At 50.0% G+C, this 284713-nt stretch overlaps 1 protein-coding gene across 4 annotated transcripts; it reads left to right on the top strand.

The window, feature by feature from the left end:
* Nucleotides 1-61393: 61393 nt before the first annotated feature.
* CNTFR (ciliary neurotrophic factor receptor) lies at nucleotides 61394-265581 on the top strand. 4 transcript variants are annotated; one of them, XM_088156858.1, is made up of 11 exons: nucleotides 61395-61525; nucleotides 113922-114033; nucleotides 148981-149048; nucleotides 178779-178860; nucleotides 209451-209681; nucleotides 242831-242948; nucleotides 243772-243938; nucleotides 251023-251186; nucleotides 261584-261764; nucleotides 263327-263471; nucleotides 264354-265581. In XM_088156858.1, coding segments are annotated over exons 1-11 (1368 nt in total). In that variant the 5' UTR covers nucleotides 61395-61426; the 3' UTR covers nucleotides 264355-265581. The 4 variants fall into 4 exon arrangements, with proteins under 4 accessions (XP_088012985.1, XP_088012984.1, XP_088012986.1 ...); XM_088156859.1 differs by lacking the exon at nucleotides 264354-265581 and having other exon boundaries at nucleotides 61394-61525; nucleotides 263327-263472; XM_088156860.1 differs by lacking the exon at nucleotides 148981-149048 and having other exon boundaries at nucleotides 61400-61525; nucleotides 113922-114026.
* Nucleotides 265582-284713: the final 19132 nt, after the last annotated feature.

Below are 284713 nucleotides of genomic sequence, written 5' to 3'. Positions count from 1 at the left end.
GCTGGGAGAGGACATTTTTTCAGGACCTTACCCCTCTCCAGGACTCTTTGAGGTGCAGCTGACTGTAAATCAGAAATGAGTCCTCTTGGTGGCTTGAAGTGAAGTGACAAAGCTGTGCAGCCAGGGAGAGAATCCAGGAGATATTTGTCTGAGTAGGAGGTTAGAAAGAAAAGAGAAAGGCTTTGTGCTCTGCATGGGAGAGCTAACTCTTTTGGCTTAAGGTAAGAGATACAAACAATGCCAAGCATGGCCCTGAGCCCCTCAGTTACAGTCAAAAATGCCACCACACTGGCTTCTCACTCAGGCATCTGAGGTGCTCTGCAGTCTCCCATCTCTGGCCACACCACTGTACCATTGCAGCCTTTGGTGTTTGCAGATTTAGGCTGGGGAATGTTGACCTGCTGCTCTGCTGAGATGGTGCTCTAGGTTTCCTAATAAAGACAGATTCAAGGAGCACCAGCAGCAAAATTTTCCAACCCTCCTGCCCCATTTCATACTGCAGGGGAGACCTAACACTGTGAGTGTGATGCTGCTCCTGGATGCTGCTGACTGAGGCAAGGACTCAGACCCACACATCATGGGGGTGTTATCAGCCATGTGGGACACAGTCCCTCCCAAGGATGTCAGCTCCAGGGGAAATGGGTCATATTTCTCCTGGGCTTCCCATCATGTCCTCCGTAGTGAATGACTCCTTCTCTTGCCCTCTGGAGAGTGTTGGTGGCAAGCCACCCTGTTCCCAGCACCTCTCCAGTATCCCTCCCATAGCCATGCTGGCAGCCCTGCCTTATTATCCGGGGACTGTTCCCTGTATAAAGGACAAGATAGAACTGCAATAACCTGACAAGTCACTTGTCCTTATGGCATGGCTCAGTTCCCAGCTTCTTTCCTGTTATGTCCTTAGTCTCAAAAAAATTTGCATTAAGGTCACGGGTTGAGACTGGGTAGGATAGGAGGCTCTCACATCTTCTAGGGGTTTGGGGAGAAAAGGGTCACAAAGGCAGGCAAGGACTCTGTTGGGTGCTTCATGCTCAGGGAAGGGGTGGAACCATCCTGCTGCACCAAGAGGGGTAGGAAACGATGGAGATGCTTGCTTCCCTGCCTGTGCTTGGAACTGCAGTCATCTGCCAGCCCTGTTGTGCAGCAGTTTTAGGAGGGAGGGTGGCACACTGCAGCGCCCTGTCCCCTGGCTGCCTGGGGAGGAAAAGCAGGTTCTGTGCAAATGTGCTCCCTCGGAGGCTGCGATGGGCTGAGACCAGCTAAATGCTGATGCGGCTCATGCAGAGACTGTCATCCCGATGACTTGTGGGGAGCAGCGTGGCTGGGGATGGAAGGTGCCACAGGAATTAAAATTACTGTCTCCAGATTATTTGTGAGCCCCGGATGGAGGCATTCATCAGCAAGTCTCTCTGTAGAGTACAGCTCCCCAACTGCTCTGTATTTTCTGTTGTAATGTGTATAAATGTCTTATTGTAGAGAAAAGCACAGCCTCTGGTGCCCTTGGGGACACCCCAAAGGACCCCAAACATCTGCGCAGGGCTGGTGGATACATTAGAGGGCAGCCCCTTGCACCCTTGAAAGGCCAGGTGGGATCTCCTGGACACCTCCTCAGGGGCTGGAAACCTCCACCAGACACATGAACTGCTCCCTCAAGGTCACAGAGTAGAAAAGCAGCTGGAGTTGGTTCACATTTTCTTTTTTTAAACAAAATGAGACTTTTCTTAGATACTGTTTTCAGGAATTTCACCAGGAAGGAAAAGATGTCTTTTATTTCAGAACATTTTCTTAATGCTCTAAACTGACAGGCATACTGACAGCAAAAACATCCTGAACCCCCCTAGACTTTTATTTTTTGCACACAAGAAAATTTGCATATGTTAGCATATATATTTGATATATAATGTGTATATCCTCTGAAAAGTAATTAGTATTTTTTCAACCAGCTGCAATGATCACATGTTCCTAGGCTCCGTGCTGGCATAATTGGATGAAACTCTGTTGTACGTGTTATACTGCCGGTTTGAAGAACACATCCAAAAGTTCCCATCTGGCCCCGGGATTTCTGAATTTCTGTCAGTGTTTTAAAGCATCTCTACCACGGCCAAAAGGTCAGTACAACATGAGAGGCTGTGGGGGCTGAGCCTGGGTGTTAAAGGCCATGTCCAAAAAACCCATCAGAATTTGAGCAGACTCCTGAAATCAGGAGACTTGGCAGACAAAGTACTTTGGAAAGCCCCAGTCCCTGACAGCACACTTGAAGAGTGGGGGCTATGGCTTCAATAATCTTGTTTCTGCTTGTTTTCAGTTATCACATCATGCAGCTAAACCTGGAAAGCCACTCCTGACAGCAGTGTGTCATGGAAGAAATAGTTTCTTCTAAGGGCACCGTGAAGGATTTCTGAGGATAAAAGAATAAAACTTGTGCAACTTGTTAAGGGAGCTGCAATACAGCAGGAAAACTGTTGAAAGGGGAACTCTGTGTGTCACTGAGGATATGAACTACCAGCTTAAAATTGATTGTCAACATGCTCATGCTGTGGTCAGGTGAAAATGCTCCTCATCCTCCACTCTGGCTGGATTTTGTCATGGGCAAAATAGACAAGAGGCAAAACGCAAGGGTGACTTCCATGTTTTCTGATGGAGCAGCAGATGAAATACTTTTTTTTTAATCAGCAGAATTAAAAAACTTTAAATCCAGTGAAGAGTTCAGGTGAAGAAGAGTTTAAGAAGCAAGAAAGGGTAAGGCTTGCTTTCAAGTCTCCTCCACCAGGAGTTTTGTTGATGCCTGTGAGCAAAGCAGTTTTGGGGTCAAGGGGGGCTGAATTCCCCATCATTAAAAGGAGCTCAGCCACACTTGTCCACCTTTCAAGGGCATTGTGGGCATAAATACTGCCAAATGCTGAGATGCTACAGCAATCACACATACCCTTGAATTAGAAGGTTTCTGTGTTGCCCAGAGGCAGCCATTTGCCAGCTGGAAACTCACTGCACTGAGAGGTTTTATTTCAAAGCTCAGCTACAACAGCAAACGAATCCCAGTGTGTCTGGTGGTGAAGAGTGACGTGGTCTGAGGAGGTCTCTAACTGCATGCTTTGAACTAATATTGAGGGAGCAAGTCTTGAGAGAGCAGCATGGAGGGCCATGGTGAGGCTGTTGTTTGCCGCTTGTGATGTGCTGGGGGGAAATCAGGCTCCAGGCTTGAGACAGCACAGGCACCTCAGATCTTCAGCCTAGATAGCAATAGGGAACCTGTTTGCTGGCTCCTCTCAGCACACACTTGAGCTAATTGCAAAATGTGCTCAAGGAATGGCAGCAGAAAGCATGCCTGACAGAAGGCTCAGGAAAGGCAGTGCATGCTCACAAGAGTTTGGACACTCACAAGCAAACACTGGTTTTCTGCCAGTAAGGTGTCACCAATATCAGCTACTGTCACCAGTGGTGCAGAACCCAAAATGTGAAACGATGAAAAAGTTCAGGAATATTTTCATTTCATTGTCCCTATTTGTGGATAAGATTCCAGTGCAGCTCTGGATTTCGTGCTGCTGCAAGCTTCAAAGCTATTGCTCTGTGCCTTTCAGTCAGAGGATGTTGGACTTCGTGGGCATTCTCTGGTCAGCACAGGAACAATTCCCCTTAGCAGAAGGATCTCCAGTTTGCTGGCAGGGCAGGCTGGCCCCCTGGCATGAGGACAGAACACACAGCAGCCCTGTCATGCAAAATGCCAGCCCAAGAATGCCAGCCCTTGGCCTTTGCTAGGAACCACCAGGGCCAGGAGAGGTACCAGGGCCAGGAGGCAACACCATGCACACCATTTGAAGCCGCCTGATGATAAATCCTCCAAGTTCTCTAATTATTTTCTTACTCTGCAACCTTCTCCCTCACTGGCCATAAGATTCCTGTTTCAGGCTCTGAGCGTTACCATGGTGTTCAGGCCACCAGGATCACCTCACCAGCTCTATCAAAGCCCCTTGAACAATAAACTGCTGTAATCACTGGATAGCTCTGTGATTCCGTCAAAAGGAGTGTTACAGTTCTCCTTCGTCCCAGAGCAGATGCTCTGGGATGTCTAGGGGTTTCATGAGTCCAGACTCAGACCACTTTCCCCACGATTTGTGCAAGCTGGAGGCAGAACTGTGCTCACCGTCATACCCCTTGTTGAACTCTCATGCCTGTGGTGACACAAGGGACCCAACACCCATGTTTTTCTCACACTTGCTTATCTCACAGCCTTGTGAGGGATGCAGAATGGCAGGAATATTTTTTACAGCTGCATTTTTTTACACCTCCAGATGTTTCACTTCCTCTTTTCACTCCCACCCCTGGTGACACGATGATGAGAGACTCATTCCTGGAACTGGGTTAAGATCTCTGCCTACCAGCTTGGGAATTACATTTTGGGGGATTGCTTTTAACTTGTCTTTTCTCAGCTCTAGCAGCTGCTGGTTACTTCCTTTTGCCTGATGCCATGTCGGTAGGCTTGTTCTCCCCTAAAAGGACTCTGCTAAGCTCTAGCCCACCCCTGCAGAGCCCTTGTGAAGTGCAGACAGGCTTCCATGACTGCCCAGTTTTGCATTTATCTCACAATCCTCCAGCTTATTCATCTCCCAGTTTGATAAAATCTTTTTAGGGCTTCTCACAATCCCTCATAGTTCTGTCCTTTCATCAATTTCTTTCCTTCTTCTATTAACAAATAAAACCCTACACAGTGTGATGCCACCTGGATAGATCTCACCTCTTGCTCTGTCCTCTTGCTTCTCCAAACCATTAATAAATATTTTCAGTCATGCCCCCCCCCAAAGCTAATCCCTTGAGTCTTTCCCATTTAACCTCCCCCTGCTCCAAGGATCATTTATTCACTCCTACCCTTTGTATCCCATTGCTTGAGCAGTTTTTGACCCACAACAGGATGCTGCCCCTTACCCTGCAGTTATTTATTTTCCTTAAGAGTCTCCTGTGAGGAACTCCACCAAAAAGCCTTTAGAAAAATCCAAGTAAATTATGTCCAGAAGTGCCCTTTATCCTATTTGCTGTATTAACTCTTTCTCGGGCTTTGGCAGGCTCAGAAGTCATAGATTTCTGTCTGCTGCATTCATGCTTGTCCCCCCGTGCTGTCTGTTCAAAAAGTAGGGCTGGGATGCTCTGAGTTACTCACCCTGCACCAGATTACTCGGGATCCTACCAAACCAAAGATCCACAGGACCCTAGAGTATGGTGCCATCTTAACACAGAGAGGGATTTTAAAATAAGGGCAAAACTGTGGAGCCCAGATGAATATTCCCACTTTAGTTAACCTAATCATCCCCCTGGAAAGTGAATTGGGGAGATAAAAAATACTTCTTTGTTATTTTCAGATTTGGATTAGATTTCTGTATCTTTAATTCACTGTTTTGGTTTACTTTTAAAGTTTCTAGTTTTTTTAGAAACATGTTCATTAATGTTCATTCTTTCACCGTGGGATCTTTTAGGGAATCATTAGTCTTTTTCAAATAGAAAAAAGCTGGCTGTGTTTTTTCAAACAGAAAAAAACCCTTATTTCGACATTAGATCCTGGGTTTATTCTCTGGCATCTCCACAAGGGTGCTGCTCTTTACCCCTGAGTGCTGTGAACCCTTCAGAACGACCTCTGGAGGGAAGGGTGGAGAAGAACTGCCTGGAGGTCGGCAAAGCTGGACTGTGAAGTTCAGTGCAGGTGCTGCAGGTGGGGAGCAACGCGCCCATTTACAGTCTGGGGGATGCCCAGCCGAGAAACAGAGCTGAGGAGAAGGAGCTGGGGGTCCTGGTGGACAAGAACCCTCCCCTGAGCCAGCAGTGTTCCCTGCTGGAAGGCCAATGGCTCTTCAGGGTGCCCTAGGAAGAGCACTGCCAGCAGGTCAGGGAGGTGACTCTGACTGTCTGCTGAGCCCTGTGTCACATGGAGCACTGTGCCCAGTTCTGGGCTCCACAGGACAGGGGAGACGTGGAGCTCTCAGAGCAGGTCCACAATTCCTTGGTGTTGTCTTGGGGTGACTGTATGATGCCTATATCCCCAAATCGTCTGTTCTGTTGGTGTTGAATATTAAATTCTGCAACTTTAAGACTGGTTCCAGGAGTGAAGGGGGGAAGAAGAAGTGCAGAGTTTGTTATCAGAGACTGCACTGGCTCCCCCACATTCCTGCTCTCGGACTGTGTTGTCTGCGGTGGACAGGGAGAGAGAGAGCTCTCCTTTGCTCTTGGTTAGTTTTCTGGCTAGCTGAGACAGAGAAAACCCCTGGATTGTTTTTTTCCCTTTTTCTGTTTTCCTGGAACTGTTTAAACCTGTTCTGGACTGAAAACCCAGAAGAGCCCCAGGAGCTCACACCTGTGGCTCACCAGGCCTGGCCTGGGCATTCCCCAGCACAGGAGGGACTGAGAACAGACTGAGTGAGCCGGGCAGCCACGGAAAAAACTCTTCTAAATCTGTCATCTCTTGGGAACGGCAAAAGGTTTTGCTGTTTGATATTGTTCATTTTTGTGCTGGGAGGTTTGTTGTCTGTTGAATAAACAGGTTTCTTTTTTTTCCACTTCTCTCCAATTTTTTTTTCCTTTTTCCTAGCGGGACCTCATTCAGAGGTTTCCTCCCAAATTTGTCCTACACCAGGACAGGTGTATAAGACACGGGCAAGGTCTTTGTTTGAACATCGTCTGTAGGTTGGTGTTCAGCTTTTGGAAAGATGTTGAAAATGGAATGATTGAAAAAAGGACTTGTAAAAATAATGGGAGGCCCAGAAAAAAAAGAAAACTTGGAAATGAATTTGAAGAAATTTATCCTATTTAGCCCACCAGAGAAAAGGGCAAAAAGTAATTTGACCTATAGGTATCTATACAGGAAGATGGTATTTGATATTACAGTCCTCTTTAATTGAGCAGACAAAGCAAAATGAGATCCAGTGTCTGGAAACTGAAGATGGAAAAATTAAAGGTGGATATAAGGTACAGCTTTTTTTTTTTTTTTTTTTTTATATATAGGCTGAGCAATTAACCACTGGAGCAATTTCCAAGAATGGAAAAATTATCCATCACTCAAGGTTCTGAAGTCAAGACTGGATGGCTTTCTGAAATGCACATCCCATGTCAGTGCCCAGTCACGAGTGCCATGCAGGACTGCTGTAATTCCACAGATCAGGTCCTTCAGGAGGTCAAAACCAATTACCATAATTGCACTGTCTGCTGTAAATTCCCTGCATATCCATGGCCCTTTCTCCACCACGTTTCTAAGACATGACTACTTAAGAGCAGCACATCAGAAACCTCTGTTTAGGTGGAAAATATATCTAAAGGAAAAATTGCCATGATGTCCTTTTCTTTCCCCTCTCTATACAGCCTTTGGGAAGACAGAGGCAGCACTGAATACCTTTCCCCACCACCTTTGTCTTGAAGGTACACCTATGAAAAGGCTGGCTGAGGCTGGTGCCTCCCTGTCAATCCCCTCCCAGAGCTGGGCAGTGGATTCCCACCTGCCATTGCAATCCTGGCATCCCCCAACCAAGCTACTCCCAAACCAGCCACTTTGTGTGTTTCTCCACTGGGGCTCTTGTTCTTGAATTCCTTTCACCATGTTTGTTTTGCTGTCATGTTTTCCCCAGCACAGGCAAAACACCTCTGGCTATTCCCTAACACCACTGTCTGAAACTGGTCTCATGGTTTTCGTGCATTTACCCTAAATTTCCACTGCTTCCTATTGTTTCACATCTTGCCTTAGGAAAGTGAGGTTATCATGTGAACTCAAAACTGAATGTTCTCTTATTCTTGCTGCCCATTTCTAGCAGCACGAAGAGCTGATACAAAGAATGACAACAGGAACCATGCATGGTTTTGTGCTCCTGTTTCCAGGAAATTTTCCTTGTTGTGTGTTTATGGAGCACCTCGCAGAGCTGGCCTGCGATGCAAGTTCCCCAGGGGCATGCAAAGAGGAACCGTTACTATCAATTATTGCAATTATTGCAATTATAATAATTATTATTCTGTCACTTAAATTTCAGCAATTAATTTTTCCAGAGTCTAGTTCAAGCCATTTTCTCTCTGCCAGATGCTGATCACAGCAAGAGCGAGGTGCAGCATCTGCTACTGATCAGAATCTGGTTTAACTCATGAAATACTGCAGAGGCAGGTGCCTGGTAAAGTGCCTGGGTCTCTTTGATGGGCTCGGGGAGAACCCATCAAAGCAGCTGGGTGTGCACTGTGATCTTTATGCTGCAGACTGTTGGATCCCAGAAACCTGGGCTTTTTGAGCTTTCTGTGCTTTCTGACACTGACCCCCTGGAGAACACTGCTTTTGACCTGTGGCCTCGGAGAAGGCTGCAGAATTTGAGTGATGGAGTTAGAGTCACAGGTTTGTAGTTAAAACAGAAGTGTGTGATTTCACATGGTGAAAGGTTTTGAATTTGAGGTTTTTAGAATATAGTAATAGGTATGGGACAAGATGGAGAATTTTGGGTGTTGTCTACTTTTTGTCTTCATGAGTTCAGGTAGTAGATTCTGCTTGGATGGCTAGTGTTGCACTTTGGGTCACCAGGAGTTTGGTTATTGAGTCAAAAGTATAAATAATATAGGTGTTAATTCTCTATTGGACTGTTTAGCTTTAAGAGACCTTGTAACTAGCTAGACTCACCTCCATTTTGCTCACTTTTAGCTGGTAGCTAGAAGTGTTGCAGAACTCACTGTAGTTTAGATAAGATTTAATAAACAACCAAGCCCGAACATGAGAAAAATTCATCTCCTTCGTGTTTTTAATCCTGACTCTAAGTGAAGACAGAAGAAAACTGCAAAGAAGACACTAATTAAGTAATACAAATACCACATTTACAGCAGACCAAGCATGACATTAGTCTAGGTATTGCAGGCTGAAATAGGACTACACTAAACTGGGCTACAAGGGTTCAGAGCCAGGATGCTGTCAGACTAAGGCAAAGGGGTGGATTATTCAAGTTTAGGCAGCTGAAGGCTGTGTCTCTGAGCTATAGCTGTTGTCTAGCAACCCACCAAGAAAGCCTGGACGTGCCAAGGAGCAGTCCATCCCATCCTTGTAGAAGCACCTCCTAGCAGTGAGTCATCTCACCCTTTGGAGACACTTCGTTTTCCCCACTGGTTTTAGTGAAGCCCAAAGTGTCTGTTTAGACCAGACACCTGCCTAAAGTGGGAAGAAAATCATACCCTTCATGTTCTTAATTGTAGGTTTCATAAGAAACCTTGACACATGAGAGGAATCCATCAATCCAGAGGTTTGGGAACCACCAATTCCAGATAAATGTAGGAAGGACAAAGCCAGTGGCAGTTTCCTCTCATCAACCAGCATCAAGTGACACTAATAACACACTGTTTTGGCAAAGACTAATGCAGAATGTACAGGTCACCTTCCTGAGTGACAGATGTGAGACCTAAATTGGCATCAGTTGGACAGGTCCTTTGAGAAATATTTAGCCTTTTTTTTTTTTTGTGTCAGCTCAGAGCTGGCTTACACCACATTCCGGGTGTAATATTAACTTCACACGAGGTGCTGCTTCCTTGGGCATCACTGCTGCTCCTTGTAATAAGCATTCTTCTATTGCAAACCCTGAGAAATTCCATACACAGGGCGGCAAACGTGAAATGAAGGCAGGGAGCTGCCTCAGGAGGCAGAAATTCTTGAAATGCTCATAATAGATATCCAGTTCACTGCTGTAAGAAAGGGACTGAATGATATCTTTGAATCTTTCAGTAGCATGACAGTAGGCAGGAACTAGGAGATTGCTGATGTCTTCTTATTGATATCGTGCCCAATTCTGTGTTTCTGCCTTCCAAAAAGACCTTTAGTTAATTAGAAGAGGATAAGAAAACAGCTGCCACGATGACTTGATGCTGGGGAAAGTTGTCTTCTAGTGAGGAATTCACTTACGTTATTTATCCATGGGAAAATTAAGAGGCAATTGGATCATGGCCTATGGGTCTGGGCATTGAAAAACGGTCCAAGAAAATAAATGGGACTTTGATTTGCTGGGAAAAGAAGGCTGAAAATCCAGTGGTAGGCAGAGGAAATGCAGCCACACTGGTAAAGAAGAGCAAAAAAGTGATAACAAGGCTTGGCAGGGTGTCCCTTACTCATCTTAAAGTCAAAGTTGGGGATGTGCTGTGGTGCTCACAAGTATTATGTGAACAATGCAGAAATTGGTGGGGTGGAACTTCGCTCTCCTCACTGCTGTTTGGTGTTTTGGATTCTCTGATTCCCAGGGCTACAAACAGCTGCATTTTCTCACTGGTAACAGGTAAAAAGTATTTCTCACACACAGCAGTATGAGTTAGGAGTGTAGCAAATAATCTGCCATTTTAGGCATCAGGGACAATGTCTGTTCTTTAAAACACACTATTTAACTTCACTTGTGTGGCTGCTTGAATGTTTCTTGGTGATACATGGGAAGATTATCCAGAAAAAAAAAAAATAAATGGACCAGAAACCACTCAAGAAACACCTTGCTTTCAATTTGTCTTCTTCAAATTAGGAAAATTATAAAATAAAAGGCCAGTTCCTTCAGGATCCATCAGCAGAGACCACGTTTAATGCTGTGTAAAGTAGATGAAGGTTTCTACTATTCAATAGTCTTTTTAGTGAGCTCTGCTTTAGTGATGGTGTTAAATAGTTCTATAGCTGAAAAAAAAAAAAAAATAGAAGAAGAAGAGTCAGAACGTTTTTTTTCCTTTTTTGATGGCAGAGCTGCAGAAGGCTGCAGGCTGAAACCCAGGGCTGTGAATGGGGCTCCTGGGATGGGTCCAAGACAAAGCCGGACCCTGACTCTGCTTCCACATTTTTGAAAGGCTTTAGGACAGGGAGACTGGAAGTTTGTTATATGAAGGCAATTTGCCCAAGGTAACTGATAAAAAAGCAATAGAGAAGTGGGAGAAATAAATGGTGTAAACAACATCATGAGTGTGCTATGTTTGACAGGGATAGAGTTAATATTTTCCACAGTAGCTACTATGGGGCTGTGATCTGGATTTGTGCTGAAACCAGTGCTGATAACACAGGAATGTTTTATTTATTGCTGAGCAGACCTTGCACAGAGTCAAGGCCTTTTCTGCTCCTTCCACCAGTGAGAGGGCTGGAGGTTGGGAGGGGACACAGATGGGATAGCTGACCTCGACTGACCAGGAGACATCCTGTACCATATGGCAGCATGCTCAGTATATAAATCTGGGACAAGAATCTAGGGGAAGGGAGCACATTTGAAATGGTGAAAGTTGTCTTCCCAAGTAACCATGAGGCGAGATGGAGCCCTGCTTTCCTGGGAAAGGCTGACCATGGAAATGGTGCTTGGATTCCCTGCTTGGTTTACCTATGAGGCTGTTTTCATCTCAACCCATGAGTTTTCTCACTTTAACTCCTCTGATTCTCTACCCCATCCCCACACAGCAGGAGTGAGTGAGTGGCTGTGTGGGGTCTAGCTGCTGTCTGGGTTAAACCATGACAGTGAGGAATAAGTACCATTTCTTTAAATCCAGCGAAGGATGGCACCAGTTGGAACCAGCAGCTAGAATTCAATTGAGGCAGACGAAATTCAATTCAGAGGAAAGCACAGGTTTTTCACCAAGATCAATTAACTGCTGAAACAAACAATGAAGGAAGCAGTGGTTTCCAGCCCTGCTCATATATTGGGCTGACATGCCATACGGAGCCACAGGCAGATCCAAAATGGGGTAAAATTGGGCTACATAAGATGAGAGAAGGTAGTCAGGTGAAGCTCTGTCCTCTTGAGTTATCACGGGCCAGAGGGGATGACTGCCTGGCCCATTTGCAGTTTTAGACACAGACTGGACTTCTTAACCAGGAACATTCAGACATTTCAGCAGGCTCTGCTCAGCTACAATTGCATAATGAAGTCCTTTAAGGAGGAAATGTTTCTGTTTAGTTCACTAATAGGGGCTTCATTAAGAGCCTTTATAGACCAAAAGACAAAGAGTAACCCAATCAAAGGTTCCTAATGGAGAGAAAATAGCAAAATAGGAAAACAAGAATTTACTACATACCAGGAATGTGTGAGCCTATTCACTGCAATGAACAGAGATATAATTTCTTCATTGACTTTCAAGGACATTTAGTGCTTATTTGCATATGAAAACCTGTGCACAGAGAAGCATAAGCCCATGGGGGTGTCAGCATTCCCAGGGATCAAGATCAGTCCTGGGGCCATAGGTGTGAGAGGCTGGGTCAGTGATGATGCATCTGGAGGATGGAGTCTGAGAGGGTGAAAGAGACTGCAGAGTGGCGCCACAACAGAACAAGATCCAGCCCTGGCCATGCTCTGAGGACCCAGTTTCTTGTATTTTGCACTCTCTGCAGGACCAGCCTGAGGTGGATGGCTCCCCACTTGCAGGTGATCCAGGAGGAAATGCACACACAACTACCAAACCACCTCTCCCTCTACATGCCTAATCCAAGGGGTGGAGAGACCACGTGAATGATCCCAAAGCCCCCAGAGCTTTTCCTGGAAGGAAAGGGTCATGGCCAGAGTCACAGGTAAATATAGCCCTACAACCTGAATTTCCAACACCCCAGGAGGGGAACATCTCCACTGTGCTTGTTCTTGTCCTTCTTTCTGTACCGGCTGTGTCTGCTACTAAAGGAAGGACGTCTGGCAGAGCCTGCAAAGGGAATCTTGCCGTCACTGCTGTCTCTGAGCTTATCCTGGCAATCAGATTTGTGCAGTCCCAGCTCTCTCCAAGACACACCATAGTCCCTGTGTCTTTCCAGCCAACAACAGGACCTGGCAGTCTTAGGAAAACAGACCTTTCTCTCACAGACAAATACAGAGTGAAAATAAAGTATTACCTATGTGAAATATCTCCCTCGCAGTGGGTTCTGGGACAAAATTTGCCAGTGGAAAGGACCTCCTAGGCTGCTGCAGTCACTCATCCACAAGAACCAAAGCCTCTAATCCCATTAAGAAACTTATCTTTCCTGATGGACAAGAAAGCTTTCTCCCATCAAACGTCTATTCTGATGGAAATCTTTATACCAGAACTCCTTCTGTCTCACAAAGGGCCAGGGTGCAATCTAAGCCTTTGATGTTGTGTTTGGAGTATAATGAAAGGCATTAATTTGAATAGAATTATTGAAATGGCATGTCTGTTTCTCTGCTATTAATAGAAAAGTCTTAAAACAATGAGCAGCAGAGATGGGGTCTATTGCAGCAAGCAGGAACAAAGGCAGAGCACTTTGCCTTGGTTGTATTACGGGAATGGCCTCAGGTCTCTAATGTGCTGGGCTCTGCACAGAGCAGAAACAAACCTTGCATAAGGCTAAAAGAGCAAAATCTTCGGACCTGGGCTTTGTCTGCACATCTCCTACAGCTCAAAAGCTGCATTGCATTTGAAGAAAACTGCACAGAATCGATTCAAACCAAATCGGAGCTGATGGGTCTTCATTTACCTAGGTAGCTCCTTGCCAGAGGGTGCTATGGCTGCTAAAAGTTTCTCTGGGTCCAAAGTGAGACTGAATGAATTCACAAAAGAGAAATCCAATGATGATCAAGGCTATAATTCCCTAATATTTGTAGCATGGGAAGGATGCCGGAGGGGAGGAATCATACCTGTGTAACATGATATTATGCCTTCCTTGCACATGCACTTTTATGAGGATTTTGAGATACTTGAGCTTTAATCTGACTTAATAAAATTGTTCTGATAGTTTTGAGTTCTTCTGATCCTTGTATGTAAAGAAGCATTTGTATTTTTATATCTGTGCATCATTGCATAATAAGCTGAAAATCATACATCTAGGTGGATTCTGGGGTGAAAAAATAAAAACCTTAAATAACGCTTCCGAGGGACTTGAGTTTCTAATAATTGCCTCTTTGTCTTTCCTGTTTGCTTTCCAGGAACAGGCTGGCAAAGTGACTCGGTGCTCTTGTGCTGTATTCTGGGAGCAGAGCTGGCAAAGTGGGATGAGGCACCTTGTGGCACTGGCTGCACAAGGAGATCACAGTGGAAAATAGCTTAAGGAAAGGGGTGAAAGGGGTGAAATTAGATAGTTCCCCTGTCTCAAAACACTGAGAATCTCTGGGGAAAGATGGCAGAAACATGCTTTTACTACAGAGTGTGACACAGAGCCAAAGAGTTCAAGAACCCTCAAGAAGAAACTACTTAGTGGTGGATGCCATAAATCCCACCATCATCCTCAGCAGCTGTTTCCATGAGGGAAGGACCACAACGAATGATACAAGTTTAATTTTTGCCTTGACAGGTGCTTTCTGGCTCAGATAACCTCTTCACCTGTGTCCACTAACTTTACCTCCAGAGCTGGTTTGATGGGCACAGGATGATGCAAGTCCCAGCTCTGGAAGGGGCTCAGAGCACACATGGGCAGCATGGAGATCAGCTGCCCGAGGAGACTGGAGAAAACTTGTGTGCTTTGGGATGTCATTCCCAGCATTTCCTTCAGCCCTCCACCATGCATGGTGTAAGAAGACTTGCCTTGCACATCTTCTCTGACTCCCTGGCACATCTTTGCTTTCTGCCCAAGACACCAACACCAAGGCTAGGAACATCCTCCCTCCTTCAGGTTCCCTGTGGTTCTCCATCGCACTGTTGGCGTTTGAAAACATGTACACACAAAAGTTCTGCAGGGCTTTGAGAAAGTGATCAAGGCTGGAAATTACCCAGGGTACAGACAGAAAGAAACCAGCACTGGGTTTGCAGACCAGAGGAGCAAGGGACAGGAATGGGAGACTAATTAAAATTAAAGCTGTGAGATGAGGGATACCAGAAGAAGCTGAGAACTGGAGGCAGCATCCCAACTTTTGCTATTTGTTGCTCTGGTTTTAATTACCTGGCAAATCCTCCTGTAACATTCCCATCCCTTTCATTCAGGACACTGATGTTTCTTTCCTGTTAGGCACCACAGACGAAGCCAGCACCACATTTTACCTCCCCCAGAATGGGAGAACAAGGCTGAAGGTTTGCATTTTCAACCGGGGGCAGGCAGCTTGGCAGACAGTGCTGTTGTGTGTTGCTCCCACTGTGTGTGCACAGAGCAGCGAGGAGCCTGCTCTGTGTCAGTGCCACTGGGCTTTCTGCAGGAGCCGTGCCCCGTGAGCTGACACAGCCTCTGCTCCATCTGGAAGGATGCTGGATCTGTCTATGGGTCGGGAATCAGCGGGCTGGTTGGCCACTGTGCAACACGTATGGCTTGTGGAGGTGCCGCGTTTCTTCTCAGCAGCAGAAACGCAGCCCAGGCCCCTGTTTGAAAACCCTGAGCTGCTGTCACAGCTGCATCACTGTTAATTTTACATGCTGCTGCAGAGTGATGCTGGATAGAATATCCAGCAATGTGAGGAACTAAGGGCACATCTGTATGCCTTGAAGGATGTAAAACAAAGTTTCATCACAGTATGCAGGAGGGGGTCCACTGGGAAGGTAGAAGAAGAAGATCCATGTTGCATCTCCTTCAAGGATGCAGTCTCAGTCTCTGAATGATCCTTGGAACATGCTTTGTGCAGGGCATGCCTCATGACCTGCCTTCAGAACTGCCCTGGAATGCATTTTGTTTAGTGTTTTGCACTAAATGCACTTTGTTTAGTGCCCAGCTGCTGCACCATACCCTCTGTCCTGCAAGCTGTCTGTGAAGCACAGTGGTGCAGCATTTTTCTGGGGGCCGTGTGGGCTGACATAGGACAGATACAGAAGCTTACTGTTCCTGAAGAACTTAAAAGCTCTAAACTTTTCCCTGCTTGTTATCTGGGCTGATTGGCTACTGGGTTTTCACACACTCTTACAGAAGCCTGGTCTCCCAGAAACACCAGCAGAGTGGTGAAAACCACTGAAAAACAGTGGAAAACGGCAAAGCCAATGACATTTTTAGTGGTGGTAAACTGAACATCTACAGCTAAGGCAGACATAAATATCATATCAATGATGCAGTTAGAAGGTTACCTCTCATGATAAAAGGGAGTTGTAACAACGAGATTTCTCCAGCCTTCCTTCTTTCCTCTTCCTACTCTTCCCTGAAACTTGTCATTTTTGAGGAAATGGCAAGATCTGCAGCACACGGGAGGAATAACAAACACCAAATAAAGCCTGGGACAGGACCAGCAGCAGACAAAGGTCCATACTGTAAGCCACGCACAGATTCATTAGAGTCTGGCAATTATGCTAGGTGTTAATTGCTGCTGCACTGCTCTGGATGCAACACACTGGCACCTCTGTGTTGGCACCAGTGTGGCCCCAAAGCAGCCCCTGCTCCACCTCTCCTGGCATCACTCACCCTCTTGCTCCTCTCTGTCCTTTGGCAAACCTGGCCTGCACATTTGGCAATGATGAGATAAAGCTCACAAAATGAAGAGGTTTTGAGCAGGTGCTGGATCTATCGATTTGTCTGCTGGCCTTTCAATTGCTGGGGGTCACATCTCCAAGTTCAGCCATGAAATAACAAGGACTATAAATAAAACAAACAGGCTGAGATTTTTCACAAGGCTCCAGTCACTAGCAGTTTCTAGAAGACAAAGTATCTGGTGATGCAGGAGTCCTCAGGATGCACAACCAAAGCTGTCAGGCTGTAACCCATGAACACTTCTCTTACCAGCCACGTGGGTGAACATCTCTCTCACCACCTCCTCTACCATCAGCAGCTCTTTCTCCCCTCTCTACACCACTTCTGTAAGCAGATGATGAACTCTAGGTGATCTGGCTTAAACACGGGTGTGTGAACATATTTCCATGTTTAATACATGTAATTTTACAGACAGCTTACTTTCTGTCAGTTCACTGACTGGAATTGTCATGTGGCTCCAGAAAAAGTGGATGCTTTCCCATCATTTCCACCATTTGCCATGAACAACTACTGTGAGCTGTCTAGCCTGCCCTTAAATAATTTTGGCAGCAATTCCTCTGACATCTTCCTATGGACTGAGTTTGACAGCCAAAATCAGCTCTTCCGGAGAGCACTCCTCTCTGTTTTTCAGCATAAATTTTTCTTTTCCTTCTGCTTTGTGCAAGAGAGCCATAGTACAAGAAATGTTTTTTTTCTTCTTGGGATCACCAACTCACAGGTTCATTTAGGTCAGAAAAGACCTTTAAGATCATCAAGTTCCACTTGTAACCCAGTGCTTCTGTGTTCACCACTAAACCATGTGAGCAAGCACAGTAGATCTTCTAGACAAACCCTCCTGGAGCCACATACCGCAGTTGCTGTGCAAAATCTGGTCAGTGCAGGGGCAGAGACTGAAGAGGAGAGCCCAGGGTGGGCTTCCCAAGGGGCTGCTGAGCTGAGGGAAGTGGTTCCGCATGGTGTGGGAGTGACCTGGCATCGCAAGGATTTGTGAGAATAGAGTCAAGACAAATGGATACATGGAGAACAACTGTGGCAAGGCTGGGCAGTGATGATAATGACATGGAACAGAGTTTCATGCCACGAAGTGGAGGACCACCAAGAGGTGCTTAACCTTCCTTAAGTATTACTCCGAAGTATTACTAAGGGACAGGTGTGAGTGAACTTTTTTCTGAGGATCCTGGGGTGTTGTGCTCCAGCTCCTTCTGCTCCATGGTCCCCTGTGTGCATTCATTCCATCAGGCTCCCAGCAGAGTGCTCTGGCTCAGCGAGGCACCGTGTGCCAGCTGAGACAGGTAACTCCAGGTGCTGCAGGCAGAGTTAATGGCGCTGAGTCACAAGAGGCTGTTCAGCTGCAAGTGAGGGGGTTAAAAACCTCAGCCAAGAGCAGCACAACTGTTTGCTCCTACCTGCTGGCATTGACAGACCAGTCTGTTAAAGCCACCCTGCCACAGGAGTGCCACAGCTGCAGGGAGAGAGAAAAGCTGGTACCCTGTGAGCTGTGCACGTCCCTGCTTGGCATTTTACTTTTACCTAAGACTCCATCTCCCTTCTGCAAAATGGGAGTTTGCAGTTGAACTTCCTTCTCCCCAGCATAGCTCAGTGCTCTGTACGGGATATGTGGGTAACCAGGGGTCCTGCTTTTTGCAGGGGTGAGTCTCCTTCTACTCACATTGGGCTGGAGGCAGCTGGGTGGGTTCTCCTTTGCCTAGTAAGGTGAGAGTATCACCACCACACCGCAGGACCTTTCTGCCCACAAGAACATTAGAAGGATTTCTTCTCCACCACCTGGTGCCTGCTGCAATATCCCAGAAGCTTCTTGCTCTTCACATGCCCTCTCTCCTGCTGAGTGGGTTGAAACTGGTCTGTGTGCTACAAAATTGAGAGGGCAGGCACAGCAGCCCCCCGTGCACACCTGCACAGAGGCAGTGCTGGAGCAGATGCCTGTCCCTGAGGACCCTGGGCGAGGTGAGCATATCGTGCTTCATCCCCCAGGAGCCAGTGCCCTCTGCAGGGGTGAAACTTGGCAGGCAAGGTACAAGGACAATTCAGAAAGGCAGGTGGTAAAATGTAATTTCAGATCCCATGCAGGCAAGAAAAGAGAAAAAAGAGAGACTGAGAAGACTGAATTATTTGCTGGCTTGGAATGCTTAATTTTTCATCTTCTCTAGAGCATTTGCATAATCTTTTTTTTTTTTTTTTTTTTTTGGGCATGTAGGATTTTTTTGTTTTGTTTTAACTTTTGTGCTTGCAGTTTTTTGTTTTTTTTCTATGAAACGCCTTTTCGTCTGTGCTACCTTGGCAGCCTCTGTTTGAGCACCAGCAAATTATTCTGTGCTTACTGCCATCAGAAGATGCCAGCTCTCGGGAGCCTCACAATGCAATTGCAACCAAAGCCTTGGAAAAGTGGAGAAGCTGGGGGCAGGGAACTCACCAATCTGAGTGGTGCCACCACAGAGCAAGATTCCTGCACCAGTGCAGCAGCCTGTGTGCATCCACAGCCTGTCTCATCCCTGCAGGGCCACGGTGTGACCCTCTGGCTTTTCAGCCTGTGGCTGTGGGCTCAGGCAGGGGATGGTGGGAGGTGTTGCTGAGCAGAGCCAAATCTTGCTGCTCCTTGCCCTATTCAGCATTTCTCTTGATCAGAAAGCACCAAAGCTCAAAAACTCAGCAGAGGCTATGCCAGAGTGTTTCAACTTATTACTGAGATCCCTTGCTAAGGCCCTTCGGCACATCATCAGGCTGACAAACACAAGCATTGCTGGAAAAAATGGAGACATTTCATTTAAAAATTGTGCTGAAACCCAGCGTTCAGCTTTCTCGGCAAGAAAATGTGATTAAACATCTCCTTTTTAGCTTGAAAACACTTGCCAAGTTTAATCTGAAAATTCATTACACTCCCTCTCCACATACGTTTTCCAATGAATGTACTATTTATCTCCACCCTATTAAAATATATATAAATATCCATCTCTTACTGTAACACCAGACTGCGAGGCTCATGTGTGGGTTCAGAGCCAGACTTGCTTTGAGCCTCTTCATTCTCCTATGTATCCATAACTGTGCTGGAAATCTCTGGCTGATGGGCTTCCAATCATGTCTTGGGGAAGGGAGAGGCCACTTACAAGGGGAAAACTGAGTTAAATAATTTTTAAAAACCCAGAAAGCCAAAAAACCTCAAACCAACACAAACAAATCAGAAAAAGCAAACCAACCTTCTGGCTCACTGGTTGCTTTGGAGCACGAGGGAAGTGATCCTTGATGGCTAGCACAGAGAAATCCAAATGCTTCAAGTCCTGATCTCCCCAACCAACCCTCCTCCTAATGGGGAATATTTATTCTGTGTTGACAGAAGTGTGCTCCAGGGTGGGAGCTAATATTAATTATATGACAAACACATCCTTGGGCAGTGATTTGCATGCGGCCTTACATCAAACAACTCAAGGTCCTGTAAAAGAGGAGTGGAGTCTGCTCCTGCTCCCTGCTGCATACTGAATGAATCCAGGCATGATATTTGATTGCCATGACCTTCAGGAAGGTCTGAACCTGTTCCCAGCCCTTGCACGCCCACGCAGGTGGCTGGCACAGACTTGGCAGCCCATCCTGGTGGGGCTCTTCAAATAGTTTGGAGAGCCTCTTGTGAAATACCAAGTGTGCAAAGGCACAGGGTGCCTCCAGCTGGGGTCTGCCTCCTTAAACCAGCATCATATTTACAGCTTTATCATCTGCAGAGAACAGCTGGTGCCTCATCCCGCTGCATACTCTGCAGTGTGACTCTCTAACTTGCAGTCTGATTTATGGAGCATGCCTTGCTTTACTTAGTAAAATTTATAAATGGCACCAAAAAATTCTCAAACCCCCCCCAAAAAAACCAAAACAGGGAAAAAAAGGGAAAATAAAGAAGAAAAGTGGCTGAGCCTCTTTACTTCATGTTCCACCATCAGAACTGACAGGTAAAAGGGCAGATGGGAAAATACCTGCTGAGAATGAAGGAAGATCTACTAAACAGAGATCTATCTCCACTCCCCATGAGGTTATCAATGGTGTGGAGATCTGGGTATGAAAAGAACATACTGTCAGAGCCAGGTGCCAGCAGAGGAATAGCCCTGCTATATAGGGCCTCATAAAGAAACAAATCTGGGGTATTTGGAGCAGCCCAGCCAAGGGATATCTGATCCTGGAACTGTCTCTTATTTTGCTTATCCACTTCATTACCCGTGGTTGCCTTTCAATGCCAGAAAACACGGAAACAGCACCGTGAAATCCTCTGGCTCAAGGGGATCAGTTTGGAGATGTTTGGGAAATCTTATGATTTTTCCCTCCATCAAAAAAAGAAAAAAATATTTCTGATTTCTCAATACCAAAACTTGCCTTAGGGAATGGTTTGGATTGATGGATTTCCCAACTCTAAAAGTAATTGCTCCCAATACCTTTTGGAATTGTAAAAGTAAGGGTCTCTGACTTCTTTCAGTGCTTACTTAGAAATGCAACCCCAGGGTAACAGAAATGTTTGAGGCAAGAGCAGAGCAGTCGACAATGACAGTAGTGAAATACTGAGATTGTGCCAAACCAGTCTTGAAGGATTATTATTCCAGTTCTAGCTGAATCTGGAATAGACATTTTGTTTGCTTTCCTTTTTTTTCTCCCCCCACCCCTTTTTTTTTTTTTTTTTTTTAATCTTAAAAATGTTCACAGCATGGGAAAATAGCTCTGGGACAGGCTCCTGTTCTGCCAGAGTCCTACCATCTCTGTGGGGACTCCATGGATATGGTATCAGTAGGAAAATATTGGGGGGAAAAGGACAGAGGTACAGAGAGTGTTCTTGTCAGAGTGAAGCTACCCATGCCTTAACTGCAAGAAACTTGGGAAACTCCTTACTGAAGCAGGAAAGATGGAAAATTAGTTTATGCATTAAATTGAGTGTTTGCTCTGAGTCCAGCACTGGGCTGCACCTTAATGACTTGAAGGTAGGTATAAACCAGTTGTGTGGAGTTTCTGAGGGGAATCCCTTTCAAATATCCATCACCCAGAAAGAAGAGCTCAGTGCCTTCTCATACCCGCATTTCCCTTAAATGTTTTGCTTACAAAATTAATACTTTTGTCTTGCTTTGAATATTCCCTGAGCGCCTCCTCCCCTGATTTGGGATTCAGGACCTGCATCCTCATTTCAGTGAGGCAATTCTTTTTGTCTTGCTAGTGCTCTGCCCTACCTCTCCACTAGGATATGGTCCTGACAATGCTGGGAACACTGCAGGGTGGGATTCAGGATGAGACTTAACTGCAGCTGATGGGAGCCTCCCAAAAAAGAAACTTGTCCAGGCATAAGGATCACATACCTCACCCAGCAAGAGCAGAGTGCCCCAGAAACAGCCCTCAGGATGTGGGATCTTCATCTTTTCCTTGCTGATATAAAAAAGCCCCAGATATGCTGGAATCTCATTTCCTGGTGATCCTGAGGTGCACCAAGGATGGAAACAATTTCAGGCAGGCTGCAGATTAAAAAAGAGGGAAATGAGGGGAAGATGTTGCCTGATGGTATGAGGACTCTGGAAATCCAACTATCAGGTGATAGAGTAGAAAAAAGAGGTTGAAATGTGGAGAACAGAAAGGGAAAAGTCTGAGAATGAAAGAGAACAGCAGCTGCCGATAGTGTGTCTTTGATGGAGAGGGGATACACACAGCTGCCAAGGTTTTTTTTTCACCTTCATGTGTGAAAATTCATGTGAATTATTTAATGAGCGGATTTGCATATTTTCAAATAAATTGCAGTTTATCCTGCCATTGCTTCTCATTCTGTTTCTGTTGACAGAAGCTGTTGCTAATCGAGGAGCTCTTTTTCTGTAAGGTTTTATAAGTGGTGCTCACTGAGACACTGTTGCTCATTCCAGGAACACACCAGGAGGGGGAAAGGCCTGGAGACAGGATGAGATTTCCCTTAGGACACACACCAAAATCCTATTTCCCAGTGAGAACAAAATCCTTTTCAGATTCCATGTTATGCTTCACTTTGAGGGGAAGGAAACTGAAGGAGGACTTGCAATGGTGTGAGGACCAGAGGAATTAAAAGTGTAAGGAACAGGTCAGGAGACTTTATCCTCTACAGAACAGCAGGCAAAACAAATAATTTTGCAGTATTAATAAAGCCTGGGGATGGTTTTCTATAAATATGCCTGGGGAGTAAACACATGGGGTAGCAGAGCTATTTCAGCCAGAGCATAGTGCTGGCATGAGAACAAATGTATATAAACTGGCCATGAATAAGCCAGGCTGGAAATTAGTCGAGGGCTTAGAACCATTAGAGCAATTGAGTTTGGGGCAACAACCCAGTAGGAGCCATGGAGGCAGAAATCCAAATAGCTTTTAGGAGAGAGCACACTCCAGCTCTGAAAGGGCGTTGTGATGTGTTGCTGCAACAGCAGGGATTGGATTTGGCAAGTCTGGAAGTCTCTGCCAGCCCCACGTTCTTGTGTTTCAAGTGTTTGGGAGGTTTGACTCCTACTTTTTTTGTAGAAAAATATGGCTTTGTGAGCAAAAGCAAATAAATTGCTGGTGGAAAAAATTTATTTGGACATTTCTCAAGGTATTTTAAGGCAAAAAGAGTTGAAAACAAAAGTTGAAAAGCCAGCTCTCGCTTCTCTGTCAGAGTTATGACAGCCTGGGGTGTCCTTTCCAGATAGGAAAGCTGAACAATGAAGGTGTGTGGAAATGTCACTGACGGGTGGGCTCAAAGAGGGCTTGGACATGGGGTATCCTGCAGACAGCGACCACCGAATTCCAGAGCAGTTTCCCAGCCCTAGGCAGGAAACGTGTCCCACCCACCAGGTGTTACTCAGTGATGGAAGGGATTGATTTGAGTTTCTGAAACACGTTCCTCCTCATCAGTGCCCTGACGGCCCCCTGCTCCATGTCCCAAGCCAGCAGTGTATTTCATTCCTGCCCAAGCCCAGGTTTTTATTTGCTAGTTCCCGCTAGGATGTGCCAACATCATGCAGCTTGTGGATGAACAGCCCTGTGCACCAATCTATGTCAGGGATTGTCTATGTCTGCTGGAAAGCAGCTCAGCAGAAAAGGCCCTGGGGGGCCTGGTAAGCACAAGTTGACCATGAGCCACCAATGTGCCTTTGCAGCAAAAGGGACAATGGGACCTGAGCTGCACCAGGCACAGCACAGCCAGCAGGTTAGAGAACTGATCCCTGCCCTCTGCTCAGCCCTGGTGAGGCCACAGCTGCAGCATCGTGCCCAGTGCTTCCCTCCCCACTGTGGGAAGGGGCCACACTGGAGAGAGGCCAATGAAGGACCACAGGGATGATGGACTGGAGTATTTCTTATGATGGAAGCTGAGAGAGGTCAGACAGTTCAGCCTGGAGACCACTGAGAGGGGATCTCATCAATGTGCAGAAACACCTTAAGGAAGGGTGACAGAGAACAGAGCAGGCTCTTTCCAGAGGTACCCAGAGGCTAGGAGCACAAACTGGGACACAGAAGGCTCCCCCTGAACATCAGGGAACGTTTTGTTTCTCTGGGGGTGACCAAGTACTGCAACAGGTTGAGCCCCCTGTGAGATCCTCAAAAGGCATCTGGACACAGGCAGCCTGCTCTACATGGTTTTGCTTGGACAGAGGGCTTGGATAAAATGACAGAGTTCCCTGTCACTCTTAGCCAAGCCTGTGATTCTGTGAGTTCCACGGGAAAATGATGATCTGTTTCAAAGGATTTATTTTGTTTTCAATCTCCATCTACAGTTTTTTGAAGCCTCCTAATTCCATTGTAAGGAACAGAAAACAACTGGCTTCTCTCCATCCCTTCCTTCCCCCTCACAATCTTGCAGACCTTTCTCATGCTTTGGTTATCAGTTTGTCAAATCTTAGCCTCAGCTTATTCGGTTCCTCCTCACACAGCTGCAGTTCTATTGCTTCACTTGCTATTTTTGCCTTTTTCCAAACCTTTCCCAAAACAGCTCGCTCTGGGGAGCATCGTGACACTGGAAAGTCCCAGGTCAAACAGCGGAGACACATACAGTGAATTTATAGGCCTCGGTCATTTACAGAAGATGAAACTGAGGTCTCAGAGAATGGACAGGCGCAGTATTGACTGGTAGCTGATAAATCAACACACAGCTTTCGGATGCTGTGTCTACTTGTTTGCACCAGGAGGATGACTCTGAAGAAGGAACTCCAGATGGACCTCCTAAACTAAAGCTGTATCTGCTCATCATTCCAGTGTGGCCAAACCCCAATAAACTGCCTGTCCCTTTGGGGCCAGAGTGGAACCTGTCTAAAGGACTGTGAGTATGATATAGCTGGGGTTCAAAAGTCATCCCGCTCCTTGAATTGAGAGGGGTGGAATCTGGTACTAAGGTTTTCCATGGCTTGCCCACACATCTCCCACTCTCCTTCAATCAGTGAAGCTCTCTTTGTTTGGACCCATCATTTTCTGGCATATGAATGGAGAAACAGCAATTGCCAGGGGTGCTGAAGCACTGCAATTTAGCTCTGGGTTGCTGGGCAGCAGTTTAAACTACCGTAATTTCATGAGATGCATAGAGGAACCCTTCCCTAATTGAGCCTTTTTGCTTCAGTCAGTCAGATATGCTTATACAGAGGACAATGAGTCACCATAGGAAACATCAATGTGAGAAGTCGCTGGGAAGGAACAAGACCGAGTTCAAAGTGCCCACAAACTTCCTGCAAATTTCTGTTCAGCAACAGCATTTCACAAAATCAACCTCCTCTAAAATATTTTTTGAGAGCTGCTGTTTGGTTCTTATTTTTTAAGGAAAAAAAAAGAAAGTGCGAAGACACACACAAGAAAATGAGCAATAGCAGTCCTGTCGTCTAACTTGCAAAGCATTTTCTGATTGAGAATTTAGACATGGGAAAGGAAGTCAAAGACGAGTAGGAGTTCCTTGCCTACAGCAAGCACAGGGTGAAGCCACAGCTCCTCACCTGGGTTTATGGTCAGAGCAGCCCATGTGGGAGCCCAGAGGTGTGACTCTGGAGCGAGGCTTTATCTCACCACCCCTGTCCTGCACACTAAGATTGCTTTTGCTTTGTGTGAGCAGAGGACAGTAGGATGTGTGCCTGGGAGTACTGCCTGAGCTCTCACCTCAGCCAGTGCCACTTGTCCGTTCTCATTAAGGCAGCCCTGTTTCCTTGCACTCCCTTCACAGCTCTAAACCCGGCTATTCCTTCTTGTCCCGGCTTCTGAGCACATTAATTAAAAGCATCTGGGGCCAGTCCATCCTAGTTTGCAGGTGAATGTCTTTTCAGTATTCATCAAGCTTCATTCTCTAGTGCTTGGTGACAATTTTATCTTCCTCTGGGGAAACAAAAGAAGGAGAGATGATGCTGCTGTAAAGAGATGCTAATCGCACTATGGGGATCTCCTGAAGAATTCGCAGCGCTCTTTGTTGCGGGATGCTGGGTCTCCTTGTCCTCGGCTCTTTGTTTCCTGCCTGATTTCTGTAACACGTTGTGTGGGCAGGAAGAGAGGGTAGAATTTATAAAGATATTGAAGGGCAAGGGAAGGGCATTACTTAATATTGCATCTCAGAGAATGTCACAAGCTGTTTTGAATTGGGTCTGCCTTTTTATTGCGCATATGTAGTGCCTAGGTGACAGGGATCTGCTCACACCCTGCATCAGTGGGGGCTACTTCATTTCCTGCTATGATTTTTGTTCCTTTCTGGTTTACCAAGAACTGAAAATGGATCACTGTCCATACTATGTGTTTCTCTTCTTCTGGAATTTGATCAGAGCTTGGGGAGTCTGGAGGAACACGTGGAGCCAGATGTGGAAGGAAGATGGTTCTGGATGGGATTGACAGTGACTGGGACCTTCAGGTGACTGTGGTTTTCTGCAACACTGCCAGCAGCAACACCCACATCCTAATGACAAAACCCAGGGACCAATTTCTCCTCCTCCAACACAGCCCAAGGGCCGTGTTTGCAGTCTGAAGATACATCCGAGATCTGCCTTTGTGCTCCCAAGCACAGCCTAAGAACCAGGTCATCTTCTGCCTGGGTCCTGGCTGCAGGGGACCACAACCAGCTGGGCTGTAGGCTGCTGGTGGAAATATGCAGTGCCTTTGAGGGCTGCTTTGCTACGTCCATCAACAGTGACTTCTTTGGACCCCTCATCATCCCTGCAGGTGAAGTTACACACACCCAGACTCACCTTGCAGGTTGTGCCCAATGCCTGACAACCAGCCTAGCATGGTCTGACAGTGCCAGCTGCCTGCAAAGCCTTTTGGCTCTGCATGCCACATTCAAATGTATGCCACATCCCATGCATGCCCTGGGCTCTGTGGACTGGCAGCTTCAATGCCTTCAAAGAGTTAACTTCCCTCTAGATACTCTTCCCCGAGTGAAGTGACTTGAAACAGGGGCCAGCACACAGCCACACGGAACAGACTGGAGGAAACCATATGCTTCTGCACAAGAATAACAGCATCATTAAAATCCTGAACCAAGAACTCAAAGGAGCATTTGAAGAGTACATAGCAGCGGGTCCTGAATCCTAACTATCAGCTTCTCTTCCCTTCGAATCCTTTGTATGGGCTGAATGTGAAAGCAAAATGTGTAGTACTCAATCACAGGAGCCCACTTCCTCCTCAAGTGACTCTCCAGGCATGTGCTCACCTCAAGAGCGAGATGTAGCCTAAAACAGCAGGGAAACAAACAGGTGAAACAATTGAGAGAAAAGGAGTATGGGGGGAGAGCGAGCAAGACAGACCCCAGTCACTGCTTAAACTTTGCTTATTTACAGCTGCAGAATACATATGAAGATCTATAGCACTTACACCCAAATAAATCCTCCCCTGGAGACAGGTGGCAGATATCCCCCTCCATTATTTACAGCCACTTCTCAGTGAAAACTGCAAGCTGTAAAATGCCCATACAGTGTTGGAGAGATTTATAGTCCTCCTGTATTTCACACACTGCCTTGCCCTGCTGTGCTGCCTTTGGGGAGACATGGCAAATGGACTCCAAGGTGTTTGACAAAGATGAAGACTCATTTATTACTTAATGCTTTGGAGAGAAATATTTGTACGCAGCAGCCTACACAGGTGGCAAAGGTTAATCCTCTCCTCTACCGTCAATTCAGCTTTTCATGGGCAAGGGGAAAGCAATGTGTTGGCGAGGAAAGGAGCAAGGAAGGGGAGCAGCAGCAGTGACCTGTGTCACCTTGCATCCTTTAGTAGGGCCAGAGCAGACTGGGGACTTCACTCTGTCCCTGACCCTTCACCCAACCAAGTTTGATCTCAACTTTTTCTTTCACAGGTCTTGGTCCTGCAGGAAGGGAGGGGACCGATGTCCTCACTTCTAAGCAGCAGCTGAGATTTCCTGAATCCTGCTGTTAAAGGAGACTTTTGGCTTGCAGGTCAAAAGCATCCATGACACCCAGCAACCTGAAATTAAGTTGTGACATGCCTGACTCCCCCTGGCACAGTGGGTCCACAAGGGCTTTTGTCATATTTGTCTTCAAAGGTGACTTCAGAGTGTCTTCTCTAAGACTGGGACCCTACAAATGCAGCCCCTTATCCTTCTCTGCTGGCAGGGCCAACAGTTCTGCTCTCTCATCTCTGAAGGTGATCCCTGAGAGTGGGATTGAGGCAAAGAGCCAGCATGATGCCAGCAGGCTGCCAGGCTGCTAGCATGCTGCCTGCTCTGGATATAGACAAAGAGCTTCAATCTCCTGGGCTGTCAATTGAAAGCTTTTCAGCAGCACTAAATTCTTGCAAAAAACTCGAACATGAAAACATAAAAATAAAAACACGGTGTAAAAAACACACAATAAAAATATAACACCAAATACATCACTTAACTAAAACCGCTTACCCAGTGGCTTTGATGTTAATGCATTGTCTATAACAACGTGGCATTCCAGCTGAATACTAACTGGCTGCAGAGCCCAAGCCCAGCCTTACTCCAGAGGTTTCTGGTTTTACTACCCTGATTTCTGCAGTCAGTCTTCCTCTCCTGGGGTTTATTAGATCTTGTCCCCTGCCATGATCAACTAAGAGCTGTTTTCACTTTCCCTCCCCAGTGTTAATTAAAGCTGGGGTGGAGTAACCCACAGAAGACTCCTCAGAGGAGGGAGAGGAAAACTGAGCCCAGCACGACGGCCGGGTTTGATCAGTGGAGAGCTGTGTTAACAAGAGCCTATGGATGTGAGTGGGATGAACAGTCGGTGGGAAAGGCAGGAACAGATGGTACCCAACTATGTGCAGCATGGTTCCTGGGGTCTGCAGAATGTGCAAGAGCTCCAGCTCCCTGCACAGGCTTGCTTGTGCCTAATGACAGCACCAGCCACAGTCTCTGCAGAGCCATCCTGACCTGCTCCTGGACATGCAGCATGGAGACAGCCCAGATGGAATCTCTCCTGCTCCAGCCTTGCACGCTGCTAGCATGGACTCACCCAGAAATTACTGATGTCAAATTCTGGGGGAGCTCCTGTGCAGATCTGATGAAAGTGTGCAGATATTCAACACCCAGGTACAGGCAAAAGGCTGAGTGAAAGCTGGGCAGGAAGAAAGACAGAAAGGGAGTTTCCATCTGGGGTCTGTTTTGAGCTGTGACGCCTGGAGGCATGGCTTCTGTTCCATACTGGAAGAAGTACCAGTTGCTCCAAAAGATTCTGGTCACGTTGTTGATGGAGCACCTGGATTTCAGTCTCACCTGCTATGGTCTCTTGCTGATTGCTGCCAGGTAAACAGTGAGGGAGGGGGTGAGGATGTCCCCTGCATGGGTTAGTCAAGTCCCTGCACTGTAGGTGCAGTCATGGGACAGGAACTGAGGCAGGAAACAAACTGGAGGGCTTAACCCTGGAGGCTTTCACTGCAGACAATTTGTAGATGCTGTTTCAACTACAGTTCATAAAGCCAGTACCACAGGGTGATGGCCCTGGATGGCCCTGCCTCAGCTCACATTGCTTGCTGAGATAGCAATTGCCAAACAGACAGCTGGGGACAGCTTCCATCTAGAGCCTGTAAATCCACACCCTGAGCTGCTCCAGCCACATTCTGTCCTTGGATTTCAACAGGTGGAGTCATGTGGAGCAAAGTGATCCAAGTTTTCCATTCCTGCAAGGTCATGGTGACCACTCTCTCTTCAAAGGAAAGCATCCCATCTGTTCATGGCTGCTTCACGCTGCAGAAGGCAGGTGGTCTCTCTTCTGTCCCTGGCTTAGCTAACATTTACTTCCATGCCCAATCTCCTTCCAAAACACATTTTTGTTCTCTAAGATAAATCCTGAGACAAGCATCAAGTAAATCTGTTGCTGTGCTGTGTCTGGCCCTGGAGCTTCTCCCTGGGCCACCTCCCTGCTGCTGGAAGGAGCAGATGTCCTTTGCTTCTGCAGCCTCTCACCCTTTTCCTGCCTTGGTACAGGCAGCAGTGCTAGGCTGGGGCCCAGTGTGAGAAGTCAGAGGTGTGCCTGCTGTCCTCAATCACACAGCAGAGGTTAAGAGCAAGGCTGTGGCTGTGATATATGTTGCCAGTGGTGTGGCGTCTTCCTGGCTCTTTTGAGTTTGGATGCTCAGCATGGACAGACAGTGGAAAGAAGATGGTATTGGTTGGCTGAGGCAAAGAAATTCTGTTCTGAGTCAGTGGAGAAGGTGTCCATCTTGACCTAAAGTGAGAAAGGAAGATAAGAAGCAGCTGAGGAAGCTAAAGATTACCTATAAACTTGAGAATCTGCCCTTCTTTAATTTTTTTTTTTGTAACTTATTCATCATTGCAAGGTGTTATTTTGTCTTGCTTTAACCTATCTCTTGGCCTTAAGTGACCCAGCCTGCAGCAAGGTTCTCTCCCACATTACTACACAGCATGCTTGAAAAGCTGTGCAAAATCCTTTTGTTTCTCCAGGCATCCTGAGCTGTCTGCTGATGTTGCTGCTTGACAGCAAGGGATATGATGGGGAATCAGGAGGAGAAGAAATGTATCCCAGTGACGAGTGATGAGTAGGGAAATTCCTCCTGTGAATGAGTCTGCTCACCTTCTAGCTGGCATCAGGGACCAGGAGAGAGACACCTCAAGAGCCTCCCATCAAGGGTGTGATGTTGCCTGTCTGCTCCTCTCACCAGCTGTGGATCCTGCTCTGCCTCCTGCAGCAATTCCTGGACTTGCAGTCCTGCTCCACAGCCCCTGTGCCTCCCACACCTGTGGAACGTGGAGATGACCATATCCCCTCTGCTTTCTCAGGCTCCCTTCTCCCATCAGAAGGCTCAGAGAAGCATGATGCTCTGCTGGGGGCTCCAGCTTGTCTTGTCATGCACTGTCTGCTGTGTGGTGCGTTGGAAGCACTCCCTAGTTTTAATTAAGGCTTTGAGGACCCAAGTCAGGCAGAAAGAAGAGAAAATGCTAAGAACAGCTAATTTCTTAAGCTGCCCTCTGGCACCTTTTGAAACTTACCTCATGTAGCAAATTAAAAATGCTAATAGATGGCCAATAAAAAAAACCCAAACCCCTTACTTCTCTGTAATTTCGGTGAGATGAGTGTTTCTGTGCATCAATTAGTGGTAGGAAATGAGATTTTTCTCAACTGGAGAAGGGCTGGGGCAAGCACACAAACTCGTGGGCTGGCTTCTGAAAGGGTTCAGTCCCCTGAATGTCTTCAGCAAAGGCATACGGGGCCCTGATGAGCTGCCCCTCTCACTTCTGTAAATCTTACAGACTTATTGCTCCTCATTACCTTTTGTCTCCAGGCAGACTGTAAGTCTGGACGCTCAAATGGAACAAGCACCGCCCCTTGTTTTTCAGAGGGCTTGATGGCATCTGGGTATTGCTTTTACAGCAGTAATTAATACAAAATTACAACAGGCACTACCCTTGTACTGCCTGAAGTTGTCTTTGCAGAGGTGCTATCTATTACAGCCCCAACAGCTTGCCAGCAGCACCCATGGCTGCAGCAATCCCAACCTGTGCTCAGCTGGGATCACAGCAGCTCTAAGAGTTTAGAGAGTAGATGATCCCTGAAGGCCTTGCAGATCCTAGGAACAAGATATGGGATAACCTGCCTTCTTTCCCCTTCCACCCTCTGTCACTACAGGGTTGCAAATTGAAAAAATGTATATACCCTTTCTTCCTTCTGGTCAGAGGTTTAAGTTCCAGGCTCCTGATAGCCGAACAAGTACAATACTAGTCAAGACCAGAGAGTTTTAGAGGAAGGATTGACATTGATGAATACTGAACAGTTTATCCAAAGCAGGACAGCCACCAGAACTGAAATGGTAGTGGACACCAGCTGAAAACTTTGTCTCATGTGTAGCTGCACAGGACAAAAGTGACTCAAAAGAGAGACAGAACTAAGGGGTGCCACTCTCAGTAGAGTGCCCAAACATCAGGATGACTAGAAAATGTATGAAAAAGTCTGCAGTGCTTTGGATCTTCCATTCTATGCATAGATACCCTGTGATTACTCCTGGGGCAAAAACGGTGACTTCAGCCTGGAGAAGACAAGGCTCCAAGGAGACCTTAGAGCATCTTCCAGTGCTTCTAGAGCTAAATCAGACTACAAGAGAGATGGAGGGCGACTTTTCACAAGGGCGTGTAGTGATAGGACAAGGAAGAATTGCTTTAAAATGACCAAGGACAGGTTTAAATTGTACATTAGGAAGAAGTTGCTTACTGTGAGATAGTGAGATACTGGCACAAGTTTCCCTGAGAAGTCGTGGATACCCCATCCCTGGAAATATTAAAAGCCAGGCTGGAAGGGGCTTTGAGCAACCTGACTTAGTGGAAGATGTCCCTGCCCATGACAGGGGGTTGGTACAAGATGAACTTTAAGGTCCCTGCCAATCCAAACCAATCTGTGCTTCTGTGATTCTATGGCCATGCTATTTCTACTGAATAGCATAAGCTTATTCCCTTCTTGTACCGATCTTTACACCCTTTCATTGTCATCTCCCATTTGTCTTTTTCCAGAAATACTACCTGTGATTTACATTTTTGAGGCCTTGGCCCAAGACAAGCACTCAGTGAAATATACAGTCCCAGTATATTGATTTTACAGGTCAGCTGGAACACCTGGGAGGTAAAAAGTCCAGGGAGCTTGAAGGAGGTCATGGACAGCCTCACAGTCACACAATTTGGCCTATATCCAGTGGCTCTGCACTTAAAAGCTTTCAGCCAACTAAAAGCAGTCTTGGAGCACCAGGAAGGTCTGAATAATAACTCTTGAGCATGGTTAATGAAACTTCTGAGTTTGACATATTTCAGCCACATCATGTCTCCCTTTTGCTTCTACCTTCCCATCGCTGCAGTGGAGCAGATGAGAAGGAGTGAGAAAATTGCAAGCAGAAGCTTCTACTTTCCTTTTGGAATTGTTTTGACTTTTGACTCCCTCAAGGGCCACATGAGTTTGTTACACAGCAGGCCCAGCTAAATGAACATTGACACCTTTGTAATTGCACTGGGCAAGGAAAGTTTGGTGAGAGGGGAGAAGATGAATCCCAGGGCTCAGTGACCTCATCCTTCCACTGTCACAACAGAAGCACAAGGAACAGGGAGATAAGGCAGCACTGGAGAAGGAGAAGGGCAGTTTCTAAGCAGGGTTTTGAGCTCAGTTTTCACAAACCAGGTGCTTCATGGAATTTCAAGGCTGCTGTGGTCAGGGAGCGTCTTTTGTTCCTTCTGTGGGGCAAAGTTAACAGAAGGGTCCCAGCTGGGGGCAGGCAGATTCTCAGTCCCCAGGATACAGTGAAGGAAAGGATAGAGCTGTACAGATTTGGGGTGTTGAGTGTTTCCTCTCCTCATGGCCAAAACACAGGACCAACTTCTCTATACTTGAAAACCCCATATATTTGGTGCAGCAGCACAGCAAACACAACCCAAGGGCAGGTCTCCATGAGAGCAAGGCCAGCTTCCACTGCTGAGTTGATGCTACAGAGGTTTTTCTCACTCTTTTTTGCAGCTTTTTGGCAAACATGCTTCAGGATCACCTCTAGCTCCTTTACACTCACAGGCACACAGCAAAGAAAGAAGGGCAGGTCTATAGCTCCAGATGTGCTCAGTAGAACAGACAGAGAAAAAACAGCACAGGTTTGCAGGACCTTGGTGATCTACATGTCAGCAAATTGGGACTGGGTGGTGATGGCACTTCCGAGGAGAAGTTTCATGTGCAGTTTTTCAGTGGATGGTTGGAAATTTTCTAAAAGCAGAGTTATCATGTTTTTTTCAAAGATTCATCTTCACTTGTGGTAGGACAGCGTGCAGGCTTTGTGTCCAGGCTTTGGGTGTCTAGATACTTGCCATATTTCAGGCCACTTACAGATAGAGACTGTCTCAGGAGAGGTTGATTTTGTTTTCTAAAGGTTCAGCTTTTCTTCTGTCACTTCTCTAAAATCCTACACAATGACACAGGTGTTGCAACACCAGGTGTTGCAGCCACAGGTCCACTTTGCCTAAGTAAGACCTTTCCCTTTCCTCTGCTGCAGCTCACTGTCTGAAACCTGTTGAGAAGTCCAAGCCTCTCCATGCTTCCCCAGCAGGAGTTGCTTGCACTGCAAGCTAGCTGGGCTATCAGCAGATGCAGGTGACACTCCTCAGACCAGGGGCCATGAAGGAGAAGACCCTGCTGTCCTAAGCAGTGTCCATGGGAAGTTAGAACAAAGATATCCAGGGCTATAAGCTCTTTATCTTACACAAACATTAAATTCAATTTAATACAAAGAGGGGAAAATGAGATTTATATCTTACAGATTCTGCTGGACTGGGGCACAAACTTAATTAGAAAGACTGAAATGTCATCATCTCCTGGAGGAGGGTGAGCATCTTTTCCCAAACCCTGAGCATCTTTGTTGGATGCACTCACTGGCCAAATAAATGTGATCTGCTATTTCTTAAATGGCAGTGTCTCATTGCAAAGAGTGGGGAAATGACCCTGTGGAAAAAGAACAAACCTCTGCTCATCCTCTAGTCCATTTAAGGAAAATTATTAACCTGGCTTATCCTTACCTAGATTGTGCAAGCTGTAAAGGGGATCCTGGACCCGTCTGTGGTTTTGAAGCCATGAGGAGAGTTTTAGGCACAGCTTCTCCTGGCTGTGCAGCCCCTGGCTGTGCAGCAGCTGCAGGCAGGGCAGAGAGCATATGGAGGAACACAGGTCTGTGCCTCTTGGTGCCTGCCTCAGCTGTGCAAAGCGTGAGCTGAGCAGAGCTGCAGTGACAAGCAATGAGCTTGTACTACCAGAGGCTGACATCTCCAAAGGGCCTGTGAGTTTTGCAAGAAACCATTTAATCTGGCAGACAATGAGAAGCCCGACCTTGACAACTTCCTGGTGGAGTTAAGTGGAGGACACTAGGGCTGTGGTTCCCAAACTGGGACCTGGCATCTATGGCATGAAAAGGAAGTGACAGAAGATGGCCTGTGGTTGTCCTTGGGAACTGTACTAGTCAGCATTTCTTCCTCAGTGGTACAAAGAGCCTTAAAACATCTTCCCTCTGCCATGGGATTAAAGCCAAGGTCAGACTGTTCCCATGGAACAGCCAGGTCATGGAGACATGTTTGTGCAGTGTTTTGTGTTTTCCATTCCAGCTCTACTTTCTTCACTGCAGCATCTTTCACAGCTCAGGGAGGATGTGTGCAGGACAGAAAATCAGGAGGATGGGGAATGTGAGATGAAAAGCAGAGATAGAGTGGAAAGCAGTGTCCAGGATAGGTGGAACATGCATTGAGGAGACTGGGGGATGGAAACAGCCCTGGGACTGAAAGCTTGATTTAAGAAAAAGAGTTTTGAAGGCAAGATGGAGATGGAGATGGAGATGGAGATGGAGATGGAGATGGAGATGGAGATGGAGATGATGCAGAGGGAGAAGAAGAGGGAGAAAGGGGCCAGAAGGGTCTGTAGAATAACCTCCAGATCTTTGTGGCACTTTGCTTTGCCTAAGGCCTGCTTCCATGAGTCAAAATATTTGGAGACACATGTATGGGGAAGAATCAGGCAGTGGTGGCAAGAAATAATCAGGATGGCTGTTCAGGACTTTTCCAATAATGTTTGAGCTTGCCTCAGAGGGAGGGAGAGATTGAATTGCTTGACCCTGGTGTGCCAAGGCAGAGCCTGTAAGATGCTGGCTTCCACCCATGGTGCAGCTGTGCCTGAGCTGTGCAGGGATGATCCTCGTCTGTTCTTGGGACAGGCAATTGGACCTGCAAGGGCAACCCTTAAGTGTGTTTGGAGCCCCAAGCTATTCACACTCTGCCCCTGGGACTGCTAACAGCCACCCTGTGAATCCCAGGGCAGTGGCAGGAGGCTGGTCGAGAGATGGTTGTGCAGTGTCTTCTACGTGATATTTTCTGAAGGACTGTGGGATAAAAGGAGGCAAACTCAGACTGAACAACCTTGGGCTGACTTCTCTCCAGGCTGCTCTTGGACACTTCCTTGGAGATGACGGATCCCAACCTGCCTTGATGACAATCCAAAGCCTAAGTCCTGGTCTCCAGTCAGTTTGCAAAGAAGGTGATCACAGGTCTGTGCCCAAGCAAGAAAATGTCTAGGCATGCACATGAGACAAGAAGTTCTCTCCAGGTGGATATCAAGCTGAACAACACAGACAAGTTTATCCAAGGGAGGCTGAGCAGCACCTAGAGTGTTGTGACCTAACTAGGATGGGTCCTATGCTCAACAGCAATGGCCCCCCTGCCCCAGTATGGCCCACAAAGCACACATTCCATTCAGCTGAACCCCATTAAACCATCAATTTCTCAGTTTCCCCTCAATTATGGAGATCAATGACCCCTTAACTCTGCTTTCCTCCATACATTTCCTGCTTCTTCCAAATGTGGAGTAGTTAATTGCAGTTCACTGCTCATCCTAATGTTTCCTCTCTTGCTCACTTTCTCTCTCTGCTGTAATTTACTGACATTTCCTAAGCACGTTTAGGCTATGTTGGCAGCTGGATTCTGCGATAAGATTTTCTGACATCTAGTGATTGTTGGTCGATAACATTTCTATCCCATAATGAACAGAGGAGGGGAACAGGGAAGGGAAGTGCAGACAAGGAATGATCTTCAACAGTTAGGAGATGAGATCATTATCTCTTGGAAATATGGGAAAGGCAGAAGTGAGAGCAGAGAGGTGATGCAGTCATCACAGCTGAGAACAACCTCATAATCCCCTTCCACAGGACAGGCATTGCTTGGTACAAACACAGGTGTCCCAGGGTGCTCTCTGCTTCCCCAGCACCAACCTTGGGATATCTCAGAGAGGGAATCCCATCACAGATCTCCTTGCAGGGGATGTGGCCAGGGAGGGGGAAGTACAGGTCTTGCTTTCCCTCCAGCTGGAGTTACTGCTGCTGGCTCTGGCCGTGTATTCCTGAGTGCTAGTGGGCAGCCAGCATGCTGCTGGAGTCTCCAGAGATGTGGGATCACATCTCCCTCTCTCTTTCTCTTTCAGCTGATCTTAGACCATGTCTGCACTTACAGACCTGTGCCTGCAAAGTCCAGGCTGACTGGTGTGCTCCGTGAAGGCTGAGGAAACAAGGAGCCAAACTCCTGATTTCTAGGAAACATCCAAAGAAATCAACGTTGCTGAAAGTCAGGATTTGTGCCTTGGGTTTTCAAGACCCAGCTTTGTTTGATCTGAGATGATAAGGTTTCAGAGTCCTCCACTATCACAGAGCCACAGAATCACAGAATTGTAGAAGAGTTTTGGTCAGAAAGAACCTTCTAAAGGCCATCTAGTCAACTGCCCAGCAGTGAGAAGGGTTCTCAGGGTCCTGTCCAGCCTGACCTTGAATGTTTCCAGGGACGGGGCATCTACCATCTTTTTGGGAAACTTGTGACTCTGTTCTACCACTATGGCTGTAAAAAACCTTCTTTCCTATACCTAATATAAATCGACTCTTCTTCAGTTTGAAACCATTAGAAGCATTATCCCTTGTCCTTTCACACTGTGTGAGGTGGATTTGCTGCTTGGGGTTTGGCTTGTCTTGAGCCTCTGTTTAAACTCAGCTTGAATGCACCTAGATACAAAATGCTGTCTCTGGTGAAGAGTCCCAGGAATTTCACACAAATACTGTTGTGTGGGCTGGGACCATGGATGAGGGGTTGTGTCTTGGCTGTGACACAGGCACTATGTGTGGATTTGGCATAAGGACTGTCTTAGTTTTTCTTTTGTCTCCCAGACTGCAAAGGGTGATGCTTCCTAGTCAGAAAGTTCCTCGCAGCAAGAGCTGCCTATTCCCTGGCTGCCTGGCAGGATGGAATTTTCTTCTGAGCTCCAGGCTTCCACTTCTCAGCAGACATCAAAGATAGAAGTGATTTCATGACCTTGAGCTTGTGGTGTGGGCCTTGTGCTGCTCTATGAGCCTCACTGGGCACTGATCCTTGCCCTCAGCACCATGGGATGGAGCTCCAGCAGCAACCTGGAGTGGCTCACCTGCACCTCAACATGCTCACATGCAGCAAAGGGAGATGAGACAACACATTGCTTCTAACTCCATGCCCAGACAGATCCTCAGCTGGAATGTATCTGCTGAGACCCACAGCACACAGGGATTCACCAGGCAGCCAGGCATCTGCCTGTCTCTGGCTAAAGGCACTGCAGCCTTTTGCAGTCACAAAATTGGCGATGGAGTTAGTGAATAGAGAACTGCTCACTGCTTGGGAAGTCCCAGAGCAGCAGATTGCTGCCAGAAGGGATGATTTGCTGGGGAAGCACAGCTACAGCAGCACAGCTTGTCCTGCTGTGTTTGTTTGAGGTAGACACTCCTGGCTGCTGTCAGGTGAGCCTCACTATGGGCATCTTTATCACCCGTCCTGTGACAGTGCCTTTGTCTCTCCTGGCTGCAGAGAGGGCTGAAGGCAATGGCACTTCTTGTTGAGGAGCCACACCGAAATGTAGATGGGGTAGGGCTGGACCTGAGTTTCTCTTACTGCCTGCCATTCTTCTCCTCCCTGGAGTCTAAAGGGTGCTTAGCTGTGCTTCTGCCTGTGCCCAACCCACCCCAAATTTACACCAAAGGTCGTAAGAATAGGCATCGAGGGGCAGAACCACACTCCCCCTCCCAAATCTGCCCTCTGCCACTTACCACTAGTGAAAATTTTGGAGAGAAACACAAGAGACAAGGCGCATATGGCCATAGCCTCCCCACTCCCACACCTCTCAAGATGGTATCTTTGCCCTTAATAGCTCTTGATGGGATTTTTTTTTCTTTTACTCATGTTGCTTACTCGCTTTTGGAAACAGATGCAACTCTTGTAATCTACAAAATCTGCTGTCGACACACTCCGCAATTCGAACACAATTTGGGGGCGGGGGGTTGGTGTGAGGATGGGTGGCAGGAAAGCATCCTTTTGTGTTCATTTTAAGTCCATTGCCTGGTGAATTCCCTGGATGCTTGTTCACCCTTGTGCTGCAAGCAACAGCAAAAAGGAACACTTCATCTGCCACCTTCTTTTAACCTGTCAGATTACTCCCAACATCTCCATTCAGCTTTTTCTCTGAGCTGCAGAATCCTTAGTGATTTAGTCACTTTGTGTCTAGAGCTGTTGTGTGCCTCTGATCAGGCCTGTCACCTTTCCTTTCCTCTGCTGTTTCCAGCTCTGTTACTTGTCTGAGACAGAGGTCAAGGCTGCATCCAAGATGCAGCTTCACCATGGTCTGTGTGGTCGCACAGGTGCCTTCTCCATTCCTCCCCCAATAAGGCACAACTTTCTGTTTGCTTCTTTGGCAGCTAATGAACAGGAGACTGAGACTTCTGTAAAACTGTCCACACCAAACCCCCTTCCAGGAGGATAATAGCTTGTTGTCAGTTGGATGCAGCTGTGTGAGATTCTTTGGGTTTTTTTCCCCCCAGGTGCATCATTTTGCATTTGCAGGAGCCACACAGAGCCAGCAGAGCTACAGGCTACTCACTGCAACCACCATAACTGATTCGAGTCACGGTGTAAGCAACAAACTAATTCAGCACAGGGTTCCTGCACCCCAAATCAGGCAGGGCAAGGTGGGGCAGGGCTTGCTTTAGGCTGTTAAAATATTAATGTGTCTGCTGGTTCCTGACCTGGTTTTTAAGGATATCTGAAGACACTCTCCTCAGCCCTGCTGCTGTCTCTCCCAGAAGACACAAAGCCTCTGCTTCCTCAGCACACCCTTTCTTCTTCTTCCACCCTCTGCTCTTAATTCAGTCCCTCATTTATTGGATCAAGGAAAGAGGAACATCCCCTATGTTCCTACCAATCCATCCAGATAAAACTAATGGGATTTCAGACTGACAGGACTCAGAAAAGACTATTTTATCTGACTGAGAAACATAACCACATGCCTCAGACTAATGGAGAATTACCTGTTGAGAGCCAGAAATAAAGGAGAGTAGCTGCTGGATGCTCTGTTTGGTTGTTAATATCATCCAACTTTTAAAACTCCTTAGTTATCAGATTTTGTAGATCAGCTTAAAAAAGAATTGCAAGATCTAAAAAACGGGAAGCATTTGCTCTTTGCTATATTAAGAATGCATCGCCCAGCTTTCCCCTGCAACTATGACAGCAAAGATTATGCTCCAGAAACGGAAAAAACCCGAGCTGAAATTCCCTGGAAATAGCTCGTTTCCACCACAGGGAAGGGCATAAAAAAAGCAACACCACCAAATAAAATCGTTAAATGCGAACTGTGGATCGTCTTTTCATCTCTACCGTTATCAGGATAACGAGGAAGTAACACCTGAGGAAGTAACACCCGAGGAAGTAACACCTGAGGAAGGATTTTCTTGGAGATGCTTGTGGTGAGGATGCCCCAGGAATGGGACATCTGATGTTTGTGTCCTCCTCAGATGGGAAAAGGAGCTCAAAGACACTTCTTCACAGTCCTCCCAGCAGAGGGAACTGTCGGTCCTTGCTGCAGGCAGGTCACTTGGAAGCTGGGAGGTTTTGCAGAGCTTCAGAACAGGCGTGCAGGGGTAGCTGCAGTTCAGACTGGGTGCTACGGGCTGCTGCTGCTACGTGTGCTGAGGTGGCAGGAGATGTTTGCAATTCCACAGGGCTGTTCCATCCTCTGAATCACAGTCCGTGCAGCAAAGGCTAAGCCTAACCTGGTCTGGGGTAGGGTTATGGTAGCTCTTGCTGCCTCTCTTAGTCACCTCCTGCACCAAGATGTTGCTGTTCTCTCTACACACACACTCCTGTAGAAAAGCAAGGGAAAATGGATGCTCTGTCTCTCCCCTACCACAGCCCCTGCCTGGATTTGCCATCCAGTGCCCAAATCCCAAGTTAACTCTGTTTTCCTCACAACACCCAAAGGGCATCATAATCTGTTGGACTGCTGCACCTATGATATAATCTAATTTTTATTTAAGAGGCATCATAAAAGTGCTGAAAGCAAAAATCAACCAAATAAACCCCAAAATCTATAACGGAAAAGTTGTATCTGAGGCAGTAAAGTAAAAAAAGCACCATTTTTGCTGTTGCTGGAGTACCTTATTTCTGCCCCTTCCCAGAGCTTCCCTGAGCTGTCTGTACTGACACTCAAACTTACCACATTTTCATAGGTCCCCGTATCTCATTTAATCTAGGCCGTTGGTGCACAAAGGGGATATATTAAAGTTAACCTAGATGACTGTGAATTTCCTTTTCCCCAACTTTTGCCAGCTTGACCTGAGGAATGTAACTTCCAGAGCAGTGTTTATGTGATGCTGCTGTAGCTGTACACACAGCTGGGCACACGCACACACAGAGGCTGTGGCCACACTTCTGATGCAGGCAGTGTGTCTGCAGGGAAGTGAGGGGCTCCCAAGGAGCAGATTACACCTCCTTTCACAGGCAAGTGAGAATGCTCAGAGCACTTCAAGCACAAGCAAATGGCTAATGAGTGAAGGAAACTGGTGTTTTATTGTGCAGTATAATAGGATAGCACAGCAAAACACAATAAAAGGCAGACAGCCATATCCTCACAACATAAACCTGGCTGGGCTTTGGAGCACTTGGGGTCTATTACACGAAACTCCATGGCCTGGGGAAGGCAGAGGATTTCTGCTCCATTTACTGACATTAGGCAGGGCTGCTGCTAGCATAGGTTCACCCCATTACAGCCACCTGGCAGGCTCTCCTGCAAGTTGTCTCTCCCTGAGATATCCCTGGAGTTGTCTCAGGATATTCACACTGGAGTGCTGGATGCTCCTGTAGATGCCACAGCAGTTAAACCCAGCCCTTCCCAGTCTGGCTGCCTGTTGAGGATTTTTAGGGCCTGGCTTTCCTCTTATTCCTTTTTTTTTGTTCTGTATGTCCCCAGTTATAGTCCAGCCCCAGCAGCTCAAGGCTCCCCAGGTGGCTGATACAGCCCCAGCCCTTGTGCTCTTGGGGGGCCATGGCTGATGTCTGTGCTTGCTTTGACTTCTCACCAGCCTCTTTAGAAGATGAATGAGCCTTGTTAATCAGCAAGTGGCTCTAGGAGAGGACTAGGGGATAACATACCTGCCCAGATCCAAGAATCTGGGTGGTCTTCTGTCCTCTGCTTTGATGCCTTGTAATGCATGTCACACCTTAGAGAGGAAGATTCAGAACTCTGCAGTTAGGGCTGGTTTGTTAGTATTCATTGGGCATATGTTGTTCCTGAGCTGCAGAAGCCCTGGGCTCTTTCAGACTGTGCTATTCAGCATCCCCACAAGCAAAACCTTTTCCTTGTTTCTATTCCTAGCCTCATGTGAGCCTTTCCTTGCTTCTGGACATTCCCACCCTGATGCTGTTTTCTAGGCTGTGCTTGGTTGCTGATGGTCCTTGACATCTCCATCAGAGATGCAGGACAAGATGAGTTCCCAGACTCTCACCATCTTCCTCTCACCAGAGTCTAGTGCATGTGAGCTGCCAGAACAGAGATGACCTTTGCTGGGGAATTTGGGTTTGTTCCATGGTACAGACCTGCCCATGGCTCCACAAGCAATGCAGAAGGGGTGTTCTTCCAAGTTAAACTTCACACCCCCAGGTAATCCATCCCATGCTGCTTCATCCCTCCAGTCACCCTTTCTGCTGCAGAAGAGCCTCAGCCTGGCTAACTGGAAACCATCCTCCTGCTCATCTTTGCCAGGATGCTCTAGACCTTTTCCAGCTTCATCTGGATGAAAGAAAACCCAGTCAAAGGTGTAGTGGCTCTGTTCCACACCATAACGTGTGCCTTCCTAATAATTCCTGCCTCTTGCTTTGTAATTTCCATCACCACAGTTCACCAAGCTGACATTTCACACACAGGCATCTGCCCCTCCATGATTTTTTGTTGTGTAGCAATGCTTTGTTCGGAGCAAAGGAAAACCTAAGGAAGCCTTTTAACACAGGCTTTCTTCCATAGGCTGGTGGAGCAGCCTGAATGACTCCTGACAAACACCTGCTGTATAATACACATAAGTACATGCTGCAGAGCCTGCCCTCTCTTCCTGCCATGCCTGCATTCCTCACAGCTGCCTTTCACCCATCACTGCTCCAGTCTGCCTGCACAAACCTTCCCAGCAGGACAGAGCTGCAAATCAGTCGATGCTGCTCCTGTGTTTTTTCCCTCCCTGGGAAGCAGCAAACCCTGTGCATGGGTCAGTGCACGTGTGTGGGTGTGCCAGGGGCAGTGACACAGGGATTGGGATGCTCCCCGTAGGAAGGTGGCTCTCCATCAGGGCTTCCTGGAGCAGTAAGTCCCACAGGGAAGCAAGAGACATGCTGAGGAGTCACCACTGCTCTGCAAGACAGACACAGGAGCCCAGGGAAGAAGGAGGGGGTAACTTCCCTGTGCTGTCCCCAGCCACCCTTGTGGTAACATCTCACCCTCTGTTACCCAGAGCCCATCTCTGCACCCTCGCTGTGGACTGAAATGTTGTCTTACAGAAGCACAACTCCACATGTGACCCCCGAAGGCAAATGGATGGGTTTAAAATCATAAATCCTAAAAAAAGCCCTGATAGCATGGATGGAAGTGCAGGGAAGAGTGGAGGTAGGGCTGTGGGAAAATCCATATGGTGGGGTGAGCTCAGGCATTTGATTGCTGAATTGTTGGGGGAAATATCTGTCCCAAAGACCTGCAGTGAAAGGAAACAGGATGTCTCAGGGATGAGGCTGAGGGCAGCCCAGCTGTGCCCTGACAGGCAAAGGCAAATAATAGGTTAATAACGCAGAGAAAAATGTCCTGCCTAAATATAACCACCGTGCTGCAGGGTGGTTAGGCCATGTCCCCAGCAGGTCATTCTGGTCCTGACCTGATCCAGTTGCAGCGACACGAATAGCCATCTGTGAGTTTTGGTGTGGAAAATATTACTAATTAAAATTAAAAAAAGAAAAGCAAAACATCTGTACTCGGCAGCATCTGTCATTCTTGCTTCTTCAGGGCATCGTGCTTGGAAACTTTAAAACAAGAGGGTATTTTTAGTTTGAAAAAAAAAATTAAAAGCACAATTTTAAAATTATATTAAAAAAAATAAAACCAGCCCAACTATCTTTTTCCCCCTCATTGCTGCCTGTGCAGCAATGAGTTCCTGCCAAGAGTTGAGCATGGGGAGGGAGCTGGTGTGCAGAAAGATAGGGGTGGCACTTCTACCCCTCCACATCAAGACCTGGCTTCTTCCTTCAAACAGGAGAAAGCTGAGCAGGAATAAGATCGGACTCCAGTGCTGCTTCTGCCCCTCAACCTGCTGACAGTGTCACATGCATTAACTGCAATGTTTTGTTAATTAGGACAGGGCTGGCTGGAGACCAGACCAGGGTAAGAAAATTGGGCAAGAAGTCTTCCCTGCTGGCATATTGAAAGAAAAGAAATAAAAAGTTGCCCATGGCAAGCCAGTGGGAGACAATGTTAATTAAACTTGGTGAAAAAGAACCAGGGAAGGCAGAGGAGAAAGCAGCTGGCACCAAAAAAGTGGCAGGCACACAGGTGATGTGTGCCCTACCTGGGTGGTTAAAGCCTCCATGACCCCAGCTCAGCCCCATGGTGCTCCCCTCTGGTCTGTCCCTCCAACTTCCCACCCCATGGACATCCCAGAGCCTTCTCCTCTGCCACCATCCAGCAGCACCCCTGTCTCAGAGGTACCATATACAATCTCCAGAGCTCTGGAGAACAGGAATCAGAAGCCAAACACTCTCCTGAGCATCATTCATCTCCCCCACATATGGATGTTGCCGTCCTCTTCCCTGCCCTACAGCCCTTGCTGCCTGCTGGAAGAAGCCCCACACTTTAGGGATGGATGGTGACCTGTTCCAGAGACAACCCCAGAGCTGTTCTGTGGATCAGTTTGGTTTCTGCAGCATCTGGGATGAGCTAGCTGGGAAATGGCAAGGCTTTTCTAAAGGGCAACAGAATTGTTTGCAGTTTTCCTCATGAATATTTTCTAGCTTTTTAGGTTTGGGTTTTTGGGTTTTTTTTTTTTTGGTTTTTTATTTTTAGCTGGTGGCAAAATTACCCAAGGGCTTGTGTAGTTGCCTGCCTTAATCCTGAGAATTTTGCAGTTATTAATTGCAAACTTGAAAGATTGTGAATGAAGCTGAAATCCTTGTCTGGCAGGCTGTGTCTGCAGTAAATATGGAAAGCCCAAGGGGACAGGGCCAACAGGGAGGTTTGGGATGCTCTGTAACAGTGCTGAGCTCTGCAGGATGCCGACCAAGCTCTCTGCATTGTCCAGGCTCTCCTTTACCCCATGGATCACCCACTTTCAGTTTTGCCCATGCTTATGACACCAGCCTTTGAGAGCAAGCTCATCACTTCTTGGCTGCTGCCAAGATTAAGGGCAGTCACCCATTCTCTCCACTCAAGGCAAACTTAAAGATAGGGAAATCCAGGTGGGAAGTGCCAGGATTTATTCAATGGCCAGGCATAGCACTGGCTTCTTTTCTTTGCTAGGTAGGCTCAAACCAAGTAATTTCTAGGAGTAACCTGCGAGGTACAACTGGTTTTCGTGTGTATCTAGGTGTCTGTATGTGCACTGTCATCAGTGGCACTTTGGAAACCTCAGGGAGATGTTCTCTTCCTGGGAGCAGACACCTTCATCTATTAAGCATGGTGGAGAGCACATGGACCATTCAGGTGTCTCCAGGTCCTCTTGTCCTCCCAGGAACAACATGGCTCTGCCCTGTGTCCTGCCCACCACAGACATCTTGGCAACTAACAGGTAGGAAAGACCAGATGTAAGTCTGGAAGAGAAATGTGCTGTCTTGGGAGGGGGTATCCCAATCCAATGATTATCCCCCCACAAAAGACAAAAGAGAGGCGTGCACCACCCTGATGCAAAATGGAGTTTGCTTCTCTAAAATCGGCCGGGAAATTAGGATAATAATTCCAGGCACGAGTTGTGGAGGGGCAGGGAGAAACTCAGGGCAATCTGTGACTCCGAGAGCCTTTGCACTTCCCAGACAGATGGCACTTGGCAGAGGCTGCTGTCGTGCTGCTCGTGTTTGAAGCCTGGCTTGCTTTACTGGGGGAGGACAAGCCACGGAGGGTAAATGGCAAACACTCCCAGCCTCAAAATGTCCCTGTTATCAACCCACAGCTCTGCCTAGAGCTTGGGGATGCATGAAATAGAGGATTTTGGGCAGCAAGTGATGGTTTGTTATTGCAGGGGCACTCGGGAGCGAGGCGCTGCACACAGGGACACATGGCAAGCGCTGGAGGGCAAGAGCACAAATTGTTATTCCCTGTTTGTCAATAGCTCCCTTGTAGGGCACCTGCTGGGGAGGGTTTGGGGGTTCTGAAGGGTTTCCTGGTCTGCCCATCCAAGGATCTGGGATGTGCCAGGCGTGCAGGGCAGTGCATGTGCACACAGAGCCGTCACAGGGACGGGACAGGAGCATAACCCCACGTTGCCTCAGCTGCAGCCCATTAGCTGACCATGCTCTCTGCTCCTAAATCATTTCCTGAAGGGCTTTTTGAAACCAAAAAGAAAAAAATTCCCCCTCAAGATGGTGGTGGGCGGGGGGGTGCCGGGAGAAAATGGTGAAAAGTTCAAACACAGCCTGATGCCTTGGAGCTGCTTTCATGCCCTGCTCCATCTACGAGGAGCTTCGTGTGGGTTTGCAAAAGGTAAAGCTGAGAACAGGCAAACCCTCCCCTCCACGGGGGTGGGAGCCCAGGGACCCAGACTGAAGCTGCCTTTTTTTTTTCTTTCTTTTTTTTTTTTTTTTTTTTTTTTTTTTTTTCCTGCTTGTGACTTTTTAGCAGTCCTTAGGGGACATTCCAAGTATGTGGCCAGGCATGGAGATAGTTTAAAACGCATTAAGTTCACGGACAAGGTGTCATTAGGGTTTCTTTGGAGGAGGAGAGAGGGAGGAATTATTTGAAGTTCATTTGCCCAGAGGGAGTGCTCTCCGAAGAGGAATGGTTTCGGGGCACGGCGGGTCTGGTTCAGGGTTTTTGCTCTTCCTGCGACTTCGAGGAGCTGTTTCGTTTGAAGACGCTGGTTGTTACGGTGCGGGACGGGACAGAGAACAGAAAGCATCAAAAGTATTTCGCCTGCCCTGCCTTTAAAGTTGCTCTCCCCAGACTGTCTAGGAGAGCAGGTCGGAGCCGCAGAGTCCTGTTTCATGGGAAATATCGACCTCGTTGTTGTTGTTGTTGCAAACAGGAATGAAAAATGTAAATTTCTGGTCAAGCAAACATTCCTCAGGGCTGTTCTGGAAAATTGAAGCGACACTTTCTCAGCATTTTTTTTAATATTAAAATTCAGCATGCAAATTGGGTGTGTGATATATATATGTATTATATAATATACTGTGAGCAAATCACAGTAGAATATAAGGTATAAATCTAAACCATTAAGTTGACTGGTTTCCCCTAAATATGTTACCAAAATGATACCTTTCTGGCAAAAGGTTTGGATTCTATTGAAACAGCTTCTTCTTTTGTTTTGGAAAATTTGCCTGTTGCAAACAAATCTGAGCCGTCCGCAGGCATCGTCCCAAGACAAGCCTGCCCTTCCTCAGGGCCATCGTTCCAGCAGGACCATCTCCTCTGTGAGGAATGGGCTCCTTCCACTGCTCCCTGCTCAGATTTTGGAAGAGCTTCCCTGTGGCAGGGGCTGGAATTTTACCAGTTTTTCTGGGCTCCTTGATACAAGTCAACTAATTTCTGGAAAAGGCAGGGGAAAATTGGCCAGACGTAGAAAAGCTTCTCTTTATTTTTTTCCCCCTGTAGTAAGTCTGCAGTTAAAGCAGGGGTTTGTTTGTTGGTTTGGGTTTTTTTTTTTCTTTTCTCTTTGTGCTGTTGTTGATTTGAGCAATTAGAAAATCAAACTTTTCCAAGCCCTTACAAGCAGAAATGCTGCTTCAATATATGTACTTAACTGTATTCTGGGTGCTGAGGAAGATGAGGAAGGAAGGTAAGCCTGGGCTGGAAGTCACTGCCCAGCCTTACCTCAGCAATAAGCTGCCCCATAGTGATGTCCAGGGGTCTGGAAATATCCCTGGTGAAACCCCAACAAGAGACAGGAAAGGGCTGTTTTGTCCTGAAAAAAATCACAAGCTAAAGAGAAAGCAGATATGGAGTGACTTCTGAAGTGTCCAGACCTGAGCACTACCCCCAGCCCATTAAGAAGGAAAAAAACATCTTTTGAAGACACGACTGACTTTGGATTCACATTGCACACTCACTGCTGCAGACCTGCCTCAGGCTCAGGGGGTACACAGACCTGAGCATCCCAGGCTGGCACTGTGCTTGTCCTTCCAGCTTGGTGGGTCTGGGGGTCATGATTCCTTGGGGAAGGTCCTTGTTGTGCAGGCTGCAGAATGGAGCCAAAGCCTGGCTGCTGTGGGGCAGCTGCAGACTTCAAGAGTTGCCTCAATGCAAGAAGAAGCCCTTCAGCTTCCAAAATACTTTCCCTCCTGTTCAACACACCACTGGTGACACAGGCGAGGTATGAGGGCTACAAGAGTTTCTAATGTCTTTTTTAATTCAATACGGCACTGAGGAAAGCAGGGTTACCCGTGTTTGTAGTTATGGGATGGTTTGGGGAGGTATACTTTTTAATAACAATCACTGCAGTAAAGGAGACATTCTATCCTTAGCCTGTTTTTCTCCCTAAAGAAGTCACCAGATTGGCAGATTAAATGCAGCACAGGGGAAAATGTCTCTACAAAGCTGGACTGGTGTGGGGTAGGACTGAGTCCCAGTTCTGTGGGAAGGAGAGGTGTTAGAACCACTCCAGGATGGCATTGACTGGAAAAAAACAAAATCCTGCAATCTTTAAAAATGTGTCTGTAACAGTAAAGGAGGAGTGTGGGGCCTGAAAACAAACTGCCTGTGATCAAAGCCTCTCCGAGAAGCTGCTTGCCGTGAAGTGATGCTTTGATGATGTGTTACCTGTTCAGCAGCTGTCAGGGCCCCCCTGGAGCAGGCATCACCCCCAGCCCTGCAGCCCCTGCTCTGCAGCAGCCTCTTTCTGCTGGGGCAAACTGTGCAGGGCAGGAGGCTGCTCAGCCCACAGGCTGGTGTCACCGTGTGGAGACAGCAGCTGTGCCTCCATCAGCTCTCCCTGCCAATGTGCCAGGGCAGACCTGGAAGATAAGAAGGTGCCCTGAAAGGCTGGAGGAGATCCCTAGTCTGCACTGCTGCAGCTGGCCTTGCTGGAGAAGGTGGATGATGTTAATTAACTCCATCCGTTTCTAAAGCAAGAGTGGTTAAAATTGTTCTCTCGTCTCTGCACAGCCCAGCCCAGGGAGAGCATCTGCTCTGAAGGGTTTACAGTGAAACCATGGGGTGAGGCAGCAGGAGGAGGCAGAGGAAATAACTATGGATAGAATCACAGATTGGTTTGGGATGGAAAGGACCTTAAAGATCGCCTAGTTCTCACCACCCTACCATGGGCAGGGACAGTTTTCAAATTAAGGCAACAAGAAAATTACCTGCACACTTATGAATAGGGTGGTGTGACAATACAGGCGTCTAGGCAGGACCAGAATTCTAGGGAAATTTAACATCTTCTATCAAACTAACTGACATCACTGGAAAAGAACCCCAGCTTTTTTTGGGACACATCAAACCTTTTCCAGGTCTCAAAAAGAAAGAGCAAACTTCAAAGGGAAATGCAAATGGAGAAGCGTGGCTCGAAGTTTAATTGGACTTGTTAATCAATTAGACTGGGGGAGTGAAGAAGTAGCTGATACCTGATACACGAACACAGGGGAGAGCCTGACCTCTGTCCCACTGAGCCAATGGTGCAGAATCACAGGCGGATCATCACATTGCCTCAGTTTGATTTTTAAAAAGAGAATAAAATCAGGTAAATTACCCACTCACCTTCCCGTTGATGCAACAGGTGCCCTAGGGACCAGGTCTGCCTCGTTCTGCTGGTGCAGCTCTCATCCTCTCTGGGTATCAGGGGTCATGGCACAGGAAGCCTCGAGTAGCTGCAGAGCTGAGCTGGGCTGGGATGAGCACCCTCATGGATAGCCTGGCTGGGCTTCATAGATGTGTCAGAGGTGACCAGAGATGGGAGTTTCCCTTTCTACTGAAATCTGTGATATTTTTCCAGCAGAGACATCATGAGGGATCTCACTGAGCCTTTGCTTTGTGGGAAGTATGTGTCAGGAAATCAGGAAACCACCCTACTCCTTCATGCTGAGAACCCATTTGGGAATCACAGCCTCGGGGCTGCTTCTTGGGATTGAAGAGGGATTTGTGCCTGGCAGTGCAGAGAGAAACAGGCATGTCTGCTGTCATTACAGGAACTGGCAGCTGCAAATGCCAGCAATGCTTGCTCCTGAGGGGGAATCATATTCAAAAGCCCCAGTCCTGAAAGTCTGACAGTCTCATTTTCATACTTTTGGTCACTGCAGAAGAAAACTGAAAGTTTTCCCAGCCTAAAGCACTCTGCCTTAACTTCCCGAACTTGTTCTAAGTGATTGGAGCAGGGTAAGCATCTCCTTGGAGATGGACATTGCTTTTGAGGATTTGAAGATTCCCTTCAGGAGCTCAATGCCTGTTTTCCTGGGTCCTTCTCCTGGCTATGGAGCTGCATCTTCCAGTGTCATTCTTGATAACTGGGAAGCCCAGTGTCTGGAGCAGTCTGTGCTGCATGGTACAGAATGAGACATTTTAGGGGGAAACTGCCACAGGAGGGAATGATTCACCGGCTCTAAGAAATGCAATTCTCTGTTCGAACACGCTGGTAGATTTACAATTCCTCATCCCTTTTGCACAGCAAGAAAACTTGCATGACAATAGCTTACCAACCTTGAGATGCAAATATCTGGCATTTCTGGAGATAGCAGAGGGCAGAGCTTTGTGCAGGGACGTAATAGCAGCAGCGGTGTGTGACTGGCAGAAACTGATTTGAATAATTAGGTGTCACGTCTCTATTTTTCTTTTGGTTTAACTGCATGTGCAATTAATTAAAATAATAACCTAAACGGTCTCCTGCTGGGGTTGTGTTTGCTGCTTCACTTCAGTCTGCCATCAGCGCTGCTGAAAGAGTTTTATCGAGAGTTGTTTCTTGCTGAGAGGAGCTGGAGCAGAGAAAGGCTTTCCCAGCAGAGAAACCTTTAATGCTTGTGGCATCTGTGCTCTCCCCACCCATGTTGTCTGGGTGGCGGATAGACAGTAAGTAGGGATTTAATGTATCACTTCCCACATCCTCTGCCTGACCTGCGCTTTGCCTGGCATGGAGAACTGCCTCATTCATGTCATGGGAAATGCGGTCCCTGTCCTGCACCCAAGGCATCTTGGTAATGCTGCAGAAGGGCTTGTGGGGATCACTGTGAAATCAGGACCACCCCCCAGGTGTAGACACAGAATAGCTCTGAGTATCTGTGACAGACACAAGGCACAGAACGTAAGAATTGTGCTGCTGAAAGTTCCCCCAGGACCACTCCATAGAGCGTCAACAACCAAGAATCCAGGCACTGAAGTTTTTCTGAAAGTGCCAACTCGTTCTCCTCTAATTAACTCTAATTTCTAACAGCTCGACACAGGTGCAGCTGCCTCCAGATATCATCTGATAATTTTGCTGTCTGTTTCTATCCACGTTCCCTGCCTCACCTCACCCAAGGCGGGCAGGTGCCCTCAGCAGCCTTTGCAAGAGGAGAAAGCTCTGGTCCATGAGGAAACCATTACAGGCTCTTCATTCATTCATTCATTCATTCATTCATTCATTTGTTCGTTCGTTCGTTCATTCATTCCTTCCTTCCTTCACAATGCTCCCTAAGGGAAGGTCAAGATTTTGGTGCACACTTGCATCCCTCGCAAGATCATGGTGCAGCTTGTGGCCCTTGCTTCCATGTTGCAGTTCTCTATGGAAGATGCAAAATTACTTGGGAGCTGTGCTTCTGCTTCTCACATTCCTAAACACCCTTTATCTGTGAGTACATGCAGTTACAGTGGCAGCAGGAGCATACTTTAAAAAATCAAGATGCTTACAAGTCTTTCCCTGTTACTGTATTCATTGCTGGTACAAGAAATATTGTTCCCCTGCAGCTGAGTGCATTCACATCTCATCTTGCTCCTTTTCCCACTTCTTTTTCTTGCCTGGCTGATTCTTTGTCAGCAGCCAACACTAATCTATTCCTGGCAGTTCCTTCCCTGCTTTTAGTTTTAAGGATGCTCGAGATACAAGGTATTGACCATGGTTGTGAGCATGGTGCCAAGCAGCCCCTCACCCCACAACTCCTGCCTGCTCCTGGCAACAGAAGACAATGGTAGAGATTAAAATGCCTGGCTGGCAGAAGTAAGATTATAAAGTTGTCCAGAAGAAATTGAATTGGAATTTAGCTGAATGGGAAAGCAATCAAAATTCAAAAGGTTTTGTTGGGTTTGTTTTTTTTAATGCTTAAACCAACTGACTGAAGTAGAGCTCACAAGACTTCAAACTGCATTCATAAACTTTAAGGACAGTGCGGACCATTTTGATCGTCTGGTCTGACTTCTTCCTTGATATGAACCTGATCCCTACTGCCAGACTGAGCACTCCTGCATCGAGCACAGGACTTCTTTAGTATACAGTACCTCTTTTAGAAAAGCCAAAAGTATTGATAAAAAGATCAAGAGAATGGCGAGCATTTCTCACTCTTCAGTAGTCCATAAGTGCAGATTAAGCTGATATATCAATTATTTGAATAAAAGGATGCCTCATGCCTACCCCAGAGATAGTGAGGACCTGCTTCTGTGCCCACTTTTGGGCACAGGGTTCGCAGAGCATGCAGAATATACCAGGAGGAAAAGCCAAAAAAGTGAGCCAGAAGAGACAGGAAAGGAATCTAAAAGCATCTGCGCTGCTTGACAAAATGTCACCACCTTCCTCTGAGCCCATTGTCTGAAAATAAGAGATGGTGTGCTTTTGTTTCCATCCTGACTTCAATTAGCACAGTAGGGACAGCCATTAGTACCCAGCAGCCTCATCCAGAACCCTGACCTCCACAGAGAGGTCTCTAAGTACAGTTGTGATCTACAGCAGGGTCACTGCAGTTATTTATCACTGGTTACAGCAGTGACTGATGTGGTAGGAGCTGTTACACCCCATGTACCAGCATTACTGTACTTTCTAGCACAGGCTTGAAATGGCTGCTGGAGGAGGATATTTTCCTCTGGCCCTGACAATCCAGATGCTTGGGAGGTGCTGAGAGGCAGAAAAGGGTGAAGTCCCAAACAGGGGTTTGCTCTCTGGTCAGCTCAGAGCTCTCTGGTCAGCTTCCCGTGGGAAGAATCCAGCCCATGAGAGGCAAATATGGGGCACTGCTGACCTGGAGAGGAACCACTAATGGGAACAAGCTGGGATCCAGCACACTGAGACCTGGGCTGTCCCAGCCCCATGGGGTAATTTTGTTGTTGCTCTGCTGACTGATCTGTCCTCTAGCCTCTGCAGGCCTTATCTGATGGGCTGCACATGCTTGGGGGAGCATTCACCTCACCAGCTGGTTGGGATGTCCGCTGCCCCCCAGTTCTGTCCTGCCCTGAATATACCCCTGCTTCACCAGCCAGTGCAGACCTTACATGTGAGCTCCCACACTCCTAAACCCAAGTACACCCTCCCAGAAACAAAACTGCTGCTCAAAACATCTCACAGAGCAAGAGCCACTTGAAGGCATGGAAACTGGTCCTTCTCAACACTTCTCCTTCATATCACTGCTCCTTTGCCAGGAGTGCCTGAGGAGCCCAGGATCCACTACTTGATAATTTTGAAGACATGGGAGGATGAGCCCTTGCTTCCCCACACTGCCGTAGGAACAGGCAAAAGCTGGAGGAAGGATGTAGGGACAGCACATGGACACTGTGAGAGCTTCTCAGGGATATTTTAATTTATACCATGCTGTGACGTCTAGCACCACTCTTCCCCTTCTCTCCAGACATCAGGTTTAGCAAGGGTCTCTGTCATCCTGTTTGCCAGAGAACACCTATCCCATTTAGACACCCCCACACGAGGTATCACTTATATTAAAGCAGGGCAAAATGTGAGACCACTGCGTTACCTCTTTCCCCTGCAAGTTCAGCCCAGTCCCCGGCAGGCTGGGGGAAGCATCCCAGGCTGGGAACTGCCCTGCCGAAACCAGTGCCCACCCTGGAGAGCCCCCGCGGCCGCTCCGAGAGCGCCGAGCATCCTGCGGCGGTCCCGGGGCGGGCCCTGCCGGGAGATGGCACTGCAGGCACGGAGAACCATCCCGCCGCGCTCCGCCGCTGCCAGCCCAACCCAGCACAGCCCTTTTATTTGTCTTTCCCATCCTTCCCCCGAGACCCCGCTGGAAAAACATTCTCCTTGTCCCCTGTGATCGCTGCTTTCTCTCACACCGCGCAGAACTCGCTGCTAAGGAAGGAGGCGGCGGGTGCGCAAGGGATGGCTGGGAGCAGCTGGCACATCCCTGTCAGCATCTGGGCAAAGAGGGATGGAGGCAGAAAAAGTCTGTTCTCAGTCCTTAAGTGATGAAGACACCCCTTTCCAAACATGGGGTTTGCAGTCTCAGACTCTGCCTGGAACCCTCCAGAGCATGAATATTTCAACTGCAGCCTCCTCTGGATCCATAATCACCCAAAACTTCCCTGGGAGCTTTTTTTCAGTTCAAACAAAGAAGCTGTGCAAGCATAATTAATTTTCCAGTCTCTAGGTGGGAAGCTTTTGCTAAAGTGGCTGTCAGGAAATCAAAATTTACAGCACCTGAAGTTTTGCTAACTCGCTGATTCACAATGTGGTATCAGGGGAGATGCAGATTTTCTTGTTTCTCATGAGAGCTTGAATCTCCACCTGGACGAGACTGAGAAATTTCGGCAGCCTTTTGCAATGCTGGCCCAATTTCCTAAGGAAATTTCATGGGCTTTTCCTCACCCTGCCAGATTTTTCAACACCTTTCAGGAAGTCACAGCTGAGCAGTTTTGGTCAGGATAGTTTTGCATTTCAGGGAGAATATTTGGGCCGTTAGGTCTTCTTGGCAAATAATTGTTGGATACTCCCAAGGTGGGTGTTTGTGCTCCGCAGTGGTGCATTGTCCCAGGCAGCAAGGTGTTCCCAAAACGGGATATAATGCAAAAATTCAGTGAGAAGACACTCATCAATTCTCTTGTGAAAACACATCTGTTTGAGCTCAGATAAAAGGTTCCAAGCTGATGCTGTCTGAGGCTTTTTTTTTTTTTTTTTTTTTTTTTACTGACAGTTGGGTGGGTTTATTTTTGGGTTTTGGTTGGTTGGTTTTGTTTGTCCCTTTTTTTTTTTTTTTTGGAGGGTGGGGGGAGGATGGGTTGGATGGGGTGAGGGGAGATATTTTTTAGTTGGAAATCTCAAATCTGAAGTTTTGAGAACAGGAACATGTAGATGCCCAACCTCCTCGAGGAGATGATAAAAAGCAATTGTACATTTTGACTTAGTGCCCTATTTTAGCATTTTTACAGAGAAATGGTTTGCTCAGTTTTAAGAAGGAGCCAAATAAACCTGAAAGAAGATCAGTGTTGAAGGGTCACAAGTAGAACGTTTCAACACGGGGTAAACGGGCAGGTTGGCTGGACACCCTGTGATTGTACCAGGTGCGAGAGAAAAGTAAATGTTTGCCCCCTTTTGGGCTTGGCAGTGGGGAAGGCGAACCAAGGGATGGTTGGAATGCAGCTAATGCAGAAGAGAGAAAGAGGTAGATAACAGAGGGTGCGGGAGCAGAAAGAAGAGGTTATTTCTTCATTTTTATAAAAGGACTGCATGGTGCACAGCAGTGTCCATTCTGACTTTTTCATTGGCCACGGGGCCATCCATCTCATGGTATAGATCTACCCCACACAGAGGCACCAAGGAGCTGTGGGGTGAGAATGGGGTTTAGCCCATTCCCAAGAGGGTTTCATTTGCTTGGTTCAGCTTTTGGACTTACAGGAATTTGTCCTCAAGGTTACGGAGGAGAAACCAGCAAATTATTAAACCAGCAAATAATTAAAAAACGCATCTTTGAAAGGTTCATACTCACTGAGAGCCAAAAAGTGGGGGGCACAGGAGTGGTGGTGGTGGCATCTCTTTACGGGCATCCTGTTTGGGATGGTGATTTCCCACTGTAGCTCTCTCCTCTGAAGGCAGCTCATGGGATCTGCTGTTAGAGATGGGAGCTCTCTCTTCTCTTCATCCCCTGCTCCTCACACCCGGCACTGATGTTTCCCAGGTGTTTCTGACTTGCAGATTTTGAAACTGAGTCACCTTTGATTTCTCCTGACATTTCCCAGAATTTTTTTAACTGCAATATTGTATTTATCCCAAATGTGGGTTTCTGGGGAAATCGTGCTTTTCAGCTAAAGGCAATAAAGAAGGAAAGCGAAACGAAATTAATCTTTCTCCATCAAAAACCCCCCAAAAACAAACAAAAAGAGCCAATCAAAAAAAGCCCCACCAAAAACCCCCAACCCTTTTGAAAGTCACGGGGGCAGGGGTTTTCAAATTCCTCACCAAAAGACATTGAAAAAGCAGCTCTTTCACTTTTTTTCTTTCAAACCCAACCTTTTCATGCTAAAAACTTCAAACCGCTCTAATCCCTGGCTTCTGCTTTCTTATGTGAAGAAGATGATTTGTGATAGAAGCCAGTCCCGCAACCAGAGCGAGGAGCCACGCTGCAGCAGATGCTGGCTTGCCTCGAGGTGTTAATCCACAGGCGGATGGTGGGGGCGAACCAGCCCTGCTGGCATCGGCCGCGGCTTGGCAAGGGCTTGCACGTGGCTGGCAAATGGTGGGGTTTTGTGGCCAGGAAAAAGCCACAACCATCGGGACATCCTCGCTTTCTCCAGGGCAGCGAGAGCACTCCTGCCATGCGGAACCTGGGGCAGTCTGGGCGCAGTTCTGCTGCAGAAGGGGCTGGAGGCAGAAGGCTCCATGGAGCAACACTAACCCGGGTGTGCCTCATGCCATCCACATTCCCTCTGGACACCTCCATGGCCCCCGACCCTGGCAGGGGTGAGCCCCTGTATGATGTTCTGATCCATGGGGAAAGAACACCCGACCTGGCAAACGCACAGGATTATGGTGCTGATTTCCCCATTCCAGGAGCATTGCAACACTAATCCTGTAATTCAGTGCAAAGTGGTGCAAATCATGATTGCTTTAAGATCTCGGTTCTTGCCTGAAATTTCATGGGGTTGTTCTTCTGGCACCACAGGAAAGAAAGTGCTGGAGGAAACCTTTTCCGGACCCCTATCCTCTTTTTCCTCACTCAGAAAGACATATGCAAAAATGTCTTTTAAATATGGCTTTCATTCCACGCTTAGCCCCTTCCGAGTGAGGAGCTGGCAGCCGTGGGTCATGTGGTGAGTGGGTGATGGGACACAGACGTTATTTATAACAGGTGTCAGGCGATACTTTGTCATCGATATCTTACCCAGCAGCGGCACCAGCAGCAGCAGTGAGGGGTCTCTCCGTATTCCAATCTCTGTTTCCCAGGACTTTGGTAACAACATGCACCAAACCTGATGTCTTTGCTGCACGTGGAAATTTCACTTATTTCAGCTGACTGGCCAGACCTGGTTCCCTCCTGGTTCCCTTTGCATCCCAAATCACGCTAATCACTCATCTCCAAGCCACTTGATGCCCATGATCAGGGCTACACCCAAGGACAAGATTTTCTCCTTCACAAGCCTTTGTGCACACCTGTGGCTGCATCACACTCTGCACAGGCTCTGGAGGTCCCCACTTCCTCTCCTTGCCCACACCTCGTTGTATGCATGCAGATGCTCACCACCATCACCAGGACTCTTCCCAGGCAAATGTGTAATAGGCTGGGAAGCCACAGCCAGGTTCTGTGCTTATTTTCTCCATCTTTGTCTTTCGCATGCACCTCCCACTATCTACACAGGAAGAAGTTTGGCAAACGTAATAAAGACAAGGTGAAGTTTTACATAAAATATTCTCTCCTGCTATGAGTCCTGAGGAATTTTAATCAGTCCAGGAGTACCAGCAGAATTCCTTTGCCTGCAATCTTTTCATGATCTTGCTTTCCCCTCTTGTTCCTCGTGGGGAGCATTTGCTGAGAAGATGATTAAATTGGGCTGGTAAAAAGCTCGTCGGCTCCATAGCTTCCATCTTTTCCTGCTTCTTTGCAAGAACATTTGTACTTTCTTCTGGCCTGCGGCATGCAAGGTCAGCTGCTTTCTTTGCAGTTTTCTTGTACGTTTCCTCACCATTGTTGTGGGGTTTTTCCCCCTCCAGAGAATCTCTTTTGTGCGAAGGCGAGAGACAAGGCTCCTAGCTCAGCCTGCTGTGTTGTTGTTCGCCTGAAGTCCAGCAGGAATTCAAGGAATGGTTCCCCACGTCTCCTATTCACCTTGCTCCTGCCAGTGGCAAGGGGTCGGGCAGGGGGCGGATATTTTGGGGAAGCTGTGAGCAAGGAGTGCAGACTCAGGGGCTGATGTGAGCTCAGGGATTTTGGAGGACTGAAACTCATCTGCTGTTGTCTGCCAGTAGTTCGGTGTAGGAATTTGGGCATTTTGCTTTGAACAAATGATTCACCAGTAATCATTTAATCAGCTCTCCCAATGTTTGAATAATCTGTGAGTAATTTAGTCAGATGTTTGCCACAGAGTATCAAATAAATGGCTTGGAAAGACACTGGCTCAGACTCTCACCTTGTATATGTGCAGCTCTGGGGAAAACCAGGCCAATGCTGTCCCCTGAGCTTTGGCCTCAGGTGTCCAAGAGATCTGTGCTGCTTTACAACTGGCCAGGACCAGCCTCAAACTGGCCAGTTCAGGATCTGACCACGGCTCAGCTGTACTATATTTTTGCCATGCAGCTGTGAAGCATCTGCTCTCCTGCTTGGGGTGCCACTGCTGCTGAAGCTGGGGATGTAATGTATGCAGGATGTAATGTATGGGGATGTATGTAATGCAGGAGAGAGGCATTTTTGGTGGTAAGTGTCCTGGCTGGACGTCAGTGTACAGGCTTGTGATGAGCCCCTTGTTTTCTCTGAGTGGCTCCCTCTGGGTGCTATGGATGGGGAAAGCAGCCCAGGGTGATGGACCGATGCTGGCTCATAAGCTAATGGAGAATAATTTCCCCAGGTTCAGCTCTCTTCCTGGACCTATTAACGCTCCGATATCTTTCCATTCCTGTCCCCACAAAACCACTTGCTCTCCTGACACACTTCTCAATGGCATCAGAGAGCTGCTGCTTCTTGCATAGCTTTTACTCCTTTTTTTTCAGCTCTGATCCTGGCTGAAAGCAGGGAGGGATGGAGAGGGAGACTGAAGGGTTGGGGTTTGTTTTTTTCTTTTCTTCCATTTTGTGACTACTTCAATCTAGTCCTGACTTTCTGGGCAGCAGGGTCACACCCCAGCTCTGCTGCATCCTGTTGAAAAGCCTTGGAGACATCTCCTTTTGACTTTCAGTTTTCTTTCCTGGTTTTTTTTTCTGTCTACTATCACAAATTCCTCCAGAGTCCCAACATGCTGGTTATTCTTCATGGATAAAACTACTGACAATAATCATTTATTGTGCACTTTCATCTGAGACAAAACATCATTATTTCCATCCAATTAATAGTATGTTTTAGCAGCATCAATGAAAAACTAGACAAAACCTGGCTTCCACCCAGCCCCCTTCCTCTGCCTTTGTGACATTGTCTCCACAATTGCAAAGAGGGTGGTAGCTTTGATTTGATCAACATTTATCTAGTTAAAACAAAAGAGAATTAGTTTTGTAGGCTCGCCCAAAGATTAGGTTTTTGGGTTTTTCTTTAACAGGAAGATCAGGAAGAAAGTTCTGTTGTTTTGTTACTACTGTTATTTTCTTCAGACCAAGAGAAGTCCTGGGATGCCAGGGAAAGTGGGAACCTGCCAATGGGAGTATTTCTCCCAAGTCTCTCTGCAGAGTTTTCTCGCATGTGTTGTTTCCTGAGTCACGGGGATTTGAGCTGGGAACACTCAGATATCTGGAAGCTGGAGCAGCCCTTACTGCCGACCTGAATGCTGATGTCCAGGGAGCAGAACCCCAGCCCTGCCACAGTCACTAGGCTGGAGATAAGGGCAGAGTAGGCGCTTAATGAGTTACAGGGCTCTGCAGGGGTCCCCAAAATCCCCTGTGGGCACTCCTCCCTGCCCCTTGCTGGCAACTAGCCCCTGGCAGGGAGCAGGCTGTTTCTTCATGGGCATTTGTCTTTTCCAGGCTGGGAAAACAGAGGTATTTTTCTGCACACTGGCAGCCAAGTGGGGGATGTGACTGGGAAAGGCTATTTCCTCCAGGCCCCCTGCTCCATGGCATCCCCCAGCCAGTGCCACCAGGGTGCCAGTCAGCCTTTCCCCAAATTCTGCCCGCAAGGTGTTTGCAGTTGCCGGGACAGTTGGCAGGAGCTGGGGCGGGGGCGGGTGCCCTGCAAGGGTGCCTTCCCCTCGGCCTCCTGCCCACCCTGCCCTTCCTTGCCCTGAGGCCGCTTGGCTGTCCTTGCTCACCCTCCCCATTGGCTCTTGCTTGCTTGGCCTCACTGCTGCTTTAATTTTAGCAATTCCTTGGAAAGAGTCATTTTCCATAACTCAGCTCTCAGCGGAGCCCTCTGCCTGCCAGCTCTGCCTTCTCACACGTGTTGCTGGCGTGCCCCAGCAGCACACGCCTGCACCTGCCCGGCCAGGCCTGCCTGTCCCAGCCTTTTGCACACCAAAGCCTCACACCCGGCTCCCGTCCCCACTTGGCACATTTCAGCCTGGCACTCCCAATTCTGTTGTGTCGTGGCTGGAGTGGGCAACCTGGCCCAGCTTTACGGCCACCCCTGGGGCTTCCACTTCATCAGGAGTAACTGAGCACAGCACAGGGGGACATCTGTCCTTTCTGCCCTGCAGACCCCACCCACACGTATGACAGCTCTCTGTCCTTACCCGTGATGGGAAATGCGGTGTTCCCACATGCGAGACCCCACAGCTTGGGGGTGTGATGGATGGGCAGGGTGGGCTTGTTCAGCACCCACCAGCAGGTTTTATCCAAGTGGGGAAGGTGGGTGCAGATGTGGCTGCAATGGCTGTGCGAGAGGGAGCCCAGCCCACGCGTGTGTTGGGTGTTTGGCTGTGCAGTGTGTGTGAGAGGGGTGAGCGAGATGCTTTCACGGCAGAGTGCATCTTCCTGAGGGCACTCTCGGGCACTCCAAGAGAGTGTTGGTGTCAGGGAGCGCGGCACTCACGAGTGGGGCGTGGGCAAGGATGCGCACGGAGGTGTGCATGGAAATGGTAGCGCGGCGCATCCTCTTGTGTCTGCATGTCGTGATGGAGGGAAGGGACCGTGCGTGTGGCATGTAGAGGGTGCATTGTGCACGGCCGAGGGCACTCGTGAGGGTGACCGTGAGCCTGCTGCTTCCACTCGGGGCTGCATCCCTGGGGAGGTGGGGGGACTTGCAGGGGCTGCTGCTCCTGATGTGTGTGTGTGTGTATATATGTGTCTGTGTGTGTGCGGGGCGCCGTCCCCACGGTGTTTCCACGGGCGGGCATTTGCACGGGGGTCGGCGGGGCGCGCGTGTGCGCGGTGCCTCCCTCCGGTTCAGCATCCGCGGGGAGGGAGGAGGCGGCGGCGGCGCCGTGTCCGCAGGGGCGTGGACCAGTGTGTGGCTGTGGGGGGTGCGTGTGCGGGTGTGCGTGCGTGTGTTTGTGTTTGTGAGCCCGTGTGTGCGTGTGCCGTGTGTGCGTGTGTTTGCGGGCGGGTGCGCGCGGCGCGGCGGGGCCGGGAGCGCGTCCCCGGCGCTGTGCCGGGGGGTGCGGGCTGAGCTCATCGCTGGCTCCCCGGCGCTCCTTACCAGTGGCTTCTGCGGTCACATGGGTTATGTGCTGGAGTTTAAAAGAGCTTATAGCCCCCGAGCCGGTGCAGAAGCAGCCGGTGGTTGCATGGGGTAGTGCCGGGAGCGGCGGCAAGGAAAGCGCCGTGAGTACCGGGCGGCCGGGGCCGGAGGGCGGCACGGGGTGAACCCCCACCCACGGGACGGGGGAGGCGGCGTGCGGGCACAGGGGTCAGCGGAGGCGAGACGCGGGGCCCTCCGCCGAGGGAGGCGGAGAGGAAGCCGGGGGGGAACCCTTTCTTCCCCCGCATTCGCTCCCGGTTCTCTCCCGCCCCGCAGCCGCGCACCTTTCCAGCGCCCGCGCGTGTCCGCGCCCCGACGTGGGCCGCTCGTCTACCCCACCGTGAGGAAACAATTTGGGCAACTTACTTTCCTGCCCCGCCGTGCGCGTGTTCCCGGCGGGGAGAGATGGGGGACAAGGGGCCGGAGCGTCCCCGCACCCTCCGGGACAGCGGGTCCGCATCGGGGCGCGGCGGCGGGACCCCGTCCCCTGCCCGGCGGGACCCCTGTCCCCTGCCCGGCCGGGAGGGCATCGCGGCCGGCACCAGGTTGAGAGCTGGGAGGGATGAGTTCTCCCTGCGGCAATGCACGGGGCTGGAGCGGCTGGGACTGCGGGGCGGCTCTTTGTAAACCGGAGCCCGTGGATTTCCTGGGCGGGAGAGCAGGCTTCTCCGTCTCTCCAAAAGCGCAACCTGCCTTCTTCTCAGCTGTGGCAGTGCAGATTTTATTTTTCTCTTTTTATTTTTTTTTTTTAATGAAGTGTGATTTTATAAGAAAAGTGTCTGCATGGCGCTTCTCGGGAACTGCTCTCCCTGGGCTAGGCAGGCAGCTCATCCCGAGCGTGAGTACAAGGGCTGCTTTCCAGAATTGCACAATACACACCGATCCCTATGCTGCACAAAACTCCCTGACATTTCCACATCTCGGTGACTTCCCCCACTGCAATCTTGAAAACGAGCTGTGACTCCAGTCAGCTCATGAGCCAATTTGTGCTGCCTTCACTGGGGACAGGACCAGGTCTGCATGTTCCAGCTTCCTTGGCTCCTCTGGCAGTTGTTTCTTTAACTACTAAACTTTTGTTGGTTTAACGACCGGCACTTCTCTACTCTCTAATGTTCCCCACCCCACGCTTATGGACACATGTGCAAGGTCTGTTCAGAGCGCAGGTTACAGAAAAGGGATTGCCTGCAAAGCTACTCAATTTCTTTTTCCCATCTCTTTGTGGTTTTATTTGTGGGATGGTTGAGGATGTCCTTTCCTCAGATTGCTTTTTGCTTGGGAACTTGCTGACATCTGCTCGGATTTAGTGAATTTCAGTGACTGTGTCCACTCCCCGCACACCACGTTGTGTACTTGTGTGAGGGACAGGACCTGCACATGCAGCTGCTGGTCTCACTGGCTGTGTGTTCAGGCAGTCAAGCACCGACATTGACTGCTTCCTGCAAAATGTGCAAATATGAGGGAGCAGCCGTTCCTGCTCCTGGATCCCTGCTTCGCCCCTCCATGAGGAGTCAGAGCTTTGCTGTGATGTCTGGAGATGTGCAAGGGATGCTTGTCTGGCCAGGCAGCATGCTGGGACCAGTCCTGGGACCAGAGCCCTCTGGGGCTCACTGCAGCAGGAGGACTTTCCCAAGACAGGCTGAGCTTTAGAAATGAGAGCCTCGTGCCTGGCAGACTTCCTTGCGACAGCTCCTCAAGATAAGTTTATCAGAGCCTCTTGTCGGAGCAAGCCAAGCCATGATCTAATGATCGTACATGATCTTTGGTCTAATTTACCCGGAGGACCCCATTCTGCCGGGACTGTGCGTCCCCTTCCCCCTGATAAGTGCTCAGCACCTCCTGGACTTGGGAAAAGCCCTGGTACCTCTCAGAGCCACAAAGCTTGTGATGCAGGCACACATTCAAATAACTGTGTAGCCAAGGCTTAGCTTTTGAAGACGTGACTGACTCTCTGAAGCCGGCAGCAGGAGTTTTGTGGGTGCAAGCCCCAGCTCCTGGCCACTCTCAGTTAATTCCCTGCAAGCTGGAGGCATGCATCCTGCTCCAGCTCAGGCTGGGGCTGGGTGTGCGCCTGGGGAGCCTGTCTCTCAGCTCTGTCGTTTATTATTGCTGCCGCTGCCATTATGCCTGATAAATGGGAGTTGCTGAGTAATGTGCTGTTTGTGTGTAAATATCTGAGTGCTCGCAGCTGAGCTCACTCCTGCCACTTTGCAGGAAGCCATCTCAGCACCTTTCCCCTGTGAAGACCCGGGAGTGCAAAAGCGTCCTTCTGCGGAGACCTTCCCACCGCTACCGGCAGCTTTAGCCTTCGCTCTCCGCTGCTTCCCTGCAAGCGTGAAGCCTCCATCCTCTCCGGCTATCGTGGCGGCCCTGCTGCTTTCCTGAGTGTGAGTCAGGGGTGGGAAAGGGCTCCGTGTGTGTGTGTGTCTGTGTCTGTGTCTGTGTCTGTGTGTGTGTATGTGCGCGCACAGGCTCCGTTGCTCCCGAGGGTCCTCGTCCGAGGCAGAGCGAGTTTTGGGGACTTTGAGTGTTTTGATGGAGACAGTCATGCATAACTAAGAAAGGAGTTTGGGGGTTGGTTTGGGTTTTTTCCCTGCCTCCTCAGCCCTGCGTTCCCCTTCATTTCATCCCAGTACTGATGAAGATGCTAAATTACTCCTTCCCATATTGTTTTCATCCCATTTGCAGATTAGCATCCAACTGCTTCTTGCAGTCAGTACTTGCTCAGCCCAGCTAGGCTGATCGTAGCTGTTTCAATCTCCCCTTGTAAATCAATCCCTTCTGCCTCCTGATCATTTTTGTCGCTCGTTTTTCTGAAATCCCTCCAATTTGTCCATTTTGTGTCGGTGACGTATGCCTGGCCTTAAACATGATGTATACCAGGCATGGCAGCGTGAGGGAAGGACACCTCCTCCCCTCCCACCCCGCTGGGGCTTGTGATGCTTTGTCAGCACTGAACTGAGTTACTTCCCCATTATTCTAAGCTATAGTCCCTGCTCGGTGTTGCAGAAGAAAGCAGCATACTCAGGTCAGTGCCCTGGGGAGAATTCTTCCAAATTTTGGTGATGCGTTACTGAGGTTTGGTTGCATGCTGCTAGCAGATGCTGGAAGGGTCCAGTGGGCTAGGTCTATTCCTAGGATGCCTCTTCCCACCAGAACCAATAGCTGAACAGAAGGGATGAGGAAAATAAGAGAGGGTAAGCTGGGCAGATGGGGAAACTGAGGCACACACACACATTTCCTGTGCACCTTTCCAGCACACGGCTCTTGTTTAGGTGGGGTGTGGTTGCACTCATTAGTGTTGCAGCCGGCATGGGCATTTTCCGAGGAGATGCTGGATCTTTGGTCAGAGGAAGCTGGCACGTGGGAGGCTGGGTTCTGGGCTGATTTTGTTCATTGCTTCTTATGCTCGTAGCCAGTGTCTGATGCCACAGGTGCTCTCACGGGGAAGAAACAGGGTAACAAACTGCTTTGCATTCGTGCACTTTTGAAGTTTTATCATGCCAAACCCTGAGCTCCTAGGACTGAGCTTTCCCATTCCCTGGAAGGGCCGTGCCCTTCCAGGATCTGTCTATTTTTAGGAGGAGTTTTATTCTGGACAGTGTCCACTGCAGATGCTCTCTGCCTCCTCCCCTTGGCCCTCCTCCAGGGACACCGTTTGGGCTATCTGCTGGAGGGGCAGATCTTGCCGAGGCTCCTCCAGAGTGGAACAGAGGTGGCGCCGTGGGCACGGGGACACCTGAGGGGCCGTGGCTGCCCCAGGGTGCTGGGGAGGGACAGCAAGCTCACGCTGTCCCTTACGTGAACTGTTGGGAATGGCGTTTCACTATGCTGGGGGTGCCAACAGGACCCGGTGGCTTCTTCACTGTGGGCTAAGCAAGGGCAATGCCTGGGCCAGGTAGTACCCGGTGCTTGGCGGTGCCCGTTCGCCAGGATGACACTAGGGGGCACGAGATCTGCTGGAATTCCTTTGTTGGGGATGGGAAAGGAGGATGCAAAGCTGCTCTTGACCCTTCAAGCCCCGTACATCATCCCCCTGCACCTACATCATTCCCCCGCACGTTTTGCAGGATTGCGAGTGTTAAACCCTACGAGCTGTCCCGGTAACTCGTCCTGCTGCCAGGGTAGGACGCAGCTCTCCGCAGGCTGCTCTCCACTGGATCTGTCCATCCCTGGCCGTGGAAGCAGCAGGAGTAAGGATGGAAGCGGTCAGCTGGAAACATCTCCGAAGCACGGAGGTGGATGCAGCCGGAGTGCCAGGGGATCTCCGGGGAATCTGGGAAATCCAGGAAAACACCTTAGCATGGTTTTAATGCCTCTCAAGAGGCATTGTCCAGAGCAGGGATTAAGTTAGATTCAGGGCTGGCTTTCAAGATGCAGCGTGTTATAGTTTCATTTTCTGCTGGTTGTTAAGTTCATGCATGATGTCTCCTCAGGGTCATGTTTTCCCAAAGCAGCAGAAACTTTAGAGAGTCTGATTTAATGAATGGTTCTGATCGATCTGAAACATTGTGTGTGTGTGTGTCTGTGTCTGTGTGTATTGTATATGTGTCCATCTACATATCTGGGTAGGGTGCAAAGAATACGTTTTTGAAAGTATGTTTATGTATTTCTACATACATCCAGCTGTAATACTGTCCTGGGTCCTTAAAATCTATTATTCCAGCTGTGAATGCGTGTATATATATTAAAACACTGTATACTGGAGTCTTTCTCTCTTGTTATAACAAACCTCACAGAAAGCAAATAAAGAGACATTGTTCTCATAGCAGGCTTTTAAGGGCTCAATATTTATCTTCTATGAATTTTGATGGTTTTTGTTCAGCATGTTTGAAGTTATGATGGTGGGGGGGGGTTGCCTATCTACTTCAAATTTTGTGCTATTGGGAAACTGAAAACAATTGGATCATTTCAGTTTATTCATTACCTAATGAAAACAGAAGTCAGGCTTCTGGATTGAAATGTTGGCCCTTGATACCATGCTGGCATATTAATTTCTCAAGGGTTAGCGTTTTTTCCTAATGCCTTCTGTTGTCAGATACCAGGCTCCTTTGCTGAAGCCCTGCTTCTCTCACGAGCCCCCGGGCAATATTTTTAGTAGGACACTGATGCACCGCAAACACTCCTGTTCTCCGAGAAAAAGCTTTGCTGACTGTTGTTGAAAATAGCACTAGGATGGCTGGAACAGGGAGATCAGAGGAGGACGATGCTGGCGCTGCGTCAGAGCGTTTGCTTTGTGCCTGTGATGGAGATTCTGTGTCAGGTCGTGCAGGTGCGGATGTGAGGGTAATTCCCCAGCTGGGCTCTGAGACGAGACTGAGGAGGAGGGGTTTATTTGTTTTGAAATGCCTTGTGAAATGGAAGGAGGTCCGGGAAGAATTGCGGAGTCAACTTTCAAGTCAATTAGGGATGTATCTGGAGGTGTGAAGTGGTTTGAAGAGGACAGGGCGATTTGTCTGAAAGTGTTACCTAATTAGAGGGTATAGTCAGGGCTCTAATTAGCCATGACACCCTAAAGATGTCATCAAAGCCCTCTTGAGGCATGGCTGATCCAGTGCCGTGGCTGTGAGCTGTCTGGTCAGTGTGGCCGTGCACAGCCAGAGCTGCCGCCCTCTGGCTCAGAGGCCGCCCAGATGCCAGTGCTTGAAGAGGCTCTTTTCGTTTCAGGTGACTTGTGATACCCTCCGGGGCTGCTGTCAACATCGAGTGATGTTCATAAAGTCACAGAATTAAAGGAAATCTGCAGCAGTTGGAAGAATTGATACTGGTGCCCACTATATGGGAAATCTCCTCTCTTTTCCCTGGCGGGGGGAATCACTTTTTGCTGCTCTCTGCCTGGGGGAGGCTGGAGGAGGAAGGCTGTGAGGGTTTGCATTAAGTGATGCTGTATTAACAGCTGGTGGAGGAATCGTGACCCCTTTCTTAGCACTGCCTGACAGAGGGGACATGGGATCAACTGAAACCTGGCTTGCCCAGACCTGGTTGTATTTAAATACTATGCAACACACCCTGTGAGGGGAACTGGTGCGGGAAGCAGTACAAGACGTGCTGCGTAAGAGGGAAAGACTCCTGGGAAAGCTTTTCCCTGGTATTGGAAGGAGCTCGCAGCCTGGACCTCTGCTGTACCACACCTGGGTGGTGGGTGGGTGTTTCCTTGTTGAGAGCAGGGGCTGGGGGTTGCTCCCTCTGGGGCTGCTCTCACTGCCTGTTGTGCATCTATCAAAACCGCTGTTCAGTCAGCCCTGTGAGGACCGGAGAGGGGGAGTTGCCCATTCCCAGCTGTGGTGCCAAGAGCCACTAGGAGCCACCTAAAGCCAGGGAGTTTGCTGGTGGGTAAGTGTGGACAGCAGGTCCCATTGCCATTCTTAGCAGCGGTGAGCAAGAGAATTCTCTCCTCTCTCAGGGCTGAGGTCCCCATGGCTGTCAGAGCCCTCTGAATTGCCAGGAGAGAGCAGTGGGTGGCTCAGACCTCCTTGGTAGGAAGGAGCTACTGTAACCCTGTTTCACTGGAAAATAAAATAAATCCTGGGGCAAGGACCGTCCCTGTGTGTTTCATCAGTGCTGTGAGGAGCCTGGCTCGGCAAAGGGACTCTTGTTGCTTACGTAGGTGGTATCACAGCCCCCCAAATGCAAACACACGGTCAGGCACACTCCCATGCTAACAGTTACCGAGGGATGCGCCTGTTTCTAATTATGTGGGTGTTAAGCCAGTGAATTCATTTTGTTCACAAAGTTGCAGCCTGGTATTTTCCTACTGCTCCTGGTCTCTGGTGGCATTCCCGGACTCTGGAGTAGGCGCACAAATAACGTGGAGACTGGGTCTAGTGACTTGCAGGACCGTGCCACGCAGGGCTGACCCACCCAGCTCTCCCTGTGCCATTGCCGTGGTGTCCCAGTGCTGCAGGGCCCAGGCAGGATTTTGGGGTGCTCTGCTATAGGTGATGGCTGGGGAGCTGCTCCCCGTGCTGTGGCATCACAAGCTGATCAGCACGGGGGGAGGGATCTGCACTGCTCCCTCCCTCCTGGAGAAGCAGCAAAGCTTGGGTACCTCACCAGGAGCGAGATTTGGTTATGAGATCAAACAGTATCATGTATAATAAAACAACATTACATCTGCTTTTGCCCTAGGTACACCCTGCACCACAGTCCTTTTGTCTAGGGCCTAAAAATGCTGGTGATAACGAGGGCACATCCTTTCTGGTGGTTACAGTGTGGTTCACAGATGCAAAGGGGAAGCAGCCTGGGCTAGACTTCACCACCAATGTGTGATTTACCCTCCTCTGTGCCACTGAACTAAGGGCTTGAAAAATAAATATGTTAAAAGGAAAGAGAGACAACAAAAGGCTGCTGCTACTCTGAAATTTGATCAAAAAAAGCTCTGTCCAGTCCTCTGGGCTTCTCACTTAACGAAGAGCTTTAGAAATAACAGTGTTAAAATAAAGTGCATGCACAGATAACTGTGGGTTTGGGGATGGGACTGCTTTGCTCTTGAGGAACCAGGTTGAAGTTCATTTTGGATATTTTCACTCACCCCAAAGCGGGGGTTACTGTCACTCCATGAATCCAAGGCCATTCAAAGTTGCCTGGGACCTCTCAGCTTTGAAATCCTTGCCTAGCCTGTTGTCTCTCCCCAGCACACCAGACACACATATGGGTGGGAGGCTGTTGTATTTGGGAGCCCAGCTGGTGGGGGTGGGAGAAGTCACACCGAGCTGCCGCCGCGCCTTCTCCCGGCTCGGTTCAGAGCGGTTTCCTCTTGCCCCATATCCCGGCCATGTGCGGGATTGCCCACACGTGTTGCACAGACACGTTTCCGTGCTGCCTCTTTGTGCCTACCCACCTATCTGCAGCTGGGGGAGCTGGAGCTGCTCTTTTTTTGTGATTTGTAAAGTCTCTCTGTGGATGGAGTTGTCTGTGCTTTTATTGACCTGGTTACGGGAACGACAGAGGCTTTTCCGTCTCCTGGATGTGTGATTTCTGCAAGGGCTCTGGAGCAGGGGCCGGCTCTTGCCGCTGGTGTGTTTCCAGTTCTCCTAACGTGATTAGTTTGACAGGCCCATTGGGTATGTTGGCAAGTCTAGTTTTTGTTTTGTGTGTGAAAGCAAGTGCTATGACAGGGCACAGAGCACCAGCTCATGCTGACATCTGTGCAGGAGGCAGTGTTTTGGCTGGACAGTATTTTTGACCATGCCTCAGGTGTGCTGTGCCAACCCCTTGCCCTTTTGATGGGGCATTTCTGTTGTGTCCCAGCTTCCTGAACATTTTGGAGGCTCCTCCCTTGCATCTGCATTGGAGTTGTTTTGCCAGAAGGTGAAGTTTGAGCTCACTGAAACCTGAGTGCTGAGGACATCCCAGGAATGCACCTGTGACTCTCAGTGAAGGTGTCCATCCTTCAGAAGCCCAGCAAGCTACCTTCAGTCATTCCCATTGGCACACCCTGCCTGCTGGGCTCCAGCTTTGTGCATGTTGCCATCTGCCAGCAGTACAGGGGCACACCATGTTCTTGGGGCTTGTTTAGATGGCAGGAGGACTGGAAGGGGGATCATTGATCATCCCTACTCTGCAATGTGCTTTTTGCTGTACAGACATGTCTGCTCTCCCCCAGTGCTCTCTATTCTGGATCAGTAGTCTCAGCTTCACCCAACTGCAAAGTGGGGATGAAGAGAAACTTCCCCAACAGCCAGGGTGAGTCCTTGACTTCAGGGGCATGCAGCATTTGTGCTTCCTAGTTTTGGTAAATCTGTACCTGTGGTCAGGCCAGAAGTGGTGGTGTTTTTTCCAAGCAGGGCTGCCTTACTCTCTGCAGGGGAGAGTAACTTCTGCACAAATGGACCTGGTATCTCCCCAGTTCCTTCCAGAGGAAGGAAGGAGATAATGGCATGACTTGCCCAGGTCAAAAGAGCCAATAGCAAAGGATTTGTGTTGATGATTTTGACTTTGCCTCTCCCAAGGAATTGATCTGGCCTGTCTTTGGGTGTAGGACCCAAACTAGAGGTTTAACTCACTGCACATCTGCATTCAGGCTTGCAGGGTTCCCCAAGGCTGTTTGCTGTAGTACATTTCCAGGATCAGCCTTTAACCTTGCCACCACTAGGGGTTGGAGGGAAGCATCATTGCCTTCAAAGAGGGGAAACTGAAACCTGGAGTGGCTTTGGGATTTCCTTGAGGTCCCAGAGCAGAGCTGGTGGCAGAAAACCAGATTTCTTGAGTTGCTAACAGCTCCTGCCAGCTGTGGGACACATTAGTAAACACTTGAGTAGATCAAAGTAGGGCATCCGGCTCTTTGTGCAGCACTGTGCTTATCTGTCTATCTGTCCGTCTGTCTTTCTGTGTAGTGCTTCTGGCAGTCAAACCTGAGATGACATTTAAAGGCTTTATTTTTTTTCTCTTGCTGGTTTCAGATTTAATTTGCTGAGTTGTCAAGCTGAAGATTCTTTTCTCCTAAGTGCTGGCCCAGCAACAGCTCACTCTGCTCCATCCCTGCCTTGGAGGAGTCCAGCTGGGTTCCTCCTGTCTCCCATCACTGGCATTAACATGTGGGGGCTGGAGCAACAGCTCTGCTGGTACATGGGTGAAAAGAAACACATTTTAGCTTCCTTCTCCCTGTTGATCAGGCCATTCTAGGCTCAGCCAGCAGTAGCTGTTCAAAAGCAGCAGACAGAGCCAGGTTTGCACTGAAAAAGACATGTTAGGGTGGAGAGGGCAGTGGTAGAGACTTGCAGACAAACCCTTCCTCCTCTCTAAGCCTACATCCAGGTCTTAGAGGCAGGCATGTGTGCCGTGAGCTGGGGAGCTCTCAGCAGAGTTCCAGCAGGCTGGGTGCCTGCCCTGAGACAGCCACGATGAGTGGCACTAACCAGTGTCTCACCCACTGGGTTTCAGCAAGGAAGGCGAGCACTGTCCCTGTGTGTGCAGTGAGGAAATGGGTCCCACGTCCCTGCAGGCTGTCACTCCAACCCTTTGCCATGCTCTGCTGGTGGGGAGTGGCACCAGAGGATGCCTGTGTTGCTGCTGTCTGCCTTGGGGACAAGCACAGGCACGTGTCTCCAGCTGGAAGTCAGCTTGGGGAGTGGAGAAACCTCCCCAGAACATGCATTTGCAAGCTCTGTTGTGTCGCAGTCCCTCCCAGGCAGTCACAGCCTCCTGCCACTGTGTGAGTGGGAAGGCTCAGTGCTTGTTTTCTGGCATGAGAAGAGGATGGGGCTTCCCCTGCTCTGGAATAGGGAGCCAGGGGTGGCTGCAGGTGCTGGAGCTGGAGACAGAGTCATCCCTTGGTCCCAGCACCAGCAGCCAGCTCCAGCTTTAGTCCTTGGAGCTTTTCTGAGGGCTTTGTGCAATGTGGTTTTAACGCCATCTCTTCTCTTGTGTAAGCTTCCTCCTCGAACAGGCACAGTGACAAAGTCAATCCTGAGACAGCTCTCTCGATTTTGCCAGGCTCTCACCTTCCCTTTACATTCACCAGACCCTGCATAGCGCCTGTTGGGAGCTGTCTCAGCTGTCTCTGAGCAGCATCTGTCAGCCAGGATGGCAGTTCAGGAGGGTCCCCCATAACTCAGTGGGGTGCTGCCAGTTTAACCATCCAGTGGCTCTCCTGCAACCCCAGCTGTGCCTGCGGGGTACCAAGCAGCTGCTGGATAGCAGGGACACAAACTGAGCTGCACCTTGGGTTTTCAGCACAGAGTCAGGGTATGTGGATGGAACAAGGCTGTGTGACACAAATACTTACAATGTCGGCTTCAGTGACCAGGAAAGCCAGAGGTTGCTCATGTCACCCAGACTAAGAGATGGAGGAATTTATTTATTGTTCTGACTCCTTTCCAGAAGTAGCTCAGATGCTTCAGGGATCTCTCTAAAACTGAGACGAAAAGCAAAGGATCTTTCCTTTTGCTGTGTCCTGGACAGTTAACCCTTTTAGACATCCATGTCCAGATGGTGTGATCAGGCTCCATGGGGCTCAGGATCATCTCTCTGGAGACACCTTTGGGCATGGCCATGTCCACAGAGCAGTAGTGCAGAACCCTTCCATCTGCAAATTTGGGATCTGCTCTGGGTAGAGCCTCTGTCTCATACTGCTCAGTTTGAAAGCCCTGCCGGATCACTGTTCCCCCAACAGTTGCTGCTGTGGACATTAATTTTTCCCAGATTTTTGCTTCCCTTTGAATATCTCTGCTATGGATCATTTTCCTTTCATGTGTTAGGTGGTATTTTCCCAAAGATGAAGCTTGTGCTATTTCCTGCTTGTCTTTCTATGCTTTCTCTTGCTCCCTCTTCTGTCATGCCTAAAACCACCTTGGGCTTTTTTTCTGCTTATTTCAGAAGAGACTGCCCCTATTCTTCTGAAAGGTCAGAAGAGGGGAAGAAATGGCCATTTAAAATACGAGGAATCCTGTCCACCTACATTGTGCTTAGCACCTTCCCAGCTGTAGAAGATTGTCTCAAGGCTCCTGGGGTGTGAGGATAAGTCAGGTGTTCTGTGGATGGGGGGAGCCGTGCAGGGCAGGCTGCTGAAGCTGTCAGCAGTTTGCAAGGGCTGAGAGGTGAAGCTCCTGGCTGCAGCAGTGATGGGAGGGGATCTGGGAGCTCCTGTACCAGGAGGTCTGAAGAACCACATGTGATGGGTGCTGAGGATGAGGCAGCAAGGTCAGGATGGATGGGTAAGAGGGGTGTCTTCTGTCTGTGTTGTGGGTGGGGTTTCACGTTGGGAAGCAGGGTGTGTAAAAATTAGTCAGTTTGTCCTTCAGCAGTGTTTTTCCACCATTTCACTGTAGATTCCCAGGTGGAAACTTATTTTAGGCTTGTAGTCACCCCAATGCATTTTCTTTGTCTAGCTGTGGGTGCTGTTCATGCGAAAGCTGTGTGGGGACTGTGTGATAACTTCTTTCTTAATGTCTCCTTCTTTTAGTTCTGTGCTCCTTAATTGATATTTGTAGTCTTTTATCTCTTCCAGCTGCTGCACTTGTCTCTCCTGAAGGAGAGTGGTGCTGCAGAGAGTGGGACAGGATTGCTGTAGATCCTCAGGCCCCGAGCTGGGGACAGAGCATCCCCATTTTTGGAGCCTCTTGCTTTGCCCTGATCCTCATGCTGTGCTGTGGCATTTTTAGAAGCTGTGGGCAGTCCTGTTTGCAGGAGTAGACTGACATAAGGTTCCAAGAGGATGGAGTGGAAAGGGTTTTTTACCTGTCTGGAACAATAAGCCCCTTTGTGCAATTTTTTTTTTTTTTAGACCTTACCTTCCTTGTACCCTGCATCAAAGTAGCAAGAAAATACGGCTTTTCCCAAAACCAGGTGCCAGGGGACCACCACCTCATGCTATAAGCTCAGGAGTCAGACAGCAGCTTAAAGACTAAATATATCTGCCTCTGCAGCTCTTGGCTTTTACAAAAATAAATCTTAAGGAGGTAACTTTTTGCTGTGCAGTTCTCACGGCTGGCTCTGCTTTGGTTTCCACTGAGATAGCATTTGGCTAACACAGCCAACCAGGAGTGGAACAGGCCTGGAGCTGTATAGAAAGTGATTAAGATAAGGCAGGGTTATGATTTGCCTGTCTGATCCTGAAGCTTTGTGCATTATTTAGTGTGTGTAGCAGGAGGTCAGTAGCCTCCTGATAATTTTCATTAGATTAGTCAGGCAGGATAATCACCTGCTCAGGAAAAAACCAACTCGACACTGTCTGTTCAATAGTTGGGGTTTAACAGAAAATAAATAGTCTTGTAATTATAAGGACATTGTCAAGGTCAAGAGGCTCAAAGATTCACTTTCTTTTTTCCTCTGGTATGTTTACAGAGATCCTGCAATTCTTTGTGAGGTTTTTTTTTTCCTCCCTTAAATTCAAACCGAGATCTTCAGGGCTCTTAAAAGAAATTCAACACTTCCACAGCAGTGGACGTGAGTGGTGTTGCAATAGCCAAGTGGTACTTGTGCCCTGCTGCAGCTGACTGACCCCATGCTAATGAGCAGGACACTCACAAGCCAGCTGGGAGAGTGTGCAGCCAGCCCAAGCAGACCTAAACCAGAGCAGAGATGCTCTTCCCTCGCCCTCCAGGCTGACTGTGGGATGGATCCAGCCCAGAAGACTGGGCCCTCCCGAGGTTTTCCCCCTCCTGGGAGCAGCCAGCCCAGCACAAATACCACCCTGTTGAAATGAGGGTGTGCATTATCTCCTGTGGGTGACTTTGCTGCTGTAATTAGCTGAGGCTTTCAGAAAGCCCAGGAAGGAAGAGGCGGGAGTGAATCTGATGCCATAATCAGTACCAATGGGCTCTGCAAAGGGTATGTTGCTAAAGAAACAGATAGGTTATTAAAGCTGGGGTTGGTTCTTGTGCAGTGGCAAAATGCCTGCCCTTTTACACACCAGAAGGGGTTGTCCTTGCTATTTATCTTCTTTATACAACAACGAAGCCCAGAGAGACCTTTGTACTTTTCTTAATCTGTCCAGCTGCCCGACTGGTGCTGGACGAGATCTGGGAATGGCTTGCAAGTGCTCAAGGTACATTCAGAGGTGGTGGTACTAGCCCAAGGTGATGGAGAGCTTGCTGTGTCCATGCTAGTGCTGTGGTTCCTTGGCAGTATGCTGCCAAGGCAGGTAGCCTTGGTTTGAACCAAGCAATGCTGTGGGAAGCTCTCAGCTCTCTGTCCTGAGCTCAGCTGTAAGCCAGGAGAGCTTCAGGGAACCTTCAAACATGGTAACCTATATTGGAGAAGAGACAGGGTTTGCATGCTTGTGCTGGCTGTGCATGTCTCTGCTGCAGAAAAATGGAACTGACGTGGCCACATGAGCTAACTAGTGCCCCCGAGTCCTTGCTGTTTTGTTTAGTTTTGTTTTGTTCCCAGTCTAACTGCTCATAAGTGGGGATTCTTGTCATCAGAGCTGGTGGGGCTTGTGCTCAGCCCATCTTCACTAAGAATCTGCTGCTCTGGCTCCCTGTCACAGGCTTTGACAGATGCCCGGGGGGAAGAGGGGACATGGCTCGGTCTGATGTGCCAAGTGACTGATGGTGTGGTCTGATGACTGATGCCACACGTCCGCAGCAGGAGCGCGGGTGCTCCCTCGCTCTTCCTCCGCAGGAGCTGGGAGGAGAGGGGGCTGCCTTGACAGCTTGCTTTGAAAGCAAAATTACTCCAGGGCTGGATTTCTTCTCCCCTCTTCCCATCATCTTCCTTCCACCCCCCCTTCTTTTTTGCTTGACAGAAAAAGCATAACTCGTCTTTAATTGGTGCTTTGTGCCTGTCTCCTGACAGAACTTAGCAGAGAGGGGGCTGGCTGGATCAAAACAGCTTGAAGTTGTGAGACTATTAAACATCTGGCCTCCCCGTTTAAAACAAAAAGAAAACCTAAACTTTTATTTCTAGACCCCCCCCCCCCCGTCCCCGTTTTAAGCCAGTTCCTCGTGAACCACGGAACCAAGCAGTGGATGCTGTTCCAGGCACTCCTCAGACATCCCATGGATGAGCTCGACTGACGCGGGGAGCGCGCGGCTGAGCGCGGCACACCACGCACTTGACCTTCTGCTGAGCCTGGGGTTTGCAGCATCTAATTGGCATGTATGTGGAGAGTTTCAGACCACTTCATCATCTTACAAATAAGACCTGCCAGTGCCTGAAACGCAAAACAAATGTTGCACGGTGGATCAGGCGGGGAGGCGGTCTGCACGCCTCTGGCAGCACTGCAGCGTGGTGGCAGCAGGGACAACAGACCTAGCCATGACCTTGTTCAGCAGTGCTTCCTATGTGAGCAAGGCAAAAGCAGGGTTAGAGCAGTGCCCCTGGTCCCTTCAACTGCCCTGTTGTGGTGTCCCTCTCTGTTGAACATCTGCAATTATGAGGCCAGGTAACATCTCCTGGGGGTGGGGGTGGGTGGTGGGAAGAAGCCCGTGCCCTTCTGATGTCTTCAAGCTCCAGCTCTAGCAGAAAACAGCATTATGAGACCCAGTGGAGCCTTTGCAGGTTGGGCTCACCCTGATCTTTGCAGAGCAAAATCACAGAATAATAGAATCGTTTGGGTTAAAAGTGGCATTAAAGATGATCTTGTTCTACCCTCATGCCATGGGCAGGGTCTCCTTCCACTAGACCAGGTTGTTCAGAGCCCCATCCAGTCTTGAGTACTTTCAGGGATGGGGCAGCCACAGCTTCTCTGAGCAACCTGTGCCAGTAGCTCAACATCAAATTGTTTGCAGTAAGATGTGACTCCTGCCTGGTCAAGCACTCTTCTCTCCAAGGGCCTCCAGTTCCTCTCCTGGATTTCTGGAAGGGGCTTGGGAGTGCTACTTATTCCAGCTCTGCCTGTTGGGGTTTCTTCCTGGCATGTAAAGCATAGACTAGGTGTGTCACTGAAGTCCTTTCCAGTTGGGTCTGTCCCCATGCAAGATGGGGACAGCAAGAAAATCAAATGCTTGGAATTGTTTGTTTCTGCTGTGGAGTTTGTAGGTGTTTCTGCCCTTTCCCAGCCAGAGGCAGAGATAAGATATCAGCTTGCAAAGTGTTCCTGGCTGGGAGCTCTGCTGGGCTGTTCTCCTAACTCTGCTTTTAGTGCAAGCCAGCCCTGGCGCAGGGGGAACAGAGGTCATTGCAAGTGGCTTCACAGCAGTTGCTTAGTCCTTTCTCAGGCATCAAAGCAAACCTGAAGCTGGGGTGATACTTCTGTAGGTGTTTCTGAAGCTCCTACTAGGATGATGGAAGCAAAGTACAAAGTGATTTGTTGCTAAATATTGGGCAATTCCATGGGCATCTTCAGGAGCCATGCCACTATTGGTAAGCGGCACTTTGGGGGAAAGGGGATGCTGGGAAGAGACTTGGAGAAGGATGCAAAGAGGGGAGTATTTGCAGCTGGAGGCTGGTGAGGTCTGAGCAGGGCCTGTTTGCCTGAGGAGGGTGGCTGCAATGAAGGGCATGCAAAAATGGGAGCCTGGAGGGGCTGGGTGCAGTCAGAGGGGTGGAGTGGTGTTACAGGTGGTGTCCTTGAGCCAGGGAAACACCATGGTGAGCAGATGGTCAGCGTGAGAATATAGTTGCTGTGGAGACTTCTGGAGAAAGAACTGGTAAATTGGCTTGTCCTGGGCTGAGCTGGAAGAGCAGCTAGGTCTCCACGAGGAGAAGTCAGACTTATACTGCTGCAACTACTTCACACAGTCACCAAAGGGCTGTGAGCAGGGTCTTCCCAATATCTGGTAGGTATTTGAGTACAGAGGAGAAGGGAAAGAGTTGGAGCTGAGTCCTGGCTGGATTGATGCAAGTCCACAGTCGTGTCACTGCCCGTGGTGAATTGTGGTACTGCAAAGATCTTACCCCACTCTTGGGACAGGCAAGGAAGGGAAAAACCACCTGTGAGAGACCAAAACCCTGATGGGCTGCATGTGTTGGGGATGTTTAGATTGTGGACAGGGCTGGAAGCCCTAAGGAATAGGTGTTTGAGAAAAGCAGACCTTTTGAGCTTGTTTCTTATTATAGTCTCTATGGGAACTTTGGACCCTCTTATGGGAGGGAAGAAAAAAATGTGTATCAGCGCCATCACAGTAAAATCCTTATTTGCCAAATAATCGTGTCCAAGGCTGTCTTCACTCTGCATTGAAGGATTTTTCTTCACTTTTTTGGGGACTGTTCCAGGCATTCTCCCTCATGGGTGGTCTCTCTCTCCCATCCACAATGCTTCTTGCAGCCACCCAGAGCCTTTCCCAGCTTGTTCTCTGCTCTGGTTTGAGCAAAGCATTGATGCTCTGGATTGTTCTTGTTTCTGAGTTTGTAAAGTCTATTCAGCAGATCAGTATTTCAGACCCTCCCCAGGGCTGGCTGTGTGGGAGAAGCTGGCAGCCACATTTGGGGGCCACTTCTGTCCCACTTTCAGTTCCAGGTCTGCAGCCTCGGGGCTCCTACCCCACCACAGCCACAGATCTGCTTGCCCTTCCCAGGGATGTCTGGAGAAGAGCAGGGCAAGATGCTGTAACCTGGTAGTTTAGGTAATAATGCAGTCTTTTTTTGGTTTTCCTTTTACTTCAGCTTTAGTTACTGTTTTCTTGCTAGTGGAAAATAACCAGTGTACACCTATTAAGTTCCTAAGAGGTCTTAACTTTATTTCTAGGCTGGAAATACCATACTCTGTAGAGCAGAAACTGAGGGCTGCAGTAATCCCAGCGCTGCCCTGTCACCTCTGGAGAGCAGCCCAGTGCTCCCACAGCACAGATGCTTTGTTGGTATCTCCTTGTTCTTGCCGCTAGAAGTGAGATGGACAGGGGCTCCTCAGCCCTGAGTCTGGAGGGAGGAAAGGGGGGCAGAGCAATGTCCTCCAGCAGAGGAGGTAGGATTGGGAGATTTCGGCACTGTGCTTTGCTCTGGGGGACAATTTTCTGTCCCTTCAGACGGCTGAGAGCTCAACCTGCTGTAAGCTTCCGATGTGTGTGCCCTTCCCAGGTGCAGTGCAGAGGCTAGAGGAGGGGATGACCTCTCCCTGGATCCCTCTTTGCAATCGGTGGGATTCAAAGCTGGGGAGGGAGTCCCTGTTGCAGAGTTAGTGGGGGACCCTAATTGCCCCTCTTCCCAAGGCTCCTGTGCGTGTTAACGACCTGTAATGGGACGGGTTGTGCTAGCCCATTAAGCCCCAATGGGGTCCTTGTCGACTTAAAAGTGTGAGGAATTTCACTCAACCATGTTAAACCACTTCCACCCCCTTTAATAGCTTCACGCATTGATTTAACCCTATGGCACCTGGGGTTGTTGGCTGGGAAAAGCCATCTGGCTCTCCCCAGCCTCCTGCCCTGCCTTCACGCAGCTCCTTTGGCCATCATTCGCATTTCTGGGGGATCTTATTAGCAGGAGGGCTGCTGTAGCTCTTGCCTTTGCAGTGCTCCTGGTGGCTGGCTCGGCAGAGTCGGTGTGGGAAGCAATTTCCCTCCGTCACACCGAGCGTGGTCTTGCTTTGCTGCTTTTAATGAGAGCACTTTTGCCCTGGCTTGTGTCAGCTGCAGCCCACCTGTGCTGCCAATTACTCCAGCGAATCTGGTGTGACCTGCCGGGCTGGATGTCCGAGGTTTAAGTGTTTCTGAGCTGCAAGGTGTGAAAAATCTCACCAGTGTTGAAACAGCGGGGTGGGGGAGTGGCTTTCTGGGTTATGAAAGACTTGAGGACATGCTAGTATCAGGTGCTGTTGATCTCCGGGGAATTTAGAGAATCAAGGGCTCGGTAATTGCAGGCATGTTGCCAGCGTGTTGAGAAAGAAATTCTTAATCACAGGCTGTGTGCCCTAATTTTTTATTATTTGTTTTTTTCTTCTAGTAATTGAATTAATTAAATGTGTATTGTAACACGTCCCTGCCTGGGTAGGCTGGGGAAGGTACACACACAGGCCTGAGGTGTGCAAACAGACTGACAGGGCTCTGTAGGAGCAGCAGCAGCGGTTCTGCCACATAAACACGATGCATCTGTCACACATTTCCCTTTTCTGGAGAAGCTGGCATGCCAGCCAGTTTGTGCCTTGCTCATGCTGACCCAGGCACCGTCCAAGATCAGCTCTCTGCAGTGCCCACATAGTCGTGACTTCCTTCTGGCTGGTGCCTGATGCTCGGATTCATTCCTGTCTCCTTGTAAAAACTGTGGTTATTGTCATGGTTTGAGTCATTGCAGGGCAGGTTCGAAGGAGAATATTGGCTGGGGTGGTTTGTTTTTTGTCTTGCACGAGGTAAAAGGCAGCAGTGGGGTGGGGAAATGGGGGTGCTGGGGAGTGAACCCTGTCTTGGGGCTCAGTGTCCCTTCTGATGTTTATGCACCAACAAGCAACTCCTATGTGCAAATACACTGATGCCTGAGGCACACATTTAGAATTTCAGCAGGCTTGAGATCCTCTGGTAGGGCCCAGCAGCTGAAAGCTGGGAGAAGATGCAGCATTTTGGATGCTAGCTGGGCTCTGCAGTGGCTTGCAGGTGCTGTGGTCCCAGCTTGGTGCAGAGCAGGAGGCACAGTCCGTGGGGAGAGCAGTCCCTGGTCACACAGCTGCAGGTCAGATGTGTCACAGCAATAGCAATTCATGTTAGCTCCAACTTTGTCGAGGTTTCTGCTGTGGGGAAGAGCTTGTCTATAGCTAGCAGTTCTCAAAAGGCTGCACCAGGCTACTTGGTGAATTTTAGGGCAGAAGTTCTGCTGGCTCTTGCCCATTATGGGTTCAGCTGTCTCCAGGTGTCATTCAGAAGTCCTGTGCTCCCTAATGAATATCTCTGCAGTTAGATTCAGGGAAGAGAGCTACAAATATTCAAGGTGGGGCCATTACAGGGAGAGCCATGAATGAATGAAGAGGGGTGTGCAATCTCCCTCCTCAGAGCAGGGAGGGCAGGGCGGATTGATGCATTTAAAAGAAATGGGAAGATACTGTTGGTGAAGTGAAGTATATTTCAAAGGCTTAAACCTTCTCTGGACACCTGTGGCAGCCTGGCCTGGGACTTTTCTTTTTTGGCAAGGATATGTCTTGTACGTGGAAAGCTGGTCTGAGTGACCTTCTGCGTCTGGCTGTCAGAGGAAATGTGCTGAGTCGAAGCAAGTGTTTCCAGAGCTGAGTGCTCAGGCTCGGGGTCTGTTTATCTCCATGCTGAGATGCTGGGTTGGCAGCCGGGCTGTGGTCCTTCTCGAGTGCCTGGGCTCGCTCCCAACCCTGGCCCATCAGACCATTTGTGATACGAGCTTCCTTCTGACTCTGAAGGTCAAATGGCTTGCAGCAGGGTGACAAAGGAGCCCTTGATTTCAAAGAGATTGTTCTTGTGCCTAGCCCTAGGAGAGGTCTCATGGGCCGGGATGCATGCTGGCTGAAAGGAATGCTTAAAATGTTCTTTCTTTGCTCCTGTCAAAAGCCCTTGCAAATGTGAATCAAAATATCTGCCCCACTGCTTTCCTGCTGCATGCTTTAGACTGGCTTATTCCTTGAGAATGGCTTAGTCAGTACAGCCAAATGTCCCTGGTTTCTGTCCCTGGCAGTGGACATACAAGGAATGGCATAAAAACAGGGTGAGCATGCACTGTAACTCCAGCCTCTGACAGTCTCAAAAGTAAAGAGATTTTCTTTTTCCCCTCTGCTGTGAATTTGTCTAAGTGTATGTATTCTAAGAAAGCAAGTCCTGATCACCCACAGCATCACCACACCACCCACCCACTCTCGGGAAGAGCTGAGGACCTGGCTGAGCTGACTTTTTCTCCCTCTTTCTGTGGGGGCTCAGCTGCTGTCAGGCTTGAGTGGTAAACTTGTCCCTCACACTCCACCACCGCAAAGCCTGTGTTTTTGTACCTGCAGCTGCAAGGTACAAAAGTACTTGCCCTCCAGCAAGGCTCTGTGCTGTGAGGAGCCTTGGTGATGCTGTGCACCCCAGCTTCATGCTGCATCCCTCCTCTGCCCAGACATGCCTTGTCAAGTGTCTCCAGGTACAGGTTTTGTGCTGTATGACAGTAATCTGGTTGTACATCTTCAGCACTGATGTGTGACAGCTGTAAGATCAAGCACATCCCAGCTGCACCTCACAGAGGTTTTCCTCATCCCTTTCTGTTCTTGGTGCTTTGTTCAATTACATCTCTGCAATAAAGCAACTGAGGAAACTCATACTGGGCAAATAAAATGTCAACATCTTGGCCTGAAAAATACCTCACAGATTTCTCTAGACAACTCTAAATTCAGAAAGAGAACCCGTGAACTGGCAGCACCAGTTCTGGTGAGCCTTTGGCAGTCCCCTTGTGATCAGGAAGAAAAGGGTCATGAGTGAGTTTGGCATGGCAGAAAGCTGTGCTGGGGATGGAGTAAGGTTGTGATCGCTAGATTGATGATCCAGCCTTAGTCCATTGGAGATGAGGTGTTAATTACTGTCGTCATGTGTAAGTTGGAGGCAATGTTCAGATGCTGGGAGCCAATGACTCTACTTAGGCACCGCAAAGGGCTTGCCAGTTGGAGTACTGTGGCTGTACTGCATTTGTAGCCTGATTCGAAGGCTTCCTGCTCTGCTCCTGCTGCAAGTGTGGCTTTCTACCATCTGCTTGCCCTTGAGCTGCAGAACACGGCTCTTGGCCAGGGCAGTGATGCACTGGGATGTTTGCAGAGCAGGGATGAACTGCTTTTTATCCAGAGGGGAAACACTGGCAGGAAAGATGCTGAGTGCTCCCAGCTCTGCCATGTGCCCATTGTGCTTCGCTGGGAGTGATGCTCAGGCAGACGGGAGTGTTTTGGTGTTGCTCCCCAGCTGAGTGTAGTCTCTTGCTCCTTGTATAGGTAGATCATGACAGGCTGGTTCCATGCTTCAGGTTAGGATAACCCTCACCAGGACCTGGCCTGCAGATGTGGCACATTGTAGCCTTGGTAGCAGTGTGCCTACATTCTTTTGGGTAACCAAAAGCTGAGTGGCTGTAGCTCGTTCCTTACAGAAGAAATAAAGGGCCTGCTGGCTCGTGCTCCCCACAGTGGGGCAGGGTCTGAGCAGGCAGGCTGCAGCCAGTGGAGAGCATGTTCCCTGCATGGCATTAAGCCCTGCATGTTGCTGTTACGTCTGGCTGTGAAGCCTTTGGGGGAATCTCTGTGCTGTCTGCGCTGTGTAAGTGTAATACAAAATCCAATCTACTTAAGATGCAGGTCTGTATCCACTCTCTCCACGCTGCAGCTCTGGGTCACAGATGGTCACTTAAAAATCACAGGATTTCATCTGCCTTGAACTGAAGGAGGTTGTTTGACCCAGAGCCTCAGACCGAGATGCTGCACAGGCAGGTGAGAGAGGGAGAAGATTTTTTTTTTTAACCTCTTGTTCCTTGTACCATCCCTTTGAAATGATCCGAGCTATTTAGGGAGTGGATGGTCAGAAGACTGGCAAGGATGGGAGAATGAGGATGAACTGTCACTTGGTGATGGTCCAGAGTACCCGAGGAGCTTATGCAGGGCTGCCAAGACGTTCCTGCTGGCGGAAGATGAAGTGTCTGTGCTGTCAACAGCTGATGGAGAGCCCCACTCTGATGCCTCCCTGCATCTGCTGACCCAAGTGACCTTCCCTGGGAGAAAGGGACCTGCCAAAGAGTACTTTTGCTTTCCCTTTCTGTTGTTTCCCATATTTGGATTGGGGATTTGTATTTGATTGCAAAGCTGCCACATTTCTCCAGCATTTTTCAGTTTATGGGGGACAGACACGAGGCCCACCCGATGCTACCTGCATCTGCTTGACCCCAGTGCTTCCCTGAGAACCGGGAGGCGTAAGACAGAAATGGCACAAGCTGCAAAGAAGCTGGTTGGTGTGCTTTGATCTTCCCATCTTAAGCAGATCATGCAGCTGATCAGCAATCCTGGCAGGTTCCTTGTGACCAGGAGTGAGAGTATCATGGCAAAGCAGGGAGCAGAGTGCAGAAGGTTTGAAAGGGCACTGGGAGGTCAGGGCTCAGATCCAGCCGAGGGCAGTGTCACCCCAGGCTCTCCCAGGTGATGTGCAGGAGGATATTGCTGTGACACGGGCAGAGGCACTTAAGAATTCGATATCTGGCCTAGATAGAGTGCCCACTGCCCTGTCATGTCTAGGCTGGGCTGAGGACAGCCTGGTGAAAGGTTACCTTGTGGCACAGCACAAAGTGGGTTGGTTTGAAATACTGCGGAAGGAAGTAAGGAAACCTCCCCTCCTGTTCCCCCCCCACCTCAAATCCTCTTCTAATCAGAGGGATTAGGCTGATTGTTGGCATGGCAGTACTCTGACTGTCCAGATGATAACTTCCATTCTTAAGCAAAGTACTAGCAAGAAGTCTGTTTGCAGGAAATTAATTTAAAAACTAAGGTATCTGATACCCCTGTCAAAGCCGGTGGTTTCTCCTCTGCCCTTTGGTTGTGCAAGACCTTAGGCCAGCAGAACCTCAGGTGGAACAAGTTCCTGTTTTAGTTCTTGAGTGCACAAGGACACCTTGTCCTACTTTTAAGGCCAGGGTCTGTGCACATCATCCGTGTTGTCTGCATCATGGAAACAGTGAGAGTTTTAAGGCCCCTTGGTCGTAAGGCTTCTTTCTTTCCTGGTCTTGCTGAGGCCATGAAAATCTGAGCCTTCAGTACTGCATTCCCTGACTTTTAAGGGCCACTTTGTCTCTTATGACAAAAATCCATGGGCTGTTTTATGATATATTCCAACATTTCTCTGCTCACAAACCTGCTCTCCCTCTCCTACAGCTGCTTCTGTGTGCAAGTCTTGCTGTGTGGCTGTGAGTTTTTGCTTTTGCAGCAGTTTTTGGGCTGCCCAGTCATGCCTTCAGTGTCTTGGGTTGAGGAGGGCTGGTCCTAGGGAGCAACATGCTGCTGCATGGGGCTGGGAAGGGGCACCTGGAATTCATCTCCTTCCAACATGGGTTGCATTTCTCTCTTCGTATTTCAGTCAGTAATGCCTGACTGAGCTCATCTTGCTTAGAAGAAGGTTGTGCCTGCCTTGCCAGCTCTGAGCCCTTCTAATACGCTTCCCCAGGCATTTATTCCTGTGCTTCCTCTGAGCTGTCACCAGCTCAGAGCACAGACGTCTTCAAGATTGAATGCTCTTGTTTTATCATTTGGAAATACATGAGCAAAAAAGATTTTTGTAGGGAACGATAATGACCTTGATATGTTTGCAGTCAATGAGACATCAAACTGCCTCTTCTAGGGTTCCTCTTGTGTGAGTGAAGCTGAAGCTTTTCTTTTGGGGAAGGATCTCTTGGTTGGTCACACATTCTAGCAATAGCTGCAGCCACCAGCCTCCTGTGATAGTTATTTGTCCTAGGAGATGAGCTTTCCTTGATTCAGGTATATTCTTACTGGGGATATTTCCCTAGGAAGGGAAGCTGTGGGGAGAAGAGAAAGGGTTTTCTTCTCCCTGCACCCCAAACTCAGTGTCAGTATTGAAGCATCCTGATGTCTCTCTAATACCTTGGATGTGCTGATGCTGTGGGTTGCAAGCAATGGCGTGGCAGGTCTGTGTTTACTCTCTCATTGCTCCTGGAAGCCTGGCTGTGCCAGAATCCAGCTTCAGGCTGGCATCTGGCTGGCCCTCTGAGTCATACCACTGGCCAGCAGACTTCAAAGCTGGTGGCCCATCGTGGCGCAGTGCAGGAGCTTCTCCTGGCACCTGCTCTGATGCACTTGGCTGCAAGCTCCGTGGTGTCTGCCATCCCTGCTGGGAGGGGACAGGCGTGCTGAGGGTTTGATCTTGCCAGCTGCTGGCAGTAGCACATTTTAATTTCCGTAATGGACCTGGTTCCTGCAGAGATGGTCCAGAGAGAGATAAATCACACGACTTGGAAAAGAGAGCTTGGGGCACCAGGTGAAGGAAGAGCCCATCTAGTTCCCATACAGTTTCTTCCTCTGTTTCTTGTCTTTGCCAAGGCAGACATGCTTCCTGCAGTCCTGGATCCTCTCCAATATCTTGTAGTTTACCAGGCTGGAGATGGTATAAATCACGTAATTCACAAATGGAAGGAGCTCAACCAGAGACTTTTCTGGCCCTGATGGGAGCAGGGAAGGAAAAAAAAGTGCAAGAACGGCTGAAGAGAGAAGGAGGTTTAGGTTTGAGTGAGTGGGAGATGGTTTTTGGGTAGGGGTGAATATGAAGCAAGCAAGAGCATGATTCTCCACACAGAGAGGTTTTAAGGAAGGTGGTGTGTTGCTGCAGCCTGTCACCGCAGCTTCCCCTCACTCTTTCTGCATCTGTCCCCACATTTGTCACAGCAGCTGCAGGAGATGATTCGGAGGTGGGTGGTTTCCAGATCTGTGTTTCCCACCATCCCTCAGAGGAAAACAGCACTGCTGGGTGCAGTTCCATGTGCAGTTACCTTCTATCCAGGTTGGCCAGGCCTCTTCTGCTTCCTTGATTGAGACTAATGCTATTTTTTAAAAATGCAGTCTGATTTTAGTGTGTTGGCTGTATGCAGCATCCCTTCTGGATCTTCCTGGCTCTTCTGGAGAAAGGGACCTTGAATGTGCTGCCAAAGCAAGTTTTTCCCTCTATGTCTCCTTGCTTATCTACCTTTCTGCTGCTTTTCTACTAATGCCTTGCTGTTGAGCATAGGGCCTTTCTGCAGGGAGATGGTGAAAGGTGGTCCCTCAACACCTTTTTGGAAATTCTCCAAGTGGGGAGGAGCTGTGAGATGCTGAGGTGAGACAGTGAGTGGCCTGTATCCCATGTGTCTGTCCAGTTACCTCGTGGGAGGCTCCAATCAGTCATGGCAGCAGAGTAGAAGCAGACAAAGCTGAGCAGCAACTAACTCCATGTGTAATGGCAAAAAAAAAAAAAAAAAAAAAAAAGGAAGAAAACCTTCTTCCATTTTTCCAAGTAATCATTTTGTTAGACTGACCAGTGAGGTACTATTGCCAAGGTTAGGAGGCAACCTAAAGGAGGACAGGACAAAACCCAAAAAAATCAATAGATGAGAATTGAACTCTGCCTCTGATACCCCAGGACTGCCCAGTTAAATTCACTCTCTTGGATAAGATCAAGGAAGCAACTTGGGCTATGCAAATGCCCTATGGCTTTGATATCCTGGCCTAAGCACAAGTCCATGTGTCTTTGCAGCTCCCTCAAGAGCTACTAAGTGGTTTTGGTTTGGTTTTTGTGCATTCCCAGCAGCAGTTCTGCTCCTTATCCCTGTGCTGCACTTTCCTGTTTGCTTGGAGCTGATGGAGACCAGAATGCGCCTCACAGCCTGTAAAGAGCATGGATAATACAGATCAGAAGTGCTTTGGGAAATGATGTTTTCCTTCAATTATATGTGCTTGTTACTTGTGGCAAGGGCAGGAAGTGTCCCTGAAGGTGAAGGGTGGGTAGAGTTCATGCAGAACCAAAACAGCCTTTTTTGGCTGGTTCTTCTGTTCTCCCCTCCCTCCTCACAGAAGTTTTCTTTGCCCTGGTGCCCTGAAGCCACGCTTGTACTCCAACCTCCACCAGTCAGGCAGGAATGGTTGCAGATGAGCACCTCAGGCAGTGGAGAGGGAGCACACAGCCTGCTCTGCTTGCTGCCCTGCAATGAGTTTCCTTCCTCTCTCCAGACCTAGTTTTGTTTTGTTGGGTTTTTTTCCCTTCCACTCCTGCTGTATCTGCACAGGCTCTAAATCTTTCCAGGCAAGGCCTCTTGCTCTGTGAATGGTGTTGGAGCTGCTGTCCAGCTGAAGGCTCTGGGAATGCTGCAGAGGCACAACTGCAAATGGACAGTGGGGACAAGATGGGTCAGCACTGACCCCGCTGATGTTGAGTGGCAGCACTGCAAGCACACAGAAGTCCGGTGACTAAAGAACTTGTATTGATTCTAGCTGCCTTCAGGAGAAAGTGATGGGAAAGATGTGATGAAACAGCGAAGGACTGTTGTGGGAGAAAAAATGCCTGGGGCAGGATTCTCCCTGTGAGGTTGTAGGAAGTTTTATACACCCAGATTACCTTGCCCAGTTGCATTTTTAGGTTAGTAGTTCTGTACCTGGGGACACTGAAATAGAAGGTGGAGTTTAAAATGGGAGGCTCTCAGAGGTGGCCCTGGAGAATTGCATCAGGAAGAGAACAAGGAAAGGAAAAAATTGTGAGAAGACATGCAAGTGAGGAATGTGAAATGAAGTGTGCTCATATGTGGATTTCTGCAGGCTTGGGAAGAACAGTCAAACCATTAAAAACTCATCTGCAAGGATGCTGCTGGATGCCAGAGTGGTGTGTGGATGCTCTTGAGTTCACAACAGGATGAATCTCTGAGTTACAGTGTGGAAGTGTCTGTGGTGTATGATCTCAGACTTTCCAGCTGGTGATGGGAGGAAGAAGGAAGGCTTTTTCACAGTACTGCCAGGGAGAAGAAAATAGAAGAGAGACAATAGGTCCATTAAATAGAATTGTTTTCTTACCAATTTCTTTTCCTCTTTCAAATGATTGAGATCCTTGCTATCTCTTTATACCTGTCTTTAGCAAGAGTAAAAAAACCCAAAGAGATGTGTGGGAGATTGGGAACAAAACATGACTATACAGAAATAGCTATTAAGGAAAGCTTGAGGGTACTTTGCAAGCATCTCAAATGCTTGGCTAACCTCAGTAAATACTCTACAGAGCATTAGGGGAATTAATGATGGAATGTAAATAACTGTGTCCCTTTGCTTTAAAAAAAAAGAAGGTAGTCTGGTGCCAGGGGTGTTGACAGTGCAAAGGGTGCCAGAAGGGCTCCCACTGAGTTGTTCCTGTCCCCACATGAAGTGGTGTAATATCTCTGCACTCTCACATGCAAGTTCAGCTCCAGGATGTACCTCTGAAATGGGATTACAGTCCCAGCATGAAAGATCTGTGCCATTTATTACTCAGCTCAAAGAGGCATCCCAGGCAGCCTTGCCTTAAAGGTGAAGTGATCCACTGCTGGAGGGAGGAGTGAAAACCAGGCTTTGTTGCAGATGAGTTTTAGAGTTGCAGAGCTTTCCTGACAATATTGGTTTCAATATGGAAGCAGGAATGGAAGAACAGTGAGACTTCAAAGTGATGGTGAAACACAGGGAATGCCTGTTCTGACCTCTTGAGGTTGCTGGTCTGTCCAAAGTGATCCTCCCCTTGATCCAGTGAGAATAGCTGACTTGCATTCTAAAAGCAATATAATCTGCCTTCTCTTTTTCCATTGGCCTGACTCTGAGAACATGGGCTTCTGCTCTGGCAGGTCTCTTACATGTGAAATGAAGAGATAAAGAAGGTGCAGAGGGACAACTCAGGGTGGGCTGTCAGTAGATGGATGCCCTTGGTGTTGTGATGCAGGCTGGCTACTGGTTCACCTTTTTGGCTGGTCCAGGGAAGGGGACCAGGGCGTCTCCATTGTTCACCTACCCTCCTCTCTTACAGCTCAGGACCTAACAAGTGGGGTGACTTGCATTTGCAGCTGAGACCTGGGCATAATATTTGCTTCCCCGGCCTAGTTTACCCTCTTGAAGTGACCCACAAGCTGAATTGTCTCCTTTGCCTTTGCTGTGTGGAATCTGGGCAGCCCTGGACAAGAGTCCCACTGCCAGTAGAAATGTTCTCCCTGCACTTTTGCAGGGGGTGATTAAGTCCTCTCCTGATCATCTCTTGGCTTAGGTGAACCAATCGAGTGCTCAAGCCTGTGTCTGCAGAGCAGGCTTTCCAGTTCCCGATTCATTCTCCTAATTCTTTTTGGAAGCTGTTCTACTTCCACAACCTCTTTTTTTTTTTTTTTTTTTCACAAGTGTGGACACCAGCACTGGAGGCAGCAGCCAGGAATAGTTTCACTGTGCTCTAGCAAGAGCTAATACTAAGCTCATGCTGTTAAGGATACTCCCTGGTGTATGCAGGGCATTTTTTTTCCCTTAATTATATTACTGCGCTTGAACAGCCTGACTTGTGTGTTGCAGCCACAGAGGAGATTTAGAATGGCATTTTAGAATATAGGAGGCTTGTTTAGGTTAACAAGTGGACTGCAGTGTTTGATTTTGCTGGCAAAGATGGTGCTCAGCCTGGAAGAGGAGCTTCAGCAAAGGGGACACGGCAAGGAGAGCCAGTTGCCCTTGTGACACTGGGTGTGCAGCTGATGCAGCGTGGCAGGGTTTTGCTTATGCCATGGCCTCGGCTCCGAGGGTAGGGATGGAATAGTGATGATTACTTGGGAGGATCGGTTTTCCGCTGAGCAAGTAGGTGGAAAGTCAGGCAACAAAATTAGCTGAGTACACAAACAGTCTGGGCTGGATGAGGTTCTCTCCCCTGGGAGAGATTAAGGCATGTGGTGTCTTACGTAGCAGCGATGGCCCGTGCGCGCTCGCCGTGCCTTGGCGCTCAGAGCTGACAGTTGTTGAGCTGCTGGCTTTGTGCTCTGTCCTCGTCACTCCCAGCCCCTTTCCGGTGACCAGCTGGGGTAGAATATCTCCTGACACATGCTCAGCACCTTCTTGCTGCTCTTTTCCCACAGGTGGTTGAGCGCCCTGCCCTCCATCCCTGGGGCACTTGTGCTCAGTTTTGCATCTTGCCTGGATGTAGATGTGACTGTCGGGGTGGGAATGGTGCTGTGGGACAGGCAGGGCTCTGTAAGCCCTGTGCCCTCTGGTTTGTGCCAGCTGAGCTTTTAACAACAGAGGCTGTATTGTGAACATCACATAAGACTTCAGAAAAAAAAGTGTGATTGCACTCAGACTGTGTCCCTGAGCTGCTGGGTGCAAATGTCAGCACACCTATGAGCATGGATCAGCTGGCATCTCTCTCAGCCTCTCCTCTGACACACAGGATCCAAGAGGGGAGGTGATAGGTGCAGCTGAGCATAGCAACAAAAGTCTTCAGATCCTCAGCTGTTTGTCACCTGGAAGTGTAGAGATCAACAGCATGCTCTTGGTCCTGGCAGCACACTGGTTGGTGTGCAGTGATTTTCCTTGGATCATTATAGCCATGGTCTCTGTGGAAGGCTGTGGTTGACCAGGACCCTGGAGGTGGCAGCTGTTTGCAGTACAGGTCTGGTAGCATCCTACCCAAACTCCATGAAACAAACAAAAAACCCCAACATTTTTTGCATGTTTGGTGGGTTTTTTTCCCTGCAAATGGATCATATCTGCTCCTTAGTGTCAAAACACCTTAGCAGGTGGTAGTTTTTTTGCAACAAAACTTGATGCAGGAATGGAAAACTTCCAGCAAAGTCTTAATCTTGCATTATTTCTGAGAAGGATGAGAGCTCTTCCCCTGAACCAAACTAACAGGACGTAGATAAACACTTGGCAAGGTCTGAATGTAAAGTCCCTTGGTGGGTCAGAATTCACAGTACATGGTAAAGCAATAAGAGCCTTGAAGGTGTCTCAAGTGGCATTGCAAGTAATCTCTTTAATTCTGCTTTTAATTTATGTCTGCTAATGAGCAGGGAGGAGTGGCAGAAGTCTTAAATTCATCTTGTGTAACTTGGAAAAGAGAATGAAACTTGAGGAGCCGCCAAAAAACGAAAAAAAGGCAAGGATGTGAAAGGACTGTAAGGAAACCAAAACAAGAGAGGATGAGAAATGAAAACTCCAGGCTACTGCAGGAGGGAAATTAAATCCTAAAGTGTAAGGAGTTTGGATGTTTCCTGTGCTGAAAGCATCAGGCTTCAAGTGTTTTGCAAATGGAGTCCAGGGGCCAGGTTTCCTCCTGCATAGTTTGGTGTGCACCATGCTGGGTTCCAGCTGCCTGGCTCCAGATGTGCAATTGCCCTGCTTAGGCAGGAGTGGGGATGGGAGGAGAGCTCTGGTGGTCTCCTTTCTTGGTGTGCTTCCCTGGGGACTGTCCCCTACTCTGAGGGTTTTGGTATCTGGGCAGAAATTAACACTGTGGGTGCTTGCAGGTAGCAGCTTGACTTGGTTCTCTGGCTGGTTTTGGGTCAAAGGGTCACTCTGACTCACATGCTGCTTCTTTGGCAGCATTTATCACAGGGCCAATAACTTTGGTGTCTTGTCTCTCATCCATCCTTTATCATGGGTGTGTGCCACCAGAAAAGCAGTAAGAATGGAGCAGAGTATGGGAGGAACAGGTCTGGGTTTTCTGTTCTCTCTTTCTTGCCTCAAATTCAGTCTGAGAAACCGTAAGGAGGTGCCTCGAGGTGGAAAATACATATTGGAGAAGACTAGAATTGTGTTTTGCTAAATCTAAAGGTGGCTTGTGGCTCTGGCACCAAAAGTCAAAAAAAACCCCAGGCTGTGCAAGCTGGGCGAGCTTTTGCTCTGTCTCCCACAGACCCACTGAGTGGGGCTTTGGAACCAGGCACCTTAAACCACCACAATTTGATCACTGTCCTCTCATGGCTGCCTCTGAACAAGGCAGATGCTGAATTGCATTGCTTCCCCCTCGTGTTCATCTGCAGACCCCCACAGCCTTGGCTAGTAAATTACCAGCCTAAACTTCTCTGCAGGAAACTGCAAGGTAAGTAAATATTCTCTTTTAGAAACTTCTTTCCCGGTTGAATTGACTCTCTTGGTACTTTCATGCATTTTAAGAAGTCAGAACAGTTCACAATTGAAAACAAGCGATGTTTAGCTCCTGTGAAGGGAAATAGTCAGGTACCAGAAAGACTGTCATTTTCACCATGCCCTTACAAAAGAGGGTGTTACAGTAAGCTTGCTTATTTCACTGGAGGAGAATTCAGCAGGCTTGATGGAAACCGGATGAGACAGGCAGGGTAAATGGATTTTGCTGGGCGAATTGAAAGCAAAGAACCATGCACGTGTGGCGGCTGGTCAAGAATTAACTGTGTCTTGCAGAAACCAGGAATGAATTAGGGGCAGAGAACTAGGAAGCCCTGAAACAACATCTGTCCAGCTATATTTAAGATCTCTTCACCTGTGGTATGACTCCATCTTCACCTGTGGTATGACTCCAATGGCAATTGGAGGCAGTGAGCCAGGTGGCTCTGTTGAACTATCTCACTGCATTTTGGCTCTCCATGGGCTGGAAGGATTAGGAGTGTTGAGCTCCAGCACACTGCCATGCTGGTGTAAGGTAAACTGAGGGGGCTTCCTCCAGATGCAGCATCCCATGGGGTCAGCATCACCCACTGGAGATGGCCAGGAGCTTGTGAGAGCCACTGGAGCAGAGTAAAGAAAAAGGTTGGATGTCTCCTGGTCCCTGACCCCCAGGGCAGGAATGATACCCAGCCTTGCTCGCAGGACAGGACGTTCTGCAGTGTTTTCCCACTTTTTGAGGGTGATGCCCAGTGAGCACAGTGTGGGGATCACTGTATCCCTTACTGGCACAAAGCATTTGCTCCCTGTTCCTGATGCAGCATTGGCAAGGACCCTTCTGTTGGAGTGGGGCCTCTGTCCTGTCTTGCTCATAGCTGTGTGGGGAGATGGGGTGCTGGAGGGGTGGGCAGCATCTTATCTGTGCCCTCTTCTGCAACAGCACCACTGCCATAACATGAGAGCAAGGCTCCCTCCTGCTGCCCAGCAGGCTGTGAGTAAAATTACTTGTTTGCACCATTATAGCTACAGAAAAACAATCTTCAGGACCAAGGGCATGGGGATATATTGGGTTTGTGTGCAAGGCTTTGGTGGTGGGGGTGGGAGCTGCAGAAGTGGTTTATGTGAGAAGAGCTGCCAGAAGCTTCCCCTGTGTCCTACAGAGCCAATAGCAGCTGGCTCCAAGACAGACAGACCTGCCACTGGCCATGGCCAGGCCCACCAGAACTATGGTAGAGACTCTGGGATAACAGGTTTAAGAAATGGGGGGAAAATTGCAGTTGCAGCCAGAGAAGAGAGGAGCGAGGGTATGTGAGAGTGACAGCTCTATGGACAGTGAAGGCCTAGAGAGAGGAGGTGCTGCAGGTGTCAGGGCTGAGATTCCCCTGCAGCCCATGGGGAAGACCAGGGTGAGGCAGCTGTGTCCCTCCAGCCCCTGGAGGTCCATCCTGGGGCAGACATCCAGGTGGATGCCCAAAGGAGGCTGTGACCCTGTGCTGGAGCAGGCTCCTGGCAGACCAGCAGCCTATGGAGAGGAGCCCACGTTGGGACAGGTTTGCTGGCAGGACTTGAGACCCTGTAGGGGACCCACATTGGAACAGGCTGTTCCTGACCCTGTGGAGGGGATCTGTGCTGGAGAAGTCAGTGAACTGCAGTGGGTGAGACGGACTTATGTTGGAGAAGTTTGTGTAGGACTGACTCCTGTGGTAGGGAACCCACTCTGGAGCATGGGAAGAGTGTGAGGATTCCAGCCTCCAAGGAGGAAGGAGCAGCAGAGACAATGTGTGATGAACTGACTGCATCGTCTAATCCTCATTCCTCTAAGCATCTATGAGAGAGAAGGTAGAGAAAACTGGGGGTGAAGTTGAGCCCAGGAAGAAGGAAAGGCTGGGGGAAGGTGTTTGGTTTAATTTCTCATTACCCTACTCTGATATCATTGGTAATAAAATACATTAATTTCCCCAAAACAAGTCTGTTTTGCCAGTGACTGTAATTGGTGAGTGATTTCTCCCTTCCCTAATCTTGACTGAGGAGCTTTTGCTGTATTTTCTACCTTCTCTGTTCAGCTGAGGAAGGGAGTGATAGATTATCTTTGGTGGGCATCGAGCCAGGGTCAGCCCACCACAGGGGACTCTGAGCTTTATCCCCTGGGGATAAGCAAGTGTGAGTCCAGCAGAGGGGAGGGCAGCATGGTTGGGTGTGCTGTACTTCCCCCAGCCTGATGAAGGAGCCTCAAAACTGCTGGGGGCTCTGTTTAGTGTGTGAGGACAGCTACAGCAAAACAGTCTTTCTGGTGTCATCCTAAGGTAAACCACCTTGGCAGGGAAATGTCTGAGTGCCAGAATGAAATATCCTCCTTAATCACACCCCAAGATGCTCCTCTAGCAGAGATTCCTTTCCAAAACAGGAGTGACATTGGCCAGGTATAATGCACAACAGCAGACTCCTTGTGTAGCAAATGTGACCCAGAGTCTTAGGAAGCGGGTTTTAGTTCTTTCATGTTGACTGTCTTGCCTCCCCGGTGAGCACTGAGGCAGAAATATGCTCATTAATAAAAAAATATTGTGCTCTGCCTCTTGGTAGTGACTCTATTTACTTTAGTAAAGGGAAGTTATATTCTCCATCAGTATAAATCAGGAATAGTTGCCAGTGCTGTGTCCCTTGGCAGGCTTATGAGCTCCAGCCAGAGATGAGGAGCAGAGGCACTCGAATAGGGGGCGAATAATAAGCAAATTATTAAGTTTGGCATTTATAAGCTTATAAAAAATAAGCAAAAACCAGGTAAAAACTGAAGAAAGGTAGGGCATCTCAAGATAAGGGAGGCTGCTTCAGTAGAGGTGGCCTGGGAAATGCTTAAGTGCCTGTTTAACATTACAGCACTATATCCTACATGTAACCCATGAGTGCATTTGGATCTTGGGGATGGTGATTCAGGCATGGCTCTTGGACTGTTTGTTTATGTTTTCTGTGCATTTGAAGCCAAAACACCTGCAATCCCTTTTCGTCACTGATCTGTGTGAGGTGCAAGGTGGAGATGTGCTTGGGCTCAAAGCCTTGGTTGCAGATTCATAGATTCACCTGGGTCTTGCATTCTGTGTTGGAAATGGCTGGGTCTGGAAGCCTCTGTTGTTCAGCAGACAGATGCTGGCCATCTCTGTGTGTTCCTTGGTGGCACAGAGCAGTTCAGCATCATGGTTGGTGTCAAGGCAGAATGGAAGCCCAATACTTCAGGATGACAGGGATGAGGAGTCAATCTTACATGGGCCCTGATGGCAAGGGTAAGCTAAGTTTTTTTCCTCTTTGCCAAAATTTAAGTCCTTCAGCTTGCAAGGTGTACCAGGAGCCCACAGTTTTGCAGAGACACCAGTGTCCCTCCTGTTTCCAGCACTGATTGGTGTTACAAGGTTCTGTGTGGCCCCACTACTGCTTTCCTCTGGACCTGTCCCATGTCAGCCTCTCCCTTGCTCCACAGCTGGCATAGCCACTGCCTGGATTTCCCCTTCTCTGCCAAGGTGCTGCCTGCATCTCCCTGTCTGGCAGCAAGCACCTGGATGCCCTCTGAAGGGAAAGGGGTCTGTTTGCCTGGAGCTCCCAATGGACTCCTTGTGAAGTGTGTTTTGGGAAGGGCATTGCATAGCCCTGGGTTGTAACTGTCTATTGCAAAGCAGCAGCAGGAATTTTACCCGTTGACGGCATTCCTGGGTTCAGCAGCCTGGCAAGAGGCTGCCTGGACCCAGAGCTGTGTTTGTGCAGGTGCTCCAGTGGCTTTTGCAGCATCCACAGAGCCCTGTGCCACTGCCATTGCTGGAGGGTGTTGCATAGGTTGGAGCTGCTCACAGGTGTGGTGGTGTCCAGCTGTCAGGTTGTGTCCTCACTGAGTATCTGCATCCTGGTCTCTCCCACTACACCAGAAGTACAGGCAGGGTTCTACCTCCCCCAGATACTACAAGTGCACAGCATTTTCAGTGTGAACTACCTCTGTGCCTTTCACTGACTTAGAAATGTCCTAATCTTTATGCTAATGCACTTCCCCATTCTCCTCTAGCAGGGCTGGGCCCCACTGCCCCACACCTCCGGATTTGTCTTCATTACCTCTCCATCCTTTTAGGCCCCCACCCCAGCCTGGCAGTGCTCTGGGGAGAAGCATCCTTTGAGGAATGGGTACCAGACAGCAGCAGGATGAACAGACTGAGCGTGTTGGTGCATTCTAGTCAGCAGTGCCACCTGTGACTGTCACATCTCCTGCCAGCCAGATGCTGCCCATGGATCCCATCTCCCATTGAGCATCTTTTAGCAGGAGGCCAAGGCTGCTTCTCGAAGCTTGGAGGACAATGAAGGCGCTGAAGCAGCCAGAGCACGGCCGGGGGCAGAGGGGGACAGGCAGGCAAGGGGAAGCCATGCAAATGGGGACTTTGATGTGACTGCAAGGACTGGGGCTGGAGCATTGTTCCTATCACATCACATCAGTTTCACATTCCTCATGCAGGAGTGATCAACGCTTTCAGGGCCAGACAAAAGAGCGGAGAGATGAACAAAAGTGAGAGGGGGGGCTTTACCTACTGCAGAATAGAGGCAGAGGATGAATTGCTCTCTTGGCAAGCCATGGAGATGGGCTGGCGGTTGCTGTGCTTTAGAGCACCAGCTTAAAATTTTTCTCTATTATTTAGAGGGGAAAAAAAAAAAAAGGTAGGAGAAAGTTTCCTGTGTGTAAAAGGGGGTATAAATAAGATAGCGTGACAACTATCTGTGGTCGTCTCACATTCCCTTGCCTGGTCTCCCCAAGTGATGACTCTCATCCTATTGCAGAAGTGTTCTCTTGGGAAGAGCAACTGGCAAATATGGGTTTGACCCAGACTGCAAGGTGAGAATACTTTTAAGGGAATCTTCTCCCAAAAATAGCAAGGTGGATGGGCTTGGAAGGGTCTGATCACACACAGTGGAAGAATGGGCTCTGCAGAACCACGAAGGTTGCTGTCATCAGCCCTGGAACAGGGGGAAGAGCCGTGTTGGAGGGAGCTGACCATTGTGCCCAGCTCTCCTAAGCTGGGGCGTGAGGAGTAGAAAGGTGGAGGAGGTGAGGAAGCACTTCATCTTTGCTATTGGTCACTCTGGGATCCTGCCTGTTGCTGCAGGGATAACTTGGTCAAGGCCCTTCACTGGGCTGGGTTTTGCTAGAGCTGGAGAGCAGGGACAGGGCCCAGGGCAGAGTATGGCACACGTCCCTGTGTGTGTGCTTCTGTGCTGCCACCTCAGCCTTTGCTGCAGCCTCAGTGGCTGAGCCCAGGGTCACTGAATTCTGGCTTTGCTCACTTGCTTTTCCATCCCTGATGTCTCCTGGCTCTTGCCTGTCACTGACTCCTTTCCTCTCTGTGAGCCTGGGGCCTCGTTCTGCCTTGCCCTCAGCTTCCTGCTTTCTCTGGCCTGTGCTGCCATCCCCTTACCTCAGGAAAGAGTGCATTGTACCCAATCTCTATTTTCCCCTTGTGTATGCTATCTGCAGTTCGGATTTTGCCTGTATTAAGTGGAACTTAATAGCTCCTCAAGGATGCTCTGGCCTCTCAGCCTTTCCCAAAAACCTTTTTCCTGTGGAAGCACAAACCTTGAACATTGTCCACACTGCATAGCTGTCCCCTGCTCTCCCAGCCCCATGCACTGCTCTGGCTGCCCCCCTTAGCCCTGACCCACGGCCCCCTCCCCTCCCTCAGCTCCGGGCCCCTCTGCCTGAAAGGCTGTCAATCAGGCTGAATTGTCTGGTGGTTTTGTGATGTGGAAAGACTCCCACCAAGGAGTCAAGGGCCAGGCTGAGACCTTTAAACTCGATCCCATTTGTGTCTTAAATCAAACAGGAATCCAGGTCCTGGGATGGAGGGGGAGGTTTAAGGGGATGCAGAGGCTCAAAAGCCTTCACTGCCCCCTCTGAGTTTTCCTGGAGCCCTTTCCCCACCTGCACTGTGTGGAGCAGGGAATGTGCCCATGGCCCTGGAGTTTAGGGCTTTGTTTCTCTCTGTAGTCCTCTGCTCTGGGGGTTGGCAGCACTGCTTCCTTTAGTGCTGGCCCTTTGAACCACCCTCTGTGCTGGGGTACATGGCAGAGGTGGTCCTCTGAGTGAGGGCTGAGGAATGTGCTGGGAAGTGGAGACTTCCCTAGGGAAGGGAAGGTTTCTGGGATCTGCTGTTGGGAGCATATGGAGCTAGGGAGGTGGGCACAGCTCATCAGCCTCTCTGGTCTCACCAGTTCGTGGTGGCTCCTGCTGCATGGGAGGATGTGGGTGCAGAGGACAGATCAGTGACTGATGTCCTGCAGATGGTTGCAAGGTTAAAAGTGATGTTTTAGTCTCCTCCCTCTACAGGTAAGCTTGACCTTACTGGACTGTTGTCATTGCAAAGAGGAGAGTGCCCTAGTCACTGTCCCTGGTGTGCCCGTGGCTCAGTGGCTTGAATCACACAGTTAAAATTCATATGCTGGTGCCATAGAGAGGGGATAAAACCAAAATGAGATGTCCCAAATTCCCAATCTACTGCCAGAATAGGGCAGGCAAGGAGTGTTAAACACTCTCTGTTTATCCTTACTGTGTGTAAAGATGGGCTCAGACTGCAGAAGGAAGATCATCTTAAATGGCAGGTCGAAATTTCTGCTTTTTTCCTCTAGAAAGGGGCTTGACAGCAGCAGAGTACTGCCCTGGGGTTGAGCCCCATTCCATCCAGCTGGAATTTGCTGGGGGCCCTTGACCTAGGGCTGCTGCAAAGAGGAGGGAGAGCAGGGCTGGGTGGGGAACTAGCTTTTTCAGCTCAGTTTGTGTCTTTCTCAGCCCGCTTGCAAGCAAAGAGTTTGCTATTCTTTTTTTCTTCCAAGTTCTTTCCAAAGTCTGCATAGGTCAGAGATTTCATTTTGTCTTCCCAAGGGTAAGTTGCAAATCTCTCTTCCCCTGACAGAGCCATGTTTTCAGGAGAAGCCTGGAGCTGCCTTAAGACATGTACAAGCTCAGAAATGCAGTGGCTGTGTTTATTTTTTGTGTTCTGGGCAAAGTCAGAGCTGCTGCTGGTGCTAAGTAAATACAGAGCTACCCTCATGAGTGACTGCATTAGCCAGGGCCATACTTGCTGCCTGCATGAAACCAGATGGATCTATCTGGGGACTGGAACAGCAGCTTTCTTGTGACTAGCAAAGACAGAGCCACTGGCATTTGGATTACCAGCTCTCCTGTGCTTTTAACAGAGTGCCAGTGTTTGACAAAACCATTAAGTTAAATTAAGCCCTACGTGTTTCAAGTGAATTCTGAGACTTCTGGCTGACTCATTAGCAGAGCTGTCTCTTCTCCCTTTCGTCTTTTTTTTTTTCTCCCCTTCCTTCCCCCTCCTCCATTTAATTCCCTCTCTGTAGCTGGTTTTACTGCTGACATTTAAAAACAACATGTGGAGACTCAAGGAGAGAGCTGGCATTGGGATGGCGCTGCTGTGAGCCCAGACATGCCCGGTCCTGCTGCGGTGGGCAGGGAGGATGCTCGGAAGGTGTTGGCTTGAGGCAAGCGCTGGGTCCCGCAGAGCCTGCGTGTGGGTTGGCCGGGGATGCTCCGGCCCCTGCAGAGCCCACGGCTGCTCCGCTCTTACCCATTGCCAGTGTTATTTATGGCCGGGGCTGCTGCTTTGCTGGGCCCTTTCCAGAGGGCAGGGAAGGATGCCCTGGGTTCCCCGGCAGCATAAGAGCAGCATAAGGGCAGGGATAGCAGGGAGCATCGGTGGGAACAGGGGCAGCGGCAGCACGGTCTGTCCGAGTCACCTTGACTTGCCTCCGGAGAAAGTGAAGTGCTTTAAAGTGGCACAGGGCGATGACCTTGTAAATGGATGCGTGACCCAAGTGCTTCCCTGTGGCGTCGGCTTCTTTGTGTCCCTGATACTGCTCTTCACGCCTGTGGGGAATCACTGGGGCTAGGGGTGGTTGCTGGGGTCTCATTTGCACAGCTGCGTCTCAACTGTGCAAGCTCTGCTAGTCGCTGGTATGAGAAACGCTGTCAGCCTTTCCCTGTCCCCAGCCCCTGTGGGACCTCTGGCTGTGGTGGAGCTGTTGCTGCCCTGGAGTGTATTTTTGGATTGGACTGTGGAGTTGAAGCGGGTGAGCACGAGAAGGACACCAGCACCTACGCCACTGAGATTTGGAGGGATGGATGCAAGAGGACCGAAGGCAGCTGGTTCACCAGGGCTGTGCTGGGGTTTGAGTGGTGTCAGGAAAGGGGGAGAGCAGTGGCATGCAGTGGTCTTAAAGGCCAGGCATAGAAAAGCACTGAATAGTATTGGAGTGAAGGTTTTGCAAGCAATAAATGTGCTGAAGGGGATCTGATGGAGCTGGTGGACTGAGGAGAAGATATAGCAGCTGGATGGTGGAACAAAGCTGGAAAGGGCTTTCTGCTGCTGTCTGAGGCTTTGCAGTACTCTGATGTGCTGCTCTGTACTCCCAGTCCATGGAAGCACACTGTGCCAAGTGCTGTACTGGCAGACAACATCCCATATAGAGGCTCCTGTTCCTCTGCCTGAAAACTTCAAAATATCAGTTGCAGATGAAGTGGAGACTGCAGGCTTTGGAGAAATCTGGTCTGCACTGCTGGAATAACCTTCCCACTGAGCAGGTCGTTGCTCTTTGCACTGAAATGCCCTCAAGCCCCTCTGCTCCTGTGCACCTTGTGCCCCTGGGTCTTTGGTGCCTTGGCCCCACGTTTATCAGGTCACTCTGAGATGTGGCCTCTTGACGCACATGATCTCCCCTCTTGCTCTTCCTGTCACAGACTGTCTGGAGAGGAGCCAGGAGCCACATGAGGGGATCTTTCAGCAGATCAACATGCTTTGGTCTGGGGTGTGCAAAGCTGGAATGTTAACCCATGGAAAGCACGTCTGGCTGAAGCCTTGGGAGAATGTCAGGGCTGTGGAAGCTGCTCCCATTGACAGCCAGAACATGGTGCCTGTCACCATATCTCCCTGCTGTGGGCACAGCCCCCACCCCCCATCAGTGTCTTGTTTCTCTGGGTGCTCTCTCATTATTTCCATGTTCATTAATGCTGATACGCTCAATTGCATCAGCTCGCTTCGAGGGACCAAGTGCAATCCTGTGCCTTCATTTGCATCCCCGCTGCCTAGCTGTTGCCCAGGCAATGCCAGGTGCTTTGACATCATTACCCAGCCAACTGGCATCCTCTCTGCCCCATTAACCTTCCTGTAATTGACTTCAAATTGAACAGAGAAGGGAAGAGAAGGGGAGGGGAGGAGGGAAACTATCTTGAAATGGCAACTGTTTGTGCCACTGTGGAGCAGGGCTCTTTGTTTTTTGAAGGGAAAACTGCAGCAGTTGTTGACAGCTGGATACAACTAGGCTTGGGAAGGGTTTCTTGTCTGCAAGGACAGTTTGTCTTGGTTTGTAGATTTCCCCACCATCATCTCCTGGGGGAATGAGATGTCAAACCTCCTTGTGGTGGTTTTGGGCAGGGGAACTCGGATGATTTGTAGAGAAAAATTATGTTGGAGATGCTGGGAGCAGTGGGTCTGTGCAGCCCAGGAAAGGGAAGGTGAAGCAGGATGTTGAGGGGCATCATGGCAATCTCGAACTTCTTGATGAGTATGGAGAGGCAGGAGATGGAATGTTTATTGTAAGCACCAAGGGACAGACCACAGCCCAGCTGGGTTCAGCCAGTCAGGCATTGAGAACTGTCTTGTCCCCATGTCAAACACTGCAACAGGAATAGGAGATGGGAAAAAAGTCCCATCTTTGAGATGCTCAGCCCTGACCTGCAGAGCCTCTGTACCTGGCTGGTCTCATGCCCCCTGGCATTAAGCTGAGATCTGGGTCAGGTTACAATATTCATATTCTATGGTTCTGATCCTAAATCAATTCTGGTAACTGGTACAAATTCTGGTACAAATGCACTTCTTTTTCTTTTTCTTTTTCTTTTTCTTTTTCTTTTTCTTTTTCTTTTCCTTTTCCTTTTCCTTTTCCTTTTCCTTTTCCTTTTCCTTTTCCTTTTCCTTTTCCTTTTCCTTTTCCTTTTCCTTTTCCTTTTCCTTTTCCTTTTCCTTTTCCTTTTCCTTTTCCTTTTCCTTTTCCTTTTCCTTTTCCTTTTCCTTTTCCTTTTCCTTTTCCTTTTCCTTTTCCTTTTCCTTTTCCTTTTCCTTTTCCTTTTCCTTTTCCTTTTCCTTTTCCTTTTCCTTTTCCTTTTCCTTTTCCTTTTCCTTTTCCTTTTCCTTTTCCTTTTTCTTTTTCTTTTTCTTTTTCTTTTTCTTTTTCTTTTTCTTTTTCTTTTTTCTAAAACTTAAATGTTGAAATAGTATAAAACTTCTCTGGAGTTTTTTCCCATTTAAAGGTAGAACTTGGTTTTGCATCATTTTTGTTTTGTCCCCTTTTGAGCCAAAGTCACCCAAACAGATGCTTCACTACAGATTCTCTACCACTAAATTGGCATCTTCTATCAACTTGAGTCAATTTTATTTATTCACCTTCTGCTTGCACAGCACTGTGGTCGCCAAGTCTTCCTGTGTTTGCTCATGACTTGTGCTGGATGTAATTCGTTAGGCTTAATTGAGCTGCCAGAGGAGAAGGGCAGTGTGAGAGTGGATGGATAGAAACCTTGGCATCAGCTGCTTGATAGCCAAATCCAGCAGAACTGGTCCTGCTCCAGCAGAGACCCTGGACAAGGCAGGTCTGTCCAAAGTGGGCAAGTGCTGAGCTTCTCTTGCAAGGGAAGAACTTCTCATGTGCTTCAAAGTTGGGACAAAGGGATGACTTTAGAATTTTACTGCCTCTTATTCATTATTTCTTAATATTATTACCTGTTACCTATTAAGAAATGAGGTAATTCTGCACTATATTCTTAGCTTTTCAGAAGGCAAAGCTGAGGAATTGGTGGCAGGAGGGATTTCTTAAACTCTAGGACTTCAGATGGCATGATCCTTCCAGTCTGGCATGGGCTGGTTCTTGCATGGCTTCATCTCCTTATTCCCTGCAAGATGCAGGAGTCCACACAGGACCAGACAAACCTGGAGCTTTTTGTACCGACCTTGAATTGCTGCTGGGCTGTGGTGATAGCAAAACTGCTCATCCCCTCCAAGAGAGGAATTTTTTATCTGGGGCGAGGCCTGGGGCTGTCACTCCTAATTTGCTGCATTATGGAAAAAGTCTGATGGAGGCAATCACTGGCACTTCTGGGTGCTGGGTTTGCACTGGGCTCTGTCTGTCAGCTGGGAGAGGGTGTTTGAACCTTTGGTTGTCACAGTGCTTGGAGGCAGGTCAGGGACAGAGGAAGTGAAGTTTTAAGCGATCTCTGGGCTGAGGCATGAAGCTCAAGCTAGAAATGGTGTGACTGTGCCCTCAGCAGCTCTCTTGGGGAGCTCAGGCCCCCCATATTGGACTTGTAGTCAGTGAACCGTGGTGTGAGGGGCACAGCTCTGCCTATGTTTGCCCTAGAGCTAACAGAGCTTAGTATCAATTAGCAGCTTAATTTGTAATTAATAACTTGCTGTCTCTTTTCTAAATGGCTTGCAGAGGGAGGTGACACTGGAGGCTCACACAGCCTGCAACGTGCTGTCATCAGCTTCCAAGGAGCATCCTGAGATTTGGGGGATGGATTTGGACATGGATGTTGTTAGAAAACAGGGAAACAGCCCTAGCAGGGGTTTGGGATGCTGGCTGTCCTGGAGATGAGTCTGGGACCCCAGAAGGCTAATGCTTTTCTGTATTTGCACCTATAAGTGCTGCCTGATAACCCTGGGGCAAATGTTGATCACTGAGCAGGGATCAGTCCAGGCACTTCCACCCTTGCAATCCTTCTGTGACAGGCACCTCAGCAGTGCTGGGGGCTGCCCGTGTGTCTGGCGGGTGCTGCGAGGGGCTGGCAGAGCCATGGCTTCCCCCTGCCAGTGGGAGCTCCTCCAGCAGCACAGGCTGCCTGTGTCCCAGTCCAGCTCGGGATCTTCCTTTCTGGGTCTGACATATGTCATCTTCCTTGCAGCTCTTTGTGGGTTTCCCTCCTGTCCATATGGGTTGCTGCTTTTCTGGCTGTACCATCCTGTGATGGTGTGGAGGGACTCCAGCCTGCTGAGTGCCCTTGACACAGGTCCCTGCCACGCAGAAATTGGAGCTGCCTTGCCAAAAGTGGCAATGAGTGAAGAGACAGCAGAGGTACAATCAACCCAGGGATGAACTTGCCCTTCCTTGTACCCTGGGGAGATCTGCTAGCTTTGACTGTTTACTGTGTTGCTCTCCAAGTAGTCTTCCTGCTACTGTCCTACAAGGAAGAGCTGGATGTAATGATGATGATCCCATTTCTTCCCAGTCCTCATTCTGCTCCATCCTTCTCTGGCATGCATGCTTCATGTTAGTGGTCCAGAGCACTCCTGCCTTTGTGTCTTACTCCCAGGCCTCACACCATCTGTCCCTCTCACTTTTCTTGGAGTCTCATTTTAGGATAGAAGTGCTGTCATCCTTTCCCTTTAGTAACTATTCCTGAATGACCAGTTGCTGTTTCATTCTCTGAGAAATCAAAAAAAGTGTCTGTGTACGGGGTGAAAAAAAAAAAACTCTATGCTTCACCCAGGAGAGGACAGATGGCACAGAAAATGCAAAGTGGATGTGTGCAGCTGTGGAACCACTGGAAAATGATGGGAGGATGTCAGCACTGGGGGATGCCCTGCATGTCCCAGGTGGAGTGGGAGACATGGTGTCTGAGGGATAGATGTTCTTATGTCACTCCAGCCTCTCTTTCCGTGTGTGAGTGATGTAACTGGGTTTAAGTTGTTTTTGTTTTTCCATTTCAAGGCTTTTCAGTGCCCAGCTGTTTGAGCCAAGTGTTCCCTTAGCATTTGAGGCTCTCTGTGCAGGGAGAGATTTGCATCTGAGTTGTTTGGCATTCATTTGCTGTCCAGTGGGTCTCCTGTCTGGAAAGGTCTGCAGTCAGGTCAGAAGCTGAGTTAATTTGCACTGGAAGGCAGGCATACTTTGTTTTGCATGCTAGTTTCTTGCAGAAATCCAATTTGAGGTATTTGTTCTCTTAGTGAAGCCATGTTAGGAGCCATGGCAGCCTCCCTGCAAGGCTGGAAAAGAGACAGCTAGCCTGAAAGGTGCAAATTAAACCTGTTCTCAGATAAAAACTGCTATAGCACTGTTAATGTGGGCATTTCTTCAGAGTTTTGAGGCTTTTTGCTTGCAACTGAGGAAGAAATACTTCCCGAGAATCCTGTGGGAAGTAATGTGGGCTCCAGAGTTCGGTTTGCAGCTACGTTGGATGAAACACTTCGAAAATTCAGGGGAAAAGTGCCAGAGGGTCTTTAACTCTCATTTGGATCAGCTCATGAAATTATCAGACAAGGCAGGCATTTTGACACAGCTTGACTGTGAGGGAGGAGACTTGGGAAGAGCAGCTGTGTGGGGCTGTGGTGCTGATGAGAATGGGGAATATAGCCACTGTTCAAACACAGGAGGTGTTTGGTTTGAAACCTAATTATCCAAAAACTTTGTTCTTTCCTGCCTGGGTACCAGATCTGAGACCTGTGTGGGTCACCTCCTATGTTTCCCCAGGAATATGTCCTTCAGAGATTGCTCCAGAGCCCACTTCCAGCTCCCAGCAGTGTGTGTTTGCATCCCAGTTGTCACCAGTAGTCCAGGAGTTCTGGTCCACTGACAGCCCAAGGACCATGGGTGCAGCAGGAATGAGCTGGGGTAGAAATACCCCAAAAACATATGTGTGGAGAAGGCAGATCGAGCTGCAAGTCTGGAGGGGATTAAAACCAGGAGATTCCATAAACCCTCTTTGCTGTTAAGAGGCTCTTGGTGACTTGTTACGACTCTGTGCATTGGAAATGCTGTTTGCAGAGTCTCCAGCTCATCCCAGCCTGGGGGTGCTCCTGAGGCCTCAAATACACCTTTTTCATGCCCTGCAGCAACATTGTCAGGCTTTGACAGGTAGAAAGTGATCCCTACTGAGTGGTAGCAGCACTTGAGCTTTCCTTCACCTCCCCTTACACCCTGACCAGCCCGGGAGGGAGCTGGCAGAGACAGCCATCAGTGATGCCAGGGCTGTGCCATCTATGGAGGGTCTGGTGCCAGTGGAGAGCCAGGTGTGGGCTGCAAAGGGTTAAAGAGACATTGACAGTAAACAGAAAGAGAGGACAAAGCAAGTCTGCTGTAATTATGTAGCATTTATTATTAATACGCTGGAATTGCTGGAAGCAGGCTCTGTAATGTGAATACTGATACAGAGGTTCAGAAGACAATTTAGCTCATCTGTCTGTTTATTAGTTCCCTCAGCTCCGGCAGGCAGTGAACTAAAGCCTTGTTTGCCATTGCCTTGTTGCAGTCCCCTCCTCTGCCCCTGAGCTCTTTGCTGTTACCATCAAGAAACCGGGTTTTGTTCATCCTCCGGCCGGGCGCTGCAGCAATGCATGGCATGATCCTGGATAGCCAAGCAAGGCTTTAATCCTTGACCTGAGCCTGCCTGTTTGCCAGGCATGGCCCAGAGCATGGCACTGGGCTGGGCAGAGCCATTGGGCAGAGCTTTCTGAGAGCAGCACAGCCACAGCTGATGCTGGAGTGGGATGTCCCAGCTCCAGGGACACCGGGCTGCACATCCTTGGGGCAGCAGCAAGACTTCATGGCACGGGCTGCTGCAGGCTGGAGCCCACAGTTCATCATGGGGTTGTAATGAAGGGAGAGGGCAGAAGAGCTTCAGGAAGCTGCCTGGGAAGTAATTGGGAAGCTGGCTAGGAAATAATTAAAGGCTGCTGGAGTGGAGAGAACAAGAAGTTAAACCATCTGTCAGAGGTTGCAACAAGTTTCCTTTTCCTTCTGTGGCTTGGTAGGATTTGTCATTCTCACTTCTGTCCAAGTTTCTGAGCTTCAGCCTGGGTTTTTTCTGCAAATCCTGAACATATAGGACATCCATTCATGTATTACAGAGTAGTTTAAAGAGGATTAAGACAATAGCTAATCTAAATGATGAATGATGTAGATTGCTCAGCTTCTGAGCCACCACGGTTTTTCTTGCACACAGATTAGTAAGCTCAGTAGCTAAATATTGGGGCAAACAGTGTAAATCCATACACATAAGCCTCTCTGGCTTGAATAGGATAGAAGGATTTCGAAATGGACTCCGACACTGTTCTGTGTCTTGTCACGGCATCTGTGGCCGCCTCGCTGACACGACGGATGGGGAAGGAGGCTGGTGCACGGCCCAGGTGGCCGAGGAAATGCAGCTTCCAGTGCTGCTGGGTCGATGCTGCTGCCAGGTATGGATGGCGGCAGGAGAGGGAAGGGATCGATGCTGCTCACCTCCCTGCTGCTGGAGCCGGCTGTGTGCTGCTGGAGCCAGGGGAGGCTGATCCGGTCTCGGAGAGAGCAGCCTGAAGAGGGATGGCACGGGCTGGTGGGGTTTTACTTGCATGAAAAGGCTGGTCTGGTTGGTACCTGCCCTCTGTCCCAGCATCAGTGCCAGGATGGTGCTGGCAACCCCCAGGGAGCGTGACATGTAGGAGATCTTGTACTAGCACTGGACTGACAGCAGGTTTTTCTTAAGCTCTGAAGCAGAAGGATTTAAGTCTTTTATTTATATGTCTGGTCAAGTCTGTCAGAGTTGTGTCAAATATTTTTGACAAGCAAAAATGCCATTTGCTTCAGCTTAATGAAAAATGATTTTTCTTTTCTCCCCCCGCCCCCGCCAAGGAACTAAAGGAATTGTAGTTTAAATTGCAGACCCAAAAGCTCCTCAGGAAAAAAAACCACACATCACAAAACAAAACCTAAAACCTGATTGTTGTGAGAGCTGGCTGTTAAAAGAGGCTCTGGGCTGATGTTTTGGGTCTGTGTAAAATGAGGGTCTGGAGAGCATTCAATCATATGGTATCTCCTTTTATGAAGCTTTCTGGGCATATTATTCTAATGACGTTTAATGGCACTGATTTCTTCATCTCAACCATGCGGGTCTTTTCCCAGTCCCACATCATTTTAATTTGTTCTTCTTCTGAGAAGCATGAGAGCTGGGACTGGCTTGACTTGGCACAGAAGAGCTGTGTTGGTGGTTGTCTCATCCCTCCTGGTGGGGATGCATCTGGCTGTCTAAGGCTGAGGGTTCTGTGGAGGCAAACCTTTCATCAGGACCAGCATTTCTCAGAAGACCTGTTCTCAAATTTTCTCTGCTCCTCTGGAAATAATGTGTTTTCTGTTGTTCAGTAGGGAGCAGTGTGGACATTACAGTTCAGCCAAAACAGTGAGTCTAGCTCAAGGTCCTGTGCCTAAGTAAGTCCTGCCTCCTCCTTCTTCCCAAGCTGAAAAGCCTTGGTGTGTTTGGAATACCCTGATGCAGAAGATGCTTTGTCCCCCTTCCCTTGTGCCTCTTGTCTCACTACTCCCTTTCTGTGAGGACTAGAACTGTGTGTGGTGACCAAGTGACAGTCACATAGTGGACTTGTACAGTGACAGCACGATCTGGTTTGGGGCAGAGGAGTGCTGGACCTTGTGGCATAGGTCATCTACACTCAGGACATTGGTACAAGCCCTGCGGAATGCAGGGTGGACGTGTGTCTGGATTTTACCTGGTCTCCTCATTGAGTGAGGTCTGGGCCATGGCTGACTGTGGAGAAGCTCTGGGTGCCACAGCTGGAACTGCACACTGATCCCTTCAGCTGCCTGGGTAGTGTGGGCAGACACACAGATGCTGCAGGCTTGGGAAAAAGATCATGTGGCCCCCAGATCCTCTTTCCCCCTCCTTCCAGAGTTTCAGGCAAGGCTGGCTTTGCCTATGCCCTCCTCTTTGGGCACAGATCTCCCTTCTCCATAACCTATCCCAGTGCCTGGTAAGAGAGACCCTTTCTTGGGTGCCGGCTGGGAGGAGGGTAGGGCAGTGGGACAAGCTGACAAACACTCACTGCTCATCCTGAGCTGTTTGTCTGTGCATTCTGACTCAGGATCAAGCTGTCACAGCTCAGTTCCCTGCCTTGTGTTGCTTCCCCTGGGAGCTGTCAGGAGGCTGCTGGAGCCATGCGGTAACATGGGTCTCGGGGAGGCAAGCAAGGTCAGATGTCTGCTCAGAAATGAGATTGGCAATGATGCCACCGGTGCTGACAAATGGCCTGTCATTAATCTCTGACTCATGGCAGCGGAGAGGGCAGCAGTGGAAGAAACCCATGAGGTCACTGGCAGCCTCTCTCCCTTGGGACCTGCACACAACTTCCACCCCAAACCTTTCTGCATAGGGTGGGCTCATCCCCTATGATGGGAGGGGGTTCTTTTCCTACACACCTGCTCTGAGATTTTGTGTTTGTGTACAAGCGCATGGAACAACTCGTGATGAGCTGCAGTCAAGCCTTTAAGCACCTGGGAACTGCCACAATGATACAGTCCCTGTGGGAACTGGATTTTGGCTCGTGGCATAACTCTGGCTGAGCACTGGTGCAAGCAGGATGAAGAAACAAAGCTTGTGTTATCAGTGTGTTGCAATACCATTGAGAGACACGAGGTGCTATGCTGCTGGGAGATGCTGCACGGAGCTGGGTGAGACCAGACTGAGAAGCTCAAACCCCGGCTGTGCTCCCTATGCTGGGGCATTGCTGGGGCTGCGTCTGCAGGGTGCTCAGCCCTCTTGCAGAGCAGCCTTTCCTCCTCTCCTGCTCTTTGAGTCTCTTCTCATGCTTTTTATAGAAAGGGGATTTTCCTCAGTTGCAAAATACTCTTTGGAGGTTATAGCCAATCAGACAGGAGTTTCTGTGGTAGTGAGTGCTGGTGGAGATGCTGAACTCCCTGCTCAGCCATGCTCATGAGCCACATAGGACAGAGCTGCCTTTTAGGGTAGCTGTTGGCTCTACAAGTAGAACCTTTGCATACGTGCAGGGAAGAGGTGACCTTCTCCTCTGGATTATTTGGGGTTTTTTTCTGTCTCTTTGGGACATTAGGAGACATGGTTATCCCACCTTGACTGACTTCATATGCCTGAACCTTTCAGTTTGCACTGGTGAGTGGATGGACAGCAGCAGGCAGAGGCTGCAATGTGGGACTGGGATTGGGACTGGGGCTTCTGTACCCGGAAGGGCAGGGGAGAGGGGTGCACTGATGAGGATGAGGATTTTGGAGAGTGAGGGCTGCCACCACCTCAGGCTGCTGAAGCAGTGGCAGAGCCTGAGCTGTGCCTCCAGGACCTTCCCCCTCTGCCTCTGCTGAGCTACGATTTAATTTTTCCCTTTTCTTCCATCCTCTCTTAACTGGAAGAAGTCCTAAATAAAGTTGCTGTCACTTTTATTTATGGGCACAGAGGAAGACACGGACAAAAAGCCTGTGTGCTCCTGACAGCTACAAAGCATCCGGCTGTTTTTCCTCGCTCGCCTTGGCGAGGCAATCGATCTGGGCACAGGCAAGAACCCTCCCCAAGTGCGTGGGTCTCCCACGTGTCCCTGCCCAGGGCACTCCATCAGGATGGATGGGAAGGGGCTCTGCATCCTGCGTCCTAGCTCTCAGCTGTTGCAAAGCGAGGATTGTCTGGGAACACCTGTCCTAAAATCCTGGACTCCTGAAAATACAGATGCACGAACACGCCTGCCTTAAGAATCCATCACAGGCTTCTTGTCTCCATCTTGATTGGTTCCAGTGAGGTCAACTTTTTTTAATAACTCCTGGACTTCGGCAGGGAAAACTATTTCCTTCAGGAAATAATATAATTAAGGCTGCCTGACACTTCTGATTATAAGCCCCTGTCTTCAGTTGCTTGAAACTACGCCAGCCTTTAACCATTTGGACTGAAACTTCACATGCCTCTGCCTCCGGCTGAATTTTTTTGGAAAATTTTAGCAAAGAGAGTTTTAAGCTGCTCTCAGGACAGGGTGGGGGAGTGGGGGTGGAGAAAGGCATTAGTTTATCCACAGTTAAAAATAAAATTCAAAAAATAAATAAAAAAGCAGAAAAATTCTTGCAGTTATGCTGAAGAAATTCCAGTATCTTTGCGACTGGGCCTGATAGTTTTGGAGGAAGGTTCTGAGCCAGGCATCAGGTTTCTGCTCATTGCTGGTGCCGCAAAAATTCACCTTCCCAGAGCCAAGCTGCGAGGCTGTGTGGGTGTGTTACCCACAGCATGTGCAGGAAGCTTCTTGCAGCAGGAGCTGCTCTGCCTCCAGCACTCAGCACTGCAAAATCTGTGCCCCTGGCTCATGCATGGGATCCCTCGCTGCTGGGAAATATTGGGCCCCTTCTGTTGGTGCAAGTAAAATTCATGGATCCCCCATCAGCATAGCCCCAGCTTGTGCTGGAGTGAAGGAATTTTTGTAAATGCTGTGTGTTTGGGATTTCTTTTTTTTCCCCTCTTTTTTATTTTTTTACTAAGCAAGCGGTTCAGTTATCTATTAGCCATCACAGACGCATCATGTGGGATGTGCAGCATGCCATGAGTGCTGGGCTTCCTCCAGCGTTTTGCAAGGACTTGTTTAAAGAATTAGTGCTTTTGCAGGCAGGTTTCTCTTAAGTCACCTTGTTGCTACAGAAATGGCCAAAGCAGGAGTATTTCTTGGGGCAGCCCAGACAGGCCTTATAAAATAGGTGTTACACTGATTAAGTGCCCTGGCCATGGCATTGTTGAGACCTCAAGTGCTGGTGATGCAGGGTGAGCTCAGTAGTGACTCAAGCCCTCCTGCAAGAACCTGTCCCTGCTCTGTGGCTGATGACATTTGCTCCTTATGTGAGCCCACCTGAGCTGTGATCAAGGCTGTCCCTTGATTATGGGGAAGCACAGCATACAGATCTTGCCTCTGGTTCAGCAGCAACTCATGCCCTGAATCAGGTCCTTCAGCTGGTGACCTGTTTTGCACATCCCGAGTTCCTCCAAAATCCAGTTTGGCCTCAATTTGAAACCCCTAAAAAGCAAGTCATGCTTTGGCTTTCATGTGGAAAGCTAGGCTGCTGGACCTGTGGCAGAGGTGGCTCATCTGGCTCAGCACAGGGCACAGAGGTGGCAAGGAATGTCACCCCTTTGCACAGGTCTCAGAGATACCTCTCAGAAAAGGCACTGGAATTTTGCACTTTGTACCCATAATAATGCACTCCCTCCCTAAGGGTACTCAGTGCTATGCCCAGTCTCTCTTCTCAGGTCCCTGCCAAGCTGGAATTAGAGCCCAGAGGGTCTCTGGCAGGTAATGATAAATGAGCCTCATCTCTTGCTGTAACCTGGTCGCCTTTCCTGTTCCACTTCATCTGTGGGTAGGGAAAAAACCCAACAACCATAACCAAAAACGTTTCCAAAAAAACAACCAAAGAATTACGTTGGCATTTCAGAGTGAGAGGAGACTTGGTGGGGAGCAGCCCTCTCCCCTCGTTGCCAGTCACTCCTCAGCTCTGGGGTGGCTGGCAGAGCAGCTTTTGAGTGATGGGGCATTGTGGGTGCTGGGCTTGGGGCAGCTGGAGTTAAATTTCTTTGGTGGCTGACACCTGACAAGCGTGATAAATTGCGGCACATCGTGGCTGCCGGCATGACAAACAGTCCGCTTCCCTCCTTGTAAACTCTGGGAAGATTTTGTAATTATTTCCAAGCACTTTGCAAATGAGGGTTTCTCCATCAGGCGCCCAGTGTAGTTTCAGGGGGTGGTCATTTATTTATTTAGGTTTTCTAGGCAGGCAGGGGGGAGATGGGGGGTTGTAGTTTGGGTTTCTGCAGCATCCTCCCATTGACTTTTCCAGCTTTGCATGAGGTCCTGGGAGGAACTCTGGCAAAGCTCATCAGCTGAGGGTTGGGTGCTAATTAAAGCCTGTGGTGTTCCAGGCTTGGAGTCTCTGTCACCCTTGGGAAAGAATCTCTGCAGGAGTGAGTCCCAGACTTTCCTCTTGCCAGTGGGTTTTGGCACCTATTTTTCATTTTTAATAAAGCAGAACTGTAAGACTATTTTTTTTCTTTCTCTTCAAAGCATTTAAAAAGAAGTGGGGGGAGCAACACAACCTCCGCCACAAGAGCTGGATAATGAGCACAGATCTCGACTGATAATTTGTTTGTCTAACACAAAAAGCGTATTTCCTGCTGTAAGGGAGGGCACCGCTGGTTACACTAATGCCTCTGACTCCATCTCACAGGCAGCGTGTCAGACACAGCACAGAGAGTTCTCCTCCCGTTTCCAGTCCTTGGTGCCTGTGCTGCAAAGCTCTACAGTCATGCTTTCCTCTTCTTTTCCTCTTCTTTCCCGGATTCAGTCGGACTGGCCTCTCCCTGTATCGTTTAACACCTGTGAGGCTTTTCAGCGTTAGGGCTCAGGCAGCCAAGACCTGATGGGCCAATGCCCTGGTGCTGGGCTGACAGTGTGGTGCTGCTGTGCTGTTCTGTCTGGGGAGCGCTGCTGTCTGTCTTTAAAGAAGATCAGAGATGCCCCAAGCTGCTGGGGTCTTTTTTCCCCCTCTCCCATTTCATGTCTCTGAATCGAAATAATTAAGCAAATACGTGCTTTGGGGCTGGACTGTGACGCTCTTGTGGGAGGGCTCTTATTCCAACTGGGTTCGTGTTTGCACCCGTTCCCCCCAGCTGTCAGGGCTGGGAAACAGATGTCCCCCTGCCCTGGTTGTCTGCTAAACCTGAAGCAATGGCAGAGCTTCACCTGGTAACCTGACAGGTTGTCTCTTCTGTTTTGTTGAAGAAAATCCCAGATCTGAGCAGCGAGGGTTGGACAAGCAGCCAGAAGAATTGCCCAGACGTTTATGAGAAATTGGGGACGCCCCAAGGACTCTGGACTGGTGGAGAGGTAAGAGGTGGGTTAAAAACCTTGCTTCACATGGCTTGTCCTGAGTTGGTGTGCTTTGTGAGAGTGCAGGACATGTGTCTTTTGGTGAGGATGGTGGTGTTTAATAAAAGTGTGACGAAAGTTTGCTCCTGGCTCTGGCTTGTGAGCAGCCTTTTAGCTGGTGTGCAAAGAGGGCAAGTGTTGAGACTGGTTATTTAGGATGTGGAGGGGCAAGTAAGGATGAACAGCCTGGAAAATGCCCACGTTATGATTTGCCCATGGACAGCTCTGCCTCTTGAAAACCCTTTGGGCATCTCAGAGGTTCATAGTCCAGCCACAGTCACAGAGGTTCTGTGTTGTGGCTGAACCACTCTGGAGCAGGTAAGTGTCACCCAGCCAAGCTTTGTGGTGGAAGGTGAGGTGCCACCTCTTGCAGACAAGCACAACATGTAGCTCTCAGGTCTGCTGGGTGGATTTTTTGCTTTCCTGCCCTGGCGGGCTGCAACATCAGGGATGAGGTGCATGGGCTTTGCTTGAAAAGTAACACATCCCCTTAGGAGACCACCACCAGCAGCAGCCATGGGCAAGAGGTTGCCCCATCTCTGAGGCCTGTTGCATGTGTGCTCATATGGGGCTGTGGTAACACAGTGCTGTTTGAGGAGAGGTTTGGGATCATATTCTTTTAGCCATGGTGGAGCAGGGAAGGGGCCTGGAGATGGAGCTGCCCCACTTGGGGATGCAGACCCTGCAGAGCCATGCTGGGGAAGCCTGGTGCTCGCTGGTGCTGTGCCTCAGAAAGGAAAATGATGAATTAAAATTTAACAAGTCTCTAAATGCCAGACAAGGACGTCTTAAGTGGGAATTGTCATCGTTTGACTAGTGCAGCCTCTCACTTAGCTACAACTGCTTGGCTTTAATTATGTTGGTCCTAGAAAGCAATAGCTTTCATCGAAGAGGATAAACTGTTAACCAAAATAGCACGAATGATGAATTTTCCCTGTGCAGCTTCCCTGCCCTCTACCCCCATCATGCTTCCCAGAGTTGTTTTGCAGCCCCTTTAACCCTGCATAAGCAGAGTCCTTTATCCTTTGAGCCACAAGCAATGACAGAAATGCTCCCCTGTGTGCATGCTTGATTGTTTGACCTGGAGTTGAAAGGTGAAGGTTAAGGAACCCAGGGGTGGGCAACACCTGATGGAGCCACAATGGGGAGTGGGTTGGGGTCTTGGTGTGCAGAGATGCTCTACAGCAGCAAAACCCTGCCCTTGGCATTGCTCCTTGGTAGCATCTGTGGAGCGGGATGGAACAAGGACTCCTTCCCTCCCCATCCTTGAGGTGGATCAGCCAACCCATGAGACTCCTCGCAGCTCTGCAAATAGAGCAGCTCGAGCAGGGTACGTCGCTAATAATACCAATTACTGTTACATGCTGGCTACAAGGTACACTGGCAGTAATGGGATCCTGGGGGGATGAAATGAAAGCGGTATAATATGGTGAGATAAATTAGCGTTGTAAAATTAGCCATGGGTCTAGTCAGGGATCTGACAAATGTGTCGCAGCTTTGGTACAAGCTCTGAGCACTGCTGAATTGGATTTAGTGGCCCAGAGCAGAGCAGATGGGAGCAAGGGAAAAAAGAGTTTGAAGGGTCTCCATACACATGTGCTACCAGTTAATGCTGCTCGTTTCTTCCTTGGATTTGTGGAATGATACGTCCCCTGACGCCTGCTTGTGCGTGGCAGCGGAGGAGTAAGAGCCCAGCCCAGATGATGTGCTGCTGGAGGAGCCTGAGCCTGGCAGGGAGATGGGAAAGGGATTGGAGAAGCATCAGCAGGCTGGCACTCCTGCCAATGTTGGTGTGTCAGCTGCCGATCCCTGCCCTGTATCACCCTTCCTATCCCAGGTTTGCTCCCAAAGGATTTGGTGGGATGTGTGGCAGGCATTTGCACAAGTTTTAGCTGTGTAGGAAAGGTAGAAAGCTGGTTTCTGCTTCCTGTGTCTCAGGCTGACCTGTTTTCCCATGCCTGGATGTGCCCTGGGGCAGAAGGATGTCTGGAGCTGGGCAACCCAGAGCCCAGGGACTTCTTCCTGTTGACCAAGGGTGTACAGACAGCTCTTTCCTATCCAGATGCAAACTTTATTCTTCACCCTCTGAGGCATAGGGTGGAAGCCAGGAAATGGGGTTTTGTGTCCCATGGAGGCTGAGAAATGGATGTGGTCAGTTCCAGTGGGATCCACTTCCTGGTGGCTCATTAGGACAGGCTCCACTGCAGGGATGTGAGCACTCCTGCCCATGAGAGGATGAGAGCCTCTCATGGATTTGTAAATGCAGGATAATTGCATGTTTAATGGCTGACATATTACGTGGGATCTGGGGAGAGGCAGACATGATTTAGGTCTGGTTTATAAGGCATGTTACATGACTCACTACAATAAAAAAGGGAGAGAAAAATTCTGAATATGCTTTGTAGTGCCCTGCAGCGGAGCTGAGAGGGGCAGAGGGGTGGCAAAGTGATCTGTGTGTGCATCCCAAGTCGTGCCCTGCTGGGGCAAGAGGAATGGTGGGCACATGGCAGACGTGTCTGTCGGAGGGAACCAACTTGTCACATCCCTGGGGATGAGTTTGTAGAGGTCAGGTCACTGCAGTTCTTCAGCAGTTGAGAAACAAATCCCAAGGGATTGTCTCAGCACTCCCTGAAGGATCCCCAGAGAGCTGAGCCAATTTGTGTGCTGAGCCAATGCAGGCAGAGGCCCAAGGAGACAAGCTGCACTCTGTGGGAGTCAGCCTGGCCACTGCCACTGGTCCCTGTGTCCTCCTGCCACTGTCCTGCTGCACACAGGGCACAAGGTGCAGTGCTGACACATTTCAGGTATATCCAACCCCAGCCAGCCCCAGCACTGAGCTGTCCTGGCAAGACCAGTGGGGTGATGAACTGCAGCAGTGGAAGGAGCCCCTTCCCTCAACTTTGCTGCTGGACAAGTAGTGATGTGGGACCACAGCAGGACATTGAGCCAGTGGTGGGAGTGCCAGTAGCAGCATAAATAGAAATACAACTTCTCGGCTTCTTGTGCAGCTATGATATATCTTGTTTATATTGACTTTCTTAAACCTCTAAAATACATTGTAGATTGATCTACAAATCTGCAAAAAGCACCTTTTTTATTTTTTTTTTAAAGCCTAAAGCAATTTTCTGCCTTCTCCTTGTGGTTGGCTCTGAACAGACACATGTTCTCTTGTCCTATTTGAGGCTGGCATGCTGCCACAGTGGTAGGAAGTTTAGCAATACTTGAGCTGGATCGATTCAAGCCCATTATCTGTGCTGCCTGGGACTTGGTGGTGAAGGGGAAGAAAATATTCTCCCCAAACACATCAAAGCCCTGTGATAAGGACACACAGTTAAGCTCTATTTATAGATGGACAGATGTCTTGCCAAAGCTCTGCTGCTGTCACTTGATTATGCAGTTTTTGAGTGCTTAGCAGTGCTTGGATCTGAAGGTGGCTGAGGTGTGTCCCCTCCACACAGAGCCCCAAGCAGTACAGCTTCTAGGTGGTCTTTGTCCTTCTTCCAAGAAGGGACCTGATGTTTAGACAGTAAGAATGAAGTGGCTGAGAGGTCTTTTCTTGGAGTTGGTGACTAAGATGAGGTCAGCTATCCCTCATCTTGTTCTTGCATCTGCATAGAGCTACACAGCCCTTCGAGCTGCAGAGCTGCCATGGATGTTACATCAGAACAGTGTGGCTGCTGAGCTGAGGGTTCATGGCTTAAGCATGGGCATCTTCCATCTCATGGGATACATGGTTCTCAGCTGTGCCACCCTCCCAGCAAAGGGATTTTTCTACTGTTCACCCTAAACCTTCCAAGCACCAAGATATAGCTACTGATATGTTGTATCTCATTAATTTCCCTTCTTTATCAAAAGCAATCAAGAATATTTGAATCAGGACCAGTCATGAAAGCTGCATATTTGGAGTGGTTCCCCGAGTTGTCTCAGGTCTTGCAGTGTATGTGCACATTCATGTTACGTGAGTGTTTGATTTTTGAGGGGATGGTGCAAAGGGTGAGGTGAAATGGGTTAGCTAATTGAGATTCTGCTCCTGGTGTGAAGGAGTGCTGGTGCTCATTTGACAGAGTTCATTTCTTTCCATACTTTGCTCTGTAACAATAGTCACGAATTTGGGAATGGGAGAAGGGAAAAGGCTTCATTCTGCTTAGCCTTGAGTGTTGTTGTTAAAGGTGCTCTGCTGGTTTTCTCTTGGTTCTGACCCTAGATAAAGGAGGGAAAAGCTCCTAGCATCCAGTGGGAACTTCTTGTTTCAGATTTGCCCACTGTCACTTACTTTCTTGCTATGGGTTTACATGAAGAGCCTGACTTGGTGTCCTCAACTGCTTCCCTGGATGTTTCAGTGGCCCTGGTTGAGTTTTCTTTAGTTAACTAACACTGGGACTTCTCTTGGGGCTCCCAAAACGACGGGCAATGTCTTGATGTGGTTCAGGTGCTGTGTGACGTGCTGGCTGTGCCTCTGCTCCCACAGCCCAGCCTGCTGCTGATCCCTTTTGCTGCCTGGGCAGGCTGCTGGCAGGACCATGATGGCACAGAGTGAGTGTTCCCATACCCAAGCCCAGCACCAAACCACTGCAATGAGCTGGAGAATTTCATAATAAGTGCTCTTTTTTAGGCCTCAGTGAATTGTGGCTCCAGGAGGAAAGTTGTCATATATGTGCAGGTTTGGGGACCAAGACCTGACTTCTTTCATTTATTCAACACATTATCTTGATCAAGTGCAGGATAAGTGCACGATGGATCTTGGCTGTGTGCCATTCCCAAGGCTGGGAGAAAGGAGATTTCTCCTCCCCAGGGTGTCCATAATGTGTTTGCCTGCACAGCTCCTGCAGAGCCCTCCGAGCACCGTTTGGTTTTATTCTGTCTCCAGGGTGCCACTTCAGCTCTGCTCGTATATTCCTCTGATGAGTGGGCAAGACAGGAAGCAAATACCTGTGCTACAAAACCACATATGGGCTTTCAGTGGGTGATGACACATCCCCAAGCTATCTGTCTAGTGAATGCACTTTCCCTCCTGCTTGTTTATATTCACAGGAGTGTTGCTTAGCTGCTTAGGTGAGCCATAGATGTCAAGAAAGATGTCAGTTTCAAGAGAAGGCTTTAATGCAGGTCTTCCTGCTGTTCATGTGATGGATGGTGGATGACACCCCAATGTGCCAAGAACCAGGGGAGAAGGAGTGGGACACTCTACTGGGTCTGGCACAGGAGCCATGGTTGGGAGAGTGGCTGCAGCAGTGCTGGAGGTGACATTTGACAACTCACCCAGGATGTTGATCTACAGCATGACCAAGCTTATAATTTAGTAGATGAGACGTCTGATGAAGGCAGACTCTGTCTCATGGAGGCAAACTCTGTATCCCAATTCCAATTCAATATTCTAATATTCCAATTCAAGGAAATAACAATCAGCAAGAAGGGCTGAACTCCTCTAAAACCATTTCAGAGGGTGTCATGGATGCTAGGGGTCTCATGGTTCCTGGAGGGCCTTGGTGGTGGATGCCTGGTACTCTGCACAGTAAAGCTGGAAACCATGGGGCCACAAACATGAGATGCATTTGCCTGGGGTGGGAGCTACCCCACTGAATCCTGACTCTGAGACATGGGGAACTCTTGTCAGTCTGGTGGAGGGTGTACCTGTGTAAAGGGGGCATCTGCTGCACCAGATGTAAGGGAAAAGTGCAGATCTACCTTCTTGCAGTCCCCCTTAATTCCCAGGGAGAGTGGCTGGAAGTGGGGATCTACTGGAGGAGCTGTTCAGCTGTGATGGAGATGGGCAGGGTCCCACATCTAGGTAGGAAGAGGAGCAAGGGGCTCAGCTGTACACACCTGGATCCCTTCCATGGCCATGGCACTCCCAGTGTTGTGTGCTCAGAAACAGTGAGATTGTTCAAAGAGGAGGTAGACAGCAGCATTGATTGCACTTTTTAGCAATATTTAATGTATTCTTTCTCCCTTTAAGATTACTCTTTTTAATCTTTGGATAGCTCCAGAAAGCCTGGACTGAGGTCCATGTCTCCAAGGCAATTTACAGCACACACCAGTCCCTCAGCACTCATTATAGCCCCCAATAAGGACACCTCAGCACTGCCCTTCCATAAGATCGCATATAACTGGCTCTTTTTAATTCTCTCTTGCCCCAAATTGTTGTACTTTACAACTAAAAGGAGGGGCATGCAGGTGGGGAGCAGTGCAATTTATGGATCAAAGATTTATATGCTGCTGCGACGCTGTATTTTTTCCCCACAGTGACACTTTATTGCCACAAATTACCAAACAGGCAAGGTTATGCGAGTGACAGCAGGCAGAGCTGTAAAGGACAGGAACAAATGGCAGCAGGAAAAGTACCCAGAGGAGAGGGGGAGGTCTAGCAGAAATAAAAGAAGGCGGGACAAGCATCAGAAATCAGTTTGCCTTACAGTGGGATATATGGGTGAAACCTGGGAATTAGTAGGCTGTCTCTGGTACATGGGCATGACATGGGGATGGGAGAGCAGTTGGTGGTCTGGGTGGGGATTCTGTAAATCCTTTGGTTTAAACTTTCTTTTTTTCCCCCCCTCTCCCTAAATTGCCAGGTCCTTCCCTTCTGCAGGCTGCAGTGGTTTCTGTTGTTGTTTGTTTTGTTTTGTTTTTGTTAGTTTGGGGGAGGGGGGTTGGTTTTTTTCTTCTTGGTTTTTTTTTTTTTTTTATCCCCGGTTGAAATGGCAGGTTTTTAGTTGTTGAGGGGTTTTTTTTCCTGTCTTCAGGGTGATGTAAGCATGGAGATGTAGGGGTTCCTGGGAGCAGGTAGCATTCAGAGGGTTATTAAGAGGTGTTAAGCTGTGCAAATTGTTGCTGTATTTTCTTACTTTATGGTTGTGGAGGGTGAAAATATCCCAGCCTTGCCTTTTTGTGGGGGCAGGATGGTCACTTATTAGTACATCTGTATTAATACATTCAATATCCTTGATGGTGTGTGGGGGACAAGCACCAGCCCGTGGGCAGAGGAGTGTCTGAGACATTCTTTGGCTTTGGTTGAGTGACTCTGTCTGCGTTCACTCACCCAAGTTAGATCAGCTTAACTTCAAACGAATGTAAAAACTGAGAGGCTGGAGTTTGGCAGAGGTATTAAGGGTGCCTTTGAGCTGGGGATGCTACTCAAAGCTGCCGGGGAGCTGTCACTCTATTATTCTTGCAACAAAACACTACCGGAGGAGCTGAGAGCCTCAAAGGCTCTGGAGCCACAGCCAAAATTGCATTTAACTTGCAGAAATGTGCTGCAGCCGTGGGGCTCACCACACCAGCCCCAGGGAGAGTCAGCACTGGCATGTGCCCCCCTTGCTGGCAGCGCAGAGGGAATTCAGGGGCACCTTTGCACCACAATGGACCATTGCACAGGGCAATTTGACTTGTCTGTTCCCGTGCTTGTAAAAGATAATTTCCCGTGAATCCCAATGCCATGAGCCAGGTATTTAATCTTGCTTGAAGGGAGCATGTCTGAAGCATGCAGGGCATCACAAACAATAGCAAGCAATCAATAGGCTAAATCCTGAGGTCTCTTCCCCAGACTTTGCTGGAGTAAAGGTTGACAAAGTGCTGAGTAGTTACTCCAGACTTCAGCCCTGAGCTGAGGGCAGAAGTGATTGACTGATTTATTGATGATGCATTTTACTATGAATCTAGCCTGTCTGTTAGTCACAAATGCTCATTTAAGCATAAATCATGGTCTGCCATGAGCAGATAGCTTCTCCTGCAGCAGAGCTAGGCAGAAAGATTTTAGATGAATGGCTTATTTCGTGAAAAATAGTTTTGGATCAACGCAAATAGCTTGTGTTTCTGTGTTGTGCTTGGCAAACAGCCTCACAGAAGAAAGTGAAAGCCCACTTGTGAAAAAGATGAAGAGTTGGATTCTGACATGATGTTTAGATCTTCTTTCCAACTGGTTTTAGGTTTTCTTCCCAAATCAAAAAGCCAGACGAGTTTCAGAAGATTCCTCTGAAACACTTTTTCCTTGCCCTCCGAAACCCTTTTTCCTTATCCTCTGTTCCTGGCTTCTGCAGAAAAACCAGTGACACACAGCACTTCTAAAACCTGACGCTGACTCTCTGTGAACCCACACCTCATTTATTTTTAGTTGGCCCAGCAGCATGAGGGCTCAGGCTCTGGCAGGCATTCGTTCAGTGCTGCTGAGCTGTGGTGTGGGATGTGTAAGGCTGTTGGATTTGCTGCCCTGATGAGGGACAGGGCTTATCTTGCCTCGATGGAGCCTTGGAAGGTTTGGAAGCAGGGTACAGCAGCCAAGAACACCTCAGCCCAAATGCAGGGCTAGGCAAAGCATTAGCTGTTCCTGCTGCAAAAGACTGTGCAAGCCCTTTGGAGGTGTCGATGGTGTCACCTTCACCCCATACTCTCAGCAGCTGGGATGTGGCTTGGCTTGCTCCCCTGTTTGCAAATCGCCACCCTTATTTTGATTCTTTAAGCTGAGTAGTTTCTTACTATTCAGGAATAAAGCCATGCTACTTTATCACCTCCATAGCTGGTTTTCTTCCTCATAATGTTGCTTTTTATTTGTTTTGAGCCTGGCTGCTGCTGGCTACATCTGCTGTGGCTCCCAGAGCCTGTGCTTAGTGTGGCAGCACGTGGGTGCATCCGCGGTGGATGCTGTAGGAAACCTCTCAGACAGATTTGTGCATGTGTATATGCCTCTCTCAGTATTTCCTGTTAATTAATGGACACTGGAGTCTGTCGTCTGTAACAGCACTCACTGGCGGGTGATAAATTGTTTGTATGACAAGATGGCAGTGAAAGCCGGGCGAGCTGCGGCTGTCGGCGCTGGGTTTGGGAGCCAGGGGTGAACGTCAGTCAATAACTGGATGGGAAGAGGGATGGTGAAAAGCCCAGCAGCTGATTGCAAGATCCCCGAGGAATCCTGCCTGCTCGTGCTGGAGGAATCCTTGCTGTGGGCTCCAGCAAAAGGGCAACAGTGCTGCGCCAGACCCCACGATTAACTGGCACACCCCAGCCCTGTTGATGCTTTTTGGTGTGGAGGGAGGAGAAGGGGGGATCTTACACCATCCCTACTCCACAGGGATGGATGCTGGCTAGAGCTTGTAAGGATACTCTTGGAGCAACCTCTCCTGACCCACGCTGGGTTTTACTGCCTCTCATACCACAGAAAAGGCACTGTGCCAGGACCTAGGATCCGTTCTCCTGCAGTGCTACAGCTTCCAGCAAACCCTGCTTGGCAGCTGGAGTGCCCTGCAATGCTGCCAGCACCAGAAATCCTTGTCATGCTTTACCTGCTGATGCCAGCATGCTAGCCATGGCACAAGGCTTGGTTAGGCATCTCTGTGTGGGACTGGTGCTTTTGGTGGCCTTGATGGGTAGCTTTCATGGCAGCAACAGTGTCTACACGACCTGTAACCACGTTTAAACCACCTGCAGGTGGTGGTTGAGGTGCTGCAGAGCCTACAAGGCTTCATGGGTGTGCTGGAGTGTGGGGCTGGATGTGATGGATCTGAGCTGCTGGTGTTCACTCTGTTCTCAGCCTGGTCAGTTGTGGTTCTGAGCCCAAACTGAGCCCACACTGCAAGCTCTGCATAGGAGACTTGTCCTAGAGAAACAGCACTGGCACTGGAGTCCTGGGGAGCAGACGTGGACTGACATTGCTTCTTGCTGCATGCCCAGTGGGACTGGTCTCTGCTGCAGCCCTCTGCGTGCTGTAAATCCATCTCCATTCCGGCTGGCACACTGAAGTTGGGGTTTAATCACTCATTGTGCTCACTGGGACTCCAGCAGTCAGAGCAGGGATCCTGCTCAGGAGGACAGTGTGGGATCCGTGCTGCCCTGGGACCTGTTGTGCTTCCCACGGTGCAGGGGGACAGTCTGCATTTACTGGGAAATGGAATTATCTGCTTCCCCAAGTGGGGAAAATAATAATAATAAAAAAAGTGCCTTCCACTAGGTCATGAGCCATTACCTCGAGGGGCCCTTCATCAGCTGATGAATTCTACTTAATAAAATAAATACTGAGAGAAAATGTAATTGGATTTCATTTATTACCCAGTTCCGCCTAGCAGCCCCAGATTATACAAAAGCAATTAGAGAAAGCTCTCCATTAATAGCTATCTTCAAGCCGCCCAATGGGTTCATTCCATCAAACCTTCTGGCTTGTGTAATTTCCTTTCTTGGAGCTTGCTCCTGGCCGGGGGAGGATGTGGGGTGCGCAGCACCATTGCCAGCAGCCTGTAAACAAAAGCAGCCCTGTCTCTGACATTTGCACAGGGTCTTCCCAAGCATGTGGCTCAGCCAAAGGGTATCCTGGTTTAGGGCGAGAAGCCAGAGCACCTGGGCAGTTTGGCTGCAGACTAGGGCTTGGTTGTGCCTTTCCTGGGATGAGAGCATCCTTCCTGCACTTGGCATTGCCACGTGGTGAATCTGTGCTGCCTGGCAGTGGGTGGGTGTGCAGAGTCCCAGGGGAGTATAATGCTGTCCACCCGAGGGCCTGGCTGTTTCTCTGATGCTAATTTTTCCTGTAATGCCAGCAGGTTGCATCCCAGCTTCTGTATCTGGCACCTCTCAGGGACACACAGTACAATACCTCCGCTTCCTTGGCTTTTTTGCTAGGAGAAAAAGGAAGGCTTGGTAAAGCTTGCTAAGGTTGGATGGAGGAGGATGTCTCATATTATCTCCCTGAAAGTCTTATGGCAACATAAAGGAGGCATGTTTGAGGACTCTCACAGGGCATGGGCAGGCGTCTGGCACTTGTTATCACTGAGGACAATGGCAGGTTAATCTGCAGCAGAGGCTTAATCTCCTATCTTTTTTCATAATCTCTGTTTACAACGGTGGATGAGGAAAGACAATTACAGTGGAGAAAGCAACTGAGGGGAGAGATGTGGAATGATCCCGGAGGATGGTTAGCTAGGAGTGGTTCCTGATGGATGTAGAAGGGGCTGTGCACATCCCTTGTGTGTGTACAGCCATGAGAGGGTGCAGCCTTCTCCTTCACTCTTCCTTGAAGCCCTGGAGGAAAATTGTCTGGCCATGCTTCCTGCTTTTGGGCCAGTCTCATTTATGAAGGGAACACATTTTTGTTCTACCACAGCAAATAAATGCAAGGCTGGAGGGAGAGAGATTTTAAAGTTGGTCCCCTTGCAGTGTGGAGGAGGAGGGAGGGCTTCAGGGTCCAAAGAGGTTCTTAGCCTCTGTCTGGGGGTGACATTGTCTTCTCATCCCAGTTATCACTCTGGGCAGAAGCCAGCACCCTTTCTCAGCTCAGACAACCAGATCTGTTCCAGCTGATGCTTTGATGGAGCCAGAGTGGCTCATCAGGGATGTACGAGCGCCCTTCATGCTTGGGAACCTGCACTTGGCTCTGGCATCTTTGGTCACTCCTGCTGTAAATACACACTCTCCCCTACTGCCTCTTGCTGTCCCCTTTCCTGGCTCACTTTTCATCCCCCCCCTTCATGCTGTAACATCCCTGGCACAAGGTTGGGGTGAGAGTAACAGCACAGCCAGGAAGGAGCTGATGTTTAGTTTCAAACAAGAAACAACATAAGGCATAATGCAACCGGAAAGGGTGAGGGCAGATGGAGAGGGCCGGCAAGGCTGTGTGGCTCTTCATCTTCATTACAAGGCTGATGTCTGTGGTCTTGCTTCCGTGCTGCTTGCCAGCAAGGGAGGGATGGCTAGCGAGCAGAGGTGTGCAGGGAGAGCTATGCTTGCAGGAGGTGAGACTGGTCCTACTGGATGGTGAGAAAACTGGAGGGGGATTTACTGAGGGAAGTAAGTAGGGGGGTGCACGAAGGTGATGTGATGGAAGACCCAAAGGAGACAAAGAGGGATGCTCTCCTTGATGAAAGATGGCAAAGGCTTTGTAAATGCAAGCTGCCTGCTCACCCTGGCTACTTTGGAGAAAGGAGAAGTGGAGTGTTTGAGAGCATAGGAGGGGAGTGGTTGATGCTGATATAACTACAGAGGCAGGGGGTTAATATTGGCTGGTAAGATGCAAGGTGGTATGGGGGCACCTTCCTCAGAGGGGAAGAATTAGAGCATGAGATGGTGAAACTGTGGGTCTGAGAAGAGGGCTGAGGTGTGGAAGAGGGTGGAGACCTTTCTAGCATGGAATGAAGGGTGTGCAAAGGTCAGACACTGACTGCTGGGCTGCCACTGACATTCCTTCCTTCCCAGAGCAACAGCTTGTCTTTGGCCTGAGGATTAACCTTGGGCTCAGTTCTGAGATGACAGAGAAAACTCCAAAAGAACAAAATCCAGCCTCCAAAGAAGAGTGAGGACCTGAAAACTGCCACCTAACAGCAGTGACCACATGAAACCTTCCTTTTTTACCTCAGTGTTTATTTTTTACAGGGGTCTTTTATTTATACCCCCTTAACATCCCTGCTGTTAAAGCAGCCTTATTAGGATGCTGCCCTTCACCAAGGAACTCTGCTATCGAAAAAGAGCATTAAAGATTCAACAAATAGCTGAGAATTGGGATTGATCCTAACCTCCCATAAATGGGAGTACCTTCCCCCATTAATCAGCCTTGGTTTTCACTTACAGGATGATGGCCTCAGTGCTACACTTCTTCAGGACTAAAAGCACGTTAAATATTTATCACAGCTGAGTATTCACTTCCCCCACTATTGCCAACTAAGATCCACTGCTTAAGCCTGCGTTGGCTTGACAGGTTGTGTAGTGAGGTGGCATGCCATTAGGAAACCTCTTGTGCCAACGTGCTCTGCTCATTTGCTGCACTAAGCACAAAGAGATGGTGGCATCTCTCATCTCAAAGCATGGTCAGCATGGGACTGTATTATAAAGTCTCTCTGCTGGCATTTTGCACTATTAAATTAAACATACTAGGGATAAGATGCTTGGATCTGCTCTTTAGTAGAGGGGTGGATCATCCACATTCCTCTATGTCTCTTTTAACCTCAAAAATAGGATTATTGCATCCAAACTGCTCTATAGGAGCAGCCCTCTGTCTGTGCTGAGGCTTTGCCCCATGCCAGGGTCTTCATCAGCAGTTCAGTGTGGGGCTGTTTACATTGCCATGCCTGGAAACATTTCCCAGTTTATGGCCATGCACTCTCTGTGTTGAAAGGATGCCGGCAGTACTCTCTGCCTTTCCTTGGGTTGCTGGGAGAGAGTTTTCATTGCCTTTCGAGGCTTGAAATGATGACAGGGTGTTCAATGATCCAATTACTGCTCTATACATATGTAGATACATCCTTGCTAATTGTGCCAGGTGTGCCCGTAGCGTTTCAGAGAGCAGCTATTTTAGGAGCATCTCTGGAAGCTCCCTTTCCATTTTGCTCTCTGGTCGTGTGCTAGCATTTCCTAAAGGATGGTGCTTGACTTTGAGAGTTGCTGAGGAACCTCAGAGATTGGAAAAAGCATGGGCTGCTTCCTACCTGAGGGGCCTTGAGGTGCTGCTGAGAGTAAACCCTGAGCCACGATGGGAGCAGTTTATCTGCTCAGGAAAAGCTCCCTGCAATGTCGGGTGGAGTTTCACTTCTGCACCGGGGCTCAGCACAGAATTCACTTGGCCAATTCCGAGAGCTGAGATTGAGCTGCTGTTGCTTGGTTAGTGCCTTTTTTTACTTTTATTTTTTTTTTTTAATTTTCAACTTGTTGGTTTGGCATCCTCATGATGCATCTCCCCGTCTTGGCACCCACCCCCCCGCGGCCCCCACCTCGAGTCTGAGCTGCTGATGTGCGCAGCCTTGTTGTAGCCGTTTACATGTACGGGCGCACAATGTGTTTCATTATCCTTGTCTCAAACTTGTTTTGCTGCTGTCACGCACCAGAAAAGTTAAACACGTCTGATCAAAGGCATGTAAACACAGCTTCAAAACAAATGCCCTCGAGTCCTGCCAAAAGCACAGAGCTGTCTCCGAGCAAATCACGTCTCGTATTCCCCTGCTTGTGCCTCCTGCTTCTCCGAGCGGGTGTGCGATGCCGCCTGATCTCCGGGAGCCTTTGTGGGCTGCTGTTTGCAGCACGGAAGGGTTGCCCACTGGTTGAACAGACTGCAGAGAGGATCTGCACTGGCGAGGCAGCTGGGAGGAGAGCAGAGCCTCAGCCTCCGAGCAGGAGGGAGAAGCTTGCTGCATCCTTGCAGCCTTGTGAGAGGCAGCAAACCCCAGTGGTCTGCAGCTCTGGTGGGTCGACGGGGAGCAAAACATGACGTGAATTGGCTGGAAATAAAGATGCCAAGTGTGCTTTTTCCAGGTCTACCCTCGTGCTCCGGCTGGTGCATTATCCTGATGCAGTAGCTGTAGGACCAGGAGCACCTAAGGCTACTGCTGCCTGTGCTGCCCGGGCATCACTGGGTTTTGGGCTTGGCTTGAAGGAGAGTCAGCCAATTGCAGCATTTGTGGGATGAGAGGGGCCGGGCTAAGGATCTGGGGATGGTCCCAGACCAGGAGATGCTTCTGCTCTGCTGGTTTCCAGCCCTTGCGGGGCACGGAAAGGTGAAGTGAGGTGAGACTTACACCCCTGGCTCAGGGACTCTGATGTCACTTGATTTCCCATGAGATTGATAAAAATAGGGGATTCTCTATAGTGGCAGACAAGTCAGGTTTTCATCTTACTACAGCTTTACAGAGGGCTGGATATGCATCTTAAACAGGAATGGAAATCTTCGGGCTTTTGCAGCCTCTGAGGGCAGGTGTTTTCAGAAAACACTGGCTCCTTTAAAATCTGCCAAAAGTCTATTCACAGCTTGGCTACCAGCACGGCCAGCAAATAGTTTGGGAATTCATGAGCTTGTGAACTGACCTGGACTCTGCAAATGAGTTGCCCAAGGTCTTTGCCAAATGCCTTTGAATAATGGACATGTCAGAACCAGATGGGGTTGCAAATGGCAGGTTATTAGTGTCCGATGCCTGTGCCAAGCAGAGCTGCACGTGTGTGCAAGCACGCACTATGTGCAGGGCTCATCTCTGGAGTGAATGGAGTGGCTGGGTTGCTGCAGGTAAGATGATCCAATGGATCTCCTTCAAACCAACTGATTGCATTAACAGGGGAGATAAAATCGCAGTCGTCCCCCACATTGGTGCTGGACAGTCACAGGCAGACTGCGATATGCCCTGCAGGCAGTGGGGACATGGTCAGAGGTTAACGATGGTGTCAGCCTTCATAAATCATCCCTAATGAGACCTGGGAAAACGTTGGGTTGCAGCTCTGATGCATGGCTTGGCTGCGTTGTCCTCCCTTTAGTTTGGGCTTTTTCTGCCGTTTTGTTTCCAGGATGATCTGTGTGAAACCCTTGTGAGGCTGAAGGCGCTGGAGGCTTTCCCGCGTGGCGAGGAGTCCTGGGCTCTGCTCCTGGCACAGGCTGGCTGATGTGCTGCAGAATAAATACATTTCTCCCCTTTTATCTTCCCTAAGGACAAGCTCACGTGTCCCTAGGGTGCCAGGAATCTCGGGCTGGAAGGTATTGCCGGTGTCCTCGCGTGGAGGAGCAGCGTGCTCCGTGATTGCTCATGCTGAGTTTCGGATGCCTCCAGGTAGAACCTGAATCATAAAGTCTGGCTGGCCCAGTGCTGCCTCTGGGCATCATTCTGGTCAGACAAAGGGCTGCACGGACCTCTCTCAAACTTTCCTCCCAGCCCTTCTCACCTGCATTGGAACCACATTACGGGGATGTCACCAAGTCTAAATGCTTCGTCTGGGAGAATCCTGGGCGGGAAGCAGGACTCCAAATAAGTTGTGCAAGGTAGAAAGATTAAAAGAGGTTATTGATGTCCCCACCAAAGGCTGCATCTGGGGCTGGCAGTGGTGGGCTGCTCTAGGCTGTGTGTGGTCCCTGCAAAAGCTGCCAGACACCGGCGGGACACTGGGAGGAGTGAAGCAGGGTACAGTGAATACTCCCTCCGATTTATTATTTATAAAGTACTGTCACAGCCCTGGAAGTGTTGGGACTCTCAGAAAAGCTGTAGGAATGTACTAATTAAAGAACACAATGGGAATGTAAATTGGGAAAGCTCCCCAGGGGGAAGCAGCCCTGGGGGGAGCTAATTTGCCAGTCCCCACTACTCCCCTGCAAACTGGCTGAGACACTGGAGCAATTAAGGAAGAATCTGAGTGTTAAATATAATCTGGAATTGTGTTTTTGGCTTCTTTTTTTTTTTTTTTTTTTTTTGTAATTAGTTTATTTTTCTCTTGGGTAACTGTGTTACCAATTCTGTAATTGCGACTTTAACCCTCTGTTCTGCTACAATAGGGGCTTTTTGTGGGATTTTTTGCTGGGGTGGTGGTGGTGTTGGTCTTTGTTGCTGGAAATAAATTCAGGTGAGTCTGCCAGCAACAAGGTGGCACATCACCTCCTTGTGTGATGAAGGATATATGGCTCCAGAGCGGGGCTAACAGCAGCAGATCTGGTAAGAGACAGTCCCTGATTTCGTAATCATAGAATCACAGAATGGTTTTGGTTGGAAAGGATCTCGAAGATCATCTCATTTCAACCCTGCCATGGGCAGGGACACATTCCACTGGACCATGTTGCTCAGGGCCGCATCCAGCCTGGCCTTGAGCACTTGCAGAGATGGAACACCCAAAACTTCTATGGGCCACCTATTCCAGGAATAAAGTACTGATTGTCAAAGTTGTCTCTTGAAATCCATCCTAAAAATATAGCTGGTTTTGATTGATCTTTTTTCCTGTTTCTCTTCCGTGTGGCCTGGCTTACTCTTTTGTGCTGTTTTCACTTATCTTGCCCTGCTCAGGAAATGTGGTGTCATTTGAGCTGTGGCCAGTAGTGTGGGCTCAGGGTAGTGGCTGTGACTTATTTCTCTTTTCCTGTCAACTTCTTTTATAGGGTGAGAAGACAAACGGAGAGACTGTCACAGATGTGAGGTGAAGTAAAGACATGCTGAGGCTATGGTGGTCAGCAAGGGGTAGCCATCAGCTCATGTGCTGTTTGGTGTTGGGTTCCCAGGTCAGGTGTCTCCCCGTGTCCAAGTATGCAATTGAGCAAAAGGCTTGTGTGCTTGGGCTTTGGGGGTTTTTTAATTTCCTTTATCTTTAGCACACACTTCAGTGTGTTGTTTACTGGAGGGTCTTCAAAGCTTGTAAAAGTGCTTTGAGAAGAAAAACTGGTGTAATTGTAGCTGGGGTTGTTTGTGATGGCTTGGTTGTTGGATCATTTTAAGATGGTGTTCTCAGGCAGCAACTAGTGTGTTGCAGGATCTTCCTTCCTCTCTCATTTTTATCCTTCTGATTAGCTTGAATATTTATTACATTTTATCAATAGGCATTAGTTGCCTGAGATTCTTATCCATTGCTAGCTACCGTTTTTGAGAGCTCTCAAGTCTAAGACATTGGAAAACATCATAGATGTAGATTCATGTGATAATGAGAACCCTCAGAGCAGTAGGATTTTGTCTGCCTGTGGGGGCTGACATGCTCTGGATAAGCTAATGTTTTGTGGTAGAACAGCATCCCTGGTTGTAACCCTGAAAAGCCTGAAATCAGCCTCGCATGAGGGTTGCAGAGCATCCCCCTTTCTCCCAGGGATGGGAAGGGAAGCCCCCACCCATACAGCCCACTGCAGCTGGTGCTTTCTGCTGCCACCAGGCCAGGCTCTATCCCCAGAGTCAAGCCACAATACCCCACGACCTCTTTGCTGTGGCTGCTCCTTGATAGCCTGGTGGCTTTTCATCTCCTCTGCCCACCTGGATCCAGTAGCTGCATGTGGTGAAAAGTCACACCAAACCCAGGAGCTCAGGGAGAGCCCCTCCCTGGCTGGGGCTGGGCAAGCTCCTTCCCTGGCCAGGGCAGGAGGGTCATCTGGTGGAGCTGCCACCAGATGGGGTCCACATCTCCCACCATGGGCCACATCTGCCACTGGGCAGAAATGGGCCCTGGGGTTTCAGTATTGTTCAGAAGATCTCTGCCAGGATCCAGAGCAATCCCAGCCGTTTTCCTCCAAGCCTGCCTGTATTTATTGCCATTTGTTCTGGTTTATTTTTCCAAAAATAAAAATTGGTTGAAGTAGTACAAAAGCTGGGGAGGAAACAGGCTGAAGGAGCCTGAGGAAATAAAGATTTAGAGATTGTGCTGCCCCGCCTTCCTTCTCACCCCCATCTCTAAAAAAATCCATGGAAATGTGGAATTTAAAACCCTTCCACCTGTTTTTTTTTACTGTAGGGCCTACAGATTCCATCTATGACCCACAGCAGGTAGTCTGGTGAGGCAAAACAGCTGAAAAGTAGCATTTTCCCTACCTGAATATGGGAAGGGTGGGGCTGGCAACCTGTGGTGGAGCCAGGAGCGTGGCCCATACCTCTCCAATCACTGGCTGTCCCTTTCTCTTTCTCTCTCTCTTTTTCTCTTTTTCTCTCTTTCTCTTTCTCTATTGCCTGCAGCACCAGTGATGGTCTTTTAGAGACCATGCTGGGACCTCCTGACACTTAGGACCGCATTCAGGTTCCAAAATGGCATTTTCCAATGTGACGTCTGATCAGCCTGTGCTGCTGGGGTATCCAGTTCTCACCAGAGCCGATGCTGATCACTCTCCCTTCCTCCCTCTCTCACCATCTGAAGTTAGTTTCCTCTGGAAGACAGGGGTCAGGAATACTCGGGTGCTGACGGATCAGTATGTGCTTTCCTGGATCGGGGCCTTGCATTCCTCCTGCCTGTCCAACTGGATGCAGGATCCCTTCAGGGCTTGCAGCGCTGGGGAGATGCTGCAGCAGGGCAGGAGACCCGAGCAGTGCAGCAAAACCTCTCTCCTGCAGCCACTGCTGCTCTTTTTCTGCTGGCAAAGGAACTCACCTCGATTGGGGGGATAAAGTAAAATCAAGGAGCAACTGCTGTGTACTAGGCTAGGTCAGGCTGATGGTAGATACCGGTACTCAGTCCTAACCCCAGCCAGCTCATTTAACTTTCTGACCTGTGAGACAGCAGCTTCCCGCTGGGAAACAGCCCTCGGCTTTGCTAGTCCTGTCTCTGGGCAAGGGAAGAGGCTTCCTGCGAGCGGGCAGTGTGCGATCCGGGTCGGGGGACAAGGTAAGGCGCCTTCTCTGCGGGGTTGTTTGCACAGCTGCGGGTGGCCGTGCCCGCTCCAAGAACCCCACATTCTTCCCTGCGCCGAATATCCGGGACAGGCATCCCTCCGCGCTCCCGCACTTTCATTTCCGTCGGCGAGCCTGGGGAGCCTCACCCGAGCATCCGAGCGCTGGGGCTGGCCCCCCGTCATCCCGCTGGTGCTCCTTGGATGGCAGCGCAGCGCAGCCAGCTCCGGGCTGCTCAGGAGCGCCGGGGGAAGGCTGTCCGTGGGAATGCCGCCTTGGAGCGCACACGACAGCCGGGCTGTCGGAGCTGGAGGTTCCCTGCGACCCCAGGGCGCTGGCAGCCTCGCTGCGCAGTGTCCCCGCTGTCACCCGCCGCGTTGCTTTGTTTCTCACCAGCGCTCCCGCTGCCCAGCCAAGCCCTTCCCTGCGTGCGGATTTTATGGCGGTGCCTCCGGGACGCTGACAGCCAGCTGACATCCGTGGCTTGTGGGTTTTTTTTCTCCTTTGCTCGGCTGCCTCCATCACCCCGAAACCCCAGCATAAAGCTCATCTTCGTGCTGGCAGGCGCTGTGGGATTTTCATGGCTTCTTTCTGTATCTTCTCCTGCTTTGCAGAGAGCTCCAATCCTGCCCCGTTTGTCCCGAGACTCCACAAAGTGGCGAGCCCCGCGCAGACAGCACGCTGGGGCAGCTGCCCGTGCTGGCCCTGGGATTTACTACAGGCAGTTTGTTTTCCCGAGGAAGTTACTTTCCAAGATAGCATCTGGTCTTTTATGAGGTCTGATCAAATAAGGTGGTATGTGTGCACGCAGGGGGTGATGTTTTTATGTTTGTACATGTATTTTAAAAGTTTTATAAATAGCAGAGTGATGAGATTCTTCCTTGGTCCAAAACTGCATCTCTTGTGCCTGTGGTGTTGCTGAAATTATTACTGGATCCAGAAAGCAAGTTGCTCTGCTGAAACGACACAAGGGCAGTACACATACTCATGCCTTGGAAGATACACATATTAGCAGTAGTATCCTGCAGTACTGATGCAGAATTAGATGCAGAATTATTCTCTAGGAGCATTATTTGCAGCACAAGAAGCAGACACGAATGTTATGAGGGAAAACCAAATATTTCTCCACAGACCTTGATGGCCCATTGAATCCCTTCAGAAAATAGCAGTAGGCATAACCTGTTCTTAGGGAGCTAGGGCTCGGTTTGCAAATAATTTTCCGAGCATGAAAAAGAAAAATAAATTTAAAAGAGGTTTCATTCTGTGATTGTGGGCAGAGCTGGAGGCCAATATGCAAGTTTCCAAAGGGGCTCCGGGGTTTCACTGGGATGCAGCAAGTCCTGCATGGAAAAAGGACTAGATGGAAACTTGCTGTAGAGTTGCTTCTGCTTGTATTTGTTGCTTTTAAAGCTTTGGCTGAAAGAAAGGAAATGAAAAATGAAAGTGCAGCTCTCGGGTGTTAGCTTTTGGGGGAATTTCTTGCAATGAAATTGGAAAGAGAATTGGCTGAAAAGCGTTGTAGTGGCAGAATAGGGAACTGTGCTATCGGTAGCCCTTTCATTAATGGGTGGTTAATAAGTGATGTGCTAATGGTGTGTGGGGACCTGGATACTTGTGGCTTTCCATCTGGGAAGTTTTAAAAGTATCTACAGAGCTGTATCATCTCATTTATATTTTAATGCTACCAGCTCACCTCTTGCCCTTCCCTTTCTTCCTCTGTGTGCATCCCCTTCACTCTTTCTAGGCTGGCTGCAGCAGAGCAGGTAGGCACCATGCCTTGGCACGGGGTTGTGTCTCCTGTGGGATGCCTGGCTGCCAGGGAGGCCACCAACACCTGAACTTCTCCAGGTGCTTCGGGCAGCAGTGGAACCCACAGGGAAATAACCACCCCAGTGAGACCTGCCCTGCCCCATTGTTGGTTTTCAGAATATCTGCCCCTTTCCCCTGCCTTTGCAGAGGCATGTCTGGATGTAAGTGCTTAATCCCCTCTCCCGCGGTGACCCCCGCGGAGCCCACCCTTCCGACAAAGATAACACCACACCGAAGCCACCCCTCGGCACATCCCCGGCTCCGGGATTTGTTTTTCATTTCCTCTCGGTCTCCCCTCTCTCCCACTGTGAGATGTAAGGGTTTGGCAGCAGATCCCATTCACCCTGTTTGCTTTCCTGCAGAGAGTAATTTCTTCAGGGTGTTGTGTTAGCAGCAATGGGGGGCTGAGCCGAAGTCACTGACGTCTTCTCGAAGAAGATGTGAAAAGCAAATCTGTGCTGTGGTGACCTGACCTCCTACCTCCTTGCCACTCCCCAGTGGACCACCAGCAGCTTCTCCAGCTCCTTCCTTTTTGTGCTGTTCTGTACACTTTTATTTCTTCTGGAAAGTTTTTGAGCTATTCCTATGAACTTGTACAGAAAGGGGAGACAAAATGTCACCCCTATGAAACAGAATGACAATAGAGATGGTATTTCCACTACTTTAAAGAAAGCCATCATCAGATGGAACCAGGGTTTGCTTTGCCATGTCAGAAAAGTATTACCTAGAAGCAAAAAAAACTCCAAACCAAACGAATACCACTTTCTCTGTGGGGTATAGAATTACCAGATGATTTAGCATCTGCCCCCAGACTTTGCTGTGTGGCTAAACCTCCACCAGGGTGTCACTGCAGTCATTTCCAGTTTGGTACCAGCTGTCCTATAGGCATCTCTGAAACAGTCCCCACATGATGACAATGTGATGCTGTGTTCTGGCACTGGTTTTTATGAAGACCAGAGTTTCTGATTGAGGTAGATGATATTTCACATAATGAGCTTCTCTTTCTGCTGTAGGACTGGCCATGAAGCCATTCATGTAGAGGGGAAGGATTCTGGGGACAATAAGCTAGTTGTGTGCATGTGCATGTTTATAAGGGAGATGAGAGAGGTAAATCCTTTTGATACATCATTTTACTTCAGCTCAGTAAAGGGCCGAAGAAAAAATAGCCCTGAGCTTTGACTGAAAGCCTGAGTGCTGCTTTACCAAGAAAATGCTACTTGCTGTTGTTTGCACTGCTGTGAGATATTTACTCAGTGCCTCCTGCCAGCAAGAGTTTACATCTCTCAGGAGCAGCTCGCCCAGCAGGAACTTGCCTCACATCCCTGTTTCTGGTTGCTGGTGGGGCACCCTGCCCTGTGGGAATGAGGACACTGGGATCAAGGTGCTGGGCTACCTGCAGCTTCATGGAGAACAGCTGATGTGCAAGTAGCTCCTGCTTTAGCTTCTTCTGGAGACTCAGTGCTCTCCCTAGAAACTTTGGGAGATTTTTCCAGGGCTCAGTGGAAACAGGAGGAAAATGCCTCCTCCTGGTTTTGTCATTTTTTTCTGCCTCCACCTTTGCTTGCTCAGCTGCCATCCTGCTCTCTGCAGAGGGCAAGTCTGGTGCCATGAGCAAACAGCACTGGGGACTTTGTGCAATCAATGCATGCTCATGTCTGAGTTCAAAGCCATCTTTCCATGAGGGCTTCATAAACTGTGCTGCTCCCAGGCACATTTCTTACCTCTAGCTGAAGTTTTTCTGGGAAACAGAACAAACTGTTCATGGGTAGTTATTGTGAGGTATTTGCTCAGTTCTGGCTGCGCATTGAGGAGAAGCAGGCAGTGCCTCGCCAAGACCCAGGAGCCCCTGCTCTGTCCTCTGCCCTTGCAGAGCAGTGGAGCAGATAAGAGATAGCTGCCTCATGTTGCACACTTTTTTTTTTCTCCCCAGCTTCTCATTTGGGATGAGGTGAGCATAAGCAGGGATTAGTTTGTTAAGCTGTGACAGTTCATTAAACTTCTTGGACTTTTTCTCTGCATTTCCTCTCCAGACGTTGATGATGGCTGAGCTGGTGTGCGTGTGTGTGTGCAGATACTATGGGACAGAGCAGGCAGTGGAAATTTTTGAGATTTCCAGATGCCTTTATCTATTTGTAAAGCCTGGCAAATACCTGCAAGAACTTTTGCATTTTAGATATTTCTATTTCAGAAAGCCTCTGGAAGTAAAGTTCATTTTCCTTGGCTATTTTTTGCCTGGAAGCAAGCCTCTTTTTTTGTTAGGAACTGATGGCCAAGGCTTAGATGTGTAAAACTTGGTGAAATTAATGGGAGCCATGGCCTGAATCTCCTGCATGGCTATTAAATCCTTTGACTTGTAAACAAGGAGCCTAGTTTGCAGCTGGCTTTCAAAGTCTGCCAGAGGAAAACCCGGAAGGCTGAAGGCAAAACTAGAGGGATGCTCACAGGGAAGGGGAAAGGAGCAATGTCCTGTTCCATAATTAATACCTTGTTAATTGCTGCACAAATAGTGGGGTTGGAGCTTGTGGAGGTGAAAACTGTCAGGGCTGTGCCAGTGGGTATCACCATCACAGCAGTCCTTTTTGGCTCTGAAGCCTGTGCAACCCCATTTTTCGGGCTTTGCAAGGAGACCCCAGCACTCAGGACTCCCTGGGCTCTTGCAGTGGGTTTGGCTGCCCTGTTGGGTTACTGTGCATGGGAATGTGCTGCTGGCTGTGGTTTTTTCAGTGTGAAAAAGTCATGTGGGAAGGGAAATTAATTGCATGCAAAGCTGTTCCACCCCACAGTGAGTTTCACCCTGCACATAGCACAGAAGGGGCAGCTGAAGGTAGAGATGTGAGAGCATCTCTTGTGTAGCCACAGAAATCTCATTTGATCCTCAGTGGTGGGAAAGGAAACGAAGCAATAACCCAGGACAGTTTAATAGAGTTTGGGTGAAATACAGTTGTTTTTGTAAGCTGGTCTCTGTGCAGTGAGGGCTCTTTAGCCCATTTGTTGTGTTTGGCTCTGCTGTAGATGTTGGCATCAGCTGCTCTGCAGGTGCACGTGTCTTTGGCAGGAAGGAGCTGGGATTTGGGGATTCGCCTTTGTTGAAGGAGGGGGGAGAGCTGGGGGGGGGTGGAGAGGGAAAGAGCAATGAGATGATGGTTGTGTCTTTCAAGTGAGCAGGACACACTGGGGAGGCGGAAGGACATAGCCCAGGGTTCAGTCCTGTCTCAGAGAGTCAGCTGGGGTCTGAATGGGATCTTCTCCTGATGGCTATTTCTGCTTTTCCTGGGACAGAGCGGGAGTGAATCCTGCAGGCTGTGGGGCTACAGAATTAGGATGAGGCCAGCTCTGGTGAGCAGCAGTTTGTCCCAGAGATGAGTGTAGCTGAGCCAGGGCAAATTTTCTGTCATATCCCCAGAATGTTGAAAATTTGGGGCAGCAGGACAGTTGTGCATTTGCAGAGGAGAGCCTGTAGGGATGCAGAGAGATGACATTTTGGGAGATTTTTTGCCATGTACCTTCCTATTGTTTTCACTTCCACCTTTGCTCCCTCTTTCCTGCCTTGTGCTGTGCTGGGGACCAGCAGAGGTCAAAGAGGTCAAAGCACAAAAAAAAGTTCAAACCGCAGGTACCCCTGAGGAAGTGGTTTCACCCTCCCAGCCAGTGGTGGGACAGAATTCCCAGTGCAACTGTCCCCAAGGCCCTCGGATGTAGTTCTTGAGGGGCATGGCTGCTGTGAGCACCCCTGTGCTTGCCAGCTGCTGCCCAATTTTAGAGCCCAGGGACTGGTGGGAGCAGGCTGAGTGCCCCTGCAGGCTCCTGGGCAGGGGCTATTTGGCCCAGCAGACAGAGGAAGGCAAGAGGCTGATGTTTGCCCCAGCAAAACCCTGCGGATGAGCAGAGCTCCGCAGCTGGCACGAGCCCAAGGCATCTTTGCTTCCTGCCACCCTTTCAAATTAAGCAAACGATTCATTTTATTTCTTTAATTTTCCAAATGGAAGTGAATTGGCTGCGCTGGCAGGTGCCTGATTGACGTTCCAGAGAGGATGGGAGATGGGGGCTGGGGGGGCTTTCTGATCCACGCCTGGCCCAGCAGGAACCCAGCCCTGCTGCTGGGGGCCACATTGTCCTCTTAAGAACGAGAAATAAATAGTCAGGTTTCAAACAGCTGCAATGCTGAGCTCCTTCGAGGTCTTTCCAGGGCACAGGAGAGAGCCATGGCACTCCTACTGCCCCCTATTAACTCCTGGCATTTGGTGTTTTATGAGTGTGTCTTTTCCTCTTGCCTTTATGGTGCTTTGCAGAGTCTTTCTCATGCATTCGTTCAGTCCCCTGCCTGCTTCACAGGGATGCTATCAACAACTGGCTTCACCAGTGAAGGGGATAGAGTCCCCTTTTGGAGGGAGGTTTTGGGGTGGGATGCTCCTACTGGAGACCCAGAGAGGGCCATGCCCCTTGCCCAGCTGGGTGCTTGTAGCTGCACCCCTAAACCTCCCTGGCTCTGCACACAGGTGCAGGGCTCTCTGCAGAGCTGGCTGCAGCTCTTTCTGCAGTGAAATAAGTGTCCAGAGATGAAGAGGGGAAGATTATCCCCACTACATGACAGTGATTATCAAATCTATCCACTGCATTGGTGAAATGAACGGCAGCTGGTGGCTCGTTGCCCAAGTGCATGGTGTGTAATTAAGGTCTAGCTCACCAGTCTCTGTAAAGATCCCTTCCTAATCTCTGGCATCACGGTCTCATTCTGGCTTTTTACCCCTGCTGCTGTTTCTCTGTGCTGTTTTTTTCCCTTGGCTGCCCTCCTCTGTCTCTTGGTGAGCAGCAGTGAGGTAGGAATCCTCCTTTTGACCCAGTCTAGGGGCACTGGAAATGCAAACCTTCAAGATCTGAAGGCACTGTTGGCTGTCCTGGAACTGAATCAATCCTACTATGAGATGCTACTGAATGGCCAGGGCTTTTTCACCTTGTCTTCATCTCTCTGAACCATCTTCACTGCTCCATGGGGTCCCTGGGAGGGTTCAGGGGAGGCAGCCTTGGCTGAGCATGTAAACTCCTGAGCAGTTCCACTGAGGAGTGAGAGAAACATGGTGGTGATCATTGTCTAAGCATTAAAACAGCAGTTTAATTGGCCATCTGAGGGAGGAAAAAGCAATTCTCACACTCCCCTCACTTGCTCTAAGGGAGGAAATCCCCCCTGAGTTTCAAATTGGGACTGATGTTCTTGGCACCCGTGCTGCTGCTGCTCTGCTTGGTAAAGGTGCCACCAGCTCTCAGTCTGCTTGTGACAGTGGGGAAACTGAGCCACAGCATGCTAATGCAATGCATTTGGGGCTACTCAGCCTGTGTCCCAGGCCAACAGGACTCCCAGCAGGGCAGGGACTGGCCTGGGACAGCAGAATCCACAGCATCCCTGTGCCAGCTCTGTGGAGTGATGGAGTCCTACCAACTGTCCCCCGTCTCTGCAGCATGCTCTGCTGTTCCTGCAGCCAAAGATCAGCTGTGCAGGGCTTGCAAGCCCACAGAAACGGAGTTTCTGCTTTCCCTAATGCCCTGCCTATGGAGGACAAAACCCTTGGCAGTCTGAAAGAGGAAAGGTAAAACATAAGCTGTCTGTGAGCTGCATGGCAGCCAGAGGGATGCAGATAAAAGCTCTGCTGTCTACCACCGAGATAAATTTCATCTCTGGCTAATTCAGGAATAAAAAGGAAACTCGGCAGCTGGGTTTTGTAATCCTGCACATACAAGGTTTTCTGGGAGACACTGGAGCTGACTCATTTTTACGTGGGCCTTAGAGATGTGACAACTTAATTGCAGTGAGTTCTTCGGAAGGGGAGCAGGAATCAATAGGTGTTGGGTAAGGCACTCGTTTTAAGATAACGTCTATTTGTTAAATTATAGTAATTTGTCTCCGTGCAGCCCCAGAAGCTGTTAATTGCGAGCAGCCCAGAGGGTCGGCATGCTCTGTCCTAGCTTGAAACCCAAACAGTGTCTCTCTGGATGCCTGGGATGGACATGCTGGCAGTGCTGCCGGCTAGCGGTGCCGCTGCCGCGGTTCAGGCAGTAGGGTCCCCGGCTCCGGGGGACGCTGAAGGTTATGAATTCAAGCCCTTAAGCGTGTCCTGTAATCCCTTTTCTGGCGCGGAGAAGAGGCAGCCTCTTCAATTTCCAGGGCATGAAAGGCCGGAGGGTATGCGTTTCCCAAAGGCCAGCCCAAGGCTGCAGGGAGAGCAGCCAAAAATACTCAGCTTATTTGGGCACGGTAGGGATTCGCCTTACAAGGCTGGATAGTAGTTTGTTAAACCAAAAAAGAAAAAAAAAAAACAACCCCAAAAAAAGCCCAGCGCACCCTGGGACCAGATGCTGAGTTTTGCATGCTGGAGCAGCAGGGAGGTCTCCACGGGCTCCCCGGGACTGGCTCTGCTCCAGATGTGCATGCACAAACCCCCCTGCTTCTGTCCTGGTCCCACTAGGACACGGCTCTCCTGGAGCTTAGACTTTTCTCTCCGGGACTTTGGGCTGATGTGGTCCAGACTTAGAAGTATGCTGCAAGCAGGAGAAGCTTCAAGGGGATACTGCTGCTTCTCGATGGGTTTGAGGAGCGGGGGGGTCTCATAGAATCACAGAATGCTGTGGATTTGAAGGGACCTCAGAGATCATCTAGTTCCATCCCCCCTGCCATGAGCAGGAGTGCCACACAGTAGGTTATAGGGATTTGGTGCCATGGTTGGATGAATGAATTCCCCCAGTTGGTGCATGCTGCAGACCTCCTCTCTGCTCCTGCCGAGCCACTTTGTAGGATGTGGATCTGGTGGGACACTGTATACCTGTGTGAAGATGCCACAAGAGAATGAGATAGTTGGAGGTGATGGGTAACACCTGCAGGAACTGTCTTCCAGCCCCGTGCAAGCTACCCCTCAAAAAAACCTGCATTTGTGTGTATTTTCACGAGAGGCAGGAAAGCCTCGACAAGCTCTGTGTGTTTTCTACTCAACGTTTTGCTTAGAGCATGCTTTATTTTTCTGATTTTTCCCTCTGCCTTTTCCAGCTCTTCTTTCACTCCCCAGCCGTGTGAGCACAACCTACTGCCACCTGGTGAGAGCTGTCTGATGCTACACATCCCCCTGGGCTGGGAGACTTCCCTGGGCTGCCTCCCTACCTGGCCGGCTTTTTGCCCTGCCCAGCTCCTCACCTTTCACACAGCTGATGCACAAAAGCAGCAAGGGACTGGGAGGAACAACATCCAGAGCACAAAATTAAGCAGAAGGGGCTCTTAATGGAGCAAGAGGTTGTATATTCTCCCTGTCTGACACTGGGGATATCTGTTGTGCAATGATCTGCTTGATGGTGCCTGAGGTATCCTCCAGAGCTCTTGGGAAGAAGGAGCACACAGAACTGTGCTAGTGCTGTGCTGAGCTGAGCTGCAGCAGTCCAGCTGAGGAGCAGGACCGGGTGGGCCCAGGTTTTCCCTCCACATCCAAAATGTGGCTCAAAACCATGCAGAAAAGAACCCAGGAGACAGTTCTTTCTGGATCTCAGCTCCTCAGCACAGAACAGAGTGAGGGCCTTGAGGCAGTGGCCACCCAGAGAGACCGTGCCAAAGGCACAGGTCATGTTTCTCCTGGAGCAGGCCAGGGCAAGGGAGGAGTGTCAGTCATACCAGTGTCCCTCCCTCAACAGCCTGGAGATGGCTGGGAGGGCTCTCCAGAGAGGACAGTACACAGAATCTTTGGGAGAAGAGTTGCTCAAAGCTCCTCTTTGGTCAGTAGGGAGTGAGGATATTGTCTCTGCAGAGAACTTGCAATTTTCTTCACAGGCCATATAGCCAGCAAGCTGTCACTGCTCACCCAGGGCTTTCAGCCTTCGCTACAGGCCCCACCATGCTCCCCTGTCTGTCTTCATCTTCCACTTCCCCATCAGGGTGTTCGCCCTTAGGTTTGGTACTGGAGGGTTAATAACTGAATTCTGCCTTCAGCAGGGGCTGAGCTTTGGGTGCTGGTGCTGGAGGGAGCAGGATTTGACCTTCCCACTCCCATGGTCTCTCACCATCTCCATAACCAGCAGAGATCCTAGCAAGAAGGGTTCCACCCTTGTTCCCTGACCTGAAAGGATCGGATGCTCCAGCGCAGCCAAGCACGGAGCAACGTGGGTGTGCAGGGATCCAGGGCGTTTGCAGGCAGGTCCCACCAGGGCAGCCAGGAAAGTCCTCTCCATGTGGGCTGGCCGTGTCGGTCTGCACCAGGCTTTGTGTTTCGCTTGTTCCAAAGGACACGTGTGTTCATCCGTGCACTGCTCAGAGGGATGGGGAGGGTGCCCACGTCCCGCACGCCTGGGGTGCGGAGGTGGTTCCTGTGCTCGCAGGGCTCCGGGGGGGATGGAGGCGCGCACGTGATGGTCTTCGTGCCTGCACACCGTCCTCGTTGATCTCATGTGCTGAGATTCTCGCAGGCACCCAAAGGAGTCATCGAGCTGCGTGCTGATCGCTGCACGCTGCCAAAATCCTCTGGAATCCTCTCCCCTGCGTCGCCCCTTCCCAGGTCAGCGTCAGGCTTTGCCGCAGCAGGTGCTGAAACCCGTCCCTCCTCGCGACCTGCCTCCCTTGCTTTTCCAGCACATTTTCCAGAGGTCAGTCATCCCCTCCCCACCGCTGGATTGCTTTCCTGCCCCTTCCCACCTGCTCCATCCACCCAGCAGATTTTTGGAGCTGGAGAGCAGCTATGGAGGGGGTCTTGTTGGGGGAACACTGAGTCCAAGGGAGAAATCAATCCTCTCATGACTGGAGCAGAAATCTTGGAAACACCATGTTCTGATCCAGCAGCTCTCGAAGAACCAGGGCCGAATATGGCACTAGCTATTTCTGGCCGCTGGCAGCTATTCCTGGCCTTGACCCCAAGGTCAGTCCTTTTTTCTCACCTCCTTCCCTGTGCACTCGGGTGAGCTCAGTGCAGGGTGTGCACACTCAGCCTGCTATAAATAACAGCAGCCATGGATGACCCCTTGGAAGGGCTCCGAGCGGAAAGCATCCCCACCTCTGCAAGCAACCAAGATCCCCTGCCCCAGCCCAGCTGAGGGTGATGGGCTCTGCCTTCCCACCAGGGGTAATTGGGTGTTTTCGGGAGATTTTGATTCCCAGAGCCCCACTCTTTCCTGTAAGCAGCCATTCAGACTTGCAGGCTGAGTGAGTGCTCCTGGATGAGTTTATTTTTTAAATATTTCTTCAAGGCCACTCAAGCTCGACTCGCTGTCCTGCAAGACACTTGGGCTGAGATATCTTTTTTCCTCCAGATCTCTTTTCCTCTGGGGAGTATTGAGCAACCCGGTGGATGTGGCAAGGGGAGTGTCCAGGCGCAGGCAGCTCGGCGGGATGTATGCAGCTACAGCCCTGCCGTTTCCTCAGCGCCGTTCTCCTCCTCACTCTCCCTCTTTCCTTCTCCACACCCTCGCTTTCTCTGCACTCCTTCCCCCTTTCCCCCCACTATCTATCCCCCTTTTCCATGCTCTCACCTTCCCTCTCCCTCTGTGCTTTTCATCCCTCCTCATTTCACTCCGTAGCTACCCTGCACTCGGACACGCTCCCCTCCCTACTCCCACTGTTTTTATCCCTCCTTCTGCTCTATTCCCTTCCTCTCCTTGGTGCTCCCTCAGCCCCTCTCTGCAGCTGGGTACCGTTTTGCTCTGCCAACACCAGCTGCCTTGTTTTCCTTGTGGCGCAGCGAATGTTTCCGCGGTGTTGTGGAGGTCGCCGAACAAAAGGATCTTTTCATTTCAGCTGCGGGATGGAGACGGACTGCACTGCTGGCCTGAGAGGTCGATGCTCAGGTGGCTCCCACGCCTACATCCAGCCGCCTCGCCAGCCCGAGCACTGGCCCCCCATCCTGGAGATGAAGGGAAAGCCTGGTGGTCTTGGGGTCGCTTGGGGTTTAGTTGAAAACACCCAGCTTGTTTTCAATGGTTTCCCCCCCTCCTGCCTCTCCCGCTGCAAAACCAGTGTAATTGGAGCAGGAAATTAAACATTTGAAGCGTTAACGTGATAATCTGCTGGTTTAGGCTTTGTGGGGGGCAGGGAGCTAGGAGCTGAGCACTCTGCTGCTGCCATGGTGTGCAGAGAGGGAGAAGGGACGTGGCACCAACGGGATATCCCCAGCACACACCACACTCTTGGCCCACCTGGGGAAACCACAGGGAGGGCTCTTCTTCAGCTCATTCTGCCTCAGGTGGTCTTTAGGCTTTTAGGATGTTTTTTTGTTTTTCCCTCAGTAGCTGTACCTCATTGTCTTTGCTGGTGAGGTGCTGATGTGTGGCTGCACCCATCACCTGTGATGAGTTTCTTAGTGTTTTGCTGATGCTGGTGATGTACAAAGCAGTCAGGGACCTGTGCGTGTCCCATATCCCCAAGGCCATGGTTTGGAAGCATTCAGTCTGGAGAAGAGAAAGCCCAGAAAAGCTGTAAGCTTTCAGAGATGCAAAAGTCTCATAGAGAAACCAGCCCTTGAGTCCCTGGGGCAATAAACTATGGGGGTAAAACACAGTGTGGGAGGTTCAGGCTGGGTGCCAGAAGAAATGATCCTCATGGAAAAGATGGGTAGATAGCCAAACTGACTGCCAGGCAATTAAGTTGGGTTTTCCATCTCTAGAGGCGTTGAAGAGTTTGGCTGATCCTGACCAGGATGACTGCACCAGGATGGTCCTGGATGGAGTGGAGGGTGCATTCCTCCAAAAGAGTTTGGGCACCAGGCAGGTGATGGAGAGAGGGTGTTCCCTAAGCTTCTCAGTGATCTGTAAAGATGACTGGCACGACCATATTATGTTTTTTTAATTTCTTTTTTTCTTTTTTGGTCAGGCTTGGATTGTCAAATAGATGCTTGCATTGTAATTTTTTACTTTAATAGGAATCATTTGTAGAGAGATCTGCTGAGCTCAGCATCCCGGCTAGAGCTTTTGCATTATGGAGAGTTGCTGTCTTTGCAGATGGATGAGTTTCAAGGATTTCTAAATACACAGGCCTATCTGTCTAAACAAAAGTTCAAATGTTGTGCAGTTCACTGGTTTGGAGCAAATGTCAAAGAGGCAGGACTGGGCTGTCACCACTAAACAAACCTCTGTCCTGTTTTCTTTTGCGCTTTCCACAAAATCTTGCACGAATTTGGTGTGATCAGCTTGTTTCTATTTATGGGGTGAAAAACCAGTGTGGAGCAGAGCTGTGGAGTTTTTTGCTCTGCTTCAGCTTGTGAGAGTGTTGAAGGGAGGAACAGTGCCACAACTGCTATAACCTCCTTCCTGTCCAAAAAGCCTTTCAGGGAAGAGACTGTGACCTTTCCTGAGAAGCATCAGTCTGTCCTGACCTGAGATGCTGAGTTGGTGCCTTTTCCCAATAATCTTAGATGAAGATGAAGGTTGTCCAACATGCTCTCTTATATTGGAACATGACCAGCCTTTTCTCCCTTCTGTCCCATGTGGATGCTTGTCTCACTTTTCCTAAATAATACCTCACAATATGGGATCTGGAGCTACTGACTGCAGAATTGGGACAAGCTCCTGCTTGTGTCTCATGGGTTTTAACATGCTGCAGGCCATGTGAAAAAAAAAAATTTGAAATACAGCTGTTTGCTGACAGAGATGTCACCAGGAGATGCCTTGGGGGTTAGTGTTTAAATCCTGCCCTGCCCTTTTTCCCTCTCTTTGCTGCAGCTCCGAGGGAGAGGAGGATGTGCTTTCTCCAGTGACACTTGTAGCAGAATGGTGAGATGGTGTTTGGGCAGGGGCTCATATGTGCAGCTCTCTGTGTCAGCTGGGATGTATTTGAAGGCTTCCAGAGTAGGTATCATCTCCAGACACCTACTGGTGTGATGGGTGTGGCAAATCTCCCCTTTCTCCACCTAGTTCACTGACAAGCCAGTGGAGGGAAAGGATCATCCTTGGCTATTAACCCCTCATGGGAAGGCTTTGTGGGATGGAGATAGCAGCCTGGCGTGGGAGACAGGAGACCTTTTTCCCTGACACCTGCATATGGTGCGACTTCGGCACAGCCTCTCACATCCGGTGTTTTTTGTGTGTTTTCCGAGGCGTTTTGTGTTTGCTCCTTGGCCGGTGCTGGGAGGACTGGATTGGAAAGGAAAGGGATTTTCATACTTCATCTTTTTCTCGCCAGGGCCTGAAACGTGAGCACCTCTGAGGCGTTGCCGAATGAGGTGGTAATGTGTTCATCAGCTGGGAAATCACCAGACCTCAGAAAACAGGGAAGGGAGAGAGGGAGAGACACACAAAGATTTGTGTCTGCCCACCTGCCCCTGGGCAACTGTGGTTTTAGGATGCATCTGATGAATGTGAGGAGTGCAGTGTTGAGGAGCATCCCTGTGGTGTTGGGAAAGCCGGGGATTCTACCTCAGTTTCCCCTCTGTGGACAGCAGCTGCCCTGGAAAGCTGTGTGGACATGGCATTTGTAGTGATGTGTCAGAGTGGTGCTCCTCATCAAGGGCTGAGGGAGACATGAGAAGAGAGAGGACCCAAATCATTAAATACCTAAATGGGCCAAAGAGGTGTCCAGGAGAGCTTTCCTGCTGCAGGCCATGGGTTGACCCTTGGTTCTGTCCAGCCAGAAGCAACTTGCTGTGGGAAACAGGTCCCATTTTCCTGTCTGGATACAGATCTCATCCCTAAGACCTCGTCCTGACTGTGGTGGTGTTTCTCTAGATTTTGGTGTTCTTTTTCACAGCATGACTCTTCCTTCACCCACTCCCAGTGCCACCACACACCTATAAGTCTTTTTAGAAATCAAAGCGCTGAATTTTTTCTCTGAACTGCCTGTGGTTGTGGGTCTCCAGGATCCTCAATGGCAGCACAGACCAAGACCTGGCTGTGCACCAGGTGCTACTTGTGTAAAATTAATGCAGCTTGAAGTCTCCTTTTTAGTTTTTGGACCCTCCCACCCTTCCTTTATCCAAGGAACATTTGTTGGCTCCCTTTTTTTGCTCTCTGCACCTCCTTTCTCTTCCTGTTTATCCACCTCCTTTGTAAATTTAAGTCTCAAGCTCCACTCTTTTTCTGCATCTCATTGCTTTTATTGCCTGTCTCTGAACAGATACTCATTAGCCCTGACTTTTTTTTAATGCAGGATATCCAGGATTAATCAGAATTTTCCAGGTCAGGGTGTATCGTTGATTTACAGTATCATGTATGATCCCGAGTCTTTATTTATCACCTAACATTTTGTTTGCCATTTTAGCTGTGGCCACGGAGCAAAGGCTGACATCACTTTGCTGCCTGTTTTCAGCTAATTTAGGCCGCAGCAATGTATGTGATTAGTTCAAAATCTCCCTTTCAGCATGTGGTGCATTGCATTTATCATCACACCACACTTCCTCAATGCCTGGCACTGCTGCTCACTTTGATGGTCTCCCTATCCATCGTATTCTTGATTAGCCTAAATACTATTATCTGCCAGTTTTTCCTCCTCATTGCTCAGCCCCTCTTCAAAGCATTAATAAACAGATTATAGCATGCTAAGCCTTGTCCAAAACCACGAGGCAGAGACCTGGCAATGCCAAGCTCAGTCTGAGCTGCTTTGGCTGCTTAATAAATTCAGGGTGTGAGACCCTGAAGAAGGTGGTAGCAAAAGGAGACAGAGAAAACTCCCATGGTTTTGTTACATGTAAAAGTGTTTCTATTTTCTGAAATGCCCACATCACTGCCCCATTCATTTTATGAATTGCTAATGCCAGTCTGCATAACCAAATATGCTCTTAGTGTTAATACTTTGAAATGTATCAATTGTGCATTTAAATAGCAAGGGCCTTTTTAGGGGAATACTTCAGACTTCGATTTCATGGGAGTAGCATAGTTTAATATGAAAAAAGTGTAGAGTACTATTGATGTGCGATATGGTAAAATTATGGATGTGGACATACGCTTGCAGTTAGATCAATAAACATTATTAATGTGTAAAAATATAATTTTTTGTTTCTTTTTTTTTTCCAAAGGGCTTGTGGTTAGTTTGTATTTTGAGCTTATTGATGAAAGAATAGTATTTATTTTGAAAAGTCAATGATTCAAATCAGGGCAATTTTTTTAATGGGCTGTAACTTGTAAGCAGCATAATAAATTTTCTTTGTCATTTACAGAAGTATTTCCCTTTGTGCTCAAGATGAATGTGGCAGTCTTCAGGTCAATGGCTCCGGTTTTCCCTAAGGTAAATTCAAGAGGTGCTGAGCTGGCCTCTTCAGGGTGAAAGCAGCTTGCAAGCAAAATCCTTTAAAATTTGCATTATTTAGGGAAGGAAGCTAGGGAAGAGTGATCACAGCCGTGTTCACAATTTTCCTATGCCTTGCCCAAATTGAAATAAATGTAATTCCTAAAGTACATAGGAAATGTGGCAGAAATAGCACGTCTGTGCTCTGGTTTGTAGCCTCACGGCTTCTTGGAAGCAGCTGCTGCTCTGGCGGCTGTGTCAGCATTAGCAGACCTGCGCTTCATGAAGGTCCCTTCCCATCTGCAATCAGGATGGGTGGGTTTTTTTGTACAGTATGCCCTGGCAGTGACTTCTGATGTTTCTTTCTGAATGCAAATACCATGAGAGTTGTGTCTTGTGCTCGCTGTAACCAACTGTCTGGTTGTATTGAGCAGCCTGCATTTGCTGTGCTGGGTGGAGGAGCAGCCTGTTGCTCCCTTTTCATTTTCCTGTTTGTTTGTTTAGCTTAGAACTTCACTATGGAGAGGCTGGGAACTGTATTGCAGCTTGCCTGCTTCCAAAAAACTCTACATAACCTGTTTTGAAATGCTGTTTGGGAAGTGGAAGAAGAGCTCCCACTTTTGGGGGAGTGCCCTGTGGGTGCTGTGCCCCCTCTTGCTGGCTCTGGCTTTCCTCTTGTCTCAGGAAAGCTGTGCTCTTCCCAACCCTGAGCAAGAGCTGATCAGAGATGGGAGAAGGACTTGGTTGGCTTAATTTGGGTCTTTGCATTGGTGGGACCAAATTTCTGCTCTGACTCGGAATTCATCTTGGGTCCCTGCTCTCCAGACTCCCATTGCACTCCAGAGTTGTTGGGAATATTGTTCCTCCAAAACCTCGATTTGGTGGTAACTTTCTTCTGCTCCTATTTTACTCAGTAAGTAGGATGAAAATAGATGAGGTCATTGGTGTCTATACAGGCAGATTTGGCCTCCATTTTCTGTTTACTAGGACTGCATTAGTTATGAATAATGGCGCGTCAAACTACTCGCTCCAAGCAATTTATTCATGGGATTTGGCCCCGCTTGCTGTCTGAGAGTTGCCTGCCAACAGGATCTGATTTTTAAAATACACTAACAAACATGCAGCCATTTGCCCAGTCTGTTTGCAAATATATCAGGGCCTCTGGGTGCTCAGACTTTCTCTCAGGGTGGCACAGCTGGGCTCCAAAAATCACATCCTGGTGTTTGAATCCATGCATGGGCAGTGGCCGTGTCCTTTGAACCAGTTAAAAGAGATGGAAGACAATAAGTCATGGGTGATTTAAATAGTCTTCTTTCTCTTTTTGCCCCAGGGAATGTCATTATGTGAAGCTGGCGGCACACACACAATCCCAAGCCTTTGAGACAGGATTCCCTCCCTAACCCAGGAGAGACGGCAACAATTTCTAGCTCATTTCTTGCCGTCTGGCAAATTTTACATCTGATTTTTTGCTCTGTCACGTCCCTGCAGAATAACCATTGATTTATATAGAGTCCAAGTCCAAAACAAATGCTGGATACCTGTATTCTCTCCAAGAAAGGGTCCTGCTCCCCACATTTGGATTAGAAAGCCAAAACCAAGGGGAAACCCCCTCTTACTGTGATGTTGGTGGAGAAGGGATGCAATAGCCCACGTGTGATGGGAGGTAGCCATGGGCCAGCGCTGCTCTGCTGCTGGTAGGATGCGCCTCATGCACTGCTCTTTTCCTGGGCATTGCTTGCTTGATTGATTGCTTAATTCATGTGCCTCTGTGATAGCGACTGTCATGCAATGGCTCTTTTTTCAGGCTGGACTGAGGGTTTTATTCTTGGGAGACAGTTTAGGCTCCGAGATGCTTCCCGAGAATGCCGGGGCTGTTGTTCCCATGGGCCATATTTGGAAATCCCAACCGTTTCTGCTTGGCCAAAAGCACCAGTTGATTTTAAGGGATGTTTTGTTTGTGTTATTGTGCAAGTTTCTGGCCCCTGATGGTCTTGAAAGGAAAAAAAAAAAAAAGAAACTCATTCCCAGCTCACAAGACATTTGTACTAATTAAACAGCAGGGAATTTGCTTCACTTCACCACAGGTTTGGTTTTTAGGCTTCTGTCAGGCTTTTTGCACACAGATTTCTACAAACCTCATCAATATGGATGGTAGATGTCATAGAAAGTTGGGAGGGTTTTTCCTCTTGACATTGGTGGGTTACAGACTGAACATTAGGGATGTATTCCCACTACCCAGTCCCATTTCCTGCTGTTCCAGATCCCCTCCCTTGCCTCTGCAGGAAGGAGGCTCCTCAGTTTATTAGGGGGTGATTTATGCCAGGAGCCTGTCCAAAGTCCTTTGTGCTGCTGCCTCTCCCTGGATATAGAGTAGAGGGATTTTGGGAGAACTGCATTCCAGCCAAGACAGCGAGAAGGATACACAACCTCCCCTGGGTACCATACCACAACTGAAAGTCTTACTACTTTTATTGTTAAATTCTGGAGCCACTGGTGAACTTGGGAAATCCCCCTTTTCCCTAGGGAAGCACAGCAGTCCCTGGAATGCCACCAACAGATTGCCCTTCTGTGATTAACCTCTGCTGCCAGCAGAACAGGCTGGGTGCCATGACAAGAGAACCCTCTGGATTGTAATAGATGCCCTGGTGTTACTTGCAGTGTTGGGACCACAGGGGCAAAGCTCCTGCTCCCCCCAGTTAGGAGCAAGGACTAAATCCCTAAGCTCACATCCAGGAAAGCACTTGCTTCTTGCTCCAGCAAGGTCTCTGATTTCGACCACAAATTCCACTCCTTCATCCAAGAGATTCTCCCTGAAAGCCCCCCCTCTTTCCAAGGAATAGGAGGATTTTTTCTCTCCCCTTCCTATGTAAAACCACACAGTCAACAAAATCTTTTCCAGCGCTAATCCTCAGCTATGCAGGAGGACTCCTCCGGCCCCGCGATAGCAGGGGAGAGACAGATGTTCAGCAGATAATTAGTGCAGTTGTGCAGCGCCTTCCTGCTCGAAGCCTGGATGCCAGAGCCTCCAAGTAAGTTGCTGTGTGTCTGCCTGCCTTGCTTTGTGCTGCAAGAACACCAGCACCAATGGGACTTGCTGCTTTAGGAGAGACCATGCTTCCCAGAAAAATCCTCTCTCACCCCAGTTCCCAGAGCCATTTCTCCCCCGTTGTCCATTAAAGCATCACTGAGCTTCTCCAACGTCTTTTCCCTATGGGTTATCCCCCAAAGAGGTACTCATTTTTCCCTTTTGGAAGGTTTCTGATATCAAGGTTAAATTTTAGGACAGAACCAGCTCCTTCCCACTGAGGATAGCAGCACTGAATGCAAAGGGAAGTGACAATTTCAGCACAGGGCAGGGAAAACACCAACGGTTTCTGGAGGTTTCATTTCTTAATTTCCATTTTTGAGTTGTTTTCAGAAGCAGCCAGAAATTACATAGGCTGATTTTGGTTGAAAACCTGGGAAGAGGAGTCCTGACTCTTGTTTGACAAATGGCATGAATTTGGGTTGCAAATCCCTTGCAGAAACTGGGCTTTCTAGGAACCGGTGTCTCCTTTTTATGTTTTTCCATGGTGATCCTGAGATCCATCATCATCTTAATTGTTTCCTAGTAATCAGTTTGTGTGAGTGTAGTGCAGCTGGGGAGTGTGACACAAGCCTGTCCTCATGGTGGGACTCCTAGACCAATATCTAGGGATACCTGTAAGAAGCTGGCAGCCACGGGAGTCAGAGGTTCCCACAAGTGTTAGAAGTGCTGTATCTTCCTACATAAGAGGTCTTAATGGTTGAACTCAATGAGGTGAAACGTTTTTTCCAACTTTAGATGTTCTATGATTCTTGCTTCATGTGGCTCATTTTCCCCTGACTGGGAGGGAGTGGAAATGGGCGAAGTTATTCCAGTTTCCCAGGGCAGCAGCCCCACCCCCTGAGGATGAGCAGTTGCATCCCTTCTGGTGTAAAGAAGACCTACCCAAATTTCCTCTGTAGCATTCCCCAGCTGCCTCTCCCTCCTGGACTCCGTTTCATCTCAGACTAGAATATTTTGCAGAGTTCCTGCCCCCCTGATAGCTGCTCCCCAGGTAAAGTGCCTACGGTAGCTCATCATGAGTCTGATGAGAGCTGTCAGCTCATTGCACCCACACAAAGGCAGCCTGGCATAGGGAAGACCTACACCAGGGCACACTCTTTTAACATGCTCTTCAGCAAGTTTAGTGCTGTCTTTTAAATCTTCGTTGTTTGTACCGAAGCACTGCTTGCTTTCCTTGTGCTCGTAGGGTGAGGATGACCTGAGAGGAGGCTGGCCCTGTATGGCCACAGTAGTTGGAGCAATTTCAGGTTGGTGCATGGAATAGCAACTGGAGAGCCCAAAAGTGGAGCTAAATCATTTATCCTTCCTCTGTCCTCCTCTAGACAGCTTTGTAGCTTGCTCAGTATTCACCATGCAGCATGAACTGACTGTTCACAGTACCTAGTGCTGTAAGATTAGTCTTTTGGGATTTTTCTTGTTTAAAAAAAACCCTCTTTCAACAAAAAAAAAGGGCAACTTTTGATGCATGTCATTCCTCCCTTCTTGCATATGTTCATTTTTGATTCAAGCACACTGCTGAAACCTTTCTTCTCTCGCAGAGCAAAATCTCCTAGAAAAGAGCAGAGTCTGCTTGTGTGCATTTATTTTTACTGGATCTTGAAAGAATTTGTTACTTAAAAGGAGAGGGAAAAAAAGAGTCTGTTCCTGATTGAGACCACTGAGCAGTACTGTGATAGGACCAAAAATAATAAGGTAACAAGTAGCTCTAACCTCAGCTTAATTAACACATCGTTAAGATAGAGTGTGTGGAGAGGTAACAGCTCAGTGCCACTGTGCCTGGCACGATGCTCTTATGGGTGAACTGAGAGGTGTGGAGACCCAAGAAATGCATCTCAATTTACTTCTTATTTGAGTGTTTAGCCCCCAGTGTAACCTAAGTAATTTTTCCAGTGGAGACCTGCAACACTCATAGCAATTTTCAGGTACGAGTGGGAAGAAATGAGTATTGTGAGAAAGGGCAAGGTTTTGTGTGACGAGGGAAGGTTTGCTCAGAAGTGCAGGCAGGTCCAGATCTGGATCCTCGGCTGCTGAGAGCAGTCAGGAAAATGGGAGATGACTGAAAGCTTTTAGTGCCAGAGCAATTTGTTGACGTCTGAGGCAGATCGCTTTCTGATCTCATCTCCCCTTGTGCTGGGCTTGGAACCAGAAGGAGAGGTAAATGGGTCAAGATTCCCAGGGGGGCAGTGAGAAGGGCCAAAAAGCAGGCGTCCACAGGGGGAAAACAGTCGATTTGGCAGGTCTGGAGTTCATTGAGAAGTTATTGCTTTGGAAGGCACAGGAATATCTGTTGGGAGTCATAGAAGAGTTATTGGTGTTGGAAGTTATGATGTAGAATTATGGTGGAGGATATAGAGACCCTTATAGAAGCTCAGCAAACCTGTGAATCCATCTATCTAAGCACCCTCAATTCCCACTGAAATCCTCTTGGAACAATAATAATCATTTAACAAAGGAAATGGTTTTTGACCCAGACAACTAAATGCATTTCCGCTTAGTGCTTCCCAGCCCTCGCCTGATGCTCAGCCGTGTGTTGAGGTTGCCTGTTATTTTCCCAGACATCAAAGGCTTTGAAGGGAAAAAAAAAAATGCAACTGGGGAAAAATTGATCGTTTGCCATGAAAATCTACCCTGAAAAGAGCAGTCTGAAGAACAATTAGCCAGAGGTATGCAAACAAATTGCAAAGGAAAACATGGCTGGGGAGGATTCCCCTGGGAGAGGTGGTGCAGTGCCCTGCTGGTACAGGAGTGGTTAAGGAGGATGAGGGCATTGCAGTGACATTAATGTCTCCTTTAATCAGGTTTTGTTAGAATGGATGGTGGGGGGAGATCAACTCTAAAGGAGTGCTGTCAGGAGGGAATGGATGAAACCTGGGGCTTTGCTCTGCCTTTGGAATGCCAGAGGCTATCTAATATATCAAAAGCCCAAAGACCACCATGCCCTGGATGGAGGGACTGATCTGCTGCTACTGTCCCTCCTTCAGCTGGGAAACTGGGGCTCTGAAGTGCTTTTTTTTACTGCCTTTCCTGTAACAGGAGGTGATGGTACCCACACACGGCTGCCTCTGAACGCCTCTAGCATGGACACCTACCTGCACCAGCTCTCCTTCTATGAAGCCCTTTTGGGTGATGGATATTTAAAGCTAAATTATAATTGTGGGCCATGAAAACTCACTTTCTACCTGCAAACTGCAATATCTCTTCCTTGACAGTAGAGAGAAATAAATCCAGCCTTGTATAGTTCTGTCTGCAAAAGATACCGTGAGCATCTGGGAACGACCTGAGTCCTCCTGCAATGCCAGTGCCATGGGACCAAATGCAAGCACCAAGTTCATTTTGCCATTGCAATCTCATTCCTTTATTTTTTTGTGTGTATTTTGAAGTAAAGAACGATCGTTCTGAGGAGGGATCAATAGCCCAGCTGAGTGTTCAAGTTATTAACTCACAAACAAACAGTGTCAGGGCTGATGGGAGGAGGAAGAATGTCAATTTTCTTTGCAAACATTATTCGAGGAGCCATCAAGGAGTGTTTTATTTAGCAAACCAGGGCTATAGGAAACTGCTATTCTCTTGCTGGGAGAACAGATAGAGCTAAGGAATCAAATTATGTATCTGGTAAAGTGTCTCAGGGGGGCTTAACCTTCAGGCTGAGGGTCAGCCTGAAGGGACCAGTGGGGTAGGATGTCATGAGAGAAGGATTCTTCTCTTATCCGTGTGCCAGTCTGTCTTTGCTCCCTCCAGTGAAAAAGCTCTCTACTGAGGTGTCTCTCTCCTCTCCCTTCAATTCTGGGATGTTTGCCTTCACAGGCAAAGAACATGAACCTGTCCTGATTCTTTCCATAAGAGGAAAAAGAGACCTGTCCTGTTCAAGCCATCCTCCATTGGAAGTGGCTGATAAAAAATGGGGAATCACCCGCTCAGCACCTTTAGGGCTACCCACAGAGAAGAGTGTGTGTCTTATTCTCCTTTGAATCCTCATCCTCATCCTACACCATTCTCTTGCCTAGAATGGTGTACCAGTGTTTTACATCCCCTCTGACCATTTCAATCTCATTCCTTGTGCCCATAATAAAGAGTGGCAGAGGGCTGGAGGGCCAGACTGGCAGCTGGGGCTGTCCCAGTTCTTAGCAAACCAACCATGCATTAAAATCTTTGAAGTCCCAGCCCTTTTCCCCTTTTATGTCCCGTTTCAGCACTGACTCAGTATGTAAAATGTATTACCAAGGTCAGAGTGTATGCTTTGAAATCTCAGCTGCCACAGAGGAGGTGGCTTTGCAATACATGAAATGTAGTTGGTGTCTTGCCACATCCCAGACTTGCAATGTTCCATGCAATATGCTCTTGCCTGATGCTTAGGAAGTACATAGGGGAAAAAGCCTATATTTCATTGCCCTGCACTCAGGTTTGTCCTGCTGCTAAAAACAGAGAGGGTGAGGTAGGATTTCTCTAATGTTTTGGTGTGGATGTCTCTTATGGAAGTCTTTGCAGCTGGTGTGCTGAGCCCTTATCCTGCAAGGGCATCACTGTGACACTAAAGGGCACTGGGAGGGCTATAGCAGAGAAACCTTGGGGCTGCCTGCTCAGGTTTAATGTGTTCCCTGAAGAGCTTCCAAAATCTGGTGTTAATGTGGGGCAGAGCACATGACAGTGCCATTCCTCTGCCCTTTTCTGAAGGGCGAGTTAGGTACTGATTTTGGGAAGGCAGTGCTCTTCTCTGGCCCAGTGTGGGTGTGAGGGGTGAGAGGACTCCTGTCCATCTGAACCCCCTCACTTTGCACCACCGACATCACTGCTCTTCTTTCTGCTGGTAAAACCTTACAGGTAGCAGATCCTCAGGAAAAGAGAGCCTGATGTTTTCAGGGAGTGTGCAGCCACTTTGTCTTTGCAAGCTCATAACAATAGGATGGGAAAGAGTTTTTCTATTGCCGTGCAGCCATCTGACATTTAAGAAAAAAAAGTGCAGTTGAAGCAAACATCTTCTGCGGTGTGTTAGCTCAGCCCTGCATGATCTTGTTCTTGTGATGCCTCTGTTTCCATGATCCTGTGGGGTCTGTGACTATATTGGATAAACCCTTGCCCACTGAAAGAGGTCTGGCTGCAGTGGTGCATCACAGCCTGGGAGCTTTATTTCCCCAAAGAGCAGCCAGCCAGTTTTTGGGATTCATGATTGTACAGTCCTGATGCTTTCTTGGCAGAGGGGCCTGGTGCTGCTGGACCCAACCATTGTTCCTTTGCTTGCTGAAGCACATCTCTCAAGCTAGATTTTTAGGTCCTGGTGTTCCAGTTGCTGGAAGCAGCAGATGCCAAACCCAGTTGGCTGAACAATTGTTCCTTTATATACCCTTTGCTCACACATGTGTACATCACAGGCATGCTCCTGTGAGCATTGCAGTGTCTTACAGGCTGATGAAAACCCTTTTCCTCAATTAGAGGTGGAAAAAATAGTGAGGGGTGGCATTGGGTTCACATCCAGAGAACTTCTCCCAGTTCCGGTTTGCTGTGGAATATCATGCTGGGTTCCTGTGAGGAAGTGCATGAAGTGCCTTGCTGAGCATCAGTCATGTCCAGAAAGCAATTGTCTGCAGTGTTGCATTTCTCACCCAAAAAGCCCTTCTCTTCAAACACAGTTTGGTAGTGACTTTCTGCTTCACAGATGAGGTCTTCTGACTCATACACCAGCAGAGTTCAGGATGGAGAGGAGTGGTAGTTTGCAGGGCAGCAGAAGTTGTGTGAGGCAAAACAGCACAAGCTTTGCCCTTGGATGAAACAAGAAAATCTGGCCATAAAAATAAATGTTTTATTCCGCATACAGCAATTCCTTTAAAAAAAAATTAAAATGAATGAGCCCTTCATGTTTTTGCAGAGCTCTGGTCCCAATCAAATAGCTGGACTGGGAGAAGCATTAGAAAATGGGGGAACAATCTCATGTTAGTCCATTGGGAAAGTTAATAGACATTTTCCATCCCAGGCTTGTAGGATTCTGGGCTTTTTGCAATAGCTGTTTCACTTAAACCACAGCTCTGTGCATTGCCTTGCTCAAACTGACGGCTCCTTCCCCTCCAGCGGCCCCGCTTGTCTCATTAAAGCTCCCACCTTTCCGCTGCTCAACTGAAAATCAACAAAGGGAAATTTAGGCTGGATATCAGGAACAATTTCCTCAAGTTGACTGTGAAAACGCCTCCAGGGAGGAGCAGCGGAGGCTTCATTGCTTGCAGTGTTTAATGGGTTTCCCATTTAGGTGTGGGAGGGAGAGAAGCCTGTGCTCGGAGCCGGCCGGAGAGTGCTGGGCATCCCTGCCTGTGGGCAATGGTCTTTCCCTTCTTTTGATCATTTCCCTAGGGAGAAGCAGAGCAGGTGTTGCTGATTCTCCTTCCTTACTGCTCTCACCCCAATGCTTCAAGCACGTCAGTGCAGTGGATTTCCCCATTAATAACCCCTGAGATAACTCCCTGCCTGGGACAGCGACCGAGGCATATTCAACTTGAAACAGCATGTGCTCACTAGCTGTCCAAAAACTGATTTCAGGTGAGAGTAACCACACACGTGTGCTGGAAAAAGCAGGCGCCTTCCTTCGATGACTCACATTCTTTCAGCATCTCATCCTTGGCCCTGTGTTTGCTGGAATGGGGTTTCACTCAAAATTTTTCTGTCCCAGGTTGGCTTGGCCTGGCCCTTGCACGTGTTGAGTGTGTGGCTGCACTGCTGGGTACTGCTGCTCTGTTATTTATTGTATGAATGGGAAGGTGTTTTTCCAAAAGGAGTGTGGTGTCCTGCTCCATGCTCCATCACAGCGAGTGCACAGAGCACTACTGGGGCTCAGTCCTGGCATCACCACATTGCACCTGCTCTCCAGTCTCTAAGGAATAATCACTGGAGAGGGTCCCAAGGCATTCCCTTCCTAGAGAGGCTGGTTGTGGCATGTCACCATGTTGGAATTTAATTTCATGCTGAAACTAAAATTTTAAGCTAATTCTTTTAATTGGAAATGCTATGTCTTACACCAATCTTCCTTGACCAAACAAAGGAGCAGGGAGGATTGAGGAGCTGCTACTTTACTGAGGTCAGTCAGCTTGAATGGAGCAAACCATGTTTTCCTGGAGGGAATGCTTGAATTTTCATGGAGGATGCTTTGGGGCAGAGGAGGCCTGAAAAGGAGCAGGCAGGGGTAGGGCTGCCATTTCTGGCTGGTGGTGCAGGTCAAAAATGCTCACAGATGAGAGGTTCTGAATCAAAGTGAAGCAAACATCCTGAAGAGCAAAGCTCAGACGATGTGAGAGATGGGAAGAAGAGGCGACAATGAAGAAACAAAGCCTAAGGGGAATTAAATCCTCACTCAGACTCCTGCAGCATGTTGGAGGACTTCTTGAAGATCAGCGGTACATAGGAATGGAGAACCTAAGCATCCTATAAGGGTATTTGATCTTACCATGAATCACTTTCAGCCTGGAAGCCTGGTACATGGAAAAAGGCAAAGAAAGATCTCATAGTTTTAACATCCCATCGTATGGTTGCTGTTGCAGGAGCTTTGAAAGGAGACGAAACCACATTTGTGGTGTGAGAGGGAGATCAGAGTTCCCACAGTCCACGTTCCTCATGGTGCCATGTGAGTATCTTATGGATGCTCATGGGCATTCCCCTTGCAGGGACCTTGTCATACATATGACAAGGCCATACATATGATGGAGAGACAAACCCCAGGATTTCTGGAGACCACTGTTTCAGGGTGTTGGCAGGTAGTATCCCACAGTGATTTTTCTGGGTCACATGTCCTTCCTTTCCCACCCTCCCTCCACAGCTGGTGTTGAACAAATGCAGAGCAGGACATTTAATCCTTTCTTTGAATAATTTCATAACCTAAGGCTAAAGGCTACAGATGAGCATGGCCTGTGGGGGACAGGGAACAGTTGAAGGTCCTGGTCAGTGTGACAGGAGGTGGTGTCAGTGCAACAGCTGCCAGGCTGTTTTAAAGCAGAACCCTCTCTAGATAGCTTTTAAAAATGTACGTGATATCTCACAAAAACATGGTCGAGGTGTGGATTCCAGCTGTGCACTTCAGAGATTTCCGATCTTTTGTTTCCCGTGCATGAACCCAACGCACTAATCTGCAATTTGGGTCTGACTCTGCTCTTTGCTCCAGCCGTGGAGCTGTGCCGGGAAGTGGGACGCCACGTGTGACCCGCAAGGGCTCGGCAGAGAGCAAGCCAGGAGCAGCGAGGGGGAAGGGGAGCAGGTTGGGCTTGATTTCTATGGCTCAGCCTGCAGAATGCTGTCTTGCTGTGCAGGACGCTTCTGGGAGATGGAGCATCTCCTTGGATGCTCTTCTAAAGGCTATGGGTCCTTGCAGTAACATGCTGCCTTCACAGAAGAAGCACGGTGTCAGGGTTCTCCTGGCCTGCACCCACATCCCAGTTCTCTGAGGAGCCATTGCTTGGAGTCTTGCTTTTGGTGCAAAGATGTGCCGTGAGACTGCAGGCTTTGGACAGCATCCCATGAGGGTATTGTCACTAATATGAGTGCAAGGAGGCTCTGAGTAGGGGCAGAGTTGGTGCAGATCCCATTTTCCTTATGCAGAGGACCAGCAGGATGGGTGTACATCTCCAGGACTTTTCTCTATTAGCATTGTCCTTAGCCCCACCAAGATGGCCCTGGGCACAGGAACTTCATGGCCACTCCCATGGCATCACTGGGGAGACTTGTGAAACAGAATGAAGACCTGCAGCCCAGCACAGGAGCCAACACCAGCAGGATCCATGTCAAGCAGTCTGGAGCCAGAATGTACCCGGGCAGCTGGGAGCACAAACCTCAAGAGTTTCTTTGGAAGAGGAAGCCACAGAGATGTAACACAGGCAGGGCTGTTCCTGTAGCATTCTCTGGGCTGGGAGCAATTCTCTTTGGGAAGCCCAGATGCAGCCCTGCAGCCTTTCCCCAAACTTCCTTAATTTTGTCACTGACTCCAGCAACGTGAGGGTTTCCCTTGTGCCACGAATGCTTGTTTTGCAGTGCAAGTGACATTTGTTTCCTGCAATGACAACACTGCCCTTCGAGAGCCAGCTGAATTCTTGCTAATCCTCCCTTCCCTCGATTCACACATTTTTTCTTCGTTCTGCTCCTAGACCACGGCGCTTTGCTAAGCGTCGCAGTCAGCAGCAGGTAATTTAAGCACACATCTGCTTGCAATCTGGGAGGAAGGAGAGAGGCAGTTTGTCTTTGTTAGAAGCCTGGCCGTCATTGCTCTTTTCTTACCTGGTGGCACAAAGACTTTCCTGTGGCTCTGTGGGGGCCACGTGGGAACCAGGGGTCAGCTAGGATGGGGACAGGGGGCCTGGCTCTGATCCCTTGCCCAAGGGGATCTTTGGGCATGTCCAGCCAGGGTTGATGTGCTGCATGACCCAACTTGAGTGCTGATATCTGCCAAGTTTGGCTTCCTCACCTCTATTCCCTTAGGTCTCCTTCTTGTGTCTGCTGGACTTTCAGCCTTGTCCACTGAAGGCTTGCTGTCCTGCTGGTTGATGGCAGCCAGGTTTGATAAATAGAGAAAGCCACTGGAGGCAGTGCCCAGACCCATGCCCTTATTTCAGGAAAACTCTGAGGTTTTGGTCCCATCTCTATGGATAAGACAGGGAACACCAAATTCACAGGAGGAGGTTGGAGATATTGCTGGGGGTGTGGGGGGATTAAATAGCATAAGCCTGTAGGAAACCAAGGCTTGTCTCCTTCCAGTGCTTCAGGGCAAACCTATTTCAGCATATTCTCCATCCCATATTGCAATTCCCTTTCTTGGGTTTCCTCTTAATACACCAAGCTGCGTGGTTTATTTTTGGAGCTGCCCACTCTCCACTGGCAGTACAGACATGCCAGAGCATTTATGTGTCAGAGAGGGCTGAGGGTCTGGAAATCAGGAGGTAACTGCTGATTTTCCTGGGGAAATGAGGACATTCCCCTATGTTTTTCCAAGGAGATGTAGGAGTGGAGCGGTGCTGAGATGCTACTATGAGAGATTTGGGCTGTGGAAGAATGCCGCAACTCTGAAACACACCTTATGCACCCCTTGTAGCCTCCTCCTTTCCTGTTCCAGTGCCTGTGACTAGTTTTTAAATGCACCAAAGTCTTTCTTCATGTTTTGCAAAGTTTAGACTGCTTGCCTTTTCTCTCGGTGTCCCAAAACAGCTGTTGAATGAAAGGCAATCTTTTTCTGATATTCAATACCATAAGGAGGAGTGATTTGAAAATGTGTTGATTCCTTGGACTGTGGGAAAAAGACCTGTACTGCTGGCAAAACTGGGCTAAAAAGTAATGTGGGTTTTTTCAGGGTGTTTTTTTTTTCTTTTCTTTTTTTTCAATAGGTTCATGGAAAAACAACTCATATTTCTTCATTGCTTTGAATTTTCCCTGGAGGATTCTAAGGGGCTGAAGTCTTGTATTTCTATACACTTGTTTGCAGAAATGGCAAAATGCAGTGGATTCACACAAAAGCCTCAGATTTGGCAGTATTGGAAAAGGGGGATCTGCATAATGCCCCAAAGCATCATTCCTACAGCCCACAAAAGCCAGACATCCCAAGGGGAGCCCAATGCCAAAATTAGCTGAATTCATAACCACATCAGTGGGGTGAAGTGGCTGGTGCCAAAGGAGCTGTGCCTCCTGGCCCTTGCTTTGACACAGATGTTTTGTGTCACACTTGGGTCCATTGGCAGCAGTGTCGGGGCTTTCCAAGCCTTGTGCCTTCAGGGCATCCATGGGGGAATTGCTCCCACCGTCAGGCTCTATCCTGCTGGCTAAGTGTGAGGTGAGAGGCTGATACCCAGGCTTGATCCAGATGCTGCGCTGCCGGCTGTGCGTGGGCTTTCCTCCACCCGGACAGCAGCCTCAGGTCCTCTGAAGATTGCATGTTTGAGATATGTGTAATATTAGTCCACGTAAATCACATCAAGCCCGTAGTTTCCAGCACTGCTGGCTTGGGCTCTTGCAGACTGGCTCGCTGTCACTCAGCCACGGGCCGTCTAGGTTAGCTTAATGAGGAAGCCAGACTAAGATGAAATAATTAATGCAGCTGTAGGAGTCTTTGGGGAATTAGGGAGCTGGCCCAAATCTTCCTCCCCAACCAAAGCACTCCAGGCCTTTGTGAAGGTTCGGAAATTCTCCATTTCCACTGGGTGCTGAAGGTGGGTCTGTGGTCCTTCCAACCCAGGATGCTCCCGGGAGCTCTCTGAATCAGCTGCATAGGCATAGAGATCTGGACTGGCTTCAGGGCAGCAGCTGGGCTGGGACTGTGAGCAGGGAGCATTGTGGGGGGTCACGGGTGTTTTGGGAGGGTCAAACTCCCCTGAGAAGAGTGAGGAGAATCATGCCAGGCTCTGGAGGATGCTCTGTGGTTGGGATGCTCTTGTTGGCTCCAAGAATGGGGAGATGAGCCGGAGACCTCTCACTCAGGGCTTTCCCTGCTGCACCAGTGGAAATGGGCACTGACAAGGGGAGGCACCCAATCCAGCTGTGATCCTGCTGCTCAGCACGAGCCCAAATTAAAGAAGGTTTATTTAGTAAACCCATTCCAGGATAAAGCTTTTGATTTATAGGCACCCTGATAGCGCTCCAAGGAGAACTTGTACAACTTTAACTGCATTTTCTCAGCATCACACCAGCCCAATAAAAGAGAGTTCATATGCGCTGCACAAATTCTCACTTCCAATATAAAAAAGGTTTTATGAGACTGGAAGTCTCACTGGCTCTGCGGGGCCGGGTGTATTGGCGGATACTCCGCATGACAGACCCTTGATTCCTCTTTGAGTTGTCAGACTTCAGTAGCATTTACAGCTATTTAGCTATCAAATTTTATGTGCAGCTCCGAGAGAAATGTGTCTTTTAAATACTGCTCTGTCTCATAAACAGCAGTCTGTTAAACCATGTCAATGGTACAAGCAGTTTGTGGAGTCCTACAATGCAATCGCCTTCAGGTCCGCTCGTTACCTGGGCAGCAAATTGCTGAACAAGTCACCAAGTTAATTTCTTGAGCCAGTTGTCTTGGCTGGGGATCAGCTTGCCAAGCAAAACCTGGTAATAACCGTGCTCTAACAGCCCATATTTGGGTCATGTTTTAGGTAGAGTCTCACTTGCTCGGTGCTCGCTCAGACAAGGATCTGGTGTTAGTCATCTGCACTATGGTTATATCAAGAAGCCATCAGCAAGTTCACATCCCTGATTTTCCAACCCAAGACTTTGAAGCTCAGGATCCTCTCATTTCAACAGAAAGACCTTTTGGTCTTCTCTTTGGTCCTCCTCCTCAGAGAAGGAGCTGGAGGCAGGATATTTCCAGGGTGCTGTCCTTGGCCTTGGCCATAACAAAATCCCTTCACTGCCCCTTCAAATTTTCCCTGGAACATCCCTTTCCTGTTGCTTTTCCCCTCTGTGCTTTTCTCAGCCATGCTTCAGGGGAACAGTGTGTACCACAGTACATTTCCACTCTATTTATTTGGTGACCCAAGCTGAGCCTGCTTCTGTCAGATGAGGAACAGAAGCTTTTTTGCCCCTTTTACTGATAGTGCAATCACGCCAGCTCCAGCACTGGGATATAATTTATGTACGCTGCAACAGGTCGGAGCTGAGCCAAACGTGAGCTTTCAGACTCTTTTATTTCATTCTTCACTTTATTTTCTTAATTTATATTATTATTTTAGCATAAACTGGTAACTTTACATGTATGTTTTTGAGCTTGCACCTCTTGGAAGGTGCAGACGGTGCAGAGGGCCCAGGCTTTGGGTGCCTTCACCCCAAGGCATGAGGTAACGAGCATTTGGATGCCTAATTGCTGCTGTGCGCTGCAGACTGGGAGGTTTGCTCTCCCATCGCTGCTGTTTCCGTGTGCAATGAGCCGGGGGAACGGCGAGGAAAAATATATATATATATCTATGTGCGTGTGCAGCATGGTTATTTTCAAGTATGAAATTGCACCTGCAAAAATAGAAGCCAGGAAAAGGACTGGCAAGCAGCTTGGATCTGGGAGGCGCCATGCGTGCGGAGCAGAGATGGAGACGGCGTCTGCGAGTTCCTTTCCCATGCTCGCGACGCCTGATAGTTTTAGCGGACATTGCTTTTCCTCCCGCTTGCATTTCAATTAATCATCTGCTTGTCAGCGCTCTTCTCCCCAGCTCCCCTCCCCGCCGAGTCCCGGGGAGCGCTGCGCACACATGCAAAGCGCCCATGCACGCAGGCTGCGTGCTGACGGGCCTGGCCGCTCATTAATCACTTGCTGGTGTCATGCGAGGCGGTCCCTGCAGAAGGAAGTTTGGAAAAGGGACAGACAGCCATCTCCTTGGTCTCCACTTCGTCAATGGGGTTGAGCTGAGCGCAGGATCTGGCCCTGACACACTGCAGTCCCGTGGTCTCCGTGCGTCTCCGTGCTCTATGTCCCGCTCCAGGCAGAGAGCTCGTCAGATATGTTCACCCAGATTTTGCTTTCCAGTATTTGAAACAAGCACTGAGCAGGTCCATCCCCCTCAGAATTTGTGGGAGACTTCATAATATTTCATTTTTCTTGGCAATGGCATGCTCATCTATCCAACCAGGTAAGAAATAGCTAGGGAAAGCTCTAGTCCAGAGTCCTGCCCCAGGCAGGGTGAATACTGAGTGTGGACCAGTTTACTTTGCCTATTTGGGCTTTGAAAACCTCCAGGCTTAGGTCCTACAACCTGTCTGGGCTCATCTTCCAGCAGGTGACTGTCATGAGACTCTGCCCGAACCTCTCCTCTTGCAGCTCTTGCATCTCATGCCTGTTGTCTCTCATCTTCCCGCCATGGAGGAAACAGCCTGTCTCCATCATCTCAGTAATCTCGAGGTAGTTGCTGTCAGGTTTCTGTTAAATCCTTCCAAAACCATCACTTTTTACAGGCTGTGCAAGCCCTGTTTTCTCAACCTGTCTTCATCCCTGTGTGCCTCAGCCTCATCACCACCCTTTGTTGACTTGCTGGAGGTCAGCATTGCCAGTCTTGTACCAGAGCTCCAAAACTTGGCACAATGCTCCAGATGTGGTTTAAGGAGGCTTTTTATTCCATTTAATTTTTTTCCCATAGTGAATCTTACAGACCCTGCCTAGGCATACACTTGGCATCAAATTTCCCCTTTCCCATCGGGAAAGCTCGCCAAAAAAATATGGAAATCAATAAAGTCTGTGTGTGTATGTGTGCACGCTAGTGTGCCCACTTATTTAGGCATGATTCCTGTTTTGAAGATTCAGTAGATTTTTTTTAATTAATTCTTTTCACAAGTGTCTCTGAGAACTACAGTTTGAGCCCTGCACAAAGGTGCTGCTCTGCTCAGAGGCTCCTCTGCAACCCCAGCAGGAGCTGTGCCGTGTTCCTGAGCTGTCTTTGACTTGGCTTGCACGGAGGTAGTGGGATCAGATGGTTTCTTTTCCTATCCCCTCTCCTTGCCCAGGGTTTCTCCTAATTAGTTCTCTGAGTTTTTTTCTGCCAGGAAGAAGCTTTTTTTGGGGCCAGTCAGAATTGCTCCAGCAAGGCTGGTACACTCTGTGCTGGGAGGTGCTGGAGCTGTAGAGAGCAGATTGATAGGAATGAGGGGTGCAGTCAGAGCTGAAGAAGGGGAGCACATATGCTTTAGGAAAGGTTCAAGAAGGTTCGGATCCAGGCAGGCTGCAGAGCAGGAGGCAGACGTAGGGGCTTACAGAAGGAGGGGGACTCAAGGGGAGGAAGGGAGCATTTGCTGGAGGTGAGCATCACAGTGAGAGGGTGAGAAGATGTTCAGTGTGAGCTTGGCTCCTTCCAGAAGAGCTCATTGGCGTGCTGCAGAAAAGCCAGTGCTGCTGAGACAGAAGCTGAGGGTGAAAGGGAGGGAGCCAGCAGCACTGGGGGGAGATGAGGGACCAAGCAAACCATGGCAGTCATCCCCTTGCTGGGTCAGGCTCTGCTCTGTGGCCGCAGTGAATATTTCCAGACTTCCTGAGTTTTGCAGGAGGGCATTAGCTAACGGATATACCCAGTGGCAAGTCCAGGGTGAGCCAGCTCCACGTCCCTGTGGAGTGGAGAGCTGGGATGTGAACTGAAACCTCTTGCTGTGCCAGGGAAGTAGAAGTCAGGCTCCCACTCTCCATCCAGGCAGCACCAGAATGGGATCAAGCAACCGGAAAGCAGCAAAACCAGGGGCAGAAATCTGTTTCTCTGCATTTGCTGCTCATCTGTGGCTCTACCCTGTGGTGAGCTCAGTGAGCTGATGAGTACGAGCAGACCGGACTCTGGCTCAGTTTATCCTTTGTTCTGCCATTGACAAATATTCGGGGATTGAAGTGAAATACTGTATTTTTCTCTTCCAAAGGAAAAGAAAAAAAAAAAAAAAAAGAAGCCCCAGAAACCAGAAGGGAAAGGAAAGAGCCCCTTTTGCATGCTGCACCGGCGAACCCTTGTCATCCTGTAGCAGGAGGCCAGCACACATGAATATTCCTGTGCAATATGCGCAAGTGATGAGCCCCATATGCAGGCCTTGGGAGAAATTAAATGTTTTCTACGGCATTTTCCAAAAAGCCTTTCTATCAAAGTGCTTGGTCGAGAGCCAAAAACGCCCCAGCTTTCATGGCCCCAGCTGGTTGACACTTTTTTATTATTTTATTTTTAAATGCTGATGAATATTTTCTAATTAAAAAACAAGCCCTCCCCTAAACTGAGTCTTGCCCCAGTGGATGGAGTGGAGCCAGAGGCTGGGAGGGGGGTTGGAGGCCACGGGGGACTCCATGGCTGCTCTTGGCTGATGGTTTTCTCTTCTTTCAGTGCTGGAGCTTGCAGGAAGGGTCCTGAGACAAAAGGCACACGTGGTTCACATCTGCCCTGCCATGCCTGGTGTAAGGCAGCCTGCCAGGCAGTGGTGGCACCCTGGTTCCTGCCTGCTGCCTGGCCCCTGAGAGAGGGGAGGAATGAGTGCAGGCTCCAGGCAGGAGATCTGAAGCACACCAACCTCCTGGAGTGGAGATCACTGGGCTGCAGCTAGGCAAGGGGATTTCCAAGTCAAATTTGGTACTGCAAAGGCTGTCCTTCATGTACTGGCTGCTTTGCCTGCAAAGGTGTGAAGGAGCAAATCCATGGTGTAATTTCAGGGATAGAAGAGATTTTAGGGGCGGCTGCTGGAGGGAGAGGAAGAAGAGGCAGATGCACAGGATGAGACATGATGCTGGCTCTTGTCTTGAGCTCAGGATCAAAAAGTCCTGTTGGTTTTAAAGCATGTGAACATGGTGCAGATTTGGAGAGGGGCTGACCTATCACATAAAAGGGAGATTGGCACTGGTTCTGTGGACTGGAAGGACAGGAGAGCCCAGAGAGCCTGGCTGCTGGGGCAGGGTGATTGTGCAGGGAGTGTGGGGCCAAGCAGGAGAAGTATCAAGCGCTCCTCTGCTCACTCCTGGAGTCTGGTAGCATGGACACCTCCGGACTCACAGCCCCTAGAATTGCCCTAGGATGAATAAAGACCCAGATCTGTGCTCCTTGGATGTGAGTCTTCATGGCAGATCACACAGGCCACTGAATTCATGTTTCCTGTTTGGCTTTGAGGGCTTACTAGTGGGAAATGTATCTTGCTGCAGGAATACTGGCAGCAGCTGCCCTCATCTCCAGCCTCCTTTGTGACAGCCAAATGGCTTGAGAGTGGGAGCTCACAGACCAAAGCTCAGGGGACAGAGAAAAAGGCTTCTGGGATCTTGCAAAGTGGGGCTTCTCCCAGCTGAGTTGTTTTTCTCCTACATGGCAAGGTTGGCTTCAGACTGCTTCCAGTGTAGGTAGGTAGGAAGGTGATGGCATGTCCACGTTGGATGCTGTATCCCATAAAGAATAGGAAAGAAAAAAATAAAGAAGGGAACTGAGCAGTCTGACATCACTAAATCAGTTCTGGAGCTTGGTACCAAAGTCTTCCCTCCCTTGCAGGGCTGAAAACAAATAGGGTTTTAATCCAACATTTTATTTATTGAGTATTCATTTAATTCTGCTGACTTTGCATGGAAAGAAGCTTCCTCCAAGCGTACATCTTCTTGGCTTTCTTTTTTTGGAAAGAGGCTGAGACCCAAATACAGTCCCACACCTTGCCTCACCTGCCAGTGGCAACACACAGTGATGCTGAGCTTGCCAGAGCCATGCTTGGAGGGAATCCTTATTTCTAAAAGGGTGTTTTGTTTCCCCCATCACTGCCAAGCACACCACCCCATTCCAGCACGGGTATCAGTGGACAATCACTCCAATCCTCTTCTCTGTCCTACGGGAGCTGCTTCCCTGATGTCAGACAGGGAATACCCCTAATAAACATGCTCATTTAAGAGCTGTTAAAGCACAGGGGCAGCGGGAGGTCACAGTCAGCACAAACAGATGGTGTTTTGTCCTTGATAATTAAACTTCCCTGTAGTTTTGGGTGAGATACTTTCTAGACTTTTATTTCAGCACAGCTGCCTCCACCCAACTCCATTTCTCCCTCCTCATCCTCTGCTTGCCCTCATCAAACACTGTCTGTGAGGTCCGGGGCAGCATCCCAGGAAGGTCGAGGGTCCCCAGGGGTTTTCAGAGGGGCTGCTGAGGACCCCTTGTTCTCACCCCACATACTCTGCTGGCTCCAGGCTCTGGCAGTCAGAGCCCCTCACAGAGGCAGCAGTTGGAGGCCGGGAGAGGAGCGCCAGCCTGGGGCTTTGGGGTGTCCCCAGCCCTTTTCAGCAATGCTGCTTCTGCCTCTCATGGCTGCTTTTCGCCTTCCACCAGCTGCATCCAGGTAATGCTAAGCTGACAGGAGGCAGGGAAGCAGGGGCCAGTGAGGTCCTTCTGCAAACTGAGGCAACAGTGGCGCCAAGGCAGCTGCTGGCACAGGGTGAGGCTTGGCTATGAGTAGGGCCACTGAGGGGTCAGAGCAAAAGGAGGTCAATTCCTACCCCCTGCTATCCCAGGAGGGCATTTGCAAGCAGAAGAGGGCAGGCACATGGCTCCAGTCCCACTGCCAGCCATAGGCTCAGTTCTGGGGCAGACCCCTGTGTCTACCAAAGAGGCAAATCCAGCATCACTGGAGCCATCATGGGCTGCTTTCACTGAAGGGTGGGATTAGCTCCTCCCTTCAACGCCACCCTGTCTCTTGTCATCAGGGCATTACAGAGAATCCACATGCCTCAGTTTTCCTCTTCAGTTGCCCACTTCAAAGACTGGGTGCTGCTGTGAGATATGGACACAGACCCCAAAAGGTCTGCTGAGCACAGGACATGCTGGGCACCTGTGGAACCACAAGAGGTGAGTGTAGTGATGGAACTGGATGGAACTGGGTGAAGCAATGACCAGCAAACCCTATCTGTCTGCAGAATAGGCAGAGTTCCTCTCCAGCCTTCTTTTTCCTGCCTAGGTTTTGAGCAGTATTCTTGCAGTGAGGAGGGAGGCACGAGGCAGCCCATATGCAGGTGGAGGACAGATGTCCTCACTGTCACATCTATCCTGCCTGCCTGCAGTGGCCTGTGTCCCCACAGCAGCTTGTGGACCAGTGACCCCAGGATAATTGGTGGTCTGAAGGCATTAGAGGCAGTGGGGGCACACAGTTCCCAGCATCCTGAGCCTCTGTCTGCCTCCAACAGTGTTTGCTGCTCTCCCTGGGCCTTGGAAGCTGCCTGGCTCCTGCCTACCCCATCCTCCTGCCAACTTGTACTGCAGGCATAGAGGAGAGATGAAGCAAAGCAACACAAGCCATAGTCACCATCCCTGGAGATATTTAAAAGACATGTAAATATGGCACTTAGGAACAGGGTTTAGTGATGGACTTGGCAGTGTTAGGTTTACAGTTGGACTTGATGAGGTTTTTGTCCAACCTAAATGATTGATTTTATGATTCCATGATCCTGAGGCATCTCTGGGGAGGCAGCATCAGAGTCACTGGAGTGGCTTCCTCTGTGCCAACAGCTTAAAAAAAAAAAAGAAAGCCCAAGCCAAAAGCCAAGCTAAAATTAAAATGCCTGAGAAGCTCTGTACAACTGGGTGTTCCATTGGTTACTCTCCCAGTACTGCTAAGCCAATATCTCCTTCCCTCCGTGGACAAGACATCTGCCAAGATCTCTTCCAGCACTCCTCAGTCCAATCCTGCTCGTGTCCCTGAGCCCCTGTAACACAACTTCAGGCTCTCATCCTCTTTTAGCTCTCTCTCAGCATGCTGGCAAAAAGCAAACCTGCCCTGCTGTTTGAGCAGCAGTGCTGTGGCTCAGTCCTTGGATACCTGTCTTGATTCAGGAATGAGCTGTAGCTCTCCCTGTCTTGGGGACATCACCACCAGGAGGTTTACTGGGACCAAGCCAGCATGATCCTGCCTGTGCTAGAGGAAAAGGATCCTGCAGGGTGCCAGCAGCATGGCTGGGGTCACAGCTGGCAGTTTTGCCCTGCTTGCCCCTGCATTTCCACAGCAGCACTGTGCTCTTCACCTCACATTACCCCAGTGCCAGTGAGCTCAGTGAGCACAGAGCCCACACTGTGCCCAGCACCTTGCCTGGGTGCTGCAGAGAACAACCCTCCAGAGAAGCAAGATTGGGCTAGTAAGAGAGGCAGTCTCCATGTTTCAAGCAGAATAAGGTTTCTGTGGAACCTGTGTCTGCAGGTGCTATTGGGGGGGATGGTAAAGCAGCTGTGGCCAGACATGCCCCAAAATCTCTCCTAGCAGTGACCACAGGAAACATCGTGCTCCTCTATGCCATGTCTGCTCTGTCATGGGCATCCAGCTGGTAGAAGTCTGTCTGGACAAGCCCTGTCTGTCCTCCTTCTCCTCTTTGTTTTGCTCAGGATGGCACATCACTATGCCACAGTCCAAATTTTAATACTAGGCTGCTTTTCTCTGCCGTGGTGCTTTGGATTTCATAAAACAGCCTCACTAGAGAGTCTCCCCAAGACAGGGTTGTGAGTAAAATCCTTGGGGGACTGAAGGACAATGGAGCCCCACAGACAAAAATAAGAAAGGTTGCCAGCATTTGCCTGGAAAGCACAAACCAAACCTGGCATGAGACAGCAGGACCTTCCTAAAGTATTTGGGGTTGTTTCCTCAGTGTATGGGAGTTTGGTTTTGATTTTGTGGAGTTGTTTTGGTTTTATTCCGCATCATTAATTTTCTGCTTTTGTGGGTGGAGGCTGGAAATCAAAGTGCCAAAAATCAGCGTGACACCAAGAGCTCCATCCCACAGGAACCACAGCCTGGGGACTCCATATGAGCAGGAACTGCTCCCAAGTATGCCCATCTTAAGTGATTTATCCGGTTTCCGGAGAGGAGCACTGGGAAGCACCTGAACCACAAACATTTCCCATCTCCAATCTCTGTCCCTTCTCTGTCTGAGCTCTTCTGTCTGTCCCTGACATGGCACTATCAATGGAAAAACACTGCCCAAGACCTCATTCGAACAGAGGCTCCAGATAAAAAGTGCTGGTTCTGGCAGTTCATTAATAGAAGCAAAGATCCAATTGATTCCTGCAATCTCTCTCTGCAGGGAGCCAGGGAATGCTCAGTGCAGAGACAAGCTGAGTAAAAAGAGAGGGAAAATTTCATTTTCCATTGTTAGTCTGAGCTTTCCTCCATCTCAGAGGCTGCCTGGGTGGGGCTGTGGGCTGTGGAGGAGTGGGGCTTGGGTATGGCAACTCATCTGAGCTTCCTGCCCAGGTGGCACTGGTGTCTCTGGGGAATAGTCCTGGGACAATGTTGCTCCTCTGCCATGGGGATTCAAGCCCCTCCTGCCCTTCTGTGCTTCCCGACAGTGCTGGTGTTGAATACATGTGATGCTTATTAGTATGCTGTTCCTTGTGTTGGCTTTTATCACTGCTGGAGCAGACAGCTGGTCTTGGACTGCTGCCTTCCACTTGAAGAAAAGCTGGTTGACATGGTGGGAGTTGTGAGGACAGGTATGGGCCATGGGAAACATCCCCCTTCAAGGCTCCAAGTGGGAACAGGGAATGGGCACCAGCAGGCAGCAGCCTGTGCAGCAGCATTGCCCCACAATGGGCATGGGACCAGGGGCTGTTGCTGGGCAGGGTCACTGGAGAGGTTCCCATCGACTGTACCTGTCCCATGCTCTGCTGACATCATGCTCCTGTCTGTCCTCAGGCCATAGCCTGAGAGAGATCATAACACCCCAGTGTGTCCCAGGGGTAGATTGCATTGTCCTGATGCTTTCAGGCACCAATTTAAAGAGCTGCAAAGTGGGGTTTGAGAGGAGAGAGCCCACCTTGCTCCTGGAGCAAGAATCCCCCAGCCTCTGGAGCTGCAGGGTGACAACCTCCTCCTGAGACTCTCAGGAGCCGTGTAGTCATTCTATAGCTCCCTGCTCCAGTGGGAATGTCACCATGCTCCACAGAAAGCAAGAAATTATCTGTCCTGGGAGCCGACTTGCCAGTCTGGGAGATTCTCTAACAGCCTGAGAATTTTCATGGGTTGTTCCTCCCCAGACTATCCCAGCTACCCCTGGAGCTCTGAAAAGTAGCTCTCATTTAATCTGGGCTGATGCTCTCTCCCAAAGAGCTGCTTTCTTCAGCCCCATGGATGTGGGGAGCAGCTTTGGTCACTGCTTTTCACACTGAGACAACTTGCCAGTGGCATCTAGGGAAGAAGGAACTGATGGTTGCTTCACCAAGTATGTTGGAACTAAGAACTCTGCAATTCCACAGCCGCCTTCAGGGGCACACCTTCAACCAAAGCAGCTGGGAAGGTTTGTGAGGACCATCCTTCCACCATTTGCCCATCTCCTAGACCACAAGGGCAGGAAGGTCTGCACTATCATCCAGGGGTCCAGCAGTGCTCACTGGGATGGCAGAGGCAGAGTGATAAAGGAGCTCTGCTGTGGGGTGCTCCTTCCTCCAGGGTATCCTCTGCCTTGCGGTTTTCACTTCATTACCAGAAAGAGAGGAGGTGGAGGGAAGAAAGTCACAGTCCATGAGAGCCAAAAGTGAATTTATTTAACTGGCCCCAGTCATCCCCGTGGCACTCATGGTCTGGGGGAGCAGTGCTAATTGCTCTGTTGACAGTGGGGGTTTAAATTATATTTTCAAGCAGTGGGGATTCTGCCTCTGCAGATAAGGCTTTCTGATAGCACATATGAAGGAGATGATAAAGTGCCTCTTTTCTCTCTTCCTCTTAGGCAGCAAAGACGAGTTTAGTGCTGACAGGGCACTGTAAGGCCAGAAGGCTTTAGGGCTGTTAGCAAGAGTTTGACATTAAGTGACAACTATTTTTTCCTCTCCTTTCCCTCTCCTTGCTGCCAGTGATGATCAGAAAGGAGACAGCATTCAGTGCTTTCAGGTGCCCAAGTACTGCTGCCCACATGTGGTGCAAACCCTGGGAACCCAGGGCTGGAGGATGTCCTGCCCATTTCAGAGCTTCACTGCTCATACCAGCATCACACCCTGCCCGTGGGGCAGCACCCTGGATCCCTGGGGCTGGGGGAAGCTGTGTGAGCATCTCTGGCCAAGGCCTAGGCTGAGGAACCGAGAGTGGCTTTGGTAAGGGTGTTGTTTCTCCTTCAGTAGCACTGACGCCCAGGAGGTTCCTGCTGTGAGTGCAGGGACATTGTGATGTTTACAGCTGGCACTACAGGCATAGTACCACACCTCGGGAAGCAGCAGACTGTGACCTGGCCTGCAGGACAGGTGGGCTGCAGTACCAGCAGTCAGCATCTGCACTCCAGGTGTTCGGTACCACCTTATAGCCAGCGCCTGTGGTGCAGGTATGTGGTACCACCTACACCGACTGTCTGTGGTACTGGTGGTACCCAAGCACATACTCCTCGTTTCTGCAGTGCAGGTGAACTGTAGCAGCTACAGTCCTGTTCTGCAGCACAGGTGTCCATCCACAGTCCGCTCTCCAGAACAGGTGTCCATCCACAGCCTGTTCTGCACCGCAGGTGTCCATCCACAACCCGTGTGTGCAGCACAGGTGTCCATCCACAGACCGTGTCTGCAGCAGAGATTGTACCACAGCATCGACAGTCACTGTGGGCAGTGCAGTCACACTGTGGGCACCTGAAGGACAGGTGCTGCAAAGCTCCTTTGGAAGGCTCAGGGCAGGAGCCTTGAGGGAGGGGAAAGAAATTACTAAATAGAGTTTATTTTCCCCCAGTTCAGCATTTCAGAGTCAGACCCCATAACAGCACCTGGTGGAGAATTGCCTGATGGAAGACTTTGTCATGGAAACTCTAGGTTATGAAACTACCAATTTTCTTTCGAAGCAGCCACACACTTATAGAATGAGGGATTTATTCATTTATCATTGCTGAGAGCAGCCTGTGGCAGGTGAGAGCTGTGGTGGGAGACTGGGGTGCAGCCCACATCCCTCACTAGCCAGTGACAGCCCTTCCCTGGAGCTGCTGTTCCCAGGTGCCAGTTGGCACTCCATTGCTAAAGTTTCGGAGATTATACTACAGGAGAGCTGGAAGGGATCCATCCCTTCTCAGAAGAGGACACTGGGACTGTTAAGCAGAAAGTGGTATCCTACTTTTTGCCTGGATACACAATCCCTATCACTCCTGCTGTGCCCCCCGTGACTGTCCTCACCCCATCACACCACAACAGCTGATGTCACATCCCTGTGCCCCTCCAGTCCTGATCCAGCTCAGGGAGCACGTGCCTGGAAACATGTTTGGTTTAGACTGAGAGCTGCTGGAAGGGACCTTATTCATGTCTGTATTGAGTTGCCTTCTGCTAAGAGTGACCATGATGCTCTCACTCTGGTGTAGAGAACAAGGCAGGGAAAGATCAACCCTTTGCTCTCTCCCCAAACAAGAAGCTGAGGACTGGGAAAATGGCTCCAGAGCTGCTGCACCACTTCATATGTTCCCTCTCCCCTTTTCCTCCTCCCCAGGCTCCTCTTTCCTCTCTACCTCCAAGAAGTTATTCATTACAGGGGGAGGAAATCTACCTCTTGCACAGAAGATTGAGTTTCACACTGCGGGCATTGCTGTGTAATAAACGTGGTTCCCCTCCATCACCTGTAAACTGCTCTCTGCTGGCATGGGGACACAGCTCAGGAATCTGCACGCCTGGTGATCTGCTGCTCACTGGCCTGTGCACCCGAATGCTGGGGTCTGGCTTTGGCTAGAGAAACAGATAAGCAACCAAGTAGAGCAACAGAAATTTGCATTGGAAACATCTGCAGAAATTGCAAAGGCTTTGTTATGTGCTTGGGGGAAAAAAATTAACATGGCTTTGGGCAAAACACTCAAACAAAGCAAATACAGCATGGAAAATTGCAATTCAAGTGACAAAAAGTTGGTTTTCTGGCTAGATTTTTTTGTCCTAAAATAGCTCCAGTCCTGCCTGGTCACAGGACTCATCTCTAAGAATAAATGAGATTTTCCAAGGTGAGAGCAGCCGGTCAATTCTCTGTGCTGTCACTGGAAGCTTCTGCCTGTCCTGGCCATGCCACAGAGTCCTCAGGGATCTTACCTGGATCCCTTTGCTCTCTCCTACTCCACCTGTGTCCCTTGAGACCATCAGTGCTTTGGGACAGGAATCATTCCTTGCTGCATAACTGTATCTGTTTCGATGCTGGCCTAGGCACATGGGCAGGAGCAGCAGCAATTATTTTAAGAGCTGAATGAGATGAGGGAGGAGCAGCAGGGGGTGGGCAGCAGGTGGCTTTGTTCCCTGGCAGGGCCGGGAGGTAGAGCATGATGCTGGTGATGATGTTTGCACGGAGCCAAGCTGAAAGCTACCATCAAGGAGATCTCACATTTTTCAAAGAGCAGGCTGGTTCCTGGAGGGTCCTGTCCTGCCTCTTGTCATTGCCATTGTCCCCAGAAATGGGGTGGCTTCACTAGCTGGAGATACCTGGACTGTGGTGAAGGGAGGCTCTGGCCCCTGGTTCTTTGCGTGCTTCAATTCCTGATGCCACCCATCAACTCCCAGGACTGTACAAAGGGAATATTCAGTGGAGACTAAATTTGGGTGTAAATAGGAAGAGTTGGCTCCTGAGTTGCAGGTGGTTTACAAGCTGCTCAGGGCCCCACATGCAGCAGTGCCCCGGGATGTGGCATTGCCACCTGCCTCAGGTTCCAGCCATCATCCTCTCCCTGAGCTGCCACCCGTGATGGCAGCTGGAGCACAGTGAGCTGGCAGTCAGGGAGCCGTGTTCTGGCCGTGCAGGCACAGAGGGGGTACAGTGGAGAGCAGGCACGATAGAAGCAGGAGGGAAGGAGAAGAGTGAGTGATAAGGAGGTTGTAATTAGCACTTAGCGCTCCTAGCCCAGAGCTTTCAGAGGAAGGTCATCTTCATTATCTCTGTTTTACAGATGGGGAAACTGAGGCAGGGGAGGCAGAGTGATCTGCTCAAGGTGACCCGTGAGGGCTGACAGTGGGGTCTGGGGCTTGCATATCCGTGCTCTGCAGCACCAGCACACTGGGAATGGCTCTTGCTGCCAGCCCTTCGAGCCCAAAGCCAGCACTGAAAGATCAGTAGTAAAGGACATGGACCCCTTCCCTGCCCATCTCCAGGCTCTCCTCTTCAGACCCACTATCTTCCCCAGCATCCCTGCCATTGATAGACATTTGAGATCAGGCTGGTCCAGCTGCCCTCCAAAATCTGCTCATGAAATCCCACCCAGCTGCTCTTGCCTTCCCCTCCAGCCCTGCAAAGGTTTGCTGTGAACCCGAGGCCATCTGGGCTCCTGCAGCAATCGTCTTGGGTAACGGGATATGTTTTGTTGGATTTTTTTTCTCTCGCCAATAGAGCTCCCCCTTTATTTAGGTTTAAATGGATGCCATCTGGCTAATGAGCCCATACTCATGTTCTAGATTAAAAGGCAATCCTGTGCACATTACTGATATGGCACTGGAGATTTGAGAGGCTTAAATGGTTTTGAAGGTGCAATTTGCTTTTCATGCATGGGGCTATTTACCTCCTGGTGGGTGGGCCGGCATCTCCCTTGCTGTCCCCAGAAGCTCCCTCATGGCTCTTGTCTCCTCTACCAACCCTGGCTGCCAGAAAATGAGAGCGTGGCATCTCCAGCCTGACAGGGCTGTGCAGGGCATCCTTGTAGTTGTCGCTGCCATTTGTTCACTCCTAATGGGGCTTTTGGGTGCATGGAGGATGTCTTCATCACTTGCTTTCTTAGCTGTCACCCCCTCCACACCTCCCTGCACTCATGGGACAAGGCACAGCTCACCAGGACAGAGTAACCTCAGCCCCTCTCCCAGCCCAGAGAAATAGGGGGCAAGTGTGACCCATCAAGATATTGATGGCAGGTGGCTGAGGCTGAGGTTTGTGCTGAGATTGACATCTTGCACATCCTACACACCAATTGCTGCTGTGAACTACCTGGGTGTGCTCCCATCTCCTCTGCAACCCATTTGCAGGTATTGTTGGCTCCTAGGATGATGCTGCATCTGCCAAGGAGAGCCCGGCACCAGGGGTTGGCTTTCCTAAGGAAAATGTTGAAAACGAGATGGGGAAGATAGAGCATTTGTGCAAGGCATATCATCACCTCCAAACATCTCCCACAGAAAGTGCCACAGGCTATCGAGTGATGAAGCGTGCGCCAGCAAAATGCTTCATTTTGCAGTGAATTTCCTCTTGGCTGCTATGGAGTTGGTTTTACAGTCATCTCTTTGCAGTCCCATCACTGGGGGCTCTCAGCACTGGGGACAAACCCTGACTGCTCCTGCCTGTGTTTGCTTCCACAGATGGCTAGCCCTGTCCGGTCAGCCTGCTGCGTGGTGCTCGCCGCAGTGGTGGTGGTGTACGCCCAGAGGCACAGCGTGCAGGGTGAGTCCTTCACACCTCCCAGGCCCTGGGGGTCCTGAAAAATGGGAATGCTGCTCCTCCAGCCTCTCTCCTGGGGGAATGCGGGTGCACCCTCCAGGTGTGCCTGATATTATTTCTGTGCATGTTGTCGCTTCTCTCCATGACAAGTGTCCCCTCCAGCCCGTCACTGTGGGGTCTGGGCATCCTGCACATCCTTCTGCTGATGCCCACTCTTTTGTGGATGCTGCTCCATGCAGCCCACCCATGAAGGGATGAAGAGTTGGGAGGAAGCATCAGCCTGACAACTCTGAACTCCAACCACTCCTGACAGCTCCATAACACCTTGCCCCAGGACAATGATGGATGATGCTTCATCCTGCTCTCACCTCCTTGGGGTGACTTAATCCCCGTTGCCACCATACATCTGTGCCCACCAGTACCTCACTTCTCTCCAGGTTGGCGGAGGATTCAGGGCTTATTTTAGGGGTGGCTTTTGAGAGATTACACTTTAGAGTCACTGGTGGCATTAGGAGCTGGAGTCTAGGCAGGAGCAGGAAGATTATGGCCGGGTCCTGGTGTAGAGTCCAGCTCTGCAAAAACAGGGCAAAATGGGAAACCTCCAGAGCTCACTCCTTTTCCTGTGAGCCTGTCTGCAGTTGCTTTTAGAGGATCTTAGAGGGGAATTTTGCTGATTAACTCCAGTAAAGACATCTAGGCATCCTTAGGCTCTGTGAAATTGAGGAACCCAGCCAGAGTGCCCCACTGAGCTGCCTTGAATCTTCCTGTGTGGGTTTACATTGCCACAAGGTTCCCGGTTGGACACAAAGCAGCCAGGGTTTGGCAGCACATCCACATTGCAGGAGGGCAGCCACTCACAGGACATGGAAGGAGCTTGCTGGCTGGTGTTGCAGGAAGGTCCCCAACCCCTTCCCAGGGTGCCTGCTCAAAGCATTTGGGTGCTGAGCTGGATGCTGCTTGTGGTGGTATGATGCTTCCTGCAGAGAAGCAAAGCTGCTCACTCCTGCTGTGCTTGCAGGATCACTACCTGGAAAGCTTTAAAGGACCTGGCAATAGTTTTCAGAGCACCCTTTGGATGCATCATGCAGCTTCCTGCTGTGCTGTAGGAACAGTAGCCCAGACCTGTTGCACAGGGAGATGCACAAAACACAGAAGTGCCAAGTACTTCAGGGTTGCACACACTTGAATTGTGTTGTCTAAACAGAAACAAATGCTGCTTCTCACCAGTGTGCAGGACCACACATTTTACCACTGACAGCTGGTACAGATCTGCAGAGACTGTCACCTTCTGCTCTGTGATACAGTAGGATTCAGGGATTTGGCAGCATAGCCTCCCATGTCCTCCTGTCCCTCCTGTTTCCCTTGCCTGCCTGTGTCTGGGAGGGAGATGTCTGGGGCAGCAACTCAAAACTGAAGCTGCTGAGGCCCGTGTGCACCAAAAAACGCATGAGTAGGATGTGAGAAGTGAGGCAGGGCTCTTCCCATCTGTAGCAGCTTCACTGGGGGACAAAAGACGGATACAGGGTCAGAAAATTAGTTACAAGATGGTAGGACACCTTCAGGACTGTCCTAAAAGTGTTCCCCAGAGGCACTGCATGTCCCTCCTGGGCACCTCTCTGAGGAAACTCCGAGGTATGTTCTGGGCAGGAGCCTTGGAGCAGCAGGTCTCCCGCCCTCCCCACCGTGCCCAGCTCAGACACAGGCTGGGCAACACTGGAGACCCAGAGTTTGTGTCCTGTGCCACCCGTCCAGAGCCCACCCCCTGCCCTGCTGCAGCCTCTCCTCACCAGCCAGCTCCAGAGCTCATCCCCCACCAGCCGGGCACTCGGGCTGGAAAAGCACAGCAGGAATGGGGTGGGAGGATGGATTAATCCCACTGGTGGCAGGGACCGGTGGAGTGGGGGGAAGATGCTGGCATAGAGTCCATTTATCATGCACTTGAGGCACGTTCGACTTTAATAGCTCATGAAGCACTTTAAGAGATGCATTAGCACTGAATACTTGAGTGAGGAGGATGTGACAAGCTGTTAAGTGAGCATGAGCACGGCGAGGGAGCCTGGCCACCCTCTCCTGGCTCTCATATGCACCCCAGTGATTATTGGAGCGTCCTGCAAAGTGCCACATGAATTAATAAAAGCAGCATCAGGCTTGGTGAAGATGAGGCTGTTCATGTATTAACCTCTCTGCTGCTCACCTTTAGTCCTTCACCTTGGAGCTGGCAGAGCACAGGGTGCATCTGTCTTGAGATGTGGAAGCCTGGGATGATCCCCAGTATTGGGGGAAGGGAGTGGAGGGGCTCAGAGGTCAATGGATTTGGGGTTCCTGTGACCTTTGGGGTGACAGAGCTCCTTGCTTTGCGTGCCTGGCGGGTTGTTCAGGTTTCACATGCATCACACATCTGGGGACTGCAGCTTCCCATGGGGGTGGGAGACCAGAGACATCCATCAGGGCAGCCCCAGGGGGATGCTGAGAGGCTGGCACTAATGTTCTGGCTCTGACCGTGGGTTTGGGGTGTCCTGCTGCAGACAATGGCAGAGGGGCAATGGAAGAGAGTGTCCAGGACTGTCATCCCCAGTGCATGAATAAGCAGCTTTGGATGGGCTGCCACATTGGGCCAACCTGCTTGCAGAGATGGGTATTGCCCTGGACAACCACGGCGCTGTCCCCACCTGCACAGATCCAGCTGACATGGAGGGCTGGACAGGAGCTGCAGGAAGAATGGGAGAGCACACAGTAGGCAGAACAGGCTGAAAACCTGGGAGAGAAAAGGAGAGCTTTGTGCTCTCCACAAAGAACCACAGAATGGTTTAGGTTGACAGGGACCTTAAATGTCATCAAGCTCTAATCCCCCTGCCATGGATGGCAATACCTTCACTAGACCAGTTTGCATAAAGCCCCATCCAATGTGGCCAGGAACACTTCCAGCTTCATCAGTGCCTCACCGTCTTCACAGTGAAGGATTTATTCCTGATATCTAATCTAAACCTACTCTCTTTCAGTTTAAAGCCATTACCCCTTGTCCTGTCACTGCTTGTCCTTGTGAGAAATCCCTCCTCGGGTCCCTTGTAGCCCTTTGATGTACTGGGCAGTGCTGTAAGGTCATCTCAGAGCCTTCACTTCTCCAGGCTGAAGAATATCAAGTATCTCAGCCTTTCTTCATAGAAGAGGTGTTCTAGCCCTCTAATCATCTTCCCGTTATTTTGGATAGCTCTGTTTTCCTTCCTGTGTTTTGTTCTCCAGGCAGTCATTGCTGCCAATATAGTTCAGAATGGAGGAAGGTGATGGGGAAAGCTGAGCAGAGCACCAAGGCATTGACTGCCGTGACACTCACACCTTTGGTTGTCCAAGGCCTCCACTGTGTGAGAGCAGAGCTGGTGGGGTCCCTGCAGTGCAGAGACCTTCTCCCCAGCACGGCCTGGGTGCCTTCAAAGGTCTGGGAGAGGTCACAGCATGAGCTCTGAGGTTTAACCCAAGCTCTAATGTGGGAGGCGTGTACGTGGTGGAGATGCCTAACCACATGTCAGGCTACTAAATGTACATGCATGGGTAATTTCAGCGTTTTGTACTGAATGCTGCCTGCTGCTGGACTTATCTGTTCTTATTAAACCCAGTGCCTCCAGCAGTCCTGAAAAGAGGGAGTTCTGCTTCCCCAGTCTCTTGCTGTGACCAAGGTGTCTTCCCCATCCATCAGCTCTGCCAGAGTTAAGTCCACATCTGTCCCAGATTGAGATTTCTTTGCTTTTAAAAGAGGAGTAATTCTGCTTTATTGATCCTTACCTTGCTGAATTAACTCATGTTTAAACAATAATTATGTTTTGACCCAGGAGAGGAGACAAAGAGATAAAAGGCTCTGGAAATGAATGCACTTCAGATGCCACATGCTGGGGTTAATTTATTGATAGGCGCAGAAGCTCCCATCTTCTCTCTTCCTCACCAGCAACAAGCAATTAGCCTCCATCATTCCTCAGCTGAGGAAAAGAGAGATTTTGTTTCATTACGCTCCCTTTTTTCTTGCTCTCTTAAGCCCTGACTAATCTTTTGCAGTCGGTTCTGCTGCAAAGCCTCCCGGGGGCTCCAGTTTGCACGTGCCTCGTTAGAAATGCTGCTGCAAAGACAAAGCCTGGACCAGTAAATAGCCTTCAAAATGCACAGCAAAGCCATGCAAATTGTCTTTTCAAAGAGAAACCAGCTGTAGATAGGAAAACCTCTCTCCCCTTCTAGAATTGCCCAGCCTTGTCTGTGTCACAATTTTTGGCTGACAGGGATGTGACCAGCTCTTTCTGGACTCTGCTTCCTCCACGTAAGTCAGCCCATGCCAGGGAATGCCATCTGCATGGCATGCTTAAACTAGACACTTTGATTTTGGAGGTGTTCTCTGGATTTGCTCTGTAGGAGATGGTTTGTACGTTCACACCAGGCTGTGTGTTTTGTTTGTAGACATCTGTGTAGGTTTTAGTCGTTGTGTAAACACAGTTGAGTTGAGGTGCCTGGATTCAAGCGGTGTAATTGGGTGGCCTTGTGCATCCAACCTAAGATGGCTCTGCAGGAGTGCTATCTACAAATATACACTCAGAAGCATATTTGAAGTATATTTGAAGTATCTCCTCTCCTCTCCTCTCCTCTCCTCTCCTCTCCTCTCCTCTCCTCTCCTCTCCTCTCCTCTCCTCTCCTCTCCTCTCCTCTCCTCTCCTCTCCTCTCCTCTCCTCTCCTCTCCTCTCCTCTCCTCTCCTCTCCTCTCCTCTCCTCTCCTCTCCTCTCCTCTCCTCTCCTCTCCTCTCCTCTCCTCTCCTCTCCTCTCCTCTCCTCTCCTTTCCATCACAGTGTCCTTCAGTCATGCATTAAGTGACATGACAAACATCTGTCATTTGTTGTTTGTTTTTGCATGCATTCCCCAGGGTGAGTTGTGTGTGCAACAGAGTGATCTGGAATTTCTGTGGTTGCCAGGGCACAGGCAGTCGCTGGGGAAGGCGAGGTCAGAGGGGCTGACTGTGTGTGCAGAGTGGCTGGACATGGTGCCTTCTTCCAGGCTCAGGCTGGGGCCAGCTCAGGACAAAGCTCTGTCTTCTCATTACATAGCAGCTTCCTACCTCCTGTGACACCTCCTTTGGCCTCTGGCCAAGTTTTGCTCTCAGCACGGGCACTTTATCTCCAAGTGGCTCGTGACAAGGCCTTATTGGTGTTGTCCTCCCCAGGACACCATCCTGCATTCTGTGAGTCTGACCTACATTCCTCCATTGGAGATGAATGGACTTGTGTTTGGCTGCATAAAACACATGCTGCTGCCGAGGGAAGGCTCGTATATTAACTGCTCTGGACTCTGTGTGTGATGGACTCATCCTTTCCATTATATACATCAGCCCTTGTGTCACTGGCAAACTTTGCCAGCAACAGTTTTATGTTTCCTTCAAGATAATTGATAAGACGAGTGATTAGCAATTGGCCAAGAACAGATCCCTGCGGGGCCACACTGGGAACACCCTCCTGCAATGATGATTCCCCATTAACAATTAATTCCTCATTAGCAATTACATTTTTTAATCCTTCCTGTTATAACTCTGGATGCTCTCATTATGCAGCTGGCTGAAAATACCAGCCTCACTCCAAACTGCAGCCCCGTTCAGCAGAGCCTGCTTAAATCATTCTGAAGGCTGCCATTCAAGGGCAGGCATCTCTCTGCTCTCTGCCTCCTGTGCCCTGCTCATAGCTGCTCACAGCAAAGCTAGCCCAGGCTCGTGGCCATCCACTGGGAAGCAGCATTGTCTCTGTGGGATTACTGCATCTGCTGGGGGACAATGTGCTGGCCCATGCCATGCTGGCCAGAGGTACAGCCTGGCTATAATTCAAGTTGCCCTCTGATGCCTTTCAAGGAAGGTCCATCATCTCCACCCCTGAGCATTCATTACTGTGATGGCTTTCCCACTGCCTCCCCATCTTCCCTGCCAACCTATAGCTGCAGGGAAGTAGAAGAGACAGCAACCCCACCTGCAGGGACACCCCCACTGCACCCTATTAGACTCTGCTGCACACTGCTAGGGTGGTTAAGAGCCCAACAAGTTCTGGAGTCCCCTTTTTTGCTCTGATCTTCCCTGGTGAAGGTGAGCCTTTGCATAAGACAAAGAACCCCAGACCCAGGGCACAAACAGGCACAAACATCTGCATGCTGCCCTTTCCATTTCTACCTCTCTCCCTATCCATGAGCACCTGGCTTAATTTTTCTTTTTTTTCCAGCATAAGATGCATCTCCTGAAAGGTTCTCTGTCTGCAAAATAAAAGAAAACAGTAAAAATAGCCCAAGGTCCTGGAACAACTTTTTCTATTACTGGACATCCCCCTGAGCTCAAGAAGATTTCCTGCCCAGACACAGAGTGAATTATGGCCAAGCTCTAGGCAGCTGACCTTGTGGTCAGCCAGAGCACAGGCTTGCTAATAAATGTGGTCAGCCCCTACCGCAAACAGCCTATTTTTAGTGCCTGTGCTTTCTTGCCCACTGCCTCATCACTCCATAGGTTCCAGAGCCAAGCATCCCACAGGGGTCCAGCCAGCAATGCAGGATAGCCCGGTTGGGAGGATATCCCATGCTTGCTCCTCCTTCCTGGGAGCTGAGAAATCAAGAGGGTTAATTTCCACGCATTATCTGTTAATTTTGCACTCAGAAAGTTGCTGGTGCACGGTGCAGAGTGGCCTGTCCTGCTGAGACACACTGCAGGAGCATGGATCATGCCTGTCAGACAGGGATTGGAGAGCTCACAGCTCTTACCTAGGGTCTGTGTTTGAAAAATAGCCACAGGTCAGCAAAAAGATTGATGTCCCATTGTGCTAAGTGCTGTCGGAGACAGGAGGTGAGATGTTCTTGAAGTGCAAGTGGGAAGAGAAGGGAAGGACAGGAAGAAAAATAGAGAGACTGGCACTTAGGTGAGGGGAAACACAGCTCGATGGTTCAGGGCTTTGAAGTCTTGCTTTTTTTCAAGTTACCAAAATTGGTGGGCATTGCAAAGAAGCTGCCTGCTTTCCATGTACAATTCTGTCTGGAGTCACTGGGACTGAATTTTCCGCTTTCTGGAAACAGAAGTAGCTGTTTGAAATGGAGCTGATGAAGTTCTGGAGTAAAGAGGAGATCTTCCCTTGTGGGCCATCCAAGAACTTGGAAGGAAACCTAGCTGGCAATATCTCTGATGATAACAAAAAGAGGAACCTTCCCAAAATAGGTCCTGTATATCGAAGCAGATCACAGATCTGTAAAAGAATCAAAGACAGAAAAGAAAAAAGAAAACACAGCTTTACAATGTGGATCTATCAGGCTTTGTACAAGCCTGTGATCCCACAAAACTGGTGAAAATAGTTCATGTCTGTGGTGAGAAGAAGAAACTGCCACTGAATCACAGTCTGCCAGGACTCATTAGTTCTGCCAGCGTTAAGGAAAAACATGTCTCAGTAGTCTCTTAGGCTTCATTACACATCAACAGGCAACAAAGGAGGAGGAGTGGGATTTGTTGTCCACCCAGACATCTAGAGAAGCTTCAAGTGGAGGATTACTGCTAGCACAGGGCAATGCTGCCACAATCCATGGGGCAGGGGCAGGACCTGCCAGACTGTGGCTGTACAGAGAGGGCAGCACTAAATTTGTGGATCGTCTACATTAAGCCAGGGAGTTCTTGCCAATAAATCCTTGTTGAAACCCAGTGCTGAGCAAGGCCTGCTTTTTGGGGAGAAGCTGGGAAGAAAAGTTTGGATTTCCTTCTTGGTGTGGCATTGTTCTGCTGTATGGAGCACAAGCATGACTTCCTGTGCTGACACATGGTGGTAAATAAACACATTGCCACAGCACCTAGAAGCCCCCAGAGGCTGATAGAAGCTAAAATCTCATTTGCACAGATTTTCAGACCTTAGGAAGCTGAGGTTTATCCTAACATAGAGGGAATAGCTATGGGCCTTATTCTGTATGTAAGCACTGCCTGTATCCAGTCCTAGCACTGAGCTCCTTTTGGTGAGGGAGGAAGCAATCCTCATCCTTCCTTTACATTGTCAAAGACTTCCAGAAATGGAAGATCACATAAAACTGTGACAGGTGGAGTGGAAACCTTTAGTGCTTCAGGGAATTGGCTTCAATTAGCCTCCAAAATCTTGGAAAGGTCTCACCTCAGAAGTCACATGTGGCCATCCCAGTGAACCAGACGTCTCACATTTCCAGAACATCCTGCTCCCACCAGCCCACGTGTCCAACAGAACTTGGACTGAATATACCAGTCATTATTTATCCCATTTGAAGAATGATCTTCCAGTGTCTGAAGTCCTGAATGCCCTGGGACTGTAAAACCAATCTCCAGTCAGGCTCAAAGAGCAAAATGTGGCAGCCCTGGGGGCAGCTCTGGGCATCACTTGTAGGAGCCCACAGCCTCAGCAGTATCAAAAATCATCCCCAGGACATGTCACAGTAGCCGTGTGTGGCAGAACCCAGGACCAAAAAGTCAGGAAAGGCTGAAATATTCAGGTCCTGCACATCCATCTGTGGTGTTGGCATGGAATCGCTGCTATCTTCAGCCCACCTGTGACACATCTGGGAACAAGCAAAGCCCTGGATAATGGGAACAGAGGCACAGCAAGCCATTGAGTACAAACATCATCATCATCATCATCTCTGCTTCCTCTGAGAGGATTTTCTGGGGGGGAACAGAGCTAAGATACCTTGAAGCATGTTCAGGAGTGCAGATGTTGGAACACAACATCCACAAAACCTCTCTTATCAAAGTCCTTGGCGGGGTTAATTCCTCTGAGCGGGCATTGTGCTTCTGTGGAAAGGGAAATGCCAGATTCCTAATCAGTCCAGGAGATGTTGGAATGTAAAAAATACACAGAACAACTTGCAAGATGTGCAGTCTGTGCTGTGGATGAAAAGAGCATCTTTCAGCATAAGCAGTCTTGAGCAGCACTAAATGGGGTGGATCCATGCAGAGAAGCCAATATAATTGTGGCATATTAAAAGGAGAAAGAGAAGAAGGATTGAGGAGGGGCTGTGGCAGGCTCGTTACAGAAGGGAAAAGAGATGTGTGTCACCTTGTAATGACTGCTCCAGGAAGGCCCATCAGGTGAAGAAGTGAAGTGAAACCACAAGGCAATTGACAGTGATGGAGGCAGGAGGGGTTACAGCCCTGTATGAACCATTGATCTATTGGTGTACAATTTGCTGGAAAAGACTGCTATCTAGGCTCAGCTGTTAGCAGGTGCTAATTGAAGCCAAGCAGTCTGGAGCCTCATTGCCTGCCCTTGGTTAGAGCCATACTGGGGAGGCTGGTGCTGGGGAAAGGGATTTGTGGGTGTGATTCACAGCACGGGGATAAAGCAGCCTTAGTCTCTGCTTCAGAGACAAGAGGAAATGGATAAAATATTCTCCTTGCACAGTTGCATGCACCTGTGTGGAGGGAGAGTCCCTGGCAAGACACATCCACCTCTCAGTTAAAAATTCCCTATGGATGGGGCAAAACCTCACCTCAGGGTGTGCACAGTTGACAGAAAGGTAGTGCCTTTCATCCCAGGTTCCACACACTTGACCTTCCTAGCTTTTTTAGTTTCCAAAGCCTGCAGCATTTCCCCCAGAGCTTAAATCTGTGTTAGCAGATTTAAGTCATCTGCCGGTAGCCAGGCCTTTCTTAGTTATCCATTCTGGAGCTTTGCAAAAGAGCCAGAGATCTACAGAGCTAAAAAACATTGACCTGCAAGACTGGAAGCCCGTAGGAGTTCTGCCAGCCAAGACCTCCGTGATTTGTAGGCAGAGGAGAGCTGGCACCATCACACTGAGGAATTAACTGGGATGCACAGGCTAAAGCAGGGCTGCAGCATGTGGTCTGTGTTGCTTGACTCCTGCTGGATTTACTGAGGTGTAATGAGGTGTGCTCACCTGTGCATGCATTTCTGATGTCCAGGCCCTGGGTGTGCTGCTGAATAACAGCTCTGCTCACAGATGGATGCTCTGCTCCTCCAAAGGGCACTTCTGTTCTCTGGGGAAAAGTCCACTCCATGCTCGGCTGGTCTCTGTTACTAGGAGGGGGGGTTACACCTGCTGCCTCCGGGATCTAAACTGAAATAAAACCGAGGAAGTTGATGAGCATCCCTCTCAGAGGCAACAGAGCTCCAGAGGGGAATCAGGGTCTCATCCTGTTGTGAGTGGCATGAAGGCAAGCTCACAACAGCATCACCAGCTGAAAACTAGCATACACACAGGGGTCCACTGCTGGGAGCTTGTTCTCATAAGCCCCACATCCATTCATCCATACAAATGAGGATCTTCTCCAACCAGGTGGTTGAACTCTGCTCATCATCTGCATTGCTTATGCACAAATCCACTCCCAGAGAGAGTGTGAATTGAGCCTGGAGTGCTCTCGATGGGATTCTCCATCCATAGCCATGAACTTGAGACTTCGTGGCATGAGTCAGAGAGAGGCTCTGACTCCAGCCAAACCACAAGCCCTGGCAGGTTGGACTCTATTGAGTTTGTGGCTAGCCTGCTGTGCTGTGGTGTGGTAGTTCCAGCTGACTGGATGCTGTGCAAGAGAGAAACTGAGGCACGTGGGAGTGAGAGTGCATTAAATCCAGAAGCTCATGTCTGTCTGTCTAGTCCTCTCCTGCAATTTCCCGTGGGAAGCCTCCATGACTGGCTGTAACTGTGAGCCTGGAGACCTGCCACAACTTCTGCCAGCTGCTGGGACAACGGAGAGGCTGGGTGCAAAGGGATGAAAATCCAGTGATGTTGCTGAGGAGTGGGAGGAAGCTGTTGAGCCTTGCAGAAACTCCTGCTGGTGGGAGGGCATGCAGCATTACACAGGATGCAGCAAGGCATGAGCCTGGTGGCCATATTCATGGCACAAGTTCCTGTGCTCAGCAGACTTGAAAAGTAGTTTTACCTTTGTGGTGGAAAGTACAGGGTCTTGCGTTTTTCCTTTGTGTGAGGGTCCCTCAGTGTGGCATAGTGGAGGGGCAGATCAGGAGCTTGGACTCCCCGCTGGTACCTCCTCACTCTTAGAGCATCACAGAAGCCCTTTGGCAGTTTTAGGAGCCACAGGCTCACCTTCTAGTGAGCTCCAGTACTGTTCCCTGTGGTGCTCCAGTGAAGTCCAGTCACTCTCCTGGGACTCTTCCCTGTCTCCTTTGCTCTCAAGGAGCCTCCCCATCTTTGTCCATTAACACCCAGCTCTTGCCTTTCTCTCCTGCAGCATCACAGGGCACATCACTTTGGGCACTAAGAGAAAGGGCTTTGCTCCTCCTTGGTTTTGGAGGGTGCTCGTGCTCTGTCTCTGGCCCCACACAGGCAGCCTCCTCTTAGCCTTGGCTGGGTGTAAAAGCTGTGCCAGCTCCGTGGCTGCTGGTGGTGGAGAGCCTTTAGGGATGTCTGCAGGATGCCTTACTGCTGATTTACAGCTGCAGCTCACTGGGGTCTGCTCCAGCTCAGATGACTCCTCCAGCTCTCAGCTCTGACACAGACATGCCTGTCCATCCCTCCTGGTTTGCAAAGAGAGTTTCTTTTGTTTTCAACCCAAGTTGCTGGAGGCTGGTTCTCGCTTTTGTGGAGGGTGAGCCCTGAATATTCAGGAAACAGCACTGAAGTTGGTGTGACCGTGGTTGGCAGGCTCTAGCCCTTAATTAATTAGCATTGATTTTGCTTCCAACTGTGGAGGAGGGAGCTGCAGCTCAGGGAAGCAGTGAAGTGTTGCAATACAATCACTGCAGCTATTTCCACATTGCTGGTTGGTGCTCTTCAAAAGTTACCTAGCTGCTGCATTGGCAGCATGGTAGACAGAAAAGAAAGTCCCAGGGGGAATAGTAGCAACATGGGACTTTGGAAGCTGTCATTTTTAGAGGAAACATCTGCCTGTATGTCTATACATAGGTTTTTAAATTTTTTTGGTTTTTTCCTTTTTAATTAATTAATTAATATATTTATTTATTTATTTTCTGATTATTGACATTGCCTTAGCTTGACGTAGCCTTATCAAAGGTGCTGTTCATGTCTTTTGCATGGCAGCAGGATCAGCTCACCCCGGGCTAATGAGAAGTGCTGTTAAGAAGTGGGATGTGCCTTATCGCACAAGAAATTTGGAGCAGGTTTCAGGGTTGGATCGGTCACTTTAAAGTGAAAGTGTCTGCTCCATTGGAGCAAGATACCCAGTGGACAGCCCTACCTCTGTGTTAGTGAACCCCCTCTCTCTGTAATCTATTCCATTGAGCTCTCTGAGTCCACGGGCTTTTGTATCCATGCTGCATTTCTTTCTCTATATTTTTGCAGTTTTATTCTTGGCAGCTCCAGAGAGGTGGGCCTGAGCATCCTTCTATTGATCTATGAGAAGGACTTTGGGATGTAAACCAGAAGGAAAATTTCAGGATTTAGGTAGACAGATTTAATCCCATCACATTCTTCATCCTGCTTTAAATCACAGCTTCAGAATGAAGAACCTCACAGTGAGAGCTGCCATGAGCACTCACAGCTCCTTTAATGCTGTTACCTGATATTGCAGATGTGTCCCCCAGCCTGGTGAATACTGAACCCTTCTGAAAACATTCAGTGCCTTTAATTTGTGCTGTGGCATGGGGCAGCAGCTCCCAGGCTTGTCCCTGCACAGCCCATAGCCCCACAGTGCTGGGCTGTGACTGTGTGCTGGGAGCTGGGACTGTGGGGGCCTTCCTTTCCCACATAACATATGTGCACAGACACTGTTCCAGGATTCTGGAAAATCCAGGGCTGTATGAAGGGTGGGAAGTGCGTGTCAGCAGGCAGAGACCTTCAAGTCAAGCCTGGTAGCACAAGGGATTAGTGGATACGGGCTGTTGGGTGATTTAATTGTGTTTTCCTTCCTCCAGTGAGCTTGCGCCATTTTTCTTAACTTGCTTAGCCCTGAGGAGTTTTTTAGTGTAACTAGTATTTATGGAAAGCTTTTTGGTTTGGTGCCTCAGAGGGAGTCACTGGTGTGCACAGCAGCAGCTGTTCCATAGCCCCACAAGCCATCCCTGCAGTGCCCGAGTGCTGCCATCCTGAGGGCCACACTGGGGTCCCAGGCGGATAAAAAGGCACTGGCCAAAGTTAATTCAGTGCCTTGTGGTTTTGTATTTCAGCAGGGTCAGGAGACCCTGACCAAGCCCTGATGTCAATGTAACAGGTGTCACAGGGAAGGAGGAAAACCAGAGCCTGGCTCTGATGAAAACAACTCTCCTGGGCCAGTCATTTCATCTGCTTTGGGGACTTCATCTCCATGTGTAAGACAGGGAGAACGATGCTCTCCTCATTTGTCTCACTCGTTTGTGTTGTCAGATCCTTTTGGTGGGAGCTACATCTTGCAGGGTGGCAGCACGAAGCAGTGGATGACAGGGTGGCCATCCCTGGGGGGCTGCTGACAGCTGAGTGCTGAGGAAGAGCTGCCTTCATCCCCTGTGCTTCCCATGAGGGCCATCCCCATCAAAGCACTGGCTGCCAATCTGTCCTGGGCAAATCTGATGGGGAGAATCCTCAGGGGAGCCGTTTTCTGTTGCAAATTAAGTCCCATCAACATCCAAATGTTTTGTAAATCCAAATTTACGAAACCTTATTTCTCTGTCAAGGGAGATAAAAAGAGACGAAGCGTAGGGGAAAGAAAGACTGCAGTTTGTCTTTTTGGTGTTTCAGAAATCATTAGGTTCTTCACTTTGTATTGACATCCCCTTCCCCTTAGAAAACCAAATGTTTTGCAAATCCTTTCGTGCAACTCAGTGTAGAAGTTTTGGAAAAAAAAAAAACAACCAAAACCTAAAACACATTGAAAACCTTGGGTTTCCTTCTAAAGGAAGGAACTTGGCTGTTTTGGTGGGTTTTTTTCCTCTTTAACAGAGAATATTTGTAAATTTGGACTTTTGCCCCGGTGGAAGCAGAGCAGTGTTTCCATCTTCTCGGCACCCTGAGCCTGCCCTGGCCACACCAGAGCTGCTGGGGGGATGCAGGCTCCACATCCTGGAGCAGCCAGGGCATCTCCTCTCGCCCATTCCCGGTGCTGGCTGCAGCCTCTCTCCCTGGGTGGGCTGCAGAGGATGCTCTTATTGCTGTGCTCCAGTTTTTCTGTTCATGATCTCAAGCTGGAGGTAGGGGAAGCACGGCTTGCTGCTTGTAGCTGCTTTCCATGCATGTGTGCATAGATTTGCACTGATTTTCTCTCCTTAAGGACTTTCTCTCATTCCCCCTCTCACATGCAGTTGTTTGCAGGCTTCTGCCTCTGGGCAATTTCCTCCTCCTCATTACTACCCTTCACTCCCTCATCCTCTTCCTCCCTCCTGATGGAGACAGTCTCTCACAGCCGACTCATTTCAGAGATTTTTTTTCACTGCCGAAGCCAAGATTTTTCTCTCTCCCATTGCACTTCGTTTGAAAATGGGAGGAGGAAGCAGGTCTTGGGTTTGATTTGGGATTTTTTTTCAGCAATAAATAATTTCTGAATGCTGAAGAGGCAGGAGAGTGAAGCTAGTGTTAGCCTACATTGAAATACTCCATTTGTTCTGGGAGTCTTTCTCTGCCCTCGTCCAGAAAGCTTCCTCCAGTGTTTAATTTTAAAGCAAGTCACCATTATTTTTATTAATTTTTGTTTTCTTACTTTCCAGAGGAGATTCCTCTATTATTTTGGCTTGTCTGGAGATTTCTGTGCACACCAGAATTTTTTTCCTTGGCTTTTCTTTCCTCTTTGATTTCACTGGGGTTAAAAGCCCCAAGTCAGCAAGGTACTTAAACACATGCTCAAAGTTAAGGCCTTGCCTAAGTGCTTTGCTGACTTGAAGCCAAAGATATTTTCTCAAGTCCTTTAAATGCTTCAGAACCTGAATTCAAAACGTTTTACAGAAATTCCAGATTTCAAGTATCTCTTGTGCTAATAATAGTTGTAATTCACTACTGCCTTTAGATGACTGGAGCTCTGGACATGGCAAGTTTCTGAATAGTCTTACTTTCAGAAAATATGCTTCCCTAAAAATCTCCTGCTTCAAACCCAAGAGCTCTCCAGAGAGCAGGGCACACTTACTTGTATTTCAGTCAATGAAACATAACTGGTCTTTTAGCTGTTGTTTTGCAGTAAGACACTCATAGCTTTTAAATGCTGAAATTTAGGAAATAAGGCACAATTGATTCAAGAACGAATGTCTGCTCCTGAACTAACATTTGCTCATTGTCCCCAACAGAAGCAATAAAAAGCCCGCACCAAACTGAAGACTCTCTGACATGGCAGGATCCATAGGTTAGGAGAGGTTAATTGGAGGTTAGGAGGTGCTCTCAAAAGCAGACTGGGCTTCCAAAAGGAGTGCTGCTCTCTGCTTTTGAGAGTTTAATCAGACAGCAACAAAAGTGGTATGGAGAGGGAATGGCAGTGGGTAGACAGGCATGAAAAGGCTGTGTCGAGGGAGGAGGAGAAGGAAAATGTATTTCTAGAAGCAGAGGGGCCACAAATACCAAATAGAAATAGCATTATTTTTGGGCTCTGCATGATGAAGCCATGAGGGTTCTGCATGATGAGGCCACCAGCCAGACAGTGGGAGCTACTGTGGAAATGCTCAGCTGCTTAATGAAGAGCATCTTCTTCACAGATTTTGGAAAGGGTGCTGGACATTGGTGCTTAGGGCACCAACAAGGGAGCAGGGCCAGGCAGTGAATGTCAGTTCACAACCCCTCAAAGAGTTGCATGCTCTCTCCTCTGAAAATACTCTTGTGTTGCTGCTGAGAATGGGAACAGCCCTGCTGAAAGCTCCTGGCTCACTGACCTCGTCTTAAGCTTTTCTCTTCTGAGGTGATGTGATCTCCTCTGAGCTTCTGCATTGTGCTTTGCAGATAGATGAACAGGATTTATCTAATCTATGATTCTGTCATATGTGCACATCTGTTGGACTAATGATCTTCAGAGGTCTCTTCCAACCCAACCCACTCCATGATTCTGTGACCTGCACAAGAAGGCATGCAAAGGCTCTGTCTGCCCCAAAGCACTGAGCACTTTCAGTCCCTTGCTCTCTCTCATGGATCTACTTCTTGCTCCTGGGATCTGCCATGTAGTGTGCAGAAAACCCTGTGCCTCCTGCCTGCTCAGAGACAAATCCAAAAGGCACTGCCACCTTTGATAGCTCTGACTGCAGAGTAACTTTAAAGTACTCATGTAGCCTGTGGATTTACGGGGGCTCCTGAATAATGCTGACCCCCTAGAGGAGCTCAAAAATTTGGGGACCACAATCCTGCAGTCATGACATCCATTGTTCAGATACACTTTCCATCCTTTAATGAGAGTCCCAGCCTCATTCAGCCCCGAGCTGGAGGCTGTTTCCAAGCTCTGCCCAAGATCCAGGAGCTCTGTCCTGGGGTCCTATTATGTGGTCTGTAGTGCTCCATTAGCTATACTCAGCAATTTATTTTGTGTTTCTGGTGTAAGTAACACACTTTCCAGCACGCCATGGGTCTGATATGTGCCCATCTCTCCCCTCAGCAGATTCTCTGTGTGATGGGTGGGCTGCAGCTCTGCTGGCTGTGACACGGCTCAGCACATGCTGGTGATCCTTTCCAGGTTGGCTTTGCTTGAGGATCCTTCAGAGTGGAAGGCATCAAATGCAAATGTGGAATCTCGTTATTATTAATGCAAATCCCAGTGCCTTGTCTTAGTCATTAATACAGCCTCTGCAGGGGAGAGAAGATGAGTGCCTTATTTTTAATATTGTTTTGAAATCAGCACTAAACTCCAGATATGCAGGTGTTACTTGGAGGAGTGATGGTGACTGGGTCAAAAAAACCCCTCAAACTTGGGAAAATGGTTCCCATTTTGTGACTATCTATTCCTCCCACTATCTTCACTGTGCTGCCCTGGCAGCAGATAAGTTCCTCTGCTATTCCATACCCACAGGCACAAAGAAAATCTTGGTGTTGGTGCAGGGGGAAAAAATCCCTCTTTTGGAAGAAACAAGCCCTGGGGTGTAACCTTCCGTGGATGTACAGGTGGAGAGAAAATTCTGTTGGGAGCCCCAGGGAGTGCCCTGTACCCCATGTCTTGGTGCTACAGGCTGCACCCCTGTTTTGATTTCTCAGTCCAGCTTTTGATGCTTTTGAGTCCTGTCCGTGTGTGCAGTGCACTCTGTGCGTCCTCCTGGTGGGGCTGAGGATGAACCTCCTCCTTGAGGAGGAGGATGAACCCCCTGTACCTGTGTTTAAAAAAGCAGAGGAGTTTTTCCATCCTCAGGCACAGAAGTTCATGTGTTAAGTTGTAGTTACCCCAGCTTCCAGCCCAGCTGCTGCCGATCCACCCAGGGGCGTGAGCGTTACATCTGTGAGCGACAAGCCACTGGCCTACAGCAGGCAGAACCCAAGCCAACAGACAGACAGAAAGAGCCTGAGGGGCTGAATTTCAGAGCTATTAAATGATTAAATGCAAGGGGAAAAAAAAGTTAATTTAGCATCGCGGTTGTGATTTTACACACCCAAGAGCCTGGAAATTGAGAGCTCTGCTTCTCACACAGGGATCGTAACTTGGCACTGCACAGATTGTACAGTATGTAAAATTAGACTGGAGAAATAGTAAATATGCTGCAGGGACCAATACTGTCTTGGCAGAAGGAGGATGGACTGAGTGGGACCCAACAGGTCTTTTACGCCTCTGACTTCCATAATTCTGTGCTAATAAAAAAACATTGCACAATGCCTAATGCTAATCCGCAGCCCTGAGTGGGGTGAAGCGGGAGCTGGGTTGTTATGTGAACAAATAGCTGTCGCCCCTGGTGCATCTGAGTGGAGCAAGGCTGTTATTTGAGGGCAGGCGTGTGGGCATTGGCAAGCAGGGTTGGGGAGGTGTGCACTGTGCTCCGAGCTGGAAAGGCAGGTCGAGGTCGGTGGGGAATGAGGCGCCCCGATGTCTCTATCCAGCTCTGCCCCCGCCTCCCCCTCCCCAAACCTCGGTAAATACAGGCATCTTCACGTTGTTGCTGGACCACAATGAGCTTTTCTTGTGTTTACGGCTGTGATTTGGGCACCTAATTCTGAATTGTATTGATTTCTCCCTAAACGGCATTGAAAAGCCTGATCTAAGCACTCTTTTGTGGCTTAGAGTTATTTGTCCTGTCTGCATGAAAAAGCAGGACCGAAAAACAAGCCTCTAATTCACCCATGGTGCTAGCACCGGTCATTTGGCAGCAAAGGTTGAAGGCTGAAGTGAGCCCAGCTTGGAGGATATTGGTCTTAGCAGCAGGGTTTTCCTGCTGTGTGCTGGTTCCCCTTAGTGCCATTCCCTCTGGTGTTCCAATACATTTCCCTCCATACCCCCCCACATGCTGGGGCAGTTGCAGGGAGCTGGAGGAGTTGCTGCCTTGCCAAGCCACTGCACTTTCTCAAGATGAGTCACCTCAAGCTGACTCTGCAAGGAAGCCAAGTGGGCAAGGTCCCACCCAGCCTTGCCTTAGGATGAAAACAGTGTCACAGCTGAGCCAGTTGCAGCAAGGAGAGTCCCAGGGAGCAGAAGAGTGGGACAGACATCCAAGTGATGGTCTTACCAGGACCTTTTGGGAAACAGATCAACACATGAACTCTCCTACTGGGAGACAAGAACAAAGCCTCCTGTGGAAAAACCTAAAAAGCTGAGATCATCAGCCCAAAAGAATCCAGAGCTCTCTGCTGTAGAGCTGCTGAGACAGAAGAGCAGAAGTAGCAGCATCTTCTCCTGGTCGTGGCTGTGACAACACAACGTGATCCACGATAGAGCTATTGACCACTGCAGATGGGTGTGCAGCAGCATTGGCACCCTCGGGCTGAGCTCACTCCTGCCCTGAAGCCATGGGAAAGGACAGCTTCTTTACGGTCTCCTGCCCATGCATGACTGAGGAGACTGTTAGAGGGGCAGGATGGATTTGGTTGCTGTTCTCAGTTTTGCTTGTCCCCTGTGACCAGAGTCAAGTTGTGAATGGGGCATCACATCACTGTACATCTCCTGCTTCTCCCAGAGAGATGGGCTTGATGGCATGCAGGACAGCAGGGCTGCCTCGGACACAGAGCCCTTCTGGCTTGCAGCCAGGAGCCCTGCCAGTGTGGAGCTCTGGGCTGATGTGATTTGGCAGGTCTAGAGAGCTGCAAGAGAAGCTCCGTCCCAGCGTGGGGCTGATGAAAAGGCAGCAGTACCAGGACAAGACACAGAGAAGGCACAGGGAGGAGACCTTCAGCCCTGGTGAGATCCCACTCTGACCAGACCAAAGCTGTTGATTCAGCCAGTCTAATGATATGATACAAGCAGAAAAGTGACACTTAAGTTACTTATCTTCTAAGGCAGCATTCCCCATCCTCCTACTGTGTCTGCAAGCCAGGGCTCCCCATTGTCACACAGCCCAAAAGACGTGGGGAGCTGCTGCATCCCATGGGCTGAGCCAGTGCTGCAGCAAGGACTTGGCCCTCACTTCGGCTGTGAGATTCTGTGTCTTCTGCTTCCAGCAGTGGGTCTCTGTTCTGTGGTTTCCTGCTGGGTTTAGCACTGTGTTTTCTCCCCAGGAGAGTGCTGCTTCTCTGCCACTGCACAGCCTTGCTGGCCCCAGTGCACAAGTGATGCAAATGACACCATCCTGATGGTGCTGCCATCCTGTCTGCTCCTGTCACCTGGAGCTCAGCCTGGGCAATGGCATGTCAAGTTCATGGCAGGGCAGGCATCACACCTCCCCACTGCTGGACCATCAAGCCCAGGAGGGAGCCTGTGGATTGGATTATCATTTGTGACAATGGAACTTTTGATGGTAAAAGTGTCCCTTCATGCTCAGAACAGTCCAGAAGATGTTGCATTGAGGTTCATGGGAGAGGCACCAGCCTTGTGCAGCTGAGCCATGAAGGGCCATGAGGCTCTTGTCACCCCACGATGGACATCCCCAGCTGGGTTTGGGGTGCAGCTTCAGAGGGAGGTGAAAGGTGAGGCTGTTGCAGAGCTGGAGCAGAACTTCTGCAGGAGCAACAGAGCTTTTCCAATGCTGCAGGAAGATGTTTTGTGGTCACATCTAGGCTAAGGGAAGAGGTTTTCCTGCCCTGGATCCTGCCCTGAGCCAAGCATGTTGGAGGGGTCAAGTCCTTCCTTCACAACACTCCTAAAGTAAACCAAGGTTCCAGGCTATTGTGGTGTGATTGAGTACAAGTCCTTTAGCACCCATCTGTTATCTCTTAATTAAAGTTTCTTTCTAATTATTTTTTCTTGTCAAGAGCAAAGCTGCTGACTCCAGGGATTCACCAAACTAGAGCAAACAAATGCAGTCTCTGCTTTCTGCAACTCTTCATTAATGGACAAAATTAACTTGGAACAGTCCATATCTTTGGCTACATCGATGACACTTAATTATGCTTGTTTCCTTACAAAGATATATCCAGTTTTAAATCACTTGTGGAAGAAGTGCCTCCTTAAGCATGAAATTTCTTCTCCTTGAAGGAAGGTTTCTGCTGGCAAGAAAAACAAAGACCAAGTGGCCTCACAGGGAATAGGTGTGAGGAGATCAAGAATGGGGTGTGCTTTGGGAAGCTGGTGTCGGGAAATCCTCTCCAGGGCCAGGGGCTGCTTCATCTCAAGAAGGGCAGACCCCAGGGGTTGTCAAGCTGCACAGGGGAGTGGAGCCACTCGCATTCCTTGGACACAGTTGGTGCTGCTCAGGCCAGTGGGCATGGATCCTGAAGCAAGGGAGATTGTGCCAGGATTGTGCCACTACCCTGTCCTGTGACTGGGGAAGGCCAGGAGCATCCTCCTACAGAGGCTGCTCAGGCCACCTCTCTGTCCTCTTGCCCTCTCCATCCTCTGGGCTCCGTGCTCATATCCTGTGGCCTGATTCATCTCGTTTATCATGGGAAACTGTGGAATGAAAGATCCTTCTGGTTTATATGCTTGGAAAGCTCTTGGCATAGCCCTGGCACTGTGTAAATATTAAATGTATAATTGGCCACAATAACTGCCTGCAATGTTATAGGCTGGGGACAGAGTGGCTGGACAGTGCCCAGGCAGAAAGGGACCTGGGGGTGCTGGTTGACAGCTGGCTGAACATGAGCCAGCAGTGTGCCCTGGTGGCCAAGAAGGCCAATGGCCCCTGGCCTGTATTGGGAATAGTGTGGCCAGCAGGACCAGGGAGATCATTCTTCCCCTGTACTGGGCACTGGTGAGGCCACACCTTGAGTGCTGTGTCCAGTTATGTCACCTCAATTTAGGAAGGATGTCGAGACACTTGAACACTTCCAGAGGAGAGCAATGGGGCTGGGGAGGGGCTTGGAGCACAAACCCTGTGAGGAATGACTGAGGGAGCTGAGGTTGTTTAGCCTGGAGAAAAGGAGACCCAGGGGTGACCTTATCACTCTCTACAACTCCCTGAAAGGTGGCTGTAGTCAGGTGGGGTTGGTCTCTTTCTCCAGGCGACAACTACAGAACCAGAAGACACAGTCGCAAGCTGTGCCAAGGGAAATATAGGTTGCATATTAGGAAAAAGTTTTTCATGGAAAGAATAAAAAAGTATGGTAATTATCTGCCTGGGAAGGATGGTGTAGTCACCATCCCTGGATGTGTTTAGAAAATGACTGGATATGGCACCAGTGCCATGGACTAGTTGAGATGTTAGGGCATGGGCTGGACTCGATGATCGGGAAGGCCTCTTCCAACCTAGTATTCTGTGATTCTGTAATTTATTCTATACACAGACGGCTAATTAGCTGCTGAGACCATTATTTGTGGCTGGTTTCTCAGCTGTGGGAGGGACATATGAAGGTCAGTGGGGTGGTATGAAGGCCTCTGCAGAAGTGCTCCATGTCCTCAGAGAAAGTGGGGACCTGGCCTTTCTCACTGTGCTGGTTTCACCATCTGCAAAAGAAGGGAAGAGCTGAAGGCTGCAGTGCTCATCCCTCTCTCCAAAAATGCTGCAGTACCTTTCCTTTTCTCGCTCTCTCCTTACACGAGCCACGACCCTGCAGTGCATTTCAGCAGAGTGCTCGACGGAATATTTGTCCCAGTCTGCCTGCAAATCGCTGTGACAGTGAGGGTGGTTTGGCCTTGTTTGTGTCTGCTGGATGTTGTCTTGCCACAGGCCCTGGCTGAAAGACTCCCATTTAGGGTCTGTGGTGAGTGTTGGTGCCAGGAATGCAAACCATCCTCTCCACTTCCTCTGCTCCCTGTTCCAGTGACCCCTCAGGCGTCTGGGCATAGACCCCCAGTGCCACAGCTGGGGCTCCACACATGCCAGAGCCCAGCAGCATTCCTGCCATGGCAGCTGCCCATGCTGGCCGGGTGGGAGTCTCAGCTGGAGCAAAGGCAAAGGACTGGAGATGGGGAATGTCCCAAGAGAAGTTCTGCTCCTTCCTAGCACAGTGCATGCCAGGGCAGTCCTCACCTTTTTGCAGGATTTCCTTGTGCCTCTGCCCTTCCAGTTTTGATGTAGGTCAAGATTTCATTAAGGAGGAAAATGAGGATGAGGTTTCTATTGGATTTCCAGCTGGATGGGCTTGGGAAGCATTAAGTATGTTTCCAGAGGCCCCATATCTCAGCTCCTTTGTCTCCTCTTCCCTCCATATCTCTCTCTATCTGCTGTCCTGTTGGTCCCTGTTGCAGTTGCAGGACCTATCAAGCTGCCACTCATCTTTACTAGTGCAGCAAAGCAGCTCACAGCTCATTTCACCAAGCTGCCCCAGGTTCATTACTGGAAGCTCTCTATGTTTATTCCCATCTTCCCTCTACTGCAATTTCGCAGAGGTGTGGGTAAAGCTGTAATTTCTCCCATTGTGTATCACTATGGCTCCTTTCTAGATCTGGCACTTCATGTTACTAGCCATGCTGTGCCTGGCAGGTGTGCTGTGCTTGGCAGAGGATGTGGCCCTTGGTGGGCTTGGGTGCTGAGAGGTGTGTTGCTGGCTGGGGTGCAGCATCACAGCTCCTCTATGATGACATCACATTCTTGTGATGTCACTTGACCCAAAAGGCAGCATAATTTGGAGAAGCAGGGTGATGTAGGGGCAGGGCAGGGCAGCATCTTGAAGTGGCAGTTCTAGCCAGTGATCACATCTGTGTTGCTGGGAACGAATCTTTGGAAGCGTCTAGTCCAGTGTCCCACTTGGAAAAGGTCTGTCTTCAGCAGAAGACCAGATCAGCCATGGCTTTGTCAACAGAGCCCTGACAACCTCCATGGATGAGGATCCCTCCTCTCCATGGATACCTGTCCCAGTGCTGTGTTACCCTCCAGGAGAATAAATTATCCTCCATGTCCAGCTGGAGTGTTCCACCAGGACACTCCTGTCACCAGTTATCCATCCAAAAGAGCTGGCCCTGCAGCACAGGCACCATTGTGGTCCTTGATCCCATGGGTTACCACTGACATGGTGAACAGGAGTGTGGACAAACCTCCCTTCCCTCCCTCCCTGTTCAAGGGAGCTGTGGAGCTCTGGGTTCATTCCCAGCCTGCAGGAAGTGGAGGGTCCCAGTGGAGCTCTGGTCACCCCCGCTCATCCCCATCCTACAGCAGAGCTGCTGTTCTCAGTGGAGGACAGGCTTCCCCAGCATTCCAGGGGAGCTGTCCCCATGGTGTCCCTTCCCAAAGGGGCTGCCACACATCTGCATGTCACTGTGGTTGAGTGGGACTCCCACACCTGGCATGGGACAAGGGAGGACATGAGGACTTGTAAGATCCTCAGCAAACCCTGCTGGGAGAAATGCCTCCTCTGTAGCTGTGCTTTAGGTTCCTCCTTCACCAGGAACCTTAAATCATTGCTTTGGAAAGGAGCATTGCTTTCAAAGACCTGTCTTCCAGGAATGGCTTCCTCAGCCCTTCTGGATGAATGCCAGTATTTTTGTACTGTCTTGAAGGAAATAACTCAAGGTGACTTTTTTCCTTCACAGCTTAGTCCTTCAGCAACGAGCTATGGGCAAGCTCTCAGCCACAGTCCTGAGAAGCAGAGCTGAGCATCCCAGAGCGTTCTCCTCATCTAAATCCTTCTCTGGGAATAGGCATCAGGCAGGCAGGAGCCAGGCAAGGGTGGCAGGTCTGTGGCTCTATCACTGCACTGAGCCTTTCTCCATGCAAGGCTGGTGGGCAGTGCAGTGGTGGGTGTCAGAGCTCTAATGTCTCTGGTAAACAGAATTCCAAATGTAAGGACGGGATGGTCAATGGTCATGTGAGAAACAGGAAACAGGAAGATATAACCTCTTTACATAATGCAATAGAAGAAATTAGAGAAATTGAGTAAGACGCTTGAATTCTTACTGGAACTCTGATATCTGTATTTGTCCATCCACACATGTGCATAGTCATCTGTCTGTCCATCTGTTCATCATCCAACCATCCATCCACATCCAGAGCTATTCAAGGAGCTGACCATCCATCCAACACCACTTGCATTCACTGTCCTTCCATATCTCCTTTCCTCCATTCCGTCTGTGCCCATCCAGCCTGCTGTCCATCTGTCTGTGGTTACACACATTCATCCATCCGTCTACCCATCCACTGTCTTTTTCTGCTTCTGCCTATCTGTCTGTTTATCTGGTCCTGTTCCAGCTACGCCTCCTCACACAGATGCTTCATCTTAGATGTTCTTCCCTCTTTCTGCCTGTCAATACATCCTCCCAGCCTTTTTAGGACCCTTTTCTGGTCAGCATAGTTTCCCAAAGGTTCTCCATCCTTGGCTAATGTCAGAAATGGTCCCGAGGAATCCCACTAGCAACTTCTCACTACAAACCAGCTTTTCCTTGTCCTTAGCACCCCCTTTCCCAGAAGGGATAACATCCCCAAAGTTGCTCTACTCCTGTCAGAAGCAGGTGTCCAGACAGACCATCTGCAGGAGGGCTGAGACCTGCCAGGCACACCTCCAGAGCCAGCTTTGCAGATGGGATCAGGATGTGAGCTTAGACACAAGGAATGGCTGGATCACATCCATGTGGTCCCAGCTATCAATGCGACCTAGGAGCTGATGTCTGGAGAGGGAGAAAAGAGAGGAGAAGCCTTGGAGGTGCTTCTCCCACCTGTCTCCACCATCAGCTGCTTGCAATCTCCCAAGGCTCACTGGGCAGCTCAGTGTTTTAGGTCGTCTTCTGCAATGAATTCATTTACTTGCTGTCTCCCCGTCCAGTGTTGACATCAACAGCATGTGATGGATATAGATTTCTGTAATTTAATCACAATTCGTGCAAAAAATACCACTTTCTATGGCTTGTTTTCCTCTCCCTTATTTTATTAGGAGAAAGAGCAAGCAGTCCTCTGTTTGTCCTCTTCATGTCACTCGTCATTGCTAAGGTGTCTGTCACGTCTTTGCTTGATTGTCTCCTTTTATGGTTGAAGGGTTAGAGTCTACTAAACATTACGTGAGATCTGTTTCCAGCCTTAGCTGTTCCTGTTTCCTTCCTCTGCCGTGCTTCCAGTGGTGCTCTGCTCATAGCAGCATGGGGACAGGCTTGTTCGTGTATTTTGAGTTACAGTGCCTTCCATTTGGGGTTTGAGTTCTTGGTCACCACTGAGCTGATGTTTTTCAGGGAAGGGAGTGTGATGACTCCAAGGTGGGTTTCTGTGGAAGCTGTGGCACATTTGAAACCATGAATATGTAGGGGAAGTGAGGCTGCATGCATTCCACTGTGCATTAATCAGCACAGGGTTACTGCCTCGTGGTCTGTTCCACGATGTCCTTCTGCAGCACTTTGGAACCCAGCTGTGATTTGGCTGCCCTGACAGCCTCAGCAGCACTCTGTCTTCTCTCTGCCCTGACCCCTTTTACCTGTGAGTTACGAGGGTGTTGGGCAGATCTCTGTCAGACTTCAACAGTGACATCTTCTACTGCTACATTTGACAGCCTGTTTTCACCTTTGGTCTTTTGACTTTAGCTGCTATAAATACTTGCAAAGGACTTTCCCCAAATATCAGGGCTGCTTAGTTTCCTTGGAAGGCGCCTTGTCAAATGTGGTTTTGAAGCCCGGGAGAATTTTGAGAACTGAACCATCCTTGTCTGTGCACAAAGGCTTGATGAAGCCTTGAAGGAACCTCATCCCCATTCATCCTCCCATCCTGCTTCACCCTGTGTCACGCACATGAACTCACGTGGTTTTATCCTTGCCACATGCAGCTCAGCACAGCCAAGTGTGGCAACACGGGAAATATTCAGTTGCTAAGGATCATTAATGAATGTCAGCTCCAGCTCCTGTCCAGAAACCTGAGAAAATTCAATTAGGCAGCTGGTGCCCAATGAGCTGTGTTGCCCCACTCGTGAGCTGCTACATCAAACAGCTCAGCAAGGCATCATGTTATTGTGGAAAGAAAAGAAAACCCAGACAGGGAGACAAACAGCACTGCATGCACCAAGCAGCTGTGCCTTTCCACAGCAGGGCATAGTTAGGTTAGAGCATGGTCCTGTCTGGTTTCCTGGATAGGGAATTGCAAGGAGAATTACCTGCTTCCCATCTGTGCTGGTAAATATGTGGAATTTGCTGGTGACAAGTCCTGGGGTTGTGTCATCTCTCTGCTGGGAGTTTCTGATATATGCATTTGGTCTATGTCCTGCAACAAGTCACCTAGACACACGACTGGCAGTGTCCTGTGGGTCTGGCCATGCTGTGGGGTGTTGGGCTGTGTCTTGGTTTGAAAGACAGGTATCTGCCAAAAGAGACAAGGGCCTCTTTTTTTGAAAAGGAGAGTATAACACCCCCCCACACACCTTCACTCCAATATGATTTTGAAATTAAAGGACTCTCAGTTAAAGATATGGGTGTAGGAATAACAATTCTTTACTGATAGATACATGCATGTAAGAAGAGAAACAAAACAGCACAACAATAACTGCGAGATCAACAGCAACAGAGCAGCAAACCCAGTGAACAGTTCTCCCGGTTGTGGACACTTTTCCTCAGAGGTGCAGTTTCCGTTCTGGCTCTGCCTGCCAGCTCTGGATGAGCAGGGAGGAGATGTGGTGATCCCACGGGGCTGGAGAGACCCTGCGGTGAATGGCGTCTGTGTCCCAGATGGGAAGGATGGAGGGGAGATGCTGCTCACAGGTCCCAGGGCAGTGTCAGTCCTGATGCTCCAGCTCAAGGATCATCTTGTGGATGGGGATCACGGCATCTCAATTCATCCACTATTGCCAGTGGTGCACTGTCGAGGTGGCAGTTGGTACCTGCTGCTCTTCCACCTTCAGGAATCCCACTGCAGATGGGTTTTCTGATAGCCCAGGCATGGTGTTCAACTGCTTAATACCCTCTGCCGCCACAGCAGCTATTCCAAAAGCCCACCTGAGTCCCTTTGGGTCTTTGTAATAGCTGTTCCTGAGGAAGTCTATGCCTAGGATACATAGTGCCTCTGGGCCAGTCACAAGAGGATGTTTTTGTCACTCCTGTCCAGTCAGGCTCACCTCAGCCTCCATCAAAGTCAATTCCTGAGATCCCCCTGTAACCCCAGCAATTGAAACAGGTTCTTCCCCCACGTGTCCCGATGGTATTAATGTACATTGTGAACCAGTGTCAACCAATGCTCTGTGTTCCTGTGGCTCTGATGTGCCAGGCCATCGGATCCACACCGTCCAAAAGACCCGGTTTTCCCATGGCTCTCCCTGGCTAGAGGCAGGGCCCCTCTAGCCCTGGTTATTATTTCTCTCCTGGGCATACATACTGGAGGTTCCTTCAAGGGGATCTCAGAGATCTCTGTAATACCCTGCACCTTGGTCATGGGAGGCTGAGGCTACCCTCACTTTAGTGGAGCTCCCTCGGTTGGTGTTTCCTTCCCTGAGTTGATGCACTCGTGCTGCCAGGACAGAAGTGGGTTTCCCATCCCACCTTCTCATGTCTTCCCCATGGTCACACAGGAAGAGCCACAGGTCAGCTCGTGGGGTGTACCCTCTCTCCCTAGCTGGGGGCATTGGGCTCTAACTCTGGGGTCTGTGACTTGCACTGGTGCTGCATGGGAATTGTTCCTCCTCACCTCCTCCCTCGCTTCCCTCTGCTCCTCTTGGAGGCTCTTAATTACAGCAGAGACATGGGCTTGCATCAGGCCATTGATCATACTGCCAAAAACCCTAAGCTTGTTAGCAACAGAACCCACTGTTTCTCGCTTATCATCAGCATTAATTGTTGCAATAAAAGCAGCATATTGAGCAGGCCCTAGATTTGCCAGATTCCACAGCATTTGCCCTGTGCATCTGACCTTGTCAGGATCATTATCATGCTGTCCATCCCTCCCAAAGAGCACCTCCAGCACTGCCACTTCTCTCAGCTTTTGGATCCCTTCCTCAAGGGTCTTCCAAGGCATTCTGTGGTGGTACTCCTGCATTCTCTCTCTGTGGACAAAACTCTCTCTTACACTCATTAAAAGCTGTTCCCAGAGGGAATAGAGGTCCTGTTCCCTTAGGAATACCTGGTCCACACCTGAGTCCTGGGTCAAGGCTCCCAAATTCCTTGCCTCAGTACCATCCAGTTGCACACCTGTACCCATAAGGTCCCAGACCCGCAGTAACCAGGTTGTAAAAGCCTCACGGCCCCGTCGTACAATGTCTTTTCGCAGGTTACAGAGACTCTCGTATGACAGGGACTCGGTGATGATCTCAACTTCTGGCTCCCCTGCTGGTTGTGAGGGGCCCCCTTCCTGACCCTTATTATCTAGGTGCCTTGTTTTCATCTTAGACTTCCTAGTTTCCACAGGGGCAACTGCTGCTGGCTGTGAGTGCCCTTGCAGTTCAGCTGGAACCTGGACAGATGTAACATCTGTGGGTCCCACTGCTGCACCATCAGAGTCTCCCTCTTTAAGGCAGGGGGAGGGTTTCTCACCAGCTGGGGAGAGGTACTCCTTCAGCATCTGGCCCATCTCACGTATCTCCTTTGCTAGCACCCCCACCCATTCTGGGTGGTTCCTTTCCGAGGTGGGCTGTGGGGCAGGGTCAAACTCTGGGGTAATATCCCTAGTCTCTGGAACAGGGTCAGGCTCTGAGGCAGCATCACTATTTCCTGGGGTAGGTATCAGGGTTGTTATCCAAGTCAATCTCCCCTTATCTCAGAATGTTAGATAGAATAGGTTTAACAGGGATATCAGCAACACCAGCCACAGTATAATTTCATTACCATTTAGAGCAGATTTGAGCACCTGAAGCCTGGTGGGGTGGACTTCAAAAACTGGGTGATGGGTTGGGAGAAAATTTCCCCTGCTGTCACTTCCTCACAGTAAGTACCATTATTGAAGTAACCCCAAAAACACACACTTAGAGTGTGATAGCTCTGAATCCATGTGGCCATCTTCCAGAGAAAATTAAAAATCCATTAATTCCTCAACTGATCAACCCACAAAATGAATTGGATGATAGCCACAGTAACCTTGGATATGACACTCATGTTCAAAAGAGGGGCTTGCAAATAGGAGAGATATAGCAGTGACCACATGGAGGCCAAACCAGGGTAAGCTGGACAACACAGTTCCACCTAACACAAGCTTAGGTAACTCAAGAACTGTTATTCTTTTTTTCACCCCTTTCTCAATGCCCTCAGACAATGCCCCACGCTGGGAGCCAAAATCTGTCTCGGTTTGAAAGACAGGTAGGTATCTGCCAAAAGAGACAAGGGCCTCTTTTTTTTTTAAAAGGAGAGTATAACCTCCCTCCCCTTCACTCCACTATGATTTTGAAATTAAAGGGCTCTCAGTCAAAGATATGGGCGTAGGAATAACAGTTCTTTACTGATTTATATATATGTATTTTTATATATATATATATATATATATATATATATGTATACATATATGTAAGAAGAGAAACAAAACACCACAACAATAGCTGCGAGATCAACAGCAACAGAGCAGAAAACCCAACAAACACTTCCCCAGGCTGTGGACACCTTTCCTCAGACGTGCAGTCTCCGTTCTGGCTCTGCCTGCCAGCTCTGGGTGAGCAGGGAGGAGATGCGGTGATCCCGCGGGGCTGGAGGGACCCTGCGGTGAATGGCGTCTGTGTCCCAGATGGGAAGAGCAGAGTGGAGACGCTGCTCACAGGTCCCAGGACAGTGTCAGTCCTGATGCTCCAAAAGGATGTTCTGAAGTCGGTAGGAGATGCGGGAGAGCGTTTGGGCAGGGAGGTTGCGGGATTCCACAGCCAAGGAAGGCTCCCCCGCATCGGGATGGCAGAGCGGAGTTTCTAGCGACCGTCCTTCTCTGAGCCAGACCAGAAAGAGAGTGAGAGCCCCAGAGAACAGACCCCTCCTCACCTCTTCTCCCCCCTGCAAGAGAAACTGTCAACTTAGCTGTCTGAGCTTCTGGGTGTAGCCCCAAATACTTAGCATAACCATGGGGGAAATTCCACAGAAAGAAAAGGGAAAAATTCAATCCCCAACAGGCTGGTGAGCCGTGTGTGCAGCCCTGACGTGTGTTGACCACAGCAAAGGTGAGAGGAAGCCATCCTGTGGGTGGAGATGGTCCGTGATCCTCTGGTATTTGTCAGCTGGTCCACTCTAGTCTAAACTAAATCACGGCTGGGGACAGGAGCAGAACCTGGGCTTCCCTGGCCACCAAAACAGTGCCAGCTCACACCCCAGTCCTTCTCTCACTTTCCCAGATGGGAAGGTGAGATCTTATTTCCAAGGCAACTGTGCTGAGGGGCTCTGAGTTCACCTGTTTTTCCCCCTCTTCCTTCCCACAGAGAGCCACATCCAGTATGAGCGGGTAGGTGCAGACGTGACCATGAAGTGTGGCTCCATGGACTGGGATGCAGCTGTGACCTGGACAGCCAACGGCACCGACATTGACGAGTCCCACCTGAACGGGTCCTACCTGATCCTGAAGAATGTGGACCTGTCGCAGAGTGGCCAGTACTCCTGCTACGAGGGCTCCTCCTGGCACCTCAAATACCAGACCTACCTGAGGGTGGGAAGTGAGTACCCCAGCATGTCACATTGAGGGGGACAGTCTCTGCTCCCATATTGACTCCCCACAGCCCCACCTCCTGCCATGCCAACCCCTTTACTTTCCATACATAGGGTTGTCTGCTTCACACCACCATATGAGGTCCTCATGGCACACTAATCCCAGCTGGAATCGGCCACTCTGCCCCAAACTGGTAGATTAAATGATGCCTCAGGAATAATTTGAGAAGGGATGTAGCTTCTCCCTGTAGCCCTGTGCCACAACAACCATCTCTGTAGGTGGGAAGAGCTGTCAGAGAGGATTGCAGTCAGCAAAGAGAAGCCTGGCTGGGATTATTGCAGTGTGGTTGTTTCAGAGAGGCAGCCAAAAGGTGCTGGTGATCCCTGGGTTTGCAGAATCCTGGGTGCACAGGAGGACAGCTGCTCATTCCTCAACATTTTGCGTATCTTTGGCACGGGATGCACTGATTCCCGGGCCTCAGCAGGGGAGATAGGAGTTATGCTTTATTTCACATGATGCTAAGAGCTGATAGCAGCTGTGTGTTTTGAGGGCTGCTATGTTTGTACAGCTGATAGCAACTGTGTGTTTTGCAGCACGGCATACACAACTGGCACCCGTGGGTGTGTGGGAGCACAGTAACTGATGCATCATCTGGGAACCCTGCCATCCAGGGATGTGCCATGTATATTCCCAGGTTTGGAAGACACAGCAGAGCCTTCCTCTACTCCTTATCTCACTTTCTGCATCTGAACCAGGGTGATTTTTCCATCCTAGACCATGCTCCAGGGACAGAGGGTCACAGGAGGGTCTGTGTAAGCCCTGAAATAAGGCACGAGGGGTTCACTGCACCTAGAGATTCCAATTTTAGAGATGCTTTACAGTGTCCAACTCATTCAAGGTTGTATGGGATAGATTCTGGTGTCTGGGCCAAGGAGAAGGGGTGCTGGAATGAGCTGGAAGGTGATGTGAGAAGCAGGTAAGGGGAAGCAGTCAGCACAGGGCAAGGTTTACACCAGTGAGCAGGTGTGGGGGCTGGAAGCATGGCAGACAAAAAAGCCACTGACACTGCCTAACAAATGAGTCAGGGGCTTTTTTAGCTGCATTGTGGTCAGGAGGTGTTAACTAGTTCAGAGCCAGAAAAGGCAGGAGATGGGTCCAGTGCAGGCAGCAGCACAAGGAGGTTGTGCAGCTCCTCTGCTTGGGCATGTGCTCACCACATCCCATGCAGGGAGAGGTCCCAGGCTGTGCCAATGCAGAGAGGGCTGCAGCCTAAGCCTGCAGGAAACAAGGGGCCTCCAACCACCTCTTCTGCAGCTGTGGCATCACTGTGATTTTGCAATGGCTCTTCCATCTGCTAAGCACCTCACTAATAGTAATCCCTGTCAATCCGCTCAGGGACCCGTGGGAATTGCTCAGCGTTAGAGCCCAAATCCTGCTGTTCCCTGTTGCTGTGTGTTCCCATCTGCTGGAGACTCATAGCCCCCTGAGCATTGGGCAGCTGAGAAGCCCAGTTGGACACTGCTGGGGCCACTAGCCCCCAGAGAGAGGGTGGCAAATAAATAAACAAGTGTCTGGCATTGTTAACACAATTAACTGTGCAAGGAACTAATCAGGTGAGACGCTTTTAGTAGTAATTAATTTAGCCGGCTGGATTTTAATTTAATGCTCTCTGTGAGGTTTTTTTCCCAGCGCTGCACCCCCAGCCCCCCCCACCTCACCCTAAGTGCCATGGCTCTGCTGGGAATGATTGATTCCCTGGAGGTGTGAGGATTCATGCAAAGGAGTGGATTTGGGAGAATCCCAGCAGGGAATGGAGATGGGCTTGGGCATGTAGATGGAGATGGGTGACTTTTGGGAGGTTTTCAGCATGGCCCTGTGGTAGCATCACTGCTGCAGCTGAGTGCTTTGGGAGCCCAAACCTGGGATTTGAGGGATCTTGGACTCGTTTTGTTTCAATTGCATGGGAAATTAAATGAAAACAGGCCTGTGCCTGCATTTTTCTCTTTTACTGGGGCAACAAGAAAGATGACTGCAGCGAGAGTGAGGGGCTGGGGCTGCACGTGGAGAAGTGTTGGGGATCTCATTAAATAAATGGTGGTGCCTGGAATGTGCTCCCCAGGCAAAGCAGGAGTGCTCCTGAGCATAGAACACCACAGGAAGGATGTGTAGAGGGAGCAGAGAAGGGTCAAGGACCAGGAAAGGGTGTCAATTAGCAAAGCTAAAAGCAAGCTCAGTTGTGGGGGTCAGCGAGCACAGGGATAAAGGGAGACCTGCCAGGAGTCAAGCTGAGCAAGACCTTGCAGAGGAAATGAAAAGGGGGGTTAGCCATATAAATACAGAGCAAACGAGGAGAGAAGAGCAGAGCTGGTTCTGCACACAGGTTTCAGGGAGGATTAAAAGTAAACTCGGCAGAACCCAATACAAATAAACCCTGCCAGGTCTGAGCAGCGATGCTGAGAGCAAGGGCAGCACAGGCTAAAGGAGACGAGGGAGCACAGAACCTGGAGGTGATCCTCTCTTGTGGAGGCACCTTCAAAGACATCAGTGAACTAAAGGCTTGGGGAGCACCTCATCCCCATGTGAGGACAGCTGTTCATTAGCAAGGCTCATTAGCAGCTGAGAGGTCAGTGGTGGTACCCAGTGCAACGTGTCTCCTGTGCCTGAGCGAAGGAAAGGTCCTCATCAGACAGCCTGACCCCACTGCACAGCAGGGCCACATGGTGCTCTTGGAAGAGGGAACAATTAAAGACGTGGAGACAAATGGAAAATGGGAAAAAAATACAACTGGGGCTTGCCAGGGATATATCACAGCAGATTAACCTGATAGCTCTCTTTGATAAGGGAACCAGTTTTCTGAGCCCAGAAATGTGGTCAGTGTAATCTGTCTTGACTTCAGTGAAGTATTTGCTATGATGCCACATGGGAAATTATGAGTTAAACCAGAGAAAATGTGGATTAGTATGAGAATTGGAACACAGCTTAGGAAATAGCTACAGGGGATCAGATTGTGCTTAAAGGGGGAGCTCCTGGAAGGGATGGGGAAGCTTTGGCACCATGTTTGGACTGCTTTGGGCCACTCTCTGTGGAGTTTTCTGTAATGGCTCTGGCCCACAAGGACCAGGCGATTTTGGTTGGATATGCCAGTGGCTAAGGAGGAACAAGAAGATATCTGGGGTTGGGAATTTCATGCTGAAGGGACCAGAAAGCTACATAATGGTGCAGGCACAAGTGTGGGCGGGAGGGAAGGCACAGGTAGCTCATCTGCTCCCTGAGATGGGTTTAACACCCAAGTCCACATCACGAGGGACGGGGCTGGGAGCACAGCAACATCCTGCAGAGGCTAGGGGTAGCTGGGCTGTCTCAGTCACTGCAGAAATGGGGACACTGGTGGTGGGACAGTGTGCATTCAGGGATGGCAAGAAGGAGGGTGCCCCAGGCTTGTCTATTGCGAAAGGTCCCAGATCAGCCACCTACAAGGCATGAATCCTCCTCTGCACAAACTGACCTGGGAGAAGCTGGCACTTATCCAGGTGAAACCTCTTCCAGGGCACTTTGAGCAGTGACTTGTTGGTTTATCCCTTTCTTCCGGCAGCTGAGCATGAGGTGAAGCTCAGGAGAGCAACCAGGTGTTTACCTTCAGTGATCACCTGCCCTGCAGATGCCCACGTGTGGCCAGAAGCAGGAGGTGGGTCCAGGTCTCCTCACACACCAGGCATCCCTGGCCTGAGGCCAGGGCTCAGCACCAGGAGCAGGGCAGGAGGGAGCACAAGGCTCTGGGTAACAGGAGCGTGGTGCCGGGCTCCTGGCTGCCCCCACAAGCCACAGCTCTGCATTTGGAAATGAGCAGCCGGAGGGCCCGGGGGTGGATATAACAAAGACGTTGGGAAATAATGCACTCTTGAGGTTTGGCACACGGCTCTGTGCGTTACAGAATGTTATAAAAATACTGCTAATGGGCCAGAGAGGAGTGGAAACGCGCGTCGGAAAGGCTGCCAGAAGCTGGAGAGTGCACATGAGAGCAGGGAGGCCTTGTGTGCAAAGAAGGGAGGGCGGGAGGGAGGCAGCCAGGGCAGGCACCCTCCTTCCACTCCCATCCCTCCGTCCCTTTCTAACCTGCTTATCTCCATCCCGACCCAGCACCTCTTCCCCTTTGCCCTTCTGTCCTGCTTTGCGGATGCCCAAGCCCTGGTGGACAGGCATCTGACCCTCATCATTCAGCCTTGCTGCCCAAAAAAGCTGCTGCCTGACGGGATGGAGTGCAAGCAGGGATGGGGTGTGCATGGGAGAGGAAATACAGCAGAATCCCCTCCAGCAGCAGGGGCACAGATCGGGATGCAAGCAGTGCAGTTGTCTTCCATGCTGCAGTGATGGCCTGGGGTCTTGTATCCTGGTGCCAGCCCCAGCGCTGCCCCATGGGCTCTGCTGCCTCCCAGGCCATGGATGTGGGAAAAGGACTGGCAGAGTACAAGCAGTCCCAGGCTGGCCTGCTTCCTCCATGTCTGTCACTGAGTGGCTGGCGAGAGAAAGAGGAAAAAACATGCGGTTTGACGGAAAATGACATGGAAAAAACAACCAAATTAACAGAAAAACAAACAAAGCAAAACCAGAGAGAGGGAGGGGGAAAGGGGCAAAGCAACAGGAACCACATGTGAGTGGGGAGGCCAGGAGAGCCAGAGTGTTCTCTGGACTGATTAGCAAGCAATCAAACATCGGCCACTAATAAATAATCAGAGCCTCCCTTTTCTCTGCCTTAGAAGTCTTTTTCTTCCCAGCTGGGCTCCAGCTGCAACCAGAGGGTTGTACTGCAAGTTTGCATCCATTTTTTGTTTTTATTTTTAAAACCTTTTTTCCTGTTTCACCTATCCAAAATAAAGACGGAAAACAAGAAGGTAGTGACCTCTCCACGTAAGACATGCACCTCTGGATCCATCAGGGCAGGCGTGAGCATCCCGTGATAGGCACAGGCTAAACAGTGCGGGAAGGCAGTGCCAGGGACTGGTGTGTGCCCACCTGTTTCCATGGCTTGGCTGGGTGGGAAAAAACTGCAGAAGGGCACTGATGACATGCCAGCTTGGGAGAACAGAAGTTTGGCTGGATCTGGCAGCCAGTGGTGAAGATGTGGCACTTGCATAAGGGTGTCTCTGGTCAGGCTGGTGCTCCTGCCTGGATGCTGAGGAGAAGCACAGGCCTGGGGTCAGTATGTACAGATAGTTCCTTGCTCATGTCCAGCGATCTGTGATGCAGAGGTTTTTTTGTTGTTTTGGGGGTTTTTTTTAACTAAAAAAAAAAGCCCTTTTGATGGATTTTTCCCCTCTGAACTCTTCCAATCCTTTCCCGTGGTGATGTAAACTTAGGCTATTTCAGGAGCAACAAGTTAAACATGACTTCAGCCATTCCCTGGCACCAGGGTCTGCTGGCAGGGAACAGCACCGACCCCTTCAGTTCATCCCTCTCACCCTCCCAATGTGCTCCTGGCCCTTGGGGATAGTCTTACACAAGGGCAACTCCAAGGCTGTGCCCAAGCAGTGCTTGAGGGCAGGACTACATTAACATGGACCAAACCTATTTTAAGGGTGGAGATAATAAATTAAAATTGTTGGTATTCCAGAATCAGGAGATGCACTCCAGAGCTGTTGTGGTCATTACTATGGGGCGATTTTTTTCCTTGTGTACCTGCACCACTGGGGGCTGGGTAGGTGCAGTGGTTCTGGAGTGATTCACAGCAAAGCATCACCCCCCAATTCCTAGAAGCCAAGGAAAGGGAGGGTAAAAGAGCTTGCAGATACGCTAGCTCATTGAAATTCGGCTTTATTTCGCAAGGCTGCAGGCTCTCCAGTCGCTGCCTTCCCACGTTGTGCTGTTCATGCATGGCTGGGAAAATTCAGTGGATGTGCTGCCTGCGACCAGATTTCGGGTCTTGGCCCGGCTGAGAGCTGGAAAGGCGTACTGGGTAACAGTATGCAAATTACTAACCCGGCTCTTTAAGGAGAAAGCCAAAAAAAACCCACCCAAAAACCCCACCACGCTCCCAGATGCAATTAGTCCTAATCGAATTAGGAGCCGGACTAGAAAAACAAACACGTTTGCAGGCAGCAGGCGACCTTTCTGCCCCGTTCAGTGGGCTGCAGGCTGCATGGCGCAGCGGGAAGGGCTGGATGGAGCCGTGCCCCATGGCCCACGTGTGCACACTCTGGTACGCTCACACCCGCACCCCGCTGCTCCTCTCCTCCTTCCCCTCGCTGCGCTGGGCAGCCAGCCCAGCTGCAGCATAGCAGAGTGATGCTTCCTTGGCTCGCCATGTAAAACATGATAATCTGGGGCAGCCGGTGTCAGAAACAATAAAAATATTCCCTCTCCCATCCTTACGGCTCCCCCCTTGCCGCGGGGGAGTTGGGGACAGCGAGGAGGACGCGGTGTTAGGGCCAGCGGAGCATCACGGGGCGCTTATGAGCAGCCACAGCTTGGGACAACAGCACGGGCAGCTCTGCCCTGGCCTTGCCAATGCTATCTGAGGGAAGAGCGTGCCCAGGAGGTGGCCAGTGCATGCGGTATCCCATTCCCGTGTCTGTCCCCAGTGGTGCCTGGAGGGATGTGGCCCCACACTTGACACGAGTGACGGATGAGCTCGTGCTGTGTTGGGTGCTATGGAGAGCTCATGGCTCCCTCAGAGTCACAGCAGGAGCATCATGTGGCACGAGGGCACTGAGAAGGGGAGAAGTCACTCCCTCGCCATCTTTCTTCAGGGGAAGAGTTCCAGGGTTGCCAGCGACGAGCCAGAGCCAGGGATGGAGCGTCTGTCAGAGAGAGGCTGCTTAAGATGCAAGAACCCTCTCAGTGAATGTGAAATCCTGAGCTTTGGATCTCCAAGTGAAATGAGGCTCCCTATGCATCCTGTTCTGCAGCTAGGCTGGGAATAAGATCATGGGATAGGACCCAGAAGGAACCTGGCTCCAGCTGCTGGGCTGGAGGAGAAAAGGAAAAAAGACTCTAGGGCTAGGCAGCTTCCTGGAAAACCCTCCCCATCCATGGCTAGCACAAATACCAAATGCTGCATGCAGTACCAACATCCTATGTCCTGGGTAGATGGCAGCACAGCCTCCTTCTGCTCTCCTGAGATTTGTTTATCCTTCCTAACATGACAAAAACAGCTCTGTAGTTGAAGAATCCCAAGTCCAGTCTAAACAGCTTCCCACAACCCTTGCTCTGCTGTGCCAGGAATTAGGGATGCCTAGGACTGAGAAAACAAACCCTCTTCCTTGGCAGGGGGATGGTGGCCATGGATGAGGACCGTGACTGCCCTGGGGACTGGAGGGGACACACATTGGTTCTCCGTTTGCACTGGCCTCTGCTCCAGGAAGGATTTTATCTGAGCCGTTCCTAAGTGCCCCTTGTCAAAATATTTGGTGCAAGCTTCCTGCCGCCCACCAGCAATGTGTCCCCAGCTTCCAGGGCCCTGAGAGGGGAGGAACAGGTCGGGATACAGCCACCTCCTGTCACTGCAGCTATGGGACAAGGAGCAAAGGAATGGATGCTCCACATATGAATGCTGCTTTCCTTTCTCCACCACAGCTCCAAAGGGCTGTGGTACTTAAATAAGATCACTGTTTGCTTCCCAGAAGGTGCTGAAGGAAGAAACCTCACCAATGTCACCAGCACAGGGAATAGCTCTTGCCTGTCACTGCCCGCATGTGCCCATGTTTGCAGGCACCCAGGCCAGATAGTGTCACCAGGAATGGGAAGATCCCACAGTGGAGATCCTCTGTGGCTACATCCCTCTTCTCTGAAGGAGAGGAGATGGCAGGCAGCAGCAAATCCTCATCTTTTCCCAGTATCCAAAGCTCTTCCATCCCTCCCTGAAACTTCTGGTAGTGGCTGGGGACAACAGTGGGGCCCAGGCATGCAGTGAGGTGCCAGCCAAGGGCTCAGCAAGGTCAGAAGGTCCAGGGTACTTCAGCGTGAAAGGCGTTGTCATTAGCTGTGGTTTCCCGAGCTGCTGCGTCTGCTGTAAATAATTTAGCAGACTAAATGTGTGCTAACAGCAGGTCAGGGCAGGGACCAGAGAAGGAGCACAGTTTTGGGCCTGGAAAGCGGGGAAGGGCACCAGGATAAAGTGAGATTATTTTCCTCCTATTAGCAGGACAGGGTGGTGTCTCCCCCCCGGAAAAGGAGTCAGAGGGTTCCCATGCCCGATGGATCCCTTTCCTCCCTAGTCCCTTCCTGAGCTGTCAGCATCAGTACCAGAGGCAACTGCAGGACAATTTCCAGTTGCTCTTGCTCCAAGCACTTTAATGCTGTTTAAACAATTACGCAGTTGATAAATTTTGACAAGAAGAGATAGAAATAGCCTGGGAGAGCCATGCAGTAGAAATGCTCTAAACAGATGTCCCTTTTCTCCCCCTCCTGTGCTCCCTGGGGGTCTTTATCGTTTGCTGCCAACTGAACAAGGCAGTGTTTGCATGAGTTAGGATGGTGGGGAGGGGGAACAAAATGCCTTATTAAAATGGTTTATGATACCATCCCTAGGGTGACGGCTGCTTGTTTTTTCTTCAGGATGGTCTTTTCTGCCCTGACAGGAGCCATGCAGAGCCTGGTGAGCACGGCTAACATCAGGCTGTGTGCCCTCTCTCCAGCAGCTCACAGGGTACCAGCCTGGGCAGCCTGGCTGATGATGATGCTGGGGAACGAGAGGGGTGTTTGCCAAAAGCAAGTGAGCAGTGCCTAGCTGATGTGCCAAGCAGCATGGGGACATCTGGTCTTGCTCTGGGGACATGAAGAGCAGAGCCCAGCAGTGTGTGCATAGAACCTTGTGTCAGCAGGGACCAGCAGTGGCTCTTCAGTGCTGCAGTTTGCCCCAAGTGGCAGATGTGGAGGACAGAGGGATCATGAAACCATGACTGGACCAGAGTCAGGTTCGCAGGGAAACTCTGTGTCCTGTGTGGCTGAGTTGGGATGTGTAGAATGAGGAGGTGGATCCTCTGGAGGACAGATCACTCAATAGGTCCATGCTAGGAAGCCCTGAGGAGGTTTGGAGCTGTAGCTCAGACCTTGGTGCTGCGTTTTTGCTCGTGTTGGGCTGCCTTGTCCTGAGCATTCCCAACCCTGCATGTTTTTCCTCTCCACAGCTGGACAGTGTGAGTAGCTTTGTACTGAGCACACCCCAACTCTGCACGTTCCATGAGGAGCAGCTTTGCATGGCATGGCTTGTCACATGTCACAAATGCATTGTGTCCTCTTGGTCAGGGAAGAAAGCAGAGGGTTGCAAGCAGCTCTCTGCCTTTTGGCTGTATTGGTCTGAGCCAGTGCCTGCTCCCAGGCACTGGAGCCAGGGACCTGTGAAATATTTTGTTTGTATGGTGGATGAGCTAGAACTTGCCATCTTTTGTTGTCTTTGCAGTTGACGTGGTGCCATTCACTTTTTTTGGGGAAATAATTGCTCAGCCATCCAATGCAGAGTTCATCCCTGCTGTCTCCATGTGGACTCAAGCTGTTTCCCCTTTCCTCTGTGCTTGACTTCTCTGAACTGCCAGCCAGATGCAGCTGCCCTCTGAAAAGGCTCTTTGGCCTCACCAACTTCTTCCTCCTCTTTCTCTCTTGCCCTCACTGAAACCCAGGGACATGGACTCCAGTGCTGAACTGGGGACACAGGGCAGCCCATGCTACCTCTCATTCCTCCCCTATTCCTCTGACATCCCAGGGATGTCAGAGTCTGAATGAAAAGACAGAAAGGGAAATTAAGACACAGACTGGGGAGGAATTTTCTGAAGCCACAAATTTGGGCTTAAAACCCTGTGTGATGATTCTGTGCCATCCTCACCCTACAAGGCTTCCCAAGTTGGTTTGGACACCCCCAATGCCAGGACTCCCACGCACTGCAGCCCACCCTAGGGGCCTCTGATCACACAGGTCTGCATGTTTCTGCATCACACCATGGAGTGGGACAGCTCCCAGGCAGCCTGGACATGTCATCCATGGGCAACCTCCTCTTTCTGCCACAGCCGTCATCATCCAGCCCTTCCTCCCATTCCTCCCCCCTCTCCTGGGCAGAATGTGGGTTTGCTTCTGCTTCTTCTGCTCAGAGAGTCGTGAATTCTAGGGAGAGGGGAATTTCCCTATCTCCAACTGACCTGAAGCATTGGATTCAGGTGGCCGGATAAGGTCCAAAATCAGAAACCCCTGCATTCTTGGAGCAGAGAGCACAGAGGGAGGAGCTGATACTGTGGGCACCACTGCTGTTCATATCATTGCAAAGCAGGTGTGATTATGCTGCTGGGTTGCTCTGTGCAAAAGCACCAGGCTGTTCCTTGCTGTGTCAGTGGTGATACACAGCATTTGTAAACCCCACTTGCTTTGCTGGAGCAGCATAACCACACCAACAATGCTCCCATCGCCTCCAAAGGCTCGGAAGGGGAAGCACCACCACTTTTTTAGCTGCCAAAGCAATGTTCATGGATGTGATTTTTGCCATGGTGGTGTGAAGACTGCTGTATCGACCCATGGAGGGTGTTGTCCAGAGATGGAAAAGAGCAGTGGGCTTTATCATGGGCATAAAAAAGCTCACAAAGCTGCTGTGAGACATAGTCATTGCAGGCATCATTCTGCAGCATTCCCTTCTCCCACTTCCTTGTCTCTCGGCAGATCTCAGGGATGATTCCCACTTAGAGTGAGCAGAGCAGTTGCCCAGGAGCAGTGGCAGTATGAGGTCTGTGCTGCCACACACCTCCAGGGCTTAATTATGACCAGAAAAAAGCAAAATGGCAGAGGGCACAGAAGACAGCTGCTGCAGGAGGGTGTGCCAGGATGGAGGTGCCCTAAACTGTTGGGACAGGCTGGCCAAAATGGAGACTCTTAGACAAGACTTAGCCAGCTCTGCCAACTGCTGCATATGTACAAGCAAAGACGATATTAGATCCTTGCTTAGTTCCTATGATGTTAGCAAAGAAGTGATTTAAGAAGGACCCTGGGAAAACGGAAATAAAGAAGGATGCAAATGGAGCAGGGGGAACTGCCAAAAGGAGAAAGACTTAAAATAATCTGTTCAGTGACTTCAAGGGAAGCTGGAAAGATGCCTTGACTCCTTTTGGTAATTACCTCCAAGCAGAGAAGATACTGGGTACTAACTCAGCAAGCAAATGCATAACTAGAGCCAATAACTGGAAGCTCAGCCACAACCACGTTTGAATTAGAAATGAGGCTCATATTTTTAATAGAAAAAATGATTAAGCATCGAAACAAACTGCCAAAAGCCGTGTCGACTCCTCTGTTGCTTGTTATCTGCAGAGCAAGGCTGGCTGCCTTGCTGAAGGATGGTTCTGTCAAACACAAGTTATTGGGCTCAATAGAGGGGTAATGGAGGGATGTAATGGCCTGTGCAACCCAGGAGGTCAGGTGAGATGAACTAATTTTCTCCCATGGCCTTCAAGTCAGTGACTTAAGGAAGGTGCATATCCCTGTCTTGCAGATTTAGCTCCGCGGTTGCCGTTTCTTTCCTCAGACAATGTGGCTCAGGTGTTTAGTGGTGCACATCAGGGCTGTGAGGGAAAATCTGCAGAACAGGAGGATGTGGGGTGTTTGGAGGATGCTGCATGTCCCCACTCTAGGATGCTACTCACCCTGCTCCATCCCAGCTCCATGATGACTTGGCTTTTTGTGCATCCTGCTCCTGGCTGGGAGACAAATGTTGCCTCAGTGCTGGGGTGTCTGCAAGGCACAGGGCGAGGCAGGAAAAAAAACGGGACAAAATGGGACAAGATGGGTCAGGTCTGAGAAGGGGAAGGAAGAAGAGAGATAGGATGGAGATACTCATGTAAGCATTAGCATGAAGGACAGAAAGCTCTCACAGCCCTCCTTCGAGGGAGGGATTGACAGAGAACTTTTGATGAGGAGCCGAATGGAGATAATGTGCCATCAAACAGCACGAACTCTGCTTCCAGCGTGCAGACAGGAGCTTGGCACAGCACGCCCAGAAGCACTTACCTTCCTTAATGGCCGGGCAGAGCCTCCCAGGCCACCCCATTACGAGCTGCCTCCCCAGGCGAGCTGGCACAAAGCGCTTGGCCAGCCCAGGAGCAGCAGTGCCACAAAGCCTGTGATGCTCTAGCCCAAAAAATCCCAGCCCCTCCAACTGGGTATAAGGCACACCCTGAGAGTACAGTGGGGCAGCACACAAATTTGGGGTCAGACCTGGTTAGTTTGTCTGTTTTTCAAGTTGTCTGTCCTCCCTGGGAGCAGGAGAAGCCTTGCATATGTCACAGGGGCCGTGCACCCCGCACGTCACAGTGCTGGCATTGCTCACAGGCCACTAGCCAGGGCAGGACAAACTGGTATCCAGGGTAGCAAAAGGGCTGTGGTGCACTTGCAACTGGAGTTTCAGGGTGGTGTTGCTTGTGGGCAAAGCAGCACCCACTCCCCCAGGCTCTCCACCAGCACCCTGCAAGCAGCAGGCACAGCTGGGCTTATCCGGGGTGGGCAGCCCAGCAGAGACACAAGAGGACGGGGATGCAGCCCAAGCACTGCTCTGCTCCTGCTGAGAAGCTTTTCCCCATGAAGGAACTAACAGGCCAGCAGCTGCTGCCAAACACAGTCCGGGGCACATATCAGCAGGAGAAGCTGGCTCCTGCTAGGAGGGGGCCAAGTCGTGTTCACCTGCCACCCCGACAGTGCTCCCTGCTTTGCATGAAAGAGGCACTTTGATTGCTGACATCTGTAGACAATCAGATAAGAATTAGAGTTATTCCTCTAGGCATAAATGGTATTTCTAATCTCATAATCCCTTAATATTGTTCTCACCAGGATGTGGCTGGTGCTAATCCCTGAGAGTTTGTTCTAGGGCAAATTTCAGGGAAGCCAGGGAGGTGCAGGAGGGGTTGCCCACCTTCCCTCTCTTCTGGCTGCAAAGCAAGCAGGGACAGCAGGTCAGGCTGCAGCCCCTTTTGCCAGCTGGAGGATGCTCACACTTGGATAGAGGCATTTCAGAGCCCTTTCACCACAGCTGCAAAGAGCCCCCACAGGTCTTCCTGCCCCCATCACTGCTCTGGGTTTTTCTCTTGGCTGATCAGCTCTGTGGCACCAGCAGTAGGCTCCAGACTGGTTTAGCTACTTGGCTGCTTTCCAAAAGCAAATATTGATCCCTGGGGAGCACCTGGGGCCTCTATTTCTGTTCCGAAGAGGTGCAGTGCGGGAAACACCCTACCACTGCAGGACTGCAAAGTCCAAGGTTCCCCGCCAGGTGAGGGTGAAAGGTGTTTTGTAAGGACCCTGGGCTGCCTTTGGCCCTAATTTTGCATCCTCTTTGGGATAGTGGAGAGAGAGCCACTTGAGCTATTCCTTACCCCGGCCCTGACACTGGTGTACTGGAGACAGATGTACCTCTCTTCAGGGACCCCACAGTGGCCTTCCATCCTGGCCACCTTGCAGGCACAGTCCAGGTGGAAAGTGAGCTGAAAACCTCTCACTGTCTAGTATCAGAACAAGCTGGGATTCCCATTTCTCTTGTCCCTGCTGCATCTTCCTTTCTGCAGCCCAGCTCATCTCAGCTGTGTGTGACAGCTCCAGTGGTACTGAACCACTCCAGGGACTTGCACAGTGCTCCCAACGGGAACTGGGATGGAACTCAGCCTGGGTGATATCATGCTGCCCTGCTGCCTGCAGCCATGAGCATCCCACCATAGTGCAGGGATGGAAATCATGCTCTGGGCTCCAGTCCATCCCAACAGATGGTAAGGGGCCAAGGTAGCATTGTCTCAAGGAAGCAGCTTGCAGTTCAGAGGGCCTGGTGTGTGCAGAGACAGGTCTGTGCCTTTCCTGTCTCCTGGGTTCCCTCGCTTTTACAGCAGCTGTTGCTTCTCCTGCTGCTTCAAGTTTTTGTCTTCTTTTATTCTGCAGGCTGGAGAGGCAACACAAATACTTCAGCCATATTGTGGGCATCTCCCTCATCCTGGCAAGGTCAAGGCATTGGAAATGGCCTGCCAACAGTAAATATCCAGCAAGTCTGAGTCTCTTTGTGAAATTTGGAGAGCCTCATGCTGGTACAACATGTCCATGGCATAGGCATGCAGCAGGACAGGGGATGTGTGAGGAGGCTCTTTCCCTAGGGAAGTGTGCCCATCACTGTGCCCTCCATGCTCCTCTAACACTATCCTAATCCACCAGCAATCTTCCCATCTGCCTTGCTGAGACCCATCCATCACTGCCTTGCAGCTCTGAGTGATTTGTTACTATAGCTAGTAGTAGTTTTTTTCCATGCAGGGAGAACTCAGATCCCTGCTGGGGTGAGGTCTTCTCCTCATTCTTCATGGCTGGAAGGGAAAGACAGGGCTTAGCATGGAGGCCAGGCACTGAAGGCTGTGCCATGGGAATACTGTGATGGCAAGACTCAGGACAGAGTGATGTGATGGTGCAATCTGTCTGGTATCCTTTAGTGTCTTGCAAACACTGAAAAGTCCCCGGGAAGAGAAGGGTGGATGGTGTAGGTTTGTAGTGAGCCAGCATAATACCACAGCATACTCCCTCCTGCTCTCTGAAGGGTGGCAACTGGGGAAGGAGCTAGCAGGAGCCCTCATGGCACTCGGAAATGCTAATCTTCAGATTCCTAAGCAGTTTGTCCAGGAAGAAGAAATAAATAGGATTTGCGATTCACTGGCAACTTTGGAAAAATGCCCTGGAAAGTCAGAGCCAGATGAAAATTTTTGTTGTGTATTGTTAGAGAGTTAAACACTGGTGTTCAAGATTTTGCTCATTTTATTTTGGTTTGATGAGGTTTTTAATTAAATCAGAAGGAGCTCCAAAAGGAAAAGGCCTGAAAACATAACCTTTCATTTAAAATCACCAGAAGCAAAAAAACCCTGCTGTTGTTGTCCTGTTTCTGTTGTGAGCAAACAGGCTGCAAAGCAGCCACAGATGTCTGAAAGCCTTTGGCATAGCCAGATCTGTGGTGGTCCCCTGGGCAAGGTGCTGGTCAGACAGTTTGTTCTGTAACCCTTTCGGGTGGCCCCTTGGTGCAAACTGGCCCTGCTGGGGAGGGAGTGGGTCCCTGGCCACAGGTGGGTGAGCAAATGCTGTTCTGAGCCACCTGGGGCTGGTGTGGGTGCAGAGCAAGGGCTTACCAAACCCTGAGACACGAGGGTGGGAAGGACACAGGTAAATGTGTCCATTGACTCTGGAACTGTGAACCTCTACACATTTCCATGCTTCCCATCCCTGGGGTGTCTTTCTCTGTGCAGAATTGCTATCACTCTGCCCAGAATTTGGCCTTTCCCTATGTCAAATCTTGGACATAGAGTCCTTGGAATCAAGCAGACATCCTAACCTTGCCTGATTAAGGCATCCACATCTGCAGAGGGATGGCAGTGACAGCATTCCGTGCACTCTGATGACCTCCAGAAGTGGATTGTGCCTTTGTTATCTCCCTTCCATGAACAGCCCAGTCCCTGTCTCTTAAAACTTGTTTAAACCAGCCCTTTTTCTCCTTGGGGCTGGGATAATATTGCTGTTCACAGCTGAAGGCCCTCCTGCCTCCATGGAAATCATCCAGGGCTGCACCAGGAAAAGCAGATAATTAAATTCAGGCCCTTGCCTTTCCCCCATCAAGCAGATGCAGCACGATGGCAGTCCTATAGAGACTTTATTTGGGGCAGGGACAGAAATTTCAGCCTTGTACTTCCCCCTGGTAGCTGCTGCCATGTGTCCTCTGAGCCGGGGACCTGCTCCCCCTATCTGGCCATGCCTCGCTGGCTTATCATTTCCAATCCTATCAGAAACAAAACTGCCGCTGCTTAATGCTTCATTACAGGCTGTTATGTGTCTCCTGCACTGCCCAGGAGAGCAGAAAGGAGGGGTCTGACTCTATTTAATAACTGTTTCATGGTTCCTAATTGACAGATAAAAACGCTACTAACACAGTTTCATCGAACATAAACCATGGGCAGGAGCAGCAGTGCCCTTCTGGAGCCAGGGTGGCAGCACGAATTTTGATCCATTATTTTGGCACGGGAAATCCATAATATGCCAATCTGCCACCACAATGACGGGTTTACGCCTCGCTTTTTCCCCCTGTTGGTTTGGGCTTTTGCAGCCTGGGGGAAGCTGTTGGGGAGGGATTTGGGGTGGGGTGGCCAGGAAAGACAGCAGAAGTGAGATGGTGGCTGGTGATTCTTTTCTGAGGGACTGCAGCACCCCTGGCATGGTGCTTGGCATCAAGGATTGGCTTTGCAGCATGTGCCCATGGGGGATCCATGTCTGCCCATGGGGGATCCATGTCTGCTCACCTCAGGACTGTGCCCCATCCTGCCCCATCCAGCCCCAAGACTGTCACACTGTGGTTGTTAGGCTGAGCCTCACAGCCCGGGGAAGATTCACCAAAACTTTCAGCTCTGGTGGAAAAGAACCTATATGTGCTCGGATGAAACAGGTAAAGATGTATTATTGTAATCTGGAGATGCTGGTAAATCAGGGTACTTCTTTGTGCCCTGTGTGGTTAGCAGGATTGGGTAATTCCCTCGGGCATTATCCTCCCTCTTTTTGCTGGCAGAGGTGACCAAGTGACCCAGACTTCTTCCATGCTCTGCATGAGAAACTCCAGACAGAGAAACCCCTGCTCTCTCCAGGAACAGTAATGATAAATGTTGCCATTCAAAAGCCACATGCTGGACCTGAAACCTGTTATTCAAACAACTTGGGATTTGCTTTATCAGATTCCACATGGGGCTGGCACTTAAAAAAATAGTCCTTGGAAGTGAGATTTTTTCAGGGCTTTCTCCTCCCATCATAATAACTGGAAAGTTAAATACCAGCTGGGTGTCCCATAGGTATTTGTGACTGCTGCTGAGGTTGAATTGCGCCCGGGGTGGGAGCAGCCTCACTCCCAGGAGGCATGGGCATGGGCAGACAAGTGTTGAGGGCTTATAGCTCTGTGCAGAGCAAAGCAAAGCTGACGGCCACCGAAGGCGTGCTGAGAGGATGAGAGGTTATTAGTAGTAAGCGCTTCAGGGATAACACGGAAGATATTGATTTAAATAAAAATCATCACAACAGCAGCTCTAACAGTACCCTGTGGGTCACTTGGAGGAGAATCAGAGGCAGCAGAGCTCCAGTGCTGGCACACTCAGAGCATTTCCTAGCTGGAAATACCACGCTGGAGAGAGGCGGGACTGCTGCCCGTGCTCCTGAGCAGGGACAGGGACAGGGAAGCAGGCACTGTGCCAGGGTGTGCATCACACACTGGGATGCCTGAAGAGCATCACTGTAGTGAGCTGAGAGCCTGGACCCAGCGTGACCCACAAGGGCACACCGTGCTGTGTGCAGCTCTGCCGGGATCTGCAGTGCCAGGACGTGGATATCCATGATCTCAGCCAGTTGCACAGCGCCCGTGGAGGTCAGATTCCCATGGTGTGAGTCAGCTGCATTCCTCCCCAGGGTCAGCGAACTGTGCTGGGCTTCAGCGGCCTCGGCTGTCTGCTGCCCCGCCGCTTGCAGTGATTAACTGCTCTGGGGATGCTCGGTTTGGATGGACGGCACAAAGGCTAGGGGTCTCAGGTCAGCTGGGGACAGCTTCAGCTGCTCATCCATGGGAGAGGAGAGGAGCAGAGCAGTTTCTCGGCCACCCTTCATACCGGGAGTGCTTTTATCAATGGGGTGTGAAGGGGTGATAAAACGCCACCAACTGTCTCCATAGACAGCTAATCCATCGGTATGGATTTGTTGTTAGGGAACCCGCCAGGCCCGTGCAGTTCCTTGTGGCTGGCTGTAGCTCTCCTGCCATGGGTACAGCCACCTGCAACACCAGCTGCCCCCATCACGATATGGAGCCGTGTCGGGATGTGCTGTCAGCAGACGGAGATGTGGTGTGAGGTAACAGCCGAGCTGTCAAGATAGAGAAGGTCTCAGCAGTAACAGAAGGGCTTCTCCACTCCAGCGATTTTTGTGTGTGCAGTTGTTAGTGTTTTTCCTCCTGATCAGCCTGCTTCCATGAGAATTGGGTGTTTTGCAGAGGAAACCTCCCATGCCCTTTGGCTTTCCCATGGAATATGGGCAGACCATCTGCAGGACCTGCTGCACAGACAGCTCGGGCTGCACCAAGGTGGATCCGCATTACCAGATCCCTTCTCACTTCCTGCTCAAGGGAATTGAAACCACCTGGAGCAGCCTCCTCCCTCTGGGAGGATACAGCTTCCCTCAGGCCAGCTCATAGCCTGGTTCTGGCATTGAGCAGCATAAGGGTCAATCCAGAGCATCCATGCATCACAGTCAGTGAATGCAGCCTGGATCCAGCCCTGATCCTGCCCACTGGGCTGTCCTGGGAGCATTACACACCTGGGCAGTATCAGCTTCTCTCTGAGGACAAGGCAAAATGAGCAAATTCACCTGCACTGGAATGGCTGCTGGGAGTGGTCAGGTGCCAGGAGCTGTGGCTGGGAGCTCCCCATTGCTCTGTGTGGTACCACAGTCTCTGCTTGTGCTCAGTGACAGTCACTCAGGTTTAATGTCCCTGTAAATTACATGTGTGGGGCTTTTTTCCAAATCAAACCTTCGTGTAGATGTGAAGTTCCCAGTGCAGTGCTGCAACCCTCCAGCAGCACCCCTGTGCTCTGCACACCCCCTCAAGGAGCTTATTTTTACATGGAAAACCCCACATGGGGCAAGCTAAAGGAGAAGCAGCACAGTCAAAATCCAGCTGTCTGGGGCTGCACAAGGCTTACTGTCAGTGAGTCCAAGCCAGTGGTAGTATGAACACAGTGTCAGACAGCATCTGCAACAGGGGTAAGGATATTTCCAGCACTCTTAGAGGCCAGTTTACAATGCTGGGATTCTCTCCAGCTAAACCACTTGGGTTCAGATTTTCACTAACCCACCTCATTTCCTCATTTTTCTTAATCTCCCAGCAAAAATTAAACCACTGGCTGCTTTGACAAGCTCCTTGCCTGGAATTAAATGACTAACTTCTGGCCACTGGTGGTCCTGGGCTGGCTTTTCCTAGGAGGATGGCAGTAGAGACTAAAAGAGGGGTAATAGAGAGTAAAATCAGAACCAAAGAGCTTTGGCCAAGCATGCAGCTTTGTCCTCAAGCATTACAAGATGATTGACCCCAATATCCTTGTGCCATGGGAAAAGGTGGATGTGTGCCACCCCCTGCAGCATCCTTGTGATATGGGATGTGAGGAAGACGTGGGGGCCTGAGGCTGCTGCCTGCCCTGCAGGATACTGCCCTGAATAGATCCCTCTTCGAAGGGCAGCAAAACTGTGAGGAAAGCATTCAGCCCTGATATGAAGACTTCCAATGGTAGGGAATCCTCCTGAGCCTTTGGCAAACTCTTCCAGGTGTCAAAAACATTTACCATTTTTTATGCATTTTTATCAGGCACTGATCTCTTCTCTGTGGTGCCTCACAGGGAATGGCCCTGAGGGAATGGCCTGGAGTTCTGTCAGGAGAGATTTAAGCTGAATATCAGGAAAAGGTTTTTCACCCAGAGGGTGGTTGGGCACTGGAACAGGCTCCCCAGGGCAGTGGTCACAGCACCAAACCTGACAGAGCTCAAGAAGCATTTGGGCAATGCTCTCAGGCACGTTGGGGCTGTCCTGTGCAGAGCTAAGAGCAGGATTTGATGATCCTTGTGATGGTCCTTCCAACTCAGCAAATTCCATTATTTTGTGAAAACCTTGCAGACAGGTGCGTACTCCACATAAAGGAAAGATTTTATTTGCCTTCGCCAAGTCTGCCTGTCCCCATCAGGCACAGAAAGAGTGGAGACAGACTGCTTGGCCCAACCATTTCCTTTCCAGGTGGTTAAAGATAAAAGCAAATGAGAGCATCAGCTCAGCCCTTCAGAGAGGTGACTGTCCAACTCTCCATGGCATTCCTGCAAAGCTTCTCATCAGGCTTGGCTCCCATCAGGCTGGGATCTCTCCTGACTCAGGACTTGGGGAGGGAAAGATCTGCCCTACAGATCTTCACTCAGTGGCTCAAGTCTTCTAAATCCTGCCTTGAGAGACATCCCACATCTTGAAAGGCTTTTGGCCATGTCAGAGCCAACATCCCCATCTTGTAAACCCTCAGCTCAGGCAGAGCTCAGGTGGTTTTCCTTACCGAGATCTATTGGTAACTTTACTTTTAATAGCATGTACGTGATGTGGAGTGGGATAGACCACTCCAGCACTGGCTGGCACGTTATAAATCTCAGAAAGAAAAAAAAATGCAAAGGGCCAGGAGGCTTAGGGGGGGATGGTGAAAAAAAGGCAGAAGAAAGAGACTGTTTTCCCAGAACCCAAAAGCAGACAGGAATGGGGAGCGGGAAAGGCAGGGTCGTACAGCTCGCTGGGGCAGAGTGTGCAGTTGTTTATACTGGAAATGAGTTTCTGTTTATTGCAAACTATGGTGGGGAGACCACAAAGTGAACGTAAAACAAAATGGGAAGGGTGTGGGAAAAGTCAGGGGAGGGGGAGCGGGTGCCTTTGACAAACTCCAGAAGTCACGTCCAGTAATAAATCAAGCCAGGATCTGTCCCGGGACACAGGACCCAGAACATCTGCTTGGGCTGCAGAGAAGCCAGGCAAGCGAGGAGGGATCTCCCAGCCTTGCCTGGGGCCAGGCAAGAGACAGGGGCTTGGGCAGCTCAGCCACCCATGGGTGCTGAGCCCAGCAGTGCTCAAATGTCTGCAGAGGTGACTGAACACCTGGGGTTCACCTGGGAGCTGCACTCGGGGCTGGGGGATTTAAAAGGCATCCTCAGTCAGTCTCTCCATCCTCAGGAGCCCTCCTCTGACTGCTCTGTCTGTGCCTCCATTTCCTTGTAAGGTGACTGACTGTAAGGTGGCACAGGATGCTTTTCTTCCATCTACCACTTTTCCCAAGCCTCACAGCAATTACCACATGGGCAGGCAACTGCTGCATCATTTCAGAGCTGAGGCATGGTGTAGGTGCCACCAGGAAGGGAGGTCCACTGCCCAGTTCCAGGGCAGCAGGAATTAGAATGTTAACAGGGCTGATGGTGAAATGAGAGACATATCCCACAATAACTCCACTGGGGCCAGCAACGCATCCATTCTGTGTACGGACTTTGAAGGTATTAAGTGCTAAAGATTTTGGTTTGACATCTGAATCCAGCTGCATTGTTGTGAGAAGCCCTTGCAGGTTATTGCTCCAGACCAAACTTCCATAAATAATCTATTGCCTTGGGTGTAGTGCTTCGGAAGGGGCGGTGAATGTTTCTTTTGCTGATTTAAGCATTCCCGTCCTCTTCTTCCTTTTCCCCTTCCCTGGAAAATGGATCCTGTTAACCACTGCAGATGACACAACACATGCCAATACATTTGCAACCCATTTGGCTCATAGTGGCAGCTGCTTTCGAGCTACAAACTTCCTCAAGGGTCCAAGTAAAGCATCAGCACGGGGGTGAAACAAAGACAGTGCATTTGCCCAGGGAGTCCTGGCCCAGTTCTTGCTTTTCCATCCCATATTAGTGCAGAAAGCAGGATAGAAAGCCACCGAAACGCAGGCGTGAGTTGCGACCTCATAGTGAAACTCAAAATCATTTGAGTTTCACTATGCTGGGCCGTGGTTGAGCTGCTGTGCCATAAGGCTGTGGGCGCTGCTGTGGGATGTGCTCTCCAGAAATGCCTGTGAACAACTTTCTGGGCATGGGACAGGTACTGATGCTATGCCTCCAGCATCTCCCTGTGGCAGACAAAACCCAAATCTTCCCATATTGGATCCTGGCCAGGTTGAACCTCATGTCACCACTCGAAAGAACCAAAGCTTTGGCAGCATCACAGCATTTCCCCACTTATTCCAGGCCTGTTGCCTTCCTTCTTGTGCCGCTGGTGACTTATACACCATGGGACAGATCTAACTGTATTGGCATTAACCCAGTCAGAGCTGTTTTTTCTGCTTCAGTGGAGGATGGCAAATTACTGGGTAAACCCAGACTGCTCTGCCCTGTCTGGTTTTTGCCAGCATATCCTTGCAGCTCTCATCTGCAGCCAAGCCCTGGCTCTCAGACCTGTCCCAGCTGCTCACCTCATCTCAGAAGGATTGTGAGCCATCTGTGTGCATCAAGAGGAGAGTCCCTGTTGCAGGAGGCATTTTCAGCATGCTCCTGGCTCATGAGAGGGAAGTGGGGCTCATGTGAGCCCAGACACCACAGCATCCTTATGCTGCTGCCAAGGTCCAGACCACGGGGCTTGCTCTTCACCTGTAATTTTCTATGCAACGCTTCAGAGAGCACAGCAAAATCCTTCAGTGACTCTAATAACATTTCTCTCCAAAGCTCTAGGGTATTTCCCCCCCCCCCCATCCCTGTGAAGTCATGCTTCAGGTCTCCTGAAATCCTAGCAAATGCCTCCTAAAATCCCCTGGAGCCCCTGTGACAGTTTATTGAGTCCAGGACTGTTTGACCTTGAGGGGATGAGAAAGGGAGGGGAAGAAAGAACAGCCCTAGGCTTCTCTGCCAAACCACTTGATCCATTGCTGAGCCCCTTGCAGAGACCACAGCACAGCCTGAAATCAGTCCCAGACCATCAGTGGGGTATCTGGGCACAGTGCCTTCCTCTCTCCTCTGCCCTGGATCTCTCAAGTGTCTCCCGCTGTGCTGGGCAATGCTACTGCATGAACAGTGTGGTGTGTTCCCTAAAAAAGCAGCAGTGCCCCAACCACCTGTGCGTGGTGCCCGTCCCAGCATCCCGGCCCCCTCATCCTGCCCAAAAAAGGTTTGTGAGCCTCTGTGTCACAGCTCCTTCCCTGCTGTGGTGCTTGGATTGTGCAGGAAGGTTGCCCACCCTGGGGGGCTGGGGGCTCCCACCATTCCTCATGAAATAATTAAAACGCTGATAACAATATTTTTATATGACAATAAGTGCTTTAAGTGTTTTTTATTTCTTCTTTGTTGTAAGCAAATCGGAGGATGTGTGGCAGGCTGCTGTCCTCCATGAGGCGGGAGAGGCTGTGCTGAGCATCCAGGTTATCGCTGTCGGGGCAGACTTGGCAACGATGCTGCTCTTGCCACTGATCCGGTGCTGATGCTCCCAGGGAAGGTGTGTTTGCTTCTGGGGTTTCATTGTTAAAAGACCATCGATAAATTACAGAGAGTCCGGAGGAAAATTGATTAAAGAATTAAAAGATATTGTATGACCTAAAGGGGAGATTAGGGGAATTTAGTGAGGTGCTTGCTGCGGAGTTGAGCTGGGGAGAGTAGGGAAGGAACAAAATGAAAACAGCCTTGCAAAGGTGGTGATTAGAGCAGGTGGAAACAGTCTCTGCGAGTAACTAAATTGGTTTGTGCCTCACGTTTTGTTTTGCAAATGCTAGGCTCTCACACAGGGGTGGGAAGGGGCTCCCCAATCCGCCTGAGCAGTTGGAGCTGCCTGGCCACACATCCCATAAACATCCCCTGGGGTTTGCCCACTGCTGCTTGTGGGGATTTAAGCATCGAGCCAGGATTTGAGGAAGATGAGCGTCATGTTCATAAAGCAAAGGGCCTTTTTTTAGCTCAATTTCTTTACAGATGGGCTGAATAATGAGACCTCCCTTGAAGCCAGCTGAGTTAAGGACACAGCTATTACTTCCAAATGCAGTGAAGTCTGGAGCTGTGTGACTTACATCATCCCAAGGACCCTATTGCCTTAAGAAAAGAATGAGGCCAGGGTCTGATTCAGGCCTGAGGATAAAAAAACAGACATTAGTAAAGAGAGCAGTGCTGTTAGCTGAGCTGGTATTGCAGCCCAACGCCTCCAGAAATGTCACACTCTCCTGTTTTTCATCTGCTTGAAGGACACATTTTGGGTGAGCTACAGAGACTGATGCTCTTCCTGCCTCCAAGGTACCAACAGCACAGGAGAAGATTTAGGCTTGGGCTGGGAACACTTCTACTGTTAGTGACATGTCTGACTGGTGTTTTCTCAAAGCCAGAGAGTGAGCAGCTAAGGACTGGTGTGGAGACCTCATTTCCTATGATAAATTAGGCATCTTCCCAAATGTCTGTCACTAATGGGCTATCATCACCCCTGAGCTGCCAGAATAGGTGGCTGAGGTGGGATGAACAGCTGGGGCGAGTCAGGTGGCTGCTCTGGATGTACCAAAGGAGGCTGGCTGCTGCTGGGAGGACTCTCACATATCTGGGGTGGGAGCAGCATGGGGAAAAGCTCTTTCTGGTCCTGTGTCAGTTCTCTGCACCCATCTCCAGCATCTCCTTTGGCTCCAGCCCAGCTGTTTTTGGGAGGTGCCTGCAGGTGGTTTCCCAGCAGGACTGCAACAATGACATGAAGCTGGGCGAAGCCACCAGCATCACAGGGGACAGGGCTTTCACACACTCATAGCAGGGCCCTGGCAGCTGAGGGACAGGCACAGGCTGCAGATCAGCCCAGGAGCAGAGCAGCATCTCACCAGGAGATCATGTGGAGCAGAAGGGCAGCCCCAAGGATGTGAGTCACTGACCAGGGGATGCTGGGTCTGCATGAGCAAACCCAAATGCAATCAGGATGGCCAAACACAGGATGAGCAAATGCTCCTCTGCCTGTGCACACATCTGGTGCACCATATGGTACTGATGTCCATTTTTAAGCCCCCTGTCCTGACTGATTCCACAGCAGAGCAGTCAGTACAGGGTCAGGTACCATGGGGTCTGCCTTGTGAGGGGACAGAAGAGCAGACTACAACATGTTCCCTAGCAGAACATGTGGGTGAAAGGAGAGGGTGGTTTTCAATAAATGGTTAATGAAAGGAACTGGCAAAAGCCAGTGTTAGTGTGAGTAGAAAGTGGGTAGGGGATATTTCTACTTACTGCTCGTTCCCATCAGCTCCTCTTGCCCAGACAGGAGAAGCACAAAAATATTCTCTGCTGCAGAGAGAATCAGAAACCTCTTACTTCTTCCTCTCCATTCCCCATGGAGTGAGAGGCCTCTCTGCCAGCAGATACCTCCCTCATGGGGGAAGAGGAGAGCAGAGAAGGGTACATATCCAGACTGCATGTCAAGAGAGATGAAGAGAGAGGAGGCATTTTTGGAGAGCTGCTGCCTGTTAAAGGCAGCCCACACTCCCCCACTGGGAGATAGCTGGTAATATTCGTGGCTAGCTTGTTGCTCAGTGCATGACAAAGTGCTTATAGCTTCCCTCCAGAGGCTCCTCCTGGATAAATATACAACTTCCAGGAGTTCTGGTGGGACAGTTTTGCTGAGGATACATGGCTGTTGATGGCCCCAGTTGTGTCTGATCACACCTGGTATTTTCCCTGTCTTCTCCATCTGGAGAGAGGATGGATTGCTTTCTTGCAGCCGTTAAATAAGGTGATGGAGGGGGCAGGGGCATTGCATGGTGTAGGTTGTGCAGGGAATTTCTGCCTGGAGCTGGGAAAAGAGGGAGGAAGGAATGCTCAGTTCTCTGCTGCATGCAGTGCAGGCAGGGAGGCAAGGGATCCTCGGGGTCCTCAATACCTGAAGAACCCTTGGGATCACCCTGCATTCTCCCTGCAGCACCGAGACAAGAAAGGCACTGCTCTCCCTCTCAGTATACAGGGATGTTTCCTCTCTGTGGCTTTTCCAGCTGAGCTCCTGAAGGAGATTGTCAAAGGTCTGCAGGCTGCTCTGGTCAGGCCTTTTATTGAGGAGAACCAAGGAAGGCAGCTACTTCTCCCTGGAGACCAGAGCTGTGATGTGCTGCCATGTGCACACTCCTTGGGGTGTGGAGCAGTTGCTGGGGAACCCGTGTGTTAGAGGGAAGCATCCCCTGCCTGCATTGCGTTGGCATATTCGATCCAGCCCCATGTCGAGGAGAACAGTTCCCTGGAAGGAGAAATTATTTTGGCAGGGATTGGAAAATCCCATGTAATTCATGCCCTTCATCTTTCCCAACCATTTTAGAAGAGAGAGGCCCAGCATTTGGGTGGGAGCTGCAGGCGCATGAAGCTCTCATCTCCAAATCCCAGCTGCAGAAAGCCCTGTGAATGTCCAAAAACCGAGAGCACATCAGCCCCCTGCTCTCCCTTCCCCGCTGTCTGGGCACGGCAGACTGGCATCCTGGAATGCTCCAGCTCTGAGCTGTAGGCAGGGATACGCTCTCCATCCCCAGAGCCTCCCAAGGCCCCGTTTGCCGGCACTTTTCCCTGGTTTGCTGCACACTGCCTCACCCCAGAGCGCTCTCCGGGTCTCCAGGAGCTGGACGGGGGCCCGGCACAGTCAATCCCAGAGCAGCCGGTAACGAGGTTTGGTCATTACTGCCCGGGGCTATGTGCGAACCAGTGACCTGGCTCTGAAATGGTTTATGTTACATGCAAATCCCCTCGCAGAGGTGTTGGGGGAGGAAAGCCGGCCTCGCCGTGAACTCCCTGGGCTGAAGAGCAAACCCCAGCGCTGCGGAGAACTTCCCGTGCCCGGCGCGTTGCTGCGCTGCCGCATCCCTCCTGGCCGGGGTACCCATCCCAGGGTACCATCCCATCCCACAGCGAGCACCGCAGCCCCAGCCCCGCTCCAGGACTGGCGGTGCTACTGTTATACACAAAACAATAATCAGCTGCCGTAACGAGGATGCAGAGTAGCTGAGCTGGCTTCCCTGCTGTTGTGCCGGCTCCAAGTGGAAACAGCTGCATTTGGTTTGGTTAAATGTTTTATTTACTCACAATTATCCCAGATAACAGGTTTGCTTTCGTTTGTTCAATATTTAATATTGTTTCAGAGCAAAGCTGCTCTTTGGTTTCTGGTGGAGGACTGCAGGGTCAGAAGGGATTTACTGCTTTGGTGTGGTCCCAGGTGAAGGGTGGAGGTGTCCAGCATCCCTGCTGTGCATCACTCCCTAAGGCACCCGGCCTAAAATGCTGCCCCATGGGAATAAAGTCACCTCCAGGAGCACAGCTGGGTTTAGGGCACTGGTGTGCTCAGCAGGATGGGCACTTCCCTGGGTCAGCAATGCTGCCAAGCACCAGCACTGTTGGAGGGAGGGGGAACAAGAGGGTCTGTCATGAGTTCCAGCTGCCAGATGGCTTTTTCTGCCTAAATCACCTTCCCATAGCATCCTGCACCTTGGGGAGCATCTCCAGCAAAGGCTGCCATTCCAGACAGCCAGGCCACCCCATGTCAGGGTTGCTAGAGCCCCTCTACTCTTGTTATTTCCTCTCACAAATCAAGGTTTGTGAGGTTTGCTTGATAATTTTCTGGAGGCTGGAGAGTGCTCAGGTTTAAGGAGCATCTCTGCTGTGCTGGAAATAGCACAGCCTCATTCAGTGCAGGATGGAACAAACTCCAGTGAGCCTGTGATCACACTGGGAGCTTGCCCCAACACAGGCACAAAGTGGACTACTGGACTCTTCTCTTCTCTTCTCTTCTCTTCTCTTCTCTTCTCTTCTCTTCTCTTCTCTTCTCTTCTCTTCTCTTCTCTTCTCTTCTCTTCTCTTCTCTTCTCTTCTCTTCTCTTCTCTTCTCTTCTCTTCTCTTCTCGTAATGACTTGCCCAAAAATTTACAGCATTGCCTCTTGCCATTGCTCACTGAATTTTCTGCAAGGGAAATGAGAAAATCCATAGCTTGCTTTATGAGCCCCAATCAGTGTAAAACAGGGCCTTTTAGAAATTTATCTGTTGCTGAGTCTACCTTTTTCTCTAGCACCTTCTTGGGGAATAAATTCTTGCTCTTTGAGGCTGGGGAGATGGCTCTTAGGTGGCAGCAGGGTCAGGGGTCTTTGGCTACAGCTGCAGGTGTCCCTGGCCCATTTTGGGAGCTACCAGGGAAGTGCTGCAGTGTTGGATCTGAGGGCTGGGCTAGATGCTGGCTGAATGTGGGCAACTCTGGGTGATAATCTGGGTGATCAGCTGGATTGCCTTACACTCCAGAGGGATATATCTTCAGAACCTAATTTTAAGGGAAAGGAATGTCTCCTTGAAAATGTCTGCTTCCTAAGCTTGGGGTGGCTTAGACTGAAAGGGAGAGACATAAACCCTGTCTCCATCACTTGCCCAGGTCACCCAGGAGGTCAATGAGAAACAAACCCATCTCATCCTGTGCTCCTGCACCCCTGGGTTCTCTCTCAAGGGAATTTTGCTGCATCAACCAAAAAAAACCCCAAAAACAAAAATAAAAACAAAACAAAAAAAACCTACACAAAACAAAAATAATAATAATAAAAAAACCACCTGCTTTATCCCTCTTGAAGAAGTGTGGTTATGAACATGATGTTCTAGAACATAGGGAGCATCACCTGCTGTCCTCTGCACCCCTTCTCATTTTCACACTTATCCAAGAACAGATGGTCAAGGGGAAACAGAGAAAATTCTAAGCTTCACCTCCCTCCCTTTCTCCAGCAACAAAACACAACCCAAATATTTGGGTCCATGGAAGGGACCGTCCCCAGCCATAGCCATGCTGCATTCCAGCTCCAGTGGCGCATGGCAGACAGATGCTCCCCTGTTCCACCTGGCACTAGAAATATGATTTATTCATCATTGTTTTCTTTGTTGTTTCCTACCAGCCTCTTGTACACAAACAGGCTTTTAGAAAAGCGGCTTTAGATAAATAATACATCATGCTGGCAGCCAGCATGTGCACAACAAAAGCATCTGTGTAGATGCGTGTGTGGACTAGCAAGGTCTGCTGCTCTCGTGCCCACGTGCTCGGTGCTGGCATCTCATGCCCAGGTGGATTCCTGTTGTGTGCTGTCCAAGCCTCTGCAGCTTTGCTTTTGGTCAGTTGGGTGGCTTTTTTTATGTATTGGTACATACCCCCCCACCAGTGGTGTGAAAAAAAAGTCGTTGGGTGATGATCTGGTCCCACCATGGGCACTTGGGGTGCAAACAGCAGGAGTTTGGTAGCAGAACAGCATTGGTTGTGGGGCTGTCCCTCCGTGTGGGGCAGCACGGGGGTCCTGCCCATGTGCAGGCAGGCTGTGTCACAGCTGTACCTCTAGCTCAAGCACATGCTGCTGTCATGGACCCTGGAGTCTTTGCTGGCCCAAGACCGAGATGATGAGTTATGCAGGTGACCCCAAAAGCACACTATGGGCTCATTATCCCCCATCAGCCCAGCGCCTGAATGTGCCCCCAGTGCACCAGAAAAAATACCTCCTACAGAAGTGTTTGAGAGGCCTCTTAAAACTTTTATTGGCGCTATTTTTTGTATCCTTCCACCTGTGGAGCAAGGCATCTTTAGTACATTCAGCCCTCAGCAGGAGAGGAAAATTATAACTGATCCATTTCAGAAACCTCTAAAAGTGACCTAAAATAACTTTTCTATATATAAAAGTGTCATGATTTTAATGTCCATTATCTCATGACCTAGCAGAGCTAGGAAAAGCTCTTGTAGATCATTTTTAGTGGTTTCTAAAATGGATTGGTCACACTTTTCCCCTGTACAGTGGGACTGAGGGTACAAAGACAACTGGGCTTTAGAGATGAGGATGAAGACAAAAATCTGTTTCTGTGTTGGTGTATCCAGAGCTGTTTCATCTTGAAGGACTGCTCGTGGTGGTGTCCCCAGCTGAGCAGAAGTGCTGAAGCTGGTCAAGTGACAGCTATTTCAAAAAAGCTGGAGAGTCAGAGTTAAATCATGGGGCACTGTGTGGTGGAAAAGCCAACTCCACCCCTGCCACTGGTCTTTTCAGGGATCTGCAGAGATGATGACCCTGGCACCAGCTTTCACTGCTGTGGCAGACCCAGATTTTGCTGGAGCATCTCACAGTTTGTGAGCCATGTGCCCAGATGGGACGTGCTCAGCTCTGAGCCTTTCTTCACCTCACCCAGAGCTTTTGCAGTGAGGCTGGTTGCAACCCAAGCCTCTGGGAAGCTGCCACAGCCAGGCATTAAATATGCTGGGCTTTCAGAGAGGACATCAGCAGAGCACATGGGAGAAGTGGCTCCCTGCCATGCAAGAGGTTAATAGACAGATTAGAGAGGGCAGGCGCTGTTTGTGGCGAAAGGAAAAGAGCTCTGCTTTTACAGAGTTCAGCAGCTCCATGAACCAACAGGGATGTAAATATTTGCCAGAATTAGGGAGGCTGTGGGCAGGAGCCCAGGGAGGAGTGCCCAAGTAGCTCAACGTGTTGTTTGGGCTGTTTCTGGTGTGGGGCAGGTGCTGAGAGCTGGACGTCGTCTAAGGGAGGATGGAGAAGGTTGGAACAGGACACCCCACACCCAGAAGCACAGCCCAAAACCTCAGGGCAGAAAAAGCCTTTAATGCTGCTCCCTTGATGGCTTTGTTTTCCTCCACTGCCTTTCTTGCTCTCTCTGTCAGTCTGATGGGCTGGCCCACCTCCAAAGACAGCATTACAGAGCACTGGATCGATTGGAGCCTGCAATTTTATTTGCTGTCTTTAAGAGCCTTTGATGGGCAGCATGAGCTGTGCCAGCGAGTGCCTTTTCTGGGAGAGGAACAAGGTTGCATCTTCCATAAGGAGATGAGGAGCCTGCCACCAGCTTGCAGAAGACACAATGGTTGGGTGGGCAAAGAGAGCCCTCGATGCAGCAAGGCAGCTGAGAAGGGGCTTGCAGCTCTCTCCTTTGGGGTGCCTGGCAATGGTGGCCGTGGTGACCCGTGTGGCGTGGTGGTCACATTTCACTGGCCTCACACTGCCATGAACTGTCTGCCTGTCAGGGTGTAAAGTGGTGTAGCTGCCTGACAGCTCCCTCCCGGGATGCCTGTGGCTCTGGGACTGATGGCTCTCTGGAGAGATGGAGGCTGCAGGAGTGTCTGTGTGAGACAGCTTGTGTCTGCCCAGAAAGAGAGGGCAAAGGCCAGGCTGAGACAGGCTTCCTACAGCAGCTTCCCTTCGGCTGCATCTGCCCTTGAACTCTGCATCAGGAGGGCAGAGATGCGAGGATCATTTTGTCTCCCTTCCCCAGTCTCTCCTTCCACCCCTGGCTTGCTAAAAGACCCCAGAGCGTAAGAGGTGGAGCACGCTGGAACAAAAGGTTGGGGCTGCTGCTGGGGACCAGCCTTGAAGCAGAGGGCAGGATTTTCACGGCATTCAATGCTGTGGAAATGGGGCATCTTCAAAGGCTGCTGCAGAGTGGGGATGGAAGCAGGATAGAGAATGGGCAGCCCCCCCTCCTCCTCCCAGCAAAACGAACCTGGAGGAGTGAGCCCTCCCCAGCCTCCTCAGCGGAGGAATTAGCACAGATCATGAAGAGCCAGATCCGGCGTGATGCTGGAGACAATGGAGATAAATTATCCTCGGATGGACTAATTGTGGCGCATAGCAGTGCAGCATCTTGGGCCGTGCAGGACTCCGGGAATGCCCAAAAAAGCCCCGCCTGCTTCTGCCCGGCTTTCTGGCCACTCCCGGTTAGGAGAGGAACAGCTGAGCGCAAGCAGCAAGTGGGAGAGTCGCCTACAGTGGCATCCCCAGTGTCCCCAGCATCCCTAGGCAACATTCCCAGCCCCGTCTCGATTTGGCTGGTGCCGGGCAGGTGCTGTTAGCCCACAGTGCCACCACGCGGTCACCTGGCACCCAAAGGCTGTCCCCAGCACCCCTGCACCCCTTCAGCCCCTCCGGGACACCTCCCGAGCCCCCCATCTCACCCTGAAAAGAGCAATGCTGCCTTTGCAACGCCCAGGGGAGGCAGGGAAGGGGTTAAGGAGCCTGCGGGGAGGAGGAAGAGGATGGGGCTGTAGCAGGGATCAGGCCCTTGTCTCTGGGTTTGCGATTAGCCATTCTGTTTTGATGTGGAGGGTCTGCTTGAATAATTTAACCGGGAGGGTCATTAACCAGGCTCTGGCCTTCGTCTGTCGGCTGAAGGCTGAAATTGCCATTAGGAGGAACACTCGGAGCGGAGCGGCACAGCCTTCCCTCCCGCCGGCCCCTCCGTTCCCTCTCCCTCTCCTCCTTGCTCCCTGCTCCCTGTCTGCTCTACTTGGCTCCCTTATCAGCTGCTTGCGCCCTCTAAGCCCTGCCCCAGGGGCGCCGGGGGTGCGCAAACCCCGTGCCTCAGTTTCCCCTCTGTAGAGTCCAGTCGCAGCTGGAGCTCGTTCCATCCCCAGAAAGCTGTGCCCCGAATGTGCCATGCCGGTGACACCCGGGCTGTGGGGCTGAAGAGGCACTGAGGCTGCCAGGTCTGCTTGGTTTGTTTCAAACCGCCTGCTTGGAGAGAGGAGCATGTCCTGGGATATTCCCAGTGGATGGATAGGGATGAGGGCTAACAAAGGAAGGGAAAGAGGGAGCAGCACAGGATCAGACAGCCTTTCCAAGGGGAATCCTGGTGCACATCTAGCCTAGGGAGTGTATTTTATGGCAAGGCGCTGTGCCAGGGTGCTGCTCTTAATGATCAATGCAAGTGCCTGGGTACCAAGAAGAGTTGATTTCGGTGTCAGATCAGGTAAGATTTTTACCAACAAGGGCAAAATTTATCAGCCAAAAGGTATCACATCTCATTCTTCACATGCACTGTCCCTCAGCATTTTGCAGAGTTTTTCTGCAGCTCTTACTGTGCTCCTGCAAAAAGCAGAGTGCACTGCACGTGTCCACGAAAGCCAAGTACAGAGTGAACAACTTCGCTGGGTTTAAAATCCTCCTCTGCCTCTAACCTCTAGGATCAGCTGGTGAGACCAGAGGAAGGCTGCTTCCACTGGGTCATCCTGTCTCCTGTTGCCTCTGTCTCTTTGGAGGCAGTGCAGCAGAGTCAGGGATGCTCTTCCCCATGCCAAAAGCATTAACACTGTTAGTCCTCCTACAAAGCTAGATTTTCTCTGCTGGTTTCACATTGTTCCTCCTCATCTTGCCAGTGGTCCGTCTTCCTCCCTTTGGTGACCTCTGATCGTTTGGAGGATCATCCCTCAGTAAGTTTATCACTCCCCAGGGATGTGGCAGAGAAAGCTGTGAGCAGTGTAGATTAATGGGGTCAAGAGAGCAGCACCTCCTCCTCATCAGCAACATCTCTGTCACAGCCTTGAAGACAATTTCCCCTGGTACCTGCAAACCGTCTCTGTCACTCCATCCCTCATGAGAAGCAGCAAGCTGCCCAAGGAGAAGGTGAGCTTTGCACAGCCCAGCCCTAAGCAAGGTGTCATGGAGGACCTCAGCAGAAGACATGGGACAAAGACTCCCAGATACTTCCAGCAGCAGAGAAACACAAACCAGGCTCCCCTTGCAAACTCTCCCCTCCCAGTCTGGCAGCAGCTGGGAGTGGAGGGTCATCCCTTTGCTCAGAACTTGGTGATGACCACACCTCAGCAGGTAATTTCCCTTTCTCTTTCCCTGGCAGCCCCCCCGAAGGAGCCAGTGCTGATGTGCCGGTCCAACAACTACCCGAAGGGTTTCTACTGCAGCTGGCACCTGCCCACTCCTACCTACATCCCCAACTCCTTCAACATCTCTGTCATGTAAGTGTCTGGGAAGAAAGGGTGCAGCGGGGTGAGTTTCAGTCCCCGCAGCCTGGAGCAGGTCTCAAGTAGTGCCATGAAGTCTTGGGGCACTGGGTCTGACCTGTGCTGAGCACATGATATCAGAGTCCCAAAAATGAGCATGGGGAAGGATTTTCTGGGGAGGTACAAACTGGATGTTTGGGACCAGGACTTTATGCCAAGAAAGTTTCAATTTCCCTAGATAGGACCAGGGAAATCTGCATCTCCCAGGTCCCCTTTCCATGCGTCCCAAGACCCTCCTCTCTGCACCAGTTGTCTGTAGTGGATGTTGTGCCCACTGGTTTTTGGCACATTTGGCACATCCATGCTCTTTTCTGGTGTAAGCTGGTCGTTGTTGGGCAGCAGCAGTGTCTCTCACCTAGAACTGGCCATGGCATGGCATCATTCCCTACCCGGAGCCCACGTTCTGGCACAGCATTTATACAGGCTGATGCCGTGTATTATCTTCTGAGGTTTGTGTCACCATCAGAAAGGAGACCTTGTTCCTCTCATGGGAGGGCCAGACCCAAACCCAATCCCAGCAGGGTCCCATTCCTTCCTTGGGGCCAGCATGAGGACATTCACTGAAGCCTCTGTGTTGTAGGCGTGGGAGAAAACCTCATACACAGGAGCTCACACAATTCCCTGGCAGGAGGAAAGCAGCCCTTTGGCTGCAGCAAGGGCTGGTGCATGGGGACCATTGTCTTAGTGAGGATGCAGAGCTGCACAGTGTGCCTCCTTCCTCCAGCAGCTTGGGTACATCCCCAGGCAGGTAACAGCTCTTCTCACCTCTGCTTTCCAGACACGGCACAAAAGACATGGTCTGTGAGAAGGATGCCATTCCCAAAAACAGGTGTCACATCAGATACATCCAGCTCTTCTCCACAGTGAAGTACAAGGTGACTCTGACAGTCACGAATGCTCTGGGCAAAAACTTCACCACTCTCACCTTTGATGAATTCGCCATAGGTAACTTCCACAGCAGCAGCTGGCCTCTGCAGGGTGGTGTTGGGGTTGGCTTGCTCTAGTGTCGTCCATCATAAAGTTGGGCAGGGAAGGGGCTGGCTGTCCGAGTGGAGATCCTGCCTATCCATGGGGATGGGGTCTGAGCCACTCTGGCATCCTCCCTGTGCCCCTCCCATTCTCAGAGCCCTGAGCATCCTGGGGGAGCCAGGCAAGATGCCCACAGGCAGCCTCCATGCTGGTCACATCAGTGGCCTGGTGTCAAGTGTGGTCCCACCCCTAGTGGTCCAGATCACCCATGGTTGCCGAGTTCTTCCCTGTTTGGGATGCTGGAGAAGAAGCTGCCATGTATTAGGGCAGAGAGCTGTGAAAATTGTGAGGTCCAAATGATGTTGCCATTCTTACCTCTCAGAATGTCCCTAAAGGAGAGGTTTGGTGTTTGTGCTGGAAGCAGAGTTATGGGAATTAGGATTGGAAAAGAAATTAAAATGTCTCTTTCTCTTCTCTCCATCCTTAGTCAGGATAAAGCTCTCCAATAGTCCAGTTCCCCCATACTTAATGTTCTCCAAAACACCCTATTCTTTCTTTTGCACCTGCTCACTGCCCCATCAGAACAGCAGATGCTGTGCAGTGTGGGACAGGGAGCAGAAGCCTGTGGACTGGGGTGAACATGTCTTAGGCTGTGCCACAGGAATGCTTCCCAACCATGTCCACGGCAGAGATACTCCCCTGACTGTGAAGGGCAGGCATGAACTGAGCAATCCAGTGCCAAACACAGCAAAGCAGGGAGCTTTTGCCACCATCCAAAGCCGGATTACAGTTGGCACTGTGACATCCTCAAAGAACAGGAAAAATAGGAGAGAATGGAGTTCAGGAATACACTGAAAAACAATTTTCTGGTTGCATGTGGCAATTGCTGAACCTGAAAAACAAGTAAGTGAATCATTCAAGTGCAGCCAGTGGTTGGTCTTTGCCTTCAATGAGCTACATATCTCAGCATGGAGAAACTGGAAGTGCTGGACTGCAAGAAGAGGAGCTCCACTGCTATACCAGATTTTCCCTTTGTATCCCATATCCTGGAAAATATCAAACAAGGCACCAGCTCTGAAGAGAGCAGGGAAATAACTTTGGAGCAGAGACTGTTCTGCTATGTGTTTGCAGCCATAGTCCATACCTGCAGCTTGTGTTCATCAGTGCATCGGGAATGCTGATAACAAGGCAGGGAGTTTAGCAGGGAAGTGGTGGAATTTCAGTCACTTGGGTGCCTTTAAATGGAAATTGTTGTGTTTGGGGAAGATACACTCCTTAAAAATGAAGGTAACCTCCAGCCTGCAGGGCCCAGGACAGCAATTAAGCAACATTTTCCAAGTTCTTTGCATTCCCTCCTGCAGGAGTTCAGGGCACCCTGTTGTAACATCTGTATCCCACCCATGCCCTGCCTAGCTTCCCAAACATCTGGTCCTCTATCCAGCACACAAGGGCAGTTCCCCTGGGGAAGCACACCCAGCTGCAAGCCTCGGGCATCCCAACACCAGCACAAAGCTGGATCCAGCCCAGCAGTTTGAACTCGGCCCAGGTCGGAGGAGTGGTGAGCAGAGGCCAGCACTGCCCCAGGCTAGCATGGGTGTACTATTGCTGCCTCTTGCACGAGTGCCTGGAAGGGTGCAGGGTGCCTGGACACGTCTCAGCAGTGCACTGAGAGGTCAGACCACCCAGCATCACTTGGCTCCAGGATGGCACTTGGGGAAGGGGTGATGGGCTGACGCTGATAGGAGAGGCCATGTCCAGCACCAGCCCACTCCCATAACCACTTCAGTATCCAGTGGCCTTAAAATCTCCATATTCTCTACGAATTCTGTGGAATTCTCCTTCCCAGGATTTGGTACAGATGCCATGCATCAGCAGCACAGGCAGGGTGGTGACAGAGTGCTGAAGCAGGCATTGTTTTTGGCTTAGCAGATCATTACAGCATTTGCTGCTGCTGCTGAGCAACAGCCACCCACCCCGAGTGGAACTTCTCCTCATGCCATCCTGGTTTTAAAACAAGTGCACTGCATTGCTGCATTTTGCTAGGCAGTTTTGCCCCAGGTTTCCTGATCCTTGCTGAAGTTCAATGTCTCTTCCAGATCTCTTCTCTGCAGCTGCAATCCAGGACTGTGTCCCAGCGTGGGCAGTACTGGAGGTGTGGATCTAGCATCAGTAGGTTCTCTGGGGATCTCAGCTGGCCCGATGAGTTCTCATCTGGGAGATTTTTCTGGGTTTCCCTTTGCTAGATGAAGGGTGAAAAACCTATGACTCAGGGCAAAGCTGCTGCTTCGGCTCGTTGAGAAAATGCTGAGTGGGAACATTGCAACATCTGCACACATCCTGCTAAAATGAAGAGACAGTGTCAGCCAGGACCTGTGTGATGCTTCTCCTGAAATCCCTGGACTGTGGTTGTCAGAGCCTATCTTGTGTTTTCCCCTTAGCCTAGAGAAAAACATCATACCTTCTGCATGGAGGTTCCAGTGCAGCCCCGATCTCCTGCCCTGCTGGGGACAGAGCAACTCAGAGCCAAGGAGAGAGCAATGCAGGGCAGGCAGCTCTCCATCCCAGAACCATGTGAGCTGGGAGAAGACCCTCTGCTGGGTCAGACCACCCACCCAGCCTGGGCAAGCACAAAAAGCCCCCTGGGAAGGAATCACCTCCTTTGGTTTTGCTTCTTCACTCCTTTCTCCGTCCCTGGAGCCTGCAGCAGAAAATCCCTTCCTCAGCCACTTAGAAGATGTTCTCTAATTGAGTGGAAAATGACTCGTACTTGCATTTGCTGTCCTGAGCCCATGCCTTGCTGGTGGTCGTGCCGTGCTGGTTATTAGCAGCCAGCTGTGAAGGGTCACTCTGCATTGTCATTTTCAATGATAGCTGGAAAAGGTTTTCCAGCCCTCTGGCCCCTATCTCCTATTGGTAGGAGATCCGGACTGCCTTCCTCCTCATCTTGCTCCTGCAAATTGTTTTTATAATTACATCTTCTGCAAAAGTATTTATATTAATAAAGGTGAGTGTGAGAAGGTCTTGCAGAGCCCTACAGACATCAGGGCTCTAGCCCTAGGGAGGAGGAGGTGGAAAAAGACTGTAGGGAAGAGGACCTGGAGGCAGAGAAAGATGCCAGGGGGGAGTGAGGTGTAAGGAGCTGCCACCTCTTTCATGATGGCTGGAAGAACAGCACAGGGATTTTTCGTTCTCTAGGATACAACCACACCTTCCTGATTTGTGCTTCAGCCCAAGAGCTGGTTTTTGAATCCCCCAGGAAAGCCAGGACAGCAGCACCACACAGAAATACCAGCATCCTGCCTCAGCACCTTTCTTCTCATGTGATCCTGGGGAAAAATATAAGATGCACAGTATTAAAAGGTGGAAGGCAGCCTTAGATGGGGCCTTGTAGGTGTGAATACCTTCTTCAAATGTGCTGCCCATCCCTTATGTGACCTTGGGAAGGTCATCTGATCCTTCCAACTCCAGCTCTGGGGTGATGAAGATGCAGAGCATCTCAGAGAGGCTGCGTGATGCCCATGTCTGTATGAAATTCAGAGTCTTTGAACACAGGTATACAGTTGCCTAAGCAGAAGGTCAGTTCAATTCATACTACTTAGGGAGGCAGAATTAAATTACCTAGACTGACATTTGGCTAAGACATGGAGTTTAATATCCCTCTGCTCATGGAAAATGCCAGGGGATATTTAATGGCCACAAGGGATCCATTTTAGTGCTTGTTGGAGAGACGGGATGGGCGATGGCCCGCTCCATGCCACAGGGTCTCAGCTGCCTTTCTGAAGCACCAGATTCATTTTGAGACATGTCTGACAATAGCCAGGGGCGATGGATAGCTAAAGACTCGCAGTTAAGCGTGAGCGTGCAGCGCCTTAAGGAGAAGCTGCTCCCTCATGCTCTTCTTGCACTTCAAGCCTTTGCCTAGACACAGCAGCCAAAAACCAAGCAGGAAGAACTGTGAGTAGCCTCCTGGCCAAGTCCCCTTCCCAGGAATGTCTGATGATGCTCCCTCAGCTCTGCAGGATAATATTACATCTGGTTTTATAGCCGCTTAACCAGTACTCAGCCTAATGCCCATCATCCATTATTATTATTACTATTACTGCTTTTATTACGTTACTGCCTGCAGGCCCTCAATGAGGACAGGGCTCTATTATGCTTGCTGATGTACAGCCAGACAGCCCCTGCCTCACCATGTGCAGGCTGAATGGAGGCAGACAAAGGCTGGGGAAGGAGGAGCACTCATCCCTGTCTGCAGGGTATAAAGGACTCCTTCAAGGTCACATAGAAATCGGGAGACTGGACACAGCTTGTCTCCCCTCACTCCTCAGCTGGCCCCTGTGGGACCAGTCCAGGTGTTTCCCATGATGAGCACAGCAGGATGAGGTCTGTCCTAAGAGACATAGGTTTGTCCTCTCTGGACTGGCTGCCAGAGGCATGGTCCTCTCTCTTGGCTGTTGTGTCCCCTCTGCCTTGGAAGGACATGGCAGGAACAGTTTTGGCTTTGTGGTTTTAGAGGAGTTGGCCCTGCTGTGCTCTCTTGTGTGGGCAGGAATTCTGTGGATGGAGGGACACGTGAGGAGGTACCACGGCCTTTTGGTTTTCCTGTTAACCCGCAGTGGTGTTTGAAGGCTCATGCAGCCAGGAACATGCTCTTGAAGCCGAGGCAGCTCTCCTCTGTGCACCAGCAACAATGCCCAACTCACAGGAGAGGGGCTAGGGGTCACACCCCTGCAAAATGGGCAGGTGACTCTCACCTCAGCATCAGGGCACTTCTTTTTCTGATTTCCTTCAACAGTCAGTAGTATTTCTCATTGCTGCCTAAATACATTTGCCATGCCCAACTGAATTTAATCATGCCTTCAGGCTGGCATACTAAAAACCAAGGCCAGGCCCCCTGCATTACCCCAGGGAGTATCCATTGCATCCATCGCTAGCCCAGCACTTTCCTTCCCACTTCCCCGCTGCAGAGCTGCAGTTCACAGTCATCTGCATTCGTTCAGCCAAACAGACTTTTGTTTTGCAAACCCATCCTGCTGAGCCAACACTGGATTTATACTTTTCCGTATGCGTTTGGACTCCAAGTCCCTGTCGATGGAAGCTGATGTCCAGCCCCAGCCCTGGGATTCAAAGCGAGTGGAGGAATTGCAGAGCCATCTGGAGTAGCTCAGCACAGCACAGCCCAGCAAAGCATTCCTGCTGCCGAGGATAAAGCTGTAAATGGAAAATTGTGCCCCATCCTGCCACAGAGAGGAGTCCGTGGGAGTTGGGAGGTGGCACCAGGCACTCGTGGTCAGGCTCACCAGCTGACCAGCCACTGCCAGAGCCTCTGGGAGCATCCTCTGAGTATGGAGTGACATTGGGAAGGAGGAAGCTGTCCAGCCCTCCTCGCACCCGCTGTAACAGAGGGAAGAAGGTGAAAGCCAGGGTGGTGGTGAAGATGATGGTGATAAAGAACTGCAGCAGGGTGTGTGCCAGGGTGCTGAGCAAGAGGAGGCTGAGGACAGAGAGGTAGTGATGGGCAGTGTCTCGGGGGAAACAGGTTCCACCAAGGTAGCTGGGCTGTGGCTTCATTTCAGCACCCTCTCTGCCTCACCTGCAGACCAGAAAGTGTCTTCTCAAAGCATCACAGGCTGGTTCTCCTGAGAGAAGGAAGCAGTGGCAGTGCAGGGACAGTTGCTGCAATGCCACCATCATTCTGGAGCAGGGTTGGCAGCAAGCAGCTCACATGTGACTCCACTTGCAGCAGACTGGCCACGCATCAGCACCTGATCCCATTGGAGTGAGGGAAAGATGCTCTTCACACACAGGGCAGGGCTGCAGGCAGGCTCAGGTGACGAGGGAGCAGCTCACTCACCACCACGTCCTTCCTCTCTCAGGGTAAGCAAGGCTCCTGTGAGGGCATCACTTCCCACCCACAGCAGGTGAAACCTGGAGTCAGCATGAAGAAGACTTCTGACTGCAGGGCAGGAGCTCTGCCAGACAGAAGGGGCTCCCTACAGTCCCACCATCCCTCCTCCACCCTTGGGAGGGGAATTTGATGCTGACATCTTGACAGGCTTCTGCTCAAGGTGGTCAGAGCCTGGGGACCATTGTTCAATCCAGAAATTTTCAGGTCAGGAGGGATCCACTTGCCTATGTGTGGACTTGGAAGGGCGTTATGTGCCTTCCCAGGACATGAAGACTTACGTGCACTGCTATTCTTGGAGTGCACAGAGAGCCCTCATCCACCTCTGGCACAGCTGTGTGCCTAGCTCCATGTGTCCAGCTCCTTCCTGACCATGATTAAAGGATAAGCATGGGTGTACACAATAATTTTTTAGCTTTGCTATTGCAATTGGGAGTTTGAACTGTCAGGATTTGATCAAACCCTTGGCAAGGAGCAAGGACTGCTCTGTAACAGGCAGCAACATTCATTACAGCCTGTCTGTGATGAGCTTCCGGCACTCTGGAAGTAGCTGCAACATCAAAGCACATTGCATAGCTCACAGCCAATTAATATTCACCTGAAATACATGTCAGGTAGCAAGAAAATATGCCCATATCCCAAAAGCATAGCAGGGCAGTGAGAGAGATAGAGCTGGGGTGGAAGGTGACCAGGCCAATCCTTCTCCCTTAGTAAAAATGATGTGGCAAACCCCAGCCCTAAACCCAAGGGCCAAACTCTGCCACATTATTGTGAGGTAAGTGTGGGCTTGAATGAGTGTCAGACTCACAGAAATCAGCAGTTGTGAGGGAAGTGCAAGATTTTGGCTTGGTGGGCTCCCCATCCTGATCCCATTAACCCTGTGTAGGAGGGATGTTCTTTGCCCTGGCCCAGTTGTTTCCATGGGTCTCCAGTGCTGTCACCTCCTTAATGGTGGTATTTTGAGCCAGGACAGCCATACCACTGACCTGGACAATAAAAGGTGATTTGCATTTAATTAGTTTGGGGAAAGGATGCATGTTGGCTGCTCCTCTTGGAAAGCACATGGTGCAAAGCCCAGCCAGCTTTGCCAAGGTGTATAAAGGAAGTATGCTACATGCAAAGCTTTGCCAACCACCCTCTCTTCTTCTCTTCCAGTAAAGCCAGACCCTCCGGAGAGCGTGGTGGCCAAACCTGTGCCCAATAACCCTCGAAGACTGGAGGTGTCATGGCAAAACCCCTCATCGTGGCCTGACCCTGAGTCTTTCCCACTGAAGTTCTTCCTGCGGTATCGGCCTCTCATCCTGGACCAGTGGCAGCATGTGAGTGATGCTGCACTGCCTGGGATGTGAGGGAGAGGGGCGAGCTGGTCACTGGGAACGAGCTGCATTATAGAAAAGTGTTCAGGGACAGAAAAAGATGTATATTTACTGCCCAGGTAACATGGACCCTGTTCCTCTCCTTCTCTTTCTCGTTGCTTTTCTCTTCCTCTCCATCTTTTTTGTAGCTCACACTCTGCCTACAAATGGCTCCGCAGCCTCTCCCTGCTCCACGTTTTCATCCATGGCCCCTACCTACTTTCCATACATATGTTCTATATAAAACTTGCCAACGAGATGTAAAAGGCATTTAAAGTATAAATGTCACCACATTTAAATGTGCCTCTGCCACATTTAGATTTTGAACTGGAGATAAAATACCGCTCACCATAACTCAGAGCACAGTCACCGAGCAATTGCTGCGATGTTATCGTATTTCTTACTTTTATTTCTTGTTTCTTTAAAAAAAAATAGTCAGTGAAATCCTTGGCAGTCTGGAGGACAGATTTCATTTGTTATTGCAGGAAGATAACAAACAGGCTTTTTTTTTTTTTTTTTGCCTCTGTGTGCTGCTTGTATGATCAAGCTGTGTAGGAAAACATTCTGTGGCTGGAGAGGAGGTGCTTCTACTCTGGCATAGCTCATCCAGCATCCCTTCTGTGCCCAAGCTGGGCCAGCTGAAAGCCAGTTAGGTGTTTTGCTTGATAAAGAATTTTGCTGAAAAAAAATCTGAAGTCAAATAAGAGGCAGCACTGGGTCCGTGGGCACCCGCATCAAATCGCCAAGTGGGATTTTCTTCCAGCCAGCACTTCCTGGGGGGAGAAACACGTGGGAGAGTGGACGGGAGGTTTTGCTCATGGCTCTGCAAGGTGTCTTGGTGACTTCTTGAGTTTGCTTGGATTTTTTGATGAAGCAGCACCACAGGTTGTGTTTCAGATTGCAGCATTTGCTGATGGCTCTAAAAATCAGAGGGTTTTCCTGCCTCTCTCTTTGCCCTTTGCTTCCTTCCTAGTAGTGGGAGAGCATCTGTGGAGCATCCAGAGGGGTTAGAAAGCATAAGTGGAGCTTGGGTATTAGTTTTCTGTAGATTGTTTTTTGTTTTTTTTTTTCATCTGGGGAAGAAATTCTCCAACTGCAGAAGCTGTGTAAAAAGGAGACTTAGTGGGAACTGCCAAACACAACAGTTTTTTTTCCCAAGGTGTGCAACTGTTATGGAAAAAGCTGAGGTTTTTTTACCCTGCCACAGTCTGATCCAGCCAAATACCCGGGTTTGCACCCAAAAATGGTGGGGTAGCCACTGAGCTACCTTCTACCTCAACATCCTCATAGTGGCTGGTCCCTCCATCACTGGGTGTAGGATAGCATAATTGCAGAGTCAAGCCATGCCAGTCTCCTCTGGCAGAGCCCTGAGGGGATGGTGTGGCCTCTCCATCAGTGCAGTGTCCATCAGGCAGGCAGTGATGGTGGGAAATGCATGGAGGTGTTGGTGACACTGGTTGCAGGGCCACCACAGTTGGAAAAGGCAGTAAAAACTTAACTTCTTCTATATAAAAATAGCCTGAGGTGCAGAGGTCAAGGTACCAGCTCTCCTGGTGGGTACAGAGATGGCTGGGAAGGTTTCATGTCCCAGCATTTCAGGAAGGCGCAGCAGTCGGTGCAGGTTACTGCTTTTAATCAATATCCCCTTGCAAGAGACATGTTCCTCATCACTGACTGATGGAGAAGTGTGTTTGGGGAATAATTTGCTCAGTGAGCAAGTGCAAGCATTCTGTGAGTGAGGTGCCAGCCTTGTTTTCTGACTCCCTGCCCTGCTAGCTGGGTAATGAAAAATCTGATTTGTGGATGATTTGAGGAAAACTGCCACTATTCATCAGATGAATTATTTGCGAAGCCTAATTCAATCATTTCCCAAACACCAGAGAAAGGCAGCACTGCAGCAGCTGGAGCTACTCTGACCCCAGACCCCAGTGGCACATTCAACCTGCTTAGCCCAAATGCAGGCATTTGTACCTAAAATTAACCCCACCAATATCAGCGTGCCTGGAGCATGGCCAAGCCTCCCTGCACTCTTTGTTTGACTTACTACTTGTTGTCATTTTGGAGGGTGTCCCTGTTCCCCCAAATGAAGACAGAAAAGAGAAAGACATGGTTTGGTATGTCCACGTCCATGTCATCAATCCCTCTTGTCCTGCAGTGTTGGTGTTGGGTCTCAGCTTAAATGGACCAGTGCCCTGAGAATGGATGAGGTGGCACAGGTGCCACGTTTGCATGGGGGTGTCTTTATGCTCTTGGAGGTGCCACAAGCTGCCTCCCGTCTTGGCTCTTGCTGTCCCTGTTGGATGTTGGCACAGAGAAGCCTTTGCTCTTTATGCCCACACAACCTGCACGCTGACAATGGGTCTGGAGCTTGGTAGGGGGAGGAGAAGTCCCTGCCAGCAGTCAGGAGGAGCTGGGTAACCTCATGTTCTGGCACATTCCTGCCTGCCCAAGGTGCACAGCCCCATCCCTGCCTCCTCATGGCAACTCACCTCTGCACCAGCCATGGGTTTTAATCATGTACTTGGCAGCCCTGTGGGAAGTCCAGCATCCCCACAGGAAAAAACTCACAAAGGAGCATCAGAGGCTGCCCAGAGACAGAATATCCATGCAGGCCCTGCTCACACGTGGTGTTTCTTGGCAGAAGAAGCAGCTCCTCTTTCACCTCTCCACCTCCCGTTATCTTTGCAGGGTCTGATTTATGCACAGCACCTCGGCAGGCAGGAGCACTAATAGGATCAGATGGATGTCGAGCTGTCGAATACCATAGGGCCTGATTCAATCAGCGTCTGCTTTCTTCCAGGCTCTTCCTTTCAGGATTTTAATAATGCCAGGGCTTGGCACCAGAAGATGAAGCCATCCGTGGCGGGAGCAGTGGATCTTATCAAGACTGCCACTGTGTGAGCTGGCCATAAATGCAGTTTCCCCTCTGCCAGAGAAAGTCCAGTGCTGCCTGGCCCAAGCATCCCACACCATGAAGCAATCTCTGGGGCTGATGCAGCGGTGGGGAGAACACCCTCGTCCCCTTCCCAGCACTTTGAAAATTGGGTTTGAGCCCCAGCATGCCATTTGCAATCCCTTTTCCCTGCTCAGCAGCACCTTTCCACACAGACCACTTAGCAGCTCTCATGCTGCAGTTTGCTCTGGGAATTATTATCATGGAGAGATGATGATGATGATGATGATGATGAGTTTCCCCATGGACATGCAGTGAAGCATGTAATAGATCATGCCACCTCACAGCAGCTCCTTTGAACGGGGGCATAAGCATTTCGTAGCTGTTGGGGATGCAGCCGTGTCACATCATGTGGCCAAAGACTCCCCTCCACCCCATCAGCACTGAGCTCACTCTGAAACTCAAGCAACTTTAAAATAACACTCCTCCCTTTCTGGAAGAGGGGCTGGTGGTTTCTCTGCTGCCAGAAGAAAGATGGATATTTGTAGCCTAAACAGGTTTTTTATTCTCTCCTTTTGGCAAAATCTCCCCTTCTGTCTCCTAAATATAAAACATTAAATGTTTAGGGTATCCTTTATTTTTCTCTTGCTTTTAAGTTTGTAATTCAAGCCAGATTAGCGTGGTTTCCTCTTCTGTTTTATAGCCCCATCCTGGCCCCAAGCGAGCTCTCCTAATGCTCTCAGATGTTCCTCTAATGGCTTACCTAGGCTGGAACTGGATACCCTTTCCTAATGGATTGCTAATAGCCTGTTTCTGGTTTTACAGGCTCCCTCAGTTAACTCGCAGCACAGCGATTGCCGCACTCACACATGCGATCTCCCTGCGAGCACATCTGCACGCTCGCCCCTACTGCGGGCGGGCGGCCAGACACCATCCTGAGCATCCCTGGGGAGCCACGGGCACGTCTTGCACCCAATTTGCTCCCCTCCCATAGCATTTTCTGGAGCAGGATCCCCCTTTTCGCAGTTTTTGGAGGCAGATCACGTGCGCTGAGCACTTGCCAGCTCGATGCACATCCCAGGAATGTGGCAAGGCTCAAGAAGGTATTTCTTATGCAGCGTCAGAGCTGGTGGCCAGACCGAGGGAGGATTTCCTACTGTGGGTTGCCAGCAATTTGCAGATGCCGTCGTGAAGTCTAATTGAACCCATTGGCCGCACTGACAACATGAAATGTTAACGAACCGTGAGGCGGGCTGCGCCTCAGATCTTGAGATTTGCAGTAAAAGGTCATGAGATATTTAAAGCTAATAATGTGGTTGGGTTCTCTCCTTCCTCTTCTGCGTTGGAAGCATTAGGGCCATGTTCGTGAGCATTTGCAAAGGCTGGAAGCGTCCTTCTCTGGAAGTGCTAGCAGAAGTGCTCCCACCAGCACAGGAGTTTAGGAGCTGGGGCATAAAAAAAAAAAAAAAAAAAAAAAAAAAAGGGACAGGAATGGAAAGTTTGTGGGTATGGCCAAATACTTAGTGTTGGGTTTGTTGGTGTAAGGATGGCGTTGTCCTCTGGACTGACCTCCCTCATCCATATTGGAAGTGGCTGCCAGGGTGGGCTCAGGCTTGTCTCCTGACAAAGCAACATTTTTTGGTCAGAGAGGTGAATCTCACGTGCTGTCTCTGGAAGTTCCTGCCTTGGAGCAGCCTGAAATAGCCTGAAAGCGTGAGCTAATGTGTATATCCTGTCTGCGATGGGCAAGGAGAGGGATGGAGCAAGCTGGTAGGAAGGCAATTAGTGCCACTGCCTGTCACAGCAGCGTCCCCGCCGGCAGGGTGGCAATGTCACTTTGCAACGGGAATGCCTCTTTGTGCCCATTTGCATCCCCCTGTGCCTCTGCTGCTTTGCCTGCACTCCCCCTCTTTGCAAGGCAATCTTGGCAGGGAGGTCACCCTGAGCAAACTGGGTTACAACTTCACGCCTGGTAGCTTTTATTGCAGTGTTTCTCTCCCTTCCCCTCCTGGCTGCAAAGTCAGTGATTAAAAAAGAAGGGGGAAATAATCCAAAGAATTAATAGGTGGGAGCAAAATATTGAGGCTGTAATAGTGTCACTCGCATCTCAGCAAGGGGCAGGCAGGACTGGAGCAGAGAGTTTTTTTAGAGGAGGTTGGGGGTGGGAAATGCCCAGAAATCACCTTTTCTGGGACAGAGCAGGTTCTAGGACCCTTGCCTGGCATTGCCTGAGGGCTCTCAGCCTTCTTAAAAACTGCTGGTGACCTAAAAGTACTGAGCACCTGGAAGCTGTAAAGGCACCACAGAGGAGCACTCAGGTGTGCATGTCCTCACCTGCATGCTCCCACAGCTACAAGCAGGTAGGAAGATGCTGGCAAGCATAACTTTCCCTGCCCTTATTCAGGCCACACAGGACAGGTGTCTGTGCTCTGCCATGCCCATGCACAAGCTGCTTTCACCCCCAGCCCACTGCATCAGCATGGTGAAGGCATCTGCAGGCAGCATGTGCCAGTGCTGGCTGGGTTAGAGTTGTTGCTGAGTGCCCTCAGCATCCCTGATCCCATCTTCCCCATAGCCACAAGCAAAAGTGACTTCTGACAGTTGTCACTTGGCAGGAGGGGGCCAGCACATCTGGAGAAAGTTTCCTGTTAACTTGTTTTCCTCTAGCAGCCTCGCTTTGAAAGATGGTCTTTATTTTGAGCCAGAAGGGATCCGTTCAGCTGCATCTGGTGTGGCACAGCCCAGGCTGCAGGATATCATGCTACCAAACCCACAGCAGGGCTGGGCTCTGTGCAGCACCACTGCAGCCTTTTCAGGAGGGGGTGACAGCAGAGAGCACAGCTCAGACCCTGCTGGAGTGGCCCTTCCACTACCTGGCTGGCAGAGAATAAGAGGGGGTTGCTCATTTTTCCCAACCTTTCATTATTCCAGAGTCCAGGTAGGAAGTTTTGTCTGGGATTATACCAACTGATTCTTGTGGCTCTGCAGAAGGAGGAGGTATTTGAGGGTACCTTTGTTAGTAATCACTGTCAGACGTATTTGTTCTCCAGGCATGGCTTTTAAAGGGAAAAAGCAAAACATTTCTTTTCCACATGGTGACATCTTTTCTCAAGCTGCACTGGTAGTTTGCAGTGACCCTCCCAAACTTCCCAGTGGCAGGGCAGTTTGCTCGGGGATTACTCCTGCTTTTGGTTTATCCTGTTCTCCAGGACAGGTGGACGCACTTGCAGGGGCTGAAGGCACCTGAGACAGCAGCTGTTTGTGCAGCTGAGCCCCTGCAAAACTCATTGCAGCCTAGTGGCAGGATCTGGCCTTTGCTGTGAGGAAAAGTGGCTGTAAAATAGAGCTCACTGGGGTGTCCTGTCCCTATCCCAGTTCCAATATCCCCCTTATCCAGTATAACTCAAGTAGCATCTAGAGGAGGAGGTTGCAAGGATGCCAGATGTTTGGCAGAGCCAGGTTGGGCTCTTAGAAGGGTTTGTTTCCACATGTGCTGTGGGTAGCAAAAGCTGTGTGAGCACACCAGCTCCACCTTACAACAGCCAGGGAGAGTGTTCCTTTTATTCTGGGGAAGGCAGACTCATCTAGGCTTGATACAGCACCTGGGACAGGTGCATGGTCACTGTCCTGTCACACACAGAGGTAGTGCATCCCTGCCTTGGGACAGCGGGGTGCCAGTCCTCATCCCTATACTGCCACTGGAGCATTCCCTTCCCACTCTAGGAGCTGCACTGGAAAGAAGAAGGTGTCAAGGAATGGAAAACAGAGCCAGTGCCACCACAGGGGAGCCAGCAAACACATTTTCATGTGGGGTGCAGAAAAAGAGGCATCTGATCCCCCCCTTCTCTCCCTGCACCTCCTTTCAACACACACCAGCCCCCAGCCCAGCTGTCAGGACAGAGAAGGATGGGGTTTTCTTCCCTGCCCCATCCCCTTCCAAAGGCCATCTGGGCTTCAGACCTGTCTGTGCATCCCCCGGTTCACAGCTAATTGCTACCTGGTCACCCTGGACCAGGAGCAGAGCCTGGGTGGGAACAAAGCACAGTGACCTTTTTTACTGCCCAGGGCACCCTGGCAGGGTGTGCTGAGGGCCATGGGAGCTGGATGAGGGGAGCTCAGAGGAGATAAGGGCTTCCTTAACCCCTGCTGTGCTGAGCACTGCAAGGCAGGGACAGCAGTCTGCAGGCAGGCACTGGAAGGAGGACACACGTGGGTGCTGGGTGTGTGTGGCTGCTGTGGATGTCCCCAGGCCTCCAGCACATGTGCAGGGGGGACCAGCATGGACAGGGGGAAACCCAAGGGGCAGGCAGTCCTCCCCTCAGCCTGCCCTGTCTGTCTCCATCCCATCAATGTGGCACTGCCCCATGTGCTCATCCTGGTGCTTGGGACTGTGGGTGGGCACTCAGCATCTTCATAATCTTTCCAAGCAGGAATATGGGGGTATGTGACCATGGCAGGGAATGGGATCCCAGCCCACGCTGTCCTCAGCAAGCTGTCATCTGAATTACTGGGTTCAAGGGCTTTTTTTCATTTCATTTCTCCGCTCTCTCTCTCTTTTCTTTCTCCTTTTTTTTTTTTTTTTTTCAATGCTAATAGCTCTGCATTGCACTGGCTACTGATCCCTCATTAATCTGGGCAGCACTTCACAGCCAGTCGGAGTGACTTTTGGCAGGTGCACAAAGGCAGGCAGCGACACACAAACCCCCACCCCAGCCAAAAAATTACCATGCACAGCCTTCCTCCAGCTTTTGTCTCTGTGTGGCGAGGACATGGATTAAGGAATTTCTCTCTCTGCCTTTGATGCTGTGTGTCCACCCGTTCCCCCACAGCCTCCTCAGTGTGTCTTCCCCCAGTTCTGTCTCTCCCTGTCTGTGTCCAATTGGGCCCAATCCCGGTGTGCTTTCCCATTTGTTGTGGCACTTCTGTGTTGGGTCATGGGCACCCACCCAGTGGCTTTCTCCCTACCATGACAAATGCTGGATGTGTCCCTGGTTGCCCAGCCCAGAAGTTCTGCATCCAGATGTTGTATGTGTGGGGAGAGAGGATGACACCATCTATACTTTCTCTTTTTAACTGCTGTGTAAAGCAGAGCTTAGGGCAACATCCTCCCAGGTCCTACAAGGAACGTCCTCCACTCCTGGGGGGACAAGCCCCCTGCCCAGGCAAGGCACAGATTTAACTCCATTGTGCCTGTGACACCCCACCTACAAACACTCAGCTGCTGGTTGGTTGTGGGTGGGAAGAGGCAGGAATTGCTCCCAAGAGAAAGCTGGGAGGGATCTTGGGATGGAGAAAATGCTCCTGAGGGGAAAGAAGCCTGGCCAGATCATCAGGACCTTAATAGGTCTGGCCTGTCTGCAGCCTGCTTGGTGCAGGTCCCAGGGAGGAGCCAGGGGGTTCAGAGCATGCTGGAAGTCTTGGACAGAGTCACACAGCAGCTGGATAAGCCCAGCATCTTTCCTGATTCTCCAATTCCAAGCCATATCCCAGCCAGCACAGAGCAAGTCAAGTCAGCAGGGAGTTGGCAGCTCACCCCGTGGGGTTTCATTTCATTTAATTATCATTAGGAATTAATTTAACTTGCTTCTCTTGGCATTGCCATCCACATTGATGGATGCCACCAAAGAGCTCCCAAGTTCTGGGTGCCAGAGAGAGCCTCACTGTGCCACTACACTGCAGGGAGGTGCCCTGTCTAGCAGACCAGATGATTCACAACCTGGTGAGTCTCCTGCCTACCCACCCCGAGGTGCCTGGGCTCCCAGTGGCTGTGGGGGAGACCAGTCAGGACTGTATCCAGATGTGCTCCAGATGTGGGGCTCAGGTCAGGTGGCAGGAGCAGCTGGGAATGCAGATCCCAAGGGTTCTGATGTTCTGGGCAGAAGGCTGGATGCAGCCCTGGAAGTGGGAATAGGGAAGGAAAGGCTTTCACTTGGAGCAAGAAAGCAAAAATGCCTCTCCTTCTGTTGGGAATCCCCCAGAGTAACAGTAAAAGCCTGGAGGGGGCTGCAGCTTTCATGCCAAAGGGATCTGTGCTGCACAGAAGGGACTGGAGAAGGGCTGGTTCTTTCTTAGGGTGGGTTCCTGCTTTTAAGGTACTCCTGCAAGCCATGGGGTGATGGCAGTGACCATCTGGTGTGCACACCATCCCTTGTGCGTGTACAGCCACACTGCCGGCGCAGCCTCATCCCACAGGGGCATTGGCCCAGGTACGTCCTGGGTATCCCAATGGCGCAGCCTCTCCTTTCTTCCTTCCTTCCTTCCTTCCTTCCTTCCTGGAATCCTTCCTTCCTGGAATCCTTCCTTCCTCCCTCCCTCCTTGGCAAAGTTTGGATCTTCCTCCTGTCATGGAGCTGTTGGTGCTCCCCAGGGCAGTGTGATTCTGTGCCTGACCTTCTCCTGGGTGGCTGGGGAGACGTAGAGGACCCCACACGTGTAGCACCACGAAGCTGCCCCCACCCATGATGTGATGCTTGCTCTGCTCGAGCCCCTGGCTGGGTACTGGTGCTCACAGATGGGCTGTGTCAGTCTCACACCACCCCTCACCCTGCAGCATCTCTATCAGAGATGTGTCTGGGCAGGGTGCAGGGCAGACAAGAAGTGCCCCGTGTGCCCCCCATGCCATCCACAGCAGCGCACGGGGCTACTCAAGTGGGCAGCTTGTTGGCCCTCAGTCTCAGAGATTGGGTGGAGGGCAGTTTCCCTTTTAGCCTCTGCCAGATATTCCTGCCCTGGATGCTGAGCCCTCCCCTCTGTCAGCCACATGTGTTTGCTCATCGGGGTCGTTGCCATCGGGGTGCATTTTCTGCTGAGCACCTGCATCCCTCTGTCCTGGAGCCAAGCTCCAAATGGATCACAGATCCCTTGGAGGGTCAAATGGGGGTTAAACCATTGCCCTTTGCAGCACAAAGGACAGCAGGGTCTTCTATGGCTCAGGCAGCAGGGACAGAGGGAATGGTTTCTAGGAAAGACGTCTGGACACAACTTGATCCTTGTCCAAGGGCCCAGCTGGAGGGATGTAAGCCAAAACAACGGGATGCCAGCAGGCACAGGAGCGGGCTGTTGCCTGCTCAGAGGTGGGGAAGCCTCCTCCCAGCACTGGCAGTGGTGCCCTGAAAGCACCCACCCCACTGCCTGCAGTATCCAACTCCCAGCTGCCCTAACACGTACGAGGGAGCCCGCACACACATCTGCTAGTTTCTGGTGACCTCTAGAGGAAGCTGCTCCACTCTGACGCCGCGAGTTTGGGAGTGGAACCAGGTCTTTCGATCTTTAGGGTAGCTGCATCTGGAGCATCTCCCTCCCCTCCCATCCTTGTTCTGGGCTTGTGCCTCTGCCCACAACGCCCCAGTATTCCCAAAAGTACTGCAAAAGTCTTGTTGTCATCTTTTAGCCGAGCTAAATACACTGGTTGCCTTACACCTCCTGGGGACTCCTCTGACCACCCTCCTCTCCCCACGGCTGCCCTCAGGTCGAGCTGTCGGATGGGACATCACACACCATCACGGACGCTTACGCTGGCAAGGAATACATCATCCAGGTGGCAGCCAAAGACAACGACATCGGCACATGGAGTGACTGGAGTGTGGCTGTTCATGCCACCCCCTGGACAGAGGAGCCCAAGCATCTCACCACTGAGGCCCAGATCACAGGTAAGAGCCTCCTCCCAGTACAAAAAGGCTTCATTCAGGAGGAGCCAAGGACTCCGGGCTGAGGGATCTCCTTTTTGGCTCCATGCAAGTTTTGTCCACAGCCAAGGACAGCCCCCAAACACCCATGGAGCCGCAGCCCTTCACCCTGCACTTTGCCCCCACCTGGGGCCCTGTCAGCAGGTGCAACCATGGCCTGAAGAATGCTGACTCAGCTCAGCTGGGTCCAGCATCCTTCTCACCAGGATACTTGGGACAGGACAATGAGGCTGGCTATTGTATTATTGTTGTTGTGGTTGTGGTCGTGGTTTTTGTTCCCTGGAGTGCTGTCTCCCTCCAGTCCTCCCTCCCCTCTCCAGTCCTACCCCCTCCACACCTCTGACCCCTCACAATGGCTCGAAGGGATGCCAATTCAAAATAAAAGCCACCAAGTTAACAAGTCTCTGTTTCTAGGAAAGAGCTGGGACTGTGTCCAAATGAGTGTTATCAGCCCTCCATTTCCCAGAAAGAATGGAGCAGACCCTGCACTGGTTTCCTTGACTCCTATGCAGCGAAACCCCCCTTTTCAAAGCAGCACCTGGCAGAGCACCTGGATATTCAGGCAGCAGCAGGGATTTGCAGCTCCTCCCCCACCATTCAAAGTGGATAAATGCCCAGAAGGAGTGCAAGGAACACCTTGCAGCAGCGCTCCTGTCACTGTTTTGGTTTTGCTTCTATTCCCATCTGCGCTGTGCTAAATGTAAATGTCCCTTCCAGTGTCACCTGCCTGCTCCATGTGCAGGCACACCTGTATCCCTCACACCTGTGTCCCTCACACCAGTATCACTCACACCTGTGTCCCTCACACGTGAGTTCCTTGCACACTTGTCCCTGTATGTGCAGCCTGGTGCAGCCAGCCAGGGCTGATGTGGAGCACCCCAACTCCAAGGCTGAGCCCCACTGTGATGCCTCAGTGGAGTCTGAAAGATGCTGAGGAAGACCTTGTGGTCTCCAGCAATCAGCCCAGACAGTCTGGCCAGAGACATGCTAGGGCCCTGGATGTGGCCAAAGCTGACCCAGCCTGACTGCTCATCCAAGCACTTCCTGCAATCCTGTAGCCCTCTGCAGGCACAGACAATGCACCTGGTTCAGTACAAAGCAGGACAAACCCTGTGAGCCAGCCCAGCAGATGCAGCCTGCTACATGCAGTCTGGCATGTTCTGTGGGCAAGGGATGCTCTCAGCTGAGCACTAGTGGCTCATTGTGACTGCTTAGCTAAAATTCCCACAGCTGCTGCATAGAGTGGCTCAGCTGGTCAGGGTGGTGATGAGAAGGATGCCCAGCTCTGCCTGATGGCAGGAACATCTCCAAGCAGTAGATCTGCTGTCACAGCCAGGAACGTCTCATGGATCACACCATCCCTTGGATCATTCCAGCCCTCTACCTCAGCCCTAATGTGCTATAGCACTGAAAAGAGCGATTTTGGGCTGAGTCCTATCCACACCAGCAGGAGAGCAGGGCTGCTCCTAGGGGTTGAACCCCAGGGCCTCCCAGCTCCCCTCACCGTCCACTCTCCTTCCTTGCAGAGACAACAAGTGCTAGCACCTCCTCTTTCATGGCACCACCCACCACCAAGATCTGTGACAAGGGGGCCGTGGTGGGCAGCGGGGCCATGGCAGTGTGTTGGACAGCTGGACTGGTCGTGGCTGCCTATAGTGTCCTCTTTATTTAGTGAGTATCTCCCACATCAGAGGTACAAGAGGCAGGAGGTGGGTGCTGGGATGGGGCTGGGGTATGGGGACCCTCAGGGCTCTAATGTGGTTGGGAAGGGGATGCTCCAACCAGACTGTGGGTGAAGGGCATTGAGAACAAGTCATTTGGGTTTTTCTTGCAGTTTTGTTAGTGCACCAAGTCTGACTGCTTTTCCAGATGGATATTCGGCTGGAGATTTCAAAAATGGCTTTTCAAACAAAGCTGGCAAAGTGGTCAGTCTTTAATATCTTGCTCTCAGCAGCTCTCGCCCATCCTCTCTGCTGACATTTTTAAGAGGCAAAGAAACCACATGGAAATCTAAGGCCTTTGCTTAGTGATGAAAAAAAATTGTCCAAGATAAATTCAGATGGCATCTTTAAAATGTCCTTAATTTGGCTCAGAATGGAGCTGGCAGCCTGGAGAGCCACAAAATGCGCCTCTCCTCTATAGACCAGGGCTGCCGTCTCATGGGTGTCACTCCGATGCCCTTTCACTGTCCCCAGATTGCCCAGGGACAGGGATGGATTCTGGAAGTAGCCACATGTTGGGAGATAAAGGATATGCCACCCATCCTTTGGTGCCCAAAGAGAAGCCCCTTGTGGGCACGGGGTTCTTTGCTCCCCTCTGACAGTGTCATCTCACGTGTGACACTGGTGGTGGCACCAGCAGAGGTGGCGGCATGCAGCCAGGGGAGGGCGGGCAGGGCGCAGCCCTGGGAGGAGGATGGGAATGATATGTCTGGGTACCTAGGTGAATTTCCCCTGGGGGAAAAAGGCCGAATTCTGCTCGGTGTGTCCCACCAGTGAGTGGGCACAGCTGAGTTCGGAGCGAGGCCGTGACCCTTGTGCTCGCTGCTCGCAGATCTCCATCTGTCCATCCACCGCAGCCCAGCGCAGCCGCCTCCCCACCGCCCACCGCCACCGCCCCGCCGCCCCGCTCCCGGGTTGAGTCTCCTAGCTCTTCGATTTTGCACACATTGAGGACGTATCACGCTTCTCGCCGTCACTTCGGAGGAGGACAGAGCCGCTGCCGTCCCCTGGGGAGCCGCAAGGTCCTCTGGCAGCCCGGAGTGAGGAGACACATCTCCGTGCCCCTTTCCGCAGCCAAGCTGAGGGTCCCACTCATACAGCTAAACCCCCCCACGCCAAAGACGTGCCCGCCGCCCGAGCGGCTGGGCACCGAGAAAAGGGGATATGAAAACGGGGGGGTGGTGAGGGGAATGATGCTCCGAGCTGTGTACTCCCTTATGGCAAAAGGGGGTCCCCCAAGGACTGGACTCGCTCCCCTGAGCTCTCGGCCATGTGGCGAAGCTGGAGGGGTGCTGTGAGCCTGGAAGATCGTGGGGGGAAGGTCTTGGTCCCCTCCGAGGTGGAGGGGGGAAACTGGTGGCTTCACAAGTGCGATGGGGAACGGGGAGCTGGCAGGGTTTTAATGGAAAATAAATAAATAAATAAATAAATAAATAAATAAATAAATAAATAAATAAAAGGGGGTGTAATACCAGTAAAACCCTCCTGCCCCTTGCCTGGGAGAGCTGTCCCTCCACCTCCCCCTCCACAGCACCCTGCAGGAGCCTTCGCCACCCCCAACCCCACCCCAACATCGACCCCAAACTTTTAACCGTGTTGGATACAGGGAATCACCCCCATTGATGTCTTTGTTTCATTCTCCAACAAAAGCAGAATAGCTCTGCTGATGCCTTTAGAGCTGGAGCCCTGCAGACCTGTGCCCCGCTGTCCCCCGCTGTCCCTGGCTGTCCCCAGCTGTCCCCAGCTGTCCCCAGCTGTCCCCGTGCCTGCTCTGCTCTCCTCCCCATCCTGCCCGAAGTCCTGTTTTGTAAAGACACCTCCTCTTGGCCCTGCCTGGACCCAAGCGCAGTATTTAATACCGTACGTCCTAGTATTCCCACTGTTGACATGCTGTATTTGAATTTTTTATAGATGTATATATATAAAAAAAAAAAAAAATCCAAAAAAAAGTAATAGAGGGGATAAAACTAAGCTCACAGAGACAACGCACACACGCACACACACACACACACACACGCACCAGGAGAGACTGTCTTCATTAAATGTTCATTTCATGATGACTGGTGGCTCTGGGTGTTATTTCCCTTCCATTGAGAGGGGGGGGGGGGGGGGGGGGGGTTTGGCTGCCTGCTTCCGTGCGTGGTGCTGGCTGAGTTGGGGAAGACATGGGAACAGCACTGACGGGGGACACCCTGGAGCCTGCTCTGGCGTTTGAGACCATAGCACCATCTTCCCAGAGGGATGGGAGACCCAAAAGCTGGCCTTTGGGACATCTTGAGAAGGTGCAAGGGGGATGTCCAGCCTGAAGGCTCCTGGTGAGGGAAAGGAGATGGTTGTCACCACCCCACATGACACCCGTGCTGTGGCAGGGAAGTGACACATCTCCCCATTCACCAGCCCTGGAGGGTCTCTTGTGTCCCCAAGCTCTGGCTGCACCCTGTCATCTCTCGGGCATGCAGGAGGATGGAGGCCTGCCTGTGCCCCACTGCAGCCTGGAGGCTGGAGGTGGCATGCAGTCACAACTAATGCACTTCCCATGTCTGATTAATAATTTCACGTTAGGAAAATGTCACTGGCCCAGATGCTCTGAATTAAATTTCTGTCCGGGCAGGGCTCACAGGGCCCCAGTGTGGGGGCAGTGGATGCAGCAAAGTACAATGTTGGAGTCTGTCCTTTCCCCATGTGCCTTGCTTGTGCAGGCACCTCGAGCAGGGATACCATCAAGCAATGCCAAGGGAAAAAAGCTCCATTTTTTAGAAAATTACCTCTCTGGTGCTTCAGCTAAGTCTCTACAGCAGGGAGATGTGTGGCTGGCTGGCTGGATGAATGGATGCACACATGCCTGGGATGGTTGGATGGGTGAGGGGGTGGAAGGAAGGAAGGAAGGATGGAGGTGAAGGAGCCACAGCCTTGGCTCTGCAAAGCCTAAAGGCAGCACCAAGCTGGTCACGTTTTCCCACCAGGCACTTGCTGTGATTTGAACAATGTTGGGGCTTTATTCAGGGAAGAGTTCAGTCAGATGCAGACCTGCCTCTGGCTCGGCCATGCCGGCGGCAGCGCTGACTTGGTTCACTGGTTAATGTTCCATTACCAGACAACATGCCTCCGTCATTTATTAATGTTTCATTAGTGTTAAAAACATCTGGTAATTAATTATGCACTAATTATGGATTCACAGTGCTAAAAGCTGGGGTAATCTACCATAGCAGATGGCTCTTCGGGGCAGGGGGAAGGGACAGCTCTTAGCAGAGATGAAAATGTCAGGCCCAGCTCTTGCCAGGGGGAATCATCCCAGACAGATTGCCTTCATCTCCTCCCAGGATTTCCATAGCTGGTCCAGAGGCATGCTATCTCAGGTTATTAAGCAGAAGAAACCTGTCCCTCTCAAGCTGTTTCAGGGACCAAGAGAGTGGTGCTTCCACTGCTCAGGGCAGCTGTGTGAGAAGCCATCTGAGAGCAGTGGCTTTCACACAGAGCCCCAGGCATCATCCAGCACCTGGAGCTGGTACTTGGCTTTCCGCTGGCTCTAGGATGCCGTTTGTCAGCCCCTCAGTGGTGCCTGGCCACGTTAAGCAGCAGTCTATAAAGCAAGGGGTGTCATAAAAGCCCACTCATTAAGTGCCCCAGGAATATTATGTACAGATGTGCAGAGATGTTTCAAACTGGGGAACGTCCCAGGGGAGCATCCCTGCCAAGCAGAAAATCCATCCACTTAGCAGTATAAATCCATACAGGAAGAAAGAGGGAATTACAATGCTCAGAGAGACCTGTGCATCACATAACCTGAAATCCAATACATCACCCGGGTGCAATGGGTCCCTGCATCTTCCCAGCACATATGTGGCAGTAAATCCCACCTTAGATGTTGTTTTGGGCTGTTGCTGATGTGAGAGCAGCCTTGCACAGAGCTCCCCAAGCTCTGCAAGAGGGATCAGAAGTGTGACTGGAAAGCAGGAGCTATTTCCTGGACTTGAAGCCTCGGAGGAAGCAGAAACCCCCCATGCTTGAGCAAGGGGCTGATCAGTGGAATGGGACTGAATGACTGCACCTCCTGCATCCTATTCTTAGGTAGGTGCTAGCAGAGACCTCATTCTCCCTGATTTGATAGTCAGAAAATCTACCTGCTCCCACACCAGCCTCCCAGGAGCATGGATCTCCCAGGGGATAACAACCAGCTTACTTATCACAAATTAGGCTGACAGGAATGGATTGCATAGCCTGTGATGGGGTGACATGCTTTGGTGGATGAAGGAGGAGCAGTGGGTACCGTGGTGTGCGTTTCAGCTCTGGCAAGCTTCAGTCTGGCACGGCCACAGGTGAGAACGGGGAATGAAAGCCGGCTCAGCTGTTGAGAAAGCACACCCATAGCTGAACTGCAAGACCCGAGCTGAGAGCTTGCTGGGCTGGGTGGAAATGCCCGGTGGGATCTTTTGAGCCAGTTGGCAGAGGAGAGCTGCTGCTTATTTGCACAGGGATAGACCTGATCCTCCAGAGGCAGACACCCTCCTCCGTCACAACAAATGGGAGAAGGTGGAGGTGAAAGCAGCAGGAGCTGGTGGAAAGGTGGTCCCTGGGATGAAAGTGTGAAGAGCAGCATCTGTGAGGGAAGAGATTGTAAACAGAGTCAGCTTGACTTGGAGAAGCCCAGACTCTCCCAGTCCTCAACCTGCAGCAGTTTCAAGTCCAGCAAATGTAAGAGCCCAGCCCAAAGCACGAGGTATTGATTCAGAAAAAGCTTGTGTCTCCTGTACACTGGATGCCTTTGGCAGATTATAGCCTTCCTCACAGTGCTTTCTTCCCCAGTGGCAGAAGGGGTAGCTCAGGCAACAAGGTCCCACCATGAGAAAAGTCTCTTCTCTGACATCTTTGGTGCAGGAATGAGCCCGGGAGTTTTGAGTTAATCAGCCACCACCACACAGAGAAGCAGATGGAGTTGTAGGTGCAGACCCTGGAGGTAAAACAGCCTTGGGCACCCTCACAGTGCTGTAGGGCGGAGGTCTGTAGCAACAAGAGGTGACAGCAGACCACAAATGACAGTCTTGGACTATCTTATTTGTTGGTGGCTGCAGGCAAGGGCTTGATTTACCTTCAGAAGAGACAGCCTCCAAAAAGTGATGCTCTTTTTCCTTGTGTCCATCCTGACTGGCTCAATGTCTATCCTGGCATTGCGTCCCTGGTGCCCCAGACTCTTCTGCCTGCAGATTCACGTCCTCCCTCCCCACTAAACCAGCCCTGAAACATCCTCACTGGGCAGCTCCCACTACTGTTTTCCCCACACTGCCCCAGTGCTACAACCTCCCTGCTCACCTCCAGTCTGCCTCTGCCCCCTCCTTGAGCTGGCCAGGGTGACCCACATGGATTATGTGCTCATAGCATCCCAAACCTCCCTACACGCAGACACAGCAGCCAAGCACAGCCCACCCGGCTCAGCTGCAGCATGGAGACCAGACCACACCAGGGTCCTCTAATAAGCAATTGACTCTTTTTTTCCTCCCTTTCAAGAAAAAGCCAAGCATTAATTTGGCTTCTGCCACTCTGTTTATCTAATAGCATCGCTGATTGATTGTCTTATTTATAACCCAGATCCGGTGTCTGGGCTGCTCACAGAGACGGAGTGATTGATGGAAAGAAGACAGCCAGAAAGGGACTTAATGGAGCCATGTGGCTGAGCAGCGCAGTAGTGGCTTAGGCATGAAATGAAAAGTGTCTCCCACAAGTCTGGGCTCCTCTCCTCCTTTCCTGCATGGTTCCCAGGGAAGCTGCTAAGTGCTGGGAGAGAGCAGCATGCTCCCTATGCCCTGCCAAAAGCAATCAGGGACCATACTCAGGTCTCCTCCAGCAGCCTGGCCAAGGGGACACAGCCAACCGGGACTTGGACTGCTTCCTGAGAAGGCGTCATACAGTCTCTGGGAAGGTTTCCCCCTTCCAGGATGGAAGGGATGGTTGAAAGGTGTGAGACAGCCTGAACCCTGCCCAGCCACCAGCCGGCTGTCAGGATGCCTTGTCCTGCCAGCTGGAAATCAGGCCCCTGCACAAACACGTGATGCAGAGAGAAGCCTTTCCCAAAGTGCCCTCCTGCAGGCTGGCAGCATCTTCCAGAGGTCTCAGTTCTGTCCAAAGCTGGATTAAGATAGTTCTATATCCCTAGGGAGTTTCTCTGTTTCTCACACCCAGTGGACATAAACCTCAGCAGAGTCACCAGCTCACATGTGAATTACCCCACGGAGACAATTGCTGCCACAAAGCACCAAGAAATGGGGAAGGAGGTGCAGTCCCAGGAGGTGACATGCCATCATTCAGGGTCATGCTGTGGATGTGTGACAGCCTGGATATGTCCCAAACCTCCAGCCTGCAAATTCACCCCAGAGCAGCCTGTCCCCAGCTGCAGGATCGAGTGGTGGTCAGGATATGGCTGACAACTCCAAGTCCCCAGGAAGGCATTTGGCTTTGATCTGAGCCAGAACTAAACCCTCATCTTGTCCATAAAGATCAGTTTGGGAAGAAAAAAACAACATACTGGTTCAGTCAAAATATTTCATCGCTGTTTAATGGTCTTTATTTCATGTCTGATTGTAACAGATAATCTAATACAAGCCTCAAGCAAAGCCAAACACAGTTGTTTCATTATGAAGGACCCCATCAGCCAGCTTTGACATGGCCAAACCCCAATCCTTTCCTTTTTTTTTTGTTTTTCTTCCTTTATTTTTTTCCCACATCTGAAATTTGAGGAAAACCAAAGCAACTTCATGAATACTGCTGTTTCAGTGGCCTGAAAGAAACCATCCAGGAGACAGGTCTCCAGTGCTGGACATACTGTTGCTCCCAACACTAGTGCTTGGCAAACACTATCCAATGCCTTATGATCGTTTTATTGCTTCCAAGAGAAACCTCTCCTTGGAAAATCCCCCTGGACCAGCAGATATGGGCAGGTGATGAACAAACCCTTTGGCAGGGGTGTCCCCAGTCATGGTGTTCGCTCTGTGGGTGATGGCATTATCACCTCACCATGTGTCCAGGGCTGTGAGGAGAAGGGACCAGGACAGGGCAGTCCTTGCAGAACGCTGGAAGATGGAGGGGCCCCTGAGCAGTGGGAGCGGAAATGGCCTTTGATGTGGAAGCTCTCCTTTCGCAAACACAATGAGTTGCAGAGAAGTTTTATAAACATGGCTATTGTTGCTCCATCCCTTTGGTGGGAACAGATGGTCCGAGTGCTCTGTTCGGCCCCCCTTCCCTCCCCTCACTCCCTATCCCCATTAATAAAGCCCCAGCAAGTCCAGCACCGCTAAGGTTTTCCCAAGGGGGATCAATAAATAAATGTAATAACAACAAAGGGGCCCATGCAGACGAGATTGGGTTACAAAGAGGCCTCGGCCCCCCTCCTCCTTTCCGGGTGAGAGTCACTGCATGCAGGCACTCTGGCCAGTTCGAGGAGAGGTTCCTCCATCCCCACCGTCTGTGGGAAGAGGGGACAGGATCTTCCCACTGAAAGTGCCAGGCACCAACCTACAGTCATGGATGTCAACATGTGACCTTGGTGGCCACCTTGCAGCCTTGGCCATGGGACACTGATGGCTTGTGGCTGCCAGATGCCCACCTTTGGTAGTCACCTGAGGTAGCTGTGGGAACAGGTTCAGACACTGACCCTGGGTGTGCAGCAGGCAAGTGCCTTCTAAGATTTCCTGGCCAAGAGGTTGCTCCAGGTCCTTTCCCAGCAGGATCCCATCCAAGATGGTGCACTTGGGAGCACTATCTTGGCTTCACCTATGGCTTCACCTGGGCTCAGTTTTGGCTTTGCTCTTGCCTGACGAAAGACCAGGCAATTTTCTGGCCAGCTGGAAAGCGTTGGTGACTCTGACCTTTTCCTCAGATGTGTGGTGAGGTTTAATGCAGCTTAGCTGGGATTAAAGCAGGGCAGACAGGCAGTTTGCAGACAGGGTTTTCCCGTGGAAACCACCAGCATGCACCAAGTGCTGCCCATGAGACTGCAGGGCAGGAGAGCAGCTTCTCCAGGAGCTGGGAGAGTTTGAAAGGAGTAGGGTTTGAAAGTGGGCACAGCATCTCACTAGACTCTGGATGGTGGAGCAGTCACGTAGAGGCACTCCATCCAGTGGTCTCTCCATTGGGGAAGGAGGACACCAGCTCCACAAAGCTTTCCAGGAACTCATCTACTGTAGAAGGGCCCAAGGCTGGAGTAACCCCATGGGCAAGGCCCAGAGAGGACTTGGTGATGTGCAGGAGGGACTGAGCAGAGGGTTTAATCCAAGAGCCAACACTGAGCCCTGGTGACACATCCCTGTTGGCTGCCATTGTCCAACCCCCTCCCCAGCTGGTCCCTGCTGCTCAGAGGTGATGGGATGCTGGTTTTATCTGTGCAGGACTCCTGCAGCTGGGGGTCTGTGGGATGAAACGTGTTTCACACACGCACATGCACGCACTGCCGCCTTCCCTCCGAGCCGCCCTGGGAGTCCCTGCCTCCCCCCGACCCCTCGCTCATAAAAAAATTAAAACTCTCGATATCATCTCTCACAAACGTGGATTTGAGGCCTCGTCAGTCACCAGACACGTCCCACAATCTGCACTGGCTCCAGACAGCTGGAGGGGTTTGCTGGAGCACCAGAATGACTTCATGCCGCCTCCCACGAACCGGGGGTTACCCAAAGTGCTTGGTGCGGGGAGGGGAGCTGGGGGCCAGGAGCAAACAGCCCCATCCCCACCACTCTGCCACCGTGCCGTGCCCTGGACTCAACAGGGTGGGTGCTGGCCTGGGGAACGACTGACAGAAAAGCTCTCCCAGGGTGCAGAGGCTCTCCCCGTGGGCGCAAGCAAGGCAGCTGGGCTGGGCTCCGGTGCGGGAGAGGCTTATGAGGGCTGACCCCTTGCACCGAGCGCCTGGGGCAGGATAAATCCCACTCCGCCTCGGAGTGCAGGTGCATGAGGCTGCCGGGGAGGGAAAAGGACTACAGATGCATGGGGGATCCGGCAAGGGGGAGCTGGGGCCAGCCTCAAGCTGTGTGCTGCTTTGGGTCCATCCCAGCGCTGGGAATGGTTCCCCTTGCCTGCTCCAGAGCCCGCTGCATTGCTCTGCTCTTGGGAGAGCTGCCTGCACACAGCCTGCCTTGGCAAAGCTCAGGCTGCAGGAAGACTTGCACCACGCCAGTAGATGTGCTGTGGGATGTCCAGAGGAGACTTGTGGCGTTGTGGGGGTACCCACAGCATCCCCTGCGTACCTCAGGTGTTTGCAATGTGGATCCATAGCTTCGTGCCGCACATTCACCCCTGGTTTAAATCCTATCCAGGACTTCCAAGCTACTGTAAGACAATAGGAGATCGCCTATTAGGTCCCTATTAAGCCTGATGTCTCAGCCATAGCGGCATGAAAGACGCTGTGCCATAAGCCTCAAGAGGGGATATTGGTGCTGGCCCCAGCAATGGGGGCTCCTGACCTCCCTGCAATACTGGGAGATGCTTGAGGCCTACACTGGAAAAGGTACCTGGGATCAACATAGAGATCAAAGGTACCTCAGTTCAACAAGCACCACCCTGGGCAGTGGGTCCTGCTGGGCCTGGGACATGGGGAACATCATGTGCAGGGCTGACAGTGAGCTCTGCAAGAGCAAAAGGGATTTCAGCTCATAGCCCACCTTCCCCATTTCATGTAGCACTGATCTGAATCCTTGCCTTAGGAACCAGGCAGGGGTTGGAAACTTTCTCTGAGTGAATTATAATCATCTTTTGGGAAAAAAAAAAATAACACAAAACAGGTGGCTGAGCTCAAAGGTGGATAAATGCCCATCACAGAGCACCTGACTGAAGCTAAGTGCAAGTTTAACTCTGGACTCTTTGAAGTCAGCACGTCCTCATGCTCTCTGTTGATTTGAGGCTTAAGCCCTCCATGTGTGCCTTCTACCAATGCCTGGGTAATTTATAGACATGCAAGGCTATTCAGAAAACTTTTCTGTGAACCTCTTGCATCAACCCAGTCCAGCTGGTAGGGTCATGTTTGCCTCTCATCAACAGCTCAGTAGAAGGACTGTACAATGTGAATCAACCCAAGAGTAAATGCTAAGTCTTGGTATCCCAGTCACAGATCACATCTCTCAAGCATATCTTCCCCTGCTGCATGGGCTACCTTACCCTACCTGACAGGCAGCCCATTGACTAACAGATGTGCACACCCTTTAATTACAGCAGAGTGAATCCACTTAGTGCTGTTTCGTTAGATATCTTGTCTATTGGAGGAGCTCAAGCGGTTCTCACTCAGCTCAGCAGCCCAAGTCTCTGGATTTTCAGGCCGATAATATTCACTCTGATCTGTTCATAAGTTATTCATGGGGAGTGGGAAATGCCTTACAAGAGAACTCACTCCAAACTGCAAGTGCTTCTGAAGCACCTCGCAATCTGCTTGCACAGGGAAAGGAGGGGAAAGTAATGAATAAATGATTGTTTACAAATTATTTACTTGTCTCCACTAATTTCCACACTGTTTACCTGGCAGCAGGCTGAAGTCAGGAACAGTTAGAGAAGATTTCATCCTGGTGTGCGAGTGGATGAAAGTTGAGCAGGATGGGGAAAGGAAGCCAATGCAGCAGAAGAACAAGGAGCCAGTTTTGGCAGCCAAAATTGGCTATTGAGTGCAGTCTTGCTTGGTCTTTACATTGTAGAATAAATTGTTGTGCAGAGCTGTATTTCTGTCATAACTTCCTAGGACGCATGGAGTCAAATCCAGGATCATCCAGGCTGCTGAGAGTTGTAAAGTCATTAAGAGAACTACACTCTGCAGAAGATGACCAGGCCTTGCTAGGAGTTCATTCCCTATTCCCAAAGAGCCAGGCCTTTCTGGGGAAAACCAGGAAAACGTCCTTGCTGTGAACTGTGCAGCAGAGTAAGACATGGCAGAAAGGCTGAGCTGTTTTGGTATCAAAGTGTAAGGTCTGTGAATGTGGAAATAATGATGCTTACAGCCCATGGCAAGTTGCCCCAAAATGTAAATGGGAACTCTGCCTTGGGGTAAAATCACTCCAGCAGATCATGGTTACCTAAGGCAGGCAGCAGAATGAGCCTGTTCTCCTACTTGAAGCCATTTTAGGCTTCTCAGTCCCATCTCAAGTTAATTTCCCACAGTAAACCAGAGACAGAAAATCACAGTGAAGAAGGGTGGGCACCAGCAAAATTAATGTGTGTGTGGTTGTCATTTGGGGAAGAAAAGACTAGTCTAGCTATGCCAGTAGAGCAGGACAAGCTGGGAACTTGTCAGTCTCAGCTTGGTTGATGCGTCTTCCCATCTTGCCCATTCTTCATTCCCCTCCTGTTGCTCAAGGATTGGTGAATTCCCTTTTGCTGAGCAGTCAGATCCTGTATCCTTTCACACTAGGTGCTTCCATACAGAAGGAGGCACAAGATGTTTGCAGGACGGAAGAGGAAATGCCTTCTGAAGCTTGAACCAGGACTGCCACCAGCTGCTGGCAAAGCTCAGGTGAGGGCTCAGGGCTTGGATAATGCAGTTGCACAGTGTGTGATAAACTCACCCTGCAGGGCAGAATGACGCTGTGTATGAGGGACTGATGAGGTTCTCAGGTGGCAGTCAAATTACCCAGCTACAGGCTGCTTTCATTAGCCAGCATGAAAACATGTACAAGATGGGATAGATTCATGCCAGCAAGACCCACGAGCAGCCTGTCCCCAGCGCTCACAGCTGCCTGTGCCTTCACCACACCCTGGGGACAGACAGCAGTGTCCAAGTCCTCAGGCTGCAGGAGACTGAGCAGGGCTGCAGGTATACCAGGGATGGAGGGAGGATTTGGGATTTCCTCACCTGTAGCGTGGAGAGAGAAATCTGTCTGCAGACTGCAGGACACCTTTGGGACCTTGGCTCCTCCACTCCCTCCCTGGTCTCAGTGCCCCTCCCTCCCTCCCACCACCCCTCAAACTCCTTCACATCCCAACCTGCTTGGCACTGACCCTGCTCCCTGCAGCCTTCCAGCTCATCACTCCCTGCAAGCAGCCTGCAAATCATGCTTGTACACATATCTCCCCTGGCCTTGGGGAGAGGGAATTTATCCCCCTAGCTCAGCTGTCAGAGACCTCCAGCTGCCAGAAGTGATCAGCATGCTCTTAATTCATTGCAAAGGGTGCAGGGCTCCAGTGAAGGCTCCCATGCCTGCTTTCCTGCCAAACCTTTGGTGCATGCTCGCACCCCGGCCATGAAAACTTTCTAGGAAAATTGCCCAGCATGACTTAATTGCTATGCTGCTGAATGAGGGCACGTGAACCTGGTCAGGAAACAGAGAGGCAGGAGGGGACTGCAGGCAGGACATGCAGCTTGGGAGACCCAGGCATGCTCTACGTGGTGGAGACTCTCCCAACTCCATGGAGATTCCTGAAGCATCCAGACCAACAGACAGCAGGCAGATGATTCAGGATTGCCCTAACCTTTGCCAGTCCCTTGTCAAGTCCATCACAGAAGCATGAGCAACACATCCAGATGCAAATATCTGGTTGTGCAGCCCCTCACTGGTCCGAGGAAATTGTGCAGCCAAGGAGGCAGGAGGGAGAAACATGTGGAAATGCCTGTAGGTCTCTTGCCCAGTGCATGGATCCAGCAGGGATGGGCTCACATCTGGGTGAGCTGACTGGGAGCTGGCAGCAGTTCACTCACTCACACCAGTCTGCTGATCTCCCTCTAAAGCCCCCCCAGAGTCTGGATCTCTGGTGTGAGATGAACACTGAGCAAATACTGCTGTTTTCCTGCCACAATTACCCTCTTTAACTTTTCAACTTATCACCTGCACGGAGGTTTATAAAATTTTAAAGCTAATGGCGTCTCTTGTAATGATACTGCAGATGTACAGGCTGCATCCTGGGATGAATAAATTATAGGAGGCTGAGTAAATTGCAATGGGAAGGACAGCAGCTGCAGGATGGAAACAGATGGCTTCACCGTGCACCACAGCTTGGTCTCAGTGCGGGGTGTGTTCCCAGGGCTGGCCCTGAAGAACACCTGGGCACACCTGAGGCTGCAGATCCCTGGAGCATCAGCAAATGCTGCAGCCAACATGGGGGTCTGTGCAGCTGGTTGAGTACTGCTGTGGGACTGAGGCTACAGTGGCAGTCTGTAGGTCAGTAGTAGGAGAGCAGGAGACCTGTCTTCCTTCTGCTGCTCACTGGGTTTTCATGCAGGAGGAGCTCACAGCCTCCAGGAGCTGACAGGATGCTTGGCAGCTTTCTTGAGGGGAGGTGGCTTGTGGTTTCATTTACTGCTACATTTCTCCCAGAAAAGCATTTTCTGCCTCTCTCCACCTCTGCACATGCACACAGACAATTTGAAGAGGGTGGCTCATCCTACACCTCTGCCCTATGGCATGGGGAGCACAGATGTATGACGAGAATGCATATGGGGCTGTGCATCAGATGCATGTTTGTGTCCTGTTGATGTGACCAAAGGGACCACCACAGATCAGTGTTGGGGCTCCGTCACACTGAGGGGCAGCACCACCCCAGCTGAAGTCCAACAGTGCCACATTTCCTGAGCTGTGGTTCTAGCAAAGCTACCAGCACACTTGTCACACTCAGCAGGGTGACAGGACAGGGCTGTCTCTGTCCCAGACAAAGGACATGTTAACAGAGCAGCTGTGATTCCCAGTTCACTTAAAGTCACATATCCTCTGGCTGCCTCAGTGTTAGCCTTCCCCTGTGCCCACGTTCACATCCCAAACTCATCCTGAGACAGGTAACTCCTGTCAGGGCATGTTCAGGGCTCCTCAAAAGCTGCTGCAGTCATGGCCTCAGATATTAACTGATATTGACCCTCACTGCAGACTCAGCCACATGTCTGCTGTCCCCTCTGATTTGTTGCTGGAAAATCTCAGCCCCAATGACATTGAAGGGATACAAAGTAAGACACAGGAGGCAGAGGAGCCAGGGATATACAGACAGGCAGTCCCTAAATCACTTTGTTCCCTGCTTCTCCTTGTGAGAACAGGGTCCTTTGGCCCAAGGCATACACTGTGGAGCCTACTCTGTCATGGAGACCCCAGTGAGGCTGATTAAAAGTGAAGGCTTTCCTCCCAGAACTGTCAATGTCACCAGAGGTTCTCTGACAAAAGTACAGATCTTCAGTGTGACACCAGCCAGCATGGCTCCATCTCTGAGGGATCCTCTGTTCATGCAAACCCACACCCTACACGCATGGGGTCCAACCAGGCTCATCCCTCCTGCATGGTGGCTGCACCACAATACTCCATCCTGCTCCTCACAGGTGTCCCAGGTTGGGAATGTGCAGGAGGAATTCACCCTCATCTGGTCCTGATGCAGGAGTGGCAGGAATGCCAGAGGATCATGCTGCCATCCTAAAAGGCATTGACAGGCTGGGGCCAACAGGAACTTTGTGACGTTCAGCAAGAAGTGCAAAGTCCTGTACCTGGGGAACACCAACCCCATGCACTGGTGGACACTGGAGGCCACTCAGATGGAAAGAGCTGGAGATGCTGGTAGACACTGAGCTGAATATTGGCCAGCAGTGTGCTTTTGCTGAAAAAGACTAATCCTGGACTGGATTGCAGAAAGTGCTAGCAGAAGGTCAAGGGAGAAGATCCCTGTACTCTACACAGCAGTGGTGAGGACAAAGCTGGAGCCCTGTATCCAATTCTGGAATCCCAGTAGAAGGGAGATATAGACATACTGGAGAGCCCAACAAAGGGCTACAAGATGATGAAGGGATTGGATGATCTCTCCTACGAATAAAAGATGGGAGAGACTTGTCCAGTGACAGGACAAGAGGCAATGGGCACAAACCAGAACATAGGACATACTCTTTTATTGTCTGAGTGACCAGCTACAGGAGTAGATTGACCAAGGAGACTGGATTACTCTCTTTGGACATATTCAAACACCTCCTGGATGTGATTCTTGCCAACCAGCTCTAGCAGGCCCTGCTTAAACAAGGTTTAGCTTTGGAGGTCCCTGTAAACATCTGCCATTCTGAGATTCTGTGAATAACTTTGCAGACACTACAATTTTCTGCATTACATTACAAATTTTACATGCATTACAACTTTTGAACTGTATGTTTTCGTGTGCCTGCAGGTTGGAGGCTGCCAGGGCTGCACTCAGTTATCCAGCCAGGAGAAGCTGGGCACTTTTGGAGATACAGCCAAGCCTTAGCAGAAGGGAGAATACTTTCTCCAAGCCTGTTTACATCCATGGGCTAAACGAGCCCAGCAAGAGCAACACCTGGCACCAGCACTGGTGGTGTTCACTCTTTTGTCAGCAACCCCAAATACCACCTAAGATCAGGGTCCTCAGAGCATCCCCAGGGCAGAGCTGGGAGGGAACAGGGCAGCCTTTCTCTTTGTCTGGAGAAAGTTTTACTGCACTGGGTAACACCATCTAACTCCACTTTCTTTCACGGATTCATTGCCTCGTTCCAGAGCTATTGAGCAGGCGAATGTGTCCAAAAGCAGATGGATCCACTAAGCGGTTCTTTCTTGCACATTATCTCATACAGTTTGGGTGCAATAAAACTTCCAGGCAGAACAAATCTTCAAGCTTGCGCCGTGCCTTATTTTTAGCTGCGAAGTACGTCTGTTTTAGTGCTCCTAATCCCTAGCTTGGTAGTAATTTATGGAACAAGCTCTTGGCTCACTTGGGCCAGAAGATTTGTAGTAAAACTTTTATAAGTTGCAGAGATAAATCCCATGGACTCTTGCAGTCTCGGGGGACTCTCCTCCAGAAGTGTGTTTTGCTGAACACTCCCTCAGCATGGGAGTATGTTGAAGAAAGAAAGCATCAGATGGCTGAGAATAAACAACCCTGGGTGTCATCATGATCTGCAAATCACCTGCAAAGGGAAGTCAGGGAAGCCATGGATTCCCCAGTCCCAGACACCCGGCCAGAATTTTGAGAGTACCTGCCCAGCAGGAGCTGTTTGCCCCCCATTTAGGTCCTCTGATAGTGCCTGCCAAACCCTAGGGATGAGTAAAGTTATCAGGCTATGCCAGGCAGCGAGATGCCTGAGACGAGAGTGGTGGCTCTGGCTTTAATGGAGTAATTGGTGTGATCAGCCACGTGCATGTATATCACCTTGGAGCTTTTAGCATGGATAGGGCTGTGGCTTAAGAACAGGGGCAGTAGCAAATGCCTATTTCTCCGCTGCCTTGCACTCCCTCAGGGGAGGGGTTTGCAGGATGGAGCAGCACTTTATGCATCAGTGAAGTAGGGAGATGAAAAAGTCAAGGAGTAGAGAAGGGGAAAGGGATCAAGACATGGGACTCAGAGCAGCCCCTTCCAGATCCCAGTGGAAACATGGACCCATAGTTGTGCTCCCAGCTCACCCATCCAAAGGCTATGTACAGCACCAGACCTGGTTTTCTAGAAGTCCAGAGGTTTTCTGGAGCTGGCAGCTCTTAGAGATGCCCTGTCCCTGAGCACAACAGCTGGGGCAGGAGCTGCTGTGTAATGACCATGGCACATCACAGCAGGGAGGACAGTGATTCACCATCTGCACACTGTGCTGTGAAGAGCTGGTATTTGTTCTGCAGATGCTCTTAGATTCATGCAGACCTATATCCTCAAATACTTTATATTCCCAAGAGCACTTTTTCTGAAGAGAGGGAATATTTCCAGAAACCAAAAAGGAAGGAAGGTCAAATCCAGAGAGGAGGTGCTGCAATTCTACACAACTTTGTAACTCAAGCAGGTATCAAGGTTAGCTGCAGCTGATGGGTAGATGATTTCCTAGTGTGCTGGCTCCTCCAAAAATGGAACAGCCTCCTCTGTACTTGGCATAAGGATCATGGAATCATAGAATAGTTTGGGTTGGAAGGGGCCTTAAAGATCACCTTGTTTCAATCCCACTACCATGGGCAGAGACATCTTCAACTAGATCAGGGTACTCAAAGCCCTGTCCCACCTGGCCTTGAACACTTTCAGGGATGGAGCATCCAGAATTTATCTGGGCTCCTGAATGGAAAACTCCCTGGTTGCCTGCTGTTATAGTGGGAAGAATGGGTATTTCTCAAAAGTTTCCCAGTCACTGAGTCAGGGATAAAGCTATCCAATGCCCAAATTTAGTCCTTCTGTTTGGTGTTCTTTGGCAAATGTGGAGAGCAGAGTCAGTTCCATCACAGCCTGTTGGGGCCTGATCAGTCTGGGCTGAACAGGGGGATGGCCCTGAGAGGTATCCTCACATAGTCCTGGCTCTCCTTCCAGAAATACAGTTATTCCAAAGTCCAATTCCAGTGTCCACCAGGGATCTTTCCCTGGGAGAAAAATCATCCAGACACCGTCTGGAGCTCGGAAACATTGGAAAAACCCCTGTGCTTTCCTGTCTCTAATGAAGTGTCTGCAACCGGGAATACCTGCCAGATTAACAGCAGGATCCTGCCCAAATTTTTACCTTCTCATCCTCCTGACTGCTGCTGGTCCCTAAAGCCTGCTGCTCCCTCTGCAGCTCACAGCCCACGCGTCTTCTGCCTTGTCGCCCTCCCCAGCCTCAGCCTCTTTCCCCACCCCTTGTAGGAGTAAAATTCACACTGTCACACTGGAGAGGCTTCTGTCATCCTGGGCATCCTCTCCTCTCTCCACAGGCCTCTGAGGGGACACTGGGTGGAGCCGATCCCCCCTCCCAGAACCCACAAGGTTTTTGCCAGCATGAAAATGGCAAAAACTACCAGTCCCTGTCCCCAGTGTCATGCAGAGACGTGGCCTCTTCATGCAAATTTTGAGCAATCAGGGCTCCCCATGCGGGTCCCAAAAAGTGGACTTTGTTTTCTCATGTATTTCCCAATTTTCAACCTGATTTCCTGAGTGTATGAGCAGGATTCACATAGCCTGAGGCAAATGACACACCTGGAGCAATGTGCACCCAGCCAGGATGGTCACTGCAGCTCCTCCACCAAGGAGAAAGGAGACGAAATGTTTCCTGAGCCAGCAGCAGGAATTGCAGCAGCTCCACTCAGTCTGGGGAAGCCCTGACCTGCTGGGGGGAGGGAGCACAGGGCAAGGTCCTAGAGGACCTGTGCAGAGAATTGTTGGCAAGCAGGTGTGCAGGCTGTGGTCTGCTGCTGCTGCTGCTGATGTTCCTGCTCCTGTTCCTGCTCCTGCTCTCGGCGGTCTGTGCTGCCCTCGCACGGCTGTTCTGGGAGCGCTCCAAGGATCCTCCAAATCCAGCAAATGCACCCACAGACCCAGGCTGTGCTGAGGCTGCTGCCGAGCCCGCAGGACACCCCGAACAGACACGGATTTACTGACAATGCCACCCTGCTGTCAGCTGTCTGCAGGGATCCCCGCCTCGGTGACACGCCCTGAGAGCTGCAGCGGGGGCTCTGCCCTGGGGGGGCTCACACAGCCCCTCAATGAGGGACAGACACATCCCCAAAGGAGAGATACTTCCCCCTCTCCCCCGACACCCTCTCATCCTAATTCCAAGAAAGAGACCCAGACAGGTTTCCAGCAATGACCTATATTCCAGGGACTTTCTTGAGACAGTGGGTTTTGACATATTGCATAAATCCCTCTTTTCTAGTCACAGACATCTTCATCTGCCCTACTGCTCCCCCCCTCCCTGTGTACAGCCCTGCCATGCTGCTCCTGCCACTGCAAGTGGCACCCTCTGCTCCACAGGTGTCTTTTCTCATGGGGAGCAGGTATGAACCTAGTGGCACACAGGAGAACATCAGATTTTCCTGGTGTCTCACATGAATCTCCAGCTCACAGCATCTCCCCCTGGAGCAGGGGTGGCTGTTGCTCCGTTTTTTGTATGGGTGATCTGTTCTCCACTTAGACCTGTCCTTGCTCAAGGGATGTTAAATATTAAAGTCCTCTTTTCTCCTAGTGCCGCTAACCTCAAGGCCCTCATCTTCTCATGACCCTGTGCCACAGAGGCAGATGTTATCGTGTTATCCTCGGCTGTTATGCTCCTTGTCTCCCAGATGTCCCATTCTGCTTGGAGCCACATGGAACAGCAACAGCAGCTTGAAACAAAATGGTCAAACTGGATGCTTTTCCCTTTTTCAAGACTGGAAAGCTGTTACCTGCGGGAACTTCTTGGAGGATATACCAGCAAAATTCAAAACCCTGATCAAGTTTTGAATGAGGATGGGGTGCAGCTTAGCCCCCATCAGGAAACCTCTCTCTCACAGACATCCTCTGCACTGCCTGCCCTGAACCCCAGCATGTTTCTCTTCAGAATTACACCTGACACACAGCAGAATTACAGCTGACAGCACCGTTGCCATTTCCACCATAGTTTTCCTGACTTTTCAATTCCAAAACTTTGGCTTTTCAGAGGGTTTTTCGGGGTTTTTTGCTCAGAATAAAAAAGCCCTAACAGATGTCCACAGAGCTCTGACTGTTTCAGGGTTCCACTGCACCCCTGAATGCTACTGGGCCCCTGAGCACCAGGGAACCAGGACACCTGGAGCATGGAGGAGAGATGCACCTGTCACCCTCTACAGAGCAAGCCACTATGACATCACTGCTTAAAGGGAGCTTGGCTAATAAAAAGAGGGAATTTTCACAAAGGGAGATAGTAATAGGGTAAGAGAGTGATTTTAAACTAAAAGAGAGATTTATATTCGATGTTACAAAGAAATCTTTTTGCTATGAGGGTGCTAAGGCACTTGCACAGGTTGCCCAGTGAAATTGTGGACGTCCTGCCCCTGGAAGTATTCAAGGCCAGGTTGGATGGGTTTGACCTCCTGGCCTAGTGAAAGGTGATCTTGCCCAAGGCAAGGAGGTGTTGCAATAAGGTCATCTTTAAAGTCCTTTTCACCTCACACCATTCTGTGATTCTCTGAGATCCCTGGCATTAGATATCCCAGTGGTCTTTGTCATCAAGTGTAAGGAACAGCATTTGGCCATTTGAAGCCTGATGCTGTCCTCGCCCCTGCCGTGACTTTCTCAGCTGTAAAAGTGGGGTCACACAACGCCCAGGGAAGCTCCAATTTGACGGGTCGGAGTTGCTGCTGGGTACCAATGATCCTGTGGAGCGGGAAAAGGCGACAGAGCCGCTGCTCTGCAGCAGTCCGGGAGCCCGGAGGAGGCGGATGCTGCCCGGGAAGGGAAGCTCAGCCCCGTTCCGCAGCCGGGAGAGGGCAGCCGCATCCCGAGCAGAGCAGCCGGGAAGAATGCCCACATCCTGGGGCTCCCCGGGCACTGCTCCCTCTCCCCCGCAGCCGCCCAGCCCTCGCTGAGCACGCCGTGGTCCAGCCCGGGGGCGGCGGATCCCGGCTGATCCCGCCGGGATGTGCTCACACCAGCCCCGTGCCCGTCCCCGAGGTAAACCTCCTTCTTCAGAAAAAACACTGATGGACCTGGAGACCCCACAGGGCGGAGGGTTTTTACCACCGTGCTCTCAGTGTCCCCGTCTTATCCCTATATCCACACTCTGTTCCATGCTACAGCATCACCCACATTCCAAAGGTGTGGATCTGGGCTCGTGGGGGGCAGGAGCAATGGGACTTTTCACATGAATGTAAAGATCTTTCCCATCCCATGTGAGCCACAAACCAGGAGTAGCCTCCAGGAGCAGGTGTTTAAGGAGGGACCCCATCCTGCCCAGATTCACAGGTGTCAGCAGGAATGGCTGCATCAGCAGGAGCAGCAGCACCTCAGCTCTGCTGAGATTTGCTGGAGAGATGAAGAGTTATTCTGCCATGAGGCTGAGGAGTAGGAACGTGACTGCTATACCCCTGGGTCTGAACAACCAAAAGACAGCCTGCAGACAGTCACTAATGGCTTTGGGAAGCAGCCAAGCCTTGCCCATGGGCACAATCTCCTTTCGTAGTGCCCAGGAGGCGGCCCCGTGGGCAGCATTCAGATGCTGAGGGCTGGCACCAGGGAGATGCTGCCCATAGCCAGGAGAGAAATCAGCCCTCCAGAACATTCCCATTTTTTCCTTTGTAAATAAATTCTCATGTTCCACGTCACTAGTTGGTTTTGCTTGCTATCTCACCCTATAAGTTTAACGGCTTCAGAAAGTCATACTCAGATATTGCCATGGTCCTTCAGTGAATGTCTGCGTGGACTTTATTTTGGTAAAAAACATAGAAATTTAAGATGCATAAATATAATAGAACTAATACCAAGCTCTTAAAATCCTCCTTAAAAGGCAGATATCTCTCTCCTTCATAGATTTAACTCTTTGTCACCCAAAACACTGTGTCAATGATTTCAGGCCAAGTATTGAGTCCTGCT

The sequence above is a fragment of the Sturnus vulgaris genome, chromosome Z, assembly GCF_052056855.1.
Source record: "Sturnus vulgaris isolate bStuVul1 chromosome Z, bStuVul1.hap1, whole genome shotgun sequence".
NCBI classification, from domain to species: Eukaryota; Metazoa; Chordata; class Aves; order Passeriformes; family Sturnidae; genus Sturnus; species Sturnus vulgaris.
Note: the sequence above shows the minus strand (reverse complement) of the source record. Positions and strands in the feature narration are given on the sequence as shown.

Excerpts from the sequence above, each read along its gene's own strand:
- CNTFR (XM_088156858.1), top strand. The coding sequence starts at position 61,427 with ATGTGCTGGAGTTTAAAAGAGCTTATAGCCCCCGAGCCGGTGCAGAAG. Across the intron at positions 61,526-113,921 it reads GCGGCGGCAAGGAAAGCGCC|AAAATCCCAGATCTGAGCAG; the intron begins GTGAGTACCGGG and ends GTTTTGTTGAAG. Across the intron at positions 242,949-243,771 it reads TCCTTCAACATCTCTGTCAT|ACACGGCACAAAAGACATGG; the intron begins GTAAGTGTCTGG and ends TCTGCTTTCCAG.